The sequence below is a fragment of the Megascapheus bottae genome, chromosome 3, assembly GCF_031878675.1.
Source record: "Megascapheus bottae isolate mThoBot1 chromosome 3, mThoBot2.hap1, whole genome shotgun sequence".
NCBI lineage: Eukaryota > Metazoa > Chordata > Mammalia > Rodentia > Geomyidae > Megascapheus > Megascapheus bottae.
The window spans coordinates 86776509-87057163 of record NC_143511.1 but is presented as its reverse complement, the minus strand read 5'-3'; the positions used below and the strand labels follow the sequence as shown (position 1 = coordinate 87057163).

Sequence of the window (280655 nt, the reverse complement as noted above, 5' to 3'; positions counted from 1 at the left end):
ACATGCAGCCACGAGGGCGATTCTTCGGCCAAGCCCAGGGAGGAGGGCCCCCCCCAAACACAAATGACTGAAAGGCCGAGGCAGCTGGCCTGCAGATCTCAGTGGGAAGGGAGTGGCACGGGGGAGGCTCCCTGAGACCTTCATGAATCAGGACACGTCCCAAGAGACCACGGGACCCCGACAGCACCAGCCAGGCGAGGACACACACGTGGGCTGGGCAAGCCCGGGGCAGGAGATGGCCCACAGACTGGACTGTGTGCCCTCTAGACACTGGTTTTAGATGGGGAGGCAGAGATGGGAGGGCTGGAGTTTAAAACCCGTCCACGTACGAGTTAGTGAGATGCTGCGTCACACACAAGGAGAATGGTGACTCACGCCTGTCATCCCAGCCGCCATCCACGGCAAGCTGGGCCAGAGCACAGGACTTGACGGGGACAACAAATAGGGGAAGGGCTGGGCGAAGCGACAGTGTTGGCTCGTGGACCTAGCGAGGCTGAGTTCAATTCCCCGAGCCACGGGGGTTGGGGGGAGGGGGGCATGGATTTGAAGCACACCTACAAACACCCGGCAACACAGCCAGAATGAGGGGTCAAAGAAACAATGCCTGAGACAGAAACCAGACACCAACGAGTTCTTCCTCTCCAGCCACACTCCCGGGGACACACAGGCACATTTTATTCTGGAACTACTGGGTTTTGAGCTGCAGGCCTTGGCTTGCTAGGCTGATGCTCTACCACTTGAACCACCCCTCCAGGCCCTTTTCATAAGCATATGCCACCCTAGCCAGCCATTGATTAAGATGGGGTCACATGAACCAGGCTGGCCTCACACCACACTCTCCATCTCTGCCTCCCTTGCAGCTAGGATGGCAGGCTTGAGCCATAAGGTGGGGCCATGGGTGTCAAGTCTACTGCGTTCATGGCTGTGGACGTTCAGGGGTGCCTTGTTAACTCTTGGCAAAGGAAAGCCACCAGTCTCAGTAGTGTTTTTTGGTGTTGGGGAGGAACCCAGAGCCTTGTGCACCAGCCGGCAGGGGCCACCACTGAGCTCCGCCCCCCCAATCTTCCCACTAATCCTCGAGGCCGCAGCGGCTCAGGCCACAGCCTGACCCCCAGCCTGGCATAGAGAAAGAGGCTCTCCCAGTCGTGGGAGCCCCGGCTTAGAGCAGGGATAAAACCAAGGATTGCTAACACCAGGCCTCCTGTCCCCAGAAATCACAAGGTTTGAGGCCTGCTGTGCCCACACCAGGGGTGCAGATCAGATGTCCATTTGGGTAGATAGATGTCTGTGTGGAGTGTGGGTGTGTGTGCACGCACACGCACACAGGCACGCACACACCCGCCCTGGGACTTGAACTCAGGGTCTTGCTCTCTGGCTTGGCTTTTTTTGCTCAAAGCTACTGCTCTACCACTGAAGCCATACCCCCCACTTCCAGCTTTGGAGATAAGTCTCTCCTATTTTTCTTCCCAAGCTGGCTTTGAACCCTGATTCTCAGATCTCAGTCTCATGAGTAGCCGAGATTACAGCCACCAGCACCCGCCCCAAATACTTAGGTCAGAGTTACATTTAAATAACAGAAAACATAAAAGGGGGAGGGGCTCCCCTGCACCTCCCTTAGTGCCTCCTCAGCCTTGGGCATTGCCCAGGCCCCACTGAGAAGCCACTGGTGTTCCTACTCCACGTGCCAGCCCTTAGCGCTAACCCTCGCCTGGTCTCTCCTGTCCCACTCCGTTATCCACTACCACATCTCCATTTCCCACTCTAGAGGGGACCTGAGACTCCAAATAGCCAACAAATGAAGGGAGACATATATGTTGCCCATACGAGCTTTTGTCCCCCTGTGGTCCCTCCCTCAGCTGACCTGCAGTGCTTGCTGGGCGGCCGGCACAGGTGGCAGGCAGCACAGCCTGAGCTCCACGGGGGAGAGTCATTGGCACCCCCGCCTGAGGCACAGGCCACTTGGCTCGCAAGACAAGGGCTCGGGCAAGTGTCCCCGATGCCTGCAGTCGGGGCTTAGTGACTTCTCCCATCTCCCCAGATGAGGTAAACCAGCTCCTAGAGGGTTCTGGAAAAGCTTATTAAAATCCCAGCATCCTCTGCTTCCCCCAGCCTGAACCCCGCTTGGAAACAGGCTGGGGTGGAGGGAGGCATTGTTCTTGGTGCCTGGTACACTGGGCCAGTTGGGATCCATATAGACTGCCAGACCCCTGGTTCTGGAAGGAAACCAGACTGGTTTCTCAGCTGCCAGGCTGGAAGGCCTCAGCCAGCTTGGGAGGGGGGGGACAGGATGGCAAAATGTGGAGGGATGCTGAGGCCCCCTGGGGCAGACATTGCTAATCAATCCCGCTCCTCCCCCTGAGCCGCAGCGCGGCTTCCAAGCCTTCCAAACCGTGAGCTCCAGGCCCCAGACCACTGGTGGGAGCTGGCAGAGGAGCCCTGCATTTCCCAGCAAACACCTGGGCTCCAGGCCCAGCTCTGTCCCCTGATTACCCATGGTGCCTTGGGGCTGCTGTTGGGCTCATTCTGAGCTCATTTCTGTGTGTAAAATGGGGGGAGTGCAGGCGAGGGCTGGATTCTAACTTAGGTCACAAGCTCTTGGGCACACAGAGAGAGGGAAGAAGAGCAGGCTGCGCCTGAGGTGCGGAGAGTCAGGGCCTCATCCCACCTGCCCTTCCCTCCCCTGCGTCAGAGGCCGGCTTGGCTCTTGGCACCTGGGAGCTCAGGGCTCTGAGAAGTCACCACGAAGGGCTGGCCATCTGGTGGCTGTCACATGTGAAATGACCCCACCCCATGCATCTACACAGCTCTGTGGCAACAACCAGAGGGTGGCGGAGCCCAGAGGACTAAAGGAGTGCTCAGTGGGGGAGGCAGGGAAGAGATGGTGATGTGATCCAGGAAGGCTTCCAGGAGGAAGAGACCTGCCCTCTTAATTATGTCCCCACTTGGTCACTGGGTGACAGTCCCAAAGAGGGAGTGGTGCTGACGGAGAGAGGAGTCCCAGGTCTTCCATGGGTAATGGTGGCACCTGATGACCTTCAGGGGACAAAGCCATCTCAGCTCTGCATGCAGCCCTGGCCAGGCCAGTAGGAAAAGGCTCTTGGTCTCGTCTCTTAGTGTCTGTCAGTCTCTGTCTCTGTGTCTCTGTTTCTCTGTCTCTCTTTCCCCCTCTCCCTTCTGAATAGCTCTCAGTCTCTTTGTCTCTATTTTGGTCTCTGTCTCTCCATCTCTTTCTCGGTCTGCCTCTGTCTTTGTGCCTCTCAGTCTCTATCTCTGAATCTGTCTCTGCGTCTCTGCGTCTTTTTTTCCTCCTTTCCCCTCTTTGTCCCTGTCTCTCCTCTGTCACCTCTTCCCTCTTTCCTTCTCCATCTCCGCCTCTCCCCATCTCCTTCAATCATGAGGCTGAGGCACTGCCTTGTGGGAAATGGCCCCCTACAGGCGCTCCCACTTCCCTGCCCTGCTGGTCCTGGTTCCCTCTGCCCAGGACCCTGTGGCGGCCCCTCTGGGCCAGCACCAGAGTGTCCCGCAGAGTGACAGGTTGGCCAGGGTCATGGCTTCTGCAGGGCCAGGAAACTTCCACTCCTCCCACAGCCCCAGGTGGCTGGGTGTGCAGAGGGCTCCCTGCCCAGTGCTCTCTGCCCAAAGCAGCCATTCCCATTACCTGGACATGCTGTCCTCACCGTCCAGGCCCTGGGGACCGTGGGGAGACTGTGGGCTGAGGAAGCTTGGCATGGACAGCAAAGGAGACTGGGGCAGAGTGGCCTCCCTCATCCTGAGACCCATCCCCCGCAGTGGGCTAGTCAGCCCAAGGGCAAAAGGGGTCAAGTGTCCTCAAGGAAGGCTGAAGGATGGATGTCTGGAAACCCTCCCTCCCAGGGAGGGGGACATGCCCCTCCCCCACACTGCTGGGAGACAGGGGTTCAGTGCCCCCACCCCAGCACCAAGCTCCTACTACAGGGCCTTGAGAGTCGGGCTCAGCCCGGGGGACTGCCACCTCCATGGGGGAAGCTCAGAGGCTCACGGGCTGGACCAGGGTCACAGGGGAGGCAGTGGGGCAGCAGGGGCCTGCGGGGGGGACACTGGCTCCTCCCATTTCTTTGTCCAAAGAAATTCCCAGGCAGCACAGCCCCAGCCCCTGGCCTCCTGCCACAGCAGCCACCAGAGATATCACCTGCAATGGGAATTTTCTTTTATGTCTATCTGTCTAGATTGCCTATCTATCATTCTATCTATGCATCCTTCTACCCACCCATCTACATAGTTTACCTGAGTATCTAGATTATCCACCCAACTCTAGGCATCCAAGTATTAAAATATCTAGATCATCTACCTCTCTAGATTATCTATTCATCAGCTATCCCCAATGTGTGGTTTTGTGTATCTGGATGGTCTACATTATCTGTCTCTCTGTCTGTCTGGCATACTGAAGACTGAACGCTGGACCTCACACAAGCTGAGCTAGCCCACTTCTGCAGAACAATGTCTCTAGCCCTGTTTTCAACCAGTCATTTTTAGGCTAGAATCTTACTTCCTGTCTACTGTGTTTCTGAGCTGTGACCTGCCCGCCCTTAGCTTTCCCATGGTCTCTGAGGTCACGGGTATGCATCCGTCTCCTTTCTGTGGAGATGGAGTCTCCTGGACTTTTCTTCTCTGGGCTGGCCTGAGACCTTGACCCTCTCGATCTCAGCCTCCTGAGTAGCTAGGATCACAGGTGTGAGCCATCAGCACTTGGCCTGAACACATTGCTAGATAACTGGACATTCTTCTGGGGCTTCCTTTGCTGTGTCCCCCAAAGGCATGGTGCAGTTCTCACGTCCCTGATGGCCTCTGCCACATGGTGATCACGCCAACAGATGCTGTGCTCCAAGCTGAGGGGGCATCGCCCCAGCTCTCCTCTGAGCCAAGTTCTTGCATTTGGGGAGTTCCTGCACCCCGAGGGGCTCCCAGTGGAGCCAGAAACACCAGTATCCACCACAGGGAGCTACATAGACGGTCATAGCCAGCGGAGCCAAACTGCAGCCGCCAACAGAGTCCCCAGCCACCAGACCTCTGCCTCTAGCAGCTTGTTCAGCCTTGGGCAGTCCCGGGGCATCGCCAAGGCCAGCCACGGCCAGCATCAGGCAGAAGACACAGAGTCCGCAGCGAACGGCTCTGTGGCAAGAGGGCCTGCCAGCACACCCCGACTTCCACAGTTGCATTGGGCTTGAAAAGCTCAAGGGAGCCCAGAGCCGGGGGCTCTGCTACTCAGGAGGCTTAGAGCTGAGAATCACAATTAGAAGCCAGCGGGGACAGACAAATCTGAGAGACCCTTATGTCAAATTAACCCACCAAAAACCAGGAAATAGAGCTGTGGTTCAAATAGTAGAGCAACAGCTTTGAGTGAAAAAGCTAAGGGACAGTGCCCAGGCCCTGAGTTCAAGTCCCAGTACACACACACACACACACACACACACACACACACAGAACTCAAGGGGCCCAGTGTATCCTGACAGGCCAAACACTGGTACTAGGACAGCTCTGAGTGCTGCGGGGGCCTTCTGATCTTGAATCACTTGGTGAACATGTCCCCTTGTGCCAGCTCTAGGCACACCCCTGGCATCAGGACCAGAGGAGACCTAGCCACAGGCAGGCCCCAGCAGGGCAGCCAAGAGGCCTCCCTCCACCACCACCCGAACTCGTGCTACGCACATCCAGACAAAGAGACTCGGGGCTTTCGTTGGCCCGAGGCCCAGAAGCCAACTGGCATGGATAGAGAGGACAGATGGGGCCTCCGTGGAGGACTGACTCGCTTGGCCCTGAGAGAAACAGCTTCTCTGCCGATGTTTCAAAGGGTAGCAACTGCACCGGAGCCTCTAGGACACTTCACGTCCCTGGCTGCACCCCAGCCTTGCCTCTGGCTCCTGTTTCCCCGGCCTCACAGCCTAGTCCTGATGGTTTTAAGACCCCAGCGGTGTCCTGTCCACCCGCCTGCAGGCTGGACCAGGCCTGGGCTCTTCCCCAGCCATGCCCATGGCCCGCCCTGGACTTTCGAGGACCGTGAACCCAGGAGGTTGCGCCCCCTGAGAAGCCCGGGTGTCTGTCTTGGTCCAACAGGAGCCGTTTGTCTCTTGTTGACCACTAGCTGCTCCCCAGGCTCCTCTCCCTGCCAGGCCCCAGTGGCATTCACAGTTCCTTGCCAGCGGGCTGTGTAGCCTCCACTTAGCTCATCATGCCATCTTTCGGCCGCCTGGCTGGCTGGTTTGGTGTGGCAGAACTGTGGTTTAAACTCGGGACTTCTCACACTTGAGTCACAACACTAATCCTTTTCTGTTTTTCAGGATCCCCCCAACTGCCTAGACTGACTTCAGTCTCTCGAGTAGCTGGGGTCGTAGGCTTGCACCACTGCCTCTGGCCCCCGTCCTATCTTTGTGTGTGTGTGTGTGTGTGTGTGTGTGTGTGTGTGTGTGTGTGTGCATACATGTGCATGTGTATATATGAGTGCATGTCTGTACACAAGTGTCTGTGCACATGCATGTGTGTGGACGTGTGTGTGTGTGAACATATGTGCATGTGCACGCGTGCCAGTACTGGTACCTGACCTAGAGCTCTGAGCTCTTGCTTGGCCTCTTTGCTCTACCACTGGAGCCACAGCTCTCTTTCTGCTTTTTGCTGCTTAATTGGAGATAAGTCTCTTGGGTTCGTTTGCCCAGATTGGCTTTGAACCTCAGTCCTTCAGAGCTCAGCTTTCCAGGATTACAGGCATGAGCCACCACACCCAGCCCCATCATATCAAGTTCTAAAAGCTTCAGTCAACGCCTCAGAACAGCACACTGCCTGTGCCACACCTTCGGTGTGCTCCAGTGACAGTGACACTCCTTTCTGTGTTAAACAGCTTCCCTGTACGTCAGCAAGTAGACATCATCCGCCCCTCCACCCACCCATGTCAGGGGTCACCAGCCTTCCCTTTTCTGGGTACCATTTGCTGTGGACATTCCTCACCCACGAGTGCCATTACCTCCCTCAGCCTCTCCTGCCTCAGACACCTCGGGGACGCGGGGATGGTTCTCCCACTTCAGGGGTGAGGGGAGGCAGTGGTGCACAGAAGGTGACAGAGCAGCGGAGCCACTGACAGGACTTGGCTCTGAAGCTTGCACTCCCAGCACCCTGGTGTGGCGCCCTCTCCAGGCCCCAAAGGGCACTGCTGCCTTTGGTGTAATGTGAAATGTTTGCACCAAGACCCACTATGGCTCCTTTTCACCATGTGCAAATGGGCTTTCATGGCTGAGCTGGCTTTGAACCGTGATCCTCAGGCCTCAGCCTCCTGAGTAGCTAGGATTACAGGCATGAGTCCAGCTTTTGGGATGTGACATGGAGACACACAGCCTTGACCTCCATCTCTGTATCAAGCCAGGCCACGGAGAAGGAGAAAGCCAGGTCCCGACCTGAGTGACTCAACATGGGAGACACTCATCCCACGCAACATCCCAGCGGGGTGCTGTGGCCACGCTTGTAATCCTCACAACGCAGAGGCCGAGAGCTGAGGATCACAGGTGGAAGCCAGCCTGGCCACACAGATTACGACCAAAAAGCTGGTGGAAGAGATGTCATGGCTCAAGGAGGAGAGACCAGTCTTGAGAGAAAAATCTAAGGGACAGTGCTCAGGCTCTGAATCTAAGCACCAGGAGGGACACATACACACATTCACACACATTCACACACTCACCTGCCAAGTCCCTGGCTGCTGCCCCACAGAAGAGTAAAGAAATTAATGAAGAAGCTGAGAGGGGCCCCCAGTCCCTGTGGCCAGAGGCTGGGGTAGTGGGCAGGACTAGAGGATGGGAGGGCGTCCTCTTCTACATCCAGTCTACATTGGAGCACTGAGAAGGTGGAAGGGCGCCCCACGCCCCCCACTGGCCGGGCCCAGCCTCGCAGGGAAGCCCTCCTGCTCCACGTGGAGTTTCCATTCCTAGCGCCCCACCTGATCCAGATCTGCTCAGGTCAGCGCAGGCTGCAGGCCAGCTGAGGGGTCACCGCTAACTATATGCTAATGAGAGCTGGGACCAATCAATCTGGCCTTAATCAGCAATCAATGTGCACTGCAGGTGCATCCGGTCCTGGCCTGCGACCAGACAGAGGGAGAGGGAGATGGGAGTGGAAAGGGAGATCCAGAAGGGGTGGGGGAGGGAGGGGCCATGCCTGCACCCAACCCTGCCCTCACCCCAGGGGCAGGCTGCACACTGAAAGAACTGAGCGGGGAGGAGGGTGACATCTTTTTAATCAGTGCTCAGAGCTGTAGCTGTTAATGAATTTGAGGTGCAGGGACCCTCAGGGCAAGTCTAGGTGGATGAGAGCCAGAGCCGTCCTCCCCCTCCCTGGCTGCAGCTCTGGCAGCCGGGAAGGGCAGCAAGACAGCTCCACAAAACCTGTGTGCAGGAGGGGCCTCATACACGGCTGCTCTGCAAGAGCTCAGGGGCAGTGCCTAGACCCCGAGTTCAAGCCCTGGGCCTGACACAGAAACAAACCCCTGAGCCCTACTGCTCTGACCCCTTCATTCTCAGAGGAGCCCCTGCAGCTCACAGGACGCCCAAGGTCATGCCAAGGAGACCCCACACCCCGCCCTTTCTCGGGAGGGCTGCTCTTTAAAAATGGTTTAAACATTGCTGGGTAGGCAGGTGTGGCTCACCTGCAATCCTAGCTCCTGAGATCTGAGGATATAGGCTTGAAGTTAGCTCAGGCAGGAAAGCTTGTGGGACGAATCTCCAACTAAACAGCAAAAATCTAGAAATGGAGCTGTGATTGATTTAGCCTTGCGGGGGTGGGGGGGACCTAAGGGACAGAAGACAGGCACTAAGTTCGAGCCCTAACTGGTACAAAACAATTAATTAAAATGTATTGCAATTCAGTGAAGTTCTTCTCCAGTGCACCAGTTGCATCAATCCAGGGGTCAGGCATCCAGGCTGAGCACGGCCGAGGCTTGGCTGGGGCACCAAACACTGCTGCAGACATGGTGCTCGAGGATGGGGCGGGGCCCTACAGAAGCCCTGCCGTCCCCAGCAGCTCCAGGAGGCCACCCTGCACACCATTCTCAGGTAGCAGAGCGTTAAGTGATTTACCTAGATTGCTGTGTTAGTAACTGACAGGCCATGGAGCTCAAGTTGCTGATGGCCTCATGTCCTGGGAGCCTGGCGCCTCTCTAACAAGGCCAGCAGGCTGGCACCAGGGTGGCTGCCAGGGACTGGGCTGCTTTTCCCCCACCAGACCCTTCCTGCCTCCCCTTCCTCCCTCCCCCACCCCCACTGCCACCATGCTCTCATGCCATCTATAAATGGTGCCTCAAGGTCACCAGGTCTGGCTGGTTCCCTTCCACACCTGGCCTGGGTCACAGTGTGGTGCAGGCCCCTGAGCACCGGAGCCCTGCTTCACACAGCCATCCAGGCCCCCAGGCTCCTTCCCTTCAGGGGCTCTGCTGTCTCTGGAGCAGGCATTTTCTGGAAAGAAATGTCCAACCTTTCACAGGCCAAGTGGTACCAGCATGTTGGCCTGACCATAACCAGAGGCAACACCGAGAAGAATGGGCACCTCTGTGTTCCAATAAATCTTTATTTACAAAAGCAAGCCAGGGATCCTTCACTGGCTGCTCTATATCAGGTGAGGAGACAGGCCCAGGAGAGCCAGGTGCATTGCAGGAGCTTTGAGGAGCGGGTCCTGAAGTGGCCTATGTCACACCTGCCACATCTCATTGGCCAGAGCTCAGGGACGACTGCAAGGGAGACTGGGAAATGTAGTTTCCCTGTGAGTCCAGGAGCAGCAGGTGAGAAAAGGCTTCAAGTAGTCACCTTCTCTACCTGCCTTAGTCACTCCCAGATAGCAGGCTTCCCTTCTCATTCTTTGGAAGCTTTGACACCAAGAATATTTTCCCAGCTCATTCCTGGAGCGATTCCTCTAGGCTGAGCAGTCCCAGGAGGGCTGTTAGGGACAGAGTGGCAGCTCCATCTGGCTCTCTAGGTGGGATAAGACAAGGACTGGAACTGGTTCTCTGCAGCTGTATCTGGGGCACAGACACACACAAGCTCTGCCTGGACCCTGTCCTATAGCCCTGCCCCCCCGCTCTGTTCCCTCCCCACACCCTGTCCTCTTTCACCCACACTCTGTTTCCATGAATGCCAGGCCTTCTGTTGGCCTTGCCAGGGGCGGAGAGCTGGGCTGAGGACTGCAGATCGTTCCCCTTTCATGTCCCCCAAGTCCAGGAGGAAGACCCACAGCAGATTATGCACCCCTCTCTCTGCCCTCACTCCTGGCTATGTGACCTTGTGGCTCCTTCCCGTTCTCAGTCTGGACTCCTGCAGGAGGCTTCCTGTGGCCAGTGGCCAGCCAGCATCCAATGCATTCCTGGGATGGGATGACTCTCAGTGCTGCAAACACTGCAGGCAGCGAAACACACGGCACCGAGCCAGGTCACTGTGTCACCCCAGAGACGGGGCCCAGCCCAGCAGGTGAGGCTCCTCCTAGCTGACTCCAAATGCATGAGAAATAAGTGTTTATGGCATGCCTCTGAGACTTGAGGGATGTTTGTCATGCAGCATTATTGCAGAAATAGGTAGCTAATACACTCAGGTTCCCTCCATTTTTAAGATGGAAAACTGAGGCCAGGGAGTGGTAAGTACTCTGCTCAAGGTTTTAGAACAAGTAAAATGACAAGATGGGAATTTGCCTCACGCACCCCACCAGGTCACAAGACCCACGCGGGCCACGCCTTTGTTGAAAGACCTCAACAGGAAGGGTGTCCAGCATAGAGCAGAAGCCAGCCATTGCTGAGCCTTTGGAGCCACTCAGTGCAAGACGTTCTGAGAATGCCCACAAGGCGTGGCCTCTGTGGCAGGGAGGGGGAGCAACTGCTAACCCAGTGATTTCTCACTCATCCCCCTGCCCCGCTGCTGTCTCAAGTACACCCAGGGGAAGTTGGGGGCAGAACCAAAGAAGGAAAACAAAAGAGAAAAACCACCAGGCTTTTTGCCCTGGTGCAGGGTTGGCGTTCGGGGGTGAGGCTGCCATTGCTGATGGGACATGCCCAGAGACCCGCCTGGAGCAGGCCCTGCCTGCAGGGGGGCGGGGTGAGAAAGGCAGCCCCAGCTCCCCACAACCCTAGCCCTGAGACTCAGGGCTGCCAACAGGTGTTCAGAGGAAGCAATGCTGTGTCCCAGCTGGAGTTCTGTGCACACACACACACACACACACACACACACACACACACACACACAATCAAGGGAGAAGTGATTTTCATTTATGTTATTTCCCCCACAGTGCCCACGCTCCAGCAGTGTCACGATCGTACCCTGGCCCTCTCACCCCTCCTTGTCAACATCCCTGCACACAATCTGCCAGAACCACAATGCTCCCCAAAAGTCAACTCTGTGGACGCTGCTCTGGACAGGGGAGCTCAAAGAGGTGAGGTGGTGGCGCCCGAGACACAGGGCTGACAAGTAACAGGGTAGGACCCAAGCACGGGTTCGGAACCCAGAACCCCTACCCCTTCCCCTTCCCCCTCCCTCCCTTACCTCTCCCCCTTCCCTCTTCCTCCCTCCTTCTTCTCTTTTCCTCCCCCCTCCCCTCCCTCCTTCTCCCCCTGGTCCATGCCAAAGAAGTCACTCACATACCCCACCCCGCAGGGTCTGAGGCTGTGCCCCCGCCCTTTGCGCCCATCTCCTCACTGGGTGCGGGTGGCTGGGGAGCCGTAGATATTAGGCTACCTTCATGGACTGAATTCTAAAGATTTTTGCGCCAGGTGCTGGCGGCTCAGGCCTCTCATCCTAGCTACCCAGGGGGCTGCGATCTGAGGTTTGAGGTTCAAAATCAGCCTGGACAGACAAACCCAAGAGACTCTTATCTCTAATCAGTAGAAAGGCAAAAGTGGAGCTGCTGTGGCTCAAGTAGTACAGCGGCCAAGGCCCAAAGATGGTGAGGAATGGCAGAGCCCCCCGAAGCTCCGAGGAAGGCACAGAGATTCCCTGCCAACCACTGTCTGCTAGAACAGAGAAATGCCTGCGGCTTTGAGGCCACCGGGCATGGGACCATTTCTCCCAGCGTCCTTAAAAGATAGTTCAGCATCTCAGTCTCCATCCTGGTGCAGGGACTCAGGAAAAGCCTCCAGGACATTTGGTCAAATAGCTGAAACCTTGGGGATGTTCAGGAGTTGGCAACTGAGAACATTCGGGAGATGAAGCAGCAGGTGCAAAGACCCTGCGGCAGGAGGAAGGCCCTGTAAGGCTGGAAGAGGGCCAGGTGTGAGGTGGGCAGACTCCAGCCTGGGTTACTGAGTTGGTGTGTAGGACATGAGCGGTGCTAGAAGGATGTCAGCTGATGGTGTTCACTGTGCGTGTTTGGGGCATGTGGGGGTACTGGCTACCTCTCCAGACAGCTGAGTCCCCCCTCCCTGTCCCTGCATCCATCCTGGGTCTCTCCCACCCCCCCCCCGTCACCAAGTCCTGATCCCTCCCCCATCCTTCCTGTCTCTCCACCCCTCACATTAACAGGCGGCTTTCTTCCTTTCCTTTGGTCATCCTCACACTGAACTAAAATAGCATCGCCATGGAGCAAGCCAGCCCGAGGAATTCCAGGTCTCCGGTGACTTCATTAGCTCCGGTGCCTTCAGTCATTCAGCCCGTGCCTTCTCGTCCCGTCCCCTCCCCTCCCCTCCCCGCACAGAGGGGCCTCATTAGCTGGGAAAAATGAACCGCTTACTACATCCATTAGTGCACTCCCGACGCGTTTCATCTCAGTCTTGCTCCCCTCTGCCCTTTCCCTGTTCTCTGCCTGGCTCTCGTTAGCTGGGAGAAGGGGGACATGGGGGGGGCTGCACTGCCAGTCCCCCCCTCCCTCCCTCCCTCCCTCACTCACTCTGTCTCTTCCATCTTTGTCTCTTTCTATCGCTGTCTCTATCACTCTCTTCCCTGTCTGTCTCTGTCTTTGTCTCTGTCTCTCTTTCTGTCCGTCCCTCTGTCTCTATCTGTCTCTCTGCCTCCCTCTCTCTGTCTCCCTGTCTTTGTCTCTTTCTGTCTCCATCTTTCTTCTCTTTCTCTGTCACCTGTCTCTGGCTGTCTCTCTCTCCATCTCTCTCTGCCTCCGACTGTCTCTTTCTCGCTCCTCCTTTCTTGTCTCTCCTGTAAGTTTCGGGACTAGAGCAGGTGGAAGCCTTGGGGATGGGGTCCTGTAGGGCATACACAGTGTTCCTTTGAACAGTAGTCTCATGCTCAGTGCCAGGCCCCACCATGCTATCCACACAGCACCCAGGTCTCACTGGCACTCACCACAGGCCCCTGCGCTCATCTCAGCCCTGGCCACACCACTGGCAGGGCCTCCGTGCCGTCCTGTCTCTACCTGCCCAGGGAAGCCTCCCTCCTCTTTCACCGTGCCTGGGTGACACAGAGCTCCCAAGAGCAGCTGTAGGGACTTCCAGACCCGCCCCATCCAGGAAGAGCCACAGTCCCAGGGCCCCCAACACGCACTTCCCAAGAGACACAGCCCTGATCTGCTTTGGGGTCTTCTCTGGATGTGTGTGTGTGTGTGTGTGTGTGTGTGTGTGTGTGCAAGGGGGGAGAGAGAGAGTACAGGCGCGCACACACACACACACACACATATGCTAGTATTTGGACTTGAACTCAGAGCCTCATGCTCTCACCCAGCTTTTCTACGAATGAGTGGTTGGCACTCTACCACTTGAGCCACGCCTCTAGTCTCGTATTTTTCTGGTTAGTTGGAGGTAGTTTCGGCCTGGGCTAACTTTGAACCACAAGCCTTTGAACTCGGCTCTTGAGTAGCTAGGGTTACAGGCGTGAGCCACAGCACCCGGCTTAGGGGATGTTTTTAGAATGGCTGAAATCCACAACTGACAGCACCACATGTTGACAAGGGGATGGAGCAACTGGGGCTTCAGGATGTCCATGGGAACATGGAGGAAAGTGGGGAGTGGGGCACCCAGGACTGGGGGTTCCCAGTACACACCCAGACACCCAGCTGCCCCTTGGCCCAGGAATTCCACTCCTAGGTTGTTACTCATGAGCAATGGAAAGAGCGTTCACTCTGCAAGCTTCCGGGGCTCCATGGAGGAGCAGTGGACCCACCCAGCAGGGTGAGCGACCGCAGTGACCACCCTTTTGTGAGGCACAGCCCAGCTAGGAAAGGGTCAGACCACAAGCACTGTGTGCTGCCCTGGAGAAGCACACTGTGAGTGGGTCCCGCACATTTTGGGGAGACCCTGGACCGGGCATGGCAGCACCTGACTTATGGAGCAAGGAGGGCACAGTCAGGGGCAATGCCCAACTGGAGGCGGCGCACAGGGCCTGTGCCGTACAGTGACAGGAACACCTGAGACCCAGGACTGCCCACCATGGTGCCTCAGCTTCACCTGTGCGCAGCTCCTCTGGTGGCCGCAGACGGGCACTGCGCCCCCTTCACGAGCTGCTGTGGAAGCAGAGCCGGCTCACCTCCTCCTGTTGCTGTGAACTCCACAGACACCCATGGTGGAGCCCCACGCTGTGCCTGTGTCCAGCTGAGCACAGCTCATGGGTGCCCTGACAGCGCCCTCTGCCAGGCCCTTCTGTTTGTTGCTGGATGGGGTCACCAGGTCAGAGGGCTCAGACACAGAGGAAACCAAAGCAGGAGCCAGATTTCACATACGAGGCAAAGTTGCAGCTGAGCCAAGTTTCCGGACCAAGAGGAGTGGGCAGGGTGGAGGGGAGTTGTGTGTCCTAGAGACTCAGGAGGCTGAGAGTCAAACATCGAGGTTCAAAGCCGGCTGGGACAGGAAAGACCATGAGACTCTTACCGCCAATGAAACCAGCCAAACAAAACCAGGTAGAGTTCTACCCCTGAGCAAAAGACCCAAGACCCAGGGCCTGAGGAGGAGAGGAGAGGGAGGGAAGGAGAGGGGAGGGCGGTTGCCGAGGTGATTTCAGCATGAGAGCACAGAAAAAACCGAGGCAGTTTACCCTGGAGCTCAGATGCCATGAGGCGGAGAGGCCACGTGGCTCCGCTGGTGCTGTGCAGTCCTCACTGCCTGGGAACCATACAAGAACTGCCACTTGGGAGAAAATGGAGAAGGCAACGCATGCAAGCTCACCCAAGTCCCTGAAGCCCCAGTCAGGCTGTGGTGCATGACCCTCCATCTCCCTTCCAAGACCCCCCCTCACTCTCTGAAGACCTGCCCCCCTCACCCTCCCATGCCCCGCCCCCTCACCCTCCCATGCCCCGCCCCCCTTCAGTCCACATATTCTTACAGAATCCAAGTTTATATCACAGGATCAGACTCTAGTCTGCACCCCGCCTCCTGGGCATTTATTTTACATCAGTAAAAAATGCACTTACCTTGTTATTTCTACTGGCTGTGTAATCATCCATTGTATGCATGGATTCCAGTTGAGTCTAGCCTTGCTGTTGGGGCAGGAGGCCAGCAGCTTCTCTGGAAGGCCCTTGGGGACAGATACGGGCTGCTTGGGAGATATCCATGTCCCCTTTCCAGGTGGCTCCAGGAGAAAATTCTCTCTAAGGTTATCATTGAATCCATTTCCCATGAGTGTCCCCAAACCAGGGTCAGTTCTACATTTGGGGTGACCTGAACTGTCCCCTCCTGGTCCTCAGCCTTCTCATCCCACCACAAAACCTGCACCGCCACCAGTTCCGCTCCCAGCCCAGGTGGCAGGCATAGAAACCAACATCCCAGAGCCGGGCGCAGTGGCTCACGCCTCTCGTCCTCGCTGCTCAGGAGGCTGAGATCTGAGGCTCCCAGGTAGAAGCCAGCCTGGCAGGAAAGCCTCTGAGATTCTTCTCTCCAATGAACAAGCAAAACACCAGAAGTGGAGCTATGGCCCAAATGGTAGAGTGCCAGCCTTGAGCGGAAGCGCTCAGGGACAGCGCCCAGGCTACGACCACTATCCTTGAGGGGTCTGGGGGACCTGCCCCCACCCCAGCTGTCACCAGCCCAGACAAGCTCATCCCTCATGGAGGGGAGGAGCGGGCAGGGCAGGAGCAGGGCAGGGAGGGAGGGCTAAAGATTACAGAGGGATCAATACATTATTTAACAGTGAGAATGCAAATGAGGACAAATTAATGAAGGAGTGCTCAGCTCAGTCCCCACTTCTTGAACTACACTAGAGCTGACAAATTCTCTAGAAAATATCAAAACAGCCTCTGGCTGGAACCTGCCAGTGCAGAGCCATTATCTATTATTGATGGAAATCTTGATGAGCTCTCTTTTTAAGGAAGACAGCACAAGAGAGAGCCACTAATCTGCCTTAAAGGCACAGGCGCCCAGTTTCCCTCCCCAGGGCTGGCAGGAGCTCCCAGGACTGGCAGCCCAAAGCCCTGCCTCCTCTTCAGAAGAGAAACCTGTGTGAGGCTGGAGCAGAGACAGAGACCCAGAACAAGCACCAGGATGCGTGCCTACCCCTAATGTTTCCTTGGATGGGCCTCAGTTTCCCTTTTATCTGTGCTGGTCTTGGGCTTGAATTCAGAGTCTGAGAGTTGTCCCTAAGCTTCCTTTGTTTAAGACTAGCACACCATCACTTTAGCCACTGCTCCGCTTCCAGCTTTTTGGTAGTGTATGGGTGATAAGAGTCAGTATGGACTGTCCTGCCCAGGCTGGCTTTGAACCACAATCTCCTGACCTCAGCCTCCTGAGTAGCTGAGATTTCAGGCCTGAACCACTGGTGCCTGGCTTCAGTTTCCCTCTGCTCCCTTTATTCCTTGCTTTTTCTCAGCATGGTGCAGAGGCAGGAGTCAGAATAAGAAATCAGGAAGCTCTGCTCCCTGCTTTAGTCTCTCAAAGGAGTGTGTGTGTGTGTGTGTGTGTGTGTGTGTGTGTGTGTGTACACCAATACTGGACTTGGCTTGAACTCAGGGCCTGGACACTGTCCTTTCAATTCTCTGTCCAAAGCTGATGTTGTACCACTTGATCCACAGCTGGCTACTTCCTAGTGAACTGGAGACTTTCCTACCCAGGCTGGGTTCAAACTCCAATCAGCAGATCTTAGCCCCTGAGTAGCTAGGATTACAGGCATGAGCTACCATACCCAGCCCTCTTGAAGGGCACTGACTGTTCTCTGGGTGGTGCCATCATGGCTTATCACCTCTGTGCACATAGGTCCAGCATCACTGGATAGGAACGCCTCACTGCATGACCTCCAGCGGCTCCAGACTGGGGAGCAGGGCTGTGTCTGTGTAGTGCCTCCTATCATGGCATAGGTGTCCCCTCTAGTTGGGGGCTAATTTTGGGAAACCCTGTGCACCACAGAGCTACCAGGGCCATACATCATGGGAGCTGCATTTCCGGGAGCCTTCTGGTTCACAAAGAAGTTAGACTAGGCTGGGTGCAGTGGCTCACGCCTGTCATCCTAACTATTCAGGAAGCTGAGATCTGAGGATCAAGGTTCAAAGCCAGCCAGGGCACAAAAGGACCTGAGACTCTTATCTCCAATTAACCTCTAGAAAGGGGGAAGTGGGCTTGGCTCAAGGGTAGGGCAGTAGCCTTGAGTGAAGAGCTCAGGGACAGCACCCAGACAGAGTTCAAGTCCTCTGACCCACAAGAAAAAAAAAAAAAGAAGTTGGACTAGTTACAATCAAATTTAACTGTGCTAAGATTCAAAACAGTCCTTAAGCATGGGCGATGGCTCACACCTGTAATTCACTTAGGAGGCTGAGTTACGGGATCAAGGTTCAAAGCCAGCCTGGGCAGGAAAGCCCTGTGAGACTCTTATCCAGTGAACTCTCAGAAAGCTGGGAGTTAGACTGATAGAGCTAAGAAACAATGCCCAAACCCTGAGTTCAAACCCAGTACCAGCACACACACACACACACACACACACAGCTTGGACTTCAGGAGAGGGTATAAGAAGCTCCTATAGGAGGCATATTCCAAAGTTCCCCCAGGCTTGGAGGCATGGCTCAGGTGGAAGGGCACTTGACAATGGGCATAAAATGTTAGATAGCCAGTTTGAGCCCCGAGAGAGTGTGAGAGAGAGAGAGAGAGAGAGAGAGAGAGAGAGAGAGAGAGAGAGAGAGAGGGAGGGAGGGAGGGAGGGAGGGAGGGAGGGAGGGAGGAGAGAGAGAGAGAGAGAGAGAGAGAGAGAGAGAGAGAGAGAGAGAACATGTGCAAAGTGTCCCCCCTCCCCCACCCCTGGGCAGGGAAGCTGTCACCCAACCATGTTCACTTCATGCCAGGAGGGTGGCCCAGTGTCAGGGTGAAACCCTTTATCATTCTGTCCTCAGCCAACCAGCGGGCTCTCTCCCAGAAGTGGACAGCCAGCCTGGACGGCTGCTCTGGGCTGGGCGTGGGAAGCTGGCTGGTCTGTGAGTCTGCCTTCAGGTCCTAGAGTGCTCTGGAAACTCCACGACTTGAGCCACAGCTCCACTTCTGACTTTTTTCTGGTTCATTGGAAATAAGAGTCTCAATGGGCTTTCCTGCCTGGGATGAAATCCTCCGCTCTCAGCCTGGTGGATAGCCGGGACGACAGAGGCCTGTCCTAGCTCCAGCTCTTGTTTTGAACTATTTCTTTTTTTCAAGTTATTGTTATTTTAAAGGTGATGTGCAGGGGGTTAGAGTTACATCATTTCCTTTTGGACAATGTCACCCCTTCCCACCCTCTCTCCCAGTTTTCCCCTCCCATCCCCACCCACAAGTTGTTTTGCTCATTTTCCACACAGGGTCCAGTGAATATCATGGCTGCATTTGTCCACGCTTTGTCCCTCCATGTCTGTGCCTCCCTAGCCCTCCTGAAGACAGATAAACGAACAAATAGACAAAATGAAAAGAAAAACCCTCACGTTTCCACACCTGGATGAACTGTGTCTTGGGCTCTGCGTGGACTGCAGATACTTTAAGGTCAAAGGTTGGCACAAAATGCCGTTCTGGGCACCACAAGAACACTGGCACAGCAGCCGGTGGGCATGCAGCAGGGTGCAAGGGCTTTGCTGGCATTTTCAAATGAGGCCTGTGGTAGAGCTGGCACTGACCCCATGGCTGTGGCCCAAGGCTGCAGGCTCCCCACCGGGTTGTGCCATCCTGCCGCTCTGCAGGAATCTCGGGCACTCTGTCCTTGCCCAGGGCAGGCTAGGGCTGACACTGGCTTGGGGTTCCAAGGGGCAGCAACTTCACTGGATGGCTAAGGAACCCCCAACCTGGCTGTCTATTCTCTGGGAGCAGAGGGAACTGGCACAGGAGCAGCCATTGGCAAGGGATTGCATCTGGGAATCTAACACCTGGCGTTCACATCGGTGCGCTCTCTCTCCCTCTCTCTCACTGTGACCTTGGGCAATGGATAATGTTTCTCATTACATAGGGGAACATTGCACTCACAGAGCCACTGTGGGGAGGGGTAAGCTTGTAGGGCTGGCAGAGTACTTATCATAGGGTAAGTAGTCAACAAATGAATCGTGGCTAGCCAGGACTAGGGGCGTGGCTCAAGTAACAGAGTGTCCCCCTGGCAAGCACAAGATTCTGAGTTCAAATCCCACTGTTGCCAAAATAAAAATAGGGCTAACAGGGCCAAGAGCATGGCCTAATGATAGAGTGCTTGCCTAGCATGCATGAAGCCCTGGGTTTGATTCCTTGCTACCACATACACAGAAAAAGCCAGAAAGTGGTGCTGAGGCTCAAGTGGTAGAGCTCTAGCCTTGAGAAAGTCCAAGGACAGTGCTCAGACCCTGAGCTCAAGCCCAGGACTGGCAAAGAAAAAAGGAAAAAATAGGGCTAACAATTTTCTTTTTCTGTGTCAGTATTAGGGCCTGGGTACTGTCCCTTGGCTTTTATTTTTTATTTATTACTATTATTATTATTATTATTATTATTATTATTATTATTATTATTATTTGCCAGTCCTGTGCTGAAGCTCAGGGTCTGAGCACTGTCCTTGAATTTTCTCAAGGCTAGAACCACTTAAACCACAGAACAACTTCCGGCATTTTCTTTGTATGTGGTAGCAAGGAATCGAACCCAGGTCTTCGTGCGTGCTAGGCAAGCACTCTACCACTAGGCCAAACTCCCGGCCCCCCTTAGCTTTTAAACTCAAGGCTGGCACTCTACCACTTGGGACGCTCCAATCTTGACATGTTTCTGGTTAAATGGAGATGAGAGTTCCACAGACTTTCCTGCCTGGGCTGGGTTTGAACTGTGATCCTCAGATCTCAGCCTCTTGAGTGGCCAGGATGACAGGTGTGAGTCACTGGCTCTTTGCTTGGCTAGCAAAATGATTTAAATGGTCAATTTTGGCAGAGGGTGTGGCTCAGATGGCAGAATCCCTGCCTCACAAACACAAGGCTCTCAGTTCAAACCCTGAGAGACCAAGGTGACCCTTCCCCTGAGCCAGAGGTCGTCCCTCCCTCAAGGTCAGAGATGGCTCCGCTTCCAGATGAGCAGGGTAAGCTCCCTAGATTTAAAGGCTTATGGGGCTGTCAATTGAAACAGCCTGTTACTTTTGAGAACATTCCTTTCCCCACATTAATCCCCCTTTGAAAGGCATTTGCTTCAACAAGGCTCCTACCTCCTGCCCTCACTCTGTCTCTGTCCCTCCATCCCCAGCGACCCCAAGGTGGCTACAGTGACACAGCAGTCAAGGCTGTGGGCAAGGAATGTGGGAGTAGCCAGCTCTGTCCTCTGGGGGTCCCCCAGGACTTCACAAACAGCCCCCCCCCACACACACTAGACGTCTAAAATGCTGTTTCAGCAAACCAGGGTTTAGCAATCAGTTAGGGTGGAGAAGAAGCAGCCACCAGCTCCCCATCTTCCCTCCCTTTCCCACTGCCCCTTCCTCCCCTGCAGCTGCCCAGAGGCCTCCAGACTCAGGGGACAACCATTTAACTCCATCTCAGGAAACAGAGCCATCTGTACACATGAAGTCTTACAGAATGCTCCAGTGGGGTGCAGGGGAGAATGCTGTGTGAACACACAATCACGCGACAGTGGAGTGTGTCATAGGACTCAGGGCAAGAGGGGCTCAGAGAGAGCCTGAGGTCTTCAGAGCCCATCAACAAGCCTCCCATGAGGGGCCACCTACCCGCTCTGTGTTCTTCAAACCCTAGAGACACATGGCCACCTACTAGGCCATGTAGAACTGTCCTTTTGCAACCTGCCACCAAGGCCTGGGCCAGAGAATCGGACTGGTCCTGCTTGGGTCATGTGTCCACCTCTTCCAGTCACCCAAGGCCACCATTGCATCACTCGGCTGGAAACTCAGCCTTGGGGGAGGAAAGGGCTCAAACCTCTCCCCTCCCCCCCCAGGTCACTTGGCAAGTGGGTGGAGGGCAATGAGCCAGCCCGGTTCAGCACCATGGACAGGGCACCCCAGGCCTCTACCCAGAGTGAGGGGTGAGGGGTGAGGAGCACTGCAGAGCCAGAAGTGGGACTTGAACCCTAAGACACGTGGCTTTGTCCAGGGCTCCCTCATCCCCAGCCGACCCAGGGGCAATGTCTCGTCTATCCTGTATGAGGATGTTTTACTGTGTTGCGTTTATTACTACCCAGGAATGGTGAGACCAGTGGACACGGAGCTGACTGCCATCTCCACGGGAAAGACAGTGTGCTGTGCTGCGTTGGGCTCAGAGGCACAACAGGTACTCAGCTGTGTGAGACCCTGAGTTCCAGAAAGAGGGAGGAAGGAAGGAGGGAAGGGGAGGGAAGGGGAGGGAAGAAGAGAGGGAGGAAAGAGGAGAGAAAGGGAGGGTATAAAAAAAAACCACAGTTGTACCCACCGATTCCAAGGGGCCATTCCACGCCACACCCAGCCACGCAGTGAAGACGCAGGGTCAGGCAGGAGACAGTGAGGATGAAGTGGGGACACGGACGGGGGTGGATGTGGACAGGAGCCTTTGTGTTGGTTTCCTGGGCAAGAGCTGGCCAGGAGCTCAGGACTGGCTTACCTGAGTAATTTCAGGGTGTCCCTGTGACATGGAATAGGATCTTTCAGGGTGGGAACAGGAAATGAGACTAAGCCAAGTGATCTGAACCAGAACACATGTTTTCAGGGGACTTCAGCTCCCGTGCTGACCAAAGAAACCAAAGGCCGCCCCCTGGACAAAGGGAGGGCCAGGCCTTTTCTCAGCGGGCTGAGTGAAACTGCATACTTACAGTAGCCATAGCACGATTTCAAAAAGCCAGTTCCCTGGCCCAGAGGTTTGTAGGAGAATCCACAGTTGAGTTATCCCAGGCACTGCTGAGTAGTTGCTTGTCAGGAATAAATGTCCTGTCCGCCGGGGTTGGTCCTGGACTCCTGAAAAGGCTGGAGGAATTTTGTGCGCATAAAGCCCAGGGCAGAGCAGGATTAACTCAGGCTGGCTCTGTGCACACTAGGATAAGGTAGCTCTCTATTCAAGTTTCGGGGAAAGCATCTTCAATGTCCCACGTGCAGACTTGAGTTGGGTTTGACCCAAGGTCTAGTCAAGGACAACAGCAGGGAGCAGCCATAGAACACAAAGACAGAGATGCTGCGGCTTTTCGCCCGCCTCAGCCAATGGGCGGACATCTGCCTTCCGATTCCTGCAGGGACCCTGGCAATCTTCATCACGACCCACACGACAGGTCTTCTTACAAGTACAGCAGGCTAGCAGCGAACCACCCGGCTCTGTGCCCTCCAGAAACACTGACTTTCACTGAGGGCCAGTGGCTCACAACTGTGATCCTCGCTACGCAGGAGGCTGAGATCTGAGGACCAAGGTTTGAAGTCAGTCTGGTCAGGAAAGTCCATGAGCCTCTTATTTCCAGTTAATCACCAAAAAAGACAGGAGTGGAGATGTGGCTCGAGTGACAGAGCAAAAAACCACTAAGGGCCAGTGCCTAAACCCTGAGTTCAAGCTCAGTGCTGGCACCAAAACAAAACAATAAACAACAAACAAACAAACAAAAACAACCCACAGTGACTTTTCAATCACCTAAGAGCAAATGCAGTGAGTTTTGCTCTGACAGGTTGCCTGACATGGGAGTGGATTCGGGGTTGGGGGGGTTCAGCTATGAGGGCATTTTTGGGGGGTGAGGTTTCTCTTTGGTAGCCAGTTCTTCTGTCTTTGCTCATTCCTTAATCCAGGTTAATGAAAGGTCATTCATGTGGCCTTCCAGAAACTGCCAGCATTAGGTTGGCTCCTTATCTGTGGACAGTGTAGCCTTGTGGTGTTGACAGAGCACTTGAGCTCAAGTGGTAGAGCACCAGCCCTACACTAAATACAAAAGCCAATGAGAGCAGGAGACACTGAGTTCAAGTCCCGGTACTAGCACCAAAAAAAAAAGTGTTTAGGACTCAGCTTTGGAATGGTGGTTTGTGTGGCTCCCGTGGCCAGCCCAGGGTCAACGGAGTTTGGGGTGGACCTAGGCCCTACTTGACTGCAGATGCCCTCAGACAGAGAATTTATTTGGCCTCTTCATCGTCTCTTCTGATGCCCAGAGAAGCACCGGACACCTAGAGTTGGGTCGTCCTTAGCGTTGCCATCTGCAGGGTTTGGTCCCAACATCTTACCACCGCTCTAGCCTGGCAACTTCCCAGACCCAAATCCCCTGCAGAGCTCCTCACTGCCCCATCACCCCGTGGGTGCAGGAGGCCTGCGGGCCCTGGTGAAGGAGGAGGGGCAGAGCCCTTGAGCTGGCTGCCTGCACTTGGGGAGATGAACTTCCTTCCCCAGGTACCCCTTTTGTTCAGGGGCTGCCTGGGGTCACCTTGGAGCCCTGGATGGTCTCCAGGCAGGGAAGAATGGCAGCTCCCCAGAGAGACCCCAGTCAATGGAGGGCTTGCTTCCCACACAGCAGCAGCCACAGCCCAGGCGTGATGCCACAGCCCACCAGCTCAGAGTGTGGCGGTGTCGCGGCCCTACCCTGTTCTCAGTTACCACATCTGAGAAGTGGGGACAATAGCCCTGCTTTCCCACAGACTGCAGGAGGAAAGGGTCAAGGATCAGACTATTAAATTAACATCGCTAGCCTTATTCCCAGTTACTCTTATTCTTGTCCTTCTGATTCTCAGATCTCAGCCTCCTGAGGAGACAGGATTACAGGCGTGAGCCACCTGCCCATTGGTCTCTGGTCTTTTAAGTCAGGATTTAAAAAAAAATTCCAGGGCTGGGAATGTGGCCTAGGGGTAGAGTGCTTGCCTAGCATGCCCCTAAGCCCTGGGTTCGATTCCTCAGAACCACCTAAACAGAAAAAACTGGAAGTGGCACTTGGCTCAAGTGATAGCTTTGAGCTCAGAGAGGCTCAAGGACAGAGCCTGGGCCCTAAGTTCAAGCTCCAGAACTGGGGGCAGGGGGAATCCCAGCTCACCCACTTCTTCCTCCATGTTCTATGGGCTCCCTCTGATTTAAAAAAAAATGCAGATGACTTTAGAAAAAATTAAATGTGAAGCCTTAGTCCCTGCACAAGGTCTAGCATAAACCAGGTGATCAATTTTTTAGAAGCAACAAATGTTAATTTTTAAAGAAGATCCTATATATCAAAAGCATGTTCTACATCTGGGCTCTGAGTTTTTGCTGGCTGATCCGGTCCCTGGGCACCACAGCTGTTAACTCCTTCCCCGGGCAGGGCCCCTGATGAACACTTCCAGTTCATAATTTATGGGCTTCCCTCCCTCCTTTCAGATGGACAACTTCAAGTTTTGATCTAAAGAATACAATCAACAAAGTTAATATTTAAATCTAGGAAAAAAAAACCTCAATTTGGTGTCTGAGTTCTAAGGATTGAGTTTCTGAGCTCTGCCTGGGGAGTGGGGACAGAACTGCCCCACCACCCCTCAACCTCTCAGCCTCCGTGCTCAACAGGGACCCAGAGCCAAGAACCATCACGCTGGAATGAGACCTCTAAAGGTCCCCAAGCTCCCTTCCCAGGAGCCCCCCCCCAGCCCTCCTGCCCACCCACCCCACCAGCAGCCAGCTTTGTCCAGGGTGTGTGTGTGTGTGTGTGTGTGTGTGTGTGTGTGTGTACCCACCAGTACTGGGGCTAGGACCCAGGCTTGCACTCTTTAGCCTTTTCACTTAAGACTCGTGTTTTACCACATGAACCACATCTCCAGTCTAATGTTTTGCTGGTTAGTTGGGAGATAAGAGTCTCACTGATTTTTTTTTTTTGCCTGAGTTGGATTTGAACCTGGATCCTCAGATCTTAGCCTCCTGAGCTGCTGGGATTATAGTGTGAGCCACCAGCACCCAGCAGCTCTGTGTATCTTTCCCCAGCAAGACCACAGGAAGTACTCACAGCCTGTTATGGTACCCGACCCTGAGGTAGGTGCTCAAGAAATGGGAGGTGATGACAAGAATGGCTCTGGTTAGGAAAGCCAGAGGAGGGCTTAGCCAGAACTGCCCAGGTGGGGCATCTGGCTTAGAGACTGGCTTTGCGCCCACAAACTCTGTATGTCTTCTCTTCAGATTTCCTTAAACATGTCCTTTATGAACTAAATAAGAAAAAGGATTTTTTTTTACCAGTCCTGATGCTGGAACTCAGGGCCTGAACACTGTCCTTGGGCTTTTTCAAGGCCTGGTGCTCTGCTGCTTGAGTCACAGCACCACTTCCGGCTTTTTTTTTCTGTATATGTGGTACCAAGGAATCAAACCTGGGTCTTCGTGGCAAACACTCTTACCACTAGGCCAAACTCCCAGCCCCATGAAACAGGATGTATTTAAAAGCAGATCTTTGGTTTTGGTTTTCAGTCATGGGGCTTGAACTCAGGGCCTGGGTGCTGTGTCCGTGTTTTTTTGCTCAAGGTTTGTGCTGTATCATTTTGAGTCACAGCACCACTTCCAGTTTTCTGGTGCCAGCCTTGAGTGAAAAAAGCTAAGAAGTATTGAGAGGCCCTGAGTTCAAGCCCTAGTATTTGGCCTCCCCTTCACCCCACGCCCCACACACAAGGAAATTAAATAAGGCCATGAACAGGGGGGCATAGTTTAACATGGCTGATGTCTTTCTAAGAGGAGGAAGCTGAGACCAGCCACAGGCTGACCAAGACCAAGACCACGTAAGCAGGCAAGTCAGGGCATGGCTTGGCCCCCGCCCTTCCCTTGAAGCCATGGAGGACTGATTTGCTGACAGGGTTGACTTCCAGCCTCCAGCTCTGTGAGCAAAGCTTCTTCTGGTGGGTTCACCACTCAGTGGCTGTCACTCCATCCCAGCTGCCCAGCAGGCCTCCCTGTGCCCAAGCCGCCCCTCACTGCTTGCTGACACCATGGTGTTTTGTTTTTCTTTTCTTTTCTTTTTTTGGCCAATACTAGAGTTGGAACTCAAGGACTTCCCTTGCTCAATTGACTTTCTTGCTCAGCTGCTGTTCTGCCACTGGAGTCAGGTATCCAGCCCAGCGTTTGGTTGGTTATTTGGGAGATAAATCTCAGGGACTTGCCCAAAGACAGTGTTCAGGCCCTGAGTTCAAGCCCCAGGACTGGCAAAAAAAAACAAAACGAAACCATGTCAGGGACTTTTCTTCCCAGTAGTGAAGATTACAGCTGTAAGCCACTGGCCAGAGGTATTTTTTGTTTTTAATTGGTTTTGCTTTAATTTTGTGATAGCCGAAAGTTAGGAAAACCCGAACAGATGAACATATGAATAGTTCTTGACTTTTCTTTTGGGGGGGGTCATGGGGTTTGAACTTGGCCTGGCGCTGTCCCTGAGCTCTTCAGCTCAAGACTACTGCCCTACTCTCAAGCCAGACCCCACTTCCCATTTTCTTGAGGTTAATTGGAAATAAGAGTGTCAGGTCCTTTAGTGCCCGGGCTGGCTTTGAACCTTGGTCCTCAGATCTCAGCCTCCTGAGTAGCCGGGATTAGAGGCCTGAGACACTGAGCCCGGCTCTTGACTTCTTTTTAGACTTTCTTTCCCTCCTGGCCAGAACAGACATTCCACGAGAGCAGGAAATATGTTTCTAGCTATTTCCACCGTGTCCAGGACCAGTGGAGGGAACACAGCAAGCACATAGTAGCACTGGTTAATTGCTGTCATGGTCATGCTGTAGCCGCCTCTCCTGGGGCCCTGCAGTCGGTGGCCCTCTCTCTCGTTGATCCATGGACTGGCTGGCTTGGACGTGCCTTCTCCCCCTCCACCTTCTTCCTACTCTCCTGCCCTCTCCTGCCTACCGTCATTCTCCCACTTCTCCCCTCTGGAGCCCAGGTTTCTGTATTTCCTGGTAATGGTTGCCCATAAGGACTTTTCCATCCACTCATCCATGTCCCTGTGGTCTGAACACCCAGTGAGGCTCCTTAGTTAATATCCTCATTCATTCACTAAGAATTCATTCTGCACCTGCTGGGTGCCCTGCTGCATGCTGGGATGCAGAGCTTACCAATCAGAGGCCAGACTGAAACCAAAGGCATGTGGCGACCCTTCAGATCTGACCCATGTGAGTGACCACCCAGTGCAGGCAAGGGCCAGAGGGGCCCAGGACAGTGGCCCAGGCAAGGCTATATGCACCCAGAGCAGCACAAGGATGGAACCTCAGGGAAAGATGAGGCTGGGATTCGAAACCTTCTTCCCTTAGACCACTCTGTATTTCACCCAGCGCGAAGCTGAGATGCCAGCGTGTGTGTGTCATTTGTGCAGGCGTGGGGGATGCCCACTTGTTTTTTGGTGGAGGTGTGTGTGTGTGTGCACGTGTGTGCATGCATGCTGATACTAGGACTTGAACTCAGGGTCTGGGCACTAAGCTTTTTCTGCTCAAGGCTGGCACTCTGCCATTTGAGCCACAGCTCCACTTTTGATTTCTGATGGTTAACTAGAGATAAGAGACTCATGGACTTTCTTGCTTAAGCTGGTTTGAACCAGCATTCCTCAGGTCTCAGCCTCCCGTAGCTAGGATTACAGACCTGAACCACCAGCACCTGCCGGGCTATGCCTAGTTTTCTTAGAACTCCAAACTCTTGATGTTTAAACAAACAAATGATGGATACAACTAGATTCACTAGTTGCTTGATTGATGGTCTTTGATTATTTGGCGTTTGGGCCAAGAAGAGTTCCTCAGGAAGGGGTCCCCTGGGAGACAGGGACAGATGCTCTAAGCAAGCTGGCCTTCGGAGCTGGGCTGCAGGTCCAGCTGTGGCCAGATTCATCCCCGCAGAACAGGTTCTACTTTCTATACTTTCAGGAACACTGGCGTCAAATTCACCCTCTTTCTAATATACATTGAAAGCTGTTCAAAATGGTGAATTTGTTTAAAAATAAAATGTCTGCATTCCAAAGAGAAGCTGGAAGCAAGGGACAAGTGACAGTGTGTATTTAACCACAATGCACCTTTTCTTCCCTTCATTTTTTCCCTTTTATTTTTCTTTTTTGCTAGTACTAGAGCTTGAACTCGGGGCCTTGACAGTGTCCTTCAGCCTTTTCTGCTCAAGGCTGAGCCCTCAGATCTCAGCTTCCCAAATAACTAGGGTTTCAGGCCTGAGCCTTCTTTCCTATCTTCCCTTAGACTAGCTCTTCTCTCACTTGTTAATATGAGAATGCTGCTTCTACCAGATTCTATTGTGTTTCCTCAGCACAGGAAGGGTCACACAGACTCCGCTGAAGGGGGCATGGGGGTTGCGGGAAACAGGGCTGGAGGCGGGAGGGACACAGCCACAGATCTGGACTGGGGAGACAGGGAAATTAGTGGGGGAGCCAGTGAGGGTTTTAAGCTCAGGGCCCCAAAGTGGGCAACATAGAGGAGAACTGGCAGAAAACCCAGATCCCCAAGGCAGGAAGGAGAGGGGGAGGAGAGCCCCTAAAACTTGAGAAACACCATTTTTGAATCTACAAAAAAGATGAAGCTGTCTGTATGCCCCTAGCAGGGAGAAGGTACACTGAGCTTACTATCCAAAAATATAAATAGATTCAAGAAAGGTTTCCATAAAATATTTAGAGCTAGGAGGAGCCTCGGGAATTAGCCAGTCTGGAGGTTTTAAACATTTTCATTGTTAATTTTAGCCTTTGAACTTTTTTTTCTTTCTAGAACAAAATGGCAAAGCCTAGGAGAGTAGGAAGGCAGTTGCATGCGTGTGCGTGCATGGGCACACACACATACACACACACACACACACACACACACACACACACACACACATGCACCTTGTCCTTGCACAAGGGCATTATTGGACTTCCCCTTCTACCTCCAAGAAGCAAAGAGGTGCAGGGGAGGTGGAGAGAACCCCAAAAACAGTACCTGCCTCCCATTCACCAGGGCTGCAGAGCAAGCAGACATTTGCACACGCGCCTCAGGCTTTTTGAACATCTATGGAGTATGCTCCCTCGACTGTCCAGGGCTCTGTGGCCAGGCTGGGGGCAGGGGAGGCGCACCTGGACCTTGACAGTGGACAAGGAGGCTCGGCCCTCTGTCCCTCTGAACCCGAGTAGACTCCTATGTCCACTGCATATGACTGCAGACCAAGCCTATGGTGTCTGTAGGGAACTGGCGGGTGAGGGGTGACGCTCTCCCAGCTGGCAATGCTCTTTTCCTCCCCAGGGAGACTTGTGTGGATCAGAGTGGGAGGAGGCAGTCAAGTGCTGGTGCTTCGTGACTACAAATCCTAGCTATTTAGGAGGCTGAGATCTGAGAACGGAGGTTTAAAGCCAACCAGGAAAGAAATGTCTCTGATATTTTTTTTGCCAGTCCTGGGATTGAACTCATGGCCTGAGCACTGTCCTTGGACTTTCTCAAGGCCAGAGCTCTACCACTTGAGCCTCAGCACCACTTCCAGCTTTTCCTATGTACGTGATACTGAGGGATTGAACCTGGGTCTTTGTGCATGCTAGGCAAGCACTCTACCACTAGGTCAAACTCCTGGCCCTCTCTGATACTTTTATCTCCAATTAACCAGCCAAAAAAGTAGAGGTGTGGTTCAAGTGCTAGAGCACCAGTCTTGAACATAAACGTTAAGGGACAGGGCTCAGGCCCTGAGATCAAGCCTCAGCACAAGTAGAAAACAATGAACGAATGAATGAATGAATGAATGAATGAATGAATGAATATGAGAGAGAACACAGTTGAGCCTCTGAGGGGACCAGAATGAGGAAATGCTTGATAGTCCAGCTAGTGTACTGGCTGTCATTGTCCCCAACACTGGATTGGCCTAGGGGACTCCATGATCATTTGACATTTATGGGACTGAAGGCAAGGAGGATTTTCCCAGAGTCCCAAAACTAGTAAGTGACAGAAGCCACATGGATCTGTTTCTGGTCTGAGCCCCCCTCCCATATGGGAGAAAGGAGGGTTCCAAGTCACCAGTGCAGCAGCAAGGCCAGGGCCTGGGGCAGGATGGGGGAGCCCGAGGAGACCTGCCCACCTACTGTGGACTCTGCTGCCCTCTAGTGGTGGCCCACCATCACTGGCTGACCACCCACTGCCAGACTCACCTTAACCAAGCCACCCGTTCCTTCCCAGTGTGATCCCTCAGTCAGGTGCATGGCTCAGGAGTGCATGCACATGCATGCACAGTGTAATTTGCTGCTGTGGATTTCTAAAGCCAGGTGACAGCACAAGTGTGAGCTTCTGCAGCCACTCTGCTCTGCAAGGACTCCCGGCAGGCTGCACGTCTAGATTCTTACAGGACTCCCCGGCGTCTACTTCTCACAGAGCAGCTCCACCAGTGCCTGGCCTCCACCTTCTGTCAGCTCCCTGGGGAGGCTCTCAGGACCCAGTGCCTGCCTTGGCGACCATCCACCGTGACCCCTCACACCTCTTGGAATGGACAGGGACCACCCACCCCGGCTCAAAGCACGGGACCCAGAGCTTACTGTAAATCACCAAACCTCTCCTGGCACAGCTGTGCACTGCTGCTCACGCCTGTAATCCTAGCCACTCAGGAGGCTGAGATCTGAGGACTGTGGTTCAAAGCCAGTTCAGGCAGGAAAATGATTGAGGCTCTTATCTCCAATTAAACCAGCAAAAAGTCAGAAATGGGGCTTTGAATTAAAAAAAAAAGCTACAGAAAAGCACAAGGCTCTGAAGATTAGAGCGCTCCCCCCACCCTTTTATGTTTCTCTTTATTTTGGCTTGAATAAATGTGCAACAGCTTTTATAATTTTTTTAAAAAGCAATAGAAATCTATTTTAATTAAAGCAAAAAAAAGCTGTGGGTGCAGATTCCAGTCTGCAAAGTTTGCAGAAAAATAAAGTGGATGTGGTAGTAAGGTGAGCCCCTAAACACAATTAGGTTGTTTGAGCTGGGAGAAAGCGGGGGTTTTGAGGTTGCCGCAGCCTCAGCCTGCCTCCCCTGTCCAGACGGCAGCTGGCTTTTTATGGACAAATGTAAGAGGCATACTTGTCCTCATAAATCATCAGGCTGTGCCACCTTCTTTTTTTGTGATGGTTCAGGAGCTTGACCTCAGGGACCGGCTGCTGTCCCTGAATTCCTTGTGCTCAAGTCTAGTCCTCTACCACTTGAACTGCAGCTCTACTTCTGGCTTTTGGTGGTTTATTGAAGATCAGAGTTTCATGGACTTTCCTGCCTGGGTTGGCTTTGAACAATCCTCAGATCTCAGCCTCCTGAGTAGTTGGGATGACAGACGTGAGCCATAGCCCCCAGCTACCTTTCTTATCTGCTTATTTGACTAAGTGCTGTCCAGACACACCCTTCTGTACTATGCCAAGCAGTGACAAGGCAGTATCTCCTCTCCATCACAGTGAGGAGCTGGCATGATGCAGGCCATACAGCCAGTGTCTGACTCAGAGTGGCTTTGGGAACAGTGGCTTACAGTGGCTTTGCTGTCGCCGCCCTTCCCTTCCCTTGACCAGCTGGCATTCTGGGATCCCGCCCTTCCTGGACTGCATGGGACCAGGAGCACTGGATTGGAAAGTGGCTGCTATTATCCTAAAGATTACCAGAAGATACAGGTAAACTGGGCACCTGTGGCTCACGCCCGTAATCCTAGCTACTCAGGAGGCTGAGTTCAGAGGATTATAGTTTGAAACAACCAGCCCAGGCCAAAAAACACAGCCCATGAGATTTCTTATATCCAATTAAACACCCCAAAAGCTGAAAGTAGAGCGGTGGCTCAAGGGGTACAGCATCCATCAGCCTTGAGTTAAAAAGTTCAGGGACAGTGCCCAGGCTCTAGTTCAAGCCCCAGTATCAGCACACATACCACACGCACACACACGTGTGGGATCATGAATATAATGTATCCTGCGTTTTGCTGGCTATATTGGAGTTAGAGTCTACCAAACTTTTCTCCTCAGGCTGGCCTTGAACTGCAAGCTTCCAGATCTCAGTCTCCTGAGTTGCTAGGATCATAAGCATTAGCTACCAATGTATGGTTGTGAAATGTGTTTAATAAAGGAAAAATTGACATTAAATCTGTATATTAAACTGTTACCTCTCATAAGTGTAATTGGGAATTTTATTTTTTATTTCATATGTCCAGAATTTCATTTTTAAAATGAGGAGCAAATGTTTTCCATGGAAATAACATCATAAGGATTTTTTTTTTGCCAGTCCCGGATATTGAACCAGGTTTTCGTGCAAGCATTCTTACACTAGGCCATGCTCCCAGCCCAACATAAAGATTTTGTTGGAAGTTGTGTTGTAGAATGCTGAGCTGAAGAGCTCGGGGACAGCACCCAGGCCCAGAGCTCAAGACCTGTGACCAACAAAAAAATAAAATAAAATAAAATAAATAAGATTTCGTTGGTGGTAGTGTCATGGGGCTTGAATTCAGGGCCTGGGCACTATCCCTGTGCTTTTTTGCTCAAGGCTAGTGCTCTACCACTTTAAACCACAGCTTCACTTCTGCCTTTTTCTGGGTACTTTACTGGAGATAAATATCTCACAGAGGCTTTTCTGGCCAGGCTGGCTTCGAACTGCAATCCTCAGATCTCAGCCTCCTGAGATTACAGGTGTGAGCTATTAGCACCTGGCTAACATAAAGATTTATGGCTGGCTATGGTGGCACATACGTGTAGCCCCAACTACTGAGAAGGCTGAAGCAAGAGGACTGCTTCAGTCTAAGAGTTTGAGGACAGATTGGACAACATAGCTAGTCTCCATCTATAATAATAACAATAATAATAGAGATAAAAATTAAATTCAGGCATGGTAGTACATCCCTCTAATCCCAGCAACACCGAAGGCTGACTGAAACAGAAGGATCCAGATTTGGAGGCCAAAGCCTGCAATGAATGAGACTGTATGTCAAAACCAGACACAACAAGGCTGAGGGGATAGCTCAAGAGAGAGAGTGCTTGCCTGGCATGTTCCATCCCCAGCACTGGAGGAAGGGAGGGAGGGAGGGAGGAAAAGAGGGAGGGAAGGAGAGAAGGAGGGAGGGAGGAAGGAAGAGATTGAGATTTGTAAAATGAGGAAAGTATACTTCGAGCAAATGGAGTGTACGCTTACTTGCATGTGGCCATGAGGGGGCAGAAGAGGTGTGTGTATATGCCACTACACGCGCTTTGTGAATGGCTGCGGACTGCTCTTACACAATTTCCCTGTTCATGGGAGGGCCATCTGCAGTGTTCACCAACTTGTTTGTGTACATGATAGCCCCTAGGCCTCACATTCCTGGCAGGCAGCTGTGGCCAAGGACCTGTCTCTTTCATCTTTTTCTTCCTTTCTGCTTTTTTTATTGTTGTAAAATACACATCACTGAAAATTTACAACCATGCGTTGGTATTAACTACATTCTCACATGGCACAACCATCACCCCACTCTTTCTGCCATAGAAGACTGAAATCCTGATCCCAGATGCAAGTGGCTTGCCCCTATAATTCTAGCTAGCCATGAGGCTGAAATCCAGAGGATGGAAGCTGGAGATCTTTCAGGCTGGGCATGTGACTCCTGTTTCAAGAATAAGCCGGAAAAAAAAGCTAAACTAGAGGCATCGCTCAAGCAGTGGAGCACCTTCCAGATAAGCAAGCAAGCCAAGAAAGTTTGAGACTCTGAGGACAAACTTTAGTTCACCAACACTCACCATTCCCAACTTGGATCCTGAGATTCTGGTACCCAATACACTACTTTCTGTCTCCGTAATTTTTCCTAGTGGAAGAAGTATTTATATTTCTTTGTTGCGGGCAGTGCCAGCTGTGTAACTTAAGCTCAAGGCCTGGATGCTGTTCCTTACCTTTTTTTTTTTTTTGCCCAAATCTGGCATTCAATCACTTAAGCCACAGCTCCACTTCGGGCTTTTTACTGGTTAATTGGAGGTAAGAGTCTTGGGGACATTTCTGCCTGGGCTGTTTTCATATTGTGATCCTCAGATCTCAGCCTCTTGAGTTGCTACAATTACAAGGTGTGAGCCACAACCTCCCAGCTGAGACCCATCTTTTGCTCACAGTGACCCCAGCAGCTTCTCCTATAACATGTAATCCCACCCTCCTGGCCAGATCTGATTGGACCAGGGCTGGATGATTGGCTTAAACTAAGCCAATCCCATCACCTGTCTGGAGGTAGGTTTGAAATTGAGCATCCTTACTGGTCTTCATCTCTTGGCTGAGGAGGGAGCAGGAGGAGGGCCTAGGGGGTGTGAGTGAGTGGTGAGGAATCCTTGCAAGTAGCTCATCCTGGAGAAGTGTTCACCCCCTGTCCTTCCTGTTTACCCACTGGGCAAAGGAACCTAGAACACATGACCAGACATTGCTCTGCACCTGACCCGCACCCTGCAAGCTGACTCCATGCGAGGCACAGGCACCGGCTCATCTCCCCTGGGACCTCTGTCCTCCGGGGACTGACCGCAGCCTGGAGTGCAGGTAGGTGTGTGTATGCTGACCCCTAGCCCTGCACTCTAAGGTGAGCCCCAGGCTACCAAACTGGATGTTTTCCATATGGCTCTCACGAGTCCTCGTCATCCCAGATCCTCCGGCGGGGTCACCTGGGAGGCCCTTACCTGGCATTCTGGGAGGAGATTCGCTGCACTCTCCACCTGGGCTGGCTTCCCTCACACCTGCCGCCTGGACCTGGTACACACGACTGCTGCAGGGCCTTGTGGCAATGTTTCACTTTTGCTTTGCTGTACTTGAGGAGGTTTTGATTCATTCATCATCATCATCATCATCATCATCATCATCTCACTGGCTGGTGGATCATGCCTGGAATCCTAGCTATTCAGAAGACTGAGATCTGAGGATTGCAATTTGAAGCCAGCCCTGGCAGGAAAGTTTGTAAGACTCTTATCTCCAGTTAACCAGGAAAAAGGCAGATGTAGAGCTGTGGCTCAAGATGTAGAGCACAGCCTTGAGGAAAAACTTTAAGGAAGTGGGAAATGTGAGGTCCTGAGTCCAAGCACCAAACACATGCAAGCGCGCGCGCGCGCACACACACACACACACACACACGCACATATACACACACCCTCAATGGCTACGTTGAAATGGATTCTCCCAGAGCTAGCCAGTTCTTAGACAAGGCTAACGGCACACATCTAGATTCTACAAACCCAAACCCAGGGTGGGGGGGGGGAGAATCCATAACGACCACACATAATAACAACAAGAATAAGGTGCTAGCCAGGTCTGCAGCCCTAATGCGCATGCGTGCCAATATTTCCCAGACCTAAATTATGGTACCACCTACCAGGCAAACAGACATCTCTGTACCTGGAGAACACAAAGAAGATTGGAACGAGCTGCCCCTGTGCGCTGTTCCCTGCCACACTTGCCTGTCCCCCACCTTCTTTCAATGGTACTGGATTCTGTGTCATCAGTCTCCTTCACAAATAAAAGTCCCTCAGGCACAAACAAGAGTCCCTGATGGGTGGAGGATGGGAGAGCAGGGTGTGGGGCACCCACATAGCAAGAAAGTAGGCTGGAGGCCAGTCTCAAACACCACAACACAAAACAGAACCCCCCGGAGGGCTCCTGCTGAGGCCCCAGTGCTCTGAAAGGAAAGAGAAGGAAAGGAAGGCCTGTGGAGAGCAGGCTCAGGGTGGACTGTCCTCAGTTCTCGGTTGTCAGAGGTAGAGACGGATGCCCGCACCACACTCCCGCTGGCCCTGGCCTTGCCTTGAGCTGCTGTCCCAGCCCACTCCCAGCAGCCAGTTCCGTGGCCCCCACACCCAAGCCTTCTTGCAGTCAGTTCCAGTCCTGGGCCTGCAGTCATTTCCCTGGGGCCAGGCTCGTGATGTGCCTGGCTTTGCAAGTGACTACCTGGGGACTTGATTTGGAAACAGTGGGGAAAGAAGCACTGTTTGTCACTGTCAACCAGGCAGGTGACAGGCCTAGGACTGCTGGTGCCCAGAAGTGTCTGTCACTGTGTAGAGAGATGCTGAGAGAAAGACTCTGGATCATCAGGTCGGCCTAGGAGAAGACTGTGACCCAGGAAGAGCAAGGCTTCTGGACTGTCTCCGTTTCAGAGTCCTGTGTGTGAGCTCTGCTATACCCTGGGATAAATAAGCTTTATTAAAATAGGTTCCACCCCTCCGGCTGGCAAATCCCTTGTCATCTCACACATCATAATTCATTACAAGAAATTTGGTTTTGCTTCCCTTGACTACAGTCATCCAGTCTAATTTTCTGCTTGGTGCCAGGATTTTGGACTTTGCAGTCCTGGCTCTTGGCAACTTGGAAGTCAGGGGGAGCTGCGTAGCTTTGGAGGGGGTAAAGATGGAGGGGCTCCAGCTGCCAAAGCAGCTGCCAGCAGAGCCAGCAGAGCCATGGTGGCTCTAAGCGGCTATGCATCAGCTCAAAAAAGAAATGAATTTGTCAATCTTTAGTTTCACCTCAGGCTTGGAGAGCTAGAACCCATGCACCACTCACCGGTGGCCTGGAAAGCTGGCTGCCAGCTCTGGTCAACACCCAGCCATGGAATCAGTGACTCCATAGTATTTCCAGAAGGATGGAATTAGGAATCTTCTGTGACCCCAACCACCTTTCCCTTCTCTCTGCAACTCCAGGAAGCTCTGTCCCCGCAGGAGATGCTTCTGTAATGGGAGGAAGCGCCAGCCAGCCAGGCTGTTTCTGTTCTGGTGGACCTGTTTTCCATTTTGCCCTAGGAAGCAGACTTCTCCATGTTGGAACAACCCTCATATTGCTAACATATATTGCTATGTAATCCTTCGCATGATGCAGTTGGACTCCCCAACTGAGTCGTGAGCCTTCTAGAAAGAAGAATCCACGGTGCCCATGCATGCAAACCCCACAGAAATGGCAAAGCCCTTGGCACAGGTATGTTCTTTGAATGCTAAAAGAATAGCCGGCTGTTGGCGCCTCCCCTCCCAGTGATTCAGGAGGCTGGGATCTGAGGATCCCAGTTCAGACCCAGCTCAGGCAGGAAAGTCAGGAAAGCTCTTGTTATCTCCAATTAACTACAGAAGAGTGCTGAAAGTAGAGGTCTGGGTCAAGGCGGGGCGGAGCACGAGAAGGTTACACATAAATAAACAAACAAACAGGTCGTTGGGGGCTCTGGAGGAAGGCGTGGGGTCCCCCGAGGCGTGGAGCCCCTGCCTCGGGGGACCCCGGGACGACGGGGAGGGAGGGGACGGCAAGGCCCGCGGGCGGCAGGTCGGCGCTGGCCTGAGGGTCGCCTGGACGCCAGGCCAGGCAGGAAAGACCCGGAGACTCACCTCCAGTGAACCACCCAAACTCGGGGTGGCGGTGTGGTTCAGGTGGTAGAGCACCTGCTGTGGGAAGCCCTCAGGCCCTGAGTTCAAGCCCCAGGAGCAGCACTCACATGCACGCATGCACACAAGCGTGCGCACCCGCGCACGACACACGCGGCAGAGGGGCGGGTGGGTCTGGTGGCCGTGTCACCCGAGCCCGGGGGCGGCTTCAGCCCCGGGGGCGGGGCGCGCGCCAGGCCGGGGACTCCGGGCCGGCAGGGGGCGCTGCGTGCCCGGGAGGGGGCGGGACGCGCCGAGCGGCTCCGGGCCCGCAGGGGGCGCTGTGGCGGCGACGGCGCGACGCGCGGTTCCGGCAGGTGGCGCCGTGGCCGCGGCCCAGGCCCGGCGGGGCGGCGGGCGGCGGCGCGGCGCTGCGACCCGGCTCGCGGGCCGGGAGCGGCGGCGGCGGCGGCGGCGGACGCACGGGGAGGCGGCGCGGCGGCGGGCGAGGCGGCGCGGCGGGAGCGGCGGCCCGCGGCGGGCTGGAGCGCGGTCGGCGAGCGCACGGGCCGCGGCCGCGCGGAGCCCGCCATGCCGGCGCGGGTCTGAGGCGAGCCACGGGGCGCGCCGGCCTGTCGCCCCGCAGCGGCCCGGCCCGGGCTCCATGAGCGGCGGCCTCGGCCTCCGGCGCAGCCCGGAAATGTCCGGCAAGGTGGAGAAAGCAGGTGAGCGGGCCAGGGGCGCGGGGCCGGGCGCCGGGCTCGGCTCGGGCGGCGGCTCCCCCCGCGCAGGGCCCGCTGGAGCCGGGCCCGCCGGGGCCGGGGAGCCGGCGGGGCTCCGGGAGGGGCCCGGGCGGCCGAGGCCCCGCCGCCGCCGCGTGCCCGGCCCGGGCTCGGCCCCCGGAGCCCATCGCGGGCGGCCGAGCTCGACGGTAAATTGAACCACGAGCGTCGGGGTCGGCGGCTCCGAAGCAGCGCGGGCGGGTGCGGCGGGCCGCGCTCGGGGGCGGCCGGGCGCCGGGGCTCCAGTCCGGCCCGGAGCCCCACTCGGCGGGGAGGTGAGCTCGGGGGCCGCGGCGCGAGGAGCCCGGACTCTTTGTGCTCCTGGAAATCTCGGGGAGCCCTCCCGGCGCCCGGGCTCCCCCAAGAGTCGGTGACTGCGGCGCATGTGTGGCCCTGGGCCTCGTTAGCCGCTGACACCTTGCAGGGCGGGTCCCTGGGTGCCCGGGAGGCCGGCTGCGGTCCCGGCCCCGGGGCCGGGCGTTGGCGTAGCCCTGGCAGCTGTCTTCTGGAGGGCAGATTTCCGGAGGGGCGGCTCGGAAAAGGGGGTCCGCAGCCCTGAGTGCGAGTTGTTTGTTTCTCGGGTTTTTTTTTTTTTTTTGCAGAGTGGCCCCAGAAGGCCAGGTAGCATGTGCAGCCTGCGGTTTTATCACAGGAAGGAAATTTTTGCAGCCCGTTTTTACTTTATTTTATTTTTTGAATGTTTGCTGTAGATCCGGGCCTGTGCTTAGTCCCTTAAAGATGGCACTTATTAAATCCTTGAAGATCCTGTGTGAAGAGCGCATAGCCTGGTTTTTATGGGTTCAGAGATGTTGGATGGATTTCTGTAGCCCACCCAGCAAGGGAGCAGCAGACTGGGCATGGATGCTTGAATATCCCTTGAGCTGGGGTACCTCTCTCAGAGGTTGGGTGCTTGCTTGCAGGCGGCTGTTTCTGGTATGCTCTCCTCACTACTCTGCAGCCCCAGTACCTTACTTGGTGACTGTGAGTTGCTTTCCTGCCTATCTGTTGACCCAGAAATATTTTTGGTTCACCCCATGCAGCAAGTAGCAATAATGGAGGTTTTATTACTACTATTATTGTCAGAATATCGCATTTGTTGTCAATAACGTGGGAACCATGGGAACGTAAACAGTGAAATGATGTGACCTGTCATCCCATGAGCTGCTTTGCACAGCTCTCCATGATGTGACACATCCTTGGATTCTCTCCTGCCCGCCCACTGCAGCCTGGATGGTGCTGGCCCCTCCTCTGAGCCCAGCCTTGTGCTGGGGGCAGCACCACAACTCCTAGGAGACTTTCTGGACAGCTGGACCTAGAGTAATATACTTGGGCTATTGTGGGTGTGCAGGCATGGGAAGAGTAGGGAAGGTTCTAGAGCCAGCAGTGTTTGCTAGGCTTCAAAGAGGGGTGTGGCCTAGGCTCTGAGGTAGAGATGGAGGGTAGAGAGCAGAGATGGAAGGGGTTGGATGTGGGGTTATAGAAAGAGCAGGATAAAACTGGACTTGGAGTTCTGAGGCCAAAGACCAGAGTGGGATGTCATTTGATTGCTGGGGATCATGCACGTGGAAGTGCAGGATTCGGAGGCAGGATGTGATGCTACACACCTAGAACCCCAACTAGTCTCAGGTAGAATGACTGGTCTCAGGCAAAAACCAGAAACTATCAGAAAAACAAATTAGGACAAAAGGGCTGGGCTCGTGGCTCAGGCCCTAAGTTCAAACCTCCATACAAGTCTTTGTGTTGTGGTCCTGCACACCAGAGCTGAGGATTGGAACGAGGTGGGTTGGGGTTGGTATTTTTTTGCTGTCCTGGGGTTTCTGCTGGAGTTTTCTGAGCTGACTTGAAGGTCTTTCGTGAGTGACAGAACCTGACACCCAGTATGACTGGGTTTTGCTGTTTTCTGAGACTTGAAACCACAGAAGTGTTGCTGAAAGGTGTCTTGCCCCTCTGAAAATGGAGGGGCCACTGTTTTTACTTCTTGAGAGTGAGGAAATGCAGTGTTTCTGAATGAGCAGGAAGACTCCTCATCCCCCATAGCCCTGTAGCTGCCCGTTCATGGACCTGCCTCCAGCCCCTGACCCAGGCCTCCCTTGCCAGCAGCCGGAGATGTTCAGCAGATCTTGGGCCAGCTTCACTTACCCAGCAGCAGCTGCTCCTGGCGAAGTCATCCATACTTCCTCAGAGGCCACACCCCCTGTGAGGGACACTGGGAGGCCAGCCTTGCTGTTGGCTGTCCTAGGTGGCGCAGGAAGATCAGGACAGACTGGGGTCAAGGGTGGCAGAGGTTAACCTGCTGGGCTGGCTGGGTTTGGTTAGGAGCCTGGGGTGTGCCTCGGGCAGGCACTGAGAACAGCTCCTCCTCCGGGCTCAGAGAGGCCTGTTCTGAAAGTCCCCCCGGAGGGAAGTGGCCCTGTGTGGCAGCTGTTCCAAGGCCAATACTCAGGGGCCCTGAGACTACTTTGGACAGTGTTTCTTCAGCAGAGACACCCAGTGAGGAGTCAGGACCCTGACATTTCCAGAGTTAAGGCTGAACTGGCAGCTGTGGGCTGACTTCAGTCCATGCCATCCACATGGGTTTCTTTAGGATGCAAAAAGAGTTGCTGGTCAATATTTAAAAATCAGGAAATTGCTCAAAAATCTCAGGTTCCTGCTTCTTCTGGTAACCCTGAGTCTACAAGGAAGTTGACCTGGAAACCAGGCAGTCTTCCACTCCCCTGGGCACATGGACTGCTGAAACTTGGACATGTAGCCTTGCCCTTGGAGAAATGATTTGTGGGTGTCGGCTTTGGATCTCGGCCCTTTCCTTCATCACCCCCTCATCCAGCTCTGAACCTGCTCACCAGCTCTGCCAGGCTCTCTGTATGCTGAGGCGAGGGGAACTGGGTGGCCACCCTGTTACGTCACTGTCCTCACGGTGGCATCTGCCTGTGCCCTGTGTGCAGTGCTACGAAGGTCACAGGACTGACCTGGGGTGGTGGCAATGACCTACTGTTGTGACAAATAGAGGTGCCAAGGGAGCTGTCCAGATACGCCATGAGGAGGACAGTGGGTTGCTGGAGACAGATTCGCAGGTGGCCGCACTAGAGGAGGGGGTACTTCTATTTCCTCCGTGCTGTGCCCACCTGCCTGATACCACTTAGCCCGCACCAAATCCCCCCATCTCAGTTGTTCTTGTCCTTGAGAGAAAGGAAGGGACCCTGCCTTCCATGAAAAATAGTTGTGTTTTTGCTCTTGTTTTTATCCCTGGCCTCCCTCACGGTGCTCCAGAAAACCATGTCTGTGTAGAAGCCTCAGCATTTACCGAACTGGCTCATGTTAGCTCCCTGTGACCTTGGCTAAGTTTACCAGTCCATGAAGTGGCCTCAGGCTCACCTGGCAAGAGGTCTGCAGTGAATGTGGGCTTTCACCCACATTCTAAAATACTTTCTGCCCTCTTGAAATGTTTGAAGATACTTTTGTTATACACTCAGTGGAAATGGACAGTGAACAATTGCCTAATGGCTTTTGTTATTATGTGTCTTCTCAGAACAGATAGTGGGTCCTGGCCTACCAGGACCTCAGACAGATGGACAATCACTATTTTGATCTGCCCTAGACACCTCAAAATTTACACTTCCTATTTCCCCAAGAGTTAGGCATCTGTGGTTACAATGTGCTCAGTAACAATGTAACAATCTTAGTGCAGCTTCTCATTCCTTCACTCCTCTCCCAGCATCTTCCTCTCGGGATCTTCTCTTCCGTGCCTCTCCACCTTCCATGTCAGGAATCTCCCAGGGTGGTAGCCCAGGGTGGCATGCCAGTCCTAAAGATGCCTGCAACTTCCTGTGGTTTTCAAATGCACTTAATAAGCAATAAGCCTGACTCTTACTCCGTTCTTGGGATGTCTCCCTAGGAGTGAGCCAGACAGACCATGGCCCTTAGCATGTGGGCAGCCAAGACTGGGGAAATTTTGTTACTTGCCCAACACAGTAGCCGTAGGGAAGTGAAACAGGGAACTGGGCCTTTGTCCCTTTGTGGGGCTGCTTAGAGCCTCCAGTTGCTGAGATCACAACATCATCTATCTAATTTTGGTTCATGTTGCTGCGTGTCTCTTCTGATCTTAAGGAGAAAAGTCTACCAGTTAAACCACAGTAGACCCAACATGGCCTTTAAAAGGCTGCATGTGATATTTATAATACTAACGACATGAGCGATACTATAAGTAGATAAGAAATAGAACTAACCCAGATGAGTGTATTTTTTACAAACCAGCCACAGCAACCCCAAATGTTTCCTGGTCTACTGAGCAGCTGTGGGCAGAGGCAGCTTGAATGGGATTTCTTGCAGCCAGGAACCTCCACAGGAGGCCTGTAAAGATGACTCATGTATGAGCTTGCACGAAAATCAGTTCTCAGATTAGTCCGGCGTGCAGATTGCCTCCAACACGAGCCTGCTCTTACCTCAGTCCAGCTGAATGTGCTGCCTGTTGCCACAACAAGATGGCACAGTGGAAAGCGGAGAGGCCTGGCACTGAGGCAGCCTGCCACACCTAGGTGGCGTCCAACGGGCTAAGGGACAGATGTTCCTCCCAGCTTGCCCCGAAGGCTGCTTTATGAGCAAATGAACAAGCCCACAGTTTGTGAACTGGGATGGGACGGTCATCTATAGGCCCGTCTCTTCATTTGGGGTCATTGTTTTAGATCATCAGGGTTCACGTTGTGACCTAGAGTTATCTTGTCCCTTCTTGGGGTCTTATTTTCTCCCTCAGTGCCAGGAAGGACTGGCTTTGAAATCAGTGCCCCCCTGTTTGCTGTGAATCAAAGGGTCCCTTTTGTATAATAAGAAGGCCCCTGGAGAGAGCTGAGGATGTGGCTTGGTGGTAGGGCTCTGGTCTAGTATGTGCCAGTGCTCCAGATCCTAGGTTTGACCCTTATACCACTTGCATGCGCGTGCACGCACGCATGCACACAAGCACACACAGCACACAGGTGAAAAGGGCAGTTTTTAGACAATGGCTAGTTAGTGGGAAATTCACTTAAAACCAGTTGATGTTGCTGAGCCATGGCCCTTGAGGTGTTCTTTTTTTTTCTTTTTTTTGGGGGGGGTTGGGTAGGTCATGGGGCTTGAACTCTGGGCCTGGGCACTGTCCCTGAGCTCTTTGGCTTAAGGCCACTGCCCTACTCCCGGAGCCACAGCCCCACTTCCAATTTTCTGGTGGTTAATGGGAGATAAGAATCTGACCGTCTTTAGTGCCGGAGTTGGCTTTAACCAAGATCCCCAGATCTTAGCCTCCTGAGCAGCTGGAATTACAGGTGTGAACCATTGCACCTGGCACACTGTGATTTATTTAGGACTAACTTGCTGCCCCTTAGATCTCTCCATAGTGGCCTGAGGTACCAAGCTGAGAGCAGTGGCTGTCTAAGTTCCAGCTTTCTCAAGGGACCAGGAGTCTCTCTGAGCTGTGTTGGTGGAGAGGCTAGTTTGAGTGGACTAGAAATCCTATGTCTCAGGTCACAATTCCTCTTTCTGTCCTTGTGCTTTCATGCTGTGGTTTGAGAGACACATGACCTTGTCTGAACTGGTATTCTCTGCTCTTGCCCCTTAAGCAGTGCAGCCTTCCCACCCACTGGCCCCAAAGGATATGTGTACCCCCCACCCCCTCTGGCTTTCCCCTGCCAAAACCACAGTCACTTCACTACAAATTAAGTTTTGTGATCAAGAAACTATGCTGTAATATTTGGGAGATGGGAAGCCTTGGAGTAGGGTGTGAGAGGGGAGAGGACTAAAGGCCAGTGGGCAGGCTCCAGAGAGACACTTAATTGACTCAGAGCAAACAAACAGACCCCCTGGGTGGGAACAATGGCTGATTTATTTGCTGGTTATGGATAGTCACATGTGCCTGTCCTCCTTTAAGTGAATGGTTGTGAAGAAATAGATGGATGATTGTGTGTGGGTGGTGGAATTGGCTTGACTCAGCCCCTCCTTTCACTAAGTAAAAATAATAGTAGCAGTAATAAAAATAATAGTAGTAGCTAACAGTCATTTAGGCTCCTACCACGTGCCAGGATCGGGCTCAGTCCTGTATATGTTCCTTGTGTGGTTTAAGGGAGGTTCTACTGTTCATTTCTGCAGAGGAGGGAACTGAGCCACAGGGTTTTTCTTTGTGATCTGGAGTAGGTCACAGGCCAGAGTACACACAAATGTTTGCCACATGATCATGATCCCATTGGTCTCAGGATGTCATTCTCTTGGCTTTTGTGATAGGGTCATGCAGGCCTCTCACACTTCAAGGAACTGCTCTGTCCATAGGTGGTTGCCACAGTGACAAAACCCCACACAGGACAGGGTGCTGCTTGCTGTCCTGAGTGCTCAGAGCTCAGGAAGGTTTGCTTCTTGCTGGGTGACCTTGGACAAACTGCGGAATCTTTTTAAGCCTCAGGTGATTCTCTTATAACTTGATGAGTCTCATCTGCAGTAAAGGGGGTTCAGGCACATGAGGGGCTACCTTGCTCATGGTTTCCAGTAGTGCTAACGATTCATCTTCAGAATAAAACCTATTTGTAGAAACATTGGTTTCTTTGTTTCTCACCATGAGGCGCTAGAGCTCTATAGCCTTTTCCCAGAGGAGGATTACAGCATTTACTGAGACTGCCTGTGTGCCAGGCACTGTGCTAGTAGCATTATGGGTAGGTGTGTGAATGGCTCCATTAATTCTATTCTCATAAAGAGGGAAGTTGGTCTATTTGACAGCTGAGGGCAAGGAGGCAGTCCGAGGGGAAGTGACTGCCTCAGTCAATGGTGGCAGGACCTTGTTTTCCCTTCTCCCACACCTGGCTTGTCTCTGGCAGAGTCTTGGGGCCTGGCATAGAGGCACTTCTGTTATCCTGGCTTGGGTCTGGCATTGGGCCTCCTGTGGGATTTTCCAGCCTTGTCATGGCTTCACATCCACGTCCTCCTACAGATTCATACAGTGGCAGAGAAGCAGCCGAAGGGTCATTGCTGGAAATACTGACCCCTCTCAGCTGAGGAGCCACTTTTCACAGGTGGTGGGGCAGCGGAGGGCCCTGAGGAAGATGGTTCCCCTCTACCTGCACAAGTGCACGTCATTCATGTGCAAAGCCTGCCTAGGCTGTGAGCTGAGGGGTGAGCGGCCATTGCCTCCCCCGTGCCGTGTCATCAGCTTTGCCATGCTCCTCTGCCCCTTGGGGCAGAGCAGGGGGCAGGATAGAGATCCTCCTCATGGCCCCTAGTCTACACCATGAATGGAGTCAGAGCCCCCTCAAGGCCCTCTGCTCCCCACCTTCATGGTGGCCCAGGGTAAAGGCACCGAGTGATGGCTGGACCCATGCTCAGGACCTAGAGCTGGAGTTTGAGGCCTGGCTCCTCCATGGGACTTTGGGCAAAGTCACTTCACCTGGTCAAAGCTTCCATTCCTTACTGGTGGAACAGGTGTTGAGGAAGGTGTGAATGAGATGTTATACACAGGAAATATTGTCAGATGGCCAGGCTCACGCCTTTAATCCTAGCTACTCAGGAGGCTGAGATCTGAGGATCTCAGCTCAAAGCCAGCCCTGACACAAAAATCTGTGAGACTCTTCAAGTAACCACTAGAAAACGAGAAGTAGTGCCAGTGGCTCAGAGTGGTAGAGCACTAACCTTGGGCTGAAGAGCTCAGGGACAATGCCCAAACAGAGTTCAAGCCAGGACCAATGAAAAAACAATAACAACAAAAAATACTGTCAGGGGCAAGAGTTCAAGGTCAGCTCTGGGAAAAGGTATCCCAAGGCTATTGCAGAAATAAAAAGGATTAGGAATGTGACCCAAATGATAGAACACTGCAGAGCAAGCATGAGGGTGAATTCAAACCCTAGTACAAAAAAAGTAAACTAAGGGCCAGGAGTTTGGCCTAGTGGTAGAATGCCTACCTAGCATACACAAAGCCCTGGGTTCGATTCCTCAGTACCACATACACAGAAAAAGCCAGAAGTGGTGCTGTGGCTTAAGTGGTAGAGCACTAACTAGCCTTGAGAAGGATAATACTCAGGCCTGAGTTCAAGCTCCAAGACTGGGGGAAAAAAAAAAAAGCAAACTAAAATCAGCAAATCATAGCCCGACACGGTGGCTTACTCCTGTAATTCTAGCTACTTAGGAGGCTGAGATCTGAGGATCTCGGTTCAAAGCCAGCCCTAGCGCTAAAGTTCATGAGGTTTGTATCTCCAATTAACTACTAGAAAACTGGAAATAGCACTGTGGCTCAAGGGGTAGGGAGGTAGCCTTGAACGGAAGAGCTCAAGAGCAGCGGGCCGGCCCAGAGTTGAAGCCCCACAACTGACCAAAGACCCCCCCATCCCCCAGTAAATCATGGTCACATGCTTTCCCTTTTACCTTAAACTTCCCAGCATTGAGCATGGCAAACAAAAACAAATGGGATTGGAGCTGTGGCTTTCACCTATAATCCTAGCTACCCAGGAGGTTGAGGTCTGAGGATCAAAGTTTGAAGCCAACTTGGGCAGGAAAGTCTCGAGACTCTTATCTTTAATTAGTAACATGCACACACCCCATCTCCACTCGTGCCCCTCTGTGGCTAGCCTTGAGCAAAAACAGTTCAGGGACTGTGCCCAAACCTTGAATTGAAATCCCAGAACTGGCATTGTGCATATGTGTACATGCACACACAAATGAAGGGAGGGTGGTCAGAACAGGGAGCTAGTTCAGTGGTAGAGCACTTACATATCATGAGGTAGGCCCTGGATTCCATTCTCCAGAGTGGGGCAGGGGGTGGGGATAGAGCCCAGGAGGAATCTCAATAAGCATTATCTTTGTTCCTACCTAATATCCCTTCTGCTCCAAAATAACCATTTTCATTTAAAATGGTAATATAACAGACCATAGTACTCCCCAGGGGAAGGCAAATCTGGTTATTGAGATGTCTACCTCCTTCCCTCATTCTCTCTCTCTCTCTCTCTCTGTCTCTGTCTCTCTCTCTCTCTCTCTCTCTCTCTCTCTCTCTCTCTCTCTTTGTCTCTCTCTCTCTCTCTCTCTCTCTCTCTCTCTCTCTCTGTCTCTCTCTCTCTCTCTGTCTCTCTCTCTCTCTCTCTCTCTCTGTCTCTCTCTCTCTGTCTCTGTCTCTCTCTCTCTCTCTCTGTCTCTCTCTCTCTCTGTCTCTCTCTGTCTCTGTCTCTCTCTCTCTCTCTCTCTCTCTCTCTCTCTCTCTCTCTCTCTCTCTCTCTCTCTCTCTCTCTCTCTCTCTCTCTCTCTCGGTTCTGGGGATGGAACCCAGGGTTTCACACATGATGGGCAAGCATTCTGCAGCCACAGGCTTTCTTCCTATTCTCTCTGGAGAAGGTGGAATTCCAAGGACTAGATTTTCAGCTGGGCAGTGAGCACATGAGGATGGCTCCTAGGAAAAGGAGGTGGCACTTCCTTCCCTCTCCCCGCAGTTCTAGCCTGCTTGCTTTATTGCCTGAGCCTGGCTGGAAGGAGCAGCCCCAGACCTTAAGGATAGAACCTCAGCAGCCTGACCCAGAAGCAAGGGTATTTTCACTTCATCCCAAGAGACATCACTTCAGTTTCTCATCCAGGGCCGACTCTCAGGATTAATTAAGCCACCTTTGTTCAGACAGTCACAATGTGTTGCTTTGTTTGTGAGTGTTAATACACTATGAGCTATTTAAGGTCCTTGTGGCCAGTAACTTCCAAGGTCTGAAGTGTCACATCAAGGTCAGTGGTGCATGTACGTGCATGTGTGCGCACACACGTGTGTTTGTGTGGCTTTACTGTGACTCTGTTAGTGCAGCTTTAGGAATTTTGACTTAATTAGCATAACCACACTCATTTGTGCTTCTGCCTCAGCTTGTCAAGAGCACCTTACAAATATTAATTCTCTGAGCTCATCACAAAACCAGAGGCATAGTTCAAAAGCACGTTCTTCTGCTTGGCCTGCCCTTGTTTCTTCTATTCATAGAGCTGTCTCTTTGAATGATCACAGATAGGAAAGGCAGTGCAGTGACGTCTTACATTGGACCTCTGGCTAGGACCAAAACACTGACTGCTGGGACATCACAGGGGAGTGTGTGAATCACTGCAGCTGCCAGGCTTGGGCTAGATTGGTCAGGCTCTGCAGTAGAGTCATGGTGACCATGGGTAAGCCAGACTTTCTCCTTGGCTCCTCTGCACCCCTCTAAAACTGAGGGCCCCCACAGCGCCCTGAGCTTCCTCAGATCATTGGTCTGCTGAGCTTCTGCCAGGGGGCACTGCTGATGGGGGTGCTGATTATGGTGCACACGTTGATGCCAGCTGTAAATCCTGCTGCTAGGTAACATGCAACTACACATGCCTGGTAGGATACTGGGTGTTCCCGCTAGCCCAGTCAGCCCTGTGCTCAGAAATGTAGTAGCAAGCTGGGTGCAGTGTATCACGCCTATAATCCTAGCTACTCAGGAGGCTGAGATCTGAGGATCAAGGTTCAAAGCCATCCCTGGCACAAAAGGACCTGAGACTCTTTATCTCCAGTTAACGTCTAGAAAATGGGAAATGGGGCTTGGCTCAAGGGTAGGGCTGTATGTAGCCTTGAGCTGAAGAGCTCAGGGACAGCGCCCAGGCCAAGTTCAAGCCCCATGACACCCCTCCCCCCCCAAAAATTAGTATTCACAGTGATGTTTTTTAAAAATTGTGTGGAAGACTGAGGATATAGGTTGAGGAAAAGGTAAATATAAACCAGGGTAGATGGGGAACACGCATGGTCCTGGAGGGTGGGGTGCCAGCTACCCAGGGAGGTAGGGTTTCTCCAGTAACAGAGCTCTCTGCATCCAGACTGGTGGTGGTGGCTAGACAAATCCATGTATGAAATCGCTCACAGCTTTCCCTCAGAAGTGAATTTTACTATTTTATACTTTAAAATGTTTTCTCTTAGAAGGGGAAGGACCTGTTTTAACCCACCCAGGCGCTCCCAAAGCCGCATATCAGCAGTACCTTGAGGCATCCTGCTTTGCTACTACATTTCTTTTTTTTCTTTTTCTTTTTTTTTTTTGGTGGGTCACGGGGCTTGAACTTGGCCTACGCATTGTCCCACAGCTCTTTAGCTCAAGGCTACCACCCTAATCCTGGGCCTTGGCTAGGATTACAGGCATGAGCCACTGCGCCCAGCTGAATACTAATTTTTTTAAAATTTTTTATTATTATTTTTTTGAGACGAGGTCTATATATAGCCTAGGCTGCCCTGAACTTGGGAGTTTCCTGCCTCAGCCACTTGCTGGGATTACTGACACATACCACAACCATACCTGGCTGTTTTCCCGCTTTTATTAGGATAAGCAAACACTTTAATCTGAAATATCCTAATATAGTAGGTTTATATCTAGACATTTTTTCCAAATCGTGATGTGTGATTGTGTTCCTAGCAGTTGTATCCTGGGTAATGCTTTCCACGCGGAAGAAGATGCCGACCAATGTCCAAGTGCCTGGCAGGCATCCTCTGCCCTGGGAGCTGTGGCTCCTGTCCTGGCATTGAGGGGCCTGTGTGTTTAGAGATGCCAACTACCACAGGGAAGGAAGCATCAAGTAAGTCATGGCAGAGCCTGGACTGCTGGGCACAAACTTTGTCAACTTCTGCCTGGGCTTTTCAGCCAGGCTGGGCCCCATCAGGACCCCTCCCCCTGCCCCCATGGAAGACATTGCCAGGGCCCTGGCCAGGCTGCATGCCTGCCCCGAGTTCTCTGGAGCCCATTGATGGCAGGAGTGACCAGCAGGAGTTTGGGAGGTACCTGGTGGGCATTGTGGCATAGGGCTTAGTGTACTGCAAGGCCTGGACTGTTGAGTGACCCTCATCCCACCATGAGTGCTTACTCTCAGCTTGATGACACAGGTGGCAGATACTCAGCTTGCCTTGGCTGGTTCCAGGATGCCTGGGAGTGGGAGGAGGAGGAGGAGGAGGCGGGGGAGGTGGTGGAGGATTCAAATAGAAGCAAGGCCAAAACTTTCTCCACATTTGCCAGCCTGGCAGGCCCTGTTAGATGGCATAAAGTTGCCACCTGAGACTGGTCCAGGAGTTTCATTATCCTGTCTCTGGGGAGTTGGGTAAAAACCAATGATTGCATTTCATTGACACCACCACATAAAATATATTATTGATTTGCTAGCATTCCTCAGGAATTGCTATAGCAAAACCAACACACCTTGATCCAAAGATAAAACTGCAAGGAAGCCTATACCATGCATCTTGATAATCAAGAAAGCCAGTGGAAGGGCACAGGCCCTGAGTTCAGTCCTCAGTGCTGCCAAAAAAAATAAACAACAAAATAGCCATCCAGTCACCAGTGACTCATGTCTGTTATCCTAGTTACTCAGGAGGCTGAGATCTGAGGATCTTGGTTTGAAGTCAGAAAGGGCAGAAAATTCCAGAGATTTTTATCTCTGATTAATCAGCAAAAAGCTGGAAGTAAAGCTGACTCAAGTGATAGAGCAACTGGGCCCAGCCCTGAGTTCAAGCTCTGTTACTGGCATTAAAAAAAAAAAAGCAAGGAAGTTCGTACACGCCTGGTCCTCTGGCTGGTTTCCTGAGCAACTGCTCTGCATCTTAGACATCTACATGTAACTCAGGGCCCCATTCCAGTATGCCTCACTGTGGTCCAAGTCCAGCTCTCCCTCGCCATGCCAGACTTGGTCTTTTTTCCGTTTTGTTTGTTTTAGATATAGATAGTAAAGGCTTGTCTTGAACTCACAGTCTTCTTGACTCACACTCCAAAATGCTGGGATCACAAATGTGGGTGTCCTCTGACCTGGTTGAGGCTCAGTCTTTGATTATAGAGTTGGGGTTTGGCTCTTATCCTTGTGCCTCTGTTGTGGCCTCACAGTTTGATGTCTGAACACCAGAACAGAACCACTGAGGGCCCCTGCTCATGCAGCGTGATGATCACCCCTCTCCTCTACATCTGCTTTCCAGGCACCCCCAGCCCTGTCCCCGTCCCTGCTCCAGTGTTCTGGGCTGGGTGATGAACCCTGAGACCTGCTCAGTTGTCACTGCTGAGCTCCAGTTGGCCCTGCAAAGTCAAAAATAAGGCAGTTCTGGTGCAGTTAGGTCCACACTGTCTACAGAGAGGAGGGGCTGCAAGCTTGGCTGTGATTCTGTTTTCCACTTACTCAAGTTGGGAAGGCGTCAGGTGCCAGTGCTGTCTGGATGTCTGGAGAGGAGTAGAGAGCTCCTGAGGTGCTGAGGGTTTGGTAACTGGTCCTGCTGGCCCTGCCAGTGGGAAACCCATCCCAGTGACGAGGAAGAAGTGATTCTGCTGCGTACCTGGGAGTGAACATGGAGGTGCTGCTCATAGTGCCACTTTGCCAGTTGCTGGAGAGAGGGGCAGCACTGTCCAATTAGCCCTGACCAGAAGATAGCCAGAAGTTTAGTGCTATGAAGAGAGCTCTTTGATGGGGCTCATACTTAATGTGGATTGCGCCTAGGGATATTAGCAAATTAATAGGATGATGTATTAGTCATTATGATAAGCAAGACATTTAAGAACTAAGCATCTAGCCACCCACAGTGGCTCAGGCCTATAATCTTAGGCTAAGATCTGAGAATTGTGATTCAAAGCCAGCCCAGGCACTAAAGACCATGAGACTCTTATCTCCAATTAACCGCTAGAAATCAGGAACTAGGGCTGTGGCACAAGGGGTAAAGTGGTAGCCTTGAGCTGAAGAGCTCAGGGACAAGGCTCAGGGCTAGGGCAGTAGCCTTGAGATGAAGAGCTCAGGAATGGCATCTAGGCCCAGAGTTCAAACCCCATGACAAAAAAAAAAAAAAAAAACACCCAAAAAAACAAAAAATTAAGCATCTAGAACTTGAAAACAGAGTCTAAAGTCTAAACTATGTTTTACTGTGCAATATATTGGTATTTTTTTCCCCCAAGATAGGATCTAGACCTAGGCTGTTTTAGGCATGTACCCAGGGAGAATGTCCAAGCCCTGAGTTCAAGTCCCAGAATCCCACTCCCATACACACACACACACGCACATGCACACACACACACACACACACACACACACACACACACACACACACACAGTATAAAAAAGGGCTGCAGGCCTGGCTCAATGGTGGAATGCCTGCCTAGCAAGTATGTGGTTCTGAGTTTAAACTCCAGAGCTGCCCTTATATAGTAAATGTTCACAGATTCTTCTGAATTCTCTTAATGTGTAAAGACTTCAAAAAACAAGCTTTACAGCTGGTGGCTCACACCTATAACCCTAGTTATACAGGAGGCTGGGATATGAGTATCATGGTTCCAAACCAGCTTGGGCAGCAAAGTTCATAAGACTCTTATGTCCAATTAGCAAAAAAGCTGGAAGTGGAGCTGTAGATCAAGTGGTAGAGGGCCAGCCTTGAATAAAAGAGCTTAGGGACATCATCTAGGCCCTAAATTCAGGCCCCAGGATTAGCCCATGCCTCACAACTAATCCTAGCTACTCAAGAGGCTGAGTCCTGGTGAATTGCAGTGTAAAGCCAGCCTCTGTCTCCAATTATCCGACAAAGTGCCAGACAGAAGGTGTGGTTCAAGTGGTAGAGTGTTAGCCATGAGCAGAAGAGCCACGTGAGAGCACAAAGACTTAAGTTCAAGCAGCTTCCTCTCTACTCTTCTTTTTTGGGATCATGTGTGTCTTCTGAATGTTGCAGTGTGGAACATCCTGGGGCTGAGACCATTTCATCTAAATACAGGTTGTTCACACTGTGTATTTCCAGCCCCATTTCTCTACAAACGTGTGGACCAGCTGGCTGCTAAGCATCTCCAGTGGCATGCTGCTTCAGTTTTGTTCAGGCTTGTTTACAGACTTGATCAGACCTGCTCACTCTGCTGGAACCAAACAAAACATGAACACTTCCTTCACAGTTCTAGAGGCTGGGAAGCCAACCCAAGCCCCTCCAGCCTGGGTGCCTCCTGGGTTCCCTTCCACAGGTGTGTTTTATTGTGAGACAGGGTCTTGGCTGTGGTACCTGGGCTGTCCTGGAACTCTCCATCCTCCTGCTCCAGCCTCCCAAGTGCTGGGATTACATTACAGGTCAGGTCCCACCCTAGTCCTGGCCCCTGGCTCAGGCTCAGCGGTCTGGAGTGGTCACTGACTCTACCTTAGAGCCCATGTCCTTCTACACAAGTCCATCCTGGCTGTCACTGTCTGTCTAGGACTCCGCAGCTCACTCCTTACTCCTGCCTTGAAGATGTCCATTTGTCCTTCCACAGCCAGATGGTAAATTGGATGAGACCAGTATGCTCAAATTTGTTCAGTGATTCACATGTGGGATAAAATCCAGAGCCCCGTTTGCGGTCCCATGACCTCTGCCTTGGCTCACCCCCAGCCTCCTCACGTGCATGCTCCACGGCTTGTCCTGATTTCTCTTCCACTTGTACTCCTGCCTCTGGGCCTGTGCCCTTAGCTACTGTTCCCTCTACCTGGATGTGTACAGTGAGCTACTGGCTTCCTGAGAGGGGGTCAGAAGTCTGGGTTCAAATGTAGGCTCTACCTGTGGCTGAAAAGCTCACGCCTCCCACTTTTAAATTCAGCTGATATCTCTGTCTATCTCTGTCTCTCTCTGTCTTGGCCCCCCCCCCTCTCATGACTATATACAGTTTGTACAGCTTGAACTCAGAGCCTGGGCACTGTCCCTGACCTTTTTTGTTGTTGTTGTTGTTTTGCCAGTCTTGGGCCTTGAACTCAGGGCCTGAACACTGTCCTTGGGCTTTTTCCTCAAGGCTAGCTTTCTGACACTTGAGCCACAGCACCACTTCTGGCTTTTTTTCTATGTATGTGGTACTGAGGAATCGAACCAGAGTCTTCATGCATGCTAGGCAAGCACTCTACCACTAGGCCTAACTCCCTGCCCTCCCTGAGCCTTTTTAAAGCTCACCTAGCTCTATCACCTAAGTCATAGCTTCACTTCCACCTTTTTAGTGGTTATTGGAGGTAAGAGTCTCATGGACTATGCTGCCTGGGCTGCAGTCCCACCTGGATCTTCAGATCTCAGGCTTCCTGAGTAGCTAAGATCATAGGCCTGGGCCAGAGTGTCTGGCTTCAGCTTCTTTTTTTATTTTTTTTGCCAGTCCTGGGCTTGAGCTCAGGGCCTGAGCACTGTCCTTGGACTTTCTCAAGGCTAGAGCTCTACCACTTGAGCCACAGCACCATTTCCGGCTTTTTTCTATGTATGTGGTACCGAGGAATTGAACTTGGGTCTTCACGCATGCTAGGCAAGCACTCTACCGCTAGGTCAAACTCCCAGTCCATCTTCAGCTTCTTTTTGACAAAGAGATCAGTGATGGCTTATGAGTTCACTCCCGGCAGACCTTGAGATGCAAGCCCTTCTGAGTGCAGGTCCTGCCCTGCTTTTCAACTCACCCAGGACCTTCTGCCTCCTTACCCTTCTGCTCTGATTCAAGGCAGCACTTGCTTGCTGCTTTTCAATGTTGCTCTTCCTTGTTTGGAGGGAAAGACCTTGCCAACTGCTGTTTTGCCAGATGGGACTGGCACATAGCTGAGGCTCATTGTGGAAGCACATGCAGTACCCAGCTCAGGGACAATGTGTCCAGCAGCTGCGTGGCAGGGGACTGATGAAGGTGAAAAATGGCATGGGGGGCAGACTCTGAAGCCCCAGCCACCAGCCAGCATGTCCTGCTGGTGTTCCAGGCATAATCTGGACTCTTCCCCCAAGTATTCCAAACACCAAGAAAAAAATGGCAGAGGGCAGATTTACTCTTTCAGTTCACGGTTTAAAAATAGTGCCTTCCTCTGGGCTGCAGGTGGAATTGAGGCTTGGGGGGTGGAGGAGGGCCAGCAGTTGCTGTTGCTCAGGAGTGGCATTTCTGGGTGGGGTGGTGGTGGAGAGCAGGTGGCGCTGTTAGCACCACCCTGTGCATTTGGGGAGGATTGGAGTTAAGGGCTGCTGAGACCATGCAGCTGGCCACTAGGGAGCCAGTGACACGCCCTCTGGCTGCGGGGTTCTGCCTTTCAGTCTCTGTTCTGTTTGTTGGGAAGTGCTGGATGCTGGAATGCTGGGGCTTCTCATTTTAGAAATGTGAATCTATACCTTAGACCTGCCTCCCCCACAAGGCCCCAGAGACCAAGCCCTAGGGTCTAGCCCTAGGGCCCCGACCATCAGCCCAATCCCTTCCTCCGTCTGCAGCTCTACAGGGCCTTTGCACTACTGACTACCCAGTGCTCTTAGCCCCTTTGCTCTGCTCCTGCCTTTTCCTTAACTCTTCCTCTTCCGTGACCTTTTGATTAGGTTAGGTTGCCATGCTCCCTCTGACCTGAGCCGCAGGCCCTGACTGAGGTGGTCAAGAAGAGATTCTTTGTGCATGTGTCAAATGCTACTTATGCTATTAACTTTGGCTCTCTGAGCGCCTGAGGCCCCCTGGGATGACGTTCAGAGGCTGCCCTGTGATGCAGAGGTCTCAGTGGAGGACTCTGGGTTCCTATGACACTGCATGCCCAGTGACTTTACCCTTGCTGGTCTCTCCCAGACCCTGCAGGGAATTCACTCAAAGCAAAGGACAGAAAAGTAGCCAAGACAGGCCTCACGACCTGCAGGTCTTTGTGTCCATGTGGGCCACAGCTGGAGCCCCACTTGGGACGTTCGCAGCGTTCGCAATTCCCACCATGTTTGGCGCTTCCTCATATTGTTGCATTCACCTCCAGGAGGGAAGTGACCAGCATCAGACTTTCCTCCCCACAGGCAAGTACACAAAGCTTGTCCTTAGCCCAGTACCGCCTGAGAACCCTGCACTCAGCTTTGGTCCTGCGAGGGTACACACGTTCTCACAGAGATCTGCCATCTGCTGGCCTTTCCCTTCTGGGCCATTTGGTCTTGAAAACTACCCCCCAAAGAGTGAGCAACACCTGCAGAACTCTGGCCTAGATTTCTTCCTAATCCAGTAGTTTCTAGATGGCAAGGAAGGGTGGTCTTAAAGTGCCTCAGACTTCAGTAGCCCCAGTACTGCCTCCCGAGTTTATGTCGCCTTCCACAATCAAATGACAGTTCCTGTGGTACATGTTTGCAAGTGGAATTTAATTGACTATGGAATGAGGTGGGTGGATCTCATGGGACCTGGGGGACTGACTCCCTTGTGAGAATGTCATGTTCTTTCAGCGTGTTCTACCTAAGGCTTGGTAGCATATAGGCAATAAGCAATAAACACAGCAACAGGAGCTGTTCTGTTGAGTGCTTGCTGTGTGCCAACAACAACTTTAATTTCTGAACATCTTCAATCTTCCCTATGAAGTAAGTGGTATAATTATATACAAGTGGTATATGTGAAAAAGTCAGGTTCACAGAGGTCAGTTATGGTCTGATTGAAGGCAGCACACATGCCCACAGCCTCGAGTATTGCCTAGCCATGGGGAAACATCATGTTGGCTGTGTAGTCAGCCCTCCTGTGCACTCCAGGCTGGCCTGGAACCTGTGATCTTTCTGCCTCAGCCTCCTGCACATCGTGCATGTTGGGAGTACAGGAATGCAGTACCATACTGCTGGCATGCCTTTTTCTATTACTGGTTTTCCTTTGTTTCTCTAAGGTGTAGACTGGAAGTAGGTCACTAGCCCATCTTGGCAGTGACTCTAATGATGTGTTTTCTGATCTGGGAATTCTTGACACATCCTGTTACATAGGCTTTTCTGAAGTAGGCATCATTGGCTCATACTTACAATCCTAGCTGCTCACAGGTTAAGATCTATAGGATCCAGATTTGAAGCTAGCCAAGGACAGAAAAGTCTGAGGCTCTTTTATCTCCACAATGCCAGCAAAAGGCTGGGCTAAGGTATAGCCTAAGTGGTAGAGCACCAGCTGAGCAAGCCAGGGAATGTGAAGCCCTGAGTTGGAGGCTGGGAACCCATCCCTTGCCAGCCTGGGCAGTTCACATTTGAACCATGCTAGGGCATATTGCCTGAGACACAGTCCTGGCTAGAAATGGGCATTTAAGGAAATGTTGTTTCCTTTGGAAACAGTAAGTGAACTATTGGGATTGAGGATGTGTCTGCTTATAAATGCCGTTTCAGACATGGCACCTGAGTCTAGGTCCAGTCATTATGGTATATTGTCCTGAGGGCTGCAACACCATAAGGGTCTGCTACAAACTGGCCAAGTTCCAGGGCTTTGTGGATAGGAGGGGCAATGCTGATGTGAGTAAAACTACAGGCCAGGTTCCAGCACAGGCTAGTGAGGGCAGGTGATGGCAGCTGCCCTCACATTCTTGCTAGCAAAGGAGGGTCTCTGTATATGAGAAATGTGCTGACCTGTCAGGCGACAGTGGCTCCCACATGTAATCCTCACTATGCAGGAGGCTGAGGTACGAAGACTATGGTTCAAAGCCACCCCGGCAGGAAAGTCTGTGAGACTCCATGTCCAAAATACCAGCAAAAAGCTGGGCTGGAGGTGTGGCTGAAGTGATAGAGTGCCAGTCATGAACAAGCAAGCCAAGCAAGTGCAAGGCCCTGAAATCAAACTCTCGTTGAAGTAGGGGTGGAGGCAAGCCTGAGAATCCTTTAGTTCCTTTGTTCATTCTTCACCTGCCCCCATAGAGTTCCTCAGCCTGACCCAATGTCCTGCCCGGCTGAGAAACAGAATTGTTTTTCAAACGTTGGTAAAACTTCCTTCAGGTGAAAGGAGATGTTAAAAGCAAGTTCATAATCAGAGTCTCTTTGATCTGTGGTGGTCCTGAATGTATACCGAACTGCCAGGTGATACAGAAGGCAGGAGGCCAGATTCCAGGTCAGTGTTCAGACCTGCCCAAGGAGAGTTATTACCGTGTTTAGATGGGAAGGAGGAATGAAGTTTCCCCTCCCCACCAAGGGGTGGTGATTATTAGGGGGTGAAGAGAGGTGAGCTTCAGTTCTTTTGCCAGCTGGTGGACCTCACTGTACCCTGCAGGCAGCATGTGAGGATTCAGGCCCTGGTTTCTCCAGCCTATGGCTGAGGTTTGGCTTGGGGAGGAACTAGGTGGTGGGGGGAGGGAAATGGGGAGGTTCATGTGTTTCTTTCTACTTCACTGGAAAGGAGAAACTGACACATGGGGTTTACTTTGTCCAGTGTGGAATCTCTGGGAGATCCCCGTATTGATGGTGTAAAATGGCTCCCTCTCTTCTGCATGTGTGGGCCCCTTCCCTCAGGCCAAGCAGCCCATCAGACCCCTCTCTCACCATGCCCCACCACACCCCCACACCATGCCAGAAAGTTTCTCTTAAGCTCAGTCTCACTCATTTTGTAATCTTTCATTGGTTTGTGCCAGTATTGGGGCTTGAACTCAGAGTCTGGGCACTGTCCTCTAATAAACTTTTTCGCTCAAGGCTGGCGCACTACTACATAAGCTCCTTGTATAGCTTTTTGGTGGTTAAGTAGAGGTAAGTTTCACAGTCTATCCTGCCTAGGCTGGCTTCAAACTTCAATCTTTAAGTCTCAGCCTCCTGAGTAGCTAGGATCACAGGCATGAGCCACCAGCGCCATCTAGTTTTGTGAATGTTTTGAAATACTGTCTACAGATTTTGCTCTAGTTCTATGATTTGCTCCCATACTATACCACCTTATGCCATAGTGTAAATTTATTTTGGTGCCTTTGACTAACTTGAAGCCAGCAATCTCTCATCTGAGTCACTACACCTTCCCAAACTAAGATTATAAAAATAGTAAGTGCTAGGCAGTATGCTGAGTTCTTCACAAGCCCTGTCTTCTCTCTGGTCCTTAGGACAGCTGAGGAGGTGGGTCTGTGTTACGCTTATTTGTGAGATGAGAGAACTGAGGCTGCAGAGTTCATTGGCAAAGCTCGTGACAAACTGAGGATTGGATCCCAGTGGCTAGGCCAGAGCTGACATTCTTATCTCAGTGCTTGAGAGTCCTTAGGAGTTTTGACAGTCCCAGACTTGGGGCTAGAGATGAGGGCTTCCCATCTGCGTTGGCGTTTCTTTCCTTTGTATTTGGTATTCCATGAAATTGCGCCCTTGTTTTCCTCTATCACACCCACAGTTCTGGATTTAGGTGACTTCTTTGGTCCTAGAATGCAGTGGAGGTTTCCAAGTGTGAGCTGTGCTGGTACTCCTGGTTCTTCCCTTTGGAAACGATGTTTTGCTTTTCCTTTGGAAGTACAGAATAAATTAAATTTGCTTGTTTTCTCTGATCTGTCATCTCGACCTGCCATCACGAGGCACACGGGTTTGAGAGCATAGGCTCTTAAATAGAATGTGTAATGTGTAGAGTGAGACAGTTTCTTGTGACACACCCAGAATTGGCTCATAGTGGCTTCCAGCTTCTTCCTCGCTGGTCCCCACTTGCCCCCCCAGGGCATAGCAGCACAGAGAGTGTTAGGATTGTTGGCTGTTCTCTAAGGCTTCTGTGTCAAAGGAGGCGGAGGAAAGGGCTGCTTAATATAGACCATTACTACCACCCAGACACACCGGTAGGGCGGGAACAAGGCCTTTCTTCTGGTTTCCTCCCTGGGACTGAAGGCTTTGAAAGGCAGGAGGCAGGAATCTTTCAGAGTAGAATTCCTTCCGTATTCCCAGGGCGGACATACCAGGGCTCCTGCACTGGACGATTGGGATGTTCCAGAGATGAATTCCCCAGCAGTCAGTGCCGCGGCCCTTTGCCATTCAACAGAGACGCCCGGGATTGGAAGGGCTCTGTGATCCCCTGGCTTTAGAATGGGCAATGCTGTTGAAAAGCAGAAACCCCTGAGCCGAAGCCATCTGTGCCCCTGGAGACAAGGTAAGGAAGCCCTGGGCTGCATTTCCCTAAGAAGTTAGGGTGGACTAAAGATGGACCTAGAGCTGGGCCCACTGTCCAGACCAGAGATGTTGCCTTCCACCATGGTTTAATGAACAGTGAGTGACAGGCAGCTGTAAGGTTAAGATTCAGAGCTCATGATGGTGGCTTGGAGTGGCTGAGACATCATGTCTTATTCCACGCCACACACACTTGTTTGTTGATTTTCTGAGACATAGTTTTGATATCCAGGAGTTTGAATGACTTGTGTTTTGCTTAGAAAATGTTTTATTGAAAGCTTTTATGTATATTCTACTTCTCTTCCAAGTTCAAAGTCCTTTTGTAGACTCTTGGGTGCTATTATGGACCCCATAGCACAGGGGTATTACACAGTCTGCCTCTTGGGTTCCTGGGAGTGTCGGCTGGGGAGACCAAAGTTGGCCCAGGGCAGTGTTCAAGTGCATTTATTTGGACCCTGATCAGCCAACCTTTTAACCTTGACCCAGAATAGTCAGCCTGGAGAACCCAGAGTTACTCACCTCGCAGACCAGCACTGGTAGAAACTCATCAGGCCTCTCCACTGGCCACACAGCTCCAGACAGCCCTTCTGCATGGTGCTTATGGGGGAAAAAAAAATAACTTGGAGGTGGTGGCTCACATATATAATCCTAGGTATCTGGGAGGATCAAGGTTCTAGGCCAGTCCTGGCAGAAAAGTTTATGAAACACTTAACTCTAACAAGCAAAGAGCTTACAGCAGAGTTGTGACTAAAGTGGTAGAGTGCTGAGTGGAAAAGCCAGCCAAGATCTTGAGGCTCTGAGTTCAAGCCCCAGTGTCAGTACAAAAAAAAAAAAGGAAAAATAACCTGGAACAAAATATAGTAGTTGTCATTTATGGTTAAATTATATAGGTTTGTTGTTGTTTTGTTTTGTTTTGTTTTTGCCAGTCCTGGCTTGAACTCAGGGCTTTAGCACTGTCCTTGGGCTTTCTAAAGGCTAGAGCTCTCTACCACTTGAGCTACAGCACCACTTGCGGCTTTTCTATATATGTGGTGCATGCTAGGCAAGCACTCTACCTCTTGGCCAAGCTCCCGGCCCCCCTCATTTTATTTTTGACATCACTAGAGTTTGAATTCAGAGTGTTCTATCACTTGAGCCACACCCAACCCTAGAAAGCTTTTTCCTTTTTGAAAGGCTAATGTAGGTGGGGTGTTCTTTTGCTGCGGGCTTGGCTTCCAGTCTTTGTGACCTCTAGTCATTCTTTTTGTCTTATGGGAAAACATATTCCTTATGAATCCTGACTTAACCTATTGGCGTCAAAAACAAGTGGGAGATTTGACTGAGAGGTGGATGGGAGATTGTAATGGGAACTGGCCTGTCTTTCTGTGCTGGGGCTGAACTCAGGGCCTCATACATGTTCAGTATGACTCTCCCTGGAGCCATACTCTAGCTCTCTTTAATGTATCTTTGTACATTAAAAAAAAAAAATTGGCAGGCTAGTTGCTGAGTCTGATCCCCTAACACAGTCTTCAAGATGAACTTTAGCAGTTTTAGAAGTTAAAAGGTCTTAGATTTCTTTATAGGAAGCAGCTAGGTTTACAGACAAATGTAAAGGAAGGTTTATACATTTTTCTGCAGTAAGCAGTTGGAGTATCTGTCACTAAGGAGCTTTCAAGAGCCCTGGGGGGCAGGACTACAGCCATTCGCTCTTGGTTGCTCTTAGTCTTTGCCCTGAGTTGTTGGTTGGTTGGTTGGCACAGGGTGGAATCTGGAACTGAATTGGTCTTCCCAAAGCTCATCTTAGGACCAAAAGTCATGTCAAGAGTTGTGCAGTGCCCTGCTGAACTGTTCTTCAGAATTTGTTTTTGTCTTTATATTACTGGTGGAAGGAAATGGGATTTTAGGGTATAGAGACCGGGGTTAATGACTCCCAGACACCCAGTGACTGGCTTCAGTGCCTTTCCCTCTGCTTCAGGCGGGCTGTGGAATCTTGGCAGGTGGACGCCTCCAGGCTCTAGAGCAAACCAAGCCAGCAGGGCCAGGTCTTCCTTAGGAGCCCCAGCACATCTTCCTGTGGGTCAGCTCCAGGTAACAGGGGCAGTCCAGGCATCCTGTGTCAGGGGCTCAGAGAAGACAGAGCCAAGGGCGGCTGGTGTTAGCAATATCAAGTCCTAAATACATTCTGAAGGCAAAAGCAAAGGAAACCACCACCTACCTTTTAGATGGCTCAGTTTAGGTACAAAACCAAAGTGTTCAAGCACCAATGGAAGGAACTTGCCCTCTCATAGCACCACCTCTTAACAACCTGTCTGCCGCCTGACTATACCCTACCTGCGTGCTGGATGTGAGGGCATGGTTTTGCCCCCCGTGCGCCGCTGGCGTGCTGTGTCCCGGCACACAGTTGTAATCAATGAGGTAGGTGCCCTGTGGCACCCAGCCCACAGTGGAGACAGAGCGAGTGGTGGCTACCAAGGCGAGCTGTGGCTCTGGGACCTAGAAGGTTCATAGTCATTCCTAGATGGCTGGGAAGTGACTACGGGTGTTCCTTCTTGGGTCCTGCAGCCATTCTGCAGCCACGGTTGGTTCATTGATGGTTGTTCACATTGTGAAAGATGGCTTCGCAAAACGACTTCATAAAGAGTTGACATTTAGTTGTTGATTCCTTGACCCAGAGTCCTTGGGAAACTTAGAAATTTCCAGCTAACTTGGACTTCTCTGAAATAGGCTTGTAATCCTGCCCTCCCACAAGGCGGGTGGGCAGGCTTGCTTTTTCTCTTCCTTTTTCAGAAATAATTTGAAAGGTTGCTAAACAGTGTATATTTTGTCTCTGGGAAGTACAACATGGGCAAAAATTTCCTTGGGAATTAAAAATCACAGCTGTAATGGCAAATTGAATTGTTATCTGCTTCAGAAATCCCAGCAGCCCGGGGCACCACTAGCCTAGTAAATGGAAATGTTAATGGTTTGCATGTTTGTACACAGTGTGGGTGTCAGCGAATGAAATTAACACCCTGGTAGAGGGGCTGACTATAATAAGCTGCAGCCCACAGCTTGGCTAGACCGAGGCAGAGGCTGGGCTGGGGGGTGGGGAGAATCTGCCTCGAGCCGCCTGCTGGCCACCTCCCCCAGAAAGACAGATTCAGAGACTGGGGCTGCAGCTGGCAGCTGCGGGTAGGCTTACCTCCATACTCTAGAAAGTGAGTAAACATCTGGGACCTCTGAATGCCCTCAGGAAAGGCAGTAAATATCGACCCCAAACACAAGGGCTATAGGAGGCACCGGCTGCCCAGTCCAGTGCCTTCCAAGACAGCGCTCCACGTTTCCATGCCTGTCTCTGAGCCTCTAAGTGAGATTATCTGCATCCCCACTTCAAAGATAAAGTTTCCTATAGAAGAGCCCTTTAACATACAGTAAGTATCGAATGAGTGCTTACTGCCTGCTAACACTGCTTATTACTGTCCATTACATGGGAGAAAACCCCATGCTCACCAGGTCTCTGACTGTGGATCATAGCTGCCTCCCAGCTGCCTCCGTGGCTTTGGATAATTCTGTACTCTTGTCCTTCTCTGTCAAGGGGAGCACATGGCTGACAGTCTCCCCAAGTGCCCTCCAGGGCTATGAATCATTGGTGACCACCAGTGATCACAGCTGCAAACTCGCAGCAGGCTTAGCACCTATTGAGAAAGCATCAGTTCCATGAGCTCCTAGGTGGCAGTGGTGCTTTTTTGGGGGGTGGGGGTGGGGGGTGAATGCCTTGAAAATGGTTGCTGTAGAACTAGGCAAGGATGAGTTCCTCTTAGCTAACTGTCAGTTTCCCATGCTGGCGCTATGGTGTCAGAAGTTTGTGTTTTCATCGTTACATAACAGTTAAGGGCATGAACTCTAGAGCCTGGGTGACAGGATGGAATCTTTGTTCTCCTACTTTCCAGTTGGCTGGCCTTGGGCAGGTTTCCTAACCACTAGACCTCAGTAAACATTATCTCATTTACAGATAGTACTCATTCATATGACAGCACAAAGATGGAGGTTGTCATATGTAGTGCTTTTAACAGTGTCTGCTATGTGATAAGAATCCAGTAAGTGAATTACCATTGCTTTTGTGTCAAACCCAGAGAAGTTAAATTTTACTTTAGATGAAATTATGTTACTTTTTTTTTTTCTGGTTCTAGGGATAAAGCAGGTCTTTGTGCATGTGAGGCAAGCATTCTACTACTGAGTTACATACCCGGCCCAGGTGCTGGTGGCTCATACCTGTAATCACACCTACTAAGAAGGCTTAGATCTGAGAATCACAGTTCAAAGTCAGCCTGGACAAATCAGTTCATGAGACTCTACTTCCAGTTAACCATCAATAAGCCAAAAGTGCTGGATGCTGTTGACTCACACCTGTCAGCCTAGCTACTCAGGAGGCTGAGAACTGAGGATCATGGTTCAGAGCTAGCCTGGGCAGAAAGTCTGTGAGGCTCTTATCTCCAATAAACTACTCAGAAAAAGCTAGAAGTGATGGTGTGGCTCCAGTGGTAGAGTGCCAGCTTGAGTGACAAATGAAGTGAGAGCATGAGGCCATGAGTTCAAGCCTTAGTACTGGTACCAGTGGCAACCGGGTTGGGTGCCGGGGGGGGGGGTGTCACATGACCAATGTATGAGCCTCAAAGAGAGCTTGTGTAGATGTCTCCATTGGCATCCTCCAGATTTCTGCACATATGTGCCTGTATCTTGTAAGTAACACATGTACAAGTCACTTTTCCTTCAATGTCAAGCTTCTGCATGGTCTTTATAGTTACTGTGTTGACAGCACCATATGACACATATAATTTTTTTTTCTTTCATGCTGGTCCTGGGGCTTGAACTCAGGGCCCTGAGTACTGTCTGTAGCTTTTACAGTCAAGGCTAGTACTTTACCACTTGAGCCATAACTCCATTTCTGGCTTTTTAGGGTAGTTAATTAATTGGACATAACAATCTCAAAGACTCTTCTGCTCCAGCTTGCTTTGTACCTTAATCCTCAGATCGCATCCTCCTGAGTAGTTTGTTTTGAAATCTTTTACCGGTCATCCACTCTCAAAATCATTTTGTTTTCCTTTTGTAGGGAAGTAGGTTCACTACTATGATTTTGTGGTTTTTATTGGATGATTTCCTTAGGATGAGTTCCCAAGCCAGAAGAATTGGAATAGCTTGGTGATGGCAGTGTGTGTGTGTGTGTGTGTGTGTGTGTGTTACTGGGGGCAGAGGTAGGGGAAGGGGTAGTCCTAGGGCTTCAACTCAGGGCCTACAATGCTGCCCCTGACCACTTTTGGCTCAAGCATAGTTCTCTACCATTTGAGCCAGTGTCACTTCCAGCTTTTTGGGTACTTAAATGGAGGTAATAGCCTCATGAACTTTTCCTGCCTAGGCTGGCTTTGAACTATAATTCTCAGATTTCAGCCTCCTGACTACCTAGGATTAAATAAGAACCACCCATGCCAGGCCAGGGATAGCTTTTGCCATGTTATTTTCCAAGAGAAATGTCTGTTAGCATTTTCACAAGTGATACATAAATGACCAGCTAGTCATAAATGCATCGGAATCTAGTATTACCATTGTGAGATGGTTTGTCTTATCTCACTTCAGTTGTAGGTGCCAGCCTGCCTGCAGGGTCGTGAAGAGTTGTCTGATGATGAGAGCTCAGGGGAAGGGCATGGGAGACCCAGAGCCATTACAAATGCAAAGAACCCATTTTTATTACAGAATTCTAATCTCTTACTATTCTTTACTTTGGACTGGAATCAGCATTCCAGTGATAAGTTTCATTTTAAAAGACACAAGACTTTATTTACAAGTTCTTATCTACTATCTCCCAGGGAGCAATGGTTCTTAAATAATTTCCTTGAGTGAGCTCAGAGCAGGCTGAGAGGGTAGGTGCATGCTGATGCTGACAGTAGGGCTGTGAGGCAGACAACTCTGGTCTTCCCTACTGCTGTTCTTGTTGAGGGCTGGCTGGGTACCAACTGCTTGTATGCAACAGGGCACCAACTCTACTGTTACTAAAATGAATAGAGCTGGGCACTGGTGGCTCATGCCCATAATCTACCTACTCAGGAGGCTGAGATCTGAGGATTGTAGTTCAAAGTCAGCTAGGGCAGGAAAGTCCGTGAGATTCCTATCTCCAGTTAACCACCAGAAAACCAGTAGTGGCACTGTGACTTGAAATCATAGTGCTAGCCTTGAGCTGAAGAGCTCAGGGACAGCACCCAGGCCCAGAGTTCAAGCCCCATGACTGACAAAAATTAATTAATTAGGCTGTAGTGCCATTAAACAGCATGCAGCAAAGGTGGTTTGGATGGGCTTGTGCAGTACCTCAGGGTTAGTAAGTAAGTGGTATGGGATTTTACTTCCAACTCTGGTCCTCAGGGAGGGGCAAAACTGTGTATATGTCATCATAAATAGGTTTGGGGTAGGAGAAAAAAAATTGAAAAATAAAGGTTAATTAATTTCCTTTGAGTGCCACAGTTGTCTTAAGATAGGAAATCCTCTAGAATTATTGCTTCATTTTGCCAGTGAAAGAATGAGGACCAGGTCCTACAGCTGGTATGTGGCTTCTGTCCCTCTGATAGGAGAGCAGAGGAACAAGAATATAATGCTGCATGCAATACTGACCTAAACACACATGTTGTACAGATTAACATTATATCACATGTTGTAAAGGATATGTTCCAGACATTGCATATACATTTATGGTACTTATATACACCCTATGCAATATGTGACCGTAATACACTGCTAACATGTATCATATAAGGTAGTGGGGGTGGTTTCCTGTGGACCAGGCCTGGTACCAGGTTTATGTGAGCTTCCATTGCATTGGTGCACAGTGAACATGAAACTCAGACTTTCCATAAATTGGGTTTTTTTTATTATTATTAAGCAAAAGATCAGATGTGGGAAATGGAAACCATAAGTGTGAAGGAATTTTTCTCATGAGAAGCGGGGGGTGTTGTTTTGGGTGTGGGCAAGAAAGGGGAAGGAAACTTGGCTCTGTCATCAGATATCTCCAAATTTAGAACAATGTCTGTCCCTTGTCATTGCTTTGGGTATGTTTGACCCTGGGAATGTGCGTAAAATGCATTTCCGTGTTTGGCTATTTCTTTTCCAGCTGTATAGAGGGTGTCACCATTACTGATGATAACAGCAATGGCAGGGACACTTGGCTCACAAGTACCTATTGCTGAGGTGCCAGGATGACTCCTTCAGGGGACCTTGTAGGTTACTGCTGAGGACTTAGCCCCAGAGCAGGCAGTTCATCTGTGTTAAGAATCTGCAAGTGAGTGTAGTGCATGCCTGAAGGCCTGGGTTTAATTCTTCAGTACCACATACATAGAAAGCTAGAAGCAGAACTGTGGTTCAAATGGTAGAGCACTGGCCTTGAGGAAAGCTCAAGGACAGTGCTCAGGCCCTGAGTTCAAGCCCCAGGAATGGAGAAAAAAAAATCAAGACTATTAGGTAGAGAGTTACATAACCAGTTAAAATGAAACCGCTTACATTTCTGAAAACCACTCTTTGTAGGGGACACGCAGAATCCTGCACTGAACAAGGCTGGGGAGATGTTGGGTTTGCAGCCCCTCACCTCCCAGGTCTTTGGATTTGGGTGTTGTCTGCAGAAAATCAGAACAGGTTAACTGGTCTTCCTTTACAGAAGATCCCAGGATCTAAAGGACCTATCTTGAGCCACGTGCCTCCCTGTGGTCACTGGTGGCTGGCTGAGTCTTCTGCTGTCTGTTCGGCCTGCCACACAAACATCCAGGCCTGTACCTTTCAGAATGGGGACAGGCAGACGAAGGAAGGCTTGGAGAACTTGGGGTGCTGGACTGTGGAGTTTGCATGTTTTTCCTGTGTATGAACTGGGATGCTAATTGGTGGACGCTCATTTGTTCAGCAAACGTCCACTGAGTGAGTCCAGTGTTGGGCCTGGTCTAGGCACGTGGGGTAGCTAATGAGAAGGTAAGCACGGATGCTCTCTGGAGAAGGGAGAGCCAGTGTACAAAGGGCCTGCCAGCTTGTAGAGGCAGCTCCTGTGACTGGCTAGACAGCATGGCCTAGAGGGCAAAGAAGATGAGGCCATGCCTGGGTAAGAGCAGGAAGAGCCATCGTGCTGGATGGCTGGGGACAGGGAGAGGGAGAGCAGCCTGGAATGACTCCCGTGCTCTGGCCTGAGCGTCTGGAGCGATGGCCCTCCAGACAGCAGAAGACGCCTGGAAGCAGATCTCTGGGACTGCCCGGAGCTGCTGAGTTAGAAATGACTGAAGCATGTGCAGTGGCATTTAGACTATTGAGTATCAAAATGTAGAGGCTGGGGAAGATGTCCTTGAAAGCTACAAGAGCTGGGAAGTGGATACAATGGAGGACCAAGGCCCCAAGTTGGACACTGAACTCAGGCTCAGTGCCGAGCCTCAGCATTGGGAAAGGAAGCTGGCCCAGCTGAACCTAGAAAGCACATATGGAAGTGGGAGAGAAAGCAGGTGGTAAGAGGCTGGAAGTGGTGGCAGAGGATGGAGAGGGTGGTGGTGGCAGGTGATGCTGACTTGGGCTGAGTCACCTGATGACTGATTCTTGACCATGGGATGCAGTGCTATGGTGGCACTGGGGCTTTGACCGGCAGTGCAGGTGGATCTGGAGGCTGACCTGGCCACAAGGAGCATGATCGCTCCTTGAGGAGCTTTGCTACAAGGGGCAAAAACACAAGTGCAGCTATTGTGGGAAGCTCTCCTACAGGATCTCATGGGGGCATTGGGTAGATAAAGGACAGACACCGACACCAGTGGTCAGGAGAGTCATGGGGAAGGAATGGCATCGTCACTGAAGAAACAAGTCACTGGATTCCACACCCTATATCCAGTGAGCTGAAGGGAAATTGCTTATGGCCAGTTTGGACTTCTGCACTTGGCAGGTCCAGCCATGCTGCTTGGCTCCTGTCCTTCAGGTCTCTGTGGGCAGTTGGGGGAGGACCTGTTACCTGGGTAGCAGGTCTCCTAGAGGAGGGACGTTCTTCCAGCTGCAGCGGCAGGCCATCAGCTCACCATGCTAAGGTGTGCAGGCCATTTTTGCAATCTGCTCCTGGTCTCTGGGGGTTGAGGTGTTGCTTGTGATCACCAGCGAGCGCTCTGAGGCAGGCAGATAAGAGCAGTGGGCAGGGCTAATGGATGGCAGACTTGGGGCCCGCACCTTGGGCCCTGTCTTCTTTTCTCTGCCTTCCTGATGGCATCTGTCCACAGGTGCAAGCCACAGCTCCCCTCGTCTCTGTCCTTACTGAGCATAAGAATTGGGATTGTCTCATAATCTGAATGAATTGAAGAAGGCGATTATCTTCTGGCTTGCTTTTAGTAGGATCCCATTGAGATGAATGGTTTAATTAGAGTATTTATTGAGGCAAATTCCTGACCCTCAGCTGGTTCCTCAGTGCCCTTTGATAGTCTTTTTACTTGTCCACAGTCATGTGACTCCACCAATTAGCAGTACATTGCCCCCTCGCCTCCCACCACTTTAACGCTTTCTGCCTGCTCTAAGCTAAGGTGAGCTATCTCTGTTCAACTTCTGAAACTTGGCCTGAGTCTCCTCCACTTTCTGGGCTTTCCACAAGGGTAGATCCAAAGGAGGATTGATTGCATTCGCATCCCAGAACTCTGGCTTCATCTAGGGTGCATAGCCTTGGGCAAGTCATTTCCTCTCAGGCTGTAAATCAGGAGAGTGAGCCAGTGGGGCTACCTGGGGACCACGGAGGGAGACGCAGGCTATCTGTGTCCAAAATCTCAGTGCCACAGTGTGTCCTGGCTTTGACTTCCTCGTGCACCTCCCATTCCTTTTATTTACAGTGGAAGCACAACCTTCTTGGTGTCTTTCCTTGCTCTGTGGCCGAATGTTGGTGGCCCCAGAGCTAGAACAGCAACTGGCCACTTAGCTGGTTAGGAAAGCGGCTGGCTCCCTGGCCTGGCAGGCCTGTTACACTGTCTCTAAAAGGATGACATTTGGTTGGAAAGCGGAGGCCACATTGGAAACGTTTAAAGCTCTCTAGGGCAGAGGGAGCAGGTCCTCGAGTAATTAGGGTCAAGCTAGCATTTCGGGTCCCTCCAACCTTGCTTCTATAGGGAGCCTGCAAGTTTTGTACTTCTTGAAGTCCATGAGCGGCCAGAGGGAGAGAATAAGGGCCTCCCTGGAGGATAAGCACCCAGCCGCTTGGCTTGGCTGTGCCCCTAGCTAGCTAATGCTGGGACTGGAGTCAGGACGCTGAGTGGCTGCTCTTCTGTAAGCTCACAGGGAGAGGAAGTGGTCTGCTCCTGACTTAACCATGTGACCTAGGGGAAATCACTGCTCTTCTGTCTGCTCCCTGTGTAGGGAGAAGGTAGCAGGCTGTGCTGAGGGCATGACAGTTGCTTGGCAGTGCTCCACTCATGGGTCACAGCTGTGATCAGGGTTGGGCTAGCAGCCTCACAGCTTATTCTGCCCGCATAGAGAATTAATGGTTAAAGAGTTGTTACACTTGCACTGTTGCTGTGTACTTTCAAGAGTTGTCCTAATGTTTCTTATTCATTTTCTTATCAGGAAAAGGGCATGCGTGTTTCCTTTCTGCTTAGGCTGTGATACACTGTATTTCTTGCTGGCTATACTGTTGTGGCTCTCGAGACATAGCTGGTTGCGCCCTGGTATCCATAGAGGTAACGAGTTGGGCTTGGGTTCTAAAACCCAGCCATAAGAGAATATTGTGTGGTGTCAGAATTGTCACTTGGCAGTCTCTTAGGTCCTCTGTAACATACAGTAGTCTGTAGACTGTATGTTAGAGTCATCAGCCTTCTTGTTTTTGAAAAGAGTAAATCTTGAACCTTTTCAGGCCATTTATAATCTCTGTCACAGATACTTATTTATTTTTCTTTTTTTTTTTTTTGCCAGTCCTGGGCTTGAGCTCAGGGCCTGAGCACTGTCCTTGGACTTTCTCAAGGCCAGAGCTCTACCACTTGAGCCTCAGCACCACTTCCGGCTTTTTTCTATGTATGTGGTACCGAGGAATGGAACCCGGGTCTTCATGCATGCTAGGCAAGCACTTTAACCACTAGGCCAAACTCCTGGCCCTTATTTTTCTTTTTATAAGCTTTTCAAGTGTAAAACTTTTGTTAGTTTGGAATACAAGAGCTGACTGGCACCACGGGTGTTCTACTCCTTGGTGTTGTATTCCTCCCTCTCACAGGCATGGGGCTTGATCGCTGATGCCAGCAGAATGCTAAAGAAGCTTTGCCCTCATCTATAGTACGGCACTTGGGATCTGTGATCTGGGAGAACATTTGCTCCTGTGCTGAGTTGCTCCAGATGGCTTGTCCTTTTTCTGTTTTGCCCGAAGCACCTTCTGCCCTCACTGTCTCATCCCTGGGCAGCAGAGCATTGATCTGTGTGGTAGGGCCGGCTTTGGCAGGATGGGCTGGGCTGATGGGTTCCTGGCTCTAGGAAGCATCGTGATTGATGGGAGTTTGAGCTGAAGTCTCCCGCAGGACAGGCCAGCAGCCTGGTGTGCTTCTGGATCCGCTCCCTGCTGTGTGTGGCTGAGCACCGATAGGGGACCCATGGCTAGGCGCCTGCTGCATTCCAGTCATGGTTATTGTGGTCACAGGTCCCCTGGTGGACCTTGCATGTCTCGAATGGAAAGCTTTACCCCATCAATGAACTACATGTGAAGTCAGGGACAAGGTCACAAAGGCCAGGGGTTCCCAGAGCCCCAGAGTAAGTGTCACCTTTAAGAATTACACAGGGTGGGCCGGGAGTTCGGCCTAGTGGTAAAGTGCTTGCCTAGCATGCACGAAGACCCGGGTTCCATTCCTCCGTACCACATACATAGAAAAAAGCTGGAAGTGGTGCTGAGGCTCAAGTGGTAGAGCTCTGACCTTGAGAAAGTCCAAGGACAGTGCCCAGGCCCTGAGCTCAAGCCCAGGGCTGGCAAAAAAAGAAAAAAAAAAAAAAGAATTACACAGGGTAAGCTGGGCATGATGGCTCACATCTGTAATCCTAGCTACTCTGGAGGTCTGAGGATCACAGTTCAAAGGCAGCCCAGGCACTAAAGACCCTGAGACTTTTATCTCCAGTTGACCCCTAGAAAAGGGGAAGTGGGGCTGTGGCTCAAGGGGTAGCGTGGTAGCCTAGAGCTGAAGAGCTCAGAGACAGTGCCCAGGCCCAGAGTTCAAGCTCCATGACCCACCTAAATAAATAAATAAATAAATAAAATAAAATAAAAGAGTTACACAGGGCACACCTAACTGAGAAAGTGGGGTCTGTGTGACATCCCAGAGAAGCTAGGCTTGCTGGCCAAGCTACTATCTGTGGCTGCCCTGCACATTCCAGGCGGAGACCCAGGATGGCAAGCAGGCCCATGTGGGTGGAGCCAGACACACGGGGGTCCTCATGGTACTACAAGGGCTTTGCCCTTTACTGTGGGAGAAATGAACAGTCACTGTAGTATTGAGCAAAACAGTGAAATAACTTGAAATTTTATTTTGTTGAACCATTTTTCGTTTGGTGGTATTGGCCTTGAACTCGGCCCTGCTGTGGCGTTTGGCATCGCCTGTGTGATTTCAGTGGCTCACCTCAGGAAACCTCAGGTTCCTCAGGTCTCAGGCAGTCAGTCTCCTCAGACTGAGCCTCAGCCAACTGCCCATTTAAACCTCAGGAGTCCTAAGCAGGGAGAAGACTTGAGCCACTGAACAGAAGGGCCATGGACTGATTTCTGGCTTCACTTGACTCTGCAAACATTTGAGTATCTACTGTACATCTACACTGTAGCCACACACTTTCCAGCTCTGGGCCCCTGGTCAGAAGCACAGGATGAGACCGTGCAGAGAGAGGAGTCGCTGTACTTCATAACTTGAGTGGGTGCCTCGGGGTACCGGGGAACTATAATAGCTAGGTAGGTACATAATTACATATGGATAAACACGGAAAGATCAGAGCTAAGATCTGAAGGCTGGGACACAGTTAACTGGGCGGAGTGTTGGGTGAACCACAGTAGAGGGAGGAGGAGACTGGGCATAGCCCCTGAGGCAGAGGTGCAGGTGTGCAAGGCGTGATGTAAAGCCTTGTCAGAGCCCTGAATTTAGAGGCACTCATGCAGTGTTGTAAGAGGTGGTGGGGGAGGTGTTGGAGATTGCTGAGAGTCAGGAGATCAGATTTGGGGTGTGAAAGGTGACCAGGGTATCCTGGCTTGGTGGGAGAAAGCCTGGGAGAGATAAGAATGGAGTTCACAAGAGGGATTAAACTTCCAGGCAGATGATGTTTGGAAGTTAAAATGAAAACAAGCTGGGAGAGGGCAGGACCTGGAGTTTGAAAGGGGTGGAAAGCAGTCGAGCATGGCCCCAGGTTTTCTGGCAAGTGGTGACCCATGGTCCTTGTTGTGCTTGTTTGGTTTATGTGTAAACAGTGAATGGCGGTTTCAGTGGGGCTTTTCCAGTTCTTATGAGACACAGAAGTCCAAACTACAGGCTTTACATATTCACAAACTTGGGTCAAGTAGATTTCAGCTCTTAACTGTGGGCATGGGGTGCTGTCTGGAGTGGCCCAGGCCATTCTGAGTGAGGAACTACTGCAGACTAACTAGAGTAGGGGAGAGAGAGACCCACTAGAGGCTCAATTCTATTTCTTTTCATGGGTTGTTGGGCTCCTGATGAGAAGCATCTCATTAGAAGGCCCCAGAAGTCCCCGGCCGCCAGTAACACATGATTTATAGAGCTGCTCTGCCAGTTGGCCTCATGCCAGGAGCTCACACTCACTTGTAGCAGCCCACCGGTATTGTCATCACCTGCGGGGACCCAGGTGATGTGATAGTGTCAGGCTGACAAGTTAATTTCTATTTATGTGAAAATTAATTTGGCAAGGCATGGGAGTGGCGCATCCTGGGAGAAGCAGTGGCAAGGAGGAGGAAAGATGGAATTCCTGACTTGGCACCGTTTGCCAGCAACATATAAATTTTCCATCCCACAGAAGTACCAGTGGCTGTGCTTCCCTGTGTCTTCTTTGCTTCTTTCAGCTAAGGAAAAGCTGAAGTTCCTTACTCTTTACGAAAATGAAATCTAAGCTGGGTGCGGTGGCTCATGCCTATAATCCTAGCTACTCAGGAGACTGAGATCTGAGGATCTCTGTTCAAAGCCAGCCCTGGCACTAAAGACCATGAGACTTTTATCTCCATTTAACCACTCAAAAACCGGAAATGGTGCTGTGGCCCAGGGCTAGGATGGTGCCCTTGAGTTGAAGAGCTCAGGTACAGCAACCAGGCCCAGAGTTCAAGCCCCATGACTGACAAAAGAAGAAAAGAAAATGAAATCAAAGGAATCATACTCAGTGGAGAACAATCTTGTGTAAAGGACAGAGAGTAAACGGAATTCTCTCCAAGCTACACTGTTGGCTATGCAGAGCTTGTTATGGACTAGTCTGCTGTCCGGGCTTACCTTTTTAAAATTTCCATCATTGTTCAAAAGCCAGGGCAGCACTGATAGAACTTCATGTGACGTTTTGACTTAGTATAGTGGATATGATTGACAGGTTGGTTGTATCTACAGGCTTTCAACCCTGAGCAGTTGAAATACTTAGCTTAGTGTAGCTCTTTTTCACCAGAACTCTATCTATAGTTCTGTCTAATAATTATAGTGTGGCAGGACAGTGCATTTGAGAGCTGTGGATGTAAGGACCTTGTGCTGCAGCCTCTCCTTGTGGACACCAGGCCTCTCCATTCAGTGGGTGGTGGTAATCCATTAGCCAGCAGCCAACAGACCAGGAGCTCACCCCCAGTGCCCCCCTAGAGGAGGTGAGAGGCAGGCAAGTCACCTGCAATGTGGGGAGGTTTCATTTAGCAGAAAGTTTCAACCTAGTTGTCTAGTCTAGAAGGTCAAGGAAGGCCTGTAGGCAAAGTAATGATTCAAACCAAGGAGCCAAACCTATCTAGATGGCTATTTGATGCTGGTTTGTAAGGCTGATCTAGCAGTGCTTTGTGTAGATACAGGGTTGGGGGGACGTTGAACAAACATACCTAGCCAATAATCACGTGTAGTCAGATCACCCTTGAAACCCTGTTGGAGACAAGCAGTAATGCTAGTTGTCTCTTCAGCATTGAATCAGTACTGTTTCTTTAGAGCAAGAATATCAAAGTTCAGGCCCAACCCGTGCAGTTGTCTGTTTTTGTAAATAGTTTTTATTGGCACACAGCTGGACTCATTGTATATGGATTGTCTATGCAGCTTTCTATGTCTGTTGTCTATGTTGGCAGGAGACAAAGCCAACCATAGGTGTCTTGCCCTTTAAGGGGAAAATTTGCAGTCTTCTGCTTTACAGCTAACAAAAGGACTTATATTTAGATGTCAGGTGGTAAAGAAAATCATTATCTTTACCCCCTGGAGAAGGTAGTGAGGGGTTCACACCACAGAAGGAAGGCAAAGAGCTCATCACACCTCTCCTGTCTCACCCTCACCTGGGGCCAAGTGCTCTTGAAAGGGAAGTGATGCTGGTAGGCTTGAAATATGTAGCCCTCTCCCTGCCTTCTCCTGTTTGCCTGTTTTGTGAAAGCATCTGACCTCAATAAGTGTCCTGAGCTCCCATAGTATGTCCAATCGTAACCAAAGATACAAGGTTTAAGGACACTGAGTCCATAAGCCTATATTATCAATCTGAATTTGGAAGTAGTTAGTTTGAGTTGCATTTAATTCCACGTTTGCTTATTATGTTAAGGGTCGCAAAGGATCTGAAAGCATGGGACTCCAATGATTTTTGCCTCCTCATGTTCACATCCTGGCTAAGTCCCTCTCCTCTGAGTAGAGACAGAACCAGTGACTCCAATTGGCAAGAGATGGAATCTCTCTCCCACTGAGATTGTCTAGCCTAGACTCACTGGGAGACATTCTCCCTTGCTGGCTTTGAAGAGGGTAAGGTTTATGTGGCAGGGAGCTAGCTAAAGACAAATCCAGCCACCAACAACCCCAGGACCCTAATCCATAACTGCATAAGGGAGAGGAGCATGGCTTTCCTCTGCCCTCGTGTTCAGGTGGGCTGTGAATTGAGTTGACTTAAAACGGGGAGACCCATGTGTTACTAGATGGGGCAGGAGCTCACACAGGTCAGGCTCCCTGAAGGGCCAGAACCAGAGACACTGAAGGTAGCAGGGACTTGGTGCCAGTGCACAGATGTGGCATGGCATGGAGGGGCGCTGCTGTGGGATGCTGAGAGGGGGCTATCTGGAGAACAAAGGATGTCATGTTCTGCAATGGCCGCTCACATCATAAAAACATGGCAGAGCAGCCTCTCCCTGACACGGCCCCTTTCCCAGTGCAGCTTTGCTTTAGCACACAGAATTCTCTCACAAGGAGTAGAGTCACTCATGCCTGCAGTGCTCAGAGTAAGCATCCCTCAACATGCCCAAGAAGGCTCTTTGGACCTCTGAAGTCTTCCGACCCCCTCTCTGGACTCTAAGCCCCACAATACCCATCTGCAGTATGTGGCTTCCAGGAATGTAACAGACACTGCACTGGATCCTTCTCTGACCCGGGGCCACGAGGCCATCATATGGGGTCATTTTAAGCAGCTAAATGTGGAGTATTTTGTTATGTAGTCATAGAAAACAAAGCCTTTAAAGAGTTGATACCAGATACTTAATATTATAAAGTTCCCAGCCAACTCCGGGGCTCTTCAGTAGGCAATTCCCTCGTCTAAGCCATCCTCAGAGCTGGTTCCAGCGGCTCATGCCTCGAGTTCATCTGCTCAGGAGGGCAGAGGCTTGAGGTCAACCAGAGTGGGAAAAAGTAGTGAGACCGCATCTTAGTCCATAAGCTGAGGGTGATGGAATCCAGCAGTCATCCCAGCCATGCCATTGGTGTAATAAAGTGGACTGGAGGACCCTAGGCAATAACTTGAAAACCTATTTGAAAAAAACTAAAGCTAAAAGAGAAGGGGCTGTGGACAAGTGGTGGAGCCCCTCGCAAGCTCTGGCCCCCGAGTTCAGGCCCTAGAACTGTCATTAAATAAGTGAATAACTGTCCTTCTGCGTGAGGATGTGGCTTGAGTGGTAGACCCCTTCACTGCTCTGTCAAAGATAGGTAGGGTAAGACATTTCACTTTTTAAGGGTTATTTTTATACTAAGTTGGAGTTTCTGGAAACAGGCATTGTATGAACAGTTTACACTCTACGAGTTAGTAGGAAGTTATTTTTCCATTCAGCATAGGTATTAAATGCTTATTTGAGGAACATTGTAGATCTTGTAAAACCAAAATTGAAGATCCACTTGGCTTCAAGTCTGCCTTCTAGGACATTGTTCCTTCTAGAAATTGAGTTCATATTCTTTTAGTTGACATAATTAATGTGTGTAGGTGTGGGTACACATGCCCATCCATACTGGGACTGGAATTCAGAGCCTGGGTATAGTTCCTCAGCTTTTTCCCTCAAAGCTGACATTAGTGATACCACCTGAGTCATGCCTCTTACTTCCTGCTTTTTGGTGATTGGAGGAAAAAAAGCCTCGTGGATTTTCTAGCTCAGGCTGCTTTCAAAACATGATTCTCACATCTCATTCTCCTGAGAAGCTAGGATTACAGACATGAGCCACCAGTGCCAGGCAAATTTCCATTATACCTTTGCCACTAGAGAACTTAGAGCCATCAACCACAGCTCCATTACAGTAAGCCTTGTGATCTAAGCATCTGATAAACAATTGTTTCATGTTTAGTGTTGCCTAAAAAAGTACCTACTGAGGGGTGAAATTGATTTTAACTCTGCACATTAACTCTGTGACTCACTTGATCCAGCTTCAGAGCAGCAACAGCTATGCCTATGTTGCACTATCAAGCAAGTTTTAACTCTTTTAGACAGCCTGTGGGCAGTTCTGAGTGGGAATGTTGACTTCCACTCCTCAAAAGGTCACCACCTTCCTTCAGGCTCTTCTTCAATCTAGCCCCAGTACAAAGGGTTGAACTCTGGGTCCCCTTGAGCCATAGTCCCAGTCCTTTTGCTTTTGTTTTCCCCAAAAAGGTTTGGGGTAACTTTGCCTGGGGCTGACCTCTTACCTCTATTCTCCTGTCCCTGCCTCCCTGAAGCTGGGATTGCAGGCACATACCACCACAGCCAGCTCCCTGACCTCTTACCTCCATCCTCCTGTCTCTGGCTCCCTGAAGCTAGGATTGCAGGCACATACCACCACAGCCAGCTCCACTGCAGTTTTGGTTTAGGATAATTTTCCTCTTTCTTCTCTCTTTTTCCTTCCTTTCTTCCTTCCTTGCTTTTCTTTCTTTCTCTTTTCTTTTCTTCTCTTTCTCTCTCTTTCTTTCTTTCTTTCTTTCTTTCTTTCTTCCTTTCTTTCTTTCTTTTTTTCTTTGTCATGGGGCTTGAACTCTGGGCCTGGGCACTGTCTCTGAGCTCTTCAGCTCAAGGCTACTGCCTTACCCCACTTCCCCTTTTCTAGTGATTAATTGGAAGTAAGAGTCTCAGACTCTTTAGTGCCCAGGCTGGCTCTGAACCTGGATCCTCAGATCTCAGCCTCCTGAGTAGCTAGGATTACATGCGTGAGCCACCATGGACAGAATCTTTGCAGGGTGGGTGCAGATCTGGGCTCCTGTTCCCACCAGGCCTGTGACAGTGGGGGTCAGTTTTCCTCAACTCTGCGCATAGCCTCCTCATCCTGGGTCTGCAGCACATTGGAAGGAGGAGGGTGAGCTGTCTACAGATGTTTCTGCTAGGCGAAAGGGATGAAGCTCATTTTAGTCTTTTTCTTTGTTCATTTTTTCTCTTTTCTTTCTTTCTTTCTTTTTTTTTTTTTGGTAGCTGGGCAGAGCATTTTAGCTTTTGTTTTTGCTTTTGCATTTCCTGTGTACAACTCCTAAAGCTAAGTAGACTGCTGAAAAATGTCACTCTACATGTCACATTGTGCCTAGGATGATGTTTACAACCTGTGAAACTGTGAGTCACTAAAATAGTTCTAGGAGAAAGAAATGTCATCTGGTGCCATTTCCCATAATGGTCCTGGTTGATTATCTGTTCTTATTTAACTAGACATACACAGGACTAGGGGGCAGGGACAACTGCCTAGCATATGTGGGTTATGCCAATTGGACATATATAATCTATTTTCTTCATTCATAGTAATGCAATAATATATATATATTTCCTTCATTCATAGTAATGCAATAATATATATATATATATATTGTGGGTCATGGGGCTTGAACTCTGGGCCTGGGTGCTATCCCTGAGCTTCAGCTCAAGGTTACCACCCTACCCCTAGGTGTGGGTATTGTCCTTGGGCTCTTCAGCTTAAGGCTACTGCCCTACCCTTGAGCCAAGCCCCATTTCTCATTTCCTAGAGGTTAATTGGAGATAAAAGTCTCAGGTCCCTTTGTGCGTGGGCTGGCTTTGAACCTTGATCCTCAGATCCCAGCATCCTGAGTAGCTAGGATTACAGGCATGATGAGCCACATAATATTTTATTTTTTGTGGGTCTTGGGGCTTAAACTTGGCCCAGTCACTGTCCTTGAGCTCTTTTTTTTTTTTTTTTTGCCAGTCCTGGGCTTGAGCTTAGGGCCTGAGCACTGTCCTTGGGCTTTCTCAAGGCTAGAGCTCTACCACTTGAGCCTCAGCACCACTTCTGGCTTTTTGCTATGTATGTGGTGTACCGAGGAATCAAACCCGGGCCTTCATGCATGCTAGGCAAGCACTTTAACCACTAGGCCAAACTCCCGGCCCCATGTCCTTGAGCTCTTTAGCTCAAGGCTACCACCCTACCCCTGAGCCAAGCCCCACTTCCCATTTTCTAGGGGTTAGTTGGAGATAAGAGTCTCAGATCCTTTTGTGCCCGGGCTGGCTTTGAACCCTGATCCTCAGATCTCAGCCTCCTGAGTAGCTAGGATTACAAGGATAAACCACCGTGCCCGCCCGGCTAAGCCATATAATATTTTTGTTCCAACACCTTACACCTCTACCTATATGCAGAACACTGTGTGTGTGTGTGTGTGTGTACGCATGTGCGTGTGCGCACACGTGTGTAAATACATGTGCACGCCAGTCCTGGGGCTTGAACTCAGGACCTAGGTGTTGTCGCTGAGCTTTTTTTGTCCAAGGCTTGCACTCTACTACTTTTTGGTGGTTAATTGGAGAACAGTGTCTCACAGCCAGTGCTGGTGACTTTCCTGCCCTGACTGGATCTTCAAATCTTAGCCTCCTGAGTAGCTAGGATTCCAGGCAAGAGCCACCAATGCCTGGCTAGAACACCATTTTGCGAAAGTGAGTACTAGAAAAAGACTGTAGTTAAGAAAAGGCACTGGAAACTCTGGCTGTGCCACGAACTCCACCAACCAGGTAAGTGCCTTGGGATCCAGGCTCCCATAGCCCCCACCAGGCACGCTTGACTTTGTTGCTGGGGCTCCCTGGGGCCTCACACACATTTGCTGGATAATGAAGCCAGTAGCATGTGATGGTAGGCGATGGCGATGGCTCTGGAAAACTATGGGGAGATGCTAAACGGGCGCCTCTGAGCTGTGTGGGCTCACTGACACATGGCCGGGCCCACCCTGTGCTCTGGTCAGCCGTAGGCTGAGTATGTGCCCTTCGGAGAAGCCTTTCCTTCAGCAGCTCCTGCTGCTGGGCCAGGTCCATGGTGTGAACCCTCGTTGTCCTGATGAGACGGGAGGCTAGGAGGAAGTGCCTCACCCGCTTAACAGCGCAGTGTGCCTGAACCCACCTCAGCCGGGAGGACTGTTTTCCAGAGTCTTGCACTGGCTAGCTACCGTGGCAGTGATTTCAGACCCATTTCTTCCTGAGTGAGATTCAGAGTCCCATGGCCAGCGACTAGCTGAGAACCTTGGGACAGAGCAAGAGGACAAGAGTTTCAGGTACTCTCTTAGCTGTCCCTGCCCCTGGGCCTGTCAGCCACCCCTCGTAACCTGCTTAGAGCAGGAGTTATTAGTTCCGGCAGAGCATTTCCTGTCCAGTTTTCTTTGTTCCCTGCCTCCCCAGCCCCTGCCCACTGTGAAGGACAGGACACTGGTTGTGCTTAGCCATCTGTCAGGAGTGCCACTGTGCCTGTGAGTCTTTGGCCTTGTTAAAAGAATGTGTACCTCTCACTGGACAGACACTATGTTGAAAATTAACTATACAACTTGTGGGTGGGATGGGAGGAGAAAACTGGGAGAGAGTTCGGGAAGGGGTGACATTGTCCAAAAAGAAATGTCCCCTTTGTCTGACTTATGTAACTGTAACCCCTCTGTGTATCACCTTTATAATAACAGTTAAAAATCTTAAAGGAAACAACACATACCTGTCAGGCCAGCAGTGTGAGTATACCAGAGGCTAGAGGTAGAGGTGTGATGTGGACTAGGTTGTAGGCCAGCCCATGCTGTCCTCAGGCTGTCCTTTTGTACTCTTTAGATTCTGCCTGTGGCCATTTGTTGGAAAAAGGAAAGGGGGGCGGCTTTCTTTGTCTAACCATCAGGCCCACTGGCACATCCTAACCCATCCTTCAGAGGGTGAGCAGCTTCCAGGTTCTGGGCATAAAGTTCTGAACGGGGGCTTTCTCACAGCCAGGAAGAAAAGCATGTCCGGAGCCCTGGAGTCCTCGCAGTCCCACCCTCAGGAAGAGACCTCCTGGTCCGGCAACACCCACCCAGCCCCCTGGCCCTGCTGGTCTCATTACCTCCTCCCAGCTGCTGTCAGCTTCCCTGGTCCCCAGAACCCAGTGTGCTCTTCCCTCGCTCTGCACCTCTCCTCGTCCACAACCCAGCACATCATGCAGAGCAGATCAGGCCAGCTGCAGCCAATGCCATGAGCTTCAGGGCTCTGCTCTGGAGCTACATGCCACCACAGCCACTATGGAAGATGATGTCAAAGGTCCCTTACCTACCCTGCCTTGCTGCCCTGCCCTCCTTTCAGGTTTGGGTATCCTGGTGACACTCCATGTGCAAACATCTGTCTTGGGGTGATCTGGAGGGACAGAGACCTTGAAAGTGGCTCCACACACTGGGCTCTGGCCTAGGGCTAGCTTGTGGCTTCTTTGAGTAGGAGATGGAAACCTTAAAGCCAGACCAGGCAGAGGCAGCTGGCTGCTTCCGCCTCCTGGAACGGGCCTTGCCACGCCAGGTTTGGGTTCAATGCTCTTGGGAGGCATGCTGGAGATGAAGTGACATGCAATAGGACTTTCCCCAAGTTCCAGGACACAGTTCTGGCTATGTGTTTTTGTTTTGATGAAAACTTTGAAAACACTCAACCCCTACCACAGAGAACATAAAAATATTATTATAAAGAAACTTGATGTATTTTGATCCCTAGTCAGTGGGTACTTCAAAGAAAGTTGGAACTAAAAATGCTTTAAAAGATAGACTCAAAAACACTAGGCCTCACGGCTGGCCCCACCAAGTCGTCCTTCTCAGAGTTTATCTCAGTCTAGGCACTGTGCCCTCCTGTCTCACAAGTGTACCCACCGACTTGGCATTGTGTGCTCTAATGGAAGAGGTGCTGTGTTCTGAGGTCATGATACCTGGGCAGTGCCAGCCACAGAGGGAAAGCCCTCTTCTAGGAGACACAGCCATGGGATGCAGTGGACCCATCTCCCCAAAAGAACACAGTATGGCATGTTTTTCTTAGTGCTCACCCAGTGGCTTAGAACTATCTGTTAGCAGGGTGGTCTTCCCCTGGCTCCTCTCTCCCCTCCCCTGGGGAAGGGCTGCCATGGCCCCTGGCACGTGGGCAGGAACACCTGCTTACCTCACATCTGGACAGCCTGTGCTTGGATTGTGGGGTACCTGCCAGGTTCCTTCCTTCCCAGATTCTGTGTTCCTGTCTAGAAAACTCTAGGTTTTCCTTCTCAAATGTAAAATGTAGTTTCCACCTTTGGATATGCTGGAGGGACTTTAAAGTGACTTTGTTTTCCACTAAAGGCATATAATTAATCAGCAGCAGGTTTAGGGCCCCTAGACCCTTGGGCCATGAGGCCAGGTGGCTTTTCACCCAGCCCTGCTTAAGGTATGTTAACATCCAGCTTCTTCCCTTCAGAAATTCTGCACTGAAATCTATTGTGTGCAAGTTGTATCTCCAGGCAAGCAGATTTTTGTCCAGATCTGCTGTCTTGGCTGCAGTGTGAAGGTTTTTGGTAATTCAGTCAGCCTAGACCTAAGCTGCGCTGACCCACTCCCTCCCGAGAATTACTGTCCCAGAGCAGTACTCAAGCATAAAGCACACTTCCCGTCAGTGTAGGTGCTGAGAAGACCACCACAGTAAAACAAGCCAGTCACTGGTCAGGAGGAGAGCAGCTCTGTCCAGGTGAAGACACACATGTGTGCTCACGTGCCTTTGCTGGAGGCTTGGTGCTCCCAGCCTGTGGATTCCCCGACTAGCTGAATTTCCTTGCTTCCAATGACTCTACTTAGCTGAACTTCAGTGGAAGGGGGCAGTCATCCTTCCCCTTCGTTATGCAAATGCAGCCCTATTCTGGGCGTGGATTCGTTCCCCTTTAAGAGGGGTTTGCTCTGAGATGAGCTCAGAACTTTCCTGTTGTCAGACTCTCCCAGCGGCCTACACCCCATGCATTTGTCCTTGCTCTGCTGGGCTTGCTCTCAGTGTTGGCCCTTCTCCCCAAGGCATCGCTCCCTGCTGCTGCACCTCTCCCACAACTTTTCCAGAGCATCACATATAGGATGGCCAAAGTTAGCTTGAATTATTGGTCCCCAGGTTGGTGACAATGACGCCCATTTGAAACAAAGGTTGAGATATAGGCTTGTCATAAAAAAAATAACTTAGTAAAATACTTAAAAAAAAAGTTATAGCGCACATGCGTGTGTTTGATGCTAACCTTTTATCATTCAGTTTAAGTTTATTCCTGCTCCTTTTGTATTTTCCTTTCTTGTCTCTTTCCTTTTGTCTCTAGGTACTTGGTGTTCTCTCTCTCTCTCTCTCTCTCTCTCTCTCTCTCTCTCTCTCTCTCTCTCTCTCTCTCTCTCTCCCCCTCTCTCCCTCTCTCCCTCTCTCCCTCCCGTCCTCCTCCTCCCTCCCTCCCTCCCTCCCTCTTTTCCTCCCTCCCTCCCTCTCTCCCTTTTCCCCTCCTCCCTTGCCTTTTGTACAAAGACTAGTTTCATCTGGCTATGTTGTGGCTTGCATTTCTCACTGTGGTCCATGGACTGGGAAGATAGCCTCCACTGGTGTTTATCATCCTTCAGAAGCACATTACTCCGTCCATTCTCTTTGCTTGCACCCCGCGCCCACCCTTAGTTCCAGACCCTGGGCAGGAAGTCCAACTGGAGTCCTAGTGATTTGACTGAAGCATACCTCACCATGCCAGCAAGGGGAGACCGAGGAGGTGTTTGCCTCACACTGAGCATACCTGAAACAAGTTTCATGAGACAGAATTCAGCCCAAGCACATGTGCTACCTCAGACACCTATGGCTCTGTTCATGTTTTAGTCTACAGCATTGACTTGGACCTGATGGTGTAAGGTGTGGCTGTGCCCCTCTTCCCCCTGCCCCCCACTTGGCCAGAACCAGTTGTGTCTCTTGGGGTTCCTGTTCTTACCCAACTCAGCCTCGGCCATTCCAGTTTTTACGTCCAGACCTGTACTTTTGGTTGGACTGAGCTCAGAGCTCTGAAAAAGTAATTCCCGCAGGCCTCAGCATTTGACTTGCTCTGGACACATAGCTCTACTTTCCTGATAGCTCACAAAGTGCCTGTGGTCTGAAATGACATTGGCACCCCTTGGTGCAGCTAATGCACATTTTAAAGACAAGGGCCTGAAGCATTCCCCTGCATGGAGCTGGTTCGGGGGTGCTCTGAATGCAGTGCTTTAGAGCAGGTAGAGGAGTGTAGGAGCTGCGAGGAGGGGGTGGCCCTGCACTGCATTGCACCACGACACTGCTTTGTCCTGATCGTAGACTTACCATGTATGTCAGCAGAACCAGGAGACTTGCCTGCTTCCTAGCACACATTGGCAAGTCCCGCATCCCTAAGGTGATACACATTCTCCCCACAGCCCACTGTTTTACATGGAGCCGAGGCCTCTGGGTAACTGCCCCTCCTTGCAGACTGCAGGGCCTCTTCCTGAGTGCTTGGCTCACCCAGCCCACAGGCCTTTGATGCAGTGCTCCCCTGAGAGCCGTGAGCCGCCTTCGCCATTTTCCACAGGGTGATTCACTTTTACAAGCCCCTCTGGCCAGCGTCTCGGGTTCTGGTCATGTGGTGACTTGCTTCCTAGGATCAAGGCTGGGGATGCGTCTGTGAGCAGCTTCTGTGCTCAGCTCTGGCTTTAAGAGAGCTGTGGGAGGCCTGGCGAGGGCAGGGTGCTGTCGGGTAGGAAGCTGGGTGCTAGGATCTGGGCTAGCACTTTACCCTGCACTTGGTAGGTACTGATTTGTGGGAAGGAAGCCAATTCCTGATGCAGAAGACATATAGATCCTTCAGGGACAAAACCAGCCTCCCACATCCCGACCACCCTTTGAGTTCTTTGCATTCTCCCACTGCTAAATTGGTTCACTGAGGGCTAGTGTATGAAGCAGATGCATGTTCAAATCTCTACCTGCTTCCTTCCAGCCTCGGTTTCCTGTCTACACAGAAAAGACAGCATCTCTTGGGCACTGACATGATATAACTGTGGGGGCAGATGCCGTCCTGGGGGACTCAGTATTTCACTGGGAGCCACGTGGATCAATTTCAGACTCTAAATCAGTGAAATTCTGGCTTTGCCTAAACCAGCACTACTTTGGGGGTTTTGTTCCAGGATTTTGAGGGTCTTTGGGAACCTCTGGTTCACTGTTAGTCCATGTATGGCTGTCAATAAGGGCAGGAGTGTGGGAGCTGTCAGTGAAGAATAGGTTGCCCCAGAGGGAGAGAAATGGCTGTGCCAGGGAGCTGGCGCTGTTCAGCCACTGCTGAGGAAAGAGTTGCTGGCCTTGGCCGTGGGACTCCTTAGTGAATGGACTCCTGAGGTGACAGCCTCAGAGTTTGCTGTCCCTCCTCTTTCTTCTTGCTTTGACAAGGGGGGCTCATTTTCTGGTACCTTAAGTTGCTAGGGACCCTGGTTCTCACTCCATGGTCACCCAGGAAATAAGTAAGTAAGCTATGTGCTCACCAGCAAATGAAAATGTTTTTCCTTTGGAAGCCCAGAAGATGGCCTGAAATACTGAGTCCTCACGGTCACTGAGCAGGCCAAGGGCAGCAGAGGTGGCAGGAGTTGGCAGTCGCCATCTCCCCCTGTGAGCTGCTCAGCAAAGACCTTTCTGCACCTTTCTGGTGCTAAAGGGCTGAATACAAGTCCAACCAAGCAAACTGAGCCAAGCTGAGCCAAGGAAGGCTGTTTGGTTCTGAGGAGGCCTGCTGCCTCTATCACCCACCCTGCCCTGGCACCGGTCCTGAGGAACGGAGGCCCCAGCCACGGGATAAGGGTCAGGGCAGACCTCGCATCCTGTGCTCCCCATCCCCGTACTGTAATGTTGGCATTCTGCCTGGTAGTGGGAATGTGTGGTGATGATTTTACCGTCTCTCAGTTTTTCATTTTGTCTCTGCAAACAAAACAGGACGAATGATTCTCGTCTTCAGGAGCCTTTGAAGCAGGTAGCTTTTGGTTTGTTTTTGTGCCTGTTTTAGGGCTTGAGTCCAGGAGCTGGGTGCTGTCCCTGTCTCACAGACTTCCTTGCCTGGCTGATTTTGGAAGCTTGATCCTCAGATCTCAGCCTCCTCAGAAGCTAAGACCTATAGGGGTTTTTGTTGTTGTTTAGTTTTAGTTTTTTGTTTTTTGTGTTTTTTAAGTGGTTCATGGGGCTTGAACTCACCTAGGCACTGTCCCTGAGCTCTTCAACTCAAGGCTACCACCCTACCCTTAAGCCTAGCCCCCTTCTCGTTTTCTAGAGGTTAATTGGAAATAAGACTCTCAGGTCCTTTTGTGCCTGGGCTGGCTCTGAACCGTGTCCTCAGATCTCAGCCTCCTGAGTAGCTAGGATTACGGGCATGTGCTACCTCTCCCAGCTGAAACCTATAGTTTTAACCTGGAAGTCAACCCTACACAGAAGAAAAGAAGCACTTCCTCCATGGGGCATGGGAGGGAGACCATGGATTTTGAGTGGCTCAAGCACACGCTAGGGCTGCCACACCTTATGTCTGGGATTGAGGGGGAGGGGGGCATAACCATGTGACTTTGACCAAGGTTCTTGGCATCCTCCCTGTGAGGTGCTTTCCTCCCTGCCAGAAGGCAACGAGAATATCCCCCACTCAGGGCCATTTGGGAGGTGGGCACTTAGAGACACCTTTATTGGGCTACATGATAGCTCAGCCATGGGCTCCCCAAAAGTGACCCACACCCTGTCCATATCTGAAGTGTGCTGAGGAAGCTGTGGTTTCTACTTCCGTCCTACAAGACACCCAGGTTCTTAGAATTTGTTTGTAAGTCTACTATGTTAACAATTGTCAGCTTGGTGCTGTTATTATCCCAAAGTGGACTTTTCGCACCAAAATTTGAGTGGCAGCAGGTGGTACGCATGTTCTGTGCTATGACTTTATTGGTACCTTTTCCAGCCTCCTAACAGACCTGCGAGGTAAGGACAACTGTGCCCATTTTACTGATGAGAAGAGTACGGCTCCCAGGAAGCCATTTCCCAGTGTCCCACACTTTGGGAGAGACACAGTTGGGTAGGGATGTGGTCTCGGGACTGCTCTAGGCCAGTGTGCAGATGCTGCACTGCTCCTTTTGCCCCTCATCCTGACAGGACTCTGCCATGTCCATGCTCCCCGTCCCCAGAGGAAATGGATTTGTGTTGCTAGAAAGAGCTAAATCTGCTCCTCTCAAGTCCTGGCCAGTGTCCTCTGCCCCTGTCCCAAGTATTGGTTGCTCAGAGACCATGCAGCCTGTCATGTAAGGAGTGTTGGGGGGTAGGGGCTCTGAGCCAGGAGCCCAGCCCTGGATGAAGATACCCACCTGTGTTCTGTAGCCTCATTCAGCTTTAGTGCCCAACCAGAAGCAGTTCAGTCTAACCTGTGCTAGGAACTTTCTGGGCGTGAATGGTGAGATCCTGGACTTACCTTTCTCTCGTGCAGATGTGCCAGAGATGGCCTGAGTGAGCCAGGCTGGAAGTGCAAAATCCACACGGGGGTAGTGTGGGGAAAAGAAAGGCAAACTCTCCCACATCAGCTGCTTTAATCTCCTGTAGGATTATTGTCTAGATTAAACTGGGCTAATTAAACTTTTTTTCAATTGCATTTGTGGCTCCCCTAAGGTTTCTGCCTGCCAGTAATAGCCCAGAGATCCTGCGGTCTTCTAGAGACCTAGAGGAAGAGAGAAGAGTTTCTCATCTGTTCCCTGGAGCTGACCCAAGCAGTCAAGATCACAGCATGGAGCATGGAAAGGTCCTAAGTTAGTCACCCCGGCGGGGAGGGCAGGCACTACATGGAGAATGACACTTAATATTCCTGCACACCACTCCACATTTCCCATCCCACAGTACCCTCTGTGTGTGGGCACCACATGGAGAATCACACCAAACATTCCCACTCGCCACCCCACATCTCCAGTCCCACAGTACCCTCTGGTGTTGGCTGGATGCAGTCGTTATTGGTGTTACAAATCCATTCATTGATTCTTCCTCGTTCACTAACAAGCACTTATCTATTTATGTCCAGTGGGTGCCATGATGGGGCCCAGTGCCAGAGTCTCAAATGGTAAAACTTGGTCATGGCTGGGGTTTCAGGAGACTACTAGAATCCTGTCCTTGGGCCCCAACTTCTGAAAGTTGGAAAGGAAGATGGATAAACTAAGAAAAAAGATGAAGAGCAAAGTACCTCCTCCACTTCTGGCACAGCCTTGCTAATAAGGTTTGTTCTGAGAACCGAGGGTTAAACTCCCTTCACCTCCAGTCTCTTCGCCCTCGGCTGCATCTACCCTGTCTGTCCTGCATATATTAGTCAGCGCCCACCCAGAAGCTGGCCCCTGCCTCTTGTATCCACCAGTCCCTCCCTGAGCTGCTCTTGATGCTGCAAATAATAATGGGCCCACCTCAAATGTGCTTATTGTGTCTAGCTTCCCTCTCCCTTGTGTGGCGCATCATGGGGTGTGTCGGTTGGGTAGGTCATTCAGGGGCAGCATAGTACTGTGTCTCATGAGTGTGCTCCGTTGTAGGATAGTACTCCGCTGTGTGGTAGCACTCCCCTGTATGAAGGGGCCCCGTTTCCCCATCCTGCTGTCCTCAGGCACTCCCCCACTGCTGCGCTGAGTGCAGCCATGTCAGATCAAATCATGCTCTGCAACCCAGGCTAGCCTTGAACTCCCAATCCTCCTGCCTCCACCTCTTGGCAGATGGGATCACAGGTTTACACCACCATGCCTGGTTTTCCTTTTCCTTTTGCCCACCAGGCGTACCTAGTACAGAGGTGCCTCGTTCTGTTGCACCTCGCTGTGTCCTGTGATCAGGGGAGGGGTGCACTATGCCCAGTGCTCACTGGCTGTGTGTGGATTTGGTCTCTTGCAAGATTGTATCCAGTTCTGGAATGTGTGTTTCATCTTCACCAACTATGCAAGTGAAAGGAGACGACCATTCTGTCACTTTCACTTCTGCCAACGCCCAGAGCCTCGCTCAGCCAGCCACAGCCAGCCCAGCACGAGGACAGTTTGTTTTACCTTTGTTGTCGAGAAAGAGAAAAGATACACTCACTGTTTCCATCAGCAGAGTCCCAGGTACTAGCAGACCCCCTGTAATCAATAGGCCAGATTTTATCCAGGCAGATTTTCATACCAGAAGAGCCTTCCTTATTGTAAACCTTTAACTATTGCTTTCCCACTGTTCTACCCTGAACCATTCTATGTTAAGCAAGACGGGGGATCTTTTCATGTGGAAGTCGTTAGGGAAAAATGAAGCACTGGGTTGCTTGGGGCTCTGCTTGACTGGCGCTATTTTTAGCTTCTGCCTTGGCGTGTTGGCAGTTGTGTCCGGGTTACGGCTGCCATGGATTATGCATTTTCCATGTGTCAGGTCACCCTTGACTCCAGGCTTTACACCCAGGTTCATGCTCTCCCCTTCTAGCCACCTGAGGAGGGGGAAGTCTGCTTCACACCTTTCCTGTGTGTGCTGACAGGTAAAGGAGAGGCCCAGAGGGCTGAGCTAGCTCTCAGGTTAAAGCAGGCTGCCTGAGTGTCTGGTGCCGTGCTGTCCACCAGGCTTGAGCCATGCCTCGACTCGACCTTCCATCTCAGCAGTGCATGTAAACCATCCGCCGCGTGTCCTCCAGCCCTGCTCATGGTAGCCCATGTTTGGAGTGCGGGCAGGGAGGTGGGTGAAGTGGGACTCTCTCTTCCAGGGCCACAGCTCTATGCCTTGGGCTGAAGCGATGAGAACAAGGCAGCTTGTTCTTGGAGTGCTGGTCTACCATGACCCGGCGATGTGGCCCCTTGTATGATGCTCTCTACAGACTCCACATCTGAGGGTGAAATTTAGCCCTGACAGAAAGCACTGCTAAGTTGGGATCCCAGCTGCTCAACAAGTGACACTTGAAAGAAGGCCACTTGATCTAGACATTTGTCAGCAAGAGGCACAGGCTGCCCAGGCGCGAGTTAAGGATGTAAGGATGACATAGGGGAAACAGTTGTCTGGTTCCGTATGCTTTTGTTCTTCTTGTTTTTTTCTGTGCTCAGGTAGGTGCTCCCTGCAGCCCCTCCTCTTTCTAGGTAGAGGACATGCAGCCCAGGCATTGCCAAAGAAAGCGAGAAAGCAGCTCTTGTTAGAACTGTGATGTCATGTGTGCTTTCCTTCCCCTGGAAGAAATGAGTAGCAGACTGGCCCTAGAGACTCTTTGACCTTTTTTGGTGTAAATGCCGCACTGAGCAGGAGTGAGCTTTGTCTTAGGCTCTGTTGATGGCCTTTCCCGTGGCTTTCAGATTTACAGGTCTCTGTGTGTTCGATACACCCATTTTGAGTACTTCAGTATGAAGGAGGGCTTTTGTTTCCTGTGGTTAGACATGACTGTGAAGCCTGTGCCTGTGTGGCAGCCCTGGGTAAGAGGCAGGCTGGGTCTCTTAGTGTTGCTAAAACAATCTGGAAGCTATACAGCCACTTTGGGGGGAAATCATGTGATTAAATACAGCAGTTGCCAAAGAGAACATACCACATATTCTGGGAGACATAGAGGTTCACAAGAGCATTGCTAATAAAAGGGAAAAAAAAAAAAGCCAACACTAGTGGCACACACTTGTAATCCTAGCTACTCAGGAAACTAAGATCTGAAGATCAAGATTTAAAGCCAACCCAGACAGAAAAGTCTGTAAGACTCTTACTTTCAATTTCCCAGCAAAAAGCTGGAAGTGGAAGTATGGTTTAAGTGATAGAGCACCACCTATGAATAAAGAAAACCAAGCAAGAGCACAAGGTCTTGAATTCAAGCCCTAGTACTGTCACACCCCCACCCCAGCCCTCTAAAACAGAAACAAAGCTGGAAATACCCTGTCCACCCACAGGAGAGCAGATAAATGACAGTCACACTGTGGAATGTGGACTTCGCTAGCACTGAAAGCTAAAGCACTGGTACACACATTAGCGTGGGTAAATGTCAGGCCTGTGATTGAGGGAGCCACAAAGTTACGGGACCTTTATAATATACTGCCATGTAGGTCAAGTTCACAGACTCACAGGTCCAACTGTACACGTGGACATAGACTATGTCAGGAAGGGGCAACGTGTGAGTATGGAGGAGCAGAGGGCACATCAGGGCAGCTCACTGTCCGGCCCTGGCCATACTGTCTAGTACAGCTAAATAGGAACACCATTCCATAGTCAAGTGACCTCACGACCATGTGCAGTTGTTGAGCAAGGCGGTGGCACGGGGTACTATCAGTGTAGAAAGTTAGTCTTGGGTGCCAGGCCAGCTGGGGGAGACAGACTGGATTCATCCTCTGTAACTTGTATGCATGCATACATGCGTGAAATTTTTACACTTTTTTGTCATAATTTTAGTAGAACATCTTTTAAAAAGAATATTTGTAAATTCTTCATCATAATTTTTCAGAAGTCAGAAAATATTTGGAGTGTCACTAAGAGATTGCTGTAAGAAGAGGACTTTGGCTTTTCCCTCTGCTCCAGCAGCAGATGTGTGCATGGGAGGGGCAGGCAAGTGAGGTTTGCATGTGTCTTGAGCTCTTGGCAAGATGATTCTAAAAACAGTATTCTTGCAGATGGTGCCTGGTACCCCTCCCGCCCCCCTGCCCCTGGTCATCACAGCACTCAGGTCGTTGGAGGGACCTTGAACATCACCTGAGGCCTCAGCTGCTGACCCAAAAAGCAAGCAGCCTGCAGTCAGGCCTCACTCCTGCTGGACTCAGTTTCCAGCTGCGAAGATTGCTTGTCATCACAAAGAAGTTCTGTCCGCTTGTCAGCAGGCACTAGAGCTGCCTTTTTGTGGCTGTAAGCATCCTGTGTTGGTAGGCCTGCAAAGGGCCCACATAGCCCCTTGGCAGACCACGCTCAGTGCTCCGAGGCACAGCAGGGTGGCAGAGACTGCGGAGCTCCCCCTAGCTTCTGATGGCTGCTGCATGGTGAGCTGCCTGGAGCTGGTCCCAGGTCGTGATTGGGGGCCAGCCCTGCCTGCCCTGGTGCCACCGTGGTCATGATGGTGGGACTGGTGTGTGACCAGTTCTTTAGTCCTACATTTCCCCACACACAAGTCTAAGAGCTGACCCAGGTGAAGATGGGAAGTCAGTTCACCCAGCTGTCTCTATAAAGATGTTTGACTGCTACAGCAAGCCCAAGACCCCATGCCTCCTGCCCCAGCTTCCTCATTTGAGTCTGCTTCTTTCCCAGCCTGCAGTCTTGCCTATACAGATTAGCAGATCTCCAGCATCCCCTCTAGCTTGGGAACCTGTGCAGGAGAGTGTGCTGGGCCCTTGCATGTGAGCATCAGAAGAGACAGGGTGGACAGCGGTGAGGGCAATACAGAAGGAAACAAGCTATCCCCAGTGGGAAGCAGATGGACAGGTATGCTGGCTCAGGAGAGCAAGAAAGGAGAGGCACTTGTAAGGCTTTGTCTAATCAGGAGAGTACACTGAATGTCTAGTCTAGTGTTGCAGAGTAACCAAGCAAGATTGCAAGCAGCTGGAAAGAGTTTGATCAACCTTGCTACCCACCCAAACCATGTAGTGAGGTCAGCTTCCTGTACTGTGCAGCTCTAGCCATGTGTCAGCCACAATGACAGTTTCACATTGCTTCTTGACTTGGGTTGGATTATATCCCAATCAAGCCACTGAAAGCTAGAAACACAAGTCACGTGGCATTTAATGTACTAACCCAGAATAACACAGCATAGCCAGCCTGCATTAATCATGCTCAGAGCAGTTACTTTAGCCTCCAGCTGAACACAGTCATCCAGTATAGAGCAAGGCAGAAGTGAGTCTTGTCACTTACGGCCTCCCTCACAGCCACAGGACTGATGGGGAGAGCTGGCATGGCTGCCCTGCATCACAAAGAACAGTCTCCACTGCCTGCACTTTGCACGCCCCACGTCACACCGACCACTTCAGCCCTTGTCTTCACAAGACAAGCAGGTGAAGATGTGGAGGGGACATGCTGGCGTTTCACCCCAGTAGTCTGCAGTGCACACCTTTTTAGCCACCAGCTGATGAGGCTGTTGGAGTGATTTGAAGTGGGAAGAAGGAAGTATACACTGTCCATGGCCCCTGCCTGCAGGTCTCTGTCCCCGTGTGGATGGCATAGGGGGAGGAGCAGGGGAGGTAGAGAAGTGGGGAGGTGGCACTGGAAGGCTTCACCTGTTTGTTTACCTGGTCTGAATCTGAGGATGGCTGCCACTGTCAGGGCCCTTCCTGTGCCGTGCCCACCTATCCTGGGAGCTGGCCAGGTAGACTCAGGTGCACTGCTTACACTGTGTCTGTTTACACCTGCCTTTGGGGACCAAGAAGGGCTGTAGCAGCTCTGGCCAGCACCCAGCTCTCAGCACTCAGCTGTGGCATATTGTCTGGCCTGCCTGCATGTGCATGTTTATTGGAGTGTGCATTCGTTAGATGATGGGGTTGTGTTATCTGTTAACAAGTTACACTTCCACTTCTACTGGCAAGATAATTCTATTCAGTGCCGTCCAGTCGGTTCCTCCTTCCACTTCCCCCTTCCCAACAGGTTTCAACAGGTTTTTCACTGTTAGGGTTTTTCAGAGTTGCAAAACATTTGGAGAGTATCAGCCTGTCCATGTCCTCTCACTAGCACAGTCTGTCTCTCTTTCCATGCTCCCTGCCCCATGTTGATCAGCAGCCTTCATTAAAGTTCTTTATGCTGTTTTCATGTATACTTGCAAAGGATTTCAAAATTATTCTGTCTTGGGCTGGGAGTTTGGCCTAGTGGTTAAAGTGCTTGCCTAGCATGCATGAAGACCCGGGTTCAATTCCTCGGGACCACAAACATAGAAAAAAGCCGGAAGTGGTGCTGAGGCTCAAGTGATAGAGCTCCAGCCTTGAGAAAGTCCAAGGACAGTGCTCAGGCCCTGAGCTCAAGCCCAGGACTGGCAAAAAAAAAAAAAAGAAAAAGAAAAAAAAATTATTCTGTCTTTATTTTTCTCTCCTTCTTAAATAGTCCTTCATGTTCTAAGTTATAATTATGCATAAGATATATATATATACACACACATACACACATACACTTAATGTGTATGTTTATAAAAATGTATGTCTTTTGAATCTAGTTTCCATATATGACCAAAAACATACAATATTTGATTTTTGGAGCTTGAGCTTGACATGTGTCACTTAGTTTGATATCTTCAATTTGCATTCACTTTTCTTCAAGTGACATGATTTTATTTTATTTTTATTTTTTTCCTCTGGTACTGGGGCTTGAACTCTGGGCCTGGTGCTGTCCCTGAGCTCTTCAGCTCAAGGCTACCACCCTACCCCTTAAGCCACTGTGCCACTTCCAGTTTTCTAGTGGTTAATTGGAGATAAGAATCTCATGGACTTTAGTGCCCAGGCTGGCTTTGAACTGCGATCCTCATATCTCAGCCTCTTGAGTAGCTAGGATTACAGGTGTGAGCTGCTGTGCCCAGCTATGATTTTATTTTTCTTTATGACTACATATATATATATATGTGTGTGTATATGATGGGATATGTGTGTATACATGTGCCATAGCTTCTTCTCCATTCATCTGCTGTGGGGCACCTTGTCTGATTCCAGTCTGACTCTTATGATTAGTGCTTCAATAAACATAGGCATGCAGTGTCTTTCTGGTATAGTGACACTCCTTTGCATATTTATCCCAGTGATAGCATGGTGGGGTCATAGAATGTCTATTTTTAGTCTTTTGAGGAACCTCCATGCTGATTTCCACAGTGGCTGCACTAGTTTGCATCTCCCCCAACAGTGAATGAAGTCCCTTTTCTAGAGGGGATTTTTGATTTTTTTGGGGGGGGGGAGGGGTTGGTCATGGAGCTTGAACTCTGGGACTGGGCACTGTCTCTGAGCTCTGTAGCTCAAGGCTACCACCCTACCCCTTGAGCCGCAGTGCCACTTCCAGCTTTCTGGTGGTTAGAGATAAGAGTCTCACGGACTTTAGTGCCCAGGCTGGCTTTGAACAGCGATCCTCAGATCTCAGCCTCCTGAGGATTTAGGATTACAGGCATGAGCCACCTCTGTCAGCTAAGGGATTTTTTTAAGTAGTAAATTACTGGAAATTATATGGGGAACTTTTTTAAAAAATTACAGGTACTTATTTTTTTCTATGCAAGAAGGAAATGTTTTGTGTTTTAAGTTTCAGCTAAATCTTGAATATTTTCTGTATATTCCTGCTAAAGGAAGCAGTGTTTTTTCCTAGGGTATGTTTTGGTTGATTGACTTGCTTATTTGCTAAAAGAGTATTTAGTGAGCTGCTTCTGTGTTCCAGGCACTATGTTAGCTCAGGGAAAGCAGGTATGATTTGTGGGGAGGGAAGGGGGGATCCTTCCTGGGGAACTCACATTCTTAAGTCCCTTAATGAGATGGTTTCAGACACAGCGTAGTGTGTGGTAAGTGGTGAGATGAGGAAGACTGTCTAGTGAGTTTTAGGTGGCTTCACAGCATTGGTGAGATGTAGTTCCCGTAGCCTAGAGTCCACTTGTGTATCAGTCCACACCAAGTGTTCTTTTAGGAACTCACAGGTTTGTGCAACTATCATCAGATTCAATCTTGGGCTTTTGTTCCTAACCAGAAGACACTCGTGCTCACTAGCAGTCCCTTTTCTGTCCTCTCTCCTTTCCCTGTTGTCTTCAGCAACAGCTGTCTACTTTCTGTCACTGCAGACTGCTGCTGGTGTGTGTCAGATCAGTAAAACATGCCATGTGCGATGACTGTCACTCAGTCATTATTGTATGGATCTGGGCTCAGTTTCTTTATTATTTCCTCCTCCTCCTTATGAGTCCTGGGGCTTGAACTCTGGGCCTGGGCGCTGTACCTGAGACCTTCAGCTCAAGGCTACCACCCTACCCCTGAGCCACAGCACATTCCAGTTTTCTAGTGGTTAATTGGAGATAAGAGTCTCATGGACTTCTGTGACTTCTGTGACTGGGCTGGCTTTGAATGACAATCCTCAGATCTCAGCCTCCTGAGTAGCTAGGATTACAGGCATGAGCCACCACACACCAGCTGTAACTTCTTTTTTATTGCTAAATGATACCCCATTATGTAGAAAGACTTTATCTTACTTACTCATCATAGACATTTGAGTTGCTTCTACCCTCTGGCTTTTATGAGGAGTGGGGTCCTGAACTTTCTGTGGGATTACAGGGTCACACAGTAATTGGCAGACATTTCCCAAAACAGTACATGAGGCTGCCAGTTTCTCCAGGCCTCATTGGCACCTGTAAGAAACAGTGCTTTGGTGTGATTCTGATTTATATTTCCCCAAATATTATTGGCCATCCTTCCCTGGGCTTATTGCTGATTTTAGAGAAATGTCTATTTAAATTGTCTTATTTGTCTATCAGTTAGCTGTATGTTGTATGTAAGCTATTTGTCAAGTTGAGAGTATCAGTATATCTGTGTATCCCATACTCCCCTATCCCCCATTCCTTCAGTCCTGGGGTTTAAACTCAGGGCCTTATGCTTGCTAGCCAGGTGATATAGATAGATAGATAGATAGATAGATAGATAGATAGATAGATAGATAGATAGATAGGGGTTTTTTGTTTGTTTTTTGTTTTTCTTTTCTTTTTTTTTTTTTTTTTTTTTTGCCAATCCTGGTCTTGAGCTCAGGGCCTGAGCACTGTCCTTGGACTTTCTCAAGGCTAGAGTTCTACCACTTGAGCCTCAGCATCACTTCCAGCTTTTTCTATGTATGTGGTACCAAGGAATCAAACTCTGGTCTTCGTGCACGCTAGGCAAGCACTCTACCACTAGGCCAAACTCCCGGCCCCAGCCATGTGACTTTTAATTTATGCCTCTCAACTGAATCAAGGTGTTGCCTAGGTCTAGCCTTGGAATGTGAGCCTCCTACATACATTTACATACCAGACCTTTATTTATTTATTTATTTATTTATTTATTTATTTATTTATTTATTTAATTGAGGTGAGGTTTTCCTAATTTTTTGTCCCAATTGGCCTCAAACTGAAATCCTCCCCATCTCTACCTTCCTAGCAGCTGGAATTATGGGTATGAGGCACCATACTTGTCTTTTTAGATTTTTTTTTTTTCCACTGTGGTTCTGGGACTCAAACATGTGGCTTTGTGCATGTTAGACAATCACATCATCACATTTACACCCCTGGCTGAATCCTTTTTATTTCTGCATATAAGTCTTTCGTTGGGGCCAGGAGTTTGACCTAGTGGTAGAGTGCTTGCCTAACATGCACAAAGGCCCGGGTTCGATTCCTCGGTACCACATACATAGAAAAGAAAAAGCCGGAAGTGGTGCTGAGGCTCAAGTGGTAGAGCTCTAGCCTTGAGAAAGTCCAAGGACAGTGCTCAGGCCCTGAGCTCAAGCCCAGGACTGGCAAAAAAAAAAAAAAAAGGTCTTTCGTTGGGTGCATGATATTTTCAAATCTTTTCCTCTCTCTCTCTCTCCTTACTCTGCTTCCTTCCTACCTAAAATGATACTCTGCCACTCAAGCCATACCTCCAGCCCAGTTTTTTCTTGGTTATTTGGGAGATTGAGTCTCATGGACTTTACTGTCTGGGCTGTCGCTGAACTATGATCCTCCACATCTCAGCCTTTTGAATAGCTATGATTACAGACATGAGCCACTGGTCACCAGCTCAAATGCTTTTTGACTCCTGCCTGTTCTTTCCACATTCTCGACTGTGTCGCTTACAGCACAGGAGTTGTTAATATTGGTGACATTCAAAGTTAGTCCTGCAACTTGTGCTTAGCTGTTCTATTTAACAGAACATGGCAAAATTCAAGTTTGAAAAAGAGCAAGGATATTTCCTGAAAGTCCAGTGGGTTTGAACTCTTATATTTAGGTCTTTAGCTCGTTGTGATTGCTTGTTTGTTGTTGTTTTCTTTTTTTAAAGAAAGAGAGGAAGAAGAGAGAGTCTTGCTATGAAAAAAACTGATTTGCTATAAAGCCCAGGCAGCCTGGGACTCACAGCCCCTCTTCTCAGTCTCCCAAGTGCTAGGATCAAGGTTCTCACCACTACTACCCCAGCTCCAAATTCATCTTGTTTTGTGCAGAACTGTTTAGCCGCCCAGTGTCACAGGCTGGAAAGACCACTCTTTCTCCCTAGAGTGGCCTTGGCACCCAAGTTCAAAGTCAGCATACCAGAGTTGGCCACAGGCATGTGGGCTTGTTTCGGTACTCAAAGTTCTCTTTTCATGTATATGTTTTAGCTGATGCCAAGGTATCCTAATGGATATACCTTTCGGTAGTAGTTAGGCTTTGTATGTATCTATGGATGTATGGATGTATGGTGCTAGGATTGGAACTCGAGGTCTTGTAATTACTAGGCATGTGTTCTACCACTTGAGTCCTGCCTTTAGCCCTTTTTTCCTTTAGATACTTTTCAGGTAGGATCTTGGAATTTTTGCCAGGGCCAACCTCAGACTGCAGTCCTCCTCATTTCAACCTCCATAGCTGGAATCACAAGCTTGCAGCACTATGCCTAGCCTATTTGTTGAGATGCGGTCCCATGAACTAAGCTAAAATGCCTAGTTCTAGCCCTCCAAGCTGAAACTATGGTGTCCAGTGGCCCCCACACCTGGCCCCTGGTGGTTTATTTTTAAATGTCAGTCCTCTGGTTTTGTTCTTCGAGATCATTTGGGCTGCATTGGCTCTTATACGTTTCTGTACTAAGTTTAAGAGTTGGGTGTCAGCTGCTGCATTCTGAGGACTGCATTGTTAGTAGAGCAGATTGTTGTCTTAATAACACTCGGCCTTCTGATGCAAGGTCAAAAGACGTCTTTCTTTCCATTCACTTCCGGTGTCTAATTTCAGCCATGGTTTATAGTTTTCCATGCGTAAGTTTTACATTTCTTTTAAGTTTATGCCCAAGTATTTTTTATATTATATATGCAAGATTTGTTTTATTTTGTTTTGTTTTTTTCTGGTCATGGGGCTTGAACTCTGGGCCTGGGCACTGACCCTGAGCTTTTCAGGTATCTGGTACCAAGGAATTGAACCCGGGTCTTTGTGCATGCTAGGCAGGCACTCTACCACTAGGCCAAACTCCTGGCCCTGTCATAGGAATTTTAAAAAGGATACTTGGGCATTATTTTCAAGATCTTTTTCCATACCTATTTTGACTTGAATTTCAAGTCCACAGTCCTAAACAACCTAACCTGCGTGGAGCTGCAGAACAGGGGGCCAGTAGGCAGCAAATTTCAGTGTGTCCACATTGCCTTTCCAAGTCCCTAGACAAGCAGAGATCCGATGGAGAGCTCCACCCAGGCTTACCGCAGAACCCTGTCTCTAACTCAGCATTCTGTGTTTTCAGACTCGCAGCGCTCACATCTCTCCTCCTTCACCATGAAGCTGATGGACAAATTCCACTCTCCCAAAATCAAGAGGACACCATCCAAGAAGGGAAAGCCCACTGAGGGGTCGGTGAAGGTTCCAGAGAAGCCGGGAAACAAAGTAAGCTGCCCCTCTAGGTGTCCTGCTGGCCCTGGCCTGTGTGCAGCAGGCACAGGGCGCCGGCTCCATGTCGGGGCGCTCCCTGGGCCGTCACTGGCCCTGTAGGATGGGGAGTGTCCATCCTGCCAGTGTCCGGGACAGTTTTCCTTTTCTGACTGTGGCACCCTCTGGGCACTGTGTTCACACCAGAAGGCCCCACGTTGCCCTGGGGTGCACGCACACGTGCGCGCGCGCGCGCGCACACACACACACACACACACACACACACACACACACACACACACACACACACACACACACACACACACACACACACACACACAACCTGAGCACCCAGCCCTGTGCTTCAGGGCTTGTGCTCTGCAATGCAAACCCCTGGAGACCCAGCCACAGATACAGCAGGGCCAGCCGTGCCAAATGTGCGAAGCAGCTGTTGGTGTCCATCCATCCCTCCCTTCCACCTACTCCGGCCATTTCAAGCTCTGTAGGAATCCAGGTTTCCTCTCTTCCAGGAGGCAAGAGACAGATTTCTACCAGAGGGCTACCCTATCCCCTTGGATCTGGAGCAGCAGACAGTAGAATTTATGTCCACCAGTGCTGTGGCTTCCAGGTCTCAGAGGCAGAAGGTCAGTGCGACATTAAGAATGATGGGGTTTGCCTTGCCTTCCCCTGCAGGACCCTGGCCCACGGTTAGGTGTGGAAACACCTCCTGCACTCTCTGCGTCTTCACTGGGTGGCATTTGCAGCGGGAGCTCAGTATACATGGCAGCAGCTTGGGCTCCTTTCTGGGGTGGGTTTGGTGTACTGTTTGGGCCCAGCGGGTACTGGGGTGGGAGATTCTCACCCAGGCAGCAGCTGTGCTTTCCCGACTTGCTGATGATGTGGGTAGTATGAAGGGAAGATTCTGTGCTACCTGTGCTCTCTTAGCGATCTGTAGACTTTGGGGAATGCAGAGGCAAGGAGCCATGGTGGCCCCCATGCCGCCTTTTCCTGGGCTCTCACTCATGCTGAGTGCATCATATGTCCTCCTCCTTGGTACTTATTACAGCCCTGATAAATGAAAACCTGTGCTGCTGAAAAGAAGCTGTGCTGTAGACGCTTGTCACACACAAGGGAGTGAAGGAGAGTCCAATATAGGCCATGCTAGGGATCAAACCAGGACCTTGTGTGTATCTAGCAAGCGTTCTACCACTGACTGACATTCTGTACCTGTTGTTGTTGTTGTTTTGTGGGTCATGGGGCTTGAACTCGGCCTGGGCACTGTCCTGGGTGCTGTCCCTGAGCTCTTCAGTTTAAGGCTTCTGCCCTACCCTTGAGCCAAGCCCCACTTCCCATGTTCTAGAGGTTAATTGAAGATAAGAATCTCTGTTCCTTTAGTGCCCGGCTGGCTTTGAACCTTGATCCTCAGATCTCAGCCTCCTGAGTAGCTAGGATTACAGGCATGAGCCAATGTGCCTGGCTTCTTCAGACAAGGTCTCAGTGTATAGCCCAGGCTGGACTTGAACTTGGAATCCTGCTGCCTTTATGTCCTGACTGCTGCGTTTATACACATGAATCACTACTCTCAGCTACATTTCTTCTTTAAGAATATAAGCCAAGGGACCTAGAGCATGGTCTAGTGATAGAGTGCTTGCCATGCACAAATCCCTGGGTTTGATTCCTTGGTACCACATACACAGAAAAAGCTGGAAGTGGTGGTATGACTCAAGTGGTAGAGCTCTAGCCTTGAGAAAGCCCAAAGACAGTGCCCAGACCCTGAGTTCAAGCCCCAAGACTGGCAAAAAAAAAAAAAAAAGGCAAGCCAATCTGGCATTGGTAACTCACACCTATAATCCTACCTTCTCAAGAAGCTGGGATATATAAATCATGGTTCAAAGTCAGCCGAGGTAGGAAAGTCCATGAGACTCTTATCTGCAGTTAACCACCAAAAAGCCAGAAGTAGATCTGTAGAACACTACCCTTGAACACAAAAGCTAAAGGATAATACTCTTAAAAAGTGGGAAAGTAAGACTGGGAGTTTGGCCTAGTGGTAGAGTGCTTGCCCAGCATGCACGAAGGCCTGGGTTCAATTCCTCCATACCACATGCATAGGAAAAAAAAAAAACAAAACAGAAGTGGTGCTGTGACTCAAGTGGTAGAGTTCTAGCCTTGAGAAAGCCCAAGAACAGTGCTCAGGCCCTGAGCTCAAGGCTCAGAACTGGCCCAAAAAAAGGGAGAGTGGAGGAATATCTCAGTGCTGGTGGCTCATGCTTGTAATCCAGATACCCAGGAGACTAAGATCTGAGGATCACAATTCAAAGCCAGCCTGGGCATAGAACTTCATGAAACTCTTTACCTCCAATTAACCACCAGAAAACCAGAAGTGGTGCTGTGGTTCAAGTGGTAGAGTACCAGCTTTGTGCTGAAGATCTCAGGGACAATGCCCTGATCAAGCTCATGACTGACCAAGAGAAAATAGGGGCTGAGAATGTGGCTTAGTTGTAGAGAGCTTGCCTAGCATGCGTGAAGCCCTGGGTTCAATTTCTCAGTACCATATAAACAGAAAAGGCTGGAAGTGGCACTATGGCTCAAGTGTAGAGTGTTAGCCTTGAGCCAAAGAAGCTCAGGGACAGAGCCCATGCCCTGAGTTCAAGTCCCAGGACTGCTTCCTTCCCTCCCACCCACCCCCACAAAAAAAAGGTAGAGAAAATAGCCAGAGACTGGTGGCTTAAGACTATATTCCTCCCTACTCAGAAGGCCAGAATCTGAGAATCATGGCTCAGAGCCAGCCCTGGCAGACAATTCCTTGAGACTCTGTTTCAAATCATACAGTGTGAGCAAAACTGAGCTACAGCATGAGTCCCTGAGCTTAAGCCTCAGTAACACACACACACACACACACACACGAGAAAAATAGGATTTTAAGTTCAAAGGTCTTTGGTTGAATTGGAACTGGAGGAATAGTTCAACTTGCAGAGCACTTGCCTAGCAAGTACAAGTACCTGAATTCAAACCTTAATACCACCTCCCATACATACCAAAAAAACAATTTGCTGCCTGTATGTTTGCAGAAGGAACCTGAAGGGCAAGAAGGATTCTTCCATGTGTGCCAGAGACCTGATTTCCAGATAGAGTAGCGAGGTCTGTATGGCGGTTTTGTGATGCTTCGCAGATGGTAGAGCTGAGTTCCTGGTCCCTGAGAGCATAAGCTGCTGTCCCCTCCGACAGGCACATCAAGCTGGCATGCTTTGTTAAGCTGCTCTGCCCAGTCACTCAGTCCTTCATTTTTTTTTTTTTTTTTTTTTTTTTGCCAGTCCTGGGGATTAAATTCAGGGCCTAAGCACTGTTCTTGAGCTTTTGTTCCTCAGGGCTAGTGCTCTACCACTTGAGCCACACCCCATTTCTATGCATGTGGTACTGAGGAATCGAACCCAGGTCTCCGTACATGCTAGGCATGCACTCTAACACTAGGCAAAACTCTTGTCCAGTCCTTGATTTTTTTTTTTTGGACTTTTTTTTTTATCAAAGAATTTATTAACACTGATTTTTACATCATATTTCAAATGACATGTTCTTGATTTTTTAAATTAATTTTTGTCTATATGTGGTCCTGAGGCTTGAACTCAAGGCCTGGGCACTGTTGTTAGTTTAGTTTTTTTGTTTTTGCTCAGGGCTGGCAGTCTCCTGCTTGAGCCACAGCTCCATTTCTGGTCTTTTGGTGGTTAATTGGAGATAAGAGTCTCATCGACTTTGCTGCCTATATTAGCTTCAAACTCCAATTTTTAGGTCTCATCCTCCTGAGTGGTTAGGATTACAGACATTGGTGCCTAGTTTTTTCAGTCCTTGAATGTTCTTCTTCATAGTGACAAAGATCAAAGGATACTGTAGACCAGCAGATACAAAGCTCCTCAACAAAATAACACTAAATAAAATTCAACAACATATAAAAAATTATATATCAAGACTTGGTAGAATTAATACCTGATATGCAAAATGACAATAAAACATGAACACTTCCATATCAATAGAATAAAAAATATGAAGTACAATATCTTTTTTGTTAGCATAGGTTAGTGGTACAAGAAGGGAGTTCATTGTGACATTTCCATATGTATACAGTTTATCCCTAACAGCTTGCCTCCTTTTCACTTTCTCCCTACAAGTTTCTATCAGTCCTTGATTTTTTTTTTTTTTTTTTTTTTTGGTCTTTTTGTGCTGGTCCTAGGACTTGTACTCAGAACCGGGGCACTGTCCCTAAGCTTCTTTTTCTCAAGTGCTCTACCATCTGAGCCACAGTGCCACTTCTGCCTTTTTCTTTTCTGGCCCAGCTGGCTTCTAACCACAATTTTTAGATCTCAGCCTCTTGAGTAGCTAGGATTATAGGTATGAGCCACCAGCACCCAGCCAGTCTTTGGATTTTTAACCCTATTTTTTGTTGTTGTTGTTTTTATGTTTGTTTTTTATTATTACCCGTAGAGAGATATTGGAGGAAACTGATGAAAAAGCTTCCCTCACTTACTGGACCATCTACAAATCCCAGGGGGATTTGGCAGTGTCAGAAAAAGGTTTTTCGTCCTCACCATGGGCGTGTGACTATAGACTGGTGTGATACTGGGCATCTGGTGGTCGGGGCCAAAGCTGTTGCCAGGCGTCCTCTAGCCCAAGGCATCCCGGAGTCTGCACTGCCCAGCCCTTAGGTGTTACCCAGGGGTGAGCGACTGTGCTGCTCACCAGCTGCCTGCACAGGACAGAGTGAGTACAAAGCTGCTGCTTTGCTGAGGTCCCCAGACAGAGCTGAGGTGCTGGGGAGCCTGCCGCAGGACAGGGATAAGAGGGACTGGTCACCTGCCAGTTATCGAGGTTACCAGGCCTTCTTGTCTCACTCCCGTGTGGGCCTGCCACTCCTGTGGAAGCACACACATTTGGAAAGCACAGGTGGACAGAAGCAGGCTCAGACACACTGCCACTCGCTGAGGTTTCCCACTGCACAGCCCCTGTCCTGCGTTCTCACACGCGCCACTCATGTGACCTCAGGCTGTGCCAGCCTTTGTTAGTATCTCCAGTGCACACTCAGTGGGGGCTGGGCCCCAAGTTCCCTTCATTAAGGTCTCCCACACACACACCGCTGTGCTCTTCAGTGTTTGCAAACTAGTTTTACGTAGCCACAGGGGTGGCTTCTCCTGTCTTCCTGGATGAATTAGTAAACTCCTACATCTTATAAACTGGAAAATGCTGAACAAACCTGTCAGCGAGCTGTGGAGTGCTCAAAAGTAGCAAAAAGGTAGCCCTGAACCGTGATCCAAAGCAAAGTTGGCATCCCCACCGGGTCTGTGCTAGTACAGTTAGCCCTCTAGAAATGGCCCTGGAGGGTGAGTTCCAACTTCCTGGGGGCGTTTCAATAGCCACGGGGCCTGAGCTCTTAAGTGCACATCCACTTTCAGCTCCCTGACTTGGAGTGGCATAGAGTAAATAATAGGAGGATGCTGCTGGCAAGAAGACCTGTGGTGGGTTCACTGTAACTGACCTCGATGGACTGGGCTCTGCTGGGCTGCTACTGCCTGCTGCCAGTGAGCAAGAGAAAGGTGCTGTGTGGCATTGTACTGATTCTGATGGCCTTCCCTCTCCCTGGCCCCTTCTACCTGCTGGTGGTGTTATGCTGTCCCAGTGCAGGGAGTAAAGGGCAGGGCTGCAGGCTGAATAAGAAGCAAAGCCCTTGCTGGCATCTGTGCGGGCTGCTGTCTCCCTTCCTACCCCACCAGCACCTGGCAGGAAACAGTTCTGCTCCTGCCTGCCCAGGTCTTGATTTACATACTAAATGAGCTCCTAGGGGGCAGTGGTGGGAGAGGCGTGTTGTTTGTTAACCAGTCCACTGTCTTGCTGAGCTGCCCAGGCTGCCCCCAAACCACTGGCCTCCTCCTCCTCCCCCTCCTCCTCAGCCTCAACTAGCTGGGACCGCAGGGGTGCATCACCGAGGTCTTCTCTTTTTTTCACAGCAAGACAGGATCTCACTGGTAGCCCAAGGCTGGCCTCAAACTCATTATTCTCCTACCTTGCCTCTCAACTTTTTTTTCAGTTCTAGAAATGGAACTTGGGGCCTTGTCCTTGCTAGGCTAGTGCTCTATCACTTGAGTCATACCCCCAACCCTTTTTGCTTTACCTTTTGGATAGGTTCTTGCATTTTGTGCAGAGGCCTGGACCATAGTCCTCCAAGTAGTTGGAAGTACAGGCATTCACCACCACATCCACCCCACCCCAGCCCCATGCAGGTTTGGTGGATTTTCCTTTGCACTGTTCATCTTCCCAGGCTCCAAGATCTAGCAGACCATGTTCAGATGCCATTCTGTCACTCCACTGTGAGACCAAGGCCCACCGCACAACCGCCCCACCCCACACGCAGCCTCCTTTTCCTTACTGCTCTGTGGGCTGCTTGTGGACTGAGAGCTGGCTCTGCAGGGTGGCGAAGAGCCCTGGAGAGGCAGCCATGACCTGGCCACGGCATACATCTCCAGACCTCGCTAGTGCTGGTCAAGGGTGTCATCGTACACCCTCTGACCCGGTACCCAACTGACAGCTGAAGGGCCAGGGGATTGCATAGCACTTTGCACACGGAATTTTCTGGAGAGTGAACTGATGCCACCTGACTGTTGAGTGCTGGCTCCTGCAGTGGAGGCTGCCTGGCTCCTTCAGGTTGGTTTGATCTTTCTGCCATGACAGGAAAAGCCTTATCTGCTCTGAAGTGCACCGCCCCCCATGCCTCCCAAACCCAGTTCTCACTTCCCAAACCCTTTCTGACTTGAATATGTGGAGATAGATTCTTAAAATGTTTCCTGTTCCCTCGCCAAGTTTTGTCACATTACCTTCCACACCTCCTGATGTATCAAGATGGTAGTGCCCTGGACCTCCTCCTCAGCCTGACTCTAGCTACCCAGCTCCTCCAGTCTGGTCAGGCCATGGCAGAGCTGAGCACTCTTGTGCATGCAGTGAGGGCGTCGGCACCAGAGTCCTCGAGGCCTGGAGAACCCGGCAGGAATTACCCACAGGGAATCCACACCGGGTCTCTGAAAACTGACTGAAATAGCTGTTTACTTGTAGATGTATAGACTTTATTGTCATATCCCTATGAAATAAATGCCTCTGCTACTGATTTTTTTTTATTTAAAATGACATTTCACATTATTTCAGAAGAGCTAGTGTCCACACTAGTAAGTGCCTTTTTTATACTATTCCTGCCTCTTTTGTTGTTATTGAACTTGGGGCCTAAACACAGTCCCGGAGCTCTTTTTGCTCAAGGCTAGCATTCTACCACTTTGAGTCACAGTGCCACTTGCAGTTTTCTTCCTGCCTGGGCTCGTTTTGAACTGTGATCCTCAGATCTCAGCCTCCAGAGTAGCTAACATTACAGGCTTGAGCGACCAGTACCCAGATATTTCTGCCTCTTGTTTGAATATTTATTGATCTCTGCTCACCGCCTTGCCTTCAGTGGCCACTATCCCCCCCAGAACCTTGGGGCGCAGCCAGCTCCCTGCCTCACAGTTCTTCATCCCACTATTCTCACATGGCTTGTTGACTTCAGTTCACTCTCCACTTCCTTGCCCCCTGCCCATGCCAGCTTTGACCTGGCACACTGATGTGCAGGCTGCCAGAAGGCAAGGCTGGAAAAGAGAAACCGCTGGACTGTTAGGTGTGGGAGAGCTGTGGAAAGCACGGGGCCATGTAGTTTCTTTTCCTCCTAGGCAGCTCTTGACAGCAGCCAGTGCCCAGGAGGTCACTAAATCACGGGCCCCCACTTCTCCTTCGTCTACCCCAGCTTCTCACCCTTCCCTGCTTGGGGTGGTGGGGGTGAGGGTTGGGGCCTTCAGGAACAGCATCTCATTTCCCTGGGAGGGCTGCAGGCCGGGGATGCACCGTGTGGAGGTCTAATGAGGAGTCTGAGGGGGTGTATGGGGCCATTTTTCCCCGGAGCCAGCCTCAGATTCCCTTGGATCTTTGGAAGAAAGCCTGGGGTTTCTGGATTTTGATTTACTGGACAGACAGGTGCCATGGATGTGACCCTGGCTTCCCTGAGCCATCAGGAAGCCAGAGCTCACTGTACCATTGAGATTGGTATGGTGTCTGGTGTGGCTTACAAGACAGCGGGGAGAGGATTTTCAGGATCTCTGGTGTGGGAGGGAAATTCAGAAATTCTGAGATGGCCTTTCTAGTCCGGCCCCCCTCCTTCCAACTCTACGTCTGTCTCCTGATGACTTTCCTTAGGAAACTAGCCTGGCTTGGCTTCTACAGCCAGAACCTTTGCTGTTTGCATCAATCTTGAACTAGTCTATGGGAAATTTCACTTTTGCACAATAGTTTCCTTTAATCTCTCTCCTCCCTCCTTATGCTTAACATTTCCTTTCAGAACCTGAGCTGGCTGGAAGAGAAAGAGAAGGAAGTTGTCAGTGCCTTGCGCTACTTTAAGACAATTGTGGACAAAATGGCTATTGATAAGAAGGTGCTGGAGATGCTTCCAGGGTCTGCCAGCAAGGTGCTGGAGGCCATCTTGCCCCTGGTGCAGACCGACCCTCGGATCCAGCACAGGTAAGCGGCCCTGCCATACTCAGCCGGGGCAGAAGTAGAAGGAACACTGAGAGGCGCCTGGGTTTGGGCACTAGAAGCACAGGTTTCCAGCATCAATGGAGGAGAGGAGGGACTCGTCCACTGCCATCCTGTCCACCAGCTCTACCTGACCAGGCCCCTGCTCCAGATAGCTGCTCCCCCTGAGGCCTTGACTCGGGCTGGTCTCCACCATCCCAGGAGATGAGGCCGTGTGGAAGTCTGCTCCTTTCTTCATGTGAACTCACGGGCAGCAGGCACGTTGATTTAGATACACTTCTCTCCTGTGCCTTCAGTTCCCTAATGTATCTAACCACTACTTCTACAGCACAACTCCCTGCCATCTTCGGCGGTCAGCCAGAAGAGGCAGAGAAGAATCTCTTTAGTGTGGCATGTGGAAGCACCTGCCTGTGCCAGGCCAAGCCTTCCCAGGCGGTATGGGGGCTGGAGTCAGACTTTGCCCCAGGAAGCTTTTGTTGAGTTCTGAGGCTTTGATTGCTAGAGTGCATTTTCCTCTTAAAGGTCAGCGAGAAGCTTGCCTGTTAAGTATAAAAAGAGAAGCAGTTTTAAATGCCATCTCAAAGCCTGGCTGGAGCATAGGGTTTGGGTTTGGGGTTTTGTCTGTTTGGGATCCGTGCATCTTTCTTCAGTTCCTCCAGCTGGCTTTGTGTTCACTCAACCTCATGAGGCTGAGCTCTTATAAGCACTTTCAGAACTGGGCAATGCCGTTCACAGCTTTCTTCTGGGAGACAAAGTAATCGGTATCTTCATTCCCAAGAAGCTCTCTGGCTGGATTTCCGCCCTGGAGTTTTACTGACCCCTGGAGGTTATGGTCTCTCGGCTAGATGTTCCACATGCTGGTGGTGTGCCTTGGCCTGCCGCTGCCCGCACCGTGGCTGGCTCCTAGGCGTCCTCGGTGCCTGTCTCCTTTAGAGAAGGAACCTGACATTACCTGAGACCACAGTCAAATGGGTGGATGGCGTTGTACCACTCTTCTCACGAGGTGATTCCACTAGGAAAGAGTTCACATCCAGTTGGGAACTTGGGCTCTCCACCATGTGGGGGAGCACAAGCTCCATTGGAATTGAAGTGGAAGATTGGCAAGAGAGTTGTGGTCCCCAACTGTCTGATGCAGGCATGCCAGAGACCAACCTGCGGGAGAGGCAGGAGCTAGATCAGCCATGGAAGTAGACTCGGAGAAGGAAGGACCTGTGACCCGGGGGCAGGGTATGTCCTGGGACGGGAGCCAGGGAAACAAGATGGGGGCTCCACCTGCTACCCACCAGCAGGGAAGCCTCTGAGAAAGAGTGTGGAGTTGCTGTCGCCAGTCCCATCACAGTGCCTTGCCACGAGGGCTTCTTCCTGGAGTGGGGGCTGGTGGCTTTGCCCAAGAGGGTATAGGCCCCTACTCGTGCGTGCAGCCACAGAGAAGGGGTAGTTGACAAAGGGTTTCTTAGTGTCCATACCTTCTTCCTAGAGGAGCTAAAGGCAAATGCCAGGTGGTCTTTGACTAATCCCATGTAAGGGATTTTCCTTCTGAAATGGTTCCAAAGCCGATAACTGAAAGTGCTTCCTCGTCTTTCTTTGAGATTCTTTCTGCTGTCTCTTCCTCATCCATGCAGCATGTGAGTGGAAGGGTCTTTCCTGCCCCTTTGCAGCAGCTTTCTAGCAGGTAGGCTCTGGCCTCCTCGGCCTGAGTTCCAAGGACACAGCGAATCTGTACTGAGCCAGCAGCTGACTCTTGACTGGAGCGTGAGTGGAAGTTTCTCCTGTGAGGGCCACTGTGTGCTCACTAGCAGCCGATCACTCTGGTCCATGAAGAATGATCCTCAGGCTGTTTGGCCACCACTGCAGGACTGAGGATGGTGAAGCTCCGTGGGGCAGGAGGCTCTGATGAAGTGCCATCTCTTCTGAGCTCATGGCTGCTCTATTCCACGGTCCTGCTCACTAAAACCTCACAAACCTATGTCTCCTTCCCATCTGTTGAGAATGACTTTCAGGGCCAGGAGTTTAGCCTAGTGTTAGAGTGCTTGCCTAGCACGCATGAAGACCCGAGTTTGATTCCTCGGTACCACATACATAGAAAAAAGCTGGAAGTAGTACTGAGGCTCAAGTGGTAGAGCTCTAGCCTTGAGAAAGTCCAAGGACAGTGCTCAGGCCCTGAGCTCAAGCCCAGGACTGGCCAAAAAAAAAGAAAAAGACTTTCAAGCTCATTAAAAAGCATACAAAGCACAGCAGGTGACAGCTTGGAGGGAAGATGAGCACTTTCTAGGTAATCTTTATAAAGACTTGCAGGGCTATGAAGCTGGAAGAAAGGACTGTGAGGGTATTTGTATGTTAGATTTGAGAAATGATCTCTTTCTTTCTTTCTTTTTTCTTTCTGTGTGTCAGTTGTGGGGTTTGAGCTCAGGGCCTGGGTCCTATCCCTGAGCTTTTTTTTTGCTCAAGATTAGCACTCTACTGCTTTGAACTACGGCACCACTTCTGGTTTTTGAGCAGTTAATTGGAAATTAAAGTCTCACAGGGACTTTTCTGATGGATTGGCTTGAACCACAATCCTCGGATCTCAGCCTCCTGAGTAGCTAGCATTACAGGCATGAGCCACCAGTGCCCGGCTAAAATAAACATGTTAACAGGTTATTATATAAAGCTCCACAAAATCTTGGTTAGAGGTCAGAATGCCCAGAAGCGATTAGCTGAGTAGTAACCCCAGCACTCAGGAGACGGAGGTAGGAGGGTCTCTAGTTCAAGCTAGCCTCTCAAATAAAAGAAAAAGAGATGTGGATTGTTTACCAAAGGGAGAGAGAAGCACACACCCTGGCCACTGACACACTGGTCCTTTGCTACGTGGGTAGGTTTCTGGAAGTGACCCTCGTGCTTTAGATTAGTTTGTAACCTGTCTTTACAAACCCTTGTCTTCACTCTAGCTCAGCCCTCTCCTCCTGCTACAGCCGGGTATACCAAAGTCTCGCCAACCTCATCCGTTGGTCTGACCAAGTGATGCTTGAAGGGGTGAACTCAGAGGATAAGGAGACGGTGAGCACGGTGAAGGGCGTCATCAAGGCCGTGCTGGACGGAGTGAAGGTACTGTGCAGGTTCCGACCACCCTAGTCACTTATAAACTTACCAGAATGACTGTCTTCCAGTAGCCAACGCATGGGCGTGCCTAGCCCATAAGTCTTCATCCTCGCATCCTCCCAACTCCGCTCTGGCTGAGCACAATCACAGCTAGACAGAATGTGGCAGAGGGGGCGTTGTGTTGGCATTTAGCAGAACTCCCAGTGCACCATTGCTGCCTTTTCATGTTGCAGAAGCATGTTGGAAGTCTCTGTAACAAAGCAAGGTTGCAATGACTGAGCAATGAAAGAATCCGTATGGGCTTGATTTCCTTCGTGCTGTTTGTGTATTTCCTATCCAGGGAAGTCGGCAATGGCCTGGGAGGAAATTGGTAATCATAGTTGAGGTAGAAGCAAAGGCCATGGTGCATCTGGAGCTGAGCCTGGGGGACAAGCCCTAATGAGAAAGTAAGTCCTCGTGTTTGAGGAGCAAGACCGATGTAGAGCGGGGAGCACTCGTGGGCTGAGTCAGGGCGGGGGGGGGGGCAGGGCAGGCAGCTGCTGTCAGGTAGGGCTGTGTCACATGATGGAAAGGACACTACTCTCTGTCTGTGGACTGGAGCCATTCACTCAGCTGCTCTTTACCTTAGTTAATCACCCCTAAAGAGTTGGCCTAACAGTACTGTGTATTGCAGGGTTGCTGGAAGGATTAAATTACTTAACATATGTATTACTTCTAACACAATGCTAGATATATGCTAAGCATTGGGCATTCTGGCTGTTTATTAGGTATACAGTGCTCAGTGCCTGCTTTGTAAATGTGACTGGAGAAAGCTGGGTCCTCTTTCTTTCTAGATTCTTCCATCGAAATTATAGCTAAGGCACCTACACTGGGGCACAAAAAGTTCCTTCTCAACTTACCAGGCTCCAGATTCCTGGAAACCGTCTCCTTGGTGTGCCATTCCCCAGAGCTCTGGGGGAGCAGGACTAGGACTCCCAAGAGCTTAAATGGCAGAGAGAAGGCTGTGAAGACATTGCTTACATGACAGATCTCTCCCCAGATGGACTATTGGCTGAGGGTCCTGCAGCTCCCCATCGTACCTTTTAGGCCAAGACCCCATCTTCTCTTCACCCCAGAGAATGGTCAAGCCCTACATTATCGACTTTGGGCAGGGAGGCCGAAAGGCATGGCCAGGCACGGCCGTGTGGAATCCAAGCTACCACATGGTGACAGTGCATCCCCACAGTCGCTCGTGCTTGCATGGCCTGCATGGCAGCCCCTCGGGTCACACAGTTCCAGCCGGCTGCCCAACTGTTCCTGACTGCTGTTCTGGAAGTGTTTTTGTTGGAAATGATTTTTCAGGTGATATGGTTGGGTTTCCTTCACCAAATTTGTGCTGATGAGGTGTTCAGAACAAGTTAGAACAACTGGAGCAGTTTCCACACAGGCTTGTGGCAGTGCCAAGTGGAGTGTCTTTATGAAATCATTAAAGCACCATTGTATTGGTTGAAAGTCTTGTCTAAAAGAAAAATTTCCAATTTTTCAGTGAAAAGGAGACACAATATCTATGGAATTTGAAATTGTCTATGTCTAAGAAAGTAACTTCCACAGGCATCTTAAAAATACTTTAGCCAGAACAAAGATACTGTAGGTTAGAGGCTCTAAAAATGGGGTTTTGTTTCATTTAAGAAGCATTTAACAAGAATCTTCTAGGTGCCCCGGTCATGGCCCTGGCCTGAGGGAGTTCACAGTAAACTGCAGGGGAGGAAGGACCACAAACAAAAGTGCACAATTATGTAAGATGATGCCACAGGGAGCGTGCGTGCTCCCAGCACAGGCGCACCGCCTGCTGCCTGCCGCCTGCAGGGTGGTCGGGCCTGCTTCCTAAGATGCAGGCCAGGCCAGGGCCTGCAGGGCAGCAGGCCCAGACCTGTGCTGCTGGAGCCCTTGAAGGCTGTGAAGACATCCGTGTTGTGTTGGCATCTGTTATTTATGTCTGTGGTAAGGACAGCGAACACTCACTGGGCCTGCTAGCCCCTGTGCACTTACTTAGTCACCCTCCACTAAGGTTTCTCTGCTTGCAGCTTCTGCTGTCCCAGCCAGGCTCCACACTTGAAAAGCCTGTGTCCTGGGGTGTGAGCCGGAGGGCTAGGCGGGGTGCACTGATGTGGTCACCCCACTTGAAGAAGGAATGCCGGCACGTTCCTCAGAACTGACTCACCATCTTTCAAGTGGCTGTTTCAGTTCAACGGAATTTTTTTTTTGGGGGGGAGGGTGGGAGGAAACCTTACAAAAATGTTTTAAAAACAGCTTACTTTGTTCTTGTTCCTGAATGAGTAATATCATTTGTCATTTAAACTCTCACATAAATACCACTTGTTAGCTATATAGCATTGGACCAGCTATTTCTCTGGGGCCCCTGTAGTTCTTTAACTTCTTGCCCTGAAGGTCTGAGGACAGGATAGGTACATGGACACTGGAGGAGTACCTGGTGCCATAGCATGCCTGCTCACCTGCCAATCCTGGCTGGCAAGCTTAGAAATGTGAGCTCTTCTAGACTTCCCAGCTCCACATGCTTTCCTCTGACCTCAGGCAGGCCACCCTCCACCCTATGCCTCACCTGCCCTTCACAAAAGAGAGAGGGAGAGAGAGTGGGAGAGAAGACAAAGGAAAACAGAGGAGGGAAGAAGAGAGACAGAAACAGAGAAGGAGGGAGAAAAGAAAGAAGGGAAGGAAGGGAGGGAGAGAGGGAGGGAGGGAGGGAGGGAGGGAGGGAGGAAGGGCCTTCTTACACTAAAAGCCTAAGGAATGTTTTCTGACCATCTGTTAGGATTAAGTCTTGATTAACAAAAAACAAAAGTAGTAGTGGCTCTATGAGTGTGTGTGTGTGTGCGTGTGTGCGTGTGTGCGTGCAAGCACACTATACATGTGTTAATTCCAGGGCTTGAATTCAGGATCTTTTATTCTCCCTCAGCTTTTCTTACCTTTTTCACTCACAACTGATGCTCTACCACTTGAGTCACACTTTCTGGCTGTGTTTTATGTTAGACTTTTCAGCCTGACTGGCTTTGAACTGTGGGATCCTCAGAACTCAACCTCTTGAGTAGATAGGATTGCAGACATGAGCTTCTAGCTCTCAGCTAGCAGTGGTTTTTCAAAAAACAGAGCAAGAGCCTAGAGATAGATAATCAAAGGCCAGTAAGATATTTTCAGAAGATGTCTAGAACCAGACACTGTAATTCTAGCTACTCAGGAGGCTGAGATTTGAGAATTGCAGTTCCAAGCCAGTCCAGGCAGGATAGTTTGTGATATTCATATCTCTGATTAACAACCAAAAAAACCAAAAGTGGAACTGTAGCTCAAAGGGTAGAGACCAGCCTTGAGAGTAAGAGCAAGACCCAGTACTGGGGGGGAGGGGAAGGGGAGGAGATAGAGCTACCTCCTCTCTAGCCATCATGGTACAGATAGTACAAAACTGTGCTTCTCCCTCAAAGAGCCTTCTTACAAGGCCTCACACATTTCCACTTACATTTTATTGGCCTGAGCTTGGTGCCCAGCTAAAAATCTGGTAGGAAGAACAAACACCATGGAGCAGCCAGCTGTCTCTGACATTTCAAGTAAGCCATCTCCTATTCCTTTTGAGACTATTTTTAAATTTTTTCATTGTAAATAATTTCAAACATTTGCAAAGCCAAAAGTAGTATGAAGAAGGAGAATAAGGAAGGCTGGGTATAGGGGTCCACTCCTTTAGGAGGGAAATAAAGAGGATCAAAGTCCAAGGTTGTCTGGGCAGAAGGCATAAAAAAAATAACTGAAGCCAAAAAGGCTAGAGGCATGGTTCAAGTGGGAAACACATGCCTAGCAAGCCCAAGGCCCTGAGTTCAAATCCTACTACTGCCACAAAGAGAAAGAGAACAAGGAAGGGGCCATGTTCCACACGTGACCAGGCTTATTTCTTATTTTTCCAGCCCATCCCCACATTGCCTGGAAGAGTCTCTGTCTGTGCCACTCACGTGAGCCATGTCTGGAGCAAGGCACACGTGTTCAGACAAGGCCCCGACAGTAAATATTTTAGGCTTTTCAGGCCACAGACATCTGTGTTGGATACTCCTGTGTGTTTGTTTTTGTTGGTTTTGAACCAACCCTTCTTACCTTGGGAACCTTACAGAAATGAGCCCTGGAATAGACTTGGCCTGCAAGGTGCAATTTGCTATTTTTAGACAGTTTTTACATTCAGAATCTAAATAAAGTCCATGTGCTATAATTCATTAGGTGGTATTTAAAGTTCCCTTTTCTCTCTTTTATTTTTCTCCTTGCAACTTACTTTATTTTTATTTAAAATTAATTGTTCCTGCCGGGTACTGGTAACTCACACTTGTAATCCTAACTACTCAGGGGACTGAGATCTGAAGATTGCCGTCTGAGGCCTCCCTGGGCAGGAAAGTGCATAAGACTCATCTTAAAAGAAGGAGAGTAGGGGAGGGGGAGGAAGAGGCAAAGGAGAAGCTCCAGAAATGGTGCTGTGGCTCCAGTGATAGACTGCTAGCCTTGAGCACAGAAGTTTAGGGTTAGCACCTAGGCTCTGAGTTCTGCCCCAGTACTGCCCCCGCCCCCAAAGCCATTGCTTCAGCAAATTCTCAAATCTAGATCCGTGTTACTCTGGTTCTTAAATCTGACTAGAGTCCGAGGCAGACTTCTGGAAGCAACTGAGCTTCATATGGACTCGACCATGACAGCACTGGGGATCGAACATGTGGCCCAGCGCTGGGTAGGCAGGAGCTCTTCCACTTGCCGCAGTCCCTCCTGTCATCTCTCCTGTGGTGACATCAGTGGCGGTCATGGTCAGCACCAGCCCTGTGGCCTTCAGGGTTAGAAAATGGCAACATAGGGGCCGGGAGTTTGGCCTAGTGGCAGAGCGCTTGCCTAGCATGCACAAAGACCTGGGTTCAATTCCTCGGTACCACATACATAGAAAAAAGCCGGAAGTGGTGCTGAGGCTCAGGTGCTAGAGTTCTAGCCTTGAGAAAATCCAAAGACAGTGCTCAGGCCCTGAGCTCAAGCCCAGGACTGGCAAAAAAGAAAAAAGAAAATGCCAACATAAAGACCTTGCAGTGTTGATCCCGCCTAGCTGGACTATCTGAGAGACTTCCCCTTTTCAGCTGCCCACAGGCAGATGCTTCCTCACTACACCAGCTGAGAATTGAGCATGCTTCCTCCTTCCTCTAGCAGGATGGTCCTTGGATTTCTCACAATCATTGCCATGAACAGTGGGGTTTAGGCTCCCCAGTGATGATGGGAGCACAGATAGGAGGATCACAGTCCAGACCAGCCTGGGCTGAAGAGAAACCCTGTATTACGAAAGCAGCTGGCCCAGCGGCTTAATGGTACAGCATCTGCCCGCAGACACAAAGCCTTGAGTTTAAACCCCCAGTACCACAAAAAAAGAAGAGGAAGGGGAAGAGAAATTATATGGCATATACTTTTATAAGTCCAAAAACTCCTATTTGCATACATTCAGAATTAGTAGGAGGGAGCAGGTATTGCGCCTTAGAATAGTAATGAGGTATAAAGTTAGATGTCTGTCTGTCTTCCCCAGCCTGCAGTCTGAGTCATTCAATGATCTCATTTTCTAGTATGGTTGCTCACCTGCCATTGGATATATGCAATTGCATACAATTGCAGTTTAGACCACACCTGTCTGAGCCATCCTGGCCAAGGCCCCCTTTGGCAGGACACAGGCATGTGCATGTCACCACTCCTGCCGTCCCCAGGACCTGTCAGGGCCTGCAGGGTCCCCTTGTCTGGGTGACTTCCATTGCAGATTCTTGCCCCAACTACATTATTATGCCCCCACTCCTGACATTACCTCTCAGTTGCTCTCAGGCATCCCACTGCAGGGGATGCCACCCAAGGCCACCTGTGGCCCCCGTGGGCCGTGCCAGGAATGCCACCGTATGTTTATTGCCATCTCAGCAACTTGGGTGACTTGTACACCAAGTGTCTGTGACACTCTGTCCTGTGGCAGCCTCTCACTAATACTTTGCATGTGGACAAGAAGGTCCTTTTTTTTGGCGGGGGGGGGGCAGCCCTGGGACTTGAACTCAGGGCCTGAGCACTGACCTTGGGCGTTCTCAAAGCTAGAGCTCTGCCACTTGAGCCACAGCACCACTTCCGGCTTTTTTCTATGTATGTGGTACCGAGGAATCGAACTCTGGTCTTCTTGCATGCTAGGCAAGCACTCTACCACTAGGCCACACTCCCGTTCGGAAAGTCCCTTTTTGTCTCCATGAAAAGTCACTGGGAGCAGGTGCCGGTGACCACACCTGTAACCCTAGCTACTTAGGAGGCTGAGATCCAAGGATATTGGTTCAAAGCTAGCCTGGGCAAGAAAGTCCATGAGACTCCAGTAAACTACCAGAACTGCTGGAAGATGAACTGTGGCTCTAATGGTAGAGCACTAGCATTGAGGAAAAAAGAAGCTCAGGGACCACACCTAGGCCCTGAGTTCAAGTCCCATAAGTGGCGCAGAAAGAAAGGAGGGAAGAAAAGGAAAGAAGGAGGGAGGGCAGGTGGGAGGGAAGGCTGGTCACTGGAGCTGGATGCCAGAACCACACTGTGCAGCTCTGTGCACCACTGACCTGTGTTCCTCACACAGTGACCAGTCCTGGCAATGGAGCCACTGCCCCTGGGCTCCTCAGAAGGCGTGTCCCTGGGCAGGGCTGTCCCCTCAGCCAAGTAGGGCCAGGAGGAGGTGGAGGGGCAGGGCTATACCCTCTCTGCACACCAGGGCTCACTTGTCAAAGGTCATTTAGCCCTGCCATCTTCACCAGCACTGCCAACAAACACCCCCAGTCTCTTCTTTGGGTTTTGAAGTTGGGTTTTCAGTGGACTGGTTGTTGATCCTATTTATAACCGGTGGCAGTAGACATTGGTGATTGAATCCTGGCAGGCGGACCGTGGGACAGGAGATGGTCCGAGTCCAGAAGCAATCTTTCTGTCATCCCTGCCTGTGCATCAAGATGGTAAAGAGGCCTCTGGTGCTTCTCAGAAAGTCTGACCCTTTGGGAGATGTGTCTGGTGGAGCACTCAAGGAAAGCATGGCAGCAGGAGTCAGCGCCTCTTCTTAGGGACACCCCCCCTCGACAACGTGGGGCAGGAATGTGGAGGCTGCCCCCCAGCACTTGCCCAGCCCTCTCCAGCCTCAGCTGGCAGGCAGCAGAGAGAGCCACCTTGGGACTCCGAGGCACACTTTGCACATGTCTGTGTCCTCCCTGGATTCTTTGGTCATCATTTAAGGGTTGAGGTCACAGCTGCCTTTCCAGAGAGATGACAGTCTCACTGTAATTGCTCAAGATTGAGAAATGAGGAATCAGTGGAGCTGGTCCCTACCCCTGAAGATGCAGACTTCTGTGATCCTTCTGCCCTGCTGCGAAGAGTTAAGCCTGGCCGGACACAGTAGCACAAGCCTGTGATCCCAGCACTGGGATGCGAGGCTGGAAGATCACACGTTTCAGGCCTTTGCTACCTAGCGTGTCCCTGTCCCCCAAAACTGAGCGTGCAACAGAGCTTCCATCCGGGTACTGGTGGCTACTCAAAAGGCAGAGATCTAAGGATTGTGGTTCAAAGCCAGCTGAAGCAGGAAAGGCTATGAGACTCTTATCTCCAATTAAACACACACACGCTCTGAAGTGGAGCCATGGCTCAAGTGCTAGAGTATCAGCCTTGCACAAGCAAAGCTCAGGGACAGCACTACCCAGACCCTGAGTTCAAAACTGGAGTCCACACCCCAGAAGAAGCACACCAAAAACAGATTCAGAGAAACAGCCTGACGCCTGGACCCTGGAGAGGTAGCTGGGTTTTGGTTGCGCGGCCCTCACACCCAGCCTCCTCTAGACCATGGCTAGATGGCGTCTCTGCTTTCCTTCCTCAGCCTCCCTCTTATCCTGTGTGTATCTCCAACCAGCAAACTTGCGTCACTATGGCACTTCTATGCTTCTATGTTGTGGTAGCAAGAAGTGGGCCTCTGCCAGCCAGGAGCCGTGTCTCCTGCCTCTCCATCAGGCTGTGATTTTGTATCTTGTTTTGTTTCTGATCAGTCTCACTATCCCCCCCTGCCTTCCCGCCCCCCACCTCCCCACGCCTCTCAAGTGCACTGCTGCAGGCACGTGCTACCATGTCAGGTGGGAGTCGGTTCTTGATGACTGTACTGTACGGTAGTCTCCTGTTGGGCTGTCTTTAATTGGCTTACACAGAACAGTCTCTTCTGTCCTGTGATGACCGTCCTTTGTGGCTGAGTATTTGCACGCATCCATGACATTTTCCTTGGGTAAAATTCTTATAACACAGACATTTAAGGCCTTTGATGAGTGCTGGGAAGGCATCCTCCCCCTGCCCAAAGTGACCCTCGCACCCAGCTCCCATGCATCTGGAAGTCTCTATCTTATTGCCATCAAAGCCACAGAAGCTCATGACTGTGACCATTGTTTATAGTTGTGAATGTCTTCCTTGGTGTTTATTTGGGCGTGTGCATTGTTTTTCTAGTTTCTGTGTTTGTGAAGGAATCTTTGCTCAGGAGGCTCCAGCTGCCTCCGTGGTGGCATGGGTTGTGTTAGCTTCATGGCTTCAAAGCCTGAGGTTGGAGAGAAGATGCTGTTCATGCCTAAGCCTGAGACCCCTGGGACACAGTAGTCCTGCCACATGCCTACCCGTGGAGAACCCCCCACACACACACAGACAGGAGATGGTGGGGCTGGGGCTGCGGGGATGCGGCACAGCTGAGGGGACCACAGAAGTAGCCTTTCTGAGGCAGTCTCGTCCATGGTTGTACAGCTCTACAGACAAACCATGGAACTGCACACGGCATGTGAAGTACAGTTCTAAAAAGCTGTTAAGAGAAGGCAGAGTCGGGCCCCAGTGGTTCATGCCTATAGTCCAGCTACTCAGATCTGGAGAGCAGCGTTCAAAGTCCAGCGCAGGCAAGAAATAACTACCATTACTACTACTAATACTAGTCATCATTTACAAGAAGAAGAAGCAACAGCAGCAGAAGCAGCAGAGCTATGGCAGGTGATAAAGAACTATCCTTGAACCAAAAAATTTAAGGGAAAGTTCTCAGGCTGTGAGTTCAAGCTCCAGGACCACTATTCACACACACGCAAATAAATACATAAATAAGATAGAGCTGGGCCCTAGTGACTCACTCACACTTATAATCGAACCCAGGCAGACAAATTCAAAAGACCCTTATCTCCAACTTCTGTGGAGCTGTGGCTTAGATGGTAGAGTGCCAGCCTGGAGCAGAACGCCAAGCGAGCATGTAGCCCTGCAGTCAAGTCTAGGGCTGGCATAAAAAACAAAACACAAAAACCATAAGATGGAAAAATGTACACACATACATCGCATATTGAGCTCTCCGGCCATGGAAGTGAGGGTGGTGGAGAGGGAGATGAGGGTCTGCTTGGCTGAGCGAAGCTCACACCTGCCTGGCTCATATATGCAGTTGTGGGCACTCAGCCTTGGGGAAATGAAAATACCTTTCTTCCCCCTAAAACCCCCTCCTCTCCCTTTTTCTCTCCCTCTCTCTCATTTTACTGGTCATAAAGTCATCTCCCTGCTGAGTCATGTGACCTTACCTCCGTGTCCCTGTTGGATCCCAGCGTTCCCCTGTGCTCCCACCATATCTAAGCCTGGCACAGTGGAGAGCACCCAAAGCCAGAGGCTGGGCAATGAAAGGACTGCATTGTGCTCATAGTATAAGAATTCAGGAAGCCCAGCACCAGTGGCTCACGCCTGTAATCCCAGCTATTTAGGAGGCTGAGTTCAAAGCCAGCCGCAGCAGGAATGTCCGTGAGACTCTTGTTTCCAGTTAACCAGTAGAAAACCGGAAGTGACACGGTGGTTCAAGTGATAGAGTGGTAGCCTTACGTTGAAGAGCTCAGGGACAGTGCCCAGGCAGTGTTCAAGCCCCATGTCCACTTCAAAAAGAAAGAATTGGCAACCACTGGGTGGACGTGGGGTTTGTTACCCTTCTTTCAAGAGGAAGTGTCGTGCGTGATGCCCTGGATCTGGGGGGGCACTTGTCAGTTACCTATGGCTGGTAGCCTGGCATGCGGGGCAAAGGGTAGACAAGTACTTGCCTGGTGTCATCGCCTCTCTCCTGTGGGTTGCAGGAGCTGGTCAGGCTGACCATCGAGAAGCAGGGACGGCCATCTCCAACCAGCCCGGTGAAACCCAGCTCCCCGGCCGGCAAGCCTGACGGGTGAGTGCTGAGCGGTGCCGCCCCCCCCAGGGGTGGGCTCTGGAGGGCTCCTGTCTCAGAAGCTTCCGGGCATTGCCTCGACCCTGTCAAGTCCAATGTTAAACACTGCAGCAAGAGTGCTGCGTGGAAGCACCTTCCAGATTCTAAGGAGAGGGCCATCCGTAGTGTCACCTTTGTCCAGAGAGTGATCTGAGGGCCACATGGACAGCTCCTGGTAGAAAGAGAAAACACGAACTTGGAGCGTTTAGCACGCACCGTGAGATCCTCTAGGCCAAGGCTTCCACTTGCAGTTGAGAGACCCGAGGTTCCTAGCAAGGGCCTGGCCAAGCTCCGGTAAATCCCCCTTCCCCCAGTCCCCCTCTCTCAGAACGTAGCTGCGCTGAGCCTTCTGTAACGCGGCTCTTGCTGTCTCTCCAGTCAGCCCGAGCTCCCCCTGACAGACCGAGAAATGGAAATTCTAAACAAGGCAACAGGTGTGTCCACCTCCACCGAGCTGCTTCCTGACTCTGCTGATGAAGAGGCGGCACCCCCCAAACCCCCCTTGCCTGGAATTCGGGTGGTTGATAATAGGTAACCACAGAACCTTCATTATCCGTACATGACGTAGGGATAAGGTGCCAGAATGAACACAGGAAAGGAGTGTGACGGGTGCATGCTGGGTACTCAGTCCCTGCTGCCTTAGATGCTCAGGGGTGATCATCCTGCCCCAGGGCCCTTGTACATGCTCTGAGCTCCCCTTACAGCTTGATTTTGGTATCACTGAAGTGACTGTGAAGGGGGAAAAAAGAGTCTAGTGTTCACTCTTGACATTTTAGATCATCTTTGGGCAGGAAGGGAGTAGATGGCAGGGGCGACTGGTAATAAAAGACCATCACCCGCATTCTTCCCACACTGGTTCTAAAGCATCCCTGTTCGCAGTGTTTGTCTGCCAGATTGTTACGTTTCTTTCAGTCCACCAGCGTTGCCACCCAAGAAGAGACAGTCCGCCCCGTCCCCTACCCGAGTGGCCGTGGTAGCCCCCATGAGCCGAGCCACCAGCGGTTCCAGCCTCCCTGTGGGAATCAATAGGCAGGTAATGCAGGCCCCTGGTGGGGGGTGGGGGGTAGTGGGAGGCAGGGCTCAGGCCAGGGGCTTTGGGCTTTGGAGGCCGGAGCTGTCCCCAGGGCCGACCCCCAGGGCCAGCCTTATCCCTACACTCCAGCTCGGGTGCTGCCCCCTTCCAGGCTGCAGGACAGCCTCTGCTGGGGCCTCGCCCTTGCCTGTCACACGTGCTGCCCACCCGCCTGCTCTCTGCTGCCCCTTCCCAGAGGCCCTGAGCTTGTTTTCCTTCTTTGAGGATTTCGACGTGGACTGCTACGCCCAGAGGCGCCTGTCGGGAGGCAGCCGGTCGTGTGGCGGAGACTCTCCCCGCCTGTCCCCCTGCAGCAGCACGGGCAAGCTCAGCCGGTCCGATGAGCAGCTCTCCTCCCTGGACAGGGACAGCGGGCAGGGCTCCCGGAACACAAGCTGTGAAACGCTAGGTGAGCCGCAGCAGCTGCCTCCCTCAAGTCCAGCAGCCCCCGCTAGACCCAGGTCATCTGAGATGGGATGCTCGGTCTCCTCTTCCGCAGACTGCTTCCAAGGAGCTGCAGGATGGATGCTCAGGTGGCTCCTGTCCCTGTGGGCAGGGCAACCTGCCCCTCTGCTGACTCGGTGGTCAGGGCCGACACCCAGGCCCACAGGGCAGCGAAGCATGGGCCCAGAGCACACAGCTGTTGTCACCTGTGAGCATGCTGTTTCCCTTCTAAGAAGGTCCACTGAGTGCACTCACAGATACACACCGGGCTTCTCAGCGGGGAGGCCGGGCTCAGGACCAGGGCCACCCTCTGAGAACATTGCAGGCTCACTAGCAGGGATCAGATGAATTATGGGGCAGCAGTCCATAGCGAAGTGTCAGTTATGATGATAAGTGGAAGAGCCCATTAACATGGCCTCAGAACCATTCTAAGTTCATGTAAAGAAAAGAAATCTGCCAGCACCGGTGGCTTATACCTGTATTTCTAACTAATCAAGAGGCTAGGTCCTTGAAGATTTTAGTTCAAAACCAGCCTGGGCAGGAAACTCCAAGAGACTCTTATCTCTAGTTAAGCATCAGAAAACTAAACGTGGTGCTGTAGCTCGAACTGGTAGAGCACTAGCCTTGAGTGATAAAGCTTAAGGATAGCACCCAGGCCCTGAGTTCAACCCCTGCAACTGACAACAAGAAGCTGGGCTTGATGGCTCACAGCTGTAATCCTAACTACTCAGGAAGCTGAGATCTTCAGGTCTCGGTTCAAAGCCAGCCAGCTGAGAGACTTAACCTCCAGTTAATCTCTAGAAACAGGAAGTGGGACTGTGGCTCAAAGGGTAGGGCGGTAGCCTTGAAAGAGCTCAGGGACCAAGCTTAGGCCCAGAGTTGAAGTCTCATGACCAAAAAAGGAAGAAAGAAAAGGAAAGCCATTGAGTGTTGGGGGAAGACTTAAGAATATACCTGAAAATGTAATAAACAAAGACAGAAGACCATAGGATTTTGAATTTCAAGTTTTGTCATTGTTTTTTGTTTTTGTTTGTTTACTCGTTTCCCCCGGGCTGGCTTTGACCACGATCCTCAGATCTCAGCCCCCTGAGTATCTAAGATTACAGGTGTGAGCCACTGTGCCCGGCCCCTGGTGTTTTTAGTAAGAATTTTGTTTTGTTTTGTTTTTTGGTTGGTCGCAGGGCTTGAACTCTGGGCCTGAGTGCTGTCCCTGAGCTCTTTGGCTGAAGGCTAGTGCCTGGGCTGGCTTTGAAATGGGATCCTCAGATCTCAGCCTCCTTAGTAGCCAGGACGACAGGCGCGAGTCACCGGCACCCAGCTAGTAAGAAATTTTTTTAATGTAGGAAAGGGCTGGGGATGAGGCTCAGAGCCAAGTGGCTTGCACAGTGTGTTCACGACCCCTGGCTCCATCTCCAGCACTTTTATGAAAGCAAAAGGCAGGCCTTTACATAGGAAGGTTCCAGAGTGATCTAGCACACAACCTCATCCTGTCTGTTTTAGTCTTGCTCTTAGAATAAAGACTGACAGGTAAAGCAAATCTCACCTCCCTCTCGTGAGCCAGGTTGGGCACAGCAGAAAGTGGGGAACGTGGTCTGGGGCCCTGCTGTAGCCCCACTCACCCCCGTTGTCTGTCATAGCACCCCCGTGGTCTGGGGCTAAGGTCGGGGGCCCTTCCGTGACACCTTGCCCTGTTGTGCTTGCAGATCACTATGACCCCGACTATGAGTTCCTCCAGCAAGACCTCTCCGATGCAGACCAGATACCTCAGCAGGCGGCCTGCAGCCTGAGCCCGCTGCCAGAGTCCTTGGGGGAGTCGGGGTCTCCGTTTCTTGGCCACCCTTTCCAATTGCCTCTGGGCAGCTGTCCCCAGACAGCTGGGCCCTTGGCCCCAGGGCAACAAACAGACACCCCACCGGCCCTTCCTGAGAAGAAACGCAGGAGCGCTGCCTCGCAGGGCACGGACAGCTCCGGCAGCAGGACACCCTACGAGCGCCACCCCTCGCAGTACGACAACCTCCTGGAAGACGACCTGCAGAGCCAGGCCCCCGGCCCACCCGGCCCCTACCCACCCTTCGCCGCTGTTCTCCCCTTCCAACCTGGGGGCTTCACCCCTCCCGAGTCAGCAGGTGATGCAGAGAAGCCACCACCTCTACCAGAGAAGAAAAACAAGCACAGTAAGTTCACCAGAGTTCGCTGAGCTCTCTGGCCGTGACCCTGTTCTCATGCAGGGTGGGGCTGCAGGCATGATTCTGGGAGCGTGGGACTCATTGGCCAGTGTTCTTCTTTTCTTTCTTTTCTCTCTCTCTCTTTTTGTGTGTGTGTGTGTGTGTGTGTGTGTGTGTGTGTGTGGATCATGGGTCTTGAACTTGGGGCCTGGGCGCTGTCCCTGAGCTCTTCAGCTCAAAGCTACCACCCTACTCCTTGAGCCACAGCACCACTTCCTGTTTTCTAGCAGCTAATTGAAGATAAGAGTCTCATGGACTTTAGTACTTGGACTGGTTTTCAACCATGATCCTCAGATCTCAGCCTCCTGAGTAGCTAGGATTACAGGTGTGAGCCACCGTGCCCAATATGGCCGGCTTTCTTTAAAGCCCAAGAGGCTGAAACCTCAGGCCCATCCCCCCAGAGCCGAGAGCTTTCTCCCTAGATGGCAGTCAGGTGACCAGGTAGCCCCCACTGTGACAAGGGAATACATGCTGTGGCGTGCGTGTGAATGGAGGTAGGCATTTGTGTGGAAGCAGAACTTACCTCACACCCGCGTGGATTTCCCGAGGATCCACTGGGGCATCCATGTCCAGAGTGGCCCAGGTCAAAGGGTGCCTCTTGAACCAGATGTCCTGATCACTGACTCTACCAAGGCAGGAAATACTTGTTTTCTGGATCTTTCCAACTGTAAATCTGCTATGGAATCCCTAGGTAGCATCCCGGACGTTTGGTCCTGTGGGGCCCTGCTGGCCCCTGTGTGTGGTCTGCGGGTCCACTGTCCATCCCTCCCCACTTCGTAGTACTATCCTCTCTTGCTTCCCTGCCTGCTGGTCAGCTGTCACCACTTCGATGTGTGTGGCCCCACAATTCCCAGCAGAGGACACCTATGAACTAGACCCGGGACCTCTTCCCCCACCAGAGAGGGGAGGGCCTGGGCCCTCCCTTGGCGTCTGGACTCCAGCTCCACCCACAGAGGCACTGCGGGAGGGTCTTCATCCCTGCCTCTGCCACTGACCCCTCGCTCCCGAGCCCAAGGTCACCTTCCTCCCCAGCTGTGGGTGTATTAGTTCTCTTGTAAGTCTCTGAAGCAGGCATCCAGGGCCCCATCCCCACCCTCCATATGTGCAGAGGGCAAAGCCTCTCACTGTACAGAGACAGGGGACCCAGGTGCCAGGATGCCAGCCTTGACCTCTGCTCTGCTGTGGACAGCATCAGAGCAGCATGCAGTCTGCGAGTTGCTGGGCATTGTGCAGGGACATTGGCCACTTTCTCTGAGCCTCCGGGCTGTGCAGGAAGCTAGCCCCATAGTCAGACACAAAGTGCCACCCTGGCACCTACACCCACGTGAGGCTGAGGGCTCTGCACCTTCTGTGTAAGAGGCTCCTGTGAGGATGAGATCACCCGTGTGGCAGCTGAGCCCTTTGTTCCCTGCCTTGTCACCTCCCAGGCAAGGCTGGCCCTGCTGTTGTTTTCTGCCACCTTGCCTCAGTGAAGTGGCTGGCCTGCTGAGAGGCTGCATGACAGTTGGCTGCATGGAGCCATTTCTCAGAGGCATCTGTCCAGATGACAGGAGGGCAGATATATCTGTGAATAGAGCCATTCCTGTTTCACCCTTGTCCTGTACCCTGCATGTGTGGCCTCACTGGCAGGAACACTGGGTCTGACACTTGCATCCCTCCATCCCTGCACCCTGGCAGGCTCTCCAATACTGTCCTAGGGATTCTGACAAGGGCTTGTGCACCATGTGTCCATCTTCAAACGATGGTGCACCAGTGACCTGGCAAGGAGCCCTTCCAGAGCCTCAGTCTTTAGGAGAGCACAGGAAATCCTCTTGTATGCTTTTTTGTTTGTTTTGCCAGTCCTGGGGCTTAAATTCAGGGCCTGGGCACTAACCTTGGGCTTTCTCAAGGCTAGAGCTCTACCACTTGAGCCACAGCACTACTTCTGGCTTTTTCTATGTCTGAGGTACCGAGGAATCGAACCCAAGTCTCCATGCATGCTAGGCAAACACTCTACCACTAGGCCAAACTCCCAGTCCAGTCTTTTAAAATACCTAGTCTGAACCACAGCCATTCAGAGCAGCCCATTACCCTGTGTCATTGTCTGGAGGTAACAGAAACAGGAGGTAGGGCCTGCAGTGATGCCATGTGTCAGAACAAAGCCCATTGCCCTGCTGGGTTGGCACAGCCCAGGCTTGGGTAGCATGAGCATCAGGGGTCTTAGATGTACCCCTCCGGCATGTGTTCTAGAACCTGTAAGGTAAAGCAGCCAGGGCTGAGCCTAGGAAGCGTAAGAACTAGGGATGTGCCCCAGCCACCAGAGTCCCCAGAAGTTGGTGTTGCTTAGCATGGCAGGGCTTTTAGGAAGCGAGCCAGGTGCATTTGCTGTTGTTTTTTTCAGAGTAGGGATCCCTTGGTGGGGGGGAGGGGATGTTTGTGTTTTATCTTTTTTGTCTGTGTACTGTCCCTAGACTTTTCTGCCTGAGACTAGTGCTCTACTACTTGGGCCACAGCTCCCCTTTTCTGATGGTTAATTGGACCTAAGAGTCTCACAGGCTTTCTATAGCCCAAGCTGGCTTTGAGCTGGGATCCTGAGACTTCACCCTCCTGAGTCACTAGGATTACAGGTGTGAGCCACCAGTGCCTGGCTCCCTTGTGCTTCAAATACGCTATTTTCAGGGCACTTTTAGATCCATAGCAACCTGAAATGGGAAAGTTCAGAAATTTCCCATCGCTGCCCACCCCCACACAGAGAGCCCCGCTATGCATCCCCCAGCAAGGGGCCGCTGGGCACCATCGCCACTAGTACCGCAGGGCCGGGGAGGCCGTGGCAGGATAGCCCTCTTGCCCTGAGTGCCAGTGCTCTGCCTGGCCCCTCTGCAGTGTGCACACACGGGCGCAGGGCAGCGGGGGGCCCCAGGCTGTGGTCCTGAGGGAGGACACCAGGCCGCCCTCTGTCCCACAGTGCTGGCCTACATGCAGCTGCTGGAGGACTACTCGGAGCCGCAGCCCTCCGTGTTCTACCAGACGCCGCAGAGCGAGCACATCTACCAGCAGAAGAACAAGATGCTCATGGAGGTCTACGGCTTCAGCGACTCCTTCGGCGCCGGGGACACCACACAGGATCTGGCCCCGCCACCCGCCCTGCCCCCCAAGCAGCGGCAGCTGGTAAGCAGCCCCTTTCTGGCACGTGGCCTTCCAAACCAGCACTCCTGACTGGCATCAGGAGCTGGAGCCGTCCCCACGGGGGCAGGACTAGACCTGCAGGTCCTTGGCAGGGCACAGGGCCTGCATGTTGATGGCACCGCGTCACTTGTGGGCACTTTCACTTCCTCTCGGGACGTATCACTGGCAGCCTGCCCCCATGCGGCCATCCCCCTCCCTGGAGTGTTCCAGAGCAGCCCATGCAGCTGGGACGGGCTTGTGCTCAGAACGTTTGCTTTCTATGCTGACCAGTTCTTACAGTTTGTCTTTCTTCTTTGGTTCAATATAACTTCACAGAAAGTGGGACTCAACGCATAGGGTATGGTCTGTGGCTGGCCATCTGTGGACTTGGTTCTGTCATGGGCCTGTCTGTGGGGAGTGGCACGCCAGCCCCAGCCCAGGATGAGCCCATGAGAACAAGCTCTGCCAGACAGAACCACTCCAGACGGGCCCTGTCCTTCATTAACGTAGCTCCATGTAGGGAGGGCAGCGTGGCGGAGGCTGAAGGTAGATCTGTCCTGCTTGGGGCACTGCCCGCACTCACCTGGCTGGCAAATCAATGTCTGTCTGGGTGCCTCCATCCTTTGTCTTTTTGCTGCCATCCCAAACCGGGGGGGCTCTCAGCAGGCTGGGAACCCAGGCTACTAGTCCAGCCATGCTGTCTCAAAGAGACACCTTTTCAGAGCCACCCGTGTCCTTTTAAGTGCTGGCCAGGATTGTAACTCTGATGAGAGGGCCAGCTGGGACATTCTCCACCATCTTATAGATGACACGACGGTACTACCCTGACATTTTAGAAGGCAGCTGCCCACTAGGGGACAGACAGTCCTGGTTTTTCCTTGTGGCTCCTGGGCTTGGTCTGGTCCTGGGAATTCCAAGCTGTCTGCCTTAGTGGGCTCTGGCTATGTTGTTCCTTTCCAAAACTATAGTTGGCCAGGACAGAGGCAGCCTTGTCTGGAAATGAGGGGCTAAGCTGGGAGTGGGCTCCTGGGCCCCTCTTGTGCTGCATGGGCTGCATTCAGGTTCTGGGAAGATAGCCCACACAAGGTCCCTCCAAGGCCCTCACCTAAGACTTGGGTGGAAGTCCCATTGAGAATTCGTCGCTGCCAGCCCTGCCACCTCAGGACAGCTTATGTGTACTGAGGGATTCCAGCTCTGAGAACGTGGGGACACTGCCCCCATGTGCTCATGATCCATCTTAAAGCAGCATGCTGGCTCTTTGTGCCACACTACAGGCCGGTGCAAGTCCGCCTGGGAGAGGTGTGCCAGGAGCCCCATACCAAATGCCTCCCTGGCCAGCACACAACCCTCACCCCAGCTTCTGATACAGTAAATGGAGCCTGAGAACCAGGAAAGCTTCTCTCACCTAGAACCAAGCCCCACCCCAGCCTGGGCCCAGATCTAACGTGGCAGGTAGTCCTGGCTGCCGGCCGGGCCCTCTCACATCCCATGAAGATGGTGGAGATACTTGCGCATGCTCGTCAGCCTGTGTACAAGGCAAACAGGAGTCCAAGTGCCCTCAAGCCATTTCACAGAATCCTTTCACAGCTCCACACCAGAGCGGAAGAGTTTGCCCCCCATTCCTGAACACTGGGATCTTTAAAGAGTGCCCAAGGACAACAGGTGGCCGGTGCAGGTCTGATGCCAGCCCCGCAGGCTGCTCCCGGAGCGCAGGCCCCGCAGAGGCAGGGACGACAGTGCGTCTGTGCCCTCCCAGCCACAGGCCTTCCCGGCTGCCATCTGTCTGCGAGTTCACTTTAGCTTTGTCGTGGAGACTGCCCGCTCCCTTCAGGGACCCTTGGCAGGTGTTTCTACCTCCAGCTGGAGCCACACAGCTGTCCCTCTCTAGACTGTCCCCAAGCAGAATGAGGTAGCAGCCTTCTCCGCCTCTGGCCACCGCGCTGACTGTTCTCTGCTTTCTCCCTCTCCCTGTCTTCTCTCTCACCCTTTCTCTGCCCGGCAGGCCTCCTTTGCTGCTTCTTCCTTCTCCTCTGTCTCCTACTGTGTCCAGCAAACTAAAGTGGCCTTCACCCCCGAGGACGGCAGTGCCACTCAGGGCCTCAGTGTATCCGTGTCTAACTCCTTTCTCAGCCGGCACGGCAGTTTGCCTGTGCCCTCGGTGAGTTGCTCCCCGGCGCTCCCTGCCACTGGGGCCTCCCAGACGTGGGACCCCATGCTGGCTCCACGCTAATGAAGACCCCTGCTCCTGGAGACCCCCACACGGCCACAGGGAAGGGGAGGAGCTATGGGCTCTCTGGGCCTCACTCTTGGAGGTGGTCGACCAGGCGGGTAGGGGACGTGGGTGGCCACATGTGGCACTCTGGCATGAAGTGCAGAGCTGTGTGGGCCCTCCAGTGCTGTGATTAAGGGACCTTCCTCACTTGGGAAGCAAGATGGGCAGCCAGAGCTACATCACCAGTGCCTGAGAGTCTGAGGACCGTTTCAGTTAGCTTCCGTCACGTAACTGACCGCCTCACGGCTTTGTGGCCTGAAACGGTCACCACTGGTCTCAGCTTAGGACAGGACGGCCGTTCTGCAATAGTGCTTGTGCTCTTCAGGCCAAGGCTGACATTTCTGGCCTTAGCCGGAGCAGTTAAGCTGATGTGTCTGCCAGCACCATCGGGCTGGCCTGGGCTCCTTCTTGTGGTAGCTGGCAGGACTCTAGGATAACATGTGGAAGTGTGCCAGGCACCTGACGCCAGCGCCCCGTGGCAGCCCCCAGGTGAAATCACGGGCTGTCCAGGTGGAGACCCTGCTCTTCGCAGGAAGTGCTGCTGGCGACCGGCCCAGGCCAGCCTATAGGCAGCTCTTTGCTGACCAGGAAGAGGCACTACAGCCACTGTTCTCTCTGCCGTCTCTGCAGTCTCAGGCCCGGAGGGAGGTTCATGTCCCCTTGAAATCTGCATGGCCTCCATGTCTTTCCCTTTGGATAGTACTTTTACCAGCATTAGACTCAAAGGTAGTTCCTGAGGCAAGCTTAGGAAATGTGCTTTACATGGTTCAGAGTTCCACTGCATCTCAGTCTGTCCTCAAGTGGACCAGTAGCTTGATCTGTTTGCACCCCTCCCTGCCCCTAAATGACAAACTGCCCAGGCTGGGAACATGGCCTAGTGCTTGCTTAGCATGCATAAAACCCTGGGTTCCAGTCCTCAGTACCACGTACACACTGTGAGTGGTGCAGTGTCTCAAGGGGTAGCATGCCAGCCTTGAGCAAAAGAAACTCAGAGACAGTACCTAGCCCCCTGAGTTCAGGCCTCAGGGCTGGCAAAAACAAAACAAAACAAAAACTGCCCGGGTTCTGGTTTGATTTTACCTAGAGCAATCTAATGCCCAAGAAGATCATTTGAATGAAGTCTGGGTGTGAGTGTGTCACAGCTCTCAACCCCGGCATTCAGAAGTCTCAGCATCATGAGTGCTGCCTTCTCAGCCCCAGCTCTGGAAGGGAGCCCAAGCCAAGAAAAAAGGTTCTGCTTGATTTCATTAAAAAGAAACATTCTTTTGGGGCTGCGAGTTTGGACTAGTGGTAGAGTGCTTGCCTCAGATGCATGAAGACCCAGGTTCGATTCCTCAGTAACACATACATAGAAAATGCCAGAAGTAGTGCTATGGCTCAAGTGGTAGAGCACACTAACCTTGAGAAAGCCCTAGGACAGTGCTCAGGCCCTGAGTTCAAACCCCAGGACTGGCAAAAAAAAAAAGAGAGAGAGAGTGTGACCTAGTGGTAGAGTGCTTAACTAGCATGCACAAAGCCCTGGGTTCCATCTTTGGTACCACACACAGAGGAGGAAAAAAAAAAAGCAGGAAGTAGTGCTGTGACTTGTGACTCAAGCACTAATCTTGAGAAAGCTCAAGGACAGTGTCCAGGTACTGAGTTCAAGTCTCAGGACTGGCAGAGAGAGAGATTGGGGGAGGTGGGGGGGAGCCATGAGTGGCGGCCTGATGTTCGGTGTAGCACTGACATGGCCTTCCTGTGGCCTCTGATTAGGTCTGTGGTGAGCCCAGACTCCCTCACGCACTCTTGAGGACTGAGCTTAGTGACTTCTGGGCCCACCCTGAGCCCGAGAGCAGGTCACCAGATGGGCAGCCATGCGTTCCTCATGGCCCCGTCCTGTCCGTGGTGTTAGCTGGGGATGGGGGGAGATGAGGGGGCAGTGTGAGTGAGAGCGGGATTGGGGGGAGACCCCGCCATCCACAGTGCTCCTACAGAAGGCCCCATGAGGTCACAGGGGAAGAGAAGCTATGTGTCTCTTTCTTCTTTTTTTTTTTTTTGGTACTGGGGATCCATCAAGACCCAGGACGTTGCACATGCTAGGCGAGTGTTTTGCTACTGAGCTACATCCCAGCCCTGAAGCTGTGGGTTTCTACACACCACCTTCCAGAATCCTCCCCAGCAGGGCAGTGGTGTGCACCACCATCCTTCGTTTTTAGAATTTTCAAGTTTTGTTTTTGGTTGGTCATGGGGCTTGAACTCTGGGCCTGGGCACTGTCCCTAAGCTCTTCAGCTCTAGGTTAGTGCCCTACCATGTTGAGCAACAGCGCCACTTCCAGTTTTCTGGTGGTTCATTGGAGATCAGAGTCTCACAGACTTTCTTGGCCGGGCTGGCTTGGAACCATGGTCCTCAGATCTCAGCCTCCTGAGTAGCTCGGTGGCAGGTGTATGTTTGTTTGTTTTAGTGCTCGTTCTGGGACTTGAACTCAGAGTCTGGGTGCCGTCCCAGCACTTCTTTTGCCCAACGCTAGCACTGTACCACTTGCACCATCGCACCACTTTTTAATGGCTTTTAAAATAAACACTGGGAAGTTGGCTTGAGCAGAGACAGTATGTGGGGGACCAGATATTGACGCTTGAGGTGCCTTTCTTGGTGAGGTTAATGCTCTCCTCACCCTCAAGGTGACCTTGCCAGGAGCAAAGACAGCAGCTCGTAGTGGGTTTCAGGTGGTGCTGGTGACATCGGCCTCAGATCTGCCACCTGGCTTTGGAGCCAGTCTTCTATTATTACCTAAAATACAGATATATAGATTAGCACAGGGGAGTCCAAGGAGGGAGCGCCTCTAAGGCCAAGGTCAACCCAGAGAACAAGGAACAGCCTTTAGAAATAACTCACCAGGACCCGGAAAGAGAGAGGATAGAATAAGGGGGCTTCTTCCCTCTGGCTACATCATGGAGGAACATTCCAGAGCCTTTCTCTAGCCTGGGAATGGCCATGGCTCACCTCCATAGAACCCTGTCAGGCAGTGTCCCCCAGGCAGCTGCCTGGACTCCACAGGAAGAGCCAGCACGCCTGAAGCAGTTTCTCTGAGCTGAGCATGTTTTTTTCACCAAAGGGAGATAGAAACTCAAACCCCGAGAATAGCAGTTTGGCGGCATGCCTGCTTTGCTAGGTGCATCCAAACCCCTAAGGTCTGGGCCGCATAGGTGAACTGGAGCCACACAGTAGCGACATGACCCCAGCACCCATGTTCTCTTCCTGCCACCCCCAGCACCCGGGGTGCAAGGCTGGGAGCACACATCGCTGTGCAGTCCTGCGTGGAGACAGCATGGGACAGATCCCAAGCCAGGGCCTCCTGGCCATCAGAGGAGCCAGCGCCACGGCCGATCCACTGAGGACGCAGATTTCCGCTGTGAGATCTGCTCTCTACTTCCCCGAGGCGGCAGAGGGCCTGGCCATTGCAGGTGTCCATGCCGATCCCAGCATGCGGGGTGCCCCTTCACAGATCCCGTCGGGAGCTGGCGTGTCTGCCTGCCCGCCCACTGCCTGTGCTGGGGCACTGGCCAGGGCACTGCTCTGTTCCTGCCCTGGAAACCCCTGAATCAGCTATAGGCCATCCCCTGCCATGCTGCAGGACTGTGGGCAAAGTGTTCCAGAACAATCCAAGTTCGGTTGTCACCCCCACCCCTCCTTTCCCCAGCTGAGTGACTGTGGCCTCCCTCAGTTTCTTCTTTCCCTGTTCTGGGCCTCAAGCAGTCCTGGCTGGCATTGGGCTGACATTGGGGACCAGGTACCCATCTCCTGACTGCTCACTTATTTGCACCCCTGGGTTTATTGCTGAGGTCTCCTCTGCGTGTTCTAGAACCCTCAAACAGGCTTCCTCTGGCTATAAATAAAAATTCCTGTGCACCGAGTATACAGCTCCATGGAAGCAAAGCTGGGTACCAGCCTATCCTAAAATTGGCTGGGTACCAGCCAATCCTAAAATAGACTCCGAGCTGGAGGGGTCTCTCCAGAGAACTGGGAGGGACAGACACTTGTTGGAAAGTGAGATCCTCCAGACCCCAGGGTGCCAGAGCAGCTCCTGGCCTGAGTGGGGCTACAGAGGAGCTTTGTGGTGGTTGGAGCGTCTCCCCTGCCTCTCCAGTGCTCCTGGAGGTACTTTGCAAGCTTGGCTCTTGTCCCAGCATGACTGCATAGCTGGAATACCAGCACTGACGAGGAAGGTGCTCAGGGAGGGCAGGGGAAAGGAAGGAGGGACCCACCGGCTCTCTGGTAGGTAAGGCTGCCCTCTGCTTGCTCACTCTCAACTGCTGTGGCTGCTGTGGTCAGGCAGTGCTCTGGGCATTTTAATTAATAATAGAATCAGGGCCAGGCACGACAGCACATGCCTATAATCCCAGCTATTTGGAAAGATTGCCAGTTCGAGCCGGCCTGGGCAACAGCCAGAGACCTTATCTCAAAAACTAATGATGATCTGAGTGTGCCAGTGGTTCAAACCTATAATCTTAGCTGTGCAGGAGGCTAAAATCTGAGGATTTCAGGTAAATCCAAGAGACACATCAGTTAACCAGCAAAAAGGAAAAATTGGAGGCATGGTTCAAGGATAGGAAGCCAGCTGCGGACAAAAGCAAAGCCACACAATAGCTATCACAAAAGGCCCCTGGGTTCAAGTCCTAGTACAAACACCAAAATAATAACATCTGGGGCCAGGAGTTTGGCCTAGTGGTAGAGTGCTTGCCTAGCATGCATGAAGACCCAGGTTCAATTCTTTGGTACCACATACATAGAAAAAGCCAGAAGTGATACTATGGCCAAGTGGTAGAACTCTAGCCTTGAGAAAGCCCAAGGACAGTGCTCAGGCCCTGAGTTCAAGTCCTAGGACTGGCAAATAAATAACATCTGCTCCACTCCTGAGTGCTTATCTGGGAAATATGTGTTGGTGCCAATGAGACCCGTCAGGTGTGATATTCAGAATAACCCTGCGTTATTCCAGTGCCTGGAAGCTGAGGGGGTCCTGGAACCCATGGAGGGCCTTTCACCGCAGCCTGGCCAAGGGCTCTCCAGACACTGGGCCATTAAGTGGCCATAGGTACCCCCTGAGCGGTGTTTCTGTGTCATCCTCATTTTAAGGGCACAGGCACTTCCCAGGGGAGAAGGTGACAGTGATGGAGCTGGGGGCTGCCCAGCAGACATGACTCAGAGCCTGCTAGACAAGCCATGTGGCTGGCTAGACCACTTTCTGAATGAGCATACTGGTGATTCCAGAAAGGCCGCTGTGTGCATGGGAGCCAGGAGCTCAGGGCCATGGGGCAAGCTCTCAGGGGCACAGGCCCTGTCACAGGTGAACCGTGCACAAGTCGGCAGCAAGTAGGCGGATTTGTGGGTTCGGCTGAGGATGTGGCTCCTTCCTGCAGGAGGCTGAACCACATCCCCCCAAAGCAGCCCCCAGGATAGGTGTCATCCAAAGAAAACCCAGCCCTTTACCTCCACAGCCACCGGGAAGGCCACCCACCCCAGGTGCCTTCTGTGGCCTGAGGGACGGGGCTTCCTGGGACCCCTGTCCCCTTGGCTGTCCACACAGGAGGTGAGCGGGCTGCATTGCACAGTCAGCACAGTTAGGCAGCTCCCCTGTCCATCCGGGGCCACGGCGAACTCTTGAGGAGTAGCAGGCCTGAGGCAGACCTGTTAGAGCCACAGCAGTTCACCATGAGGGGCCAGGGCTGCACTGAAGAGGACTAAGGGCTCCACTCGACAGGGGCGGCGCTTTCCATGCAGGCAGAGGCAGGGCGGCCTCGGGTTGCCATGTATTTGTTCAGGTTAAAGAGCAGACATAAGCAGGCACTAGCTATTCACACCTATAACCTGAGCTACTCAGGAGGATGAGATCTGATAATCAGTTCAAAGCCAGCTTTGGCAACAAAGTCCATGAGACTCTTACATTCAGTTAACCAGCAAAAAGCTAGAATTGGAGGTGTGGTTCAAATGGTAGGGAACCAGCCTTGACTGAAAAAGCTAAGGGACAGCAGCCAAACTTTGAGTTTGAAGCCCCAGGATCAGCACACACCCATGCACACCCACACTCGGGAGGTGACCTCAAACTAGTTAAAGCACTAGTAACTTTGACCTCCTACTTTAAACTTCCTGTCTTCTTTCTTTTTCATGATTTCCATGGATTCAGAATAGTATACACATTTGTGGTGTCTGGTGGGCCCTGAGGACCTTGGGGTCCTGTGATGGCTACCAGCTTGGCGGCGAGTATGTGGGGCCAGCGCTCCGGCCTGGCCCGTGGACCTGGACCTGAGGCCTGCACGCTCCTCTCAGTCTAGCCTCCAACTTCTCTGTTGATGAAAATGGAGGAGTGTTGCTTTGTGGCTCTGGGCAGCAGAAAGTGTCATAAATCACTGCATTCATTTATAAAGGAAGTGAAAGGAAAAAAGATTCAAAAGCGTTGGCATTTCAGTAGCACTATACTTCAGGCTTTTTATTGAATGATTTTTGGGGGGGGCGGGGGTGTCAGTCGTGGGGCTTGAATTCAGCCTGGGCACTGTCCCTAAGCTCTTCCGATCAAAGCTAGTGCTCTCCCACTTGAGCCACAGCACCACTTCTGGTTTTCTGGTAGTTAATTGGAGATAAGAGTCTCACAGACTTTTGTTCCTGGCTCGCTTTGAACTGTGATCCTCAGATCTCAGCCTCCTGAGTAGCTAGGGTTTCAGGCATGAGCCACCGGTGCTGTCTTCCGATGGTTTGTGTGTGTGTGTGTGTGTGCGTGCCAGTCTTGGGATTTGAACTCAGGGTCTGAGTGTGTCCCTGAGCTCCTTTGCTCAAGTTGAGTGCTCGAACACTTGAGGCTACAGCTCCACTTCCAGCCTTTCGTTTTGTTTTGTTTTCATTCTGAATAATTTATTGGAGATAAGAATCTCACAGCCTTTCCTACCTGGGCTGGCTTTGAACTACAATTCTCACGTCTCAGCCTCATGATTACAGATGTGAGGCTTTTTTAAAGGCCCAGGCCCTTCCTTCCCAGAAGGGGGCCTGCCTGGGGTTCGTGTGACCAGCAGCCACTGGTGTTCAGCCCTGGTAATCTAACCACCTTTTCTCCTTGTCTGTCTGTCTCTCCTTCCCACATTCTCTTTTGTGTGTTGGTCTCCCGCTGTGTCTCTGCAGTACAAATCTGTGTTTAGGTCCTACTCGCAGGACTTCGTGCCTCACCACCAAGCTTCCGTCCAACCTATCCTTCCGCCTACCTCCTCCTCCTCTCCACACTTCCCACCTGTCCACCTGTCTCCGAGCTCGGACTCGGCGGTGCCCGCCGTAGCCAGGCCGCCTCCCGGCACCACGGACGGGCCTCTCTCATCTTCTCAGGAGAGCAGCTGCCATGGTCCCGTCCACCCTTCTTCCGAAACCTCTTTCACTGACTCGGTGAGAACACACTCGTCTGCACGTGCCTGCACGGTCTTCAGAGGCCGTGTCGCCGGCCTCCTGAGTCAGCTGCAGGCTGGCTTGTCCAGATTGACAGCTTGCCGTGTGTGGCCAGGGGCCGTCCTCACCCTCCTGTTCCCAGAGCAGAAATGAATTTTAGACAGAAATCCCCATCCAGGAGAACTCTGGTGTTCCACAGTAGACCCAGCGGCTATGTCGAGAGAGGACGTTGTCATTGGATGGCGCATGGACCATCATCAGCTCTGATGGCTGGTGGTGGAAGAAAGGCAGAGGCCACGGGGGTGGGGGGAGCTGCCCCCTCCTGCAGACCCCTCCTGCAGCGCCCTGGGACCCTGAGAAAGGTGGCACTCTGGTTGTGTGTAGTTGCCCCTAGTGCTTCTCCAGCACAGCAGAGAAGCCAGGGTGCAGGGGGGAAGGAGGCAGAGGCACTCCCCACCTTCCCGGGGACCCCACAAGCCGGGTGCCACCTCTGTAGACAATTTCCAGAGTGACCCTTGGCACCTGCGCAGGTGATCTGGCCCTGCTAGTCCAAAGAGCCAGGAGGGGCAGCTGCCTTGCCCCTCGGTACTGAGGAACATTTCCTGAGAAGGGGCTCCTGGAATTGCAAACACAGCCCCCATTTCCTCTTTCTCCTGAAAGAAGGCCCTGGTCCAGGCCAGCCTGCCAGCTGCCCCCCCCCCCAAAGCTCCCAGCGCTCTCAAGGGTCCAGTGCTCTGTCTTTCCTCTCCCCTGTCTCCCCCAGAGTGCAAACGCCAGTGAGGGGGACTATGTCGGTCTGTGTTCCTCTGGCCAGAGCAGCGAGGAGCTGGGCCCCCCTCGAGGAGTAAGTAGCCTCGGTGGCTGCCTTGTGCGCGTGGCCCGCCCCGCAGGGCTGAGCCCCTGCTCCCAGGTACTTCTCTCGCTGCTGCTCCTGCTGCTGCTGCTGCTGTTGAGCCCACCGGCCTGTGGGGAGCCTGCACGGCCCCGTGGGAGATGTGTCTTCTGGATAGAGCTCTGTCCTTGCTCCTGCTTCAGTGGGTGTGGTGATTTTCTAGACATGTCGGGGAGCTGCCTAGCGTGGGCCCTGGTCATGGGTCCAGCCGCTGTCTGTGGTTTCTTCGCATCCTTCTCCGGGTGCCCAGCTCCCTCTCATCCCGGAGGCCGCACCTCCCACCTGCCTCCCTATCCCCAGCATGTGCCTCCCCTCCCAGCTGCCCCGGAGGCTGACAAGCTTGGCAGGGGCCCCAGGGCCATCCAGCCCCTCCCTCCCCAGAGAACAGAATCCTTGCTGCCAACGTGGTGGTGCCAACACGGTGGTAGAACCCCAGGAGCTGGGTTCTACTGAACAGTCAGACTCTTCTCTCCATTTGGCTTCAGCAAAACAGGAGCCAGCCAAGAGGCTTCTGAGGCCATGGTCGCCTTGAGCCTGAGTGCGACAAGCTTCTCTGGGGAGGAGGCAGGTCCTGCGGACCAGAGGCCTCCCTGGAGATAGGTCTGCTGGAGGCACCCCGGCCCTGAAAAGCACAGGAGGCCCGTAGGGTGGTGCTGTGGCTGAGGTGACCATGCCAAGGCAGGGCCCCCTTCAGACGTCAGTGTGACACACAGATTGAGGTCTGCACTCCAGTGGGATGCAAGCCTGTCTGGGAGCGGGGCCATCTCCTCCCAGTCCTCTCTGGTGGTCTATGCAAACATCATCTAGTAGAGGCTCCTGTGGCCAGTCTCCAGGCCGGGTGGTCACCCAGGGATCTGGGCTCCCCTGAGTCTGCAGGGCAACAGGTGGCACCTCACCCCTGTATCTGAGCATCTAGGCCTTTTGGGGACTGTCACTGCTGCGCGGACTGAACTAGAGAGCCTAGCAGCAGGGCCCAGGAGTTAAGGCTTGGCTCCAGACTCTGCCATGCACAGCTGCTGTCAGCAGGCCCTTCACCCCTTAATTCTGTCCCTGTGGGGGTGATGGTGGTGGTAGCCATTTTTAGGGACAAAAAGGAATAGGCGTTCGGAACCTCTGAGCAGCCCAGCACCCACTGAGCTGAGAGGGGCTCCCAGGGCAGCCTTTCTCCAGGGGATGGTAAGGGGGCTGCGTCCAGGCTGGCAGCTGCCGGCTGCTGCCACATCACCTCTGCTCGCGCCAGGCGTGGATGCCATTTTGCACAGGGATTCTGTTTCCCATCGTGACCACACGTGGCCATGTGTTCCTGCCTCGAATTGCTCAGGACACACGTGCAGGCCACAGCACCTGACAGGCACAAGTGTCAGGACGACCGTGCCTCGCGTGGGCCACCTACCCAATACCAACATTTGTACTCTCTACAGGAGCCACCGGCTGGGAAGGACGGTCATCCCAGAGACCCCTCGACAGTCAGCACCCCCGGGAAGGACAGCAGAGATGGTGGAGAGAGGTAGGCAGGGAACAGGGACCGGCTCCCTGGGGATGCACCCGCTCTTGGGCCTGGTGAGCCGCTTGCAGCCAGCCTGCCTGTGGGGTCTGCCTCTCTGTTTCATGCTAGGAGTTTTCATCTGATTCTCAAGTCCTGAAGCTGTAAGGAAGTGGAGTAGCCACTGGTAACCCACACCTGAGAGGCCTCACCCAGCACACATGCCCCGCCCACCATCCATCACCCATGAGAGTCCACCTGTTCTTTCTCAGACCCTAGGCTAAACCTCCTTGGGCTTGGTCTTCAACTTGAACTACCACAGGGAGGGTAAGAGCACCCCTAACCCTACCCCCCAGGCACTGGTTACTGTGTATGTCCTGTACCCAAAGTATGTCACCCTTGTGACCCTAGTCTTCTGGCTTCTACGACTCCTGGTTACCTGGCCAGCACACCTAAGAAAATTAATCACAACTGTGCTCCAGTTCCCCCAGGCTTGCAGAAAAGGGTCGCACGTGTTAACGTTTTATGGAAAGATCCATCGTGGAGTGCATTCAGATGTGAGGTCTCGTTACTCCCTTACAGGATTTCCAGTGTTAGCACAAGGCAAACCCACCCTGGCATTCAGACATGCAGTGCACTGCAGTGTGTATGAAGGAGCTGTGTGGTCTGCCCCCACCTGTCCCAGCCTCTTCCTCCTCTGCAGGTCAAAAAAATCAGGGCTCTCAAACATTCATGGGGGCAAGAGAAGAAGACATGTGAAGCCGAGCGCCAGTGGCTCACACCTGTAATCCTTGGTAATCCCAGGAGGCTGAGCTCTAAAGATCATAGTTCAAAGCCAACCCGGGCAGTAAAGTCCATGAGACTCTTATCTCCAATTAGCTACCCCCAAAAAGCCAGTCATGGAGCTGTGCCCCAGGTGGTAGAGTGCTAGCTTGGCCTGGTGGTAGGAGCTCTTGCCTAGCATGCTTGGTGCTACGTACATAGAAAAAGCCAGAAGTTGAGATACCACCTTACCCAATCAGAATGGCCAATATTCTGAATTCAGATAGCAATAAATCTGGTGGGGATGTGGAGAAAGAGGAACCCTACTTCACTGCTGGTGGGAATGTAACCACTCTGGAAAGCATTGTGGAAGTTTGTCCAAAAACTAAACATAGCTAGGCACGATTGGCTCAGGCCTGTAATCCTAGCTATCCAGAAAGCTGAGATCTGAGGATCAAGGTGCAAAGCTAGCATGGACACAAAAGGACCTGAGACTCTTCTCTCCATTTAACCTCCAGAAAATGGAAAGTGGAGGTTGGCTCAAGGGCAGGGCAGTAGCCTTGAACTGAAGAGCACTGGGACAGCGCCCAAGCCGAGTTCAAGCCAAAAAAACCACAAAAAATAAATAAATAAAAATGGCATTTGCTGGGAAGTGGATGGAACTAGAGCAAATCATGTTGAGCAAGATAAGCCAAGACCAAAGGGACCAAAGGCTCATGGTCTCCTTGATATGTGGGTATTATATCTAAACAGTACAAGAGCAATGTCTTCTTGGGTACTCAAGGTCATTGACATGAACTTGGAGATATAAATATATCTATTAGACATAAGTTAATATATATTGATATGTATCTATGACATACAAAGACTCAGCTTAATTTTGATTACATTCATAAATTTATGTGCCAGTGATTGCATATAGAGATTTTTTTCTTGAATACTTATTTGCAGAACATCACATTTAAAATAGGATGTAAAGGGCTAGGAGTTTAGCCTTATGGTGGAGTGCTTACTTAGCATTCACAAAGACTTGGGTTCAATTCCTCAGTACCACATACACAGAAAAAGCTGGTAGTGGTGCTGTGGGTCAAGTGGTAGAGCTCTAGCCTTGAGAAAGCCCAAGGACAGTGCTCAGGCCCTGAGTTCAAGGCCCAGGACTGGCAAAAAAAAAAAAAAAAGCAAACAAACAAACAACAAAAAAAAAACTCAGGGGCTTGAACTCAACCTGGCACAGGGAAAAAAAAAAAGTGCAGTTCTGCAGACCTGTTGAAGAGGCCCACCTACTCAGGCTGCCTCCTGCCTACCCTCCGTGCTGCCCATGTTGTGTTGATTCTCCCAGACTGAGGTGTCCCAGTGGTCAATCAGGAATGGTGGCTTTCCAGTCCAGTCGTAGCAGCAGACGCCCACTTGTGCCACCCAAAAGTAGTGCCACAGGAGAGCAGCTATGGGTTCTGTGCCCCCTGCCTGAGACTTGAACATGTCATTTCCAAGTTCCCACCGCCTTGGTAAAAGCAGAAAGTGCCCTGATGACTGCAGTCTGACCTTCCACACAGGCCACACCCAGACTGGACCCTCCCCGACCAGAGTAGTTCTTCCAGGACTGGGGTTGTTTGCTGTGGCCTGTTTCATCTTCCTGAGTGCCACGTTACACAACTCAGTACTTAGCATGTACCTGGCCCATCAGTGTCCCAGGAACAAGGAAGACAAGCACTGGGGGAGGCAGTGGTTCGCAGGCTCACGTCCATCCCCGCCAAGGGCCTCCCTGACCTCAGGCCAGGCACTGTGCTAAGCCTCCTCGTGCCCTCTGTGCCAGCTACCCGTCACACGCCTGTGACTGCTTGTTTCTAGGGGGCTGTCTTCTAGAGGACAAGGCGACAGGTCTGCTTGGCCATAGCTAGGCTTCAGGCTTTCTACGCTGATGGTGTCCTGCCACTGGAATCATGTCTTTAGTCCTACTTTTTGCTATTTATTGGAGTCTTTCCAGGCTGGCTTCAAATCACAGCCTCCGGAGTAGCTAGGATGACAGGCGTAAGCCACTGGCACCTGGCTTGATCACCATTCTTTCTTATTCCTGAGCCAAGGATCCAACTGATACTTGGTCCTTAGGATCAAATGATGCTAACTTTGTCCTGTCCTGCTGGACCTATACAGTTGCTCTCAGCACCGCCTGCCCTGGTGAAGGCAGAAAGACTGAAGCCAGCACTCACACAAGTAGTCCAGGAGGCCTTCTCTCCAGCTTTTAACCTCTTCCATCCACATATGAAACACTCAGGAGATGTGACAGCTGATCCGTAGCAGGGCTGGGAGCTGGGTGCACGCCCCAGGCCTGCCCACCCATCCAGCTCCATCTTGCCTCTGTGACTCAGACAGACTTGTCCCAGAGCAGCTCTGACACCTGTGCCCCAGGATGGCACTGCCTCCACATCTGAATATTGGAGTGCTCAGTACCTATTTGATGTAACACCAACTGCTTCTCCCGCCAGGGCCCCAAAGTCCCCGGATGCTCTGGAGTCTCAGTCCGAAGAGGAAGTGGACGAGCTGTCTCTCATTGACCACAATGAGATTATGGCCAGGCTGACGCTCAAGCAGGAGGTAAAGACTCCCCAGACTCAGAGTTTATAAACCGGCCCCCCAAAGTAGGGGGTGAGGATCAAAGAGAATATGACCTTGGAGTGTCTCCAACAGAAAGACCAGAGTGAGCCAGACCAGGTGTAGAACCTGGGGTTCAGGTCTCTGGCTCCAGGAAGGGGTAGGTTCCAGGAGAAAAGGGTTTTTTGTTTTTATTATTTTTGTTTTTATTTGTTTTATTTTTGTTTTTATTATTTTGTTTTTATTATTTTCAGCTTAAGGCTGAAGAGCCACAGCGCTGCTTCTGGTTTTCTAGTGATAAAGTCGAGATAAGAATCTCATGGACTTTAATGCCTGGGCTGGCTTTGAACTGCACTCCTCAGATTCTTAGATCTTAGCTTCCTGAGTAGCAAGAATTATAGGTATAAGCCACTGTGCCCGTCTAGGAAGAGGGTTTTTTCTTTCTTTGTTTTTTTCTTTCTTCTTCTTTTTTTTTTTTTTTCTGTGGGTCATGGAGCTTGAACTTGGCCTGGGCGCTATCCCTGAGCTCTTCAACTCAAGGCTACCGCCTGCTCCACCCCTGGGCCTGGGCATTGTCCCTGAGCTCAGGGCTAGCACCCTACCCACTTCCCATTTTCTAGAGGTTAATTGGAGATAAGAATCTCTAGAGTCTCAGGTCCTTTTATGCCCAGGGTTGGCTTTGAACTTTGATCCTCAGATCTCAGCCTCCTGAGTAGCTAGGATTACAGGAGTGAGCCATTGTGCCACCCAGTCTAGGGGTTTTTTCCCTGTCTGTCGTTCTCTCTCTCTCTCTCTCTCTCTCTCTCTCTCTCTCTCTCTCTCTCTCTCTCTCTCTCTCTCTCTCCCTCTCTCCCTCTCTCCCTCTCTCCCTCTCTCCCTCTCTCCCTCTCCCTCTCTCTCTCTCCCTCTCTCTCTCTCCCTCTCTCTCCCTCTCTCTCCCTCTATCTCTCCCCCCCCCAATCCTGGGGCTTAAATTCATGATCTAGGCTCTGTCCCTGAGCTTCTTTTGCCCAAAACTAGAGCTCTACCACTTGAGTCTCAGTGCCACTTACACCTTTTTCTGTTTATATGGTACTGAGGAATTGAACCCAGGGCTTCATGCATGCTAGGCAAGCACTCTACCACTAAGCCACATTACCAGCCCCTCTTTCCTTCCTTGTTGCTTATGGAAAGTGCTCTTGGGCCTAGCAGAGCCTCTGGCAGACCCCATGACAGGGCCACTGTGAGTGACATGCTTCCAGCACACAGCCAGGAGTGGCCTCCGCCTGCAAAGAGAACCCAGGCAGTGCTGTCTCTGCAGAATGCACTCTGCAGTTGGGCCTAGAGGCCCCTGCCTCTTCCACATACTCCCCCCAACCCAGAAGTAGGGCAGGGGAGGGGTTTGGGGGCTTCCTGGCCCTAGTGGCATCCAGGAGAGATGGACTGCAACTTGATGACAGTCACAGCCTGAGAAGACAGAGGCCGCCTGGGCCCACTCCTTAGCTGACCTCAGCCAGGAAGACGCTAACCTTAGGCCATCAGTGAGCGGAAGGGCTGGCAGGAGACTCCTGGACAGCTGAGCTCCTCTGCACAAAGAGGTGCTCCATTTCCTTCCAAAGCTCAGGTCAGTGACACCATCTCTAGAAGGACACTCAGAATGCCCACGGGCTTGGGCACTAGGGGAACATGGGCAGGAGAAGGACAGGGTGTTGCTTCTGTCTCCTCCATAGCTGAGGGCTCCAGGGCCCAGGGGTGGTCAGTCTGGCCTCCATTCCTGGTCCTATGAGCAGCTTCTTGGCTCGAAGCCAGGTGGTGGACGCCTGTTTAGAAATTGATCTCAGTCCCCCATGGGCATGGGGAGAGGTGACGTTGTAAGTGACATCAGATGTCACTACTGGTGTTTCTGAGGCGTAGGTGGTTTCCTGGCTGGTGACAGGCATCACCCGTGATTCTGGGAATAGGAAGGTGCTTGGGGCATCCTGCCTTCCTCTCAGGTGCCCTGCGGGAGGCTGGGACTCCAGGATATAAAGACACCCACCTTGCCTGTGACTGGGGTAGACCCTGGCACGGGCGCCATGTCTGGAAAGGTCCCAGAAGACCTCCACCCATGCCCACCTGCCAACCACAGAAAGCAGCAGTCTGCAGAAGCTCATCTGACCTGCAGCTGGTCTACTGCTGCAGGGCCTGGAAAGCAAGGGAGGAAAGTGAAAGAGGCAGAATGGTGACCATCTCATGCTTCTTGTGCTGTTTAAATTTCAGGGAGATGATGGGCCAGATGTGCGTGGAGGCTCCGGGGACATCTTGCTGGTCCACGCTACTGAGACTGACAGAAAAGGTATGGCAGCAACGTCCTGCCATTGGCTTTCGGGGTCCCGTGGGTGCTGCCACTGCCGTCCTCGTGATCACCCCGAGAGGGTCCAAACTGTAGGCCTGGCACCCTGGGTGAGAGGAGGGAATGCCACTCTGGGAGGTGGTGACACAGTGGCAGGCCCCCACTGGACACACCCCCTTGGTGCAGGATGAGGGCCCCCCGGCCCAGTGTGTGCCCTGGAGTCTTGAAGCCCTAACCCAGTCCTGTTTTCTAAGCCACTCTGCCCTTTCTTTTTTCCAGTCCTGGGCCTTGAACTCAGGACCTGAGCACTGTCCTTGGGCTTTCTCAAGACTAGAGCTCTACCATTTGAGCCACAGCACCACTTCTGGCTTTTTCTATGTATGTGGTACTGAGGAATCGAACCTGGGTCTTCATGCATGCTGGGCAAGCACTCTACCACTAGGCCAAACTCCTGGCCTGTCCTTGTCTTTCTACGACAGCTTTCCCACCGTAACTGGGAATTTCTGAATTCTGGAAGGGCAGTGTCTTCCTGGCAGAAGCTGTGGGAGAAGGGAAGAGGAAATGGCCCCCACAACCTCTTCCCTTCTCCACGGTGTCCTCATTTCTTCTGGCCGGGTGGGGCCTAGTCCTGTACACTTGGGAGTCCAAGGCCACATTGGCTGGCCGTGGCCATGCTCGGCCAGGCCTCTGCCAGCCGTCTGTGGGAGTGGAGGATATAAGCAGTGCCCCCATAGATGCACCATTGCCCTCCTGGAGGACGGCCTGCCCTCCACAGGTCACCTCTTCAGGGCTCCATCATCACAGCTCCTCCTCTCCCAGTATGGTATTTTCATTGTATTTCTGTCCAAAAGCAAAGGGCTGGACTGGGAGCTGGCTTACATCCTGGCCTTCCATAGGGCCCACTCTCCTATCCTCCCAGCTGTCCACAGCTGTAGTCAGGCCAGAGGGCAGCACAGTGGGCAGAGAGCCTGAGAGTCTTCAGGCCCATGCCCCGCAGATGTAGAGAGAAGGCTGATTAGCCTGAATTAGTGTCATTTTATTCCTGGGAGGACTGAGGACCCTGGAGACCCAGAGTTGTTTGTACTACGGGCTCAATTGTGCCGTGGGCCACACTATATGGGCTGAGGTGCTGTGTCAAGTGGCACCAGCGACTGGGAGGCCTTGAGAGGCCTGGGCACACGCCATGCCGGGCAGTGGCCTTGCACGCACTTCTCTCAGGTTGCACTTGTTAGAAGCTGCATGGATGAGTGTGAGATGGGGAGTGTGGTCTTAGGCCCCAGCTCAGATCCCGCCCTTCCCTCGGGAACTGTTGCTTTGTGGCTTATTTGGGAGGCAGAGATGGGAGGACCATGAGTTTGAGGCCAAATCAGCAAAATGCCCAGGACCCTACCTCAAAATGGCAAAATGGCAGCATAGCTCAAGTGAGTGGCCACAAAGGAAAAAACCAAAAACCCTTCTAAGGAGCTGCAAGTCATTCATTATCCTCCCTCCACCATGGTGGGGCCCTGCCAGTCAGGGAGCCTGGACATCCAGGGATCTGATGCTGGTTTAACATGGCATGGCCTCCACCCATGGAGTCCCCTGCAGCTGTCCTTCTCCTTGAGGCCTGAGCATTGCCCCAGTCCTCAGGAGAATGTGCTTGCCTCATGAACTAGCCCGCACTCCACCCTGCCCTTGGAGAGACGGGTGGATGGAGGACGGTGACTCCTTGCTCCCAGCATCCTTGTGAGCAGCCCTTTGCCCCCGCAGACCTGGTGTTGTACTGTGAAGCCTTCCTGACCACCTACCGCACCTTTATCAGCCCCGAGGAGCTCATCAAGAAGCTTCAGTACCGATATCCTTCCCATGCCATCCCCCCCTGCAGCGCTGTGTCCATGACAGACCCGCTCACCCCAGCCCCGTGCCCAGGCCTGGCTCCCCAGGATGGACCCAGTGTCATGGCCATGAGTGCCTGGAACAGTGTGGCTGAGTGCAGGATGGAGGTGGGGTGTCTAGGTGATGAGAGGGAGGGAGGCAGCCAGCACAAAACAGCCCTGTGAGGTTCATGCCCCACTGGGGCTGAGCGCAGGCTTCCGGTGGGTGGATTCTGAGGGGTGGGGTGTGAGGGAAGCGAGACTCTGTGGCTTCGGGGCGGGCTGGCCTCGTCACAGCTGGCATCAGCTCTACCAGCTGTCCTTCCCCCGTCCTTTGGAAAGCTCACTGAAGTGGTGGTGGTGGCAGACCTTAGGGCTGCCCACTGACCCCTCAAGCTGAAGCCGGCCTGTCCCTGCATAGCTGTGACCACCACCTGCTGGGCAGCCTCTGCCCAGTGCCCCCATCTACCCTTCCTGCCACAGTACAGGCCACAGGTCAGGCCTCAGCTTCCCTCAAGCCCCCCCCACACACACACACACACACACACCACACACCACACCCCAGCCTTCACTTCCCCTGGTCCATGGAAGCAGCTGTGACATTTCTGGTTTGTAGTCTGAGCTCCACCCCGTCTCCCCCGTGTGTGACAGCCCCTGCTGGCTCACACACGGCACCACGCCTCTCTGTGGCACTCCCGGCTCTGGGAGAGGGCTCAGAGAGCCCTAGCTTGAGGCCAGCGCTGGCCCATCTCTGTGCTGGCTGCTTCCTTAACCCCAGCTCTACCTATGAGAAGTTCTCACCCTTCGCGGACACATTCAAGAAGCGCGTCAGCAAGAACACCTTCTTCGTGCTGGTGCGGGTGGTGGACGAGCTCTGGTGAGTGCCGGGGCAGAGCCCAGAACTGTGGGCAGCTCGGTAGCGCACTAGCTGCCTGGAAGACACTGGCTGTGCCAGGAGGGTGGCCCGTCGAGGCCCGTCCACTTCCGTCCTGCAGGGCAGACTGCCCGCGGCACTGCCCTGCATCCCTGCTTCGTCATAGCCCAGCCTTGTAGGTCAGGGTGACCCTGCCCTGCCCTGCCCAGGATTGTCCTTCCTTCCAGTGTCTTAGGACAAGGCCATGGTGGCCTGGGCCTGTAGCAGTGATGGGGGCCCAGCGGGGGGAGGCAGCATGTCCACATGAGCCCACCTCAGGCCGGCCCTTCTCCATCACCAGCCCTTCCTTCCTGCACTGTCACACTGCCCATCTGGCATGAGACATAGCTGCCCTCGTGCTTCACCAGCCTGGCCCGTCCCCCTGTAGTTCTGCACTGCCCCTGCGGCAGTGCCGGCTGTGGGCTGCATCCCGGGGTCGGGGGTGGCCTGCCCTTCACCCCGTGCCCTCCTCAGCCTGGTGGAGCTGACGGAGGAGATCCTGAAGCTGCTCATGGAGTTGGTCTTCCGCCTGGTGAGCAGCGGGGAGCTCAGCCTGGCCCGCGTGCTGCGAAAGAACATCCTGGACAAGGTGGACCAGAAGAAGCTGCTCAGGTGTGCCAACTCCGACCAGCCCCTGGCGGCCAGGGGCGTCGCCGCCAGGTGAGGAGCCGCCCTGCTTCCACACGCGGGGTGTCGGGCCGGCCCTGAGCCCTGTGCCCTGTGTTCGGGCCTCTCCTCAGGAGGTCCGTGTGGGGTGAGGTGGCGGTGGACACTGGGAGGGAGCTAACAGCACACTGAGTGTGCCCGGACCCTGGGCAGCTCCCCCGGTCTGTCTCCCCGTGCTGGTGAGGCGATGCTGGCTCCTGTGCTCTCCTGTCCTCTGCTGCCCCTCCTGCCCCGCCGAGGGCAGCGTGCAGCCTAGCCGTTGATTGTTAGCGTCCCGCTCCGAGCTTTGGACCTGCGGCCGTCTGTGCTCTCACCCACCCCTGTAAGGGTCCTTGTGCCTCTCTCCCCCAGACCAGGGACCTTGCATGACTTCCACAGCCACGAAATTGCCGAGCAGCTGACGCTGCTGGATGCTGAGCTCTTCTACAAGATCGAGGTATGGGGATGGCTGGGGAGGAAGGGGTCCATACCCTGGAGCTGCTGCTGGCAGGCTCTGGACAGCAGACACAGACCCGCCACATGGGGCCCCAGCACTGCTGCTTCCTCTCCTAGATTCCAGAGGTTTTACTTTGGGCCAAAGAGCAGAATGAGGAAAAGAGCCCCAACTTGACCCAGTTCACGGAACACTTCAACAACATGTCCTATTGGTAAGGCACGGCCTGGCCCTGCCCTGCTGCCCTGCATGTTAGCACACCTGGGTGTGGCTTCCTGTGAGAGCTTGAACCAGCTTGTGGGCACTCACCTCAAACCGCGCAGCCGAGAGAGGACAGGGGCATGCCAGCCACCTGCAGCGCCGGCCGAGGTAGCACCAGAGGTTCTGCTGAGATGAGTACGGGAATCCACCAGTAATGTCTGCCTTCGCCCGACATTCATGTCTGCCATCCTGTGCTGGTCACGGCCAGGCTCCTGCCCAAGGCCTCCACCCTGACTCACCCCGCTTGGCCCGGCAGAACTTATTAGCAACAGAGTAGATGCCATGAATACTTTCCTTTGTCCTTAAAACTTATAACTCGAAAGTCTGTGTCTTAAAGCCATGACTAGAAGTGAGGCACTGCAGCCTCACCGAGGACTGGTTGTGGCTGGCCAGAGCTGCCACGTCCTGATGTGGCAAGCCCCACCCTGCCCCCCTCCATGGCCGCCCGGCAATGTGTGATGGCTGGTTGGTTTGTTGATTTGGTGTGGGTTTCTTGAGGTACTGGGGATTGAACCCAGAGCCAGTTGTGTATTCTACCACTTGAGCCACACCATCCGCCTCTTCTGGGTTTGGGTGGTGGTGGTGGTGATGGTTCATTTTGCTCTGGAATTGGCGTTGGCGCGGCAGAGGTACCAGCACTTGAGCCTTTTGGCTTGGGTTCTTTCTTGGGTGGAGTCTTGCTTTTTTTTTTTTTTTTTTTTTTTTTTTTTTGCCAGTCCTGGGCTTGAGCTCAGGGCCTGAGCACTGTCCTTGGACTTTCTCAAGGCTAGAGCTCTACCACTTGAGACTCAGCACCACTTCCGGCTTTTTCTAAGTATGTGGTACCAAGGAATCGAACCTGGGTCTTCGTGCATTCTAGGCAAGCACTCTACCACTAGGCCGAACTCCTGGCCCTGGAGTCGTGCTTTTTGCCGCTGCTGTCCTGGACCCGAGTCCTCCAACCTGTGCTGGCCCTGTAGCTGGGACCACACCGCTATGCCAGATTGTTGATTTCTGCCTGGCTGGTCTTGAACTCCTTTGCCTCCTGAGTAGCTGGGATTACGTGCGTAGCTGAGGCACTCAGCAGGGTCTGGGGATACATGCCAGGGACTTCTGACTGAGGCAGACAGCACTCCTGCTCCCCCACCCACCACCCCTGCACAGGATGCAGCGCCCCTCAGCCGCGGGGTGCTGACCACAGCAGCACACTGGTACAGGCCCGTGTGACCCTCCCACACTGGCTCAAGCCAGGCTGGCCTTTGGTTTTGCTCTTGCTGCTGAAGTTCTGGAAGGTTCCCTCGTGGCTGTCAAGCATGGCTCCCCAGGGGTCAGGCCTGAGGCCACAGTGAGGATGCACACACATGTCCCCTGGAACAGCTGATGCCCCCGATCTCAGCGCCCAGGCCAGGGTGTGCCGGGCAAGCCTGCCCCAGCCCCAGTGGCTTGGGCTGGGAGACTGCGGGGACAGGTATCCACAGCTGCTCCTCGGCCCCTCGCTTGCAGGGTCCGCTCCATTATCATGCTGCAGGAGAAGGCCCAGGACCGGGAGCGACTGCTCTTGAAGTTCATCAAGATCATGAAGGTGAGCAGCCACCCCACGCCCTCCAGGGCAGGCTGGGCCCGGCCCTGTGCCCACCCTCACGGCCGTGGCCTCTCTCTGCAGCACCTGCGGAAGCTGAACAACTTCAACTCCTACCTAGCCATTCTCTCCGCACTGGACTCGGCGCCCATCCGCAGACTGGAGTGGCAGAGGCAGACCTCGGAGGTGGGTGGGAAGGCTCGGCCAGCCCGAGGCCTGCAGGCCCCGGTACTGGCCTGCCAGCACTGCCCTTCCCACGCCTGGTCTCCAGGCACGGCCTTCCACCGAGCTCCGAGCTGTCCTGCTTGTCTCTGAGCTTGTCGCATCTGGGTGGCCGCCTGCCCACTGCTGGCCCGTGCTAGGTCCCAGTGTTGCCCCTGGCCCATTCTGGGGGAGGGACCACCTCAGGCTGGGCACTGCATTAGGCCTTTTTGGGTGGTCTCGGGCCTGGCAAGCACTGTGGCAGGGGGACGAGTGCTGAGAGAATGTGGGAGAGACCCCCAAGACGTGACCTCACTACCAGCAGTCTCCATAGATGGCCTCGGCCTTCCTGCCGCAGAGCTCAGCGAGCGCTCCGAGCAAGGGAACCAAACCCTTCCAGGGACCAGTGGGCTGGTTTAGGTATTGGCACCAGACCGGCCTTGGCACTCACTCGCCCACCTCCATCCGGCAGGGCCTGGCTGAGTACTGCACCCTGATCGACAGCTCATCCTCCTTCCGGGCCTATCGGGCCGCGCTGTCTGAGGTGGACCCCCCATGCATCCCCTACCTGTGAGTGCCGCCGCCCCTCCCTGCCCCTCCGGTCCCTCTCCCTCCTCCCAGCCTGGTCCTCACAGCCAGGGCCTGCAGTTTTGCCATACATTTTTTTTTTTAATTTTTAGCAATACTGGGGTTTACACTCAGGGATTTATGCTTATTAGGCAGCTGCTCTACTCCTTGAGCCACAGCTCCTCCCAGTCCTTTTTTTGGGGGGGGTGGGGCACGGGGCTTGAATTCTGGGCCTGGCCACTGTCCCTGAGCTCTTCAGTTCAAGGTCACCGCCCTGTCCCTTGAGCCACAGCCCCACTTCTCATTTTCTAGTGATTAATTGGAGAGTTTCTTTTGTGCCCTGGCTGGCTTGGACCTTGATCCTCAGATCTCAGCCTCCTGAGTAACTAGGATGACAGGCGTGAGCCACCGTGCCTGCGCGCACTCCTCTCCCCCGCGGATAGCAAGGTGCTATCCTTGAACTTTTTACTGAAGGCTGGCACTCTACCACTTTGTACTACGATGCCACTTCCAGTTTTCTGATGGTTAATGGAGAGAAGAATCTCATAGATTTTTGTGCCTTGGCTGATTTTGAACTGAGATCCTCAGATCTTAGCCTCCCGGGTAGCTAGGATTACAGGTGTGAGCCACCTTTTTTTTTTTTTATTTTTGCCATTCCTGGAAACTGAACTCAGGGCCTGAGCACTGCCCTTGGGCTTTCCTCAAGGCTAACGGGCTGGTCTTCTACCACTTGAACCACAGCACCATTTCTGGCTTTTCTATGTATGTGGTACTGAGGAATGGAACCAGGTCTTTGTGAGTGCTAGGCAAGCACTCTACCACTAGGCCAGACTCCCGGCCCCAGCCTTACTTTGTATGTCACAGTGTCACCCGTGGTGGTCCACAGCTGAGCCCACTCCTGGTGTGTGTCAGCTCACTGCTGGTCTCCTTGGCCTTGGCAGGTGGCCGCTGCTGGACCCTCTAGGGCCTGAGTGGGCTTGTATGACCCACCGAGGTCAGGTCAGAGCTGATAACCCAGGCTTTGTGCTGGAGAGAGAGGTTTTCCAAGCTGCGGGGATAGCTGTGGGGCTGGCGTGGGCCAGCTTTGTTGTCATGAGCTGGCTGGCACTGGCTGAAGCCAGCCCGCCATGAGCCACCACCTCCAGACTGGAGTGGGTCCTGCCTGGTCCCAGCGCTCCCTGTCTCCATCCCCCAGGGGTCTGATCCTCCAGGACCTGACCTTCGTTCACCTGGGGAACCCCGACTTCATCGATGGGAAAGTCAACTTCTCCAAGCGGTGGCAACAGTTCAACATCCTGGACAGCATGCGGTGCTTCCAGCAGGCGTGAGTGCAGGGTCCTCCGGGAAGCCAAGCCTGGCCTGGCCCTGGTCCAGGAGCAGGGGGAGGGGGGGTGCGCTGCTGGGGGCTAGGAGAGCAGAGCGAGTACCAGGCCCTTGGTCAGCGTGGGTGGCAGGGTGCCACGTGTGCCCCAGGGAGGCCACGACACCTGGCTTCTGGTCCGTCCTGTGCTCACCGGCCCCTTCCCATCAGGCACTACGACATTCGCAGAAACGACGACATCATCAACTTCTTCAACGACTTCAGCGACCACCTGGCGGAGGAGGCCCTGTGGGAGCTCTCGCTGAAGATTAAGCCCAGGAACATCACGAGGAGAAAGACGGATCGAGAGGAGAAGACCTAGGAGCCAGGCTGCACGCCAAGAGAGGACTTGCACCAGCCAGGCAGGCCGAGGTGGCCGCCCTGGCCCGTGGCAGCTTGGGCCCTCAGGGCCCTCAGTGAGCTGGCAGGCAGGCCTCGCTGACTTGTGAACAGTGGTCCCCTGGCCCGGTTGCTTTCCGCCCAGCTCCACGTTCCTCCTGCACCCCCAGGCCGGGCATGGCGGGACCCCAGCAGCCCCAGGAGAAGGGCGGAAGCCCAGCCCTCCTGAAGGGCGAGGCTCCCAGCCTTCAAGGGCAGAGGGCAGATGCGCAAACACTCAGGGCACCTGAGACAGGGGAGCAGCCCAGCATGGAGGAATGAGAAGGGCCGGGAGACAGCTGGCCACAGGAGGCAGAGAACGGCCGAAGGGTGCCTCTCTACCCATCCTCTGCTTTGTAGCCATGGGGGGTGTGGCAAGTGATGGTCACAGTCCTGGTGCCTGTCACAGCACCTCCCAGTCATAGCACCTGTCTGCCCTGCACGCTCCCCAGCCGTGGCTGCTGTCCTGTCTCCACTCGGGGGCCCACCGCCTGTACCCCACACTCTGGAGCAGAGGTGCTAGGGAAGAGGAGGGAGGGCAGCTTGCTGAGCTGGGCCAGGCTGCGCTGGAGAGCCAATCCCAAAGTGGGGGAGCTCTACAGCTCTGGGGAGGGCCAGTGGCGCCCCCCTCTGCGCCTGCTGTGTGCCTTAAACTCCACCTGCTGCCTCCTGGCCCGTGGCTGCTCCTGGCTGGCACGCCCCTAGGAACCAAAGGTTCCTAGCCCTTCATTCACCCAGCTCTGGGGCGGGGCTGTGGGGGTCCCCGAGAGTGAGGGGGGGCGGCCCCAGACAGGTGCTCGAGCCAGGTGCGCTGCCGAGGGTGACGACCCAGGGCCAGGGTGCCCGGGGTTCAGTGCACACCCTCCAGCCCTGGGTGAGTGTGGGGTGGGGTTGGCGGCTTAGGCTGAGCCCCCGCTCTCAGCCCAGTGTCAAAGGCCAGGAAAGGCAGAGGCCGCCTGCCCACCTGAGCCCTCGCCCTCTCGCTCTCTCGCTCATTTGGGACTTTAAGCAGCTTTCCTCCAGAAGAAGGTGTGGCTGTTCCCTTCCTCTTCTGTCTCTCTGTCCTGTACATAGAGGCACGGGCTGCCCCTCCGGCACCAGCCCTGCTGTCACTTGATTATTTAAGGCGTGTGTGTGGTGTTGGGTTCTGAGCAGTGTTGTGCGTGGGGTGGTTTGAAGTCCTTTCATTTCAGTCCTTGCCCCCTGCCTCCCTTTGCTGGGCTCTGGGGCACCGTGGTAGGCTACCCGGGTAAGGCCCGGCTCCCCTCATCTGTGAGCTCCCTGCAGCCCAGGCGGGCCTGCCCGTGAGCTGGATGGGGGACGGGGCAGGGTCGTCTTCGTGATCTGAGCCGTGTGCCCAGCCCTCCTGCGCCAGGGAGCCCAGGGCCATGGGAGGCCCGGAGCTGCGCCTGCACCAGGAACTGCCCACAGGGGACACGAGGCATGGTGTGTGTGTTTAACTTATTGGCCAATGGCTCCCCCACTCTCCTGCCGTGGTGTTGGCTGGCTCCGGGCCCTGGCCAGGCTGCAGCCTATCTATTTGGGGGGGGGGCGGAAGGGGAAGTTGCGGGAGGGAGGGGACTTCTAATGACAGGAGCAGCATGGATGGTGGACGCCCGTGGAGGTGAATCCAGGCCGGTGGGCACATGCCACGTCTGACCAGAACCCTGATCTGAGACGTGTCTCCCACCCCAGCAGCCCACAGCCTCCCCCGTGTGGTGTGACGTAATCAGAACCCCCCCCAACTAACCTGTCTGACAGCAGCCCCTCCCTGCAGACACTTCAGATGTGTAACTTTTTTGTATGAAAGAAAAATAAACAGACGAGAGTCATCAGATGCATGTCTGCTTGGAACCCACCCGTCCTGTGGCTGCACATGGGGGGATGCGGGGGCGGGGCTGGGGTCCCCCCTCCACTGTTGTGTTGCTAGGCACAGCTGTGTGTCCTTCCCAACCCTTCCCATGGGTCCTGCCCAGAATGGCCCCATGCCCTCCCAGCTCCCTTGGAAAAGCTTTCAGGGGGGACTTGGGGGGCAATGGCTCCACTGCTGCTGCCCAGGGCCCAGAATCACCTGCCACAGAGGCCGACTGGGGGCCTCACCCCCAAAGCCATGTCCTGGGCCAGGCACACAGTAGGGACTCAAATCCTCTCCCCCCACCCCCTGGCTGCCATCCACTCCTCCCGCCTGCTGCCGGCTGTGACAGCATTGGCTAGAGCCAGTGCTTCCTGCTGTCCTTGGCAAGGCTTGTACCCCATCTCCCTCACCTACCAGTAGTGTCAGAGGAGTCTAGCCTGGAGCCAGGCACTGGTGGTCCAGGACTGGTGTCCCAGCTACTCTGAAGGCTGAGATCTGAGGATGGAGGTTCAAAGCTAGCCTGGGCAGGAAAGTTTGTGAGACTCTTATCTAATTAACCACCAGAAAACTCAAAGTAGATCTCTGGCTCAAAGTGAAGAGCAGAAGCCTTGAGCTGAAGAGCTCAGGGTTCAAGCCCCATGACCAACAACCACAACAAAATAAATGAGTCCAGCCTGGCCTTTGGTGACGTAAGTGCCTGGGCTGGCTTTGAACTGCAATCCTCTGATCTCAGCCTCCTGAGTATTTAGGATTACAGGCGTCAGTCACAGCGCCTGGCTTCCAGCATCCCTTCATGGAGATGGAGTCCCAGACTGCCAGGCCCCTTGCTGTTCCCAATCACAGCCCCCCAGGCACATGCCATTGCCCCTGCCATGGACTGGTGAGAAAGGGGAATCTCACATTTCTGTCCAAGCTGGATCATTCAAAAGAAACCCCACGAGGGTCTCATGACCCATGACCAAGTTTGTGTGCCTGAAATCATCAGCAGGGAAAATAAGCTCCTGGCAGGAGGACCAGCCAGCCATCAGCCTCACACCTGGGGCCACGAGATTGAGGGCCACTGGTGATTCAGGATGAGACTGGTTCCTCCAAAATGGCCACTTACACAGGAAATCTTATCCTTAAATTGGATTCTCGAATGGACCGGTGGAAGGGCAAGCTCGGTGACACACTCCAGCCCTCATGCTTCCCACGCTCCTGACCCCTGCGATGGCCAGAACCCAGGCCTGGCCCCACCACTGAAGCTGGACATCGTTCCAGGATTCCAGGCATCTGGCAGGTACAGGAAAAGAAAATAGCCAGGTGCAGATGGAGGTTCAGAGATGAAGAGGAGACCTAGGAAAAATGCAGTCCTGAGAACTGAACCCTGAGGGCTGAGATCCTGCAGCTGCCATGCACCACCCCTTAGTGTCTTCTAGGGCAAGACAACCAGAAATACACACAGGCTCACACCTGCAATCCTGGCTACTCAGGCAGAGATCTAGAGGGTCTTGATTCAAGGCCAACCCAGGCAGGAAACCTTGTGAGATTCTTATCTCTAATTAACAAAAAAACTGGAACTGACTGGGTACAGTGGCTCACACCTATAATCCTAGCTATTCAGGGGGCTGAGATCTGAAGATCTTGGTTCAAAGCCAGCCCAGGCAAGAAAGTCCATGAGACTCTTACTTCTAATGAACCACCAGAAAACGGGAAGCAGCATTTTGGCTGAAAGTGGTAAAGCACTAGCCTTGAGCAAGAGAGTTCAGGGAGAGCACCCAGACTTCGAGTTCAAGCCCCACAACTGCCAAAACAACAACAAAAAAGCTGGAAGTGGACCCGAGGCTCAAATGGTAAAGCACCATCCTTGAGCCAAGAAGCCAAGGAACAGGACCTAAGCCCCAGTGCTGGCTTGTGCATGTGTGTGCACACAATCTAATAAAACTTTTTTTTTTTTTTTTTTTTGCCAGTCATAGGGCTTGAACTCTGGGCCTGGGCGTTGTCCCTGGGCTCTTCAGCTCAAGGCTACTGCCTTAACCCTTGAACCATAGTGCCACTTCTGATTTTCTGGTGGTTAACTGGAGATCAGAGTCTCATGTTCTTTAGTGCCTGGGCTGGCTTTGAACCACAATCCTCAGATCTCAGCCTCCTGAGTAACTAGTAGCATAAGCCACTGTGCCTGGCGAAGCTTTTGTTTTTTTTAACATTTCCAAAATTGTGCCAATTCCAGTTCACTATGCCTCGTGGGCAGGGTTTCCTGTCCATTCCCTGCTCCGCAGACACTGTCTTTGCAACAAATGTCTGAGGTTACAGTAGAGACACTGGAAAGACTTTGCAGGGGAAAGGGGCTCTGGGTGCTTCTGGAACTTTGTGCTTGCCCACCTGCTCCCCCAGCACACCCCAAAAGGATGCCATATGACTGCTCAACTCTGTGAACCAGCCTGGGTTCTGAGTCCACCCTAGGAAGGAGCTACCAAGGTATTCATAGAACACTTGGGACCAGGCCCGGAGCGTGGCCTAATGGTAGAATGCTTGCCTAGCATGCACAAAGCCCTTGGTTTGATCCTCCCTACCACATAGAAAATGCCAGAAGTGGTGTTGTGGCTCAAGTGGTGGATCTTTAGCCTTGAGAAAGCTCAAGGATAGTGCCCAGGCCCTGAGTTCAAGCCCTGGACTGGCAAAAAAAAAAATGCTGGGTGTGGTGGCTCATGCCTATAATTCTAACTGCTCAGGAGGCCGAGATCTAAGGATCGAGGTTCAAAGCCAACCCAGGCACTGAAGACTGTGAGACTCTTATCTCCAGTTAACCACTAGAAAACCAGAAGTGGTGCTGTGGCTCTGTGGCTCAAGGGGTAGGGTGGTAGCCTTGAGTTGAGCTCAGGGACAACTCACAGGCCCAGAGTCCAAGCCCCACACCAACAGAAAGAAAAAAATAGAAAGAAAGAAAAAACAACTGGAAGTGAGGCTGTGGTTCAAATGGTAGAACACTAGGTATGGCACAAAGAGATTCAGGGACAACATCCAGGCCCTGAGTTCAAGCCCCATAACTGACATAAATAAAAAAATAAGGAGAAGAAAAAGAAGAGGAAGAGGAGAAGGAGCAGCAGCAGCTAAAAGTGAGGAAGAAGGGGCCAGGAGCTTAACATGCATGAAGACCCAGGTTTGATTCCTCAGTACCACATACACAGAATAGGCCAGAAGTGGTACTGTGGCTCAAGTGGTAGAGCTCTAGCTTTGAAGAAGCCCAGGGACAGTGCTCAGGCCCTGAGTTCAAGGCCCAGGACTGGCAAAAAAAAAAAAAAGTGAGAAAGATTTGCAATCCTCTATCTAGCCCATGATTTTTATTCTGAATACAGAGAATTCCTCTAAATGGACAAAGAAACATCAAATCGGGATTAAAAAAAAATCTTTGAAAAGCACACTGTTAGAAGGAAGTGGAGCACTAATGATCCCGTGCCCCGAGCCAGCAGGGAAATGCAAATGAAGGCCAGAAATATGGTGGGGCACTCACCCAGAAGACCTCAACCTTGAAAGACAAAGCCCAGGGTTGATGGACTAGGGAGCGGGCAGGATGCAGGTCTGCTGCTGGGGGGACCCAAGCCATGGTGGAGGAAATGGCACAGCGGCATTTTGCTCTGCCATTTTGATGTCATTTGATTCAGGGTCTCCTGTCTAGAATGGCCTCCGTCCATCCAACTGCTGGGTTCTGTCTCTGTCCCATAGCTTGGTGCAGGCGTGTGCCACCCATCTCCTGGCATGCTGCCCCAGGCTCTGCTCCTTCTGACCCCTTCCACCCACCTTGAATTTGTTTTCAGTATTATATGAGAATAGCTTGTTTCCATTAGCCAATTCTGCTTATATAAGGCTTTTGTGCTTACATGCTTAGTGTGTGTGTGTGTGTGTGTGTCCTGGGGCTTGAACTCAGAGCCCTGGCACTCTCCTTTAGCTTTTTCCACTTAAGACTAACGCTAACACTTGAACCACATCTCGGCTTCCAGCTTTATTTACTTAAATCGTTAACTGGCCATAAGGGTCTCATACACTTCCCTACCTGGACTGGCTTCACACTGTGCTCTGGAGAGCTCAGCCTCCTGAGTAGCTAGGAATACCGTAATGAACCAGGCTCGGTGATCATTCTTCAAGAATACTAGTCTTCTTTAGGGGTCGGAGTTTGCCCTTGTGGTAGATACTTGCCTAGCATACACGAAGACCCAGATTTGATTCCTTGGTAACGCATACATAGAAAAGCTGAAGTGGGCTGGGCGCGGTGGCTCACGCCTGTCACCCTAGCTACTCAGAAGGCTGAGATCTGAGGATCGTGGTTCAAAGCCAGCCCGGGCACTAAAGAATAGGAGACTTTTTATCTCTAATTAATCACTAGAAAACAGGAAGTGGGGCTATGGCTCCGGGGATAGGGCAGTAGCTTTGAGCTGAAGAGCTCAGGGACAGCACCCAGGCCCAGAGTTCAAGTGGCAGAGCACTAGCTTTGAGGAAAAAGCTCTGAGTTCAAGCCCCAGGACTGGCAAAATAAATAAATAAATAAATGTCTTCCTTTGGATCCCAGGTCTTTTCTTAATTGACTATATTGCCAATAGTTATGCCTGGAATTGAGATTCTTTCCCACCTTTAACCAGTGATTACTACAGATTCGCGTGTATTTATTTTATCCATCCAGCCACTTGACTGGTTTCTCCTCGTCTGCCCCCCCCACACCCAGGACTTCTCGACAGCCCATGGGATTGTTGGTCTCTTCTGGTTTTCACACTGCAGATTCTTTTAGTCACCTGGAAACACACCACCCACCCACCCACCCACACGGAGCACAGCCGCAGCAGGGAAGGGACATACCGTGGAGCTCTGCTGGAGTCTTCCTACCTCCCACTTGCGGTGGCTGTGTCCTCGTTAGCATCTCTAGGGAGTGTCTAAGTCTGATAACTCGGAACTTCTGCTCCAGGCATCAGAGTCTGCCCTTTTTGGAGATCCCCCAGCACTCTGGGGTAGAGGGCGCTCCCATTGGGATTGGCTCCACGGCTGGAGCCTGTCAGCCAGCCCATCTCCTTCTCGTCTGGAGCCATCACCTAGGCTGCGGTCCGGCTTCCTCATTCTGGATGGAGTCCTGGTCCCCAGAGATGGTGGCTGCCTCTCCCCCTCTCCAGAATAGGGAGGCGCTGGGCACTCCCCACTTTGGGTGCCTTCACCAAACAGAGACCCACTTGATCCCTTTGGGCAATAAAGGGAGAGACAGGGAGCGAGGGCCTGGTGGCAGAAGCAGAGGCAGTGGGAGGGGACAGGCAAGTCTCCCCAGGGGAAAGGAGACTGGGGGGAAATGGGGGAGCCTTCGTGGCGCCCTGTGGCATGGCGTTGGCCAGGCAAGGGAGGCTGCTGCGGGAATCAGTGTTGTTCTCCAGTGTCCTGGCCCTCTGTGTGTGGGGGCAGCACGAGACCAGGAGCTGCCAGAGGACGGCTGGCGTCCCCCTCCTCTCTGCCCGGCAGGGCAGTCCCTGGCTGAGCTAGACAAGGCGGATCCTTCCCCGTGGTGCTGAAGGCAGCGGCGCGCTGGTCCTCTGGAGGGCGGAAGGCAGGAAGAGCATTTAGGCCTTGGTGGGTGGCCTGTGGGCAGGGGCACCAGCACAGCTCTCCTCTTCCCCCCTGGCTGCCTGTAGGCAGAGACTAGAGTCACAGAAACAACCTGGCCTGGCTCCTGGCACCGTCAGGGGAGGTAGAGGGCCACCACCACGTATATAACCCAGCTGGTGGACACAAACACCCCGAAGAGCAAGCTGAAGAGCACCAGGGAGCGAGCCTTCCGTGCCGCCTCCTCGGCCTGCACCAGGTCCCCCCTGCTCAGGGCTGCACGGGTCTGCAAGACAGAGAGGGGACACCGGACACAGCTGGGGACCCCAGGTCCCCCCTGCTCAGGGCTGTACGGGTCTGCAAGACAGAGAGGGGACACCGGACACAGCTGGGGACCCCAGGTCCCCCCTGCTCAGGGCTGTACGGGTCTGCAAGACAGAGAGGGGACCCCGGACACAGCTGGGGACCCCAGGTCCCCCCTGCTCAGGGCTGTACGGGTCTGCAAGACAGAGAGGGGACCCCGGACACAGCTGGGGACCCCAGGTCCCCCCTGCTCAGGGCTGCATGGGCCTGCAAGACAGAGAGGGGACCCCGGACACAGCTGGGGACCCCAGGGCACTGACCCATGAGCTCAGGGGCCTCCAGTCACCTCACAGCACCCCCACTCTGCAGACAGGAAACAAAGGCTCCAGGGGTGAAGGGTCCTACAGCTAGAGGCGGAGCCCAAATGAAATTCAGGGGCGGCAGAGGCCCCGAGCCCCGCCCCAGCCGTCCTGCCGGCTGCCCACCGTCCCACCCTGGGGACGAGCGCAGGGCCTGCAGGCACCGGAGCTGGTGCATCGGGCGGGAGCCCGCCAAGAGGCTGGACGGGAGGCGTGGCGGGAGCCGTGGAGCAGCGGCCCCGAGCCGGGCGCGAGGCCCCTCACCTCGTGGGAGTAGACGATGGCCACGAGCCCGCTCAGCAGGCAGCAGAACAGGGTCACCAGCACCGACTCGGCCATGCAGTCCCGGGGCGGGGGCGCGCGCTGCGCGGCGGCGGGGCCCGGCGGGCCGGGCACCGGGAGCTGCGGGGCGGGCTGTGAGCGGGCGCCCGGCGGAGGGGCCCAGGGGGCGCGGAGCCCCGGCCGGCCGCGCTCCACCCCGCCTGCCCCGGCCCGCTGGACGTGGGCTCAGGCCGGGCGCCACCACCTGAACCACGGCGCCGCGCCGGGCTTTAGCTGGCGGCCTAGAGGTGAGCGTCGCCCGGGAGAGCTTGAGGGTCCACGGGCGCCCGCTCCCCCAACTCCCCCTCCAGGGCGCCCCGCCCCCTCCTCCCTCCTCCCGGCGCCCCGCCCCCTCCTCCGTCCTCCCTCCTCCCGGCGCCCCCCCTGCCCTCCTCCCTCCTCCCGGCGCCCCGCCCCGCCGCCCCTCGCGGCCCCCGCTCACCGTCGGAAAGGGGAAGGCGGCCCCGGGCCCCGCGGCGGGCGGCGGGAGGAGCGCGGCGGGCGCGGGCTGGAGCAGCACCGGCACCTGCGGGAAGGGCGGGAACACCAGGGCCACGGCCTGGGGGTCCGGCGGCGCGTAGGGCGGGGGCTCGGCCTCGAAGCCGATCGGGGGGACGCCGCCCGCCGCCGCCTTGGGCCCCAGCCTGGCGGGCGGCTCCGGGGGCCCCGGGGCGGCGGCGGGGGGCGCGGGGCCCTCGGGGGCGGCCGCCTCGTCCTCGCCCTCCGCGGGGTCCTCGTCCAGGGGCTGCGGGCGGCGCGGGAGCTGCGGGAGCGCGGGGTCCTCGGCGGGGTCCTTGGCGGCGGCCTGGGCGTCCGGACCTGGGGCGGAGGCGGACGGTGAGTCCCGGCCCGGAGCCGGAGGACGGCGCGCGCTGGGGCGCGGAGGTCGCAGCTTCTTCAGGGCAGGCTGGGGCGGCCGCCGCGGAGAGAGCCGGGGCCGCCACCGAGACCACGGAGACAGCCGGGCTGCCATGGAGACCACGGAGGCCACGGAGACCACGGAGACAGCCGGGCCGCTATGGAGACCATGGAGACCACGGAGACAGCCGGCCCCGCCACGGAGACCACGGAGACCATGGAGACAGCCGAGCCGGCCATGGAGACCACGGAGACAGCCGGGCTGCCACGGAGACCACGGAGACAGCCGGGCCCCGCCACGGAGACCACGGGGACAGCCACAGCAGAACAGGGCGGGAGCAGGGGTCCAGCCACAAGGTCCACACCCCGTGAGAACGAACGGGCACGCGTGCACACATCCACACTGGCTCATACACATGCATACACACTCATCCATGCACTCACTCATCCACACACACTCATCCACGCACTCACCCATCCATGCACTCACTCATCCACGCACTCACTCATCCACACACACTCATCCACATACACACACTCATCCACGCACTCACTCATCCACGCACTCACCCATCCACGCACTCACTCATCCACGCACTCACTCATCCACGCACTCACTCATCCACACACACTCATCCACATACACACACTCATCCACACACTCACTCATCCACGCACTCACTCATCCACATACACACACTCATCCACACACACTCATCCACGCACTCACTCATCCACGCACTCACTCATCCACACACACTCATCCACGCACTCACCCATCCACGCACTCACTCATCCACGCACTCAACTCATCCACGCACTCACTCATCCACACACACTCATCCACATCCACACACTCATCCACACACTCACTCATCCACGCACTCACTCATCCACGCACTCACTCATCCACGCACTCACTCATCCACACACACTCATCCACATACACACACTCATCCACACACTCATCCACGCACTCACTCATCCACATACACACACTCATCCACACACACTCATCCACGCACTCACTCATCCACACACACTCATCCACGCACTCACCCATCCACGCACTCACTCATCCACGCACTCACTCATCCACACACACTCATCCACATACACACACTCATCCACACACTCACTCATCCACGCACTCACTCATCCACGCACTCACTCATCCACGCACTCACTCATCCACACACACTCATCCTCCACATACACACACTCATCCACGCACTCACTCATCCACGCACTCACTCATCCACGCACTCACTCATCCACATACACACACTCATCCACGCACTCACTCATCCACGCACTCACTCATCCACACACACTCATCCACGCACTCACTCATCCACATACACACACTCATCCATACACACTCATCCACATACACACACTCATCCACACACACACACACTCATCCACGCACACCCACATGCGTGCACATCTTTTCAAAAGGAACCCGTGGCCGGGGCTGCTGGCGGGGCTGCGGGCTGCGATGCCCAGGGGAGGAGCTGCGGGTTTTGGGGTTTCACGCCAGACTCCAGGCCGGAAGGGAGGCGCCGGCACCGGAGCTGCCAGCCTTGGGCAGAAAGTTTCGTGGACTCCAGGCTCCAGCTCACCCCAGAAGGATCAAGGGACGGAGACGTGGCGCTGGGGCCGGAGCGGGCAGAGCCGCCTGAGCACCTGGAAGCGGGCCGGCAAAGCCGCCTCTGCTCGGGACCCCGGGTCCGGCCCGTGCCGCCCCCACGCCCATCCTTCCCGAGGACGAGCTCCGTTAGACGGGGGAAGCTGGAGCCGGGGACGGAGGCCGAGACGCGCTGGTGAGCAGCCGGGCCGGTTCTCGGGTTCCGACACCCGAGCCTGCGCCCCACATCCCGGCGGCCCCGGTCCTGGGCCGCCCTGGCTCAGAGGACGCCCGGCGCCACGTCCACCGGCCAGGCCGCCGAGGCGCCGTCCCCCCGCTCCCGCCTCGGTCCCCGCCCCCCGGACACCCGCGCCCCGTCCCCGCGCCGATCCCGCCGCTCCGGCTCGGTCCCCGCCCCCCCCCACATCCACACCCTGTCCCCGCCGCTCCGGCCTCGGTCCCCGCCCCCCGGACACCCGCGCCCCGTCCCCGCGCCGATCCCGCCACTCCGGCTCGGTCCTCGCCCCCTCCCCCGGACACCCGCGCCCCGTCCCCCCGCTCCCGCCTCGGTCCCCGCCCCCCCCCCGACACCCACACCCCGTCCCCGCCGCTCCGGCCTCGGTCCCCGCCCCCCGGACACCCGCGCCCCGTCCCCGCGCCGATCCCGCCGCTCCGGCTCGGTCCCCGCCCCCCCCCACACACTCGCACCGGCGCAAACTTCAGCTGGGGCCCAGGAGCAAAGTCGCCCTGCCTGGACGGGGCCAGAGCCCGGCGGGAGAGGCGCAGACCCGGGCTGCGTGGGGACCCGCACCCCGCGCCTCCCGTCCTGCTTGGGGCGCCCCCCGCCCCCGGGTCCGAGGCTCCCGCGCGGCCCCGGCCCCTCACCTGCCTCCATGGCCCGCGTCCTCGCTGCGCTGCGTCTCCCGCTCCGCGGCCGGCTCGGGTTTCCCGCCGCCCTGGTTAATAATTCACCGCCGGGGCTGCGCTGCGGGGCCGCCCTTGACCCCGCCCGGGGGACCCGCCCGCCTCCTCCGGCCACGAGGGCCCCGGGAGCCCCGAGGGTCAGTGGGGTCCCCAAAACGTGCAGGCGCCGTGCCGAGGGATGGATGAACTCCGGGGAATGAAAGCGAGGGCGAGTCCTCTGCTGTGCGTGCGCGAGTGTGTGTGCATGCGTGTGAGTGTGCGTACGTGTGAGTGTGCGCGTGTGTATGTGTGTGTGCGCGTGTACATGTGTGTACGTGTGCGCGCGTGTGAGTGTGTGCGTGTGAGTGTGCGCGTGTACGTGTGTGTGCGTGTGTGCGCGCGTGTGTACGTGTGTGTGTACGTGTGTGTGTGCGTGTGGGTGTGTGTACGTGTGTGGGTGTGCGTGTGTGTGCATGCGCACACACCTGTTCGGGGAGGGCGAGGGGAGACACCCACACGCACACACACACGTACACACACACGTACACACGCTCCAGAGAAGTCAGACATGTGGTCAGTGTGTTGCAGTGAGGTTAGTTGGAACTTTGTTTCCCAAAATGTACCTGAAGCTGGTCCCAAAGCAGCCACCCGCGGCAGGGACAGGCACAGAGGAAAACCCCCAGGCAACAACCAGAAAGCCCAGGAGAGGTGATGGGCCAGCATGGGTTCAGTGGCCCGAGACCCCTGTTGTTTATTGGGGAGGAGGTGGCAGGGAAGCTGGAGGAGGAATTAAATTCACCCAGAAAGCAATAACCTGGTTATTAATGAATGCACAGCTCCCATTCAGCCTGTAGAGTGGTCTAGAAAGCTAATGTTAATATTTAAAAGGGGTTGTGAGCAGTGAAGTACAGCTCTAATCCATGCACTCTGGAGACTGAAGAAGAGGACAAAAAGTTTGGGGTCCAGCTGGGCTGTTACCAACATTCTATCTCAGAAAGAGACAAAAATAGCCAGGTGCCAGCGGCTCATGCCTGTAATCCTAGCTGCGTGATGCTGAGATCCGAGGACCATGGAGAATCTGTGACCCTCTTTTTGTTGGTCATGGGGCTTACACTCAGGGCTTAGGCAATGTCCCTGAGCTGTTTTTGCCCAGGGCTAGCACACTACCACCTTGAGCTACAGCTCCACCTGCGTTTTCTGGTGGTAAACTGACGATAACAGGGTCATGAACTTTGCTGTCCAGGCTGACTTTGAACTGCGATCCTCTGATCTCCACCTCCTGGGAAGCCAGGATCACATATGTGAGCCACCAGCACCCAGCGCCATGAGATGGCTCTTACTTGAAAAGCACTGAACTCCTTACTTGAATCCACAGCTTAACTGAAAGCAAGAGGGAAGTTTGGCTTCCCTGCCTCCATTTTACTTCCAGCTTTTTGCTGGTGAATTGGAGATGGACTCACATAGACTTTTCTCCCTGGGCTGGCTTTGAACCTCAATTCTCTAGATCACAGTTTTGTTGTTTGGGGGGAGGAGGCGGTCTTGAACTCTGGACCTGGACACTGCCCCTGAGCTCTTCAGCTCAAGGCTAGCACTCTACCCCTTGCGCCCCAGCACCACTTCTGGTTTTCTGGTTGTTAATTGGAGATGAAAGTCTCACAGACTTTCCATCCCTGGCTAGTTCAGATCTCAGCCTCCTGAGTAGCTAGGATTATAGTTGAGTCACTAGCACCTAACCCACTCAAGTTTTTATTTTATTGTATTTTGTTTGCCAGTCCTGGGCTTGAGCTCAGGGCCTGAGCACTGTCCTTGGACTTTTTCAAGGCTAGAGCTCTACCACTTGAGCCTCAGCACCACTTCCAGCTTTTTCTATGTATGTGGTTTCAAGGAATCGAACCCGGGTCTTCGTGCATGCTAGGCAAGCACTTTAACCACTAGGCCACACTCCCGGCCCCCACTAAAATTTTTAAAGAGGTATAAATACGAAGTAACAGAAGCGATAAGTCCAGGGGGAACTAGTAAAAGAGGAAAAAGCAAGCCCAGCTGGCCCTGAGTAAGAAGGGTGAGGTCCGCAGGCCTCAGCCTCTGGGTCGTTAGGATACTGCAGATAAGAATCTCGGATTGCCTGTCCATTCTGGCCTCGAGCCACCGTCCTCCAGACCTCGGCCTCCGGAGCAGCTGGGGTCCCGCGGGGACCTGGCGTTCTCCTGGGGATCACTGGGTACCACGGACTTCCCGCCGGGTCGGAGGCCTCAGCCTGTGCCCGCCGCCTGTCTGTCTGGTGTTTCAATCCGTCCTGCCTCTCAGATGGGCACCAGGCGGCAGGCTTTCCCCGAGCCCCGCGCGGTCCCCTCCTCCGGACGCCCTCGCCCCGCTCCAGGGCCTGCTCGCGTCCCGGCCCCGCGGAGGCCGCCCTTCCTCGGCGTGGCGGGGCCCAGGCCATCCCGGGGTACCGGGGTGCGAGGGTGGCGTGGCCGCGCGGCGATCCTCACACCCGGCGGCTGGGGCTACAGCCGAGGCCGCGACACCAGCGCCCAGCAGCGCCCAGCACGACTCCAGCTGCCCAGGCCGCCGAGGCGGGGCGGCTGGCGCCCTCAGTCCCCTCCGGGCCCGGGTCCCCAGGCCCGGCCGGTCCCCAGCCCCCGCACGGTTCCCGGACGCCCCGGGACGGTCGGGGACGCTGGAGGCGGAAGCAGAGACCGGAGCTGGCGCGGACCTAGCCCGGCTTCGGCCGCCCTCGGAGGGCAGAGTATACGGCCATCGATTCGCCCCTGCCTGGGGTCCGGGGCGGCCGCAGAGCGGGGCCCAGGCCCGCAGGGGCGGCGGAGGCGAGCTCTCCACGACCCTCCGCGACCTACCAGACCTCCGTTCCCAGCTCCTCCTCCGCCCCGCCCACCGCCTCCGCCCCGCCCTTCACATCGCCCACCACGCCCCCACCGCCTCTGCCGGCCCCTTCACATCACCACGCCCCCACCGCCTCCGCCCCGCCCTTCACATCGCCCACCACGCCCCCACCCCTTCACATCACCACGCCCCCACCGCCTCCGCCCCGCCCCTTCACATCAACCACGCCCCCACCGCCTCCGCCCCGCCCTTCACATCACCACGCCCCCACCCCTTCACATCACCACGCCCCCACCGCCTCCGCCCCGCCCCTCACATCACCACCAAGGCCCCACCGCCTCCGCCCGACCCTTCACATCAACCACGCCCACACCGCCTCCGCCCCGCCCCTTCACATCACCCGCCACGGCCCCAACGTCTCTGCCCCGCCCCTTCATATCGCCCCGCCCGCACCGCCTCCGCCCCGCCCCTTCATAGCACCACGCCACACCCCTCCTCCATCCCACCCCCTCCGCCTTCCCTCCACCTTCCCCGCCCCACCGATCGACCCGCCCCTCAGTTGGCCCCGCCTCTCCATCCCACCCCCTCAGACCTCCGTGGACTTTCCCAGCTCTCTCCCTTCGCCCTGCCCTTCCTCCCACCTCCTCCGCGTCGCTCCGCCCCCTTCGACCCGCCCCTCCGCCTCGCTCCGCCGGTGCGCATGCGCCGCCCCCACCCCCGGAAGCGCGGTGCGCGCGGCCTCCGCCCCCAGCGGCCGCCGAGGGTCGTTGCGGGGCGGCCGAGCTGGACATGGCTTCGGCGGGAGGCGGCGACTGCGAGAGCCCCGGGCCCGAGGCGGAGCGGCCGCAGCCGCGGCCCTTCCTGATCGGGGTGAGCGGAGGCACGGCGAGCGGCAAGGTAAGGCCGGCCGCCTCCGGGGCCCGGGCCGGGGTGTGCGGGACGCCGGGCCTGCCGCCCCCTGCTGCGGGGCCGGCGGGGGCCGCGCGCCCCGGGGCCGCGCGCGCGGCTCCGGTGCCACGCCGTGTCCGTCCGCCTGTCCGCAGTCCACGGTGTGCGAGAAGATCATGGAGCTGCTGGGCCAGAACGAGGTGGACCACCGGCAGCGCAAGCTGGTCATCCTGAGCCAGGACCGCTTCTACAAGGTGCTGACGGCGGAGCAGAAGGCCAAGGCCCTGAAGGGACAGTACAACTTCGACCACCCGGGTACGCCCGGGCCGCCGGGCCGCGGGCCCCACCGCACCTCACTGCCCAAAGGGCCGGGGGCAGAGTCTGCCCCGGGCGTGGCCAGGGGGAGGGTGATCCAGGGCCCTGGCCTGGGAGGAACTTGTCAGCCGCGGGGGCGCCTCTCGGGCGCTTCCCTGTCCCAGGGAGGAAGGCCTGGGGAGCCGCTGTGCAACTGCAGGGTCCCGGGCAAAGCTGAGGCCCGAGCTCGCGGTCCCCAGGCCTGGCCAGGGGCCCCGCCACAGCGCGGTGAGGTCTGCAGGGTGCTCGGGCCCCTGCCCCAGCGCCCCAGGGGACTGGAGTAACCCGGAGCCCCGCGCTCTGCTCCATCTTTACAGATGCTTTTGATAATGATCTGATGCACAAGACCCTGAAGAACATCGTGGAGGGCAAAACCGTGGAGGTCCCCACCTACGATTTTGTAACCCACTCAAGGTGAGGTGTCCCCCTGTCATCGTAGGCCCGTGTGCCCTGGGACACCAGCAGGGCTCACCGCTCACTCCCCGGGCAGGTTGCCGGAGACCACGGTGGTGTACCCTGCCGACGTGGTTCTGTTTGAGGGCATCTTGGTGTTCTACAGCCAGGAGATCCGGGACATGTTCCACCTGCGTCTCTTCGTGGACACGGACTCGGATGTCCGGCTGTCTCGTAGAGGTAAGGTGGTGCGGGACTGCGTGCGTCCTGGGGGAGCTGGGGCCGGTGGTGAGGCTCCCGTGACACCCGGCTCCTGTCACTGCAGTGCTGCGGGACGTGCAGCGGGGCCGGGACCTGGAGCAGATCCTGACGCAGTACACCACCTTCGTCAAGCCCGCCTTCGAGGAGTTCTGCCTGCCGGTACTGCACTGCCTGGCCACTCCACCCTGCCCCCCCATCCAATCACCACCTCCTGCTCAGCCACACCCCAGTGTTACCACACCTGCTTCCCGCCCCACGGCAGGCCTCCCACGTGCTCCCAGTGCCCCTCTGATTCCTCTGACACACCTGAGCATGTGCAGTGTCTACCCACAGAGCAGCACCACCCCAGGGCATGAAGCTTTGCTTTGCTCACTGCCCTGGTGGTGGTTCCTGGCCTCCAGGCCGCCCAGGCCAGACTCTGAGGTCGCTGCTGGCTTGCACAGGGGAGCTCACTGTCTGGAGAGAGAAATGGAAGTGTGGGTCTTCTCTGTTGTAAAGATAAAGTACTTTGCTCATTTTTTGAGTGTTTTGGAGATGGGCTATTACTAGATAACCCAGGATGGCCTGGAACTTGTGATCCACCCGCTTCTGCTTGCCCAGTGTTGGGTACCAGACCCGCACCCCTCACCCAGCTAGGGTTGTGCCTTTTAGAAATAAAAAGGCAGCGCAGACAGACCAAGATTCATAGAAAAGGGGGTAACCGTTCCGTAAGACTATGTTTGTGACATGTGGCGGTGTCCTCTAATCCCAGCATGGGCGAGATGGGGTAGGATAATAGTTCCAGCCCAGCCTGGGCTCCATGGTAAGACCCTGCCTAAAAAAGCAGCAAGCAAGCCGGGCACAGGTGGCTACACCTGTAACCTTGGGAGGCTGAGATCTAAGGTCACCCCCTGCGGGTGGCCTGGCTTTCCTGTCTCACCCTTGGAGGTCACAGCTCACCCAGCTTGCGCCCACCTGAAGGCTGTTCTCTGCATGCTGGTGACACCGGCGACACCAGCATCTCGGGGCCTCCTGGGCCTTGATCTCTTGCACCTGCACCTCTTGAGAACACCTTCTGTTTTGCAGACTAAGAAGTACGCCGATGTGATCATTCCTCGGGGGGTCGACAACATGGGTGAGCTCCCACCCCCTGCCTGAATTCCTCCAGGGGCCATGGCACAGGGCTGCCGCCACCGTGAGCGACCAGCACACACTGGATATGTTGAACTGGTGGAGAAAGTGTGCTAACCAGGCTGAGTGCCCTGTTCTGTCCTGTGGGATGTGTGTGTATGTGCGCTGGTACTTGGGGTTGAACTCAGAGCCTGGCCCTCTACTCCTCAGGTCGCACCTCTGCTTCCAGCTTTTTGCTGGCTAATGGGGGGGGGGGGTAAAAGCCTCATGGGCTTTTCTGCCCAGGCTGACTTCCAGCCAGGTCCACAGAGCTCAGCCTCCTGAGTAGCTGGAACTTGAGCTGTGAGCCTCTGGTGCCCACTCTCATCATGCCGTTTTCCCCTGGGGGACGAGGGCCTGCTAGGTGGTGGGAGGGGACCCCTGAGCACCCCTCTGTCTTGCTGCAGTCGCCATCAACCTGATTGTGCAGCACATCCAGGACATTCTGAATGGCGACCTGTGCAAGCGGCACCGAGGAGGGGCCAATGGGCGCAACTTCAAGAGGACCTTCCCAGAGCCAGGGGACCACGCTGGGGTGCTGGCCTCTGGCAAGCGGTCACACCTGGAGTCCAGCAGCAGGCCCCACTGAGGGGCCTGGGTGCGGCTCCACAGCCGCCTGAGGTCGGGCCAGCTCTTCAACATGCAGCTGGCCTCCCGCTGGGGCCCCGGGTGGAGTTAGGAGCAAGCCTTTCTCCCAAGGGCACACCCATCCCCACAGGGCCAAGCATCATGGCCCGGCTCCTCTGGCTGAGGGTTGGACGACCTGCTGGGGTGCTGGGATAAACTCCACACCGTCAAGCCTGAGGCACTGCTTCCAAGGGCGTGCAAGGCCCAGTGTTAGGAGCCCACACTGAGATGTGGCACTCAAGTGGGTGCCAGGCTGGGGTCTATCTAGCAAGTGCTGGCCTGAGCCTTGGATTCCCCCCAGCCCGACCCTGCCAGAGGGGCCGGGAGCCCGGGTCTACGAGCACTTGTAAGCAGCAGCACGTGAGAGGGACTCCTGGGTGGCAGGGCAGCAGGCAGGACCATCAGGTCTGTTCTGGCTGGGCCTGAACCATCTCCAGTACAACTAGGAACACAGCGGCCTCCGCCCATTCAAGCAGCCACACCAGAGCACGCAGCCTCACCAGCGATTGTGTCCCCTCCCAGGGGCTAAGGCTGTCTTCTGGTTGTGCACAGCCCATTGCTAGCCGGACTGGCAGCTGAGGGCTGGCTTCTGTTCACTGTCTCATAAACAACAAAAAGACCAGCAGCGTGTCCCTTTTATTTCCATAAGAAAAGGCATGTGGGGGTTGTGCGGGCACCAGACCCTTGCAGCCCAGCTCACATGACGTCTGCCAGCTTGTACACAGGAACCCTCCTGACTTCTCCACTGGCTCCCGAGTTCAGGGGTCTGCAGGGGTGAGGACGTGGAGGGGCTCCTCCTTGTATGGAGAAAAATGAACTTTGCCCAGTGAGGCACAGGCCAGAGGCCCAGGTGCTGTGTCAAGACGAATGGCCTCCTGGGGTCAGGGCTGGCCCCCAGCTAATGAGCGAGCGGTCACACAGTCACGCCTCAGCTTGGTCCGGCCTCGCTGCGTGGCTAGTGCTTCCGGATCAGGATGTCCCAGCTGTCTTTCCAGCGAAGGGCCTGCAGCTCATCCGGGGACAGCGACTTGTCACCATAGGTCAGGGGGCACAGTGTGCTGGACACGTGGCACGCAGAGGAAAACCAGGCTACAACCAGTGCACTGAAGAGGCTTCTCTGCAGCTGAGACCTGCGGGCCACAGGGCCGAGCACGGTCAGGACGCCGGGCTCACCTCGCCTCTACCCCCTCCCCTACCCCACCCCTGCCCCGTCCAGCACTGCTGCTGGCCATGTGCTTTCCTTTGGGTGGTACTGGGGTTTGAACTCAGGGCCTTGCAGTCACTACTTGCTTGTTTGGCAACCACTTTTGCTAGTTATTTTGGAGCCTTGACAGTGAAACTCAATCCTCACTTGATCCTGGCCACTGAGCAGCTAAGATGGTTCTCGCCATGCCTCCCTAAGTCACTGTCTGGATACACTGGGCTCTGGCTGACCACTTGGCACGTATGCCAGACACCTGGTTCCAAGCCAGTGCCGTGACCACATCAAGGCCCTTCAGAGACGGGGGGACCAGGCCAGCGCTGGCCCCGCTAGGCAGAGTACTCCACGGTTACTCTCCAATGCCACGTTTTCCTGCCTGTGGCTGTGCCCTCCCACTCGTAGCCAGGTGCCTGTCAGTGTGTCTTCTGTGACTGTCACCCTGCACATGACACGAGTGGCCCTATGATCCCCAGCACCTGCAGAGGTGGTCACGGATGTGCTGCAGGACAGGCGGGAGCAGGAGGATCTGGAAGGTGAGCGCGGGCAGGTAGTGGTAGAGGAAGAGCGTCTTGTCCATGAGGAAGAAGGGCAGGTAGTTGAGTGCCCAGCCGCCCGCACATAGGGCTCCGGCTAGCACCCAGCGGTGCCAGGCATCTGTGGAGGGCGTGTCTCAGCGCAGCGCCTGGGCCACGCGCTCGGCACCCCAACATATACTCCCCATCTTGTCCACCCTGCAACTACATCCACAGCCTCCTCTGTCTCCACAGCCCCGAGCTCTGCTAGGTCCTGGCCAGCCTGGCTGGGCATGCCAACCACTGGGGCTCTGCAGCCTTGGCTCACTGCCTGGACACATGGGGCCCAATCTAGAGCAAGCCTGGTCTCCTCTGGGAACTCTCCTGGGCCCCAGCTCCCTGAGGGGAGGGCGGGGGGGGGGGGAAGCACCATCAGCCTGACCACAGTCAGTAGAGAGCAGCAGTGGCAGGGACTGGCCCTGCAGACACCTGCCAGGCACTGCGTGCTGGTCCTTCCAAAGGTGTGCGCCTATCCACTGCAGACATGCGCTGCCTGCACAGCAGCTACTCTGCCCCACCTGGCTGGCCGCTCTGCTCCGTGGCTCTGGGCAGGAGAGGCCCTCTGCCTATGTGGAGGCTGTCTTCTCCCTGGTAGGCTGGGAGGCGCCTGTGTGCCACTCACCCTCTGGGAGGTCGCAGACCCGCCTTCGCCGCCGCAGCAGGTACCAGAGGAACAGCAGGGCGTAGGCTGCCGTGGCCAGGCTGGCGGAGGCCCAGATCACCACGTTGCCCAGCAGGTGGATCTGAGCCTGGAAGCATGGAGGAGTGTCCACAGGAGGGAGCCTGCCCTGGCGATCACACCGCCACGCAGGCACATTCCGCGGGCCCCGCGCCTGACCCCTAACCTTCAGGTACCTGTGCCCTTTGTGCCCATTCTAGACAAGTCTCACATTCTCTCTCTCTTTTGGTGCCAGAGCTGGGGCTTGAATCAGGGCTTTGTGCTCCTGCTTAGCTCCCTCCCCCACCATCAGTCCTGGGCCTTGAACTCAGGGCCTGAGCACTGTCCTTGGGCTTTCTCAAGGCTAGTCCTCTACCAGTTGAGCCTCAGCAGCACTTCTGACCTTTTCTATGCATGTGGTACTGAGGAATCAAACCTGGGTCTTCATGTGTGCTAGGCAAGCACTCTACCACTAAGCCAAACTCCAGGCCCCCTCATGGTTGGCTTCTGACTCAAGGCTGGTGCTCTACCATTTGAGCCCTCTTTCACTTCTGGCTTTTTGCTGGTTAATTGGAGGACTTAACAGGACTTTTTTGCCTTGGCTGGCTTTGAACTACAATGCTCAGATTTCAGCCTCTTGAGTAGCTAGGATTAGAGGTGCAAGCCACCAGCAACCGTCTACTAACCTTCTTAATTTGTAAATTAAGACTAAAAACTACAAATAAATGAGAATTTGTCACTTAGATGCTGAGGATCGAACCCAGGGCTCCTGTTCACACTAAGCCTGTGCTCTGCCGGTGAGACTTTCCCCCGGTTCCCAGATTTATTCATTCTTCTTTAGTGCCAGCTTTTCACTTGTCCGGTGCCTTGCTACTTGAGCCATGCCTTAAGTCTGGCATTTTGCTTGTTAATTGGAGCTACAACATCATGGACTTTCCTGCCAGCTCTGAACCCTGATCCCTGGCTTATAAATGGCTACCCTCAACCGATGCAAAGAGCACTCTCCTGGGGAGACACGGTGTTTGGTGGCTGTCTCACTCACGGTGGTCCTGGGGTGCAGCCAGTAGGCAATGTTGGTGTCCAGCGTCACCCACTCGAGTGGGGTGGAGCTGTACTTGTGCTCCGAGTCCTCACCTCGCAGTGTCAGCATCCTCCACTGGAGCAGAACACAAAGCGGAGCTTCAGGACAGGACAGGCGCCACCAGGCACATGTGGGTTTGTCACAGTGGAGCACGGCCCTGGGGCATGGCTCAGGCGATAGACACAGCCAGGTGGAGCACTGCCGGGCCGGGCCTGGGCTCCCACCCTGGGCTTCTGGGGGGTGGACTCAGCCTGTCCGGCGAAGCCCTGCCAGGATGGGGCCTGGCCCTGCCTCTGCTGCTCAGCGGAGCCTGAAGCCACCCTGTGGCTTGACGTCATGTCGTGCAGGACCTAGGTCCCCAGCTGGCAGTGCTGTGTGAGAGCGCCCTGCATTCCGCAGGCGAGCCCGGGCGCAGCGCCCCTTCCCCACGTCACCTGCAGTTCAGAGAATCTGGCCATGAAGCTGAGGTTCCTGCTGGTGTCCACGTGGGTGGGAGAGTGCAGCTCCAGCTCCCGCTCATGTTGTTCCTGGCCTGCAAAGACGGCGCACAGGGAGTCAGGCAGAGCCAGGCTCGCTACCCTGTCTGTCCACTGTGACAGCCCACAGGCGCACACATCACTCTGTGTCACTCCACGACCCACGCTGCCCCATCCAGCTGCCCTAGGCCATCGTCGGCAAGCCCCCGAGTGCCTGCTTTGCGCCAGCTCCACACGCCGTTGTCACCGTGGGCTGCACACAGGTTCCCACGCAGGGGAGCGGGGGCCGACTTACTTTTGCCGTACCGATGCTCTTCCACCGTCCACACCAGGCTCTCGTGGTGGCCTCGGGAGAGCTTCTCCCCGACGACCTCCAGCTGCCGAAACCCCCAGTCGGGGAGGTGAGCCCCACTCAGCTGGCAAATGCAAGGGATGATGGTAGTGGGCATAAAAGAAAGCCTGGGCTCCAATGCAGCTGGGCCAAGGGAAGACCTTCCCTTTCCCTACCAAGGGGGAGTCCTAGGACTTGAACTCGGAGCCAGCACCGTCTCTGAGCTTTTGTGCTCACGCTAGCTTTCTACGAGTGGAGACACAGCTCACTTCGGGCTTTGACCACAGTTAATTACAGATGAGTCTCAGCCTTTCCGCCTGGGCTGCCTTTGGACTGTGAGTGTCAAATCTCAGCTCCCTGAGTAGCTGGGATGACAGGCATGAGCCATCAGGGCCCCTTAAGGGGCTTTCATGTTAAAGGTCCTTACAAGTTTCAGAACCCCCAGCCCCACCTGGGTGTTCAGTCGAGCGTGGTGCCTTGCGTTTGTCAAGTGCCCTGCTGGCTAGCTGCTTTTCCCACCCGAAGAGCCCAGGAACGGCCAAGCAGGTCCACAGCCCAGAGAAGCTGGTGAGACAGCAGCTCCCTTTACCTTCAGGATGGCAGACGTGTTCACATGCACAAAGCGAACCTCTGACAGGATGGTCTTCCACACGTCCCTGTCTGACTCTCTGTTCACAATGTCCTGCGGAAGCAGATCCTGTCAGCATGCATCGGGCTCAAGAGTGGAGGGCTGGCCCAGCATGCCAAGGCCTTGGGCTTGATCTGCAGCACCATGCACGTAAAAAAGTCTAAAAGACACGGGCCCTGCCAGGTGTGGTGGCTCACACCTATAATCCTACTCAGGAGGCTGCGATCTGAGAATCAAGGTTCAAAGCCAGCCCAGGCACAAAAAAGTCCATGAGACTCATATCTCCCATAAGCACTGGAAGTGGCCCTGTGGCTCAAGGGTTGGGGCAGTAGCCTTGACCTAAAGAGCTCAGGGACAATGCCCAGGCCCAGAATTTAAGTCCTATGACCAACCAAAAAACCAAACAACAACAACAAAACACAAGCGGGGAGTGCAGCCTAGTGATAGAGAGTGCTCGCCTAGCATACATGGAGCCCTAGGTTTGATTCCTTGGTACCATACACACAGAAAAAGCTGGAAGTAGCCGGGAGCTGTGGCTCATGCCTGTAATCCTAGCTACTCAGGAGGCTGAGATGAGATCTGAGGATCGAGGTTCAGACAGGGCACTAAAGACCTGTGGGACTCTTATCTCCAATTAACCACCAGAAAACCGGAAGTGGCACTCTGGTTCAAGGGGTAAGGCGGTAGCCTTGAGCTGAAAGAGCTCAGGAACAGTGCCCAGGCCCAGAGTTCAAGTCCCAGGACTGGCCAATAAACAAATATCAAACTAAAGCTGGGCACCAATGGCTCATACTTGAAATCCTAGCTATTCAGGAGGGTGAGTTCTGAAGACTGCAGTTTGAAGCCAGCCTAGGCAGGAAAGTCTGTGAGGCTCTCCAATTAACCACCACAAATTAAAAAAAATTAAGTGAACATTTAAGGGTGGAAGCCCAGGACCAGCATCAAAAACCAAAATCTAAAACAAACCCAGAGCAGGGCTGTCCAGAAGCTGCCCTCAGCCCCAGAAGTGACCACAGAATGGCCCCCTGGGCTACTCAGCGCTCAGGTCCCAGGAGTCACCAGATCACTTTCTGCACTGACCTCCCCAGCAGGCCTCGTCACTCAGAGGGCGGCGATGGGGACGAGGTGCGCATGGATGGCTCACACCATCACCCTCAAGAGGCACCTCCCTTGGGCAGCAGGGCCTGGAGGGCACATGGCCCTGGGGTCCGGGTCACAGGGAGCAGCCAGGCCCCTTCAGCTGGCAGAGCCCCAGGACCCCCTGCCAAGCCACATTCTGCAAAGGGGGATGTCCAAGCACAGACGTGTGCAAGCTGCTCAATCCATTTGCCCTGATCAAGGGCAGGGCGTGGGGGTCTGGAATGTGTACTGGCTGTCAGCTGTGCCCCTGGGTATGGGCTGGCACCGAGCATGGCACCCCTGTGGAACTTACCAGCCTCCAGAGGTTCTGAGCCGGCATGGAAACATTGTAGTCCATGTAGCAGGAAACCTCCTGGGAGTGGGGGCTCAGCGGGGCCGCCACGTCGTGCCTGGAAACCAGAGGGGCCTGCTGCGTTTAGGAGGGCGCACCCTGCCTCTCAGCCTCGAGGGAGGAGGCGGAGACTGTGCCGCCATGCTCTGCAGAGGCTGCACAGAGGCAGGCGCCTCTCATCAAGTGTCAAGTGGCTGCTGGGGTTACAGCTCAGGACTGGCTGCCACAGGCTGTTTTCTTGATCTGGGAATCCTGCCCTGTCACCCTGCCCTGTGGGATGAAGCTGGCTAGACACGGGAAGGCTCCATGTTGGGAGTGCAGGGTGCCCTCCGTAGATTGAAGCTCAGCCTTCAGGAGCTGGAGGCCAGAGGTGCGCAGACTCAGCACTCAGAAAGCAGCCTGCACTGTGGACAGGGCACCAGCAGGGCAAGGGTGGGGGGAGGGAAGCGGGGGGGGGGGCAGCATCCCACCACACCTTGTGATATGCGGACACCTGGGCAAGATGGACACGCAAGAACTCTGGGAAGCCAGCGTGAGAGTCCAGGGGCCACGCTCCTGCCAGCTGATGGGCAGGTGTAGAGCAGGACAGCAGGGGACAGCCAGGGGAGGAAGGGAGGACAGACTGAGTGCTGCAGGCCCCAATGCCATCCAACTGCTCAGCCTCCAGGGACTACTGTGCCAGGTGCCTCGGGAGTGAGATAGAGACGGGAGGCTGGAACCACAGCTGCAGGTGTGAACAGAGGAGGAGGAGGAGGAGGAGGAAAGGGAAGAGGAGGAGGAGGAGGAGGAGGAGGAGGAGGAAGGGAAGAAAGAAGAGGAAGAGGAAGAAAGGACTGGAAGAGAAGGAAAGTAGTGGAAGAGAAAGGGAAGAAGAAGAGAAAGGAGGAAGCAGAGGAGAGGAAGAGTGAGAGGATCAGGAGGTGACAACGGATTCCCTGCTGGAGCATGAGTGGATGGAGAGGGGGAATGTTGGTGTTGTGCCCAACAGACTTTGCGGGGAGAGCCAGGCCACAGGGCATGGGGTGGCCCTCACAGTTGTTAAGTGTGCTAGTAGAAGCCAAGCTCCAGGCTCCCCACCCCGCAGAGGACTGAGGCCCCCCAGGAGTGGGGATGGCATGAGGAAGCCATGAGGACAGCCTTCCCAGAGGCCCAGGTACCATGCCAATGCCTGGGGAAATCAAGGCAGGCCCAGGGGCCGGGCCTGGGAACCTTTTCTACCTGAGGTCTGTCTCGAACTCACTGACCTTTTAGGCAAGTGCCCCGTGTGGAAGACCACGCATGGTTCACTCTCAATAGAGAGGCCTTTGCCCACCTGTCTGTCCCAAAGGCACCTTGGCTCATATTCTGGAATGTGCGAGGTCTTACTGGCACTGGTGAGCGGCGGTGGCGGCGGGCGTACTCACGTGTTGAGGAAGCGGGTGGTCATGCCGTGGACCAGCTGCACCACGTCCCCGTGCCGCACCGGCCGCGGAGGGCTGCCCACTACCAGCGGATGCCTGGGAAGACGCCGGCTGTTGGATGCTGCCAGGGCTCTCATGGGGGAGGCCCAGAGCTCAGGGCTGGGGCCCAGGGCCACCTGGCTGGGCTGAGTCCCAGGACCCACACTCACCGCGCAGGGTCCTTCACAATCCACCAGTTGTTGACGTCTTTGAAGGGGTAGCAGGTGACCTGCTGTTGGTGGGAGCTGCCCCGGCCATTCTCATACCTGTGAGGAGTTGACAATGGTTGTGAGGCACTCAGCCGAGGGCCCCCAGCCATCTCCCCAGACCACCTGGGTTCCCGTGGAGGGCAGACTTCAGGAGGAAGCACCTTGCGAGGGCACTGGGGGAAACTGAGGCACAGCAGTCTCTGCCTGGAGCTGAGCGGCACTTGTGCTAGGTCGACCCAGGAGGGGACGCAACAGCTGTGTGCCTGCCCTCATCACTCCCACCCAGGCACCCAAACTTGGGGACCCGATGGCTCAGCTGCCTTTGTTTTCAAACTTACACAACATGAGAGCTGCTAACCTAAGCTAAACTTTGGGGGAAAAAAATCCAGAATAGTTTCTCATCTGCAGGTCAAAGGTCAAACGGCCACTTTCCTTACATCACGGGGTAGGTGCTCTGGTGAGAGTGAAGCCAGCAGGGCAAGGGTTTGCCAAGGACATTCTTCAGGGTGACCTGGGAACCAAAGGCCACCTCCAGGGGCTGGCCTTGTGTGATTCGGGCCAGCCCTCCCTAAGACAAACAGAGACGGCCACAGGTAAGCACTGCACCTCCCTCCACTCCACAGAGGGGGCCGTTACTAAACAGGGGCATGCTCCATGTCACACCCGCACGTGTCACACCCACGCACGTCACACAGCCCCATCCTCCTGCACATGTGAGGCTCCTTCTGAGTGAGGTGCCCGGTGGCACTGAGCTGGCTCTTCCCTGCGCACCCCACTTCATTTCTTACAGACTGAGGTGAGCAATCACTGCGTGCAAGACATGGGAAAGTCGAGCTAGCCCAAGCAACACAGAACTGGCCGCTGACAGAGTCAGAATATGAGCGGCCTTCTGGCAGCCGTGTTCTTGCCCTCCCACACCCAGCACACCTGACAGGAATGGAAGCAAGAGTTCAGTTATATGCCTAAACCCAAGACAGAGCGTCCCGCTGGCTCTCAATCTCCTACTGGAGACTGGAGCCTCATGGACTCGGACTGCCTGAGGAGGGATGTCCACCCTGCAAGCATGTGCCCTTAGGAGGCGCAAGAGGCGGACCTGAGTCCGTCTGCAAGGCCTTTGGAGCTACAGGGCTCTACTTTCTCTTTTGGTGCCGGTTCTTACATTTGAACTTGGAGCTGCAGGCTGTCCTTTAGCTTTTTTGCTCAAGGCTGGTATTCTACCTCTTGAGCCGCCCCTCCACTTCCAGCTTTTATGCTGGTTAACTGGAGATGAGAGCCTCATGCCTTTTCTGCCTTAGACTGGCTTTGACTGCTATCCTTAGATCTCAACCTCCTCAGTAGCTAGGATCACAGCTACTGGACAGCACTTTACTTCCAACTGCGTTCGTGCAGGTCAGCCTGACTCAGAGCCAGCCCCTTTGTTTACTTCCACAGCACCAGCATATTCAGAAGTCCGCTTGCTTTCCTCTGTCCAGTGAACTCTCATGATGCCGGTCAGAGAGGAAGCCCGGGGCCGACAGCCTTGGCCTTGCAGTCCTCACCTCCAGGCTGGCTTGGAAGGCACTGGACATGATCTGGTCATGGGGCCCTGAGCGGTAGAGCAGCAGGAGGTGCACATAGAAGAAGAGCAAGTACAGGACCACAGGGATGACCAGCAGAGCCACCGCCCTGGCGAGCAGGTGACAGAAGACACAGACCTGCGGGAGGATGGGTGGTCACTTCCCAGACCCCACAGACTCAGGAGACCCCAGCGACAGACCCCCTGCCCCCCAGCCAAGGTACTTGCGCAGGGTTCTGAAGCTAGGAGGGCTCGGGTCTCTGTACCCACTATTCCCTGGGACAGCCCCTTCCCTCCCTGCTCTCACTTTTGCTATCTGGCCTGAGATAAAGGCATTAGCACATACACTTGTCAAAGTCTGGTCTCCAATCAGCTGCCAGGTATGGACTGCTGCCACGCCAAGCACCAGCAAGTATGTGAAAATGCCCATGTATTTAATGCTGAAAACACAAGGCGGACAGAAGGTTTGCTGAGAGAGACAAGACAACACAAGGCAGGAGGCCCTGGCCAGGACAGACTCCCACTCACCCCACAGCACAGGAACACGCCACGCCGGTCAGTATCAGCCAAAACCACCAGCACAAGGAAAAGGGACTGCAATGAAACAGCAGGACAGAGCAGAAAGACAGCGATGGTGACTCAGCGCTACACACCAAAGCAGGTCACACTTCTGTGGCCAGTCCTACTATGAGCCACACAGTAAGAGGAGCCCACCCCTCTACTTTTAGAATTTTTCTTTTTGTCAGCCATGGGGTTTGAACTCAGGGCCTGGGCACTGTCCCCGAGCTTTTTTGCTTAAAGCTACTGGTGATAAGAAGTCTCATGGACTTTCTTGTCCCAGCTAGCTCTGAAGTGCAATTCTCAGATCTTAGCCCGAGTAGCTAATTGCAGGTGTGAACCACCAGCACCCAGCATGATACCCATTTCTTTTCTGCTAAGAAAAAAAGTTTTCAGTGGGACAAAGTTGTGGAAAAATGAGGATGTGTTTATGATATCGAGGATCAAGAGCTAACCCCCTAAATGTTAAGTGGCCTGAAGGCATTTAGCAAGCAACTTCCCAACTAAAAGGCCAGGCACCAGTGGCTGAGATCTGAGGACTGTAGCTCAATGCCAGTTCAGACAGAAAAGTCTGTGAGGATTTTATCTCCAATTACTCCAGTGAAAAGGGATCAGCAGTCTTTTCTACCTGGACAAGGAAAGTTGTGCCCGTCCTCTTACATACCTGTGTGTCTGGCAGTTGAAGAACTTCAGGTAGGATAATACAGACAACAGGTTAAAGAATATTAGCAAAGACTCCATGAGCATGAGCCGGGCCTGCGTGATCAAGGCGTTCTCTGTTAAGAGATGGGAGAATGCATGAGGGAAGGCAGCGCAGGCAAGTGTAAGGGCAAACTCAGGCTCACTCAAAGGCCCTGAGCCTGTGTGCCCAGGGGAGCCCGTGCCCAGCATCTCCAAGAGAACCTAAGGTCATAGAGCTTGTGGCTCTCACAAGAAATGCTGCAGGACTTGCATAGAACCTGGCCATGCCATCTCTAGGTTACTTACAACATCTAATATATTGCAAGAGTTTTCACTTGCGGGTTGGAGGCATAGCTTAGGTAGTAGTGCACCAGTCAATATGCAAAAGTGTCAGATACCAAGTTTAAGTACTAGTATCAGACAAAAAAACAACAACAAAAAATAAAAAAATAATGAGAAGGGGGCTGGGAATATGGCTTAGTGGTAGAGAGCTTGCCTAGCGCGCATGAAACCCTAAGTTTGATTCTTCAGTACCAGAAAAAGCCAGAAGTGGTGCTGTGGCTCAAGTGGTAGAGCACTAGCCTTGAGCTTTTTGTTCAAGCCCCAGGATTGACCAAAACGACTAACAAACAAACAAAACCCAACCTGCTATCTGTATCATACTCAGTGCTGAGTACGGAACCCAGGGCCTCACACACGCTAGACTACTGCTTAGCTACATTCCCAGTCCTAGTGCTTTTATGTCTTTGATTATTTGAGAGCCACAGCTGGTTGAAAACACAACTAGAGAATGTCAGCTGTGGGGAGAGGTCATGCACTCAACGGAGACTAACAGCATTCTACAGGTCCCAGGTGGGGTGAGCGGCTGGCAGGGCAGGAGGGGATACGGGAGGTCTGGGTGATTTTGCACTGTGTGCTCAGGGCAGCTTGCCAGGCTTTCCCGAGCCTTTCTTCTCCTTCACAGACCCAATGCAGAGGCCCAAGACCTGGCTCCCAGACATCACCCAAGACGTTCTCTTCACTTCCTCTTCCTGTTTTGGTGCTGGTCCTCAAGGGCTGGGCATTGTCCCTGGGCTTTCTTGCTCAAAGCTAGTGCTCTACCATTTGAGCCATAGTTCCACTTCCAGCTTTTTGTTAGTTAGCTGGAGATAAAGAATCTCACAAACTTTCCTGCCCAGGTTTGGCTCTGAACTGAAATCCTCAGATCTCAGAGTTGCTAGGATTACAGGTAGGAGCTACTGCTACCTGGCTTCCTCTCTTTTCTTCCTTTTTTTTTGGAGGGGGGGGGGTGGTCATGGGGATTGAACCTGGGGCCTGGGTGCTGTCTCTGAGCTCCTCAGCTCAAGGTTAGTGCTCTACCCCTTGAGCCACAGCGCCATTCCAGTTTTCTGGTGGTTAACTAGAGATAAGAGTCTCACGGACTTCTGTGGACTTCTGTGCCCGGGTTGGCTTTGAACCACGATCCTCAGATCTCAGCCTCCTGAGCAGCTAGGATTACAGGCGTGAGCCACTGCACCCAGCTTCCAGGTATCTCTTTATTTTCTCTTCTCAACTGCATTCATCTCGTCTGTACATAAGCCTCATGAGTCCATCTCAACCTACCAGGGCAGTGGAAGGAGGGGCTCTGGGCCGAAGCAAATCTGGGTGGAGGCGGAGATGCCAGTGGCAGAATGTGCCCAAGGCACTGCCTGGCACCTCTGCCCCTGCCTTCCGTCAGCTGCATCTCCATGAGGGATAGGTGGGACCACAGCCCAACAACCTTCTGCCAAGGGAGCAGCCTGGACGCAGGTTCTCTCAATGTGCTTTGGGGAGGGGGGCGGGGGAGGAAGGGAAGAGGGAGGCCCTCTTCAGCACACACTGAACCAGGACGAAGCCCTGAGAGGCGCGCAGGGAAGCAGGGGTCTGAGCTTACCGATCAGCACCAGCAGGGCAGCTCCCGTGGCAGCACAGTGGGAAAAGCGGAGCTCAGCCACTATCTGGTAGGCCATGGGGACGGACAGCGCCCCCGCAAGCGCGGGCAGCAGGCGTAAGGACCACACGGGCACGTTGCTGGGGTACTCTGCGGAGGAAATGGTGCAGTGAGCCGAGGGCCGGCAACTTCTTGGTGGGGCTCGTGCAAAAGAGCGCATTAGCATCTGGCTGTGCAAACCAGGGTGAGGGATTCATAACCGCTTTAAGTTCCTTGTGGATTTTTTTTTGGGGGGTGAGGGGGCATTGAGTTTGAACTCTGGGCCTGGGCACTGTCCCTGAGCTCTTCAGCTCAAGGCTATCACCCTACCCTTGAGCCAAGCCCCACTTCCTGTTTTCTAGAGGTTAGTTGGAGATAAGAGTCTCAGGTCCTTTTGTGCCTGGGATGACTTTGAACCTTGATCCTCAGATCTCAGCCTTCTGAGTAGCTAGGATTGCATGCATGAGCCACGTGTCAGCAGATTTTTCCTTTTTTCAGTTGAGGGGCTTGAAATCAGGGCCTGAGCATGGTTCTCAGCTGAGCTCTTTTGCTCAAGGCTAGGGCTCTTCTACTTAGAGCCACAGCTCCACTTCCAGTTTTCTGGTGATTCAATGGAGATAAGAATCTCACAGACTTTCCTGCCCAGGCTGGCTTTGAACTGTGATTCTCAGAGCTCAGCCTCTTGAATAGCTAGGATTACAGGCGTAAGTCACCAGCACCCAGCTTGACTGTTTTATAGTCAAGGAACCAGATTATCTCAAGCACAGGAAATTAAATATGACTAAGAACATTAATGTTTACTACTTTTATCACACTTGTGGCGGGCTGGGAGTTTAGCCTAGTGGGAGTTTGCCTAGCATGCACGAAGACCCTGGATCGATTCCTCGGTATCATATACATAGAAAAAAGTAGTGCTGTGGCTCAAGTGGTAGAGCTCTAACCTTGAGAAAGCCCAAAGACAGTTCTCAGGCCCTGAGTTCAAGGCCCAAGACTGGAAAAAAAAAAACCCAAACTTGTGGCAGCATATGTGTAGCATACTTACAACAGAATTAAATGAAACAAGATACATATACTAAAATTTAGAAATAAATTTACTATGGTAACTAAACACTAAGACTTTTATCAGACTTATCACTTAATCATACCATGAACCCATATTAATAATTTAACTGCTAATCCGTAAGTCACCACCTCTCCATTACCTGTGTATACTAATAAGGAAAACACACATGAAAAAATATTACCTTACCTTCTCCAATACGGTTCCACAAAAAATTGCCATCAAATCCTCCTAAATAGCCTAAAACAGAAAAGTGAATGTCTGGAGTATGTGGTAGGCAGCAAAGAAATAAGGTAAATACATAAAGCATGACTTCTGCCCTTGAGAATTTTGCTAAGCTTTTTGTTTTGGATTGTGCCAGTACTATAGCATGAACTTCTGGGCGCTCTCCCTGCCCTTTTTTTGTCAGTCATGGGACTTGAACTCTGAGCCTGGGCATTGTCCTTGAACTCTTCAGCTCAAGGCTACTGCCCTACCCTTTGCACTTCTGGTTTTCTGGTGGTCAATTGGAGAGAAGAGCCTCACAGACATTTTAGTGCCCAAGATCCTCAGATCTCAGCCTCCAGAGTAGCTTGAATTACAGGCATGAGCCACCACGCATGGCTACCTGCTTTTTTTTTTTTTTACTCCAGGCCAGTGGTAGACCCACAACTCCACTTCTAGTTTTCCAGTGATTAGAGATTTCTTGCCCCAGCTGGCTTTGAACACAGATCCTCAGATCTAAGCCTCCTGCAGGCGTAAGCCATCAGCTCATTTAAGTTTCTTTTTTAAAAATTTTTTTGCCAGTCCTGGGTTTGAACTTAGGGCCTGTGAGCACTGTCCTTGAACTTTCTCAAGGCTAGTGCTCTACCACTTGAGCCTCAGCACCAGTTCTGGCTTTTTTTTCTATGTATGTGGTACCGAGGAATCGAACCCTGGTCTTTGTGCATGCTAGGCAAGAACTCTACCACTAGGCCACACTCCCGGCTCTCATTCAAATTTTAAATATATTCAAACTGAAAGACAATGGCTGCTGCTCTCACTAGCTGCTAGCAGATCCTACCTCCCAAGGCCAGCAGCATGTGGCCGAATGGCGGCCCGCTGTTGTCGAAGAAGAAAGTCCGTTTCATGTAGAGAGAGATGAACACCCCGTAATACACCTCATCAAAACTGGAATAAAAACGTTAAACCATATTATATTCAATTCTAACTTTAGTGCGCGGGGGGAGCAAATTCACGGCATGAGCCCTGCTAGGAAAGTGCTCTCAGCCCAACTCCTCCCTAGCCTGAGTGGAAATCCTTTTTACAAACCCAGGCTTCCAAGTGGCATGCATTGTTATCACCTAATCCAGGGGCTGGGACAGGGCAGACCTCTACCAGCAGTCAGAATGCCTGGCCTACCCATACAGATCCCATCTCTATCCCTTGGCTTTTTGGGGGGAGGAGAGGAAGCTTTTTTTTTTTTTTTTTTTTTTGTGCCTGTCCTGGGGCTTGAACTGTGTGCCTGGTCATCATCCTTAAGCTTTTAGGCTCAAGGATAGTGTTCTACCACTGGAGCCATAGCTCCATTTCCTGCTTTAGGGTGGTTATTTAGAGATAAGAGTCTTGCAGATTTTCTTGCCTGGGCTGGCTTTTGAAGTGAGATCCTCATTTGTCAGCCTCCTGAGTAGCTAGGATTACAGGTATGAGCTGCTGATACCTGCTCTATCCCTAGTTTTTGAGGCATGTATGACTTAGGTCATGGTCTTTCCCATTTCTCATCCTCCCGGCCAACAGCATACATCTATGTTAATGCCCTGGACTCAGAGTCCATGTCCCCAGAAATTGCTGCAGGTATGAAAGGGAGACACCAAGGAAGCAACTGCCCTGAGGTGTTTTCAGACAATAGGGAACTAGGATGACACTCAGGAGCTTCAGCACCACTGTGATTAGGTGACTTTCGTTCTTAAGATTCATTATCTGAGGTTAGGCTCTGGTGGCTCACATCTGTAATCCTAGTTACTCATGAGGCTGAGATCTGAGGACCACAGATCAAAGCCAGTGTGGGTAAGAAAACCTGTGAGACTCTCATCTCCAACTACCAGAAAACCAAAAGTGGTTTCAAGTGGTAGCTTTGAGCAAAAATTGAGTTCTCCACCCCCGCAAAAAAAAACCCAACAACAAAAATGTGTGTGTGTGTGTGAAGGAGTGAGAAAGAAAAGTAAAGCAAGGGGCCGGGAGTTTGGCCTAGTGGTAGAGTGCTTGCCTAGCATGCATGAAGACTAGCGTTTGATTCCTCAGTACCACATACATAGAAAAAGCTGGAAGTGGTGCTGAGGCTCAAGTGGTAGAGCTCTAGCCTTGAGAAAGTCCAAGGACAGTGCTCAGGCCCTGAGCTCAAGCCCAGGACTGGGGAAAAATAAAAAAAGTAAAGCAAAAAGGGACGTTAAGCGCATTCACTTTGCATTATGAACAAAGGGAAGGCTCACGAATACGTCAGCTAACACCAGTCCTCCAACGTGAAAATGAGCCTAGGTTTCTCTACTGCCCGGGCAGGTGGGGCGGCGCTGTGCCCGTTCCTGTGCCCGAAGGGTCAGCCACGGGCTCGCTGGCAGCGGCCAGGATTCCTGCCCCCGGCCCCGCCCGGGCGCCGGCCCCTTACACCACAGCCCGAGGGTAGGTCAGGCGCCACAGGCGGCTCAGCAGCCCCGCGGCCGTCAGGGCCACCGCGTTCAAGTTGACGTCAGCCGTCACCGTGACAGGGCGCTTCAAACATGCCAGCATCTCCGTCGCGAGGACTCCCTGGAAAAGAGGCGAGCGCCGCCATCGCCAGCCACCCCCGCTGCCGTGGCGGGAGGAGGGAGGGCGGGGGCGGCAGCCGCGGGAGCCGGGCCCCCTCCCCGGCCGGGTGAGGGCTCCGGGCGTGTGGGCAGCGCGTCCCCACGCCGCGGGGACCCCCAGGCCCGCCCCGCCCCGCCGGCCCCGGGGCCCCGCCCCGCCCCGCCGGCCCCGGGGCCCCGCCCCGCCGTCCACAGCCCGGCCTCCGCCCGCGGCCGCCCGGGCTCCGCCGGTCCCGAGGCCTCCTGGGCGGCCCCCGCCCCGCCGCAGGCCCGGCCCTCCCCCCGCCCGCCAGGACCCGGACGCCAGGCGCGGCCCGGCTGGACTTGCGACCCCAGCGCTCCACACTTACTCTCGGGGTCCCCCACAGTCGTTCCCGGCTCCGGGTGAGCCAGGGACCGCCTGGAAGGATGGCGGGTGCGGGCGATGCGCTCCACGATCGGCTCTCCGCACTGTCCACCGATCGACACTCGACTAGCCGGGGCCGGAGGGACGCGCGGTGCAGTCTGGGTGGGGGGCGGGGGAGGAGGGCTGCGGCGTTGCGCAGGCGCGCAGCCTGCCAGGCAGGGCCAGAGCGTGGGAAAGGCCGAGGCCTGCGCGCCCCCCGGTCCTGGCCGGCATCGTCCCGTTCGACGGGTGAGGACGCTGCGGTGGCGGCGGGGGGCTGGCTGTGCTCCTGGGCCGTGGCTGGAGGTCTGTAGGTGGTGCCCAGCCTGCAATCCAGTGCGCGCGGGCGGCCAGGCCGCACCCGCCCGCTCCTCCAGGGCAGCGGGGCCGGGCCTGCACCGCGGGGGAGGCGGTGGCGGGTTCGCCCGCCCCGGGGGCCCAGCGCCGGGGTCTGAGGCCCGGCCGCTCCGGGGCCCCGACTCCACCCGGCCCAGCCCAGCCCAGCCCAGCCGGGGGAGATTCAGCCCGGAGTCCCAGCACAGGGTCTGAGGCCCGGCCGCCCGGGGCCCCGACCCCACCCAGCCCAGCCCAGCCGGGGGAGATCCAGCCCGGAGTCCCAGAGTCCCAGCGCCGGGGTCTGAGGCCCGGCCGCCCCGGGCCCCGACTCCACCCAGCCCAGCCGGGGGAGATCCAGCCCGGAGTCCCAGCACAGGGGTTTGAGGCCCGGCCGCCCCGGGGCCCCGACACCACCCAGCCCAGCCCAGCCCAGCCGTGGGGCCGGGCCCTGGAGACCAGAAACCAGACAACGCCAACTCCTAGGTCTCTCCAGTCACCTGGCCCAGACACGGGGACAGGCAGCCGGAGAAAGCATGGTCCAAGTTTGTTTTTTTAACTTTTTTTATTTAAATAAGGAAGAGTTCTTTCATATGGAAAGAGCTAGTACAATCACATATTTGAAAGGAGAAACAACAGGTTCTGAACTGGAGGGGAGGGAGGGTGAACCCACAGTTCCATTTCCCATCCGAGGTATCAGTTTCTCCTATAATCACATATCAACAAGCTGCACAGAACACCTTTTTCCATCGTCTGCCCTTTCAAATACCTGGTCTACATAAAGAGACAAAAAAGAGGATAGGCCAAAATAAAAGCAAAAAGAAACAAAAACATAGCCTTCTCAAAAACCACCCAAATCTTTTTTTTTTTTTTTAAACTACACAAGGTATGAGGCCCAAAAGCCTAAGTACAGGTCCACTTCCCAGGGTGAAAGACAGCCCTCCACGCCACGCTGTCCTCGGAACTAGGAATTGCCACGGAGACAGCAACACACTGAAGATTGCCCTGTGAGTACGGTGACCATCCTGGAAGCCACCAAACCAGGTGGAGAAACTGGAAGGCCACTAGCCAGACCCGTGCTCCTTCCTACTGGTGGAGGACATGGCTGGGTCACAGCGGTGGTGGGTCACCAACACTGAGCACCTCCTCTCACTTGGGTCCACTTCATTCTGAGGACAACTGGCTTCCCGGAAGTGTTCCCCCCACCCCCTTTGTCACAGAACACGACAGCACACACACACTCCACTATCCATGGTTGTCAGAGGCCAGTCCCAACAGACCCTCTAACCCTGGCTAGCTCTGCAAGAAGTGAAGAGGGACCCCCCCCTCAAAATAAAGACTGGCAAGGCAACATGCAGGTACTGGGCAGAGGGGAAGCCAGTGGATGAGCAGGGACAGGACTTAGCCCCAGTTGCCATGCAGTCTCAGCAGGCTAGGCCAGCACCAGCCAGGTACCAGCTATGGGGGTGGCACAACAGCCACAAACTGAAAAGCAGATCCAGAAGGTAGGAGGGCACTGTCAGTATTCACCAAGCCAGCCTAGCAGCCCAAGGATGTAACGACCATGGCCTTGGGTAGGACCCAGCCTTTCTCCACCCGTCACAACCTGTTTTCCCCAAACCAGATGTGTTTCATGAATTCCAAGTTGGAAAACAATGATGCAAATAATACAGGGGAAGCAACTGCCGAGAGGAAAGGCTGGCAGCTGATCTGTGAGTGAGTGGATGCTGCGATTCCATTGCCCCACATTGAGTTTCACTCGGAGCTTCTGCGTGAGGACCAAGGCCACTGCAGTATGGTGCGAGCCCACCAATGGCAGAGCAAAGCTGCCGGCACAGGGATGTGGAGCTGAGCAGGCAGAATAGAGGGGGTGGTGAGCCCGCCTCCACCCACTGTGGTCTGCAGAAGGGCAGGCCCAGGAATCCAACTTCTGCAAGGCCACGGCATGCCAACAGGGGCATCGTCACTGACCTGCAGTCTGCTGATGTGGGTCTGAAACCAAACGAACACACCAAGTTCTATTACCTTGAGCTTGGCTCTAAAAACCACACGAAGAGATATTGCACCTTAAAATGTCTCTGCACTAAAATTACTGAGCCAGACCATGGAAGGGGTAGGGATGTCAGGAGAGACTGCCACCTGCCCCGTGTGCATCTGAGGGCAGAAGCCTGAAGCTGCGGCCCCACAGGTTGCGAACTTGCCAACCTTGACATGCAATTCCCCAGCCTTTCCTGCAAAGTAATTCAGACTTTATATATAAATAGAGCAGTGGAACATTTACTTTTTCACCTAGACCTACAACATCGATACATATAAATAAATTCTAGTGTTTTCTTTTTATTGGAGGAGGGAGGGAGGAGGGAAGTCCAGGGAGGGAAGGAAGAGCGCAGGTGACCTTTTGTTTCTCTGAAGCACTGTTAACTGATGAGGGCAGGCTCACCTGGGGGTACATCTTGCATTTGTAACAGCATCCAGGCCTGTTCTGTTCAATTTCACAAGAAAGCTTTTTTCTCTTGACAGGTTATGTGCACCAGCATTGAGTGGGTGGGTGTGGTTGTGAGGGCAGGCAGAGGTGACAGCATGACTGGGATGATCCAGACTCATCTGGGGACAGCTTGGCAAGGGCGGCAGGTAGGGTGGAGGGGGGAAGCAGACAAGACACACTCGGCTGGAAACTCCACTCAGGAAGCTCTTTGCACAGGGCAAGACTAACAGATGAAGAAAAAGCAACTAGCTAGCGGGGTGGGGGTGGTGACAGCTAGAGAGAAGCAGGAAGGCCTCTGTGCAGGACTGTCCGGGCCAGATGCCAACAGGAAGGAGGAATGGTGCTCGATGCTGAGGGAAGCTGCACCCACTGTGCTCAGAGCTCAGATGCTTCCTCCCTGACACTGGACCACACAGATCAGAGCCCGGGGTCGGGGGGCTGCGAGGGTACTGGCACCGCCGGCAGCCTGGCAGGTGTGTGGTAGTCTCATTGCTCTTTGCTCCAAGGCAGATAGATCCCTGGGACCGCCTAGGGGTGGGGGGCAGGCGGCAGCTCCCACAGAGGGGAGATTAGCAAAGGACCCCAAAGAGCTTGTGAGGAACTAGTTTCCCTCATCTTTCCTTGGAATGATGGAGTTAGGGATGATTTCTTCCCGTCTCTTATTAAAGAGCCAGAAGCCTACCAAACTTTGCGGAAGCGGCAGCCCTGTAAAAGGATGTCCTTTTTGGGAAAGCCCCGAGGCTTGATCTTGCTCACGTGTGGACACGCCGTGGAGATCCGGCCTGCTGGTTAGCTTAGCCCTGATCCTCCCATACCCAGCTTCCTGTGTGCAGAGCAGCACAGGAGCGAGAGCAGCACTTCCGGCCACTTGCCCAGGGAGCAGCTCCACCTCTGCTCAGAGAGCCAGGGGTGTCCAGGAGCCCGCCAGTGGCTTCTGTGGTGAGCATGAGTGCTGGGGAGATGGAGATGCAGAGGGGATGATGACAGCTTCTGGAGAAGGAGGGGATGGAAGGAAGTGAGCGGAACAGCAGCCTCCAGGGCAAGGTATGGGGCCCCAAGAGCACAGCACACCTCCGTGGCCTGGGGATGTCCTCTCACCAACCTGAAGGACAGGAACAGCAGAGCTACTATTTACCTCCAGGACGCACACGGCCACTGGCAGTCAGCAAGCCATGGCTTCAGGAGAGCCCAGAGAGAACCGTGTGTAACTCTCATGTTAAAGCATCGTCACCCTCAGGCTGGGAGCTGCAGCCCCACCCAGACACCACCTGCCTACTGCTCCGCCTCGCCACAGCCCAGGCAGCGACGTGGCGGGTGGACAAGCAGAGCACCTGCGATCGTGTCCTTATAACCCCAACGGTTCACCAATCAGGGCAGGGGCACATTCTTAAGAGCCGTCTCTTAGGGTCTCTCAGTGATGTGTCAAACAGGACAGAGGTAAAAGGAGACCACTGGGACAGCAGAGGGACAGGGAGAGAGCAAGGAACGTAGAAAAGTTCAGCTATACAGACGTAGCTGGCATTTGTTTTCCTTTCCCCTTTGTAAAAACCTTAGCTGCTTAAAACAAAAGCCTTCGGCTGAAATAACCCTGCTGCCAAAACCACTGTGCCAGGGGAGGGGCGGGCAGGCGGGTCTGTACTGCCCAGAGGCAACTCACTCCAGTCCCGGGGGAGGGGTTGTTGCTCTTTTGTTTTGAATCAAAGCAAGCAGGTCAATGCCATGTATCCACAGTGCGCGCTGGCTGACAATGGAGCTTTTGGAGTGGAGGAAAGGAGAGCTCTCAGTCCAGGCCAGGTGGGTGGACAGTGGTCCGGTGGGGTCCGGGCAGCGGCGTCCCCGAGGGGGGGAGGCAAGGGCAGGGGCACCTTCAGGCTTTACTCTCCTCCACCTTGACAGCCCGAGGCTTGATGGCTCCGGTTCGCTTCATCTGGGAGGCGGCCGAGGGGGCCTCCTGCAGCTTCACGGCTCCCAGGCTGGAGTTTTCATCCACTCGTTTTCCCTTTGGATAGTGAAAAGAAAACGTGTCCAAGGCAGAACTGTGTTTAGAGACAGTTTCCACCGCTCCTTTCCTGTGCCTGTGCCCAAGTTGTAGAGAAAAAGCCATCCTACACTGTTGTCTGCTTTAGTTAGAGGACAGTGCTGGGGTGGAACCCGGGGCCCTGCACATGCCAGGCGATCATGACACCATGACCCATGGCTTTCCTAGCAGGCAGCCCAGCATGTGGCACTGGCTCCCCGCCGTGGGTCCTCCAGGACAATCACTTCTAGCACCACGACTGACAGGGAAGAAGTCTTCTAAACCAACACACCTCACACCCTTTACACAGTCCCCAGTCTACCTGTGAGCCTTGGAACCACCCCAGTTATCCCTGGAGGGGCCAGCTGGGGCAGATTCATTCTCCCTTGTTCAATCAATGGCACTCCAACTCCCATGGTATAACTCCTCCCCCATGACCCAAGTCTGACGGAGGACTCCCAATCAGGTTCCACCAGCCTGTAGCTCTGCCCAGTGGAAGATGTTGCTGGCACCAGCCAACTTCTGCCACTCAACTCCAGAGAAACTGCCCTCCCGGTCTCCTAGTGCACCTCTCCTCCACCCTGTTGCTGTTTTGCAGTTCTGAGGATGGAATCCAGACACCTACCCTGCTACACCTTCATATCTGGGAGAAAGCTCTGGAAACTCATCCCACAGGACTAAGTGGGGGGTGGGGAGGAGTGGAGGGTGACAAGAGAGAGCACTTTCCCCCACAGCCACCAGCCAGTGAGCCAGTGATGCTGACAACTCACTAAGACCCAGGCCTGACCTCCAGTGTTCTTGAGCCCAGCCAGTGCTGTAGAGTAGGAGAGAAGAGGCCTGCAGGGGAAGACACAGAGACTCCGGTCCTCGGCCTCCCCGCCCAGCCACAACAGACACCACACACCACGTAGTACAGCTAGCACAAGTACACGCCCGGTCTCTAGAGCTAACCCACAGACCTAACCAAGTCTCCCAGAGCGCCATGACAACCCCAACGGCTGGACCAGTGCCCCTGGTGTCTCCTCCTCCCTTCTCTGCAGGACAAGGAAGGGTCCAGGGGTCCATCAAGAGGAAAAAAAAGGCCTTGGCCAGGAGGGACTTAGCCACCCAGCCCTAAGTGCTGGCAAGTCTCTCTGTAAAAGGAATGCTTATCAACTGGACAACCCCTTCTTTGGCGCTGGGAGACAAGCCTAAGCGTCCAGGGTCTGGGAAGCCGTCTTCTACCTGTTGGACGTAGTGTCCCTGCACAGAGCCCATGTTAACTGATGATCCAGAGGGCTTCCCACTGGGGCTAGCAGAGCTAGGCCTGCAAAAACCAAAGGCAGGGTTGAGAATACACACGTGTCACCAGAGCCCGAGTCACAGCCGAGCCTTCAAGGATGTTCGAGGGGCGGGGGGAGGGGGGGCGGGACGCAGCCCTGTGGCCATGGCCCCTGCTCTGAACAGTGAGAAGCCTCACAGATGGGGGGAAAACCAGACCTGACACAGCCACCAAGGCAGAAAGGGGAAGGTGAACACCACTGTCTTCTATCTGGCACTTCTAGGGACCAGGCCCGGGTGTGTGTGGGGCGGGGGGGTGGGGAGGGGGTGGTTACACCGTCTAGAATTTAGAGGGTTGGGATCAACATGATGCACCACCAGACAGGAGGGTCTACAGGCCTGCCACAGAGCTAGAATTGTGCCAGGCATTGTTCCAGTCCCAGCATATGCCAGGCACGCAACAGATCACATAGTTCAGGGCTCTGGCACCGGGGTGCTTGGACCCTGGGGTGCCATCGAACGCCTAGGCCATGGCGAGGTGGCTAGGAAACCCTTCTGGCAGAGTCCAACTGGACAGCCCCATTTCCCAGCAGCCCCACAGGGGCTCCACGCTGTTACACAAGCAGCATGGAATCTGCCATTAACCTGCGCCAGTGGGCAAGTGCTTACCACCATGCTGTGCCCTATCTCTCCTGTGTACCTGAAGTCACCTCAGGATTCCCAGTAAATGCTGCACACGCAGCGGTTACTATGCAGTGTAGCGAGTAAGATAAAGCCACATATTTCTGGTGCATACACAGAGGGCTGACTGGTTCCCCCCAAAAACTTAGCTATGGCTTTATCCAACTGGAAGCAGACAGGTGCCCTGAGCCAACCTGTGCCACAGGGCAGGGACAGCAGGGAACAGTGACGTATGCGCATGCACAAAGCTAGCTAGCTAGCTTCCTTCCTCCATCCCTCTCTCCTGCTCCCAGTCTCACTCCCTGCTCTGTGCGGCTGGACCACTGACAGGCAATGGGGGAAAAACAAGTCAAGAACTAAACTAAAATGGAGGAACTGAGGCAACCTCAGTTGCTCCTGAAGGGGGTGAGCTATGGACGGAGGTGGTAGCTGCTGCTCCTCTCATCAAGAGTGACAGGCAAAATGTCCAGTGAGCGCAAGGCCTGGTGGGATCTGACCTGGGAAGCATGTGCTGGTAGAGAACTCAAGGCACCGAGAGCAACTCCTGTGGCCTCCCAGGGCACTGCGGGTGGTGTCTGTTCGTGGTGGTGTGCAAGCCCAGTGGGAGCCTGGATTTCCCACACAGAACAAGACTACACTCAGGCCCAAGGGCGCAGCTGACTTCCACCCCACCGCAGGATCAGGGTCTCTACCGTGATCCACCGGGGGACCTGGACCTCACTGGAGGCAGAGAACGTGCCATGGGGAAACACAAGGTCCCACATGCCCAACAAGGTTCAAGAGTGAGCTCAGGTGGCATGGGGATGGGCTGCTGCTTTCCTAACCCTAATACTCCCCCCGCCATCTCCCTTTACCATGGTTGACAACGTACACATGTACTTGTGGTGACACGCTGGCCCCCTCCCCTTGCTCTCCCGGGCCCCCTAGCCCCCAGGTACATCTTCACCTGTAGGTCTGTGAAGGCGCAGAGCCTCCTGTAGGCACATTCTGTTTACTGTCGGCAAAGTGGAAGCCTTTCAGGTCCATCTGAGATGACTAAAGGAAATAAGAAACAACAGACCTCATCAGTCACAGCCATAGATGGACTTTCTGGTCCTCAGTGACCCACCCCAGGCAGACCAGGCCAAGGGCCCATGATCATTTCCAGAGAGACATCTTCTAGAAACATCCGCAGGCCCTCCCTCCCAATCCAGGTTCAGAAAGGCTTTTTCCTAGAAGCAAGAGCCATACCACGTCGGGGTGGGTGTCCCACCCGGGCTAACCTTCAACTCACAATCCACCTGCCTCGACCTCCTGAGACCACCCGCGATGCCACCCCTGTGCCTGGCTTCTTACTTGGCTGAGCACAGGATGAACACTATCCAGGTTCCACCCATGAAGAGCCACCCCAGACCTGGCAGGGACCCAGACTCCTTCCTTGGGCCTGTGATACTCAGCCCGTGGGACCGGGACCTGCAAAAGTTCCACGTGTTTGCTGCTGCTTGGCTACAGCACCAGCCACACACCCCCTCCTTGCTGCGGCACTCTGTACACGACCCGGCTTATTCTCAGGACTGGCGTAGGAACCCTGCTGACGTGGGGCGTCTAAGGCCTCTGTGGTGTGGGAAAGCTGGGAACCTGTACCCGCCCCACCTCCTACCTACCCTGTGCCTCTGTGCTTTCTACCTCACCACCTCCGAGAGCGGGTCAGGCCAGGCCCCTGCCCAGGATCGACGCCATCGGGTAACCCTTACCTCTCTGCTGGTGTTCAGGACAGGTGGCTGGGAGCCAGGCGGAGGAATCCTTCGAGGAGCGCCTACAGAGAGGCTTTGTCCCGGCGGCAGCTGGATGGACTGTGGCAGGATCAGTGGCTGCTGCCCAGAGCCGTACCGGGGTAGCGGCATGGTCAGCTGTCGGGAGACAGGGATGTCAGGGACAGACAGGAGAGCGAGCGAATGCATGCGCTCCATCGCCCCCACCCTGTGCACATAACTGCACAGAGCACCAGACAACTGAGTGCTGCGCGAGTCTTTCTTTCTCTATCCAACAGAGCACGAGAGCTGGGGAAGCCAATGACAGGAGAATCTGTGACACACTACAGGTGCCCAGAACACAGCACGAGCTGGGCATGGCTGTGCACACCAGGCAGAAGTGGGAAGGAAGGAGGGAGGCCAGAAAGCCTTCTTGGGAATTGGCCACACCATGTCCCAAAGCATGAAAGCCAGTGCTTTCCTCTCCTTGCTCTGGTTCTCTCCTAAACAAGACTGGCTGGAGCCTGGGGTTCCTCTGAAGCGTGCTAGGACACAAGAGCAGTGTCTCCAGAACCTCAGCTACCATGCGCTCTGGGACAGGAAAGGGGGGCGGGGTGCGAGGGTGTGTGTGGAGGGCAGAGGGCAGAGCTGGCCCACTTTTGTCTCTCAGTCACAGTCCTCTTCATCTCCCTGCTTGAGTCCACAGTGGAGGGTCAGAAGGATCTATTGGCACTGCATCACCGAGACATGTGGCCAGAGCTGCAGGATACCACATCTGCCCTTCAAGGGCAGCAGGGGGAGGAACCATTTTGGAGTGGCCTCTGAGTCTGATTTGCATTTGTTTTTTGGGGAATGCCTAGCACTTGAACTCAGGGCTTGGTCACTGTTCCTGAGCTTTCCATGCTCAAAGCCAGTGCTCTACCACTTGATCCATGGCTTCATTTCTGGCTTCTGGTGGTTCATTGAAGATAAAGAGCCTTACAGGTTTTGCTGCCCAGGCTGGGCTCAAACTGTGAGCCTGAAGTCTTAGCCTCCTGAACAGCTAAGATGACACCACTGGTGTCTGTCCACTTTGAAAGGACCATGGCGGGGCTGGGAGCGTGACCTAGTGGTAGAGTGCTCGCCTAGCATGCATGAAGACCTAGGTTCCATTCCTCCGTACCACATACATAGAAAGAAGCTGGAAGTGGTGCTGTGGTTCAAATGGTAGAGTTCTAGCCTTGAGAAAGCCTAAGGACAGTGCTCAGGCCCCCAGTTCAAGGTCCAGGACTAGCAAAAAAAAAAAAAAAGGACCACTGTGGATGGGAGGCTAAGGAGGCTGAGGGGCAGGAGTGGGTTGCTGAGGCAGTGGTGAGCTTGGTTGGTTGGGGTGAGGAGAAGAGAAATGACTATGAAGACAGGGTAGACGGAATCCGTGGAAGGGGGGGCACGGGAGGTGTGGAGGGAGCAGTCCAGGAGCATAATCATTTGGACAGGACAGGGACACTGACATGCCAAAGAAGAGACTCAGCCCTTGTGCTTAGAAAGTGACCTGAAGGAAGGTCTGGGGTGGGGCCACTGGACCAGGGGGCCTAGGAGGGGGGTCTGAGGAAGAAGGAAGAAAACCAGGATATCGTGAGGATCAGGATTCCAAGGGGTAAAAAGGGTGGAGTGACTCCACACCTCCACGGCTCAGAGCACGCGTGTGCGGAGGGAGAAAGGGGGCCCAGTCTCCCCAGCAGTGGAGAGGAGATGTCTGTGGAGACAGAGAGGCCAGGGTGGCGGGGCTGCAGGAGGTTGTAGATTGAAATGAGGTGCATACTAGGTGGGCAGAGCTGCCAGGTGGCTTTGAGGGATGAAGTGAGGTCTGGGGCTGAGGGATGATAAGAGGTTGGCAGGTCTGAAAGAGGTGGAAGCGGTCAAAGGACTTGGCGTAGGGTCTCCAAAGGGCAGGAGTTAGGATGCAACACTGAGGCTGTGCCAGATGAAGCTACAGATAATTACAGGGGCTCCATGGGCTGTGGACAAGTTCACAGGTGCAAAGCCCCACTCTGTGGTGGCCAAGCTGAACAGGGCCTGAGGTAGGTCCTTCTAGCTGGGGACTCGGGGGAGGAGGGAAGGGCAGGAGGGCCACAGAGTGAGGGAGATCTGCCTTTGGGGCACAGCAGGCACTCAGGAGGTGACAGGGTAGAGGTGGGCCACGACAGAGACGGAGCAACAGATCTGACCTGTGGGAGCTGAGAGTCCAGCATCTGGGAGGCGCCCAGCCCAGGAGCCTGGCCGAGCTGGCCCTCGTAGACCAGGGCCTGGTTCCCACTCAGAGGTTGGTATGGGGAGCCAGACTGGGGCTTCACCATCTCCAAGGGCTGCATGCCTGGGAAGGCAGAGTATGGAGGCTTCAAGGCCGTGCCCCCAGAGAGGATCATGGTGCTGGGCGGTGACAGGCTGGGGTGCATGTACACCTGAGACCTGCAAAAGCCAGACAGAGGACCCACGCTGCACCCATGGCCAGGATCCAGAGGGCTGAGGAAGCCCCCATCCCTCCTGCTAGCCTGGAGGTCCAAGCACAGGGCTCGGGGAAGGCTAGAAGGGAAGAGGGCTCAGGGAAGGGAACTAAAGGCTTCCAAGCACCAGAGCAGTGAGCAAGACTGGAAAGGAGGAGGGCATCACGAATGGTCCCGTCTCTGGCCAGAATGCAGGAGTGCCCCACGTGGAGGCACGCCGTCCCCTCTCACCTGAAGGGCTGTAAGGAGCTGAAGATCTCCTGGGACTGGGACACAGGGAGCCCGCCCCTCAGTCCAAGCTGGGCCTGAGCCTGCAGAGACGTGTGAAGAGAGATCGGGATCTGTTGGGCAGCGGCAGCCTGGGAAAGGGAGCCAGTCGTAAGTACAGCGCCTCCCATGCCTCCCTACCTCTTCCCAGCCCCCTTCCAGCATCCAGGCCCTTGCCCTGCCGGGGCACACTGCAGCAAAGCAGCCTGGCCTCCCCTCCTCCGCCCTCCCTCGATCTCAGGATAAAGCCGACAGGCAGGCAGGAGGCCTGAGGCGCAGTGGAACTCTGCACAGCACCACAAACCAATTCTAGCAACATATTATTAACAGAAGTAAGCACTAGAAACAGTGCCGAGTTAAAGAACGCACAGGAAGCATGAGCTAATTATATGAAGAATAAAATCTTCACATAGTTTATACAATCACACCTGCAATCCTAGCTACTTGGGAGGTTGGGATTGGAGGATCAATTAACCAGCAAAAAGCTGGAAGTGGAGGTGTGGCTCAAGAGGTGGAGTACAAAAAAGTCAAGTGAGAGTATAAGGCCTTGAGTTCAAATCCTAGTACTGGCACAAAAAATAAAAACAAACCAAAGAACCTCAACCCAGAAGAAGAATGTGTCTGAGTCAGAAGTGTGGCCATGTCGCACTGTCTGTCCTGGCTGCAATGTGCCCCGGGGGCAGAGGCTGCAGGCTGACCCTGCCGTGGGGTAGGGTCCGCCGGCATGGGCTGCCTGGAAGTACACGTCTTTCTAATGCACCAGTGTCTGAGACCTCTTCCCGCTCCTTCATCAGGACCGCGGGTCACTGAAGTGAACCCTGCTCCAGCTAATCTCCCTCTGAGGCAGGAAGGAAGTTAAGCCGAATCGGGAACTCTTGCTCCGCTCCTCCTCCTCCTGCTCCTCCCCCCAGACAGGCTCCACCGCGTGCCAGCTGCCAGGCCTCGTGCGGGCCGCCCGCCTCACCTGCTGGTAACTCTGCTGCTGAGGTATGGTCTGGGGAACCAGCCGGGGCTGACTTGCGAACATGTGGCCATCCAGGTATAGAGGTGGGAGGTGGCTGCCTAGAAAGAGAGCCGACAAGTCACTGGTGGGCCGGTGGGGAGATCTGAACACAGCCAGTCCTGTAGGACGGCGCTCGTGGGCAGTAGCCTTCAGTTCTGCCAGGCACAGCTTGACAAGGCAGAGCAGTAGGCGGTGAGTCATCTGTCCCACACCTAACTTGGCCACCCCAGCCCCCGAAGGGCTCTTTACTGGCTAAGGCTGCCTCGGCCTCTCAGCCACGGTCCTCTTCATCTCCCTGCTTTGAGTCCACAGTGGAGGGTCAGAAGGATCTATTGGAATTGCATCATTGAGACCGGCAGCAGGATGCTTGCATTCCCCGCACAAGGATGGTAACTGAGTACCACCCCACTCATTATAAGGGCGTGGCTGACCCCGGGCACCTCCAGACAAGGCCTTGCTTCAGAGGAGTGGGCTCAGGGGGCTGTAGCTCAGAGAGCCACTCACTGAGGAGCTGGCATGGCACGGAGCCTAACTCTCTCCCCTGCTCCCTGTGGTTAGGGAGAAGAGCACCCTGCACACACGGCCCACAGCGCGGGGGACACAAGCATGCACTCCTGTGTGAACCATGAGCCAAAGCACCAGAGCGGCGCCCGGCTGCCAGGGTAGGGCTCCCTGGGCACTGAGCAGAGACAGGTCAGCTCAGGGAATGCCATACCTGGCATCGAAGCAGAAGGTGCTACGGAGGCCACAGGCATGGGTGGCATGGACACTCCACCAAAGGAGCTGTAGTTGACTCCGTTCGAGGCACCCACAGAGGACGGAGGCTGGAGGCCCGAGCCTGCCCCTCCAGGAGAGTTTTGCTCCGGCAAACTGGGGGAGTTTTCCCAAGCTTTGCGTGCAGACTCCATCTTTGGAAGCAAGAGGGGAGGGGTGGGAATCACTACCAGATCGGCAGGGGCGGGTGGCAATCCGAGCCCTGAAGCCCAGGGGTGCCGTAAGGAACACTCTGCTCAGGTGTTTACCTTCAGCGTGAGGTCAGCAGTGGGAAAGGACATCGGGGACAGGCCAATGGTTCTCTGGATATGATGGTCCCGTCGGAGAATCGGAATACTGGGCGCCAGCCCTGCCTGCAGCAGGGACAAAGGAAACTGTGGAGCAGGGGAGAGACCCACGTGGGGAGACAAGGCTCTGACAGATTGCCCTGTCTAGATCTCATGCCACTGGAAGGGCCCCTCCACACCCAGCTGAGCAGGGCCTTCCAAGGGAAAGCCCATCCCAGCATACAAACAGACCCTGCCTGCCAGGCAGGCGGGCGCAGAGACAGTGGTGGCTGTTCCGACTCGGCAAACTGAGAAAGCTGTCCAGAACACAGTGGGAAATCCCAGACCCGAGTCCTCTAGCACGATACAATTCTAAGAAAACGGACTGGCCAGGCATTGTAAACTTAAGTGACCAAAAACGGGTTTCTTCCCTATGCCTGGCAATGTCTGCAGCACTCCTCATCTTCCATTCTCACGAGCTGCTCAAGCCCCCCACTCAGTCTGTAGCTCTACCCAGCTCCCAGCCCAGGGCCTGCCTGGGGGCTGGGGAAGATGACTTACATTACCAGCCAAGGCGTCCTGGAGTTTGACAACAGGATTCCCTGCAGGACCAGAGGCAGAACCCGGTGGCAAGCTAAAATCAGAGTCCTATGGGAAAAAGGGCAGGCAGCCACTGAACCTCGCTCAGCTCACCATTCACAGGCAAGAGTGACCGCGATCCAGCTCGGTCTCCCCCAGGGAGGCACAAGAAAGCAAAGCCCTGGATCCGTTCCCTGCCCAAAGCAATCCAGCCCCACCCACTACTCCCAGTGCGGTGTCAGCACTCTTCTCCATACTCGTGCTCGCCTCCCGCTTTCTAGGGACAGCTCTAAGCACACCAAACAAGAATAGAAGACTGCCTCACTTTTGGGCTGACTCCGAATTCAATGGGTGGCACAGGCAGCACGGAGTCCACGTGAATCTCCACCCCATTCACGGGGGGGACGCTCGCCCCCGGGAGCCGCTCAGTCCCCTCAGAGCCCTTCCTATTTTTCAGAGAGCGTTCATTGCCAATGGGTCCTGGCCGGTGCTCCTTGCTCTGTCCCGGGCCTTGCTCTGAGTCCTGGAGGGGAGAACAGAGCAGCTGCACACTTGCCTCGTGCTTCCACAGGCCCTAAGCAGGGCAATGGCATGGCCTCTTCTGCCCAGACCCCGCCACTGCCAGGGGGACTCGCAGGCTACCTTCTGCTCAGGCGGCTTCTGAACCTGCTCCTTGTGGTTGTCGGCTTTGGGTTCTGCCAGGCCTGGCCCGCTCATCTCCTCTGGCTTCAGAGTGCCATATGGGGAGCTGCGCTGGGAAGAGGTCGCCGACGACTCACGGGACTCGGCACTCAGGTCCACGCCACTGTCTCCCTGGCTACTCTTAAAACCCTGCTGTGCAAAGCACAAAGTGGGTTAGAGAGAGCCCTGAGGCCAGCCTGCAAGCAGCACGGCCTCACTCCCACTGCCAGCCAAGTCCAGTCCTAACCTCAGCCCTGAGCTGCCGGTGGGGCCCAGGCACACACAGAGGGGAATGACCACGCACAGCACACGAGTGGTCCCAGGCAAGGCTGTCCCATCATTCTACCCTGACACTGGCCCAGAGAAGCCCCTCAATCCAGCTCCCCACACCCAGGTTTCTCTGGTCTCTCCCTTCTCTCCATACACAGGGCCGAGAAGGGCGTCCATGCAAGGCCCAGCAGCCAGAGCTGGGAAGCTGGGGTGAGCGGCCCTCACCTCCGAGGAGCCAGGCTCGGCGCTGCTGAAGGCGGTCACAGCTTTCCTCCAGGAGTCGCCGGCTGCAGGCTGCACAGGGAGGGCTGTAGAGGAGGCAGAGAGCCAGGGGTCAAAAGGGAGACCACGGTCCAGGAACAGAACACCCTATGGCTCTGAGAAGCCCCCTTCACCTGCACCACATCCCATGCCACATTGATAACTCAGTAGAGAACACGTCTGGCACACAGGAGACGTTCAGAGAGCTCTGCTGCCCCAGCACCCCCCTAGTCTACTATCTCCTGGGGGTGTGGTGAGCCATGGCACTGTCAGTGGCCCATCACTGAATATCACCTTTCCTCTACCTTTACTTTCTGGGACCCCAAGGATGGAACCCGGGGCTTAACATGTGCTAGGAAGCATATGTGCTAACACTTAACCTCAACTCCTTTTTTGGGGGTGGGTTACTGGGCTTGAACTGGGCCTGGGCGCTGTCCCTGAGCTCTTCAGCACAAGGCTACCACAATACCCTTGAGCCAAGCTCCACTTCCTGTTTTCTAGAGGTTAAGTTGTTTTTTTTTGTTGTTTTTTTTTTTGCCAGTCCTGGGCTTAAGCTCAGGGCCTGAGCACTGTCCCTGGATTTTTCTCAAGGCTAGAACTCTACCACTTGAGCCACAGCACCACTTCTGGCTTTTTGCTAAGTATGTGGTACCAAGGAATCAAATCCGGGTCTTCGTGCATGCTAGGCAAGCACTCTACCACTAGGCCAACCTCCCAGCCCTAGAGGTTAAGTTTCTAGAGGTTAGGTGGAGATAAGAGTCTCAGGTCTTTTTGTGCCCAGGCTAGCTTTGAACCTTTATCCTCAGATCTCAGCTTCCTAAGTAGCTAGGATTACAGATGTGAACCACTGCACCCACAGCTTTTATTTATTTATTTTTTAAACTAGTCCTTAGGCTTGATTCAGGGCCTGGGCACTGTCCTTGGACACTTTTTTCACAAAGCTAGCGTTCTGTCATTTGAGCCACAGCGCCACTTCAAGCTTTTTCTGTATATGTGGTACCAAGGAATCAAACCCAGGGCTTTGTGCATGTTAGGCAAGCATTCTACCACCAGGCTATCTACTGACCTCTCCTATACTCCCTTAGGTTGGAGTACAACACCAACTGATGCAACTTTATAAGGCACCAACAGTTTCTGGTAGGAATAAGAGGACAGGTGACAGCTAAAAAAGCCAGGCTGGAAATCAGAGTATTGGGTGCCAGCTGTGTCTGTAGTTGTGTCCTTGCCCCTGCAAGCCTCTGCTGCTCTGTATAAAAACTGGCTGTTGCCAGGCATGGTGGCTCACACCTGTAATCCTAGGCAAGAGGCTGAAATCTGAGGACTGAGGTTCAAAGCCAGCCCAGGCACTGAAGTCCTTGAGCCTCTTATCTCCAATTTATCACTAGAAAATGAGAAGTGGGGCTGTGACTCAAGAGGTAGGGCAGTAGCTTTGAGTTGAAGAGCTCAGGGACAGTGCTCAGGCCCAAAGTTCAAGCCCATGACCAACCAAAAAACAAAGAAAGTAGCTTCTGGACCAGGAGTTTTGCCTAGTGATAGAGTGCTTGCCTAGCACAAAGCCCTGAGTTCAATTCTTTGGTACCATATACACAGAAAAGGCTGGAAGTGGCACTGTGACTCAAGTGGCAAAGCACTAGCCTTCAGCAAAAAGTGTCCTAGGACAGTGCCCAGGCACCGAGTTCAGTCCCCAGGACTGCCCCCGTCCCCCAAAACAACAACAACAACAACAACAACAACAACAACAAAAACTGTCTGTAAAGCCAGGTGCCAGTGGGTCTTACATGTATCTGCAATACTTAGAGGCTGAGATCTGGAGGATTATGGTTCAAAACCAACCTGGGCAGAAAAGTCTAAGACCCAGTATCTCCAACTAACTAGCAAAACCTCAGAACTGGATAGAGTATGAGCTGTGAACAAGAGTTCAAGGCCACATATTGGCAAAAAAGAAAAAACAAAAAACCCACATGCAGCCTCACTAAACTCTATGGCAAGCCACAAAATCCTTGTTTTACATAACCATCACCCACAGGGCTGGGTGTCGCCCTTATCCAAAGGTGGCATTCAATTAGAATAGCTTTTCTATTTCAGAACAAAGATTAGCAGAAGCATAGCTTTGGGTGAGAGTATCTCCTCCCGCACCCAAGCAGGGCACTGGTGGCTCAGTCCTGTGATCCTACTAGAGAGGATGCATACCTGAGTATCACAGTTCAAAGCCAGACTGTGCAGTACAGTCTGTGACACTCTCTTATTTCCCATTAACCACCAGGTCCAGAAGTAAAGCTCTGGCTTACGTGGCAGAATATTGGCCTTGAGCAAAACAGCTCAGGGACAGCCCTTCATTCAATCTCATGACTGCACCCCCTTCCCGAGAAACAAATTTCCCAAGAGGAAAGGCTGCCTTGTCCCAGCTTTACCAGGGAAGTGCTCACAGGACTTGCTTCATCTTCTTCTTCTCTGTTGAGTCCCATGGCTTGAGCACTGTCCCTGAGACTTCTGAAGGCTAACACTCTACCACTTGAATCACAGCACAATTTCTGGCCTTTTCTGTGTATATCGTACCAAGAAATCAAACCCAGAGCTTCGTGCATGCTGGGTAAGCACTCCACTACTAGACCAAACGCCTAGCCCCAGAACTTGCTTCTTGTTATGGAAGGCAGCCCCCATCCCTGCTGGCGATTTGTTGTTCTTTCGCAAGGTAAACAGAATGGCTGAGGGGCGTGGCTGAGGACCTGGAGCCCGAGGACTGCTAGAGTGAGTGGCATCATGGAAATGCCCATCACCTGCCAACCCAACAGAGCCAAGGCAGGCAGGAGACTTTCTAGGGCCAGAACTCTCCAAATACTCCCAATTCAGACAAGATGTGGCATTTGGCATGGCTCCCTGAGGGGCTGGGAACAGGAGAATCCCCCCTTCCCCACTACACACACACACATACACACACACACACACACACACACACACACACGGCTCACAGCAGGCCACACACACACACACACACACACACACACACACACACACACACACACACACACACACACACACACGGCTCACAGCAGGCCACACACACACGGCTCACAGCAGGCCTCCCCATCTGCTGAATCAGATACTCGCTCTCACCTTGGCTGCTACTCTCCCAGATCTCAGTGCCCAGGCTGCTGCCAGGAACAGCCACATCGCCTTGCTCCAGACACAGGCTGTTCTGCTTTTTAGCAAATCGAGGAGGAATACGAGAAGAAAGGCCTCGGCCTTTGACAGGCACCTACCAGGAAAGACAGGGTAAGACAGCCTAGCTTAAGATATGGAAGTATCCCAGCACCGTCACCGCAGCTGAACAGGCTTAACGTGCCAGGACACCTGTCTGCGGGATCGGTGGAGCAATCTGCCCATATGTGGTTGGTATGCGGCGCTCTGCCCAGCCCAAACTGATGGTGATGGACGGTACACTGGGGCCCACAAGTCTGAGAACGGCTGGGGGGGGGGGGGAGGAGCCCACTGGGCAAGTAAGCCATCTGTGGCGCTCCCACATGCTCCTGCAGTGATGGAGTGGTAGGAGGTGATGCCACCAACTGAGTACAAGGACTCTCCACTGCTGTCCACGCCCTGGGTGCTGGGTGAGGACGGCCTCACCTGGGCAGCTTGCTCCTTCTTTCTTCTCTCCTCTTCCAGCAGACGACGCTGTTTCTTGGTCAGGGCGTCAATGAAACCTTCGCCCACCATAGAGCCCATCTCACTCTCCTCCCCAGGGCTGGACGCACAGTTGTCAATGATGGCATCTGAATGAAGAGGCCACAGAAAGGATGTTTATAAGATGGCAGGAGTGACCCAACAGAGGATACCCAATTCCTAAGACATGGCTGGGTACTGAGGAGTCACAGCACATTTGCCTGAGCCCACAGCGATGGGGACATGGTCACATACACGGCCTCACAGCCCTCTGGCCTGGTACATGGCCAGCTTCACCTGGAGGCCCCAAGCCACACTGTGGGAAGGAACCATCCTTGGAGATGGGACCGTAAAACACAGCTCTGCTCCTAAAAGTTGCGGCCTTGGAAAGCTGACGCCCCCCCCCCAAGGGCCTGCTACTAAGAACTTGTCATGGAGTTAAAAAGCATCACAAAGCTGGGGGTTGGGGGCTCTTGCTTGTAAACCTAGTTATTACTCAGGAGGCTGGGATCTGAGGATGACAGTTCTCAAAGCCAGCAGCAACAAGAAAGTCTGTGAGACTCTTATCTCCAGTTAACCACCAGAAAACCGAAGTGAGGTGGCAGCTCAAAGCAATACAGCAAGTACTACCCCTGAGCAAAAAACCTCAGGGCAAGCATCCCACCGAGTTCATACCTACCCTCCCCCCAAAAAACTCAGGGTAAGCACCTCACTGAGTCCAAGCTCCCTCCCACACCCCGTCCCCCCCCCAAAAAAAACAGTGCCATAAGACAGGAATTTGAGCTACATGCTCACTGCTGTGGCCCCACGGTTTAGCCTGGTGCCCACACGGGGCGGTTCTCAGAAGTTGATGGTGACATCCTTTCTTCCAAGGATGGAGGGAGCCAAGACTCACTTCCGTAGCTCAGATCAAATGGCTTCCGAGCCTCTTCTTGCTCGTTCACCCTCCGAGCAGCCAGAGCGGCCTCCTTCTCTGCCTTCTCACCAGAGAGGTCAGGGCTGTCAGAGCCGGCACGGGGGGCCCTCTCCAGGGCGTAGGGCGAGTGGGTGCTCCCTCCACTGCAGCCAAGACCTCCGGGCAGAGCCTCATCTGTAGACCTACAAAGGAAAAAGGATCTCATGAACTCACAATCAACACAAAGGCTGTGATGGAGAGGAAGAACTGACTGCACACAGCCTGCAGACACAGCAGCCCCTGGATCCAGGTCCACCCACCCCACTCTCGTGGGTAGTGTTCACGGGCAAGTGTGTGTAGAGTGGGGCCCTCGGCACTCCCATCTCTCAGACTGCAGAGAGGAGAGGAAGAGGGGCCATGTGCCCAGGACAGAGCAGCCTAGGCTTCACCCTACTACAAGGGACTCAGGGCAGAACCCGTCAGCATCCAGGGCCTGCAGAGCTAAGTTGCCCCCACACTCCCACCACCAAGAATCTCCCTGGGTTTCTGTGGGTGCTGGACTCCTAAGGACTCTAAGAAGAGTGAAGCCATCTTTGTGGTGTGCTCTGAGGGCGGGGGGGTGGGGAGGAGAAGTGGGTCCTGACTCAGCCATGGGCAAAGCCATCTTTTGCCCATACGGGCACCAAGCGCAGGCCGTCCTCAGGTGGCCCGATCCCCTCTGCTCCCTGTGCCTCTGGCCAAATCCAGAGGGCAGAGAGAAACACAGCCACTTGGGCAAGAGTCGAAGGCCAAAGACACCCAGCCAGGACACTGCCCAGCCAGCTCTGCAACACAGGCACCGGGTGGACTGGCCAGCGCTTGACTGGCCCCACACAGGCAATAGCCCCTCCCTGAGGCTGGGCAGGGGCTTGGGACCGAAGCCACAGGAGAGCCACTGGGAGTGGGAGGTGTGGGACACTTGAGGTTTTCTTTATCAAGCCACAACATCAACAACAACACACCATGAGAAGCAGACAAGCGATGCAGGAGCAAGTGATGAGACGCTCACACACAGGGGCCGGGACGCCGGGCCTGGCGGGGAGCATGCATGGACTGGAGCTGCTGGGAGCAGGACAACAGGGACCTGGGATGGTGCTCTTGTTACCTTTTGGCTTTCAAAGGCGTCCCACTCTGCTGGCTCTCAGCACGGGGGGGAGTCTCACCACCACCTGGCCTAACGGGCTTCTCCCCAAACCCTCCCGGCTCCAGCTTGCGGCTCTGTCTGTCAACCAGGGGCCTCTGGCTGGAGAAGCTCCTCTTGGCCAGCTCCTTCTTCTCACCCAAGCTGGCCCCAGGCAGGCCACTGTCCCCCTGTGAGTCGGGGTCGGCCACATGACCTTCTCGCCGCTCCCGGCGCTCGCTGAAGTCGCTGCTCTCAGAGGCTGTCTCCCATTCTTCGTTGGCATGGTCAGAGGAATTCTGGTAGGACAGCTCGGGGGACCGGCGACCCCCAGGGCCGCCCTTGTCTCCAGGACAGAGCTTGGACCTGCCCGGCCACTGCCCGGCCAGCAGGTGGGGGTCGTCCTCGGGTCCCCACAGGACCAGGGATTCCCGCTCTTGTCGGAGGCGTCGGAAGCGAGGCGGCTTGTCCTGGCGCGGGGGGCGCCGGCGGCGGAAGGGCCGGTTCTCCGCGTTTTCCAGATCGGCGCCGTGGTCATCCTGGAAGAAGGCCCTCTTGTCGTCCGGGTGGCTATCCTCGCAGGCTCTGCCGCTGAATGCGTCCGCATGGCGGTAAGCGTCGGGGATGTAGTCTCGGTCCAGGGCGCGCCGGGCCCCACACGGGTCGGGGGAGCCACACTCCTGCCAGGAGCCACCCGGGCTTCGGCTCTGCCAGTGGGGCAGCTCTTTGGAGACGAAGGCTCGGCGCCCGTACCCGCAATTGCTCAGCCGGGGCGGGAGCGCGCGCCCGAAGGCCCGGGGACCCCGGCTCTTGACATCCAGGCTGCTCTGGTCCTCGGGGTACATCTTGGTGGAGCGCCAGGAGTCTTTCTTCAGGGCGCTCTCCTCCCTCTCCAGGAGCAAGGCCTCGCCGCCATTCTCCGCGCCCCTCTGGCGCCGGCGCTTGGGGAGCTCTTCGTACTCCGAGCCCTCGCTGTGGGTCTCACTGGCGATCCGGCGCCGGGGCTTGGCTCTCGGGCTGTCTTCGGGCTGAGGGAAGTCTCGCAGGCCCCGGCCACGGCCGCTCCGCTGGCTGCTGCTGTAGATGCCTCGAGCCCCGAGGACCCCCCCACCGCACAGGCTGCCCCCCGGTCCTCCAGCGGGCCGGCCTCGGAAGGAGAACTCCCTGAAGCCCCGGCCCCGGCCCCGGGCCTGCCCTCGGCCCCCAAAGGCCTGCTCTTCGTCGATGAAGATCCAGTTGTTTCTCTTTGGTGGGGGGAGCTCGCTGGGCTCCCTCAAGGCCCTGGTCTCCCGGGTGGTCTCCAGCTTTTCATCCTCCTCGTACTTGCTGCTGGCCTCCGGGCCCAGGCCCGCACGGGCAGAGGCCTTGTCTTCCAGGGTGGAGGGGGTAGTGTTGGCCAGCGCGGGGTCGTTCTCCTCATCCTCGTCCTCTTCGGCCTTGTGGCCAGGCTCCTTCATGGTGGCCAGGCGTGCGTTCTCCTCGCTGAGCCCCTGCCTAACCTTCTCTAGCTCCTTCTCCTTTTCCTCCACCTTGAGGGCTTTGAGGACAGGTTTCTTGATGGGCCCTGACCTCCGGCTCCTGCCTGGCTGCTCCTGGTGCTGGCTGCGGGCTGAGCCCCGGGGCTCAGGGGTCCACTCAGACTCTGGGGCCGGCTGTTTATCAGGGCTCCCTTCCTGATCCCAGGAGACGTGAAAAGATGGCTCCTCCCGGGGCGCCTCCTGCTCCGCACCATTGGCTGTGTCTGCGGCCTTCGGCTGATGGCCAACACCCCAGCTGCTATACTCTGGCTTTTTCTCAGCCGGGACAAAGTCAGGCTCCAATGGGGGACACCTGAGGCTTGGGGTGTGACCTGCAGGAGCACCCGCCTCCTGAATATTCTCTTGGGGTGGAAATGAAAGCTCCTGGCCTATCCTTTGAGAAGAAAGACAGCTGTCAAAGTCTGCTTGGGCCTTCTTGTCAAAAGCACTCAAGTATTCCTCCCCTCTCTCCTCAAAGAGATCGCGCTGGGCACTTACGCCCCCTGACCTTCCAGGGGAGGCACAGTAAGAGCTTTCATTCCTGAAAAGGAACCAGAAAAATCAGTCAATGTGATTGGAGCTTGGTTCCTGGTTTCCACGCCGAACATAGAGCTTAGTGGTAAAAAGAAAAAAATGTTTTTTAAAAAGAAAGGAAACACAAGCAAACATTTATTTGCTCTATCTTTAAACACGTTGCTTGGTAGCCCTGCAGTCCATGCGCTGGAGACGGCGGTGGCTGTGGGTGGGCGCAGAGCCACCCTGGAGACAGAGAGGAGCTGGCGGCCCCCTGGCGCGATGAACAAGCTGGAGCCTTGGCTCATCCTGGGTGGGGACAGCTGACTCCCACAGGAGGCCCCACCAGTAAGAGAGAGCATCCAAGCACACCTCACACACGCCTCCTCCCCGCCTCTCCACTCGCCTCCCGGCGGCAGGGTCTCCCTCTGGAGTCAGAGGGGCAGCCTACGGCGCAGCCAGTGGGATGGAGCGTGATCTCACCTGACATGGAGGTCCACAGCCAGGGCATCGGTGGGCTTCGGGTGGGGGAGCGTATAGCCCTTGCTCTGCAGTGCCATGTAGCCCTCTGGGCTCCACACGGGGGCCGGATCCATGGCGGCCACTTTCCTTTCTTGGAGCTGAGGTACACAGCTGTGATCTTCGGAGCGGCAGCCAGTCCCAGTGAGGGGCTCTGGGGTCATCAGGGGCTTCATCAGACCTGGAGAAAGCCAAAGCCCAGTCCACGCCAGCTCCCCAAAGCCACATGGCAGCCTCGGGGCAGAGCCGACACAGCTGCTCTACCGCCACCACCAACCACGTGACACTCTAAACCTCTAGGTTCTCCCCCTCTGTCCTGACCAAGGGCTGCCAGTGCACGCAGGCAGGCCCCGACCCTCCAGGAAGACAGTCTTGGTTCCCAGAGCAGCAAGGAAACTGAAGAGAGGCTGGCACTGAACTGCTCAGCTCAGACCCAGCCCAGAGGCACCCCTGACCTACAACCCTGTGGAATGGGAGGTATGGCATCTTCCTGTCTCATGCTGCATTGGGAACTCCAGCCATGGGGGGGGGGGGAAGAGCATGTGTGGGCCTAAGGCAGCAGCAGAGCTAGAGGGACATTCGCCCTCTCTGGGGACCTGAGGGTCAGTACAGGTCAAGCTTTTACTACAAGGCAGGGGCAGCGGCAGATGGCACGCATATGACCTTTATACCCAGAAAACCTTTCTGCCACAGACAAATCCTGTGCAGGGTCTTGCCAAGTGTTTGGCTTGCACAGCTGAGTTTACAAGAAACTGGGCCCCTCACAGAGCTGAAACTTAAAAGCTACTGACCAGTTAAAAAAAAAAAAAAAGATTAGACCTAAGCATAGAAAGAACTAAACTGAAAACAGTTCTGAGGCCGCAACTTCCTGAAGTAGAAACAGCTATCTCCTCCCTCTTCCCCTCCCTCCCAGTCCCACTGTGTAAGCTGAAGCTTCTCAAGCATTTCTACCTCTGAGCTATACTGGCAAAACCTAAGATACAATAACACAGTGGGAGTCCTAAAAGAAAGGATTAAACTTCCCTGCAATGTCTCTGACTGTTGCTTATGTACAAAATAGAAAACCTCTTTGAAAAATTCCTATGGCTAAAACTGCCACTGACTTTAAAAATCTTCAATGTTTGTGGCTTACCACTGACTGTCAGAAATAAAAGTTGAAAGCCAAAAGAAAAAAAAAAAAAAGAAAGGATTAAAAAATGAGGAAGGTAATTAGGGAGGAGTCCAGGGATACAACCCCTAAAAACAACCAAGACCAGGAAGCATCAACACAAAGAGGAGGTAGGGAGCAGTGAGAGAGGACACAGTAATGGAGACAGGAGTGTGAACAAATGCAGTCACTATATTCAATGTATAATATGCAAAAACCTGAGCTGCATAACTTGAGGGTGGGAGGGAGAAAATAGTGGAAGCGGTGACAGTGACCAAGACGCACCGTATCATAACCTGACTTACGAGGCTAAAGCCTTTGTACAATCCCTTTCAAAATTTGACATAAACAACCAAGAGCGAGGAGGAATTTGTATAACAAGAACTGACGGAGAACTTCAATCACCTGAAGTCACAATGATTTGAGGAGAATTTCCCAGAAATTCCTCATTGCCATGAGCTTTCGGAGGAGACCACAGATGGGACCACTCCCCGTCCCGCTAACCAGGAGGCGGCCACAGGAGAACCTGAGCTCACAAGTTAAGAGGCCGGGCGAGAACACAGGAAGGAAGGAAGGAATGCAGGAAGCGCCAGAGGGAGGAAGAAAGTCTTGAACACAACATAGGAAGACAGAACCTGAGCCACCGAAGACGAAGAGAAGGCTGGACGTACAGACAGGGAGCAAATCCCCAAGTGATTCCAACTGTCAGCACTAACCAGAGCCAGAAAGCGCTGGTCCTTCGCAGTGCTGGAAGGACCAACACTTGCCCAGCACGGAGAGCCACGTGGAGAAGGACCCTGTGCACCAGGCAGCTCTCACGCAGGGCTTCACAAAGAACAGCTGCCTCTCTGGTAGGGGGCATAAAAAACAAGCAAGGATTCAGAAGACGAAGAGGTCAAAGGTCATCAGAGTTCAAGGGCTGGAGAAGGTGCCGACTGGCCTCAGCTAAGGGGGGGTGGGGTATGCAAGGATTTTAATGTTACCATAACAGAAGGAAAAACGAAAAAGGGATTGGGAGAACTGTACTGAAGGTGCTGACCACTCCTATCTTAGCACCTGAGGTGGAGGGACAGCCTAGGTTAGAGTGAGGTCCTACCACAACACCCAGCCCCCCAAAAGAAGAAAACTTAACTCAAGAAAGGGCAGGAAATGCCAGGCGTAGTGGTGCATGCCCACAACCCTGCACTCAGCAAGCAGGAGGAGGCAGAAGACAACCCAGGCTACACAGCAAGACCCTTCCCAGAAAATCAGAGATGGAGGTGGGGGATGGGGAGGATCAACAACACAAAACGAGACAGTAGGCTAATCTAGATGTAGTCCAATAAACCTAAACATTAAAGCCATACACACCCTATACAAAGACAGATACAGAGCTCAGAGCTGACAGCAAGGGGCAAAGGTATCCATGAAGAAAACTGGAGGGATTTTAGCCAGGTGCAGGGGCTCACGCCTGTAATCCTAGCTACTCAGGAGGCTGAGATCTGAGGATCACGGTTCAAAGCCAGCCCAACTCGAGGACCTGAGACTCCAATTAACCTCTAGAAAATGGGAAGTGGGGCTTGGGCCCAGGGGTAGGGTGGTAGCCTTGAGCTGAAGAGCTCAGGGACAGCACCTAGGCCATGAGTTCAAGCCCCATGACCCACCATAAATGAATGAATGAATGAATAAGAAAGAAACCAAGGAAAAGAAAACTGGAGTGATTTTATGATGGCTGGGCAGTGGATGGCAAGGTATAGCCATGTGACAGAGGAGCAAGAAGTGTTGATTCCTTGACACAGGCCTCTAGGCACAGGAGGCCAAGGAAATCTGATGACTGGGTATGCTGAGCCACCCGCCCCCACCCCAGCTGTCATGGTGGACAACTTTTAACACACCTCTGACCAAGGGGCGAAAAACAACAGCTTTTTGGTTATTTGTACACACAAGTAGTGACAGAGCAACAGACAAACAAAATGTGTGGAGGGGGGAAAAAGAGCACTCAACTGCCTACAACAGAACGTCCACCAGTCTGGATCAGAACTCATCAAACTGCTTCTGGAGAATTTAACTGGCTGTGTGTTTACAGCCTGCTATGGATTTTTATAAAGCTACATTAAGAAAACAACCACATGTACTTACTCTAGTCTATGATGTTTTTATCTCGTAGCAGCAAAACCGAGTAGCTGTCTACAGTGTTTACTGTTTGGCCGTAGATGGAAATGAATGAACAAATGTACATCTAATATAATTATAACACAGTAATTTAAAAGGAAGCCGGAGTGCAAAGGCTGAAATTAAATAAAACCCAAGTAAGATGAAGTAATAAAGGAATTCAAAATCTGATTAAGAAAAACAATTTTTTTTCCCTGCATTAAACTCATCAGGAAAAAAAAGGGAAGAAACACAAACAAGTTAGACTGGAATTGATACAGCAAAGGTCTAAAAATTAACTAGAGCCACCGCAACACCCAGCCTCAAGGCTTCCCCTCCCTCGGCCTTGAAGACAGAACCCCCACCTGGAAACAGTTTCCTGTCTGCAGGTGCGGCCTCCAAACCCGGTTGACAACCACGTGGGCCTCCTCCGTGCAGACCCCACACCAGCCCTGGGATGGACTCGAGGTGGCCCTCCTTCCTCAGCCCGCAAGCACAGCCCCCCGGGGCTCACCGGAAGGATGGAGGGCTGACGGGTAGAAGTCCACGGGGGTCCGGGCAGGCGTGATGCGGGGGTCCATGTAGGGGGGCATCATCATCCACCTGGGGTCGAAGCCCAGCATCTGGGGGTGGTGCGGGTAAAAGGTGCGCTGCGGGTGGGAAGGCGGAGGGTACACGGGCTGCCAGTGCTGCATCTTGTACAGCTGCTCCTGGGGGAGGAAAAAGACCTGGTCAAGTGACAGAGGCGGGGCCCAGCTCCTCGGCCGGCCACACAGAAAGCCTTCAACAGAAGGACAAGGGGACCACCCCGGGTCACACTTTCAGGGTAACCCAAGTCATAGGGACAACCCCACAGGGGCCCAGGCTTCCATCTGGATCGGAAGATGCTCCTGAACTGACCAAGCGACCAGCAGGCCTCCCAGGAACCCCAGGATACCAGCCACTTCTCTCCCTACAGCTCCGGGAAGATTGGCACCAGCCTTCCCTCCATCTCGTCTTGCTCCTCCACTCCAACACAGAGAACCACATCTGTGCCACACTGGTCACGAGCGCCGTGCCTCATGGGAGCCTGCATCCTGCCTCACTCAGGCCAACAGCTGACCCCTCCCGGATTCCTGCCTCTGCCAGGCCCTGTGAGAGGGACCTGGTCTGCTCTGCTCCCCAGGTTCCAACTCTGCCACTGCACCCCTCTACTCTCTACTCCTGCAGGCCACCCCCCAAGGCTGAGGAACATGCTGGGCCTCTGTTTAGAGACTGTCCTCTCTTCACCCACCTCCCACCCCCATCACTAACCACCTGGATTACACACACTCCATGAGGAAGAGAATCACAGCTTCACACCCTGCAGGTCCAGTCCCACGGTGGTCCCAGAGTCACTGGAACCCTGGTACATGGACCGTGAAGCAGAATGGATGCAACTATCCAAAAACAAGGCCCTCCCTCCCTCGCAGCAGCCTCTGAGGACATGGGACATAAGAGGCAGGCAGCAGACCCCTTCCACTCCACAGCCGGGGGTCCCTGGGTGGAGATGCTGGCACTCCTCCACATCAGCTGAGAGGGAGAGGACACAGGCTTCTCCTGTCCAGACCTCAGGCCCAGCAGGCCCGGCTGCCATCCCACACACTCTGTTCAGGAAGGACACGCCCAGCCTGCCTCTCACATCCCTACACAGAGCTGCCACACAGGCCACCTCGGCTCCCACTGCAAGTCCTGAGGTGGTGGTGGTGCTCGGCCACATCACACCACCAACAGCACCTCGTAAGTGCCTCCTGTCCCAAGGCTCGTGATCTTGGCATCCCCGTTAGCAATAACTCACGGCGCACCAGCAGGTAGGCCTGCACGCAACACCTTCTGCTGCCTAAGTTTCCACCAAAACACACCCCTAGTGATACGGCTTCCTTCCCTACTGCTCTGGGAGCTGTTGCTGCCACCAGCACAGGCCCCAGCACTGGAGGAATTCTAGCTGTCACCATTTTCCTTCTCTGGACAAAGCTCACTGAAACCCAACAGTGCTCAGCAGCATCGGGAAGCTACCGAGTCTCTGCCCCAGCGGAACCAGCACCTGCTCTTCTTGGCTCACACGTGAGGAATGTGGGCTTGACAGGCATTGCCAACCCATCCACAGCCACACATGGCTGGGCGGGATCCCTCAGCCCACAGCTCCTGCAACACAGCCAGGGCTCTGGGCCTTCCAGACCCTTGCCGGCCTCTGGGCCTCTTCAGGAATGACAGAGGCGCATGCTCTGAGGAGAGAGCACTCATGCTGCCTTCCTTAGTTGTGACAGAATAGCAGCTAGTGCTGCAGTGGGGGAGACTTGATCTACACACAGGTGGTCAGGCCATAGAAGGATGCTGAGACGTGGAATCATGTCAGATAGGGCCTAGCAGACTGGAAGGCGGTGCCTGGTGCTCCTAACAGCCTCTAAGCATCTTTATCACCTGCTTACCTGCTGCTGCTGCTGCTGCTGCTGCTGCTGCTGTTGCTGCTGCTGCTGCTGGCGCTGAAAGCGTGGAGGAAGGGACTTCTGATATTTGCTGAACTCCTGGGCAGGAGACCCAGCCTCCCTGGCTTCCTCCTCGCTGCTGCTGCTGCTGCTCTGAGCTGCTGCTGGGGAAGTTGTGGGAGCCTCTTCGGGAAACGTGGTGATGGCTTCCTGGGCAGGGAATTCCGGGGAACCTAGAGAAGGAATGCCACAACATGCTCACCCGAGCTTGGCTGACCAATGGTGAGCGAACACCCATGCCACTCCATGGTGGGGACGAGCGAGCACTGCCCAACCTAGTGGACAGTCCACAGACCCCACTCCAGATATCCTGTGACCCTGCTTTTTGGAACTACTGACCTGAAAAACGTATTCCAAAAAGGTTTCATTCCCTGCTTTATGGTCTTGGGAGGGGGGGGGCGGGGACGGGGACCCGCGGTGGCGTATGGAACTCAGGGCCCTGAACTTGATCGGGATGCTTGAACCAATGATGCTCTACTACTTGAGTTATACTTCCAAGCCCTGCTTTCTGAAGACGGGAGTCTTGTGAAATTTCCTGGTGAATGTGTCTTAAACTGTGATTCTCAGGCTCCTAAGTAGCTCGCATTGTGTGTATAAGCCCCTGTGATCTGGAGGAGCCTGTGTCTTTATTAAGAGACTGTTGAGACTGTTTCAGCTTTTTAATCCTGTTGGGCCAGGAGTATAGCTTAGTATTAGAGTGCTCGCCTAGCATGCATGAAGACCGAGGTTCGATTCCTTGGTACCACATATAGAAAAAGCTGGAAATGGTGCTGAAGCTCAAGTGGTAGAGCTCTAGTCTTGACAAAGTCCAAGGACAGTGCTCAGGCCCTGAGCTCAAGCCCAGGAGTGGCCCCCACCCCCAAAAAAAGACCAGTTGAGTCACGTGTCAGTGGCTCATATTTATGATCCTAGCTGCTCAGGAGGCTGAGATCTGAGGATCATAGTTCAAAGTCAGACTGAGCAGCAAAGTTAATGAGACTCTTTTTTCCAACTAATCAGAAAAAAGTGGAGCTGTGGCTCAAGTGGTGGAGAGGTAGCCTTGAGCAAAAAAAGCTCAGGGATACAGCCTAGGCCCTGAGTTTAAGTCCCAGGACCAACACCAAAAACAAGAAGTAAAAAGACTTGTAATTAAGTAGAGCTTCAGCCGAACAGTGTGGTCATGGTATGACAAGATGCAGGCCCACGGCAGAGGCAGCATAAACAGGCTAGGAAGTTGAGCTGGGACCACCTCCAAGCATGTGACCCAGGCCTACTGACTACTTCCCAACACAACGTGGTTTTAGCCACAGAATGGCAAAGTGAAGGAAATCCAGTAGTACAGAAGAGGAGATGGAGGCAGGCCAGGAGCCTAGCAGGTGAGGCAAGTTACACTCTTACCTTTGCGGACAGTGGGGCCATTCTCTTGTGGGGAGGCCTTCTCAGTGCCAGGAGAGCGGGCCACTTCCTTTTCCACCTGCTTCTGGGCCTCACTGGCCTTCTGAGCCTGCCTGCATTTCTGGTCCAGCTGTTTGAGTTTGGCGGCGCAGGCGGCCAGCCTCTCCTCCCGCGCTCGGCGCTCCTCCTCTTCTCGGCGCTTCCGGGCTCTCTCCACCGCCTCTGACATCTCAGACTGGATGAACTTCTGCCTGGGGGGCGGCTTGTCCTCCTTGTCCTCTGCAGACTGCTGGCGGAACACACTGCTCGACGGCTTCTGCTGAGGGAACGAAAGAGGCTGTGGCCAGTGAGCCCAGGACAAGAGTCCCCGGCGGACCCCTGGGCAACCTTCAGGAGGTGGCACAGACATGTGACAGGCAGGTCTGGTGCTTTTGAGACATGGCTCTTTAGTAGCTCAGGCTGGCCTGGAACTCACGATCCTCCTACCTCAGCCTCTCCGGTCGGGCTCAGAGGGCAGGGATCACCACCACACCCAGCAACTGAGTTTCTCCTGTCCTCTCTCCTTGACTGTATCTGGAATGTGGTTTGGACACATGCCACGTCTCCGCATCTATCATGTTTATAAAGTGGCCAAGAAAGGAAGCCCAAGACGGGGACGGGAAGCTGCAAGGGAGTATCACACCCCAACAGGAATGAGCAAAGCTCCACTCCAAGACTGGGGTCTCACAGGAGCCACAAGCACAACTACGAAGGGCTACAACAGGACGGACATTCTGTCAGGAAAGCTCCAGAGCCGGCGCTGGTGGCTCACGCCTGTCGTCCTAGCTACTCAGGAGGCTGAGATCTGAAGATCGCTGTTTGACGGGAGCCCAGGCAGGAAATCTATGAGGCTCTTATCTCCCATTAACTACCAAAGGCTCAGAGTGGAGCAGTGGCTCAGGTGGCAGTTGTAGACTGCTGGCAGTCCCAGGCCCAACACCAAAAAGGAAAAAAAAGGGGGGGTCATATAGTCTTCACACAAAAATGAGAGAGAAAGCAAGCTGAATACCCGTTTGGGATATTTCTATCCACTTCCACATCTACTCCTGGTCGTCAGGTACAGGACACGCCAGCCTAGCGCCAAAGGCACAGCGAGAAAACCTATGAGCACTGTGTAGACAGCTCGGTGCTGCTGCAAGGGTGGACCACAGGTGGGGGGGGACCCTGGCCACCAGGGCCCAGCAATCCCTGATACCACTAACGCAGTGAACCTGCTCACTGGTGCAGTGGCGGCTGCTGACCAACCACTAATTCTGCGGATCTGGAGAAGCAGGTACATGAGGGTGGGGTGAGGCAGGACACCCGTGTCAGCCAAACAGCCAGGCGCTGAACCACCAACCCAGGGTCACAGTACCTGGTAGTCTGGGCCAGATGCCCAGCCGTGAACCTTTCTGGGTGGGGGCTGAGGTTCTGGTCCCTTCCGGGGGACGCGGGCCCCTCCCACGGCTTCGCCCCAGTCCTTCCCTTCCTCTTGAGTGCGCTTGGCGTCTGCACTGTCCGCAGAGCTCATCGACAGCTGCCGCTGCCTCCTCGGGTCCCAGCTGTTCGTAGGACAAGCAGTGGTCAGCATTCGGTTCTCCGGACCACGCAAGCGTGTCCACAGCCCCTGGGCTCTGAACCCAGCTGCCACTGGCACAGACTCCCACCCCCAGGACCTGTGAACACCATGTCATCAGCAGCGGTATTGTTGTCCCATCAATGTCCTCCCCACCCCACCCCTCCACAGCAGGAAAGTGACTCTCAGAAAGGTGAGGGGAGCAGTTCTTGCAAGGATTCAACAGACCAGCGCCACATCTCTGCTTCCAAAAGCCACAGCTCCCTGTCTTGGGCCCAAGAAAACAGTGCCCACCAATATTGCTCACAGAAACCACAGGCCCACTATGGGCCACCACAGCAGACAGCGGGAGCACAGAAGAGAAGAGGAGCTGGCCCTGACCTGGCTATAGCCAAACACGGATGGATGCATGCAGGCACCAGTGCAGCCAGAGTCAGAGAGGAAGAACACTAACACCTCTAGCGACCTCTACCTGCACTAGGGAGACATGGAGTCACTCTAAGGGCTTTGGACCATCAGAAAAGACCTGAGTTCAGGAGACGACTGGGCTGACAGGAGCAAAGGACAGACCAAGACAGCCTCCGTGAGGCTGCACAACCATGAAGAACAGGAGGGGTGGAGACAGAAAGGCTGGGGGCCAAACTGGAGTGTGGAGGTGAAAAAGGCATCAAAGAGAACAGATAGAGCTGGGAATTCGATCTAATGGTAGAGTGCTTGCCTAACATGCACAAAGGCTGGGGTTGGATTCCTCGGTACCACATACATAGAAAAAGCCAGAAGTAGCATGGTGGCTCAAGTGATAGGGGTCCAGACTTGAGAAAACCCAAGGACAGTGCTCAGGCCCTGAGCCCAAGCCCAGGACTGGCAAAAAAAAAAAAAAAAAAAAAAAAAAAGGAATAGATAGTAAGCAGCTCAGGGACCACAGATAAGGAGCAGGTGTGGGAAGCAGGCTGCCTGGTAGCTGAGAACCCCAGCGTGCCTGGTCACAGCCCCTGTGTGCCTCTGTCAGTCCACCTGGGCTGGGGTGAAACGGGAGCAGAGACTGGCCTGTCTGCTGTGCCCCACTCACATCAGAGCCTTTGCTTTTGATTCTGGTCACATCCCTTTCTGAAGACAGCACTAAGATAGCAGTGATACCCCAAATGCACCCCAAGTTTTGAGTGCAACCAGAAGCCTCCACCAGCTCCTCTTTTCTGTCTCAGCAGGGAGAGAAGATGGTATGGACACTGTCTCCTATAGGAGAGGGGCAACTGTATCGGGAGCTTTAGAGCAAAGAACAACAACAATAAACAACTTGCAGACCCCACTCCATCAACAAGCAATTACCCAGGAGAAAGCCTAAGGGTCCGCACAACAGAACACAGCCATCATACTGGAGAAGCGTGTGATCACGGCACAGGTCTACAATCACACGCACCAACCTCAGCTTCTAGGTATAAAGAGCAGCCGCAGGCATGAAGGTGACAACCAAAGGCAGTGAGTTCAGCAGAGCTTTCCTAAGGATGCTGAGAAAAACCAGTCCCACCCACACGACCAGCGCCCCACCCCCCGCCTACGAAGAGGGGGGCTGCTGTGCCAGCATGGGAAATCAGGGTGCACTGCCCCCACTTCTGCACTTCCTCCATGTGCTTCAAGATGTTCACATCACTGAGAAAACTCTGCTTATAGAAGCTGGGCCATGCGTGGGCTCCCAAGCCACTTAGCCACATAGCTTCTCTGGGCACAACGCCTATGCACCCAAACCGCGGGGGTGGAGAAGCCCTCTGCACAACCCCTACAGAAAGACAAGCCAGTGGTGGATCCCAGCATGGCCTCCCAGCAGAGTACCCGGCATCAGGCCCAACACACAGCCTGGCTTCCAACCCTGTCCCTACCCCGCTGCTAGGAAAACCACCAGCAACACAAACACAGCCCAGTGACGGGATGTGGCAACAACAGGTATGGAGGCTGACAGGGACCCACGCTGGGCACGGGGACAGCTGCCTTACCACGTGGGCCTTCCGTCCTTCACAACTTCCTCCTCCTCTTCATCATCACTGAATTTGAGCTTCTCAGAGTAGTCTACTTCTTCATGGAGGCCTGCAACAGCAGGGGAACCCAGAACAGAGGAGGGAAATGAGATTCCACATGCTCAGGGCACCCAGGGGGCAGAAAGGGCATCTCCCTCCCCGCCGCTTCCTCACACCAGCCTTCCTAAAGGCAGGCTTCAGACCTCTACAAGGTACTTCACAAACAGATTTCAAGGCGTGGGCAAATGAACGTTCAAGGCAGGGAGGAAATACAATCTAAACCTGTAACATAAACTCCTTACGGGGTAACTCCTGAGCCCTCATCGCCTCAGCAGGTCCAGGCTCTTCAGCCCTAACCAGCTCAGGCTGTTTAAAATGTCTACCAACTGATCGATGACAAAGTGCAGCAGAGATGCGGGCGATAGAATGTTATTATTATTATTGTGGGACATGGAGCTTGACCTCAACCTGGGTGCTGTCCCTGAGCTCTTCAGCCCAAGGCTACCATCGTACCCTTGAGCCAAGCCCCACTTCCTGTTTTCTAGAGGTTAGTTGGAGATAAGAGTCTCAGGTCCCTTTGTACCAGGGCTGGCTTTGAGCCTGGATCCTCAGATCTCAGTCTCCTGAGTAGCTAGGATTACAGGCGTGAGCCACCATGCCAGGCCTGCAACAGAAGAATATTCAAGCATTCCAAGATACTGAATGTGGGTACATATTGTAGCATGCATAGCTTTCTTTGAAAGGCTCATGTTACACGAAAAACGCTAGGCTTGACCAACTTACACGAGTTACTTATGTGAAATGCCCAGAATCTGAAGATGCAAAGAGACAAAATATAGGGACCACAGGCTGGGAATGCCTGTCAGCAGGAAAAGATTTATTTCTCCAGCCGGAAGCAGTGCCTCACGCCTGTAATCCTAGCTACTCAGGAGGCTGAGATCTGAGGATCTGGTTCAAAGCCAGTCCAGGCACTAAAGTCTAGGGTACTCCTATCTCCAACTGACCACTAGAAAACCAGAAGTGGTGCTGTGGCTCAAGGGGTAGGGTGGCAGCCTTGAGCTGAAGAGCTCAGCAGAAACACCCAGGCCCAGAGTTCAAGCTTCATGACACACTCCCACCCCCCCCAAAAAAAGCAATTCATTTCAAGTGCTCCAGCACTGGACAATGCGGTGGCTGCAACTTACATATAGAAGGAAAAAAGGAAACTGAATTACAGAATGACAGTTCATTTTTGATTTTCTTTCCTTGCCTGTACGAGGGCTTAAACTGAAGGTCCGCAGTCTCCCAGTGAGGGTTTCTATTTTCCCTCTACCACGTGAGCCACAGCGCCACTTCTAGCTTTTTGCTGGGAGATAAAAGTCTCTTTGATTTGTCTGCCTGGGCTGGATCCAAACCAAGGTGGCAAATCTCAGCCAACAGAGTGGCTAGAGTTAAGTGCAAGAGCTATGGGAGCCTGGGTGAATTGCAGGCGTCGAAGGGGTGACTTTTGTGCATTCCAATGTGCAAAGTGAGCAGAGTGCCAGTGGCTCATGCCTGTAATCCTGGCTACGCTGGAGGCTGAGATCAGAGGATCACGATTTGAAGCTGGCCCAGGCAGGAAAGTACATGAGACTCTCATCTCCATTTAACTACCAAAAATTGAGAAATGAAGCTGTGGCTCAAGTGGTAAAGCACTAGTCTTGAGCAATGATGTTTGAGGACAGCATTCTTTTTTTTGCTAGTTCTAGGGCCTGGGCACTGTCCCTGAGCCTCTTGCTCAAGGCTAGCACTCTCTTGAGTAGTTTTTTTGGAGGCAAGAGTCTCACGGAGATTTTTTCTGTCTGGGTTGGCTTTGAACCATTATCCTCACATCTCAGCCACCAGCACCCAGGAACAGTTTTAAGAAGGAAGTCTACAAAAAACAAAAACAAAAAAACTCAAGAAATTAAAAAAGAAATACTTTCAGCTGGGCATAGTGGTTCACAGCTGTAATCCTAGCTACTCAGGAGGCTGAGATCTTACGATCAAGGTTCAAACTAATGACTGAGACTCTTACCTCCAATTAACCACTAGAAATCAGGAAGTGGGGCTGTGGCTCAAGGGTAGGGCACTAGCTGTGAGCTAAAGAGCTCAGGGAGAACAACAGGGTCCAGAGTTAAAGCCCCACGACCCACAGAAATTAATTAAAAAATATTTTTGATTCCTTTATGAGCTAAAGCAGAACCTACCTGATATCTAAATGTATAAGATTTCTTTTTGGTTCTATTTCTTTGTGCCAGTCCTGAGGTTTGAATGCAGGGCACAGAGCTCTCCCTGAGCTTTTTTTGTTCACAATGGGTACTTTACCAGTTGGGCCACAACTTCACTTCTACCTTTTGGCTTTTCAATTGGGGGTAAGAATGGCATGGTAGATTTTCTTGCCTGGGATGGCTCAGACTTCTGTCCTGAGATCCCAGCCTCCTGAGAAGCTGGGATTACAGGTGTGATCCTCTAGCACTGGGCTCTAAGCCCAGAATCTTAGTAAGGTATTAGTGGAACTTAGGCATACAAACAATGGGGTTTATTCCAGCAATGCTAGTTGGATTAACACCGAAAAAAATAGACCCATACAAGATACCACATGACCCTAGGCATGGGAGGGCATTTACCCATTCATGATTAAGGAACCAAAACACTGTAAACCCAATCCGGCAGGAACCTCCCCAGCCTAACAAAGAATATGTGCTGTGCCATGCAACTAACAACAGAGAACTCAACACTGCCTCTCACAAGTACCCACAACAATAGTCAAGAGAAAAGACAGACACAGAGAAAGAAGGTGCAAAACTTTTTTTTTGGCCAGTCCTAAGGCATAAACTCAGGGCCTGAGCACTGTCTTTGGGCATTCTCAAGGCTAGAGCTCTACCACTTGAGCCACTGCACTACTACTTCTGGCTTTTTCTGTGTATGTCGTACCAAGGAATTGAACCCCGGCCTTTAGAGAGCTAAGCAAGCACTCCACCACTAGGCCAAACTCCCAGCCCGCAAAACTGTATTTCTAAGGGACAGGAGTGTCTATAGTAAGACAGTAAAAGAAAACTTAGCAAACTACACAATCCGTACTCAGTAAACACCAATTCCAGTTTTAACAACATTAAATGCATGGAAATAATAGCAATATTTAATAACAATAATATACTGTTTCAAAGTTTTCTTTCTTTTCTTTTTTTTTGCCTGTCCTAGGCTTGAACTCAGCGCCTGAGCACTGTCCTTTGATTTTTCTCAAGGCTAGAGCTCTACCACTTGAGCCTTAGCACCATTTCTGGCTTTTTTCTGTATGTGTGGTGCCAAGGAATCGAACCCGGGTCTCTTCATGCATGCTAGGTAAAGCACTCTATCTCCCACTAGGCCAAACTCCAGGACCCTCAAAGTTGTTGTTGTTTTTTTTTTTTAAAGACAAGTCTTGCTGGGCACAGTGGCTCACGCCTATAATCCTAGCTACTCAGAAGGCAGAGATCTGAGGATCAAGGTTCAAAGCCAGCCCAGGCACTAAAGGACCTGAGACTCTCATCTCCAATTAACCACTAGAAAACCGGAATGCAACTGTGGCTCAAGGATAGCGTGGTAGCCTTGAACTGAAGAGCTCAGGGACAGGCGCCCAGGCCGAGTTCACACACACACACACACACACACACACACACACACACACGCACACACACGCACAGTCTTGTCAGACTGTCCAGGCCAGCCTTGAACTCAGGGACAGGCGCTCAGGCCGAGTTCAAGCCCCATCACACACACACACACTCACTCTTGTCATACTGTCCAGGCCAGTCTCAAACGCTTGGGCTCGCTCTCCTGCCCCAGCTCCTCAGGAGTTGAACATGGAGCATGGCTGCCACCACTATGCTTGACTTTTTTTTGGTGGCAGTGCTGAGAATGAACCCCAGGCCTCAGGCAGGCCCTCTCTTGTGAAGCCACACAGCTGACTAGCTGAAGGAATGAAGACTCTCCAGGACTTGGAACTGGAGGTTCAAATCCAGGTGCCATTTTTCCTCGCACACCTGCAGCACCCGTATTGCAGACAGGTTCAATGACTAAATTTACATATAGATGTACAGAACTGGGAAAAGTTATGGTGACACAGCTGGAAAGGTTTGCACCATCTGGACTGTGGCTTTACTGAGAAGCTGCGTATCAGACTGGTGTGCCGAGGCGCAGAAGCAGTAACAATGGATGCACAGGGCAAGCTGAGCCTTGCCAAAGTAACACAGGTGATGGAAGTCAACAAAAAAAAACAGACATCTCTGTGGAAGAAGGAGGAGGAGGAAGAGGAGGAATAATCAGCCTCTCTTATCCCCAAAGTTACAACATGGCAAGAAGCCAGGGAGTACAGTCACCTCCAAAGTAGGCAACGACACAGCCGTGACCTTCAGACTGCGGAGGCTGAAGGTCCCTGTGGAGATGGAGCAGATCAGGACTGCAAGGGGAGATCACCAAGATCACCGAGACCGATACCCTAGCACTCAGTTTCAAAACAGAAAGAGCTGGACGCTGGGGGCTCACATCTGTAACCCTAGCTGCTCAGGAGGCTGAGATCTGAGGATCGCAGTTTGAAGCCCAGGCAGGAAAGTCCATGAGACTGCAATAAACCAGAAAACCAGAAGCGGAGCTGAAGACTGATGTGGAGGAGTGCTGGCCTTGAGCAAAAAAGCTCAGAGACAGTGCCCAAGGAGAGTTCAAGACCCCCCCCCCCAAAAAAAAGGGTGTTGGTAGCTCAGGCTTGTAATCTTAGCTACTGAGGAATGCTAGGCAAGCACTCTACCACTAGACCAAACTCCAGGCCCCCTTAGTATGGTTTTGATGTGCATTTCTCTTCTGGTTAAGGTTAACATTTCTTCATGCATCTCTCTTTTTTTTGATGGGTTATGGGGCTTGAACTAGCATTCATGAAGACCCAGGTTCGATTCCTCAGTACTGCATATACATAGGAAAAGCCGGAATTGGTTCTGTGCCTCAAATGGTAGAGCTCTAGCCTTGAGAAAGCCCAAGGACAGCGCTCAGGCCCTAAGATCAAGCCCCAGAACTGGCCACACACACACACTAAGGTCTGGCCCTGGTGGATCACACCTGTAATCCTAGTTACTCAGGAGGGTGAGAGCTGAGGATCACAGTATAAAGCCAGCTTGGACAGAAAAGTCCCGGTGAGACTCTTATCTCCAATTAACCACTCAAAAACCAGAAGTGGTGGTGTTTTGGTTCCAAGTGGTAGGGCATTAGTCTTGAGTAAAAGAGCTCAGGGACAGTGCACAGGCCCTGAATTCAAGCCCCTCAACCAATAAAAACAACAAATAAATATAGCACATTAAGATTTCATCATTTCTGTCATAGACCAAGGAGCTTAGATCTGTAATCTTAGCTACTCAGGAGGCTTAGATCTATGGATGAAGGTTCAAAGCCAGCCTGAAGCAGGAAAATTCATGTGACTTTGATCTCTAATTAACCATTGAAAAGCTGAGGTGGAGTTGCGGCTGAAGTGATAGGTCACTGATCTTATATAATAAAACCGAAGGAAAGCATAAGGCCCTCGGGTTCAAGCCCCAGTACTGGCACAGAAACAAAAGGAAAGTCCGTGACACTTTCATTTCAAATTAACCACCCAAAACCAAAAGCACATGGCTAGGAGTGTAGCCTAGTGGTAGAGTGTTGCAGAGTATTTGCCTAGCATGCACAAAGCCCTGTGTTCCTCAGTACAACACACAAAAAAAGCAAAAATGTAGGTGGAGATAGGAGGGGAAAAAAAGGGAGGGGGGGAATGACAAAAATAAATAATTAAAACAGAGAAAAACAAAAAACTAAAGCCAGATGTGCAGTTGTGGTTCGAGCAGTAGAGCCTTGGATATCCCTAGAGTTCAGGGATAGTTAGTTGGCTGGGAGTTTGACCTAGTAGTAGAGTGCTTGCCTAGCATGCACAAGGAGCCAGGTTCAATTCCTCAGTACCACAAATGTAGTAAAAGCCAGTGGTGGTGCTGTGGCTTAAGTGGTGGAGTGCTAGCCTTGAGGAAAGTCCAAGGACAGTGCTCAGGCCCTGAGTTCAGGCCCCAAGACTGGCAAAAAAAAAAACAAAAAAACAGAAAACAGTTCAGGGATAGCACCCAAGTTCTGAGTTTAATTCCCAGTACCAGCATGCACACACACAGACACACATAGTTTATCCCTGTAATTAACCTTTTCATGGAAAAAGAGGAAAAATAACTAGGAAAAGAAAGAGCCACCTACAATCAGGAACCCATATAAGAAGTATTTGTGATCTCTTTCCTTTTTACTATGCTTTCCTTAAAATTTCCTTTGCCAAAAGATTTTTTTTTTTGCCAGTCCTGGGCTTGAACTCAGGGCATGAGCCCTGTCCTTGGGCTTTCTCAAGGCAAGAGCTCTACCACTTTAGCCACACAGCGCCATTTCCAACTTTTTCTATGTATGTGGTACCGAGGAAACGAACTTGGGTCTTTGTGCATGATAGGTAAGCACTCTACCTCTAGGGCTACCACCCTACCCTTGAGCCAAGCCCCACTTCCTGTTTGCTAGAGGTTAACTGGAGGGAAGAGTCTCAGGTCCTTTAGTGCCCAGGCTGGCTTTGAACTTTGATCCTCAGATCTCAGCCTCCTGAGTAGCTAGCATTACAAGCATGAGCCACCGCACCGGTCCCCCAAAGATTTTTAAGAAGCTACATGTGGTGGCCCAGGCCAATAGTCCCAGGAATCCCAATAAGTCCCAGGAGACTTACAGTATGAAACCAGTCCAAACAAAAAGTTAGCAGGCCCTACTCTGTTAATAAGCTGAGAATGGTGGCACATGCCTGTGATCCAGCAGGAAGCCCTAGGAAGGACTATACTTCAAGCACATGTTCAATCCCTCCCTGCAACTTGCACTGTAGCAAACATTAAGATCCTATCTAAAAGCAAGAAAGAGGCAGGAGACATGGCTCAAGTGGCAGAGATGCTAAGTTCGAACCCCAATATCTTAAAAAGCACTTAGGAGGCTGAGGCAGGATGACAGAAACTTCAAGGCCACTTTGATATGCACAGAGACCCTGTCTCTAAAAGAAAAAGGAAGAGAAACATTCTGTGTACTGGGAATGTAGCTTGGCTAGCCTGCTTTGAACCTCAGGCACAAAGAAGTTATTTCTTAGGCAAGCAGCACCCACTATAATCCCAGAAGTTCTTTTTATTAAAGACCACAAGAAGATTTGGCTTGGGACTGGCTGCAAATGAGAAGCGCCAGCCCGCTCCCTGTGGGCCCGGCTGCTCTTCACTGAGGTCTGGTCTGAGGAGCACCTGCAGCTGGCGCCTCAGGGCCCCAGCCCTGCCCCAGCCCTGCCCTCCCCCTGGCACCCACCTGCCCAGCCGTCGTCAGCATCTGTGTCCAGATCATCAAGGCCCTTCAGGTTTTCCGCATTGATGATGGTAGGTCGAGGTGCGCGCTCCACCAGTTGCCTCAGTGGGCGGACGGGACGAGTCAATCCCAGCCTTTCTTTCCTGATGAGAAGAAAGGACAAAGGGTGATGGATTCAGGTCAGGAACATGGTGGCGGAAGACACTCCCCCCCCCAAATGTAAGTCCCATAGCATGAGTGTGCGTAACACTTCCTCTTACAGAAATATACAACAAGCAACCCTCAGAGTGAGGCTCTGCTTTCCCTGCCGTTCCACGCTCGATGGCAGCCCTGCAACCGCCACACTCTCACTGCCCCACCTAGAGAGACCCCGAGCCCAGCCACCCCACAGCCCTGAGTTAGCTTTCAGGCTCTCTGTAGTGTCCGAGCCAGGGCGCGATTGCACCACAGGGCCTGAGCCGCCAACAGGCGTCTCTGTGCACACACAGCTGTGGCAGCCTTACCCATCGGGCTCATTCATCTGGAACTGTCTGAAGGGAACCCGGGGCTCCAGGCGGAGCTGAGGGAGGGGGAAGGAGCCTCGTTCTGCTGCACCCTGGTTCTCTGATGACTGCGGGGAGCACATCTGAAACACAACACCAATGAACAGGGTTCTGGCAATGGCCCACAATCCAGGATCTACCTAAATTTGAACTGGATTCGGAGAGTGGAAAATGGGAAGAAGAAACAGGAAAGGCGGGGGCTTCCTAAGGAATCCGACCACCAGGCCCCCACTTCTCTCTTGCCATAGGTTGGGGAAACCTGCCACTCTCCCTTTGCGGAAGAAGAAGGCTACTTTTGGCATCCAGGCAGGCCAGGGGAAGGAGGCGAAGGCACACCCGCACGGTGTGCACGGGGCAGGAGAAGGCAAGGCACGGGAGACCAAGGCGGGCCACCGGGGCTGCAGTCACGGGACCACGCAGCCAGGCTGTGCGGGCCTCCAAGCGGCCCTCAGCATGGGGAGACGCGCTCTGGAGACTTACAAAGGCAGGAAGCATGTCATGGTAAGTAGGAGGGTGGTACACATTCCCCATGAACTGTGAAGCCCCTTTGCGGACAGGCTGAGCCGGGCGGAGGGAGGGGTCCTTAGGATCGCTGGCACAGGCTGAGGAGGGGGCTCCGTCTCCCGCACTTGCGCTTCTGCTGCCCAGCTCAGCTGGGGAGGCGTTCAGAGAAGTGGCAGAAATTATGTTTCGCCCACCGCCCTCCCTCCAGCTTGTCACATCTGGAAATTGAAAGGGGGCAAAGAGAGGAGGAAGAGGAGGGAATGTATAAGGTTCTCAAGGTCAAGGGACCCCTCCTGCAGCAAAAACAAAGAGTGAAAGCTCCAAGAACAAAAACCCCAAGAGGAAGACCCGCCAGTGGCTTGGGGAAGGCGGGTGGGCAGCTCTGAGGTAAGGTGGACTGTCAAGAGAGGAGGAGGAGGGAAAGTTCAGGCCAGATGAAGTAACCTCCAACACAGAAATCACACAACCCACAGGTGGCAGAGCCCAGAGAGACGACGCAGCCTGGCTGAGCCTGCCTGCCAGACCACCTAACTCACAGGAAAAAGTGTAAGTGTGGCACACAAAGGGGACTGTGGAGGGAAGGGGGCGCGGAGTCTACAGGTCACCAGAAAGACCCACAGCAGGCACTTGAAGCAGTGAGCAACAAGCAACCCTGTGCACACCACTTCCTCTCACACATATTGGTGGCAAAGACCAGCTCATGCACAAGGGCAGCAGGGCATGCCCAGAACAACACACTGCAGTAGAAATCTCACCAATACACACGTCCTTTCAAGTGTTTGTACAATAGTGTTTTGAGAAGACACTGTGTAGACAGAGCCTGTGCACAGGGCAGTGCTGCTTGGGCAGAAGGGTGGCAGGACGAGGATGGCCAGTGGGGCTCTTCCCCGCCACTTTCGGTGGAAATGAGAAAGGGCCCAGTACCAGGCTGGGGCCAATCTGCCCCTACTCTGCCTCCTGCAATGCTGAGCAAACTGAGGAAGTCATCAATCCCGTCCCCACCCCACAAGCTGCTTCTGACTTCCCAAATGAGGACAGGGAACTGATCCTGGACAGTGCTACTAGTTCTGTTTTGGTTTTGTTGTTGTTGTTTTTTGTCAGTCATGGGACTTGAACTCTGTACTCTGGGCCTGGGCACTGTTCCTGAGCTCTTCAGCTCAAGGCTACCGCCCCACCTCATGAGCCACAGCACCACTTCCGGTTTTCTGGTGTTAATTGGAGATAAGAGTCTCACGGACTTTAGTACCCAGGCTGGCTTTGAACCATGATCCTCAGATCTTAGCCTCCTGAGGAGCTAGGATTACAGGGCTGAGCTACCGCGCCCGGCTTCCTAGTTGTTAATAGCTCTATAATACAAGTCATCTTCATCAATCCCAAGAAGATTCAACTGTTGCATTTGTTGGCTCGGTGTGTCTGGTACAGAGGCGCTCTCCATAAAGGGGCGCAACAAGCTTGGAGTGTGTGTGACCCTGGTTCAAGCCTTGGTGCAGAGGTCCTGGGACCCTGGCCAGGAGCTCATTCAGCATCCCAGATCAGATAGGATCCACCACCTGAAGCTCACAGCACCCAGGCCCTCCTCCACCTATAGTAGGCAGCACCACCGTGGCCTGCTCGGCCACCAGGAGAGGACTGCTGAGTCTGCTCTGCGCCCTGAGAGACAGCACGGCCTTGAATGCGGCCATGCTCCCCAGATGACTGTCGGGGGGCAAGGGCAGTGGGCTTTGGGGGACTTTGGCAAAAGGAATGAGCTACAAAACTAGGCCTTTGTGTTCTTGTCAGGCAGGACTGCCCAGCTTAGCTGCAGTAATCGACGACAATGGGAAGAAGATGAGCCTGGCCCATTAGGAAACAAGAAAGGAAGAGAAGGGGAGCCCAGGGATATGTGCAGCAGGCGTGTGGATGTGGTCAGGACCAGCTCTGGCCTCCTGTGTGGGCTCTGTGAACTCCACAGGAGATGAGGCCGAGGCAGACACCCACTTACTCTGGGGGCGGAGGCTTGGTCCTGGCCCATACGACAGATCTAAGACGCCCTTTTCTTTGCCAGCCTTGTCCTGCCCTCCAGCTGCTTTCAGCGTCGGAAATTCCTCGGGAGAGAAGGATAATAGTCGGCTTGAGCCCCTTAAACCTGTCAAGAGAATAAGAAAGACACAGAGTGACTGTCACCTGCCTGCTGAACCAGCTGCACACACAGCCTGAGTGGCTCCCGTGGACTCCAGCTGCTGTCTGAGCTAGCAGTGATGCTGAGGTCTCCTGGAGCAGAAAAGGAATCTGCCTTAGAAAGTACTAGCTCTGGGGCCAGGAATTTGGCCTAGTGGTTAAAGTGCTTGCCTAGCATGCATGAAGACCCGGGTTCAATTCCTTGGTACCACATACATAGAAAAAAGCTGGAAGTGGTGCTGAGGCTCAAGTGGTAGAGCTCTAGCCTTGAGAAAATCCAAGGACAGTGCCCAGGTCCTGAGCTCAAGCCCAGGACTGGCAAAAAAAAAAAAAAAAAAAAAGAAAGTACCAGCTCTGGCCAGGAGCATGGCCTAGTAACAGAGTGCTTGCCGAGCATGCACGAAGCCCTATACACAGAAAAAGCTAGAAGTGGTACTGGGGCTCAAGTGGTAGAGTGCTAGCCTTGAGAAAGCCAAGAACAGTGCCCATGCACTGAGTTCAAGTCCCAGGACTGCCCCCCCCCCCCCGCCAACAAAAAAAAAAAAAAACCAACAAAAGTTAATAGCTCACCAGTCTCTGGTGCCTCACACTTGTAATCAATCCTAGCTCAGGAGACTGAGATCAGAGGATTAGGGTTCAAAGCCAGCCCAGACTTTACTAAAAGTCTATGTGACTCTTACCTCCACAGCCGTCACTGTGCCACCACCAGCTGCACCAGCAGCCCCTGGGAGGCCCTGGGGCCCTGACAATGCACCCCACCCCACCATTTTCCCGTGAGACCAGAGTCTGCCATTATAGCAATCCCCACCCCGCCCTGAGAGGCACAGCTTTATCTTGAGGCCAGTCTTCTCCTATGAGCTACGGAAGGACTGGCTGACAAGAAATATAAAGCAGAAGACGGCACAGCACAGGGGGCAGATTATAAAGCCTATTGCATCCACAAAGGACAACTGAGGTCTTCTGCCAGCTTATTACCCGACATGACTTCACCCCGCCATCCTCCTTGGCACCCCAGGGCTGTCCCTGAGCCCAAACACATCTTTTACACCAAAAAGCCAACAGCCTTTGCAGAATCAGTATGCCAGCCAAGATAGACGGCAAGAATACACAAAGGACACCATGGCTTCTAGTTCTACAGGGTCTGTGGGAAGAGGGCCCACCCCGTCCTGCCCACCTCTGCCCTGCAGGCCCACACTTACCACCTTCGTGTCCTACTGGCTTTCCATTCAGCTGTGCCCATGACTTTGGTCCACCTGGCACTGAATTTGTATTCTGAAAGAGGACAATGAGGAAATCGATCACTCCACTATCCCACTGCACTTGTGGGTACTGGGTGCCGAGAGGCCACAGCGTGGCTCTGGGGTAGAGCACTGCCTTGCAGCCTATGTGAAGCCAGGCTCCACCCTCCTTTGGAACTGGGAAGGGTGGGTGAGGGAGACAAGCCTGCAGGCCTGGGGGCCCTGTGCAGCAGGAGCACATCTAGGTGCCGGAGCCTTCCACCCAACATCACCCTCCACGAAGCAACCCCAGCGCCAGGAGCTGCCAGGCTCTCGGGAAGCGGCAGAACGGCCCTATGAGACTCAAAGCAGCGCCCGCCTCCTGTGACTCCGCCAGCTAACTCTTAGCTATTCTGTCTTGCTCCAGACACAAAGGCCAAACTCTCACTCCAGCACAGGTTTCAAATACTTTGCCACCAATAAGCAAACAGTAAACCCACTGAGCCGGATCTTCCCGGGCAGTGGTGGCCCCTTCAGCCATGACTGCCATTTCCCCCAGCCCAGCTCCACACTCACAACCGCCCTCCACACCGGCCTTGGCTCTCTGAGAGCTGGTGAACAGCCTCACCAAACCTCCCCACACCCGGGAAGGGAGTGACTGAGGAAACAGGATCTGTCCCAGGTCTCCAGACCTAAAACCACTGAGCCCACCTGCCTGCCTTCCTGTCACCAGCTGCCGGTCTCCTAGCCTGGAGCCTCTGCACTCACAGGACTGAAAGTCCCCCGTCTTCTGAAAAGTCCAACTTCCCCACACTTGCATGCACCAGCCACACACACTGGCTCATGGCTGGGCTCTGCTGGGTCCCTTGAGAGCCCTCACTTTCCACTCAGAAAAGCACTAAACGTATCGACACCTACAGGACTGACTGTTCCGAGAAGCACTCACGGTGAAAGACATTCCGATTGGCAAGTTTCCCCAAGTAATCCATGCGGGATGGCTCTAGTCCCCTCTCTCTGGAGACTGGGACAGCACGTCAAAGGCTCTGAGAAGTTCTGCAGCCAGAGGCAACTCACTTGTTTCCCACACAGAACTTTTCTGCAACCTGACACTTCTTGTATTCTTTGACATTGCTTTCCACAAGGCACACGTCAGGACCCTGAGCAGCTGCCTGCAGCCAGCCAAACTAGCAACAGCCAAAGCAAAGCAGGCACCTGTATTCCACTCTGTGCTCAGGCTCTTTTCCCAAACTGTGAGTTACCCATCTCCTGGTGACTGCCACAATGTCCTGGGCTACTTTCCAGCCTCTTACCGGTTTGCCCCAGGGAATGCCAAAGCCCACTTCTCAGCAACACCCCCCTCTCACCTGCCCATATCCCTAACAGCAGGGGTGAGCAGGGGCCTCAGTAGGCAGAATCTGGGACAGGGACCCCATACCTACCTCCTGATTGATGGCCTGGGTCGGTTTCTGTAAATTGGAGACAGACTTCTGCAAACCCGGCTGCAGCAGCGACTCCGGCGGCTGAGAGGCTGTCGCACTGGAACTAGAGAAGGCAGCAGAGCAGGGTCAGATGTGGCACAGGCCAAGTCCTGCGCCCCAGGACCCCAGTGGGCAATGGCTCCAGAGCCAACAGCAATAATGCAGGAGACTCTGCCAACTGATACTGAGGAGCCAGGACAGTGGAGGCCCTGCCGCCTTACTGCCAAGGCTAAGGCTGCCTGCAAACCTGAACACTCACTGTCAAAGAGCTTGAGGGCGTGGTGACTCATGCCTGTCATCCTAGTCACCCAGGATGCTGAAAACTAAGGATCGCAGTTCAAAGCCAGCACCAGCAGGAAAGCCAGTGAGATTCTCATCTCCAATTAACCACCAGAAAACCAGAAATAGAGCTGTGGTAGGTAGAGCACTAGAGCCTTGAGCAAAAGAGCTCAGGGACGGTGCCCAGGTCGTACGTTCAAACCCCATAACCAATGAAAATAAAATAAAATAAAATAGCCGGATGCAGTGGCTCACCCCTGTAATCCTAGCTACTCAGGAGGCTGAGATCTGCAGATCGAGGTTCAAAGCCAGCCTCGGCACTGAAGAATGTGAGACTCTTATATCCAATTAATCACTAGAAAATGGAAAGTGGGGCTGAGGCTCAAGAGACAGGGCAGCAGCCCTGAGCTAAAGAGCTCAGGGACAGCACCCAAGCTCAGAATTCAAGCCCCATGACCCACCAAAAAATAAATAAAAAATAAAATAAAGATACATGTACTCATAGTAAAAACTAGTCTGTTGTAAACATATGTAACACAGAACTTATCATGATCTCTTCCTTCACACAGCTACTCTAGATTCCTATTCAGGAGTTCCTACACATGTAACGGCCAGAGTTTGTGACTCGAGTAGATTAGAGCATGAGTGCATTTCCATAACCTGCTTTTCCCTTTATGTAAAAAGAACACTGAACTTTTTTTTATTTGTTTTGTGGGTCATGGGCTTGAACTCGGCCTGGGCACTGTTCCTGAGCTCTTCAGCTCAAGCCTACCACCTTGAGCCAAGCCCCACTTCCTGTTTTCTAGAAATTGGAGATAAGTAGAGTCTTAGGTCCTTTTGTGCCCGCCCAGGCACAAAACCTTGATCCTCAGATCTCAGCCTCCTGAGTAGCTAGGATTACTGGTGTGAGCCACGCGCCTGGCAACACTGAACGTTTTTTTAAATACACACTGGTTGCTTTTTCTGCAACAATGGCAGTGCGATGGGATGGGCCATGTTTTAAGCACGCTCTCACTCATCTTCTGTCCCCCCCCATGACAAGAATTGCAATGAGCATTCTATATATGCACATGAATCCTGTCACTTTCTGGAAGTGATTCGGGGGCTTCTAGGAAGGGAACTGTCAGGCCAGAAGATGTTTTTATGAAACAAAGGCTCACTATGGGGCCAAGCTGCCCTGTAACTTCAAATCCCCCTGCCCTAGTGTCAAGTACGGGGGTGACACATGTACACCTGAATCACACCCAAAAGATGTTTTCAAGTTTAAAAGACAGTGCCTCCCACAAAAGACTGTCAGTCAACGCCACCCCACCAAATGTCCCAGGAGGCCACAGGAAGCTCTCAGTGGCACCTTCTGCTCTTTTTCATATTTATTTATTTTGGGTCAGTCATACACATTTTGGTTTTTAGAGAGGTGTATGTGTGTATACATGTGTGCATGCACATATGCAATGTACCAGAGCTTGAATTCAGGGCCTTGTGCTCTTGTTCAGCTGGACTGCTTGCTCACAGCTAGCATTCTACCACATGAGCCAGGCCTCCAGCCTGGCATTATACTGGTTAATTAGACAAGGTGTCTTGTGGACTTTGGTGCCCAGGCTGTCTTTTAACTAGGGTTCTTGGCCTTCTCAGTAGCTAAGATTACAGGAAAGGGCCATCAATGCCTGGCTAGTTTGCTTTTCAGGTAGCGTCTTGGCCTCAAACAATAATCTTTCTATCTCCACCTCCTCACAGCTAGGATTAGAAACATGTTCTACCACGCCAAGCCCCCATCCAGGCACTTTTTATTACGGTTTTTACTTGGTGAACTTGAGGGGGGCAGCAATCAATGCCAGTGGCTTGTCTTATGGGCTGACGCCAAACTCCAGAGTCACAGCTCCGAGTCACCTGACACGAGCATACACTCTATGAAGGCCCCTGGTCCCCTCACATCATCTTCTGACTTAGGCAGAAGCTTCCAGGCAGGGGCACCTCTGTGTTCCCTCAACACACTTGCTCCTCGCCCCCGCCCCTCAGCTGTACCAGAGCAGTTCAGAGCTTCCGCTGATGGAGCTGGATGGAGCGTGCTCACTGGGTGGGGGCTCGGCTGCCCACCCTGTAGCCAAAAAGGACACTAGGCCTTGGGAGGGACTATGTCTCCAGGTTCCAGCAGTCCAGGGTCTGGTCTGGCCAGGAATCCACACAGCACTGAGCCCCAAAGTGGCTTCTACCACCACTATGATCCTGAGCAAACGGTTGGAAAACATGCTTGCACTAACGCTGAGCAGCCTGCTCCTCGCTTGTGCTGTGTCATCCTCTGACTGCCTGGGTGCTCCCTCTACGTCCCGTCTGAAACACTACAGGACATGGCTTGTCCGAGCTTCCCTGCACAACGGCAGAACTCCGGCACCGACTGCATTGTGGGTCACTTCCACAGCTTGCTTCCCAATCGATCCAGAGACCAGGAGATGCTGGAGGGCAAGAGGGCTCTCCTTCCCCAAGGATGAGCCCTGGCAGCGGCTTCCACCTCCTCTGCCCTTTCCATCACAAATCCTCCTCCCTGGGCCGTGCCCGAGTAGGCGGAGACATAGTGGAAGCCGGAGGGCTCCAGGCCTTGCCAGGGTTGGAGGTCTCTGGGGAGGCTGCCATGGAGACCTGAATGCAAAGGCTCCACCGCTGTCCCAAGAATGAATACCTTGGAGCAAGGAGGCACAGCCCACCTGGAAGGGGTGCCCTGCCCACCTGCAGCTCAGCCCCAGTCTCTGCATGCTGTCTGCGCACTCCTGAGAGTGAAGGCCTTCCCTAGTGAAGAGAGCTGGGGACAAGGCTGCCGCACAAACACTGCCTTAGCCGTCCCTACAGGCACACAGCAAGGAGCCCACTAAGACCACGAGTCACCTGTCCCCCAACGCCCCCTTGCGGTCCGGCCCCTACCTGCCACTTCTGTCCCCACACACCACTGCTCACCTCTTTGGGTCTTGCTGGTCCTGCTTGTTGGCCCATCCCGTTCCGTCCTTGGGTACTATTACGATGTTGGGGTCGTTTCCTTTGTTTTCAGACTTCAGGCTTGGCAGGTTCGCAGGTGGTGGCATGCGCCGGGCTGTGGCAACCTTCCCAAGGCTTTGTAAGCCATGTCTAGGAATAACTTCAGGGGACAGAGCACATACCACACGGCAAAGTTGCAGAAGGAAAGAGGCTGAGGCTGATTCATTCCACCGCTCAAGAAAAGCAAACAAAGCCAATGTCTGGCTGTCTGGCAGTCTGGTCAGCAACTTGCCAGTTCTTCATCTGAGACTCAGAGACAGAGGGAGCCCAGCAGGCTAGAGAGGCCACCATTCTACTGAGGGAATGGCAGTGAGGTGTAAGGCTCGAAAAGTCCACCCCACAGGGACCACTCAGCTCCTGACCCAGCCCTGGCCTCACCCCTGGGGACTGAATCCAAACTCTCAGTCTACACCCAAATGAAGGCTCTACAGGAACTTTCCCAGGCTGGGGGGGGGGGGGGCAGAGCCTCACCTGAGGACCGGACCGGGTCTACTGATCTTCCTCTGTACTTGTCAAACAGGCTGAGAGTCGAGTACTTGCTTTTCCCATCCTTGCCCTTGGTTAATTGCCCCAAACGATCGGACATTGCGATGAAATGTCATCTAGTAAGAAAATTTTTCTCAGCACCGCTCCCGATCTGCCTTTGGAATGGAAAAAGCGAAGTCAGTCACCAGAAGCAGAAATGCCGAGGCCTGTCTCCAGGAAGGTGTGCTTCCCCCACCGCACCCCCAGGCAGTCCAGTGCCAGGGTGGAGCAAGCTGCCCTGATGTAAACGTTAACCCTCAGTCCCTCCATGATCCAAGGCCAGCGCTGTGGGATGGAGAGCTGAACAGTCCTGCCTCCCAGCCACTTAGCATCATCCACTTAGCAACACAACCAAAGAAACGGGGAGGGGGGGGGTCCACCACAGCCAGGCTGCCACCAAGCAAAGAAATATCTCAGGAAAGCCACCGAAGCCCATCACTCACTCACTCAGTCACTCAGGAACAACCAGACAACCACAACCTGGACATGAAAAGCCAACCCCCAGACGAAAAGCACTTGGGTGATGGAACGGAAGAAAAGCAGGGCTCTGTGGTGTGCCATGACAAGGAGCAAACACAGCCCCCCACTATGGAAGACAAGGACACTGCCTCCCTGCCACATCCCAGCTCCCAGTCTGCAGCACCTTCCTTATGCAGGAGTGCTTGCTCACTAGGACACTGAGTGTCCGCCGAGGGCCTGTAAGTGCCATACAACCCCGGCACTCAGATGAGAACGTCACACCTTCTTCCCCCCTTGGCTAATGTGAAGGGACTGTGGCTGTCTACCTCTGGAATTGGGGCGGGAGAAGGCGTGTGTTCTGGCTTTGTACAGCATTCAGGACCAAACTCGGGGCCTCCATGTGCACCATACCCCCAACCTGCCATGGAAACATCAAGCCTGTGCCAAAGACAAGGAATGATGGGGACCAGAAACGCCTTCTAGCCAAGAGAGGTCCAGAGAAGTGTCTGGTCTGCAGAGCAGTGGGCAGGCCAGGAAGGACCGGTGAAGGGATCTCTAAGATAAAGAGTCTCATTATGATAATAAAAGCATAGGTAACAAACCCGGGGCCAAAAACTCATGAGCTGGAGCTGTCATCATCACACATCTCTGCAGGCTCGCCCAGGCATCAAGTCTGCTGGCACTACAAGCCCCCCAGCCCCTCCCCACACTCAACACCCAAGTGGCTCAGCTGTAGTTACGGGGAGAAAAAGGCCAAGGACTAGGAGTAAAGAGACGACATGTTGCTCAGACTCAAGGCTAAGACAGTGGATGGGCAGTGAAGAGCCACACCAAGGCATGGGGACAGAGCCAAGCTGCTTAAAATGACCAGCGCATCCCAGGCTCTCCAATTCCTTGCAAGGAGATAGGCAGAGAAACACAGAGCCAAACCACAATGAGAGGCCCTCTCGTCCCAGTAAGGGTGACTATTAACAAGAAAGAACAAGGAATAAGTACTGGAAGGCGTGCAGAAAGAGGAGCTCCCACGCTCAGCTGGTGGAGGACGAGCTGTCCCGTCATTACAGAACGGCATGCAAGTTCTCATCAACACCAGGAACGCAGCCTTTTCCCGGGACCACAGCGTGGCCCGGAGTTGGTGAATTATGGATTACATTTGTCATCCCGGCTACTCAGGAGGCTGAGCTCTGAGGATCACAGTTCAAAGCCAGCCCAGCAGGAAAGCCCCTGACACTTGTAACTCCAATAAACCGCCAAAAAGCCAGAAGTAGAGCCGTGGTTCAAGTTGTACAGCACTAGCCTTGAGCAAAGAAGCCGAGGGACAGTGCTCAGGCTCTTAGCTCAAGCCCCAAGAGCAGTGCATGCATATACATTCATACGCACACGCACACGCACACACGCATGCAGACTTCAGGAATAGCCAGGCATAGCACATACAAATAATCTCAGCTGAATCCAGCTACTCAAGAGGTAGAGTTAAAAAGACTGAGATTTGATGCCAACCCAAGCAAAAAACTAGTGGCATATCCAAAGAAAATGAAACAAAACAAAAAAGAAAACTGGGCATGCCTGTAATCTAATAATGCCTACCTGAAAAGCAAGCTAAAGGCAAAAGGAGTGAAGAGTATGGTCCAGGTAGTAGAGCACTTACCCAGAATGAGCACTCAGAGGAAGTAGAGAACTTACACACGCCTGACAAGGAGGACGTACCAATGCAATTATTACAGACTGTTATACACTGCATGTGCACCAAAATGTCACAATGGACTCGTGACTGCATGAAATTCCTTTGTCAAAAATTAAAATTCCAGCCGGGCGCGGTAGCACGTGCCTATAATCCTAGCTACTTAGGAGGCTGAGACATGAGAATCCTGGTTCAAAGCCAGCCTGGGCACAAAAGTCCATGTGACTCCTAGTTCCAATTAATCACCAGAAGATGGGAAGTAGTGCTGTGGCTCAAGAGGTAGAAAGGTGGCCTTAAACTGAAGCGCTCAGGGACCGTACCCAGGCCCACAGTTTAAGCCCCACAATTGACTCCCTCCTTCTCCCCCGACCAAAAAAATCCACCCCAAAAATCTAAGACCTAGGCTGAGCCTCTTGGGTCAAGTCAACGTAGTAAAGAGCAGACCCTAAAGCAGAGGTCCCCAAGAGGTGGCCCCTACAGAGCCAGTGCTGCAGCAGGTATGCATGCATCCCTCACACTGGACACAGCTGACCATGTGACAGACCCTGCACAACCTCACGAGCTTTCAACCTAGAGCCAGGGGCCCAGGAATGGCCTTTCTGTGCAGCCCTCACACCAAGAATGAGATGTCCCACTTCCTGTACACATGTTCTGTGTGACAGCGCCCACCCAGCCCCCCAGCCCCACTCCACAAGCAGGACCAGCATGCAGACCCTGGGTCTAGGGGAAGGCATCGAGGCCAGGGTTTACTCAGACACTGCAGGCACCGATTCACTCCGCTCCACGGCCCACACAGACAGTTTGGGATTGGGATTTCACTTTGGGGGGTGGGGGTGGGGGCTGGAGAAGAGTTAAACAAACACACGAATGTCCTCGTTCCCACGATCCACCACCTTCAAATGGCAAGAGGGATTCTGTTGATTCTGTTGATGTGAAGCTTCAGGATCTGGGGATGTGGAGATTATCTCAGATTACCTGAGGGAGCACCGCGGAATCACAGGGTTCTCAGAAGAGGGGGCAGAGGGGCAGAAGGAGGCAGAAGGGGTGGCCAGCGGCACAAAGCAGCCCTCACAACACCTTGGTTCAAGCTTCACGAGACTCACTGCAGCTTTTTGATCTAGAACTGCTGGTGTGAGCTGTTAGGCCTATGACCATTTTGCACAAGGGCAACAGGAAGCGAATGCACTCACCTCTAGCAGCACTACAGGCCCAGTACAGGCTGGAGCCAGGCCAGCAGAGAAGCTGCACACAACCCCACCTATGTCCTGAGAGGGGCCCACCCTGGCTACTGGCTCTCACTCTGGTACAGTGACAAATGCTGAACAGCGCTTCATCTGTGTCCCCCCCGCCCTGCCCCAGACCACTGAACAAAACGTCTTTGAGGAACCACCAGTGGTGCTCTGTCCCCGCACCTCCTTCCAAGCCAGATGGTGTGCAGGCTAAGATTTTTTTGCACTATTAACTTCAATCCAAATAAGTTACTTACTTAATTAAAACCCAACAAAAGGCAGGGTGAGGCAGGCATACACTTACAATCCCAGCATTCAGAAGGCTGAGGCGGGAGGGCTGGGGAGGTGGGCCACTCTGGGCTATACACGATGTTCCAGGCCAGCCTCAGCGATATGACAAGGCTCTGCCTAAAGAATAATTGGTTGGGGGCCGGGAGTTTGGCCTAGTGGTAGAGTGCCTGCCTAGCATGCACGAAGACCTGGGTTCGATTCCTCGGTAGCACATACATAGAAAAAAGCCGGAAGTGGTGCTGAGGCTCAAGTGGTAGAGCTCTAGCCTTGAGAAAGTCCATGGACAGTGCTCAGGCCCTGAGCTCAAGCCCAGGACTGGGAAAAAAAAAAAAAAAAAAAGAAGAAGAATTGGTTGGGATTGGTTTTTTTTTTTTTTTGGAGGGGGGGGTGTCAGTCTTGGGGCTTGAATTCTGGGCCTAGGAGATGTCCCTGGGCTCTTTAGCTCCAGGCTAATGCTCTACCACTTGAGCTACAGTGCCACTTCTGATTTTCTTGTGGTTAGATAAATGGGGCTGGCTTTGACCTGAGATCCTCAGATCTTAGCTTCCTGAGTTCTGAGGATTACAGGTACAAGCTGCAGGCACCAGGCAAAGAACAAAATTTGAAAAAAAAATAATAACAGGGGGCTGGGAAAGGTGGCTTAGTGGTAGAGTGCTTGCCCAGCATGCATGAAGCCCTGAGGTTCAATTCCTCAATACCACAGAAACAAAAACACAGAGCTAGAAGTGGCACTGTGGCTCAACTGGTAGACCAAAAAGAAGTTCAAGGATAGTACTCAAGCCCTGAGTTCAAGTCCCAGGACACAGACAGACACACAGACACACAGACACACAGACACACACACACACACACACACACACACGAAGAAATTGTTACTTCCCAGCCATTCTGAGGTAAGTCTAGACAATTACCCTGATTTCTTAAATCAAATGTCTTATCATTCATTCTGATACAACCAGAAACTATTTATTTCTCCAAAAGGAAATGTATTAGTCCTGATTTCTGCCACTTCTGAACCAGCAGAGGTCAGGGTGGCGAGTCCTTGGGTAGCCCCCCCACACACACACATATACACTATCTCAAAGTCATTCGTCCCTATCCCCCAACCCTAGCAGCCCAGGAAAGGAAGGACGCTCCTGTGTGAACACAGGCCCTACTCCTGGGGATTTACAGCAGTCTGGGAGTGCTGGGGGCTCCAGCCAGCTGGGGGGGGGAATATTGACGGTGACCACAGAGCCCAAACGACAGCCCCTAAGTACACAGGGGACTCCATGTCCTGCACCTGCCCAGCACACAACAGGCCTCCACAGACCACCACGTCTGTCATCTTAAACAAGGAAGGGGCCTGGCTGGTCAACCTCCCAGGGACCAGAGCCAAGCACAGACAGCAGTGGCGCTGACCAATAGCTTGCCAAAATGCAGATAATTTACTGTCCAGCTGACTACCTCCAACCACACACATCTAAGTAAACCTGGATGCTAGCAAGCAGACTGAGTCCCCGCTGCTATGGAAACCAGAGCCCTAGGGGAGGGCCTAGCCCCTGTCCCTTCCAACCATGCACAGGTACCAGGTACAGACCTCACAAGCAGGGGTCCCTCCAGACCCAGGGCCCAGCCCACAAGGCCCACACACAAGTACTGTGAAGCCTATCCCTAAGGAAACTATGGACACCTGTTTAGGACATTCAAAAGTTATCTCCTCCAGTCAAACTCCACTGGACACAACTCCAAAACAAAAACAATCACTCTGACTTCCCCTGCTGCCTGTCTGTCTGGAGCTGTGCCATGCCTGGGGCCAGGCCCAAGTCCACACCCATCTGCTCCTCTGCCTGCCAGCTGCTTTGCCCAGTCCAGGCCAGGAGCACTAGCTTCCAGAAAGAGCTGGGTTTCTACCAGTAACCCCACACACATACTGTACTGTACCCCAAGCTTGACTGGTCTGGCCCTGGACCCAGGCAGGAAGAGAGCCTCGCCAACACCAAACGGAATCAGGAAACCAACAGAGGCTTTCTGGGCAGGTCAGGGCCCGCTCATGGAGCCTGACTCACCAGAGTCCATGGGACAGGACTGGCCTAGACAATCCAGGTGCAGGCTCACAGCCACCACTTTCCCGCTGCCTCTGTCCCTTCTGTAAGTGACAGAGCAACTTTTAAACTCAAAACAAAATCTAATCACAAAAAAACTGGAAGAAGGTGAGGAGAGGGTCTAGTTTTCTCACCCCCACTACCTGCCCTACCACAGGGCACTGCCACAGGCCAGGAGCAGTAAAGGCTCTGGACTGAGAGGAAACAGTGTAGTGAGGGAGGCAGGAGCCGGCTCTGCGCAGCGAGGGAATGAATTCAGAAATGAATCCAGGCCTGCATACTCTGGCACTAAAGCCAGCCAAAGACAGTGGAAGAGCAGGCTTGGCTGAACAAAAGCCACCAGAAAGGCTTGCCAACCAAGGCAGGCCACCCAAGCCCCACCTCCCCAGACAGCACAGGCCAGGCAGGTTCCAGAAGGCGGACAGCGGGCAGCGTACTCCACGGGGAAGGAAAGGCCTTGCAAGCGGTTTCATCTAAAGCCGTTTCCGGGAACTGGATTCATTTCACCAGCCAGTGTCAGATGACTGACCAGACAATCCGGGTTGGCCTGTCATCCCCAGGCCCCATGAGGGCTTCACTTTTCGTGCTAATCACATCGGAGTGGTCCAGCAGTGCCCAACTCTCTCGCTCAGTCACCTTATCTCAAGACACTTCCCTGGGCCTGCTGGACAGAGGAGAGAACTGAAGGGTCAGAGGAAAGCATCCTGCCCAAGGTCACCCCACTCTAAGTGCTAAACAGGGCCAGCAGGGCAGCAGATAAGCCCTCATAGCAAGGCCAGGCCTGCACTTCAGGAGATGGGTGGCGAGGGAGTAGACCAGACTGGGCACAGCAGGGGCGGGGCTGCCTGGCAGTGACCCCACACCCTGCCTCCCACGGCCCCCTTTCACCACAACCGTCCATCTTCCTACAGGTCACCTAGCTCTAGCACGGGGTGCCAAAACCATCTGCTACCACCTTCCAACCCCCAAGCTCAGGATGCACACACTGTGTGCCCTGGGCTGAGCTCCACAGGAAACTCAGCCAGCCGGTAGGGTACACGCCATGGCTGTGAGCACACGCAAAAGCCCCACGTGGGCTGGCCCAGGACCTCCAGGTCATCGCCAGGCAAACAGCAAAGCCCAACACCTGGAAAACAATGAGAGGCCTGTAAAGATGTGGTCATCGGGTAAGTTTTGGGTACACAAAATCTTCACAGAGTAGAGGGCACGAGATTAATTAGTAAGTACATCTGTCCTCCATCATACGGACTTCTGCTAAAAGCCCTCTGCTTAGGGCACTTTCAATACTCAATCCTCACAGACCCTGAGCTCATGGCACTGGGCACAGAAGATGAGCAGGAAGAGGATGTAAACTGCTCAGCCATGCCCAACATGAAAGCAATTACAAATGACACTCAGGTCAGAGCTGTGCTCCTAGAAAACCCCACTGAGACAAACAGAAAGCAAGGGAACTCGTGAGTCCCCTCACCTCTGGACTACAGGCAGAAGCAGACAGGGAAGAGAAGCCTGGCAGATGAGGCCAACGAGGTGAGGCATCCAGAGATGCTACAGGATGGGCAGGATGGGAGCCCAGCTGTGCTTGGTGGGGAAATGTTCAGGCCTCCCTCACCAGTGACTAACATGGCAGTGAGGAGAGGCAGGGCCTGGCTCTGAAGCCTCACAGTTCTCTAGGAGTCAGGGCTGACCCATCCAGACAAGGACCTAAACCTAAGCTGTTGCATCCTCGGGCAGGGAAGTCACATAGCCACGCAGAACTCTGCTTGTTCTGGAAGCTGGACGGTACTGGGTATGGAATAAGGATCTGCTAACCCAGTGCACTGGTGCCCAGCCCTGTCTAGCTCTAAAAAAAAAAAAAAAATGGGGTGTGTGGAGAGATGGGAGTGTGGCCTAGTGGTAGAGTGCTTGCCTAGCATGCATGAAGACCAGGGTTCAATTCCTCGGCACCACATACATAGAAAAAAGCCGGAAGTGGTGCTGTGGCTCAAATGGTATAGCTGCAGCCTTGAAAAAGCCCAAGGACAGTGCTCAGGCCCTGAGTTAAAGCCCCAGGACTGAGTCTTTGTGGCTCACATCTGTAATCCTAGCTACTCAGGAGGCTGACATCTGAGGATTGTAGTTCAAAAACCAGCTTGGGCAGGAAAGTCTGTGAGATTCTTATCTCCAATTAATCACCAGAAAACTGGAAGTGGTGCTGTGACTTAAAAGAGTAGAGTGCTAACTAGCCTTAAGCAAAAGAAACAACAACCTGGGTCCCCAGCTTAAGGCCCACAACTGTCCAAAAAACAAGTCAGAAGTGGAGCTGTGGCTCAAGTGGTAGTTTCAGACTTGAACAAAAAGAGCTCAAGACTGGCACGCTTGAGCAGTGCACACCCTTGGAGAGTTCAGAGGTCCAGCAGCTGCCCCAGCACTGGCTCCAGCCCTGGGCCACCTGCTCCTCCCCACCCTTCCCAGCCCTACCCAGCCCCACTGTGGGCCTCACATTTTCAGCTCCACAGCCGCCTGTGCAGCCAGCCAAGCCTCTGAATGCCACCATGGCAGCCCTGCCTCCCTCAGGGCCCCTGATGCTGAGCCTGGCAGCACCTGCTTTTCCCTCACCCTGCGCCAGGCACAAGCCCTGCACCGGCGTATTCCCAAAGAAGGGCACTGATTCAGAACCAGGAGGACCAAGAAAGGGATGTTCAGACTCCCGATGGTCTCCCTAATCCCCCCGAGGCAGAAGCACCCCACAATTCAAGAAGTTCTGGGAGACCAGCGCTCCACCGAAGACTATACTTTAAACAACGCCAGCTCCAAGGCTCCCTCCTGGGGTGGGATGACAGGCGTGGCTGCCGCGCACATACCACAGACAGACGCGGAAGTGCACAGCCCAGTCCTGCTTGCTTTTTCACATTCTTGCTTTTGCATGTTTTGGTAACAAAAAGAATACATACGTGTGATACAGAAAACCTACAAAGCTTAAAGAAACACAACGCCTTTAAAGCAGCTCCAGGTACCACGAGATCTTGCTCCTGCGCAGCATTTGACTCTGGGGGCCTCACCAAGGTGTCTTAGTGGCTTCACCCATTCTCTTCTGTTTCTAGTTTTTGTTTTTGCCAGTCCTGGGGTTTGAACGCAGGGCCTGGGAACGGTCCCTAAGCTTCATTTTTTTTTTTTTTTTTTTTGTTCCAGGCTAGCATTCTACCACTTGATCCACAGAACCACTTCTGACCTTTTTTATGTAGGTGGTACTGAGGGGTCGAACCCAAGTCTTCATACATGCTAGGTAAGAACTCTACCAGTAAGCCACATTCCAAGCCCACCAGTTCCAATTTTTTCTAATGACCATAAAGCATGAAATAGCCATAGAAAGCTTAGAGAGAGGGCAGAGAGGCCAGGCATACACTCAGGGGGCACATCCAAGCAGCTGCAGCTGTCCCAGGGCCCAGCTGCAACTTTGTTTACACCCAGAGGCCTCTCCATAGGATGACATCACCTGCAGCAGGCTGGAATCTGGCACACAGCCAACAACAGGGCTCAGGCTAGCCGACTTCTCCCTCTGGCAAAAAAACAACTTTCCTGTCCACATTCTCAGGTCCGTGTCCTCACAGAGGTCTCACAGGGTCTCACTGGGTCCCCTCACACAGAAGGGCATACCAGGGGACGGGGGGAGAAAAAGGTGACAAAAACATGAGAAGGGTTATCAATGTTCGAGAAGTAACGTGCCCACTACCTGATGAGTGTAACTGCAGCCCCTCTACATTACCCCAACGATAAAATACGATTAAAGAAGAAGTGCATACAAGGTCAGTCCTAGCTCCCACCATCCACAAGCACCGTCCTGGAGAAGCCTCTAGGGCACAGGCGCGGCAGAGGACAAACCTTGCTGCAGACACCAGTTTCTCTACACCAGATCCAAACAGAGAAAATGGCAGGCCAGAGGCCACCGTGGTGAAGTGAGAGGTGACAGTGCCCCTGCATCAGGGCCCGCGCACGGAGGCTCAAGAGCCATGACGGACACCACACCTGCATCAGGGCCCGCGCACGGAGGCTCAAGAGCCATGACGGACACCACACCTGCAGCTGGCTCCCTTGTCCAGAGGCAGGGAGGGAAGGACAGAGACGCTTCCTGCCCAGACTTGCCAGGGAGTGTGGCAGTGACCTAGAGCCCATGAGGCCTTTCCTCTGGGCCTCCCCTTTCTTCTTCGGGCCCCAGAAGCCACTAAATCACACTGTATGTGTCCTCGCCTAGCAGGCCAACAGGTGGGAAGTGGCAAAAAGGAGAATGTAAGGAAAACACTCCAATGCCCAAGTGTAGGCAATGGCTATTTGTGCATGAAGGTGAGCACGAATGAACACACACACACACACGCTAATGCCATCCACTCAGAACAGAGGTTGAGGGGAGGGGAGGTTCTGCTTAAACATGGCAGGACTGCAGGCACAGAGCGCACCTTTCCAAAACCTTCTGAAGAATACAAAGGAAGAACTTCAGAATACAGACGGCCCCTCAGAAGGTGAAGAGCAGGAGCCGCCCCGGGGGGGTGGCGAGGATGCTCGGGTCCTGCAGAGCCACAGCCTCTGGCTCAGGGCATGAGCTGCCAGGTGCCTCATGGGAACCCCCACAACAGTACAAAAAGAGATGTCTGGAGAAAATCAAAGGCCCCAGGGCTAGGGCAAGAGTGAAGGAAAAGCAGACACAGAGCTAGGCATGCTGGCCTCTGCTCAGCCAAGGACACAAAGTGCCCTTAGCGCCCTGAGCCATGCTCTCTTGTAGTCACTTTGTAGCCACCTTGGAATCCAGCAGAAGCTGGCTGCCTGCAGAGCTCTAATTCCAAACCACTAAGCAGCCAGCTGCCCTGTGACTGCCAGGGAAACACACCTGAGACAGAAGGCTGGCACATACCTCTGCCCATAGGAAGCTAAAGCAAGTGTGCAGAAGATGGCTGAGGACGGGCTGAAGGGCCGGCCCCTCCCACATGGCAGCCCACAGCACTTGGTGCACAGGGGCCAGTGGCTGGACTTACGGTACAACTCCTGGGCCAAGGATCCACAACGTTAGAAAGGACTAGAAGGTAAAGGCTCGGACCCCAGGGTGGCATCACTGGGAGGAGGTGGGACCTAGCAGGAGGTCTTTGCTCACTAGAGGTGGCCCCCTCCCTTTTTTTCTTTTTGGCTAGTCCTGTGACTTGAACTCAGGCCTGAGCTCTGTTCTTGGACTTTCTCAAGGCTAGAGCTCTACCACTTGAGCCACAGCACCACTTTCAGTTTTTTCTACGTATGTGGTACTAAGGAATCGAAGCCCAGTCTTCCTGCATGCTAGGCAAGCACTCTACCACTAGGCCACACTCCTGGCCCCTAGTTGTACCTCTTTTTCCACTTGCTCCGTGGCTGGTAATGAGGTGTGCACAGGCAATGTCATGGACAAGTATAAAGGCAATAAACAGAGCCAGCCAACTTCTCAAACTCCAAGCCTCAACTAACCAAGTCAAGACAAAATGATAAAACTCCCCCCTCGAGATCATCACAGGGTTTTCTCATTTGGGTTAGCACTTCCTGGGTCCTTTTTCTTTCGCCGACACAGTAAACATTATTTTCCAGATTTTCTTCTACAAAGTTTACCTTATAATCTGGCTAAAAATGAGTTTTGATAAAATTTGTGGTGGAAGATTCCTTTTTGCCCCTATGGAGAATCCAATTCCCCAGGCACCTGCGTGGAAGACTCTCTTTCCCACGTAGTTAGTACCTGTCTAAAGGAAATGCTGAATCTGCCTGAAGGCAGGCCTGGTCCACTCACCAGCACTTGTCCTCAGCCCACACCACACTGCCCACGCTCTGTGACTACAGCACAGCCTGACACCTGCTGGGAGATGTCTTTGGGCAGTTGTCTTTTAATTCTTCACTCTTCACAGAATTATTCCAGATCCTTTGCGTTTTCAAATAACTTTCTAAATCATTGTATCAGTTTCCAAAGAGAATACCAATCAGAACGGCAAAGCCTTCTGGGATGTGGCTGGAGTTTCAGGGCTCCAGGTCAAGCTGGGGAGAAGTGGCATCTTCATGGTGCCAAGGGCTGGCACACATGTGCAGGACAGCACATCACTGCAAGCAGGCAGGCCCTCCAAGAATACCACCACCAGAACACTGCCACAGGCCTGCCTGCCACCTGCTAGCCCAGCGGGAGCTCAACATGTGCCTGTGTCACAAGGCCTGAGTAAGAACATTAATGGCATCTGATCATACAAAATAATATTTATTGAAATCAACTCCAGAAAATGAAAACAAGAGGGTTTTTTTTTCTTTTTTGCTGTTTTTATTTTATTTTTGTTCTTTTAAATGGGTTTGGGAGTATAAGAGGAAGCAAAAAATGCAGAGACAAAAGAGCAACAAACACAGCAATGGTACTATTTTGACTGAACTTTTTTATTTTTGCCCATCTTGGGGCATGAACTCAGGGCCTGAGCACTGTCTTTGGGCTTTCTCAAGGCTAGGGTTCTAGTATTTGAGTGGCCTTTTCTATATAACTGGTACCAAGGACTTGAACCTGGGTCTTCATGCATGCTAGGCAAGCACTCTACCACTAGGCCAAACTCCCGGCCCCAATGGTACTATTTTGAAAATAAACCATACAACTTGTGGGTAGGGATGGGAGAGAAAAACTAGGAGACAGTAAAGGAAGGAATGACATTGTCCAAAAAGAAAATGTACTCTTTATCTGACTTGTGTTTAAAAAAAAAAAAAAAAAAGCCGGGCGCAGTGGCTTAGTCCTGTAAGCCTAGCTACTCAGGAGGCTGAGATCTAAGGATCCTGGTTCAAAACCACCCCTGGCACTAAAGAATTGAGACACTTACCTCCAATTAACCCCTGGAAAAATGGGTGAACTGGGCACTGAGGCTGGTGGGGCGGTAGCCTTAAGCTGAAGAACTCAGGGACAGTGCCCAGGCCCAGAGTTAAAGCCCTATGACCCCAAAACAAACTAACAAAAACAGGTAGGGATTTGATCTACTGGTAGGAGTGCTTGCCTAGCTTGCTCGAAGCTAGGTTGGTTCAAAATCAACCTAGATAGGAAAGTCTCAGAGACTTATCTCCAATTAACCACAAAAACCTGAAATGGCGATGTGGCTCATTAAGTGGTAGAGTAGAGCACTAGCTTTGAGCAAAAGAGCTCAGGAACAGCACCCAGGCCTGAAATCATATACATATATATACATAATATATATGTATGTATCCAAAAAAAAGCCCAATTAAACACAAAACTACATCAACCAGGCACCATGGTTCACACCTGAAATCCTAGCTCAGGAGGCTGAGATCTGAGGATCAATATTTGAAGTCAGCCCAGCCAGCAAGCAAGCAGGAAAATTCCTGAAATTCCTACCGCCAATTAACAGCCCAAGGTCAGAAAATGGAGCCATGGCTCAAATGGTAGAGCACTAGCCTGAGCACAGAAACTGAGACAGTACCCAGGCCCTGAGCTCAAGCCCCGGTTCTGGCACCAAAAGAACAACAACAACAAAAAAAAAAAAAACCACACTACACGGATGAAACACTAAAGAAACTGGACACAAGAGTATGAGTAGAGCAAAAAAGGGAATTTTAGACATTCGGGGAGACAAGCCATAAGGCGATGTATACGACTCAAGGAAAATCCCAAATTCTGAAAAGCAAAACTCTCTGACCACAGTACTTAAAAATAAGACACTGAAAGTACAACCAAAATAGCTCTAGTAGTCTGAAAATATAAAGCTCCATAAGTGAACTTTTTGTGGGGAGTAACAGGAAATGCTAGTGATGGGCCCCAGAGCTCCACACCCTGGCAAGCGTGTTACCAATAAGCTCTGCTCCCCACCTCCAAGAAACTTTTGAATCAAAGAAGAAATTCAAACTGCCTGGCGTGGCGGCCTAGGAAGGAAAGCATGAAGCAACTGAATGAATAATTTAAGTACTCGGAGCCAGGTACCACAGCACACACCTGCACTCCTGTCATTCAGGAACCTGAGGAGAAGGAGCCACTCAAAAGCAGCCTGAACTACACAGGAAGCCACTTACCTGAAAACAAAAAATAACGCTGTAGGGCGGGAGCATAGGCTAGTGGTAGAAGGCTCACTCTGCTTACAAGAAGCCCAGGGTTCAATTCCTCAATACCACACACTCAGAAAAAAACGAAAGTGGTGCTATGGCTCAAGCGCTAGAACTCTTGCCTTTAGCAAAAAGCATTCAAGGACAGTGCCCAGGTCCAGAGTTCAAGCCCCACGACCGACGGACAAAAAAATTAAAAAGATTGTCTGAATAGAGATCTAAAAAAGAGAAGCCACTGATAGAAAAGCATTCGTATTCCAATGGCTCACTAAAGGTAAATCACTGGACCAAAGTCACCATCACCAAGTCAAAAGCAAGAACCCTGTCAGGTAGCTAGGCACTGGTGGGTCACACCTGTAATCCTAGCTACCCAGGAGGCAGAGATCTGAGGATCACAGTTTGAAGTCAGCCTATGCAGGAAAGGTCTGGGGGCCTCTTATCTCCAATAATCCACCAAAAAAAAAAAAGGCAGAAACACAGCTGTGGATCAAGTGGTAGAACACTAACCTTGAGTAGACGGGCTCAGGGACAGCACCAAGGCCCAGAATTCAAGTCCCAGAACAGCAACAAAAAATAAAGGCAAAAAACCTGAAACTAGAGGCTAACGGTAGAGTGCTGGCCTAGCACGCACAAAGCCCTGGGTTCAATTCCCTGTACCATAAACACACAAAAAGCTGTAAGTAGCACTGTGGTTCAAGTGGCAGAGCACTAGCCTTGAGCAAAAAGTGTCCAAGGACAGTGTTCAGGCCCTGAGTTCAAGCCCCAGGACTGGCAAACAAACGGCACTCAGGCAAGCCCCTCTGAAGCCTGTAGGCACGGGCACCATGAATGCTCAGACCCTGCCAGCGCCTCCTGGACCTGGGGTGAACTGGGGACTGAGGCTGGAGCTGGCACTTCATCTCCACTGACTCAGCGCCCACGGCCCCCAGCGCAGCTGTGGGCACTGCCACCAGCCTGCCGCCCAGAGGCCCTGCAGCCAGTCCAGCAAGGAGATGGAGACACCACTAGACACAGACCACACTGCTCTTCTCCAACTCCAGAACTTCACATGATCTGGCAAACAAGAGGAATTGTCCTCCACCTCCAAATAACAGAATTAGCAAGGGAGAGGCTCTGCCAGGGCTTGAAACCAAGGCCTCCCCGCAAAATCTGATTTAGCAGAGAACACGGCAGCATTGGATTATTTATTCCTAACCAGATCACGGGCAGCTCCGAGGGCCACTGACACCTGATCCAAGACACAACCAACTGGCTTACTTCACACAAACCACTCAGGCCAGCCAGCACTGAAGGCTCTAGGGCATGCACAGAAGGGCAGGGTGAAGCAACCAAGGCACAGATCTCTAGTAGCCAGGATGCCCCTCCCCTCGCCTGCCCCGCCCACACGTGCATGCCACACCCTGCAGTGTGTTTAAATGAAGCAGCTATCTCTAACCCCAAATCATCTCCTTTGTATCCAATGTTACTACTGACACATTCAGAAAAAAAATTAAAATACATAGTCAAGCCAATCCAACTCTGGCCAGCCTTCTCCCAGATTCCCAGGTCCTTTTTCCTCCTTGATTTCACTGCAACTCCTTTTAGAGTTTAATCTGAGGTGTCTACGCACCTGACTTTTTTTTTGCCAGTCCTGAGGCATGAACTCAGGGCCTGGGAACTGTCGTTGGGCACTTTTTGCTCAAGGCTAGGCTGGTGCTCTGCCACTTGAGCCACAGCACCACTTCTGCCTTCTTTGTTATGAGCTACTGAGGAATCAAACCCAGGGCTTTATGTATGTTAGGCAAGCACTCTACCACTAGGCCACACTCTTGGTTCAACTTCATTCTTTTTTTTTTCTTTTTTGGTGGGTCATGGGGCTTGAACTCTGGGCCTGGGCACTGTCCTTGAGCTCTTCAGCTCAAGGCTACCACCCCACCCCTTCAGCCTCAGCCCCACTTCCTGTTTCCCAGTGGTTAACTGGAGATGAGTCTCACATTCTTTAGTGCCCAGGCTGGCTCTGAACTGCGATCCTCAGATCTCAGCCTCCTGAGTAGCTAGGATTACAGGCATGAGCCACGGCACCCAGCCTTTTCTACGTTTTGAGGAAGGGCTGGTACTGGGCTTTGCACTCAGGATCCCCATTATACTTGCTACATACATACCCAGCCACTTCCCCCAGCCCTTTTCACTTTATGATTTTTCAGATAGGGTCCTTATTATTTTGCTTGACTGGCCAGCCTGTGATTCCTCCTACTTAGACCTCTCACACAGCTGGGGTGACAGACTCATCACTACACTTAGCGTTTTCTTGCCCAGGCTGGCCCTGAGCAGCAATCCTTCTCCTCTCTGACCCGCACACCACTGTGCCCAGCCAAACCACATTTTAGTTTGTGTCCAATGAACTGAAAGACAGTTTAAAAGGGAGGGGGGGGCAAGGAAGGGGCCAGGAGCATAGCCTAGTGGTAGAGTACTTCCCTAGTATGCACGCAGCCCTGAGTTTGATTCCCCAGTAACACATAAACAGAAAAGGCAGAAGTGGCGCTGTGGCTCAAATGGTGGAGTGCTAGCCTTGGGAAAACCCAAGGACAGTTCCCAGGCCCTGAGTTCAAGCCTCAGGACTGGCAAAACAAAGAGGGAGGGAGGAGGGAGAAGAAGAGAGGGAGGAGAGTAAAGAGGAAGAGAGGGAGGAAAAGAAAGAAGGAAGGCAAGGAAGACACTTGACAACTCCAAAGCCTGAGGACACCAACAAACCCGATTTTTCTAAACGAAAACCCACCCTCCTCCCTACCTGCTGGAACAGTGGCACTGCAAAGAAGGCAGAAACTACCCAGCTCGGGGGCAGCCCCAAGCCTGTCTCAGGAGCAGGCCACGCTGGCTCTCCCACAGTCTCGTTCAAGGGCAGCCTTGGCCGTCCTCACCACTCCCACCTCCGAGAGGTGAAGTAACAAGTCAAGGTCACCTGGGTCCTTCCTGGCTCCCCCACACCACCTGAGCCAGGAACAGGGTGGGGGGAGGGGGAGGTTATTTACGGAGGGGAGTCCCCACAAACCCAGATTCTCAAGGGTGAGGAGGGGTGAAAGGGCAGAACTGTGTGCTGATTTCCCATCAAAGCTATAACAGCCCTACTGAAGAATCCACCATTTTTTTCTCTGTGCCTGAAAACCCAGTGATAGATCTGGGCACCCAAAAATCACAAAAGCTTTACTCATAAACAAATCTTACCCCTCACCCCCTCACAAACACCACTCTCAAGTTCCACCACTTCCCCAGCCCGCCCTAAAGTCATAAACACAGTGCCAGCCCTGGGCCCTTACAAGCTCACTCGGTGGGGACAGGCCAGCCGTGTCCCATCCCCCAACCTCCCAGTCAACACCCAAATCCTAAGCTTTGAGATCTCTGGAGAGCAACACTAGTCAGCTAATCAAGCCTATTCTCTGCCTGGGTGAACCTCAACAGCACAACACTGGAGTTCTCCCAGGTGAGCCGCGGGCGCAGGGGCCTTTCTCCCCAACCCAAGGAAGGGTTGCACTGGCCTGGGGGTGGCATCAAAGCTCTTCTACCCACCTGAAGGTTTCCATAGAAACTCCAATGGCATGACCTATGGGGGTGTTAAAATACAGAAAACAACTGTGAGGATGGGAGGAGCAGGGAGGGTGGTGAAACGACTGCATTTGGTCTTTTTCTGCAATGCTGTCAAGTCACAGTACACTGAGTAACACAGAGCCTACTCCTGACTGGAGCACACAGCCAGGCACTCCATCAGTCTTTACAGCAATTCACTGAGACAGATTCCACTCCCTCGTGGCAGTCCAACTGCAGAAGGTGCCAGTAGTGAGAAGGCCACTTCTGCCCACCAGATCAAAGCAGGGCTGTGGCCAGTGAATCTGCAGAGGAAGCCATAAGCTGCCTCTGCCCACCTACTTCCATTCCTTCTGAGACATTTACCTTCCAGTCCCCAAGAACAGGACACTCCGTGTAGGGTGGCAGCCCTCCCTTGTTTGCTGAAAAGTGTACAGCGGAGAGGCAGATAGCACAAACACCCCCATCCACAGGCCCATGCACAGACCCTTCCTTGGCGATTATGGTGGCTGAGCTTTGGAGATGAGGGCCTGGGCTGAATCACGAGCATGCAGCGCACACAATTAGAAACCCCAACCTCTAGCAAACAAACGAGCCCCAAGTGTATAGCCTGCCTCTCCTCCAAACCCTAACGCCCCCCGCGGCGGGCGCTGGACCCAGATGCCACTGTTAACTACTGCTGTGCAAGGGCCTTCTTGCTTAGTCTGGTGCATCACACACCTTAGCAAAACCTCACAAAACCCTCACGACAGGGCTGGGAGTTGGGCCTAGTGGTAGAGTGCTTGCCTGGCATGCACAAAGACCCGGGTTCAATTCTTTGGTACCACATACATAGAAAAAGCTAGAAGTGGTGAAGTGACTCAAGTGACAGAGTGCCAGCCTTGAGAAAAGCCCAAGGACAGTGCGCAGGCCCTGAATTCAAGCCCCACAACTAGCAAAAAAAAAAAAAAAAAAAAAAAAAAACCCTCACAACGTTCTCAACACTAGCTAGTATCACACTGCAGAACACAGACTCGAAAAGATGAAGCAACTGGTTACTGAGCTTCCGTGGGCTTGAAGGCTGCTGACCCCTCGGCGGGCCCTGCTCCCCACCCATGCTCCTGCCTACATAGGCCCTGCACAGGGAGGTGAGGTGCCCCAACGCAACGGCCAACAGGGATGGGAGCAGGAGGCTGATCTGGGCATGGGTGGGGACTGGCCTCCCGCCTGGCCTGACAAAGGCCGCAGCATCCCCGTGTGCTCCCTGTGCCCTCTCCACTGTGCCCTCTCCAAAATCCAAGCCCAAAACAATCCCCGCAACTACGATGAGGTGTAGGAACGGACAAGCCTGCGACGCACGTCCACACGCACAAGCAAGCAGGGTGCAGATCGTGGGACTGACCCCTGGGAACACTCCAAAGGTGAGCACAGTGCCTTCTCTTAAGACCTGGTCCTCACCATCACGAGGACGGTCCCCGGACGTCATACCCAGGACAGCCTTCCAGGCCGCGCATTCGGGGAGTGGAGCAGCACTTTCTGACATGCTAAAGGCCCCCCACACCCAACCCAGAAGCCCCCTCACCTAGAAGCTTCACTGGCACTATTGTGTATGAACGGGTAGTTCTCGGGAAAGGAAGTCAGAATGCTTTCCAAAATGCTACCCTAGAGGAAGAGGCTACAGAGTTCAAACCACTTTCACAGACTGCTTTCATACAAATTGTTTTTGAGATGAGTTTCACCAAAACGATGCAATATTCTAAAATTACCAACAGCCTAAAAAGTGCGCCAATGGAGAAGAGGGAAAATGTGCTGCCCGATGGCGGAAGTGACCAAGCTGCTATGGAGAAATGAGCCAAGTGTGGGGACACCTGGTATCCTGGCGCTCAAGGCTGAGGTTGGAAGATTACAGATTTAAGACCAGCCTTGGCTATACAGAGAGACCCTGTACAAGAAGATAAGTTAAGTATCTACATGTGGGCAATGTGTATTCTTTTTTTTTTTTTTGGTGACAGTTCTGGGACTTGAACTCAGGGCCTGGGTACTGTCCTTGGGCTTTTTCCTTAAGGCTAGAGCTCTACCACTTGAGCCACACCAGTTCCAGCTTTTCTATGTATGTGGTACCAAGGAATCGAACCTGGGTCTCCGTGCATGGTAGGCAAGCACTCTACCACTAGGCCAAACTCCCAGCCCCAATATGCATTCTTTATATGGAAGGAACCACAAAATCCTCACTGTGGTTTCTCCAGAGAGGCCGAGAAGCTTTCTACCTCTCATTTTCTAGTGTCTCTACTGGGAACACCTAGGCCATGAGATCATGAGCTATTTTTCTTTCCTTCTTTATATAATTGAATATTTTTTAAAACCTAATATTCACTATTTTTAAAACGCTTAAAGAGTGTGCTATGTGGGCACAGTGATGCATGCTTACAATTCCAGCACTCAGGAAGCTGAGACAGAAAGATCATGAATTTTAAGCCAGCCTGGGGTCCACATTAAGATCCCATTTCAACAGAAAAACAGTAGGATCTGTTTGTGTTAATGCAACACATTCCCCTGTGAATCTTTGAAAAAGCCAATTTCCTTGTGACAATGTACTTCCATTTGGGGTTTTCAATTGTTTTTTCCAGTGCTAGGGATGGAATCTAGGGTCTCATTCACAAGAGGCAATTATCTACTCTTTTTTTTTTTTTTTTGCCAGTCCTGGGCTTGAGCTCAGGGCCTGAGCACTGTCCTTGGACTTTCTCAAGGCTAGAGCTCTACCACTTGAGCCTCAGCACCACTTCCGGCTTTTTTCTATGTATGTGGTACCGAGGAATTGAACCCGGGTCTTCGTGCATGCTAGGCAAGCTCTTTAACCACTAGGCCAAACTCCCAGCCCCCAATTATCTACTCTTGAGACAGAAGCTTCCCTGAGGCTCTTGCCTATAATCCTAGCTACTCAGAGGCTGAGATCTAAGAATCATGGTTCAAAGCCAGCCTAGACACCAAAGTCTGTGAGGCTTATCTCCAACTAACCACCAGAAAACAAGAAGTGTAGCTGTGGCTCACATGGTAGAGCACCAACCTTGAGCTGAAGAGCTCAGGGACAATGCCTAGGCCCAGGGTTCAAGTCCAATGTTGGCCCAAAAAAAACCACCAAGGGAGTGGAAAGAGGGGGGAGGGGAAGAGGAAAGGAGAAGGGGAGAGAAGAAGAGAAGGAAAGTCTTGATCCATAAGTCTATGGTGTTTGGAGAAGGAAAGGAAAACACAATGACCTGGAGGCTGAGAAGAAAACATGTCATTTCTTTTGTTAAATGAATATGCATACCTGTATTTTTTTGTTTTGGAGGAGTATTTTTTTTTTGCCTATCCTGGGGCTTGAACTCAAGGCCTAGGCACTGTCCCTGAGCTTCTTTTGCTCAAAGCTAGCACTCTACCACTTGAGCTATGATGCCACTTCTGGCTTGTTTTGTTTATGTGGTACTGAGGCTTCATGCCTACTAGGCAAGCACTCTACCACTAAGTCACACTCCAGCCTTCCCCCACACTTTTTTTTAAATTTTGGTCCTGGGGCTTGAACTCAGGGGCACGATTACTTGAGCTTTTTTTGCTCAAGGCTAGCAACTTTAACACTTGAGCCATAGATCCCTCTTCTGGTTATTTTGGTGATTCATTGGAGGTGACAGTTTCACAGACATTCTTGCCTAACTGGTTTTGAACCTTGATTCTCAGATCTCAGCATCCTGAGTACCTTAGAGGCTTGAGCCACCAGCACCTGGCTCTCAAATTCTGTTTTTTCTGGTGATACTGGCATCTGAACTCAGAGTCTTGAAGTAGCCAGGCAAACATACTACCACTTGAACAACGTCTGCGGCCCTTTCTGCCTTTTTTTTTTTTTTTCCAGTGCTGGGCTTGAGCTCAGGGCCTGAGCACTGTCCTTGGACTTTCTCAAGGCTAGCACTCTACCACTTGAGCCTCAGCACCACTTCTGGCTTTTTCTATATATGTGGTACCGAAGAATCGAACCGGGGTCATCATGCATGCTAGGCAAGCACTCTACCACTAGACCAAACTTATGCTTTTTATTATTTTAATGGGGGGGGGAGATCCTCACTTTTTGGCTGGACCAGTCTGGGGCTGTGATCTTCCTGCCTGTGCCTCCCAAGGAGCTGGGATCACAGCTGTACCCCCACCATACCCACCCAGCTCATCCCCTGAGATGGTTTCAAACCATCCTCCTCTTCTCTACTTCCAGAGGAGCTGGGATTACAAGCATGAGCCTCCGTGCCCCAGTCCACATGTAATTAATTTTTTTATCATGAAAACAAACACCAGGACATTTCACTCTACGTTTCAGAACACTGTCTGCTCTCCTCAGGGATTTGGGAACACTGAGCTCATTCAATCCCAAAGACAGGTCAGCGCGGCAAGAGTGACTGACTGCCCCTCCCACACAGGCTGTTTTCTGTCCCGCCTGGAACAGAGCTGTTCTTTAAGCTCTGGGCCTATGTAAACAACACCTGCCCACCTGCTGGGAAAAGAAGAAGAAAAAAAAAAAAAACCTTTGGCAGACACAAAGGAGCCTCGCAAAGAGGGCTAGAGAAAGGATGACCCCCTTTTCCAGCGGGCCCCACAGCAATCCACCCCATCATTCTGTAGATATGAGAACACCCAGGTTTCCGGAGCCCCAGCACACACAGGGTGTGTTTAAATTCAAAGAGCCACTAAGCTGGGAAAGCAGGCCGACCAGGAACTCTCCCCAGGGCCCCCGTCTGATTCCAATTTAGAAACCCAGCTCTAATATCCCAAGTCTGCTCCACGTTCCAGAATGCCTCCTCCCACTTGGCAAGCTAAGCTGGCCTTGACTCCAGTGGGCTCCCGAGAGCCCCTTCCTGACACAGGACATCCCACACACAGTACCCTGGTGCCCAGAGCGCCCGGGAGTCTGGCAGGCCAAAGGCTCCGCTGACACTTACCACTCGCCCACTGAGCCAGGGGGATGGCACAATTCCACAAATAAAAACAGCTATAAAACATGATGTTAGGGCCAGGAGTCTGGCCTAGTGGTAAATGCTTGCCTAGCATGCACGAGGACCCGGGGTTCGATTCCTTGGTACCACATACATAGAAAAATTGCTGGAGGGCCGGGAGTTTGGCCTAGTGGTAAAAGTGCTTGCCTAGCATGCATGAAGACCCGGGTTCAATTCCTCGGTACCACATACATAGAAAAAAGCCAGAACTGGTGTTGAGGCTCAAGTGGTAGAGCTCTAGCCTTGAGAAAGTCCAAGGACAGTGCTCAGGCCCTGAGCTCAAGCCCAGGACTGGCAAAAAAAAAAAAAGAAAAATTGCTGGAAATGGTGCTGTGGCTCAATAGTAGAGCTCCAGCCTTAAGGAAAGTCCAATGACAGTGTTCAGGCCCTGAGTTCAAGCCCCACGACTGACAAAAAAAAAAAAAATGATGTTAGAGCTGGCAACTTGGTGCAAGTGGTAAAAAGCAAACTCAAGAGTGCAAATCTACCATTAAAAAAAAAAGGAGCTGCGAGTTTGACCTAGTAGTAGAGTGCTCGGCCAACATGCACAAGGACCCAGGTTCAATTCCCTAGAACCATATACACAGAAAAAGCTGGAAGTGGCACTGTGGCTCAAGTGGCAGAATGCTAGCCCAAGGAGAGTGCCCAAGCCCTGCGTTCAAGTCCCAAGACTGGCAAAAAAAAAAACAAAGAACAGTTTTAGCTGGGCCAGTAATGGATGGGGCTTGAATTCCCAGTCTTGTGCTCATGGCACTTTACCACTTGAGCCACACCTCCATGTTAGGTTTTCTGGCTACTAGAAATAAGGATCTCTCAGATTTGTCTGGTCAGGCTATCATATAAAGCAATTCTCAGACCTTAGCATCATGAGTAGTTAAGAATTGTAACGGTTGAGTCACTAGTGTCAGCACAAAAAAGAAAAAAGGAAAAAAAATTTACCTGCAGGCACACGTGGATAAATGAAGTACAGTACATACATTTGGTAGGCATGGCAGTTATTCCTCATATATGTTAAGAACTAACAGCCTAGAAGATGAAGGAGGAAAGCAGAAGCTGGGTATGGTGTGGCACCTCTGTGATCCTACAGGACTTGGGGGGGCTGAGGCAGGAGGATCCAGAGTTCAAGGCCAGTCTGGACTTAGGAGAAAGACCCTGTCCAGGGGAGGGAGGAAGGGGAGAGCTGAGCACCAGTGGCTCATGCCTGCAATCCTAGCTACTGGGGAGAATGAGCTCTGAGGATCTCGGTTCAAAGCCAGTCCAGTCAGAAGTCCAAGAGACTCCTGTCTCCAAGGGGGGGAGGCGGGGAATGCGCAATGGGGGTGGGGGGCGCCACTTGTGGGGGAGAATGGCCATGTTTGGATTTAGGGTTCCCCAGCACCTCTTGCCCTGTGGGAATGCACTTCTCTGTCCTCAAAATAATTCATGTTTAGCACAGACAACTGTCCAGATTCGACCCAGTCAATGAAATGGAAGACCCCAGGTGGCACTCATCGGAGGGTTTCACCAGGACTGAGTAGCCAGAAGCCACCTCGGGCTACAAAATGGAAAAGGAGATGACAAGAACTAGAAAAAAACAAAAAAACAAACTGGTTTTATGCCACAGGAAGCATGCAGAGCAGGCCTGCACAGCGGGGCCTGGGGAGAAGCAGCCTGTGCTGTGCACCCAGACCTCACACAGAAGACAGGAAAGCAGAAAGTCAGGCCTCATAAGTAATGGAGTGTGTACAGATACTCACAACAGACACAGAGCAAAAACATACTACCAAGCCAGGCTCTGGTGGTTCACACCTGTAATCCTACCTACTCGGGAGGCTGAGATCAGAGGATCATGGTCAGAAGTCAGCCTACGCAGTCAGTAAGACTTATCGCCAATTAACTACCAAAAGAGCTGGACTTGGTGCTGTGGCTCAAGTGGTAGAGACAGCACCTAGGCTCTGAGTTCAAGCCCTGGAACCAGCAGGAAAAAAAAAAAGTCCCATGAACTTTCCAGCCCTGGCCTGGCTTCCAACCAGGATCCTCAGATCTCAGCCTCCCCGAGTCGCTAGGATGAGGGGCAAGAGTAACCAGTGCTCAGCTTCAACATGACTCCAATATAGTGTAAAGGCTTTGCACAATGGCTGGTAAGTAACGAAAGCTGGAGGAGAATTTTCTGCAGGACAAGTAAACTGAAAATGAAAACAGCCCTGCTTCTACAGCACAGACAAGCCGAGAAAGAGGCTGCAGGTTTGCAACAGGACATGACAGAGGGTTGCAGAGACAAGATCAGTGGCAGAAGCAATAAGTGAAAACATGGAGGAAGAGGGCTGGTAACCTGAGGTGGACTTCCTGTTGGAACACACACTTCCTACTGCAAAATCCAGGCCCAACACCAGCAACCTGGAGGCGCCATGGACCTTCAGCTGTGGGAAGTGCATCTCCAGTCTTGGGCAAATCAACAGGCATGGCTGAGCACAGAGAACCACCAAGGTGCCAGGCTCCAGTCACCAAGGCAAACCACCTCCCACGTGCCACCCACAGGCGTAAACAATAGCATCACCAGTGGCCAAGGGGCAGGGCCGCTGGTTCCCAGGTGCCCTTCTCACCTGGGAGCCTGAACATTCACGTAAATAACATCTTTCCCCAGAAAGCGAGCCATGTTCCACCTCTATTCCCTCATCCTGGCAGACACAAACAGGTAGATGCTGAACTAACCCCAAAACCTAAAAAACAATTAACATCATCATCAAATCTGGTCCAAGTGGTTCACACCAGTAATCCTGGCTACACGAGAGGCTGCAATTGGAGGATCAAAATGCCCGTCTAGCCTGGGGGAAGAAAAATTGAAAAGTTGGCCAGAATCTTTTTTTTTTTTTTTTTTTTGCCAGTCCTGGGCTTGAGCTCAGGGCCTGGGCACTGTCCTTGGGCTTTCTCAAGGCTAGAACTCTACCACTTGGGCCACAGCACCTTTTCTGGCTTTTTTCTATGTATGTGGTACTCAGGAATCAAACCTGGGTCTTCATACATGCTAGGCAAGCACTCTACCACTAAGCCACACTCCCAGCCTGCCAGGATCTTATCTCCAACTACCCAGCCAAAAGCTGGAAGTAGCGGTGTGGCTCAAGCATCAGCTCTGAGCAAAAAAATAACTTGACAAAAAAAAAGAGGGGGAGGCGCGGGAGTTTGGCCTAGTGGTAGAGTGCTTGTCTAGCATGCACAAAGTCCTGCGTTTGATTCCTTGGTACCGCATAGAAAAAAAGCCAGAAGTGGTGCTGAAGCTCAAGTGGTAGAGCTTTAGCCTTGAGAAAGTCCAAGGATAATGCTCAGGCCCTGAGCTCAAGCCCAGGACTGGCAAAAAAAAAAAGGGGGGGGGCCAATCAAGCTATGAGCTATGATTTTAAAAGACTAGGGTCTAGCTAGCTTTGCCTTTCTATACAAAAAAATAAATTTAAGTGTGAAAAGTAAGAGTCAGGGCCAGGAATTTGGCCTAACAGTAGAGTGCTTGCCTAGCATGCACAAAGACTGGGTTGGATTCTTTGGTGCCACATACATAGAAAAAAGCCAGAAGTGGTCCTGCGGCTTAAGTGGTAGAGCACTAGCCTTGAGAAAGTCCAAGGACAGTGCTCAGGCCTGAGTTCAAGTCCAGGACTGGCAAAGGAAAAAAATAAAAGAGTCAACATGCAGAACCCAACAGTTTTGCAAAGGAAACTTCACTGCTCTAAGATCCAGCCTACCTAGGGCAAGATCCATCCCCTCAACAGTAATTTAGAAATATATGCATTGGTCCTTCTGGCCTACTCTGGTTTGAAATAGAAACCTATGCAAAAAGGATCCATCTTAAAACAGAAGAACAATGAGACACAGAACCAGCGCACAGCCATTAAGCAACATGAGTCAGTACTTTGTGCAAAGCAAGAAAGGGAAAAAAAAAACTTCAAAGTACAATAACCCTTCAGAAAAGAGACCTGAAATTCAAATGGAGGTGGAAGAAGAGGCCACACAGCAAAATACAACAGAAATCCCTCAGCCAAACCCAAGGCAAGCAGACCATGCAGGAACCAGTTCTGACCTGCCATTCCTGAAATTCCACTCTCCCAAGCTCTTCTGGCTCTTCCCTCTCTGGCTTTCTTCTAACCCATCTAGGCCTGGAGGACATCGGAGAGGACCCAGGGCAGCCCCCCCCTGGGGGGGGGGCACAAGCAGCCAGCCTTTGCGATGGAGCTGTGGGAGGAGTAGATTGCCTCCTACAACCCGACAGTGCCATCCATAAACAGACAAGAGCCAGACAGGGCCCAGAGAGGTCAGATGGGAAGGACTGGCCACACCACGAGAATGCATTGACCCAGCCAAGGCATCTCAGTCCCAAGCCTGGACGAAGCCACTGAACTTTTTATGAAAGAACAGCAAGATGGTTGTGAGAATGCCAAATAAAAGGATAAATCTTCCAGACCTCAGAGCCTCTCTGTGCCCTCCATCCAGAGGGTCTCCAGGGCTGTTTACCAACAAGCCAGCAGGCTGGTCCCAGAGGCCTGAGGCCAGAACCAGCACCTCCTTTACCAGCGGAGGTCCTTCCCAGCTCCTTTCTACTTGGTGCCGCTCCCTCTGAGCTGCATCCAGGGCGCTGGGTGATGAACAGGGTATCAAAACATTAACAAAGAATTCTGACCAGGGAGATCACTATTCCACAAACCAGGACAAATGAGCCAGGAGAGAAAGGAACCCAGAGCACTAGTAACCAACAAAGCAACAAACCTTCATTTACACCTTGTAAACTCACAACACACCTTTCATGAGGCTTCCCAAGGACCCAACCCTCCCCAAGGCTGCCACGGTGGCTCCCGAGGCCCGGAAATGATCCTTTAGCTTTTTTTGGTTGGCTTTTTGGTTTGGATCATGGTTGGTTTAAACCATGATCCTCGCATCTCAGCCTTCTGAGCAGCTAGGATTACAGGTGTAAGCCACCAGCAACCAGCATGATTCCCATTTTACAGATGCTGGAGCTTGAAGCCTTGCAAAAAGTAACCCAGAACACAGATGGCTGGTTCCGACAGACACTTCTGCCAGAACCAGCTGGGCTTGGGAGATGACTCCCTGAATCCCAGACAATTCCTGTAGATGGATCCTGGTAAGACGACGCTGCCACCATGCCTGACAAACCAAGCTGTAGGCAGCAACCACCAGACTGGGACCCAGGATTGGGTCCTTTCCTCCTGCTCCCCACAGAGGCCTGGCCTGGAGGGACAGCCCCACAGCCTGGAACTCCTTCCTACCGGTGCCTGAAGCACCTGTGGCATGGTGGAGTGTGGCTCTCTTCTAAGATGGCACAAGCCACCAATCCTCCATGGACAGCAGTTACAAAACAGCCGCAAGAGCAGCAACCACAGAGCCCCAGTGGCACGGCCTGGCTCTCTCGCGCGCCCTGCTCCAACTTCTCAGTTCCACTAGGAGGTTGCAAAGCCCGTCTTCAGGAAGACCCAAAGGCCCAGATCCGCTGGATTTAGGGGAGCGGGGAGGGAGGAGAGCGAGCAGGATTTCCACCTCCCACCGCAGCCCTGGGCAGAGGACGAACCAGGCCCCGACTTCGGACTGCGGGCTCCTCCATCGAAACCCGGACACCGAACCTGGGTGCAGAATCCCAGGGAAAAGTCTCAGCCGCACGCAGGGCTTCGCCCAGGCAGCCATTTAGCAAAGGACGCGCCGAGCCGCGCCGTGGCGCCCCCACTACTTCCTCCAGCCTGGCCGTCGCCTGGGGAGGACATGCAATCGCCTGCTCCTGCCTAACGCGGGGTCGGCGTCCACGGATGCTTAGGGAGCGGAGAAAAGGTGTGGGGGGTGAAAAACCAGCTTCCCGTTTTATTGAAGCAGATCGTGAGTGGGCCACCGTTTCCGAGGGGGGACGGGGGGAGGGGGAGGGGGCAGCGAGGCCGCTCTGCAGGCCCGGGCGCCGACAGCCCGGTTGGTAGCACCCATCTCCGGCGCAGGGTCTGGAAAGGAGCCCTCGATCCCGCGTTCCAAGCCCGCCCGGTGGGGACGCGCGGGGCCTCCGGCCCGGGGCCGCCTCGGGGCCTGCGCCGCGCCCCCCGCCCGCAGCCCCCGGGCTCCGGTCCCCGCCCCGGAAGGTGGGCGCGGGGGGGGCGGGGGGCGCGGGGTCCGCGGCCCGCAGCTCCCCGGCCCCCGCCGCCGCCGCCCGCCGCGCGCCCAGGCCGCGCCGCCGCCACAACAATGGCGAGCCCGGCCCGGCTGCCGCGCCCGCGGACAAAGGTCGGGGCGGCCGCGGAGACAAAGCCCCGCCGCCCCGCGCCCGGCCCCGCGCCCCGCGCCCGGCCCCGGCCCACCTGGTCTGCTTCCGCGCGCGCCTCGGGGCCGGGCGATGGCGGTCGGGCGGCGGCCGGGACGCGGGGGCGGCGGATGGCGGCGGATGGCGCGGGGCGCGGCGCTCGCGGCCTCCTCCTCCTCCTCCTCCTCCTCCCGCTCGCTCTCCTCGCTCTGCTCGCCGCTCGCTCGCTCACTGGAGCCGCCGCGCGGTGTCTCGTCGCCGCCGCCGCCTCCGCCTCCGCCCGCCCGCCGGCTCCCCGCCCCCCGCCGCCTGCGCGCCGCCCGGCGCCGCCCGCGCAGCGCCCCCTGCCGCGCCGCCCCGGGGCCGCGGGGGTCCCGGGCGGGGCGGGGCCCGGAAGGAGGGGGCGGGGGGCGGGCGGGGCGCAGGCGGGCGGGCGGGCGCGGCCCCCCGCCCTCCCCGCGCGCGCCCGGCGGCGGCTGGAGAGGAAGCCGAGCCGATACATTGTTCCCAGGCGCCGCGAGGCTGTTGCGGGGTGGACGCGCGGCCCCGCGCGGGGGAGCCGGCTCGCCCCCCTCGGGAGGGTCTGCGGCGGGGTCCGCGCCGCCGCCCGGCCCGCGGCCGCCTCCTACCCACCCGGCGATTGGAAAACCCTTCCGAACACAAAGGCTCGCGGGCGGCGGCGGCGGCTCCTCGGCAGCCCGCCCGGGCTCCGCAGGCCCGGCCCGGGGTCGGGATCGGGGCGCGCACCTGTCCAGGCTCCGGGCGGGGGGAGCGGGCGGGCCGCGCCCCGGGCCCCCTGCGCCGCCGCCCAGGCCGGCCGGCCCCGCCCCTGGTCCCCCCTGTTCCACACCCTAAACCCGGGCGTGCGTGGCGGACCCGGGGGCCCACGCCTGCCACCTCGCTGCTCCCGAGGCCGCCAGCCCGGCCGCTGGCGAACCCGAGACTCCTATCTCCAGTTAACCGCCAGAGAACGAGACCCGGGGCTTGGCTCACGGGCAGGCTGGAGGGCTCAGTGCCCAGGCCCGGAGGCCCAGTGTCACGACCGGCAAAATAACTTAACTAAGGAATGAAAATCACAAATCCTGGCGCCCGGAGTTCGACCTCGGGGTAGAGCGCTTGCCTGGCATGCACAGAGCCCTGGGTTCCGTTCTTCGGAAGTGGTGCTGAGGCTCAAGGGGTAGAGCTCCAGCCTTGAGAACGTCCAAGGACAGCGCCCAGGCCCTGAGCCCAAGCCCAGGACTGGAAAAATAATAATAACAATAACGAATCTTAAACACGGCCCTCACACTCCCCCGCTTTAAGACACAACAACGCGGGTAAGAGGCAGGATGAACCAGGACCAGGTAGTGTGTGCTAAACACTCCCTATGAGTCACTCACTTGGCCTCCCCCTCCTCTTACCCCCAGGAGCTAGACCACACAGTTCCCACGAGCAGAGAAAACAGGGAGCCTTCAAAGCAAGGCGGAATTATCAAGCCCCCTACCAAACACACCAGGTACTGACCTGCAGGACCTGAGGGGTGAGCCTTAGTGATTCAATCAAGGATCCTGAGAAGGGATCCTGGGTGGGTCCTGGGGCTTGAATTTAAGGACAAGACCCTTTTATTGCTCAGGGCTAGTGTGCTACCACTGGAGCCACAGCTCCACTTCCAGCTCTTTGGTAGTTGATGGGAAATAAGAATCTCAGAAACTTTCCTGCCCCGGCATCTCAATCCTCGAATCTCAGCCTCCTAAATAGCTAGAATTACAGGTATGAGCTACTGGTGTTGGCAGAATCCTGGATTATAACCAGGTCCCTCTAGGCAGTGTTCCAGGTCCCAGGCAGAGCACAGTCGGCCAACAGAGCAGAAGTCTGGTGTGATGATTGTAAGTGATGCCCTATCTCCAGTTGAGGACAGCAGGAAGCTTCTAGAAGCTGGCCAAGGCCAAGTACAGTCTGCCCTACAGCCTCTGGGAGAAATGGAGACTGTTGACCCGCTTCAGGCTTCCATATCCAGAACTGTGATGTTTCGCTACAGCCCTAAACTCAGGGTAGTTTTTTGTGAAGCAAGACGTTATTCAGGTAAAGGCAAGTCAGTGGAAGGGGGAGGTGAACATCTAATAGCTTCAGGATGAGGGACAAATCCATCTCAGCCAGCCTCACAGGCCCAAGCAGGGTCACCAGTGAGGTAGCCAGATCTGTAAGAAATGTCTCTGCACAAAACAGGGCCCTGAGAACCAGAGCAGCCAGGCCAGGCTCTGGAGCTGTGGTTCAAGCAGAAAAGTCCATGACAGTCAAGGAAACCAGCACAAAGGTAGGATAAAGGGTTTCACAGCGGCTTGGCTTTATCCAGCAGAGGCACTGTGGGTGTCCTGAGGTTCGGAGGTGATAGCCTGGCACCACTGGCTCATGCCTGTAATCCTGGGTGCTGAGGCAGCTGAGATTTGTGGAGCTCAGTTCAAAGCCAGCGTAGGCAGGAAAGTCTGGAAGATATAATCACCAAAAACTTGAAGTGAGCTGTGGCTCAAGTGGTAGAATTCTAGCCTTAACTGGGAAGCCCTGGCATACATATACATTCTCTCTCTCTCTCTCTCTCTCTCTCTCTCTCTCTCTCTCTCTCTCTCTCTCTCTCTCTCTCTCTCTAGTTAAACTTGGGTTGAGCACAGAGGTTCACCCCTGTAATCTCTTTTTTTTTTTTTTTTTGCCAGTCCTGGGCTTGAGCTCAGGGCCTGAGCACTGTCCTTGGACTTTTTCAAGGCTAGAGCTCTACCACTTGAGCCTCAGCACCACTTCTGGCTTTTTTCTATGTATGTGGTACCGAGGAATCGAACCCGGGTCTTCATGCATGCTAGGCAAGCACTTTAACCACTAGGCCAAACTCCCGGCCCCATCCCTGTAATCTCAACTGACTGTGAAGCAGAAACTGGGAAGATTATTGTGCCAGGCCAGCCCAGGCAAAGAGTTAATGAGACTCACTCTCAGCTGCTATAAAGCTGGCTGCAGTGGTGCGTGCCTGTCACCCCAGTAACATGGAAAGCAGAACTGGGTGAACTATAGTCCAAGCCAGCCTGAGAATAAGTGTGAGGGGCTATTTGAAAACATACAAAGGACTGGCTGCATGACTCAAGTGGTAAAGTCCCTGCCGAGCAAGCGTGAGGCTCTGAGGGCCCCCCCCCCGTACTAACCCTCCCTCTCAACAAAGGACATTTATTGTGATCCTATTTATGTGAAACATCCAAAATAGACAAATCCATAGGGACAAAGAGTAGAGAGGAGATTAGTGGCTGCTGAAGATAGAATGGGAACTGCTTAATTGTTCTGGGGTTTCCTTTCAGATGATGAGACAGTTCTGAAACTAGACAAGAGATGATGATGACACAACACTGAGAGCTTCTTACCTCTGGCTTGCTCACTCGAACGACAATGGAGACTGCCACATGGTCTGTGTTTGACCCTATAAAGTAAGAAATGACTGGCCGGAAGTAGCTCATGCCTGTAATCCCAGCTACTAAGGGAGCAGAGACCTGAAGCTCGTGGTTCCCAGCCATCTGGGCAGGAAAGCCTGTGACACTTTCACCTGCAATTCATCACCCAAAAAGCTGGAAGTGGAGCTCTGGTTCAAGTGGTAGAGCACCCTTTGAGACAGGGATTATAACTCAGTGGTGTAGCTCAGAGTACTTGTCTTATGTGCTGTGCGTGAGGCCCTGGGTTCAAGGCTCTTCCCCTTCCTTTTCTTCTTCTGAAGGGATTGGGCTTTGACATCAGGGCGTATCACTTGCGAGGTAGCCATGCTTCTATTTGAGCCTCCAGTCCTTTTTCCTTGTCTTTTCAGATAGGACCTCGCTTTTTCCCCCAGGTTTGGCGTGAACCACGGTCTCCCCGTTATACCTCACATAGCTGGGATGACGGGTGCACCCCATAACGCCAGGTTTTTCATGAAGTCTCAAGAGCTTTTTGCTCTGATTGCCCTCTAGCCCCATCCTCCATCTCAGCCTCTCAAGTAGTTGAGAATACAGTCCTGAGCCACAGCCTTCAAGTCTTCTCCCTCCCTCCCTGCCTTCCCTCCCCCTTTTTTTTCCTTTGCCAATGCTGGGGTTGGAACTTAGGGCCAGGGTGCTAACCCTGAGCTTTTGTGCTCAAGGCTAGCACTCTACCACTTGACCCACAACTCCACTTCCAGCTTTTTGGGTAGTTAATTGGAAATAAGAATCTTATAGGCGGGGCCGGGAGTTTGGCCTACTGGTAGAGTGCTTGCCTAGCATGCACGAAGACCCAGGTTCTATTCCTCGGTACCACATACATAGAAAAAAGCTGGAAGTGGTGCTGAGGCTCAAGTGGTAGAGCTCTAGCCTTGAGAAAGTCCAAGGACAGTGCTCAGGCCCTGAGCTCAAGCCCAGGACTGGCAGAAAAAAAAAAAGAATCTTATAGGCTTTTCTTCCTCAGGCTGGTTTCAAACCATGATCCTCAGATCTCAGCCTCCTTAGTGGCTAGGATTACAGCAGCTGGCCCAGATCTTTGTCCTAAATTATGTACTCTGTGACTGGTAATCTAACCTAGAGCCCTACAGAGAACAGGCTGTAATCCTGAGCTGTGTTCCCCGTCCCTCTCATGTCCTTGAAATCATCTCTTAAGTTACCTACAATAGTCGATATAACCTAAGTAGTTATTATACTATATAGTCTGGAATAAAAAGATTGCATATTCTTCTGCAGATGTAATTTTGTTTTGTTTTGTTTTCTTTAAAGTGATATCAGGACCAGGAGATTGACCTAGTGGTAGAGTGCTTGCCTAGCATGCACAAAGACCCAGGTTCGATTCCTTGGTACCACATACGTAGAAAAAAAGCCAGAAATGGTGTTATGGCTCAAGTGGTAGAGCTCTAGCCTTAAGGAAGCCCAAAGACAGTGCCCAGGCCTGAGTTCAAGGCCAAGGACTGGAAAAAAAGTGATAACAATTTGTTGTACACAGTTACTTAATTTTAACAAGTTTTAGTGTGTGTGTGTGTGTGTGTGTGTGTGCTGGTACTGGAGCTTGAGCTCAGGGCTTTGCCCTCTCATTTTGTTGTTGTTGTTGTTGTTTGTTTGTTTCATAAGGCTGGCACTATACCATTTAAGCCACAGCTCTACTTCCAACTTTTTGCTGGTTGGCTTGAAACAAGAGCTTCACAGAATTTCCTGCCTGAGCTGGCTTTAAATGGTGATCCTCAGATCTCAACCTACTGCGTAGCTGGAATTCCAGGCATAAGTCACCAGCTAAAATATTGGCTTACATTTAGATCAAGACGAAAATGGGGGAATAATTAAATGAAATTTGGGGCAATTTTTTTTTGCCAGTCTTGGGCTTGAGCTCAGGGCCTGAGCACTGTCCTTGGGCTTTCTCAAGGCTAGAGCTCTACCACTTGAGTGTCAGCAACACTTCCGGCTTTTTTCTATGTATGTGGTATCGAGGAATTGAATCCGGGTCTTCATGAATGCTAAGCAAGCACTCTACCACTAGGCCAAACTCCTAACCCTGGGAAATTTTTTAAAGAAGTTAAAATTGTGAACCTGCCTATCAGATCCTTCATTGGATTTCCAGCCACTAAATGGAATTTCAATGAATTTGGCCCATTTGCTGGGTCAGTAGGCTAGAAGCTAACGGCAGAAGTAAAAAGAGAACATTAAGCCAAGTCTGGTGGCTCAAGTCATAATCCCAGCTACTTATTTAGGAGGCAGAGATCAGAGGATTGTTGTTTGAGGCCATCGCAATCATAAATGATCATGAGACTCCATCCCCACTCTTAGCTGGGCTTGCACTGGTGGCTCACATCGGTAATGTAGCTACTCAGGAGACTGAGATCTGAGGATGGTGGTTCAAAGCCAGCCCATGCAAGAAAGTCATTGAGACTCTCATCTTCAATTAAGCACCAGGAAACTGAAGCAGCATTGTGGTTCAAAGTGGTAGAGTGCTATCCCTGAGCAAAATAACTTAAGGACAGCCTTTAGGCCCTGAGTTTGAGCCCCACGACCAACAACAACAAAAATGCTAGCTTGACTTACGTGGGAGAGTAAGTGTGAGATCTTGAGTTCAAAAATCAGCCTTGCCAAAAGGCAGGGGGGAACAAAGATAGAAATATTAAAGATGCTGGGCCAAGTGCCATGCATCAGTGGTGCATGCTATAACCTCAGCTCCTTGGAAAGCTGAGTAGGAGAATCACCATCTAAGGCCAGCCAAGACCCAAGTGTGAAACTCTACAAAACAACAACAGATTAAAAGCCAAAAGGATTAGGGAGTGGCTCAGTCCTAAATTTAATTCCCCCGCCCAAAAAAAAAAAAAAAAACAAAAAACCAGCAAAAGACAGTGGGGCTACAATCAGAAAGCAGGTGGCTGATGCCCTATTACCTGGCCTCTCACCCCAGTGGAAGGCCCTGCACCTCGCCAGAGCCGGTGTGGCATGCCTGTGGAGCCCACGTGTGCAATCTTCACTGCAGCAGGAATAATGAGACAACTGGGGTTCTCCGGGCTGTGTGCCCACAGGTCAGAGGCCTGTAGAGGTTCATGTACAGCTTTGAGTAGCAGCTTTCCCCAAGGACACAGTTTAGCCCTGGAAGGACTTCCTGTCCTGAGTCTCCCCGGCTGCTTCCACTGTGTTTGGAGGTGGAATCAACCAGTGAAATATTGGACAGCCACCTTGCTGAGTCTTCATGAACACCTTAGGACAAGCTTCTGGTATTCCATCTGGCTCTACTTACCTCTTCACAGCCTCATCTCTCACCTCCTCCTCCTCCTTCTTCTTCTTATTTTGTGCCAGTCCTGGGGCTTGAACTCAGGGCTTAGGGCCCAGCCTTGAGTTTTCTCAAGGCTAGTGCTCCACCACTTGAGCCACAGCACCACTTCCAGGTTTTTCTGAGTAAGTGGTAGTGAGGAATCAAACCCAGGGCTTCACGAATTCCAGGCTGGCACTCTACCACCAGGCCATGCTCCCAGCCCCTCGTTTTCAAGACTCATGGCGCTCCCATACCTCCAGACCTTGGAACTTGCTGCTCCCTCTGCCTGGAATGAACTCTTCCCCTTTCCCCCACAACTTGCTTTACACAGGGTACATCGTACTCATCTCTCAGACTCTGCTTGGAGATACTCCTTTAAGACCCCTTCCCTGTTGGACACTGGTGCCTCATGCCGAGGATCACAGTTCAAAGCTAGCCAAGAAGGAAAGACTGTGAGACGCTTATCTCCAATTAACCACCAGAAAACAGAAGTAGAGCTGTGGCTCAAAGGGTTGGAAGGCTAGCCTTGAGCAAAACAAGCTGAGGGACAGAGCTCAGGCCCTGAGTTCAAGCTCCAGAATCAAGAGAGAGAGAAAGAGAGTGAGAGAGGAGGGGAGGGGAGGGAGGGAAGGGGTGAAAGGGGAGGGGAGGGGAGAGCTGGAGTACAGTGATATGCAAACAAACTGTGCTCTTCACTGATGGATTGTAGCCCTTTTATGGCAGGCACTGTGGATATGGCATAGGCTTGGCATAAGGGCCTAGGTATAGAAGGGAGGGGCTTAGCCAGGCATGGTGGCTCATGCCTATAATCCTAGCTACTAAGAAGGCTGAGATCTGAGGATCCCGGTTCAAAGCGAGCACAAGCACTAAAGTCCATGAGGCTCTTATCTCCAATTAACTACAAGAAAACCAGAAGTGGGGCCGGGAGTTTGGCCTAGTGGTTAAAGTGCTTGCCTAGCATGCACGAAGACCTGGGTTCGATTCCTCGGTACCACATACATAGAAAAAAGCCGGAAGTGGTGCTGAGGTTCAAGTGGTAGAGCTCCAGCCTTGAGAAAGTCCAAGGACAGTGCTCAGGCCCTGAGCTCAAGCCCAGGACTGGCAAAAAAAAAAAAGAAAACCAGAAGTGGCACTGTGGCACTCTGGTGCTGTGGCTCAAGGGTAGGGCAGTAGCCTTGAGCTGAAGAGCTCAGGGACAGTGCCCAGGCCCAGAGTTCAAGCTCTATGACGGAAAAAAAAAAAAGAGGGGAGGACTAACAATATTGTTGGGGAGGAGGGAAAACATTTCAAATGTTATCACAACATAACACATGTTCAAAAAGATCAATGGAGGGGCTGGGAGTGGGCCTAGCGGTAGAGTGCTTGCCTACCATGCCAGAAGACCTGAGTTTGATTCCTCTGTACCACATACATAGAAAAGCCAGAAGTGGTGCTGTGGCTCAAGTGGTAGAGCTCTAGCCTTGAGAAAGTCCAAGGACAGTGCCCAGGCCCTGAGTTTAGGCCCCAGAACTGGCTCCTTCGTGCACACACACACACACACACACACACACACACACACACACACGCAGGCGTGCGAGCATGCGCACGCAATCAACTGAGATTTAAAAAAATAGTTCAGTGACAAAATTGATTGGCTGTATATTAGATTGGTTAATGGCTGTGACTAATGCCCTATCTTTCAGTGATGTGCTATAATAAGTGGTGTGTGTGTGATTTCCCTCTGACACAGTACAGAACTCCCAAGTCATTTTCCTGGTTCAGTAGCTCTATTCCCAGCATTGCTTCCGGGATTCTGGAGCCCTCTGGATATTTCTGGATTCTTTTAGACTTTCTGGACCTTTCTTCTTCTGGTTCCCTGTGTACTTCCCGCTGTGCAGACAAAGCAACAGAAAGGAAGGCAGGTCAGAAAAGGTGGCCCATCGCTGCTGCCCACGTTTCCATCTGTGGGAAGTCACCGGCGTCTCACCTCCCTGCTTGGCAGGCTGAGAACTGTAGTGTAGAGGTGTGCAAGAGGGGCTAGGGAGGGATCCCGCTGCCATGTCACTATCACTTAGTGAATGTGTATATGGGTGAAGCATTCTGAATGTTCTCAACAACACAGTTATGATATGGCCAGTTAATGCCTAGTTAATACTCTGAAGCTGAAGAACTGGTCTTGCTTGAGATAACTCAGCATGTGTGCTGCGAGGCCAGGTTTCAACCCAGGCCTGTCTCCAAGGCACCTGAGGCTCTGGTACCTGGGAGGAGACCACAGGTCCTCTGGGAAGAGAGGGAAAAACAGAAGACTGCTATTTATGTGTATCTGTTTTCTAAGATAATTTTTTTTTTTTGCCAGTCCTGGGCTTGAGCTCAGGGCCTGAGCACTGTCCTTGGACTTTCTCAAGGCTAGAGCTCTACCACTTGAGCCTCAGCACCACTTCCGGCTTTTTTCAATGTATGTGGTACTGAGGAATCGAACCCGGGTCTTTGTGCATGCTAGGCAAGCACTCTACCACTAGGCCGAACTCCCAGCCCCTAAAATAATTTTTTTTTTTTTTTTTGCCAGTCCTGGGCTTGAGCTCAGGGCCTGAGCCCTGACCTGGGGCTTTCTCCAGGCCAATGGCCTGCCACAGCACCACTTGCAGCATTTTCTCTGTGTGTGGTATTGAGGAATGCAACCTGAGTCTTCATGAATGCTGGGCACGCACTCTGCCACTAGGTCAAACGCCTGGCCGAGCAGTGCATATTTTTGTCTTAACCAGCTGGGTACCGGTGTCTCCACTCCTGTAACCCCGCCCTACTCGAGAGGCTGAGATCTGAGGATCTGGGTTCAAAGCCATCCTGGCCAGGAAAGTCTGAGAGACTTATCTGCAATAAAGCTCCAAAAGGCTGGTAGTGACAGCGCCCAGACCGTGAGTCCAAGCCCCAGAACACACACAGACATAAGGCTGCAAGAAGCCATCCCCAGCAATCCCTCAGGGAGGCGCCCCGTCCTCCACACGCATGCGCAGACCCATGACGTGCCGGCGCGAAAGGCGGGGCCCCGCGACCACACCCCTCGCCTGCTCCCGCCCTCCTCACGTCTTCCGAGGCAGTCTTTGGCTGATTAACGTGATCGGGGAGACGTGATTGGATGGCATTGCCGTCCCTCACAGGAAAGCCAGCTCCATGATTGGTCGAGAAGCCAAAATGTCAGGGTGTGACGTCCGTCTGGCGGCGACGGTGTGAACGCCGCGGGAGGCTGACTGGAGACGTGGAGACCGGCCCAGAGGCCCGGGCTGGACGCAGCGCCGCCGTGCTCCGCTGGCCTGGGCCCGGGGAAGCAGGACCTCCGGCGATCCCCGACACCCCGGGGGAGACGCCAGGGGAACGGGAAGCCCGGGGCCTCCCGCAGGCCTGGCGCCGGGCCGGCCACGGTGTCGCCCACCCGGGGGAGTTGCAGAGAACGGGAAGAAACGTGTGTGTTTGTCTGTGTGTGTCTGTCCGTCTGTCAGTCCTGGGCTTGAACTTGTGTGTGTGTGTGTGTGTCTGTGTCTGTCTGTCCGTCTGTCAGTCCTGGGCTTGAACTTGTGTGTGTGTGTGTGTGTCTGTGTCTGTCTGTCCGTCTGTCAGTCCTGGGCTTGAACTTGTGTGTGTGTGTGTGTGTGTGTGTGTGTCTGTGTCTGTCCGTCTGTCAGTCCTGGGCTTGAACTTGTGTGTGTGTGTGTGTGTGTGTCTGTGTCTGTCTGTCCGTCTGTCAGTCCTGGGCTTGAACTTGTGTGTGTGTGTGTGTGTGTGTGTGTCTGTATGTGTGTCTGTCCGTCTGTCAGTCCTGGGCTTGAACTTGTGTGTGTGTGTGTGTGTGTGTCTGTGTCTGTCTGTCTGTCAGTCCTGGGCTTGAACTTGTGTGTGTGTGTGTGTGTGTGTGTGTGTGTCTGTGTCTGTGTCTGTCTGTCTGTCAGTCCTGGGCTTGAACTTGTGTGTGTGTGTGTGTGTGTGTGTGTGTGTGTGTCTGTGTCTGTCTGTCTGTCAGTCCTGGGCTTGAACTTGTGTGTGTGTGTGTGTGTGTGTGTGTGTGTGTCTGTATGGGTGTCTGTCCGTCTGTCAGTCCTGGGCTTGAACTTGTGTGTGTGTGTGTGTGTGTGTGTCTGTATGGGTGTCTGTCCGTCTGTCAGTCCTGGGCTTGAACTTGTGTGTGTGTG

The 280655-nt window shown here is 53.2% G+C and overlaps 5 protein-coding genes and 2 non-coding genes across 16 annotated transcripts; 2 read left to right on the top strand and 5 right to left on the bottom strand.

The window, feature by feature from the left end:
• Nucleotides 1–37985: 37985 nt before the first annotated feature.
• On the top strand, nucleotides 37986–156473 carry Rapgef1 (Rap guanine nucleotide exchange factor 1). Of its 6 annotated transcripts, XM_090330842.1 has the most exons (27): nucleotides 37986–38139; nucleotides 99794–99933; nucleotides 100446–100559; nucleotides 108308–108486; nucleotides 111429–111585; nucleotides 121728–121816; nucleotides 122234–122386; nucleotides 122768–122888; nucleotides 123153–123336; nucleotides 125075–125545; nucleotides 128541–128743; nucleotides 130743–130898; nucleotides 138157–138411; nucleotides 139175–139255; nucleotides 140725–140810; nucleotides 144032–144140; nucleotides 146376–146451; nucleotides 148198–148282; nucleotides 149086–149178; nucleotides 149689–149874; nucleotides 150232–150316; nucleotides 150433–150527; nucleotides 152057–152135; nucleotides 152217–152318; nucleotides 152806–152903; nucleotides 154096–154224; nucleotides 154432–156473. In XM_090330842.1, exons 1-27 carry the CDS (start codon nucleotides 38079–38081, stop codon nucleotides 154580–154582), a joined length of 3738 nt encoding a protein of 1245 aa, XP_090186968.1. In that variant the 5' UTR covers nucleotides 37986–38078; the 3' UTR covers nucleotides 154583–156473. The 6 variants fall into 6 exon arrangements, with proteins under 6 accessions (XP_090186968.1, XP_090186969.1, XP_090186970.1 ...); XM_090330843.1 differs by lacking the exon at nucleotides 139175–139255 and having other exon boundaries at nucleotides 37987–38139; XM_090330844.1 differs by lacking the exons at nucleotides 100446–100559; nucleotides 139175–139255 and having other exon boundaries at nucleotides 37987–38139.
• Nucleotides 156474–162182: 5709 nt separating this feature from the next.
• On the bottom strand, nucleotides 162183–164002 carry Prrt1b (proline rich transmembrane protein 1B). The gene is made up of 3 exons (XM_090329398.1): nucleotides 163472–164002; nucleotides 162973–163110; nucleotides 162183–162332 (listed from the first exon to the last, which is right to left on the bottom strand). Exons 1-3 carry the CDS (start codon nucleotides 164000–164002, stop codon nucleotides 162183–162185), a joined length of 819 nt encoding a protein of 272 aa, XP_090185524.1.
• A 5973-nt stretch (nucleotides 164003–169975) lies between these two features.
• On the top strand, nucleotides 169976–172989 carry Uck1 (uridine-cytidine kinase 1). 4 transcript variants are annotated; one of them, XM_090330839.1, is made up of 7 exons: nucleotides 169980–170158; nucleotides 170305–170464; nucleotides 170821–170917; nucleotides 171063–171136; nucleotides 171222–171316; nucleotides 172223–172271; nucleotides 172714–172989. In XM_090330839.1, the coding sequence occupies exons 1-7, from the start codon at nucleotides 170051–170053 to the stop codon at nucleotides 172893–172895; spliced, it is 765 nt and encodes a 254-aa protein (XP_090186965.1). In that variant the 5' UTR covers nucleotides 169980–170050; the 3' UTR covers nucleotides 172896–172989. The 4 variants fall into 4 exon arrangements, with proteins under 4 accessions (XP_090186963.1, XP_090186962.1, XP_090186965.1 ...); XM_090330838.1 differs by having other exon boundaries at nucleotides 170994–171136; XM_090330837.1 differs by lacking the exons at nucleotides 172223–172271; nucleotides 172714–172989 and having other exon boundaries at nucleotides 169976–170158; nucleotides 171222–171860.
• A 565-nt stretch (nucleotides 172990–173554) lies between these two features.
• Pomt1 (protein O-mannosyltransferase 1) lies at nucleotides 173555–190056 on the bottom strand. Of its 2 annotated transcripts, XM_090330835.1 has the most exons (20): nucleotides 189950–190056; nucleotides 189422–189561; nucleotides 187844–187950; nucleotides 186991–187041; nucleotides 185706–185852; nucleotides 183777–183888; nucleotides 183083–183148; nucleotides 182901–182994; nucleotides 182538–182693; nucleotides 181437–181567; nucleotides 180961–181056; nucleotides 180755–180847; nucleotides 179313–179409; nucleotides 177842–177934; nucleotides 177217–177337; nucleotides 176880–176977; nucleotides 176407–176520; nucleotides 175329–175455; nucleotides 174611–174788; nucleotides 173555–174063 (listed from the first exon to the last, which is right to left on the bottom strand). In XM_090330835.1, the coding sequence occupies exons 2-20, from the start codon at nucleotides 189541–189543 to the stop codon at nucleotides 173889–173891; spliced, it is 2178 nt and encodes a 725-aa protein (XP_090186961.1). In that variant the 5' UTR covers nucleotides 189544–189561; nucleotides 189950–190056; the 3' UTR covers nucleotides 173555–173888. The 2 variants fall into 2 exon arrangements, with proteins under 2 accessions (XP_090186961.1, XP_090186960.1); XM_090330834.1 differs by lacking the exon at nucleotides 189422–189561 and having other exon boundaries at nucleotides 189950–189984.
• A 3004-nt stretch (nucleotides 190057–193060) lies between these two features.
• Nucleotides 193061–269993, bottom strand: Prrc2b (proline rich coiled-coil 2B). The gene is made up of 32 exons (XM_090330840.1): nucleotides 269828–269993; nucleotides 241118–241287; nucleotides 240569–240746; nucleotides 237305–237407; nucleotides 235848–235920; nucleotides 234473–234616; nucleotides 232468–232709; nucleotides 231949–232070; nucleotides 231449–231588; nucleotides 224075–224165; nucleotides 221886–222072; nucleotides 220496–220811; nucleotides 219062–219291; nucleotides 217129–217324; nucleotides 213302–213518; nucleotides 210774–212846; nucleotides 209630–209832; nucleotides 208699–208844; nucleotides 208189–208330; nucleotides 205039–205121; nucleotides 204505–204696; nucleotides 204188–204385; nucleotides 203845–203931; nucleotides 203266–203370; nucleotides 202959–203151; nucleotides 202205–202302; nucleotides 201205–201332; nucleotides 200698–200938; nucleotides 198494–198649; nucleotides 197707–197795; nucleotides 196044–196125; nucleotides 193061–194801 (listed from the first exon to the last, which is right to left on the bottom strand). Exons 2-32 carry the CDS (start codon nucleotides 241230–241232, stop codon nucleotides 194670–194672), a joined length of 6702 nt encoding a protein of 2233 aa, XP_090186966.1. The 5' UTR covers nucleotides 241233–241287; nucleotides 269828–269993; the 3' UTR covers nucleotides 193061–194669.
• Nucleotides 199153–199236, bottom strand: LOC150066057 (small nucleolar RNA SNORD62). The gene has a single exon (XR_016535034.1). It is a non-coding gene; the product is annotated as a small nucleolar RNA SNORD62 (small nucleolar RNA).
• LOC150066056 (small nucleolar RNA SNORD62) lies at nucleotides 202511–202595 on the bottom strand. Its single transcript, XR_016535033.1, has one exon. It is a non-coding gene; the product is annotated as a small nucleolar RNA SNORD62 (small nucleolar RNA).
• Nucleotides 269994–280655: the final 10662 nt, after the last annotated feature.

Coding starts and splice junctions, on each gene's coding strand:
- Prrt1b (XM_090329398.1), bottom strand. CDS start 164,002: ATGGCAGCCCGGCTGTCTCCGTGGTCTCGGTGGCGGCCCCGGCTCTCT. Junction 163,111..163,471: donor CCGCCTTCCCCTTTCCGACG/GTGAGCGGGGGC, acceptor CCCGCCCCGCAG/CTCCCGGTGCCCGGCCCGCC. Junction 162,333..162,972: donor CCATCGTCTACTCCCACGAG/GTGAGGGGCCTC, acceptor TCTGTCTTGCAG/ACCCGTGCAGCCCTGAGCAG.
- Uck1 (XM_090330836.1), top strand. CDS start 170,051: ATGGCTTCGGCGGGAGGCGGCGACTGCGAGAGCCCCGGGCCCGAGGCG. Junction 170,465..170,820: donor GTACAACTTCGACCACCCGG/GTACGCCCGGGC, acceptor CCATCTTTACAG/ATGCTTTTGATAATGATCTG. Junction 171,137..171,221: donor TGTCCGGCTGTCTCGTAGAG/GTAAGGTGGTGC, acceptor CTGTCACTGCAG/TGCTGCGGGACGTGCAGCGG.
- Pomt1 (XM_090330835.1), bottom strand. CDS start 189,543: ATGCTGGCATGTTTGAAGCGCCCTGTCACGGTGACGGCTGACGTCAAC. Junction 182,995..183,082: donor GCGTGTTCCTGTGCTGTGGG/GTGAGTGGGAGT, acceptor TTGTGTTTTCAG/CATTAAATACATGGGCATTT. Junction 177,935..179,312: donor CTCAGAACCTCTGGAGGCTG/GTAAGTTCCACA, acceptor CTGCTTCCGCAG/GACATTGTGAACAGAGAGTC.
- Prrc2b (XM_090330840.1), bottom strand. CDS start 241,232: ATGTCCGATCGTTTGGGGCAATTAACCAAGGGCAAGGATGGGAAAAGC. Junction 232,710..234,472: donor ACCAAGCCTCCGCCCCCAGA/GTAAGTGGGTGT, acceptor TTCAATTTCCAG/ATGTGACAAGCTGGAGGGAG. Junction 208,331..208,698: donor AGAAGGAGCAAGCTGCCCAG/GTGAGGCCGTCC, acceptor CTTTCCTGGTAG/GTGCCTGTCAAAGGCCGAGG.
- Rapgef1 (XM_090330842.1), top strand. CDS start 38,079: ATGAGCGGCGGCCTCGGCCTCCGGCGCAGCCCGGAAATGTCCGGCAAG. Junction 108,487..111,428: donor GACCCTCGGATCCAGCACAG/GTAAGCGGCCCT, acceptor TCTTCACTCTAG/CTCAGCCCTCTCCTCCTGCT. Junction 111,586..121,727: donor CCGTGCTGGACGGAGTGAAG/GTACTGTGCAGG, acceptor TGTGGGTTGCAG/GAGCTGGTCAGGCTGACCAT.